Source organism: Squalius cephalus, assembly GCF_949319135.1.
Source record: "Squalius cephalus genome assembly, chromosome: 15".
NCBI classification, from domain to species: Eukaryota; Metazoa; Chordata; class Actinopteri; order Cypriniformes; family Leuciscidae; genus Squalius; species Squalius cephalus.
This window is the reverse complement of record NC_137136.1, coordinates 15,718,289-16,006,646: the sequence shown is the minus strand read 5'-3', so window position 1 is coordinate 16,006,646 and position 288,358 is coordinate 15,718,289. Positions and strand designations below refer to the sequence as shown.

General features: G+C 37.6%; 15 protein-coding genes and 1 long non-coding RNA gene across 32 annotated transcripts in view; 8 read left to right on the top strand and 8 right to left on the bottom strand.

The window, feature by feature from the left end:
* Window positions 1-1,224, top strand: part of ptpn3 (protein tyrosine phosphatase non-receptor type 3) — a 22,765-nt gene extending 21,541 nt beyond the window's left edge. Inside the window, exon 26 of the mRNA XM_079894285.1 lies at window positions 866-1,224. Coding sequence (XP_079750411.1) covers window positions 866-946 — 81 coding nt within the window. The 3' untranslated portion in view covers window positions 947-1,224. The remainder of the gene's footprint in view (window positions 1-865) is intronic.
* A 204-nt stretch (window positions 1,225-1,428) lies between these two features.
* epb41l4b (erythrocyte membrane protein band 4.1 like 4B) lies at window positions 1,429-26,008 on the top strand. Of its 3 annotated transcripts, none has more exons than XM_079894294.1 (23): window positions 1,429-2,724; window positions 7,214-7,318; window positions 7,582-7,624; window positions 8,274-8,352; window positions 9,698-9,742; window positions 10,232-10,284; window positions 10,401-10,521; window positions 11,383-11,470; window positions 12,830-12,918; window positions 13,013-13,082; window positions 13,499-13,668; window positions 14,268-14,383; window positions 14,555-14,585; window positions 14,732-14,765; window positions 15,650-15,765; window positions 17,220-17,359; window positions 18,304-18,410; window positions 18,498-18,581; window positions 21,091-21,155; window positions 21,268-21,363; window positions 21,439-21,562; window positions 24,264-24,358; window positions 24,577-26,008. In XM_079894294.1, the coding sequence occupies exons 1-23, from the start codon at window positions 2,476-2,478 to the stop codon at window positions 24,638-24,640; spliced, it is 2,184 nt and encodes a 727-aa protein (XP_079750420.1). In that variant the 5' UTR covers window positions 1,429-2,475; the 3' UTR covers window positions 24,641-26,008. The 3 variants fall into 3 exon arrangements, with proteins under 3 accessions (XP_079750420.1, XP_079750421.1, XP_079750419.1); XM_079894295.1 differs by having other exon boundaries at window positions 18,301-18,410; window positions 24,267-24,358; XM_079894293.1 differs by having other exon boundaries at window positions 18,301-18,410.
* On the bottom strand, window positions 16,013-17,518 carry LOC307172183. Its single transcript, XR_013823675.1, has 2 exons — window positions 17,441-17,518; window positions 16,013-16,157 (listed from the first exon to the last, which is right to left on the bottom strand). It is a non-coding gene; the product is annotated as an uncharacterized lncRNA (long non-coding RNA).
* Window positions 26,009-26,518: 510 nt separating the features above from the next.
* esrp1 (epithelial splicing regulatory protein 1) lies at window positions 26,519-43,371 on the bottom strand. Of its 2 annotated transcripts, none has more exons than XM_079894296.1 (15): window positions 42,974-43,371; window positions 42,378-42,506; window positions 41,944-42,057; window positions 41,736-41,850; window positions 41,096-41,194; window positions 40,946-41,000; window positions 40,192-40,302; window positions 39,961-40,093; window positions 39,760-39,802; window positions 38,787-39,088; window positions 36,735-36,968; window positions 32,831-33,029; window positions 30,170-30,377; window positions 28,334-28,505; window positions 26,519-27,329 (listed from the first exon to the last, which is right to left on the bottom strand). In XM_079894296.1, the coding sequence occupies exons 1-15, from the start codon at window positions 43,103-43,105 to the stop codon at window positions 27,219-27,221; spliced, it is 2,157 nt and encodes a 718-aa protein (XP_079750422.1). In that variant the 5' UTR covers window positions 43,106-43,371; the 3' UTR covers window positions 26,519-27,218. The 2 variants fall into 2 exon arrangements, with proteins under 2 accessions (XP_079750422.1, XP_079750423.1); XM_079894297.1 differs by having other exon boundaries at window positions 32,843-33,029; window positions 42,974-43,342.
* A 2,817-nt stretch (window positions 43,372-46,188) lies between these two features.
* On the top strand, window positions 46,189-61,719 carry virma (vir like m6A methyltransferase associated). Of its 3 annotated transcripts, none has more exons than XM_079893772.1 (23): window positions 46,189-46,290; window positions 48,692-48,804; window positions 49,884-49,970; window positions 50,102-50,150; window positions 50,466-50,628; window positions 50,715-50,840; window positions 51,206-51,430; window positions 51,614-52,808; window positions 54,599-55,123; window positions 55,381-55,535; window positions 55,700-55,782; window positions 55,959-56,052; window positions 56,414-56,958; window positions 57,191-57,426; window positions 57,551-58,030; window positions 58,487-58,619; window positions 58,704-58,820; window positions 58,942-59,102; window positions 59,451-59,547; window positions 59,755-59,921; window positions 60,007-60,353; window positions 60,453-60,596; window positions 61,217-61,719. In XM_079893772.1, the coding sequence occupies exons 1-23, from the start codon at window positions 46,228-46,230 to the stop codon at window positions 61,399-61,401; spliced, it is 5,490 nt and encodes a 1,829-aa protein (XP_079749898.1). In that variant the 5' UTR covers window positions 46,189-46,227; the 3' UTR covers window positions 61,402-61,719. The 3 variants fall into 3 exon arrangements, with proteins under 3 accessions (XP_079749898.1, XP_079749899.1, XP_079749897.1); XM_079893773.1 differs by having other exon boundaries at window positions 50,712-50,840; window positions 58,945-59,102; XM_079893771.1 differs by having other exon boundaries at window positions 50,712-50,840.
* On the bottom strand, window positions 61,610-67,837 carry rnf41l (ring finger protein 41, like). 4 transcript variants are annotated; one of them, XM_079893779.1, is made up of 8 exons: window positions 67,700-67,837; window positions 66,328-66,446; window positions 66,041-66,149; window positions 65,329-65,535; window positions 65,059-65,198; window positions 62,440-62,602; window positions 62,236-62,356; window positions 61,610-62,166 (listed from the first exon to the last, which is right to left on the bottom strand). In XM_079893779.1, the coding sequence occupies exons 4-8, from the start codon at window positions 65,532-65,534 to the stop codon at window positions 61,915-61,917; spliced, it is 882 nt and encodes a 293-aa protein (XP_079749905.1). In that variant the 5' UTR covers window position 65,535; window positions 66,041-66,149; window positions 66,328-66,446; window positions 67,700-67,837; the 3' UTR covers window positions 61,610-61,914. The 4 variants fall into 4 exon arrangements, with proteins under 4 accessions (XP_079749905.1, XP_079749906.1, XP_079749907.1 ...); XM_079893780.1 differs by having other exon boundaries at window positions 66,368-66,446; XM_079893781.1 differs by lacking the exon at window positions 66,328-66,446.
* An 88-nt stretch (window positions 67,838-67,925) lies between these two features.
* Window positions 67,926-85,768, top strand: rad54b (RAD54 homolog B; the record flags this gene model as incomplete). Of its 2 annotated transcripts, none has more annotated exons than XM_079893774.1 (15): window positions 67,926-68,019; window positions 70,120-70,294; window positions 70,594-70,810; window positions 74,692-74,823; window positions 75,160-75,447; window positions 75,954-76,116; window positions 76,192-76,417; window positions 76,493-76,700; window positions 76,793-76,932; window positions 79,024-79,326; window positions 79,414-79,562; window positions 80,256-80,517; window positions 81,873-81,939; window positions 82,168-82,368; window positions 84,869-85,768. In XM_079893774.1, 14 exons carry the CDS (start codon window positions 70,121-70,123, stop codon window positions 85,093-85,095), a joined length of 2,757 nt encoding a protein of 918 aa, XP_079749900.1. In that variant the 3' UTR covers window positions 85,096-85,768. The 2 variants fall into 2 exon arrangements, with proteins under 2 accessions (XP_079749900.1, XP_079749901.1); XM_079893775.1 differs by lacking the exon at window positions 67,926-68,019 and having other exon boundaries at window positions 70,121-70,294; window positions 82,168-82,199; window positions 82,344-82,368; window positions 84,869-85,179.
* On the top strand, window positions 71,507-74,156 carry LOC307171863 (fibrinogen silencer-binding protein-like). The gene is made up of 2 exons (XM_079893777.1): window positions 71,507-72,515; window positions 73,331-74,156. The coding sequence occupies exons 1-2, from the start codon at window positions 72,118-72,120 to the stop codon at window positions 73,908-73,910; spliced, it is 978 nt and encodes a 325-aa protein (XP_079749903.1). The 5' UTR covers window positions 71,507-72,117; the 3' UTR covers window positions 73,911-74,156.
* A 4,125-nt stretch (window positions 85,769-89,893) lies between the features above and the next one.
* gem (GTP binding protein overexpressed in skeletal muscle) lies at window positions 89,894-92,748 on the top strand. The gene is made up of 4 exons (XM_079895284.1): window positions 89,894-90,457; window positions 91,356-91,432; window positions 91,530-91,734; window positions 91,878-92,748. Exons 1-4 carry the CDS (start codon window positions 90,025-90,027, stop codon window positions 92,153-92,155), a joined length of 993 nt encoding a protein of 330 aa, XP_079751410.1. The 5' UTR covers window positions 89,894-90,024; the 3' UTR covers window positions 92,156-92,748.
* Window positions 92,749-94,845: 2,097 nt separating this feature from the next.
* On the top strand, window positions 94,846-106,402 carry cdh17 (cadherin 17, LI cadherin (liver-intestine)). 2 transcript variants are annotated; one of them, XM_079894936.1, is made up of 19 exons: window positions 94,846-94,864; window positions 97,675-97,737; window positions 98,192-98,287; window positions 98,429-98,566; window positions 99,038-99,176; window positions 99,296-99,454; window positions 99,570-99,728; window positions 100,723-100,916; window positions 101,090-101,218; window positions 101,390-101,537; window positions 101,989-102,204; window positions 102,285-102,361; window positions 102,470-102,661; window positions 102,752-102,996; window positions 103,938-104,068; window positions 104,161-104,379; window positions 105,217-105,327; window positions 105,434-105,550; window positions 105,637-106,402. In XM_079894936.1, the coding sequence occupies exons 2-19, from the start codon at window positions 97,693-97,695 to the stop codon at window positions 105,723-105,725; spliced, it is 2,604 nt and encodes an 867-aa protein (XP_079751062.1). In that variant the 5' UTR covers window positions 94,846-94,864; window positions 97,675-97,692; the 3' UTR covers window positions 105,726-106,402. The 2 variants fall into 2 exon arrangements, with proteins under 2 accessions (XP_079751062.1, XP_079751063.1); XM_079894937.1 differs by lacking the exon at window positions 94,846-94,864 and adding an exon at window positions 95,525-95,582.
* Window positions 106,403-111,570: 5,168 nt separating this feature from the next.
* pdp1 (pyruvate dehydrogenase phosphatase catalytic subunit 1) lies at window positions 111,571-117,576 on the bottom strand. Of its 2 annotated transcripts, none has more exons than XM_079895027.1 (2): window positions 117,513-117,576; window positions 111,571-115,017 (listed from the first exon to the last, which is right to left on the bottom strand). In XM_079895027.1, exon 2 carries the CDS (start codon window positions 114,988-114,990, stop codon window positions 113,431-113,433), a length of 1,560 nt encoding a protein of 519 aa, XP_079751153.1. In that variant the 5' UTR covers window positions 114,991-115,017; window positions 117,513-117,576; the 3' UTR covers window positions 111,571-113,430. The 2 variants fall into 2 exon arrangements, with proteins under 2 accessions (XP_079751153.1, XP_079751152.1); XM_079895026.1 differs by lacking the exon at window positions 117,513-117,576 and adding an exon at window positions 117,364-117,496.
* Window positions 117,577-134,555: 16,979 nt separating this feature from the next.
* On the bottom strand, window positions 134,556-135,853 carry ino80c (INO80 complex subunit C). The gene is made up of 5 exons (XM_079895691.1): window positions 135,548-135,853; window positions 135,339-135,437; window positions 135,151-135,262; window positions 134,908-134,975; window positions 134,556-134,796 (listed from the first exon to the last, which is right to left on the bottom strand). Exons 1-5 carry the CDS (start codon window positions 135,761-135,763, stop codon window positions 134,665-134,667), a joined length of 627 nt encoding a protein of 208 aa, XP_079751817.1. The 5' UTR covers window positions 135,764-135,853; the 3' UTR covers window positions 134,556-134,664.
* A 4,088-nt stretch (window positions 135,854-139,941) lies between these two features.
* On the top strand, window positions 139,942-237,971 carry galnt1 (UDP-N-acetyl-alpha-D-galactosamine:polypeptide N-acetylgalactosaminyltransferase 1). Of its 2 annotated transcripts, XM_079894038.1 has the most exons (14): window positions 139,942-140,297; window positions 169,023-169,054; window positions 186,910-187,030; window positions 200,917-201,063; window positions 203,118-203,286; window positions 213,316-213,482; window positions 221,907-222,114; window positions 223,854-224,024; window positions 226,105-226,222; window positions 227,353-227,533; window positions 228,415-228,554; window positions 231,101-231,199; window positions 231,309-231,443; window positions 235,928-237,971. In XM_079894038.1, the coding sequence occupies exons 4-14, from the start codon at window positions 200,925-200,927 to the stop codon at window positions 236,072-236,074; spliced, it is 1,674 nt and encodes a 557-aa protein (XP_079750164.1). In that variant the 5' UTR covers window positions 139,942-140,297; window positions 169,023-169,054; window positions 186,910-187,030; window positions 200,917-200,924; the 3' UTR covers window positions 236,075-237,971. The 2 variants fall into 2 exon arrangements, with proteins under 2 accessions (XP_079750164.1, XP_079750163.1); XM_079894037.1 differs by lacking the exon at window positions 169,023-169,054.
* A 4,422-nt stretch (window positions 237,972-242,393) lies between these two features.
* tmem245 (transmembrane protein 245) lies at window positions 242,394-264,080 on the bottom strand. 3 transcript variants are annotated; one of them, XM_079895022.1, is made up of 18 exons: window positions 261,760-264,080; window positions 260,621-260,738; window positions 259,950-260,045; window positions 259,746-259,868; window positions 258,279-258,458; window positions 258,027-258,196; window positions 253,414-253,437; window positions 250,083-250,187; window positions 249,880-249,962; window positions 249,686-249,776; window positions 248,377-248,475; window positions 248,162-248,293; window positions 247,954-248,076; window positions 247,668-247,813; window positions 246,300-246,400; window positions 245,450-245,624; window positions 245,152-245,346; window positions 242,394-245,067 (listed from the first exon to the last, which is right to left on the bottom strand). In XM_079895022.1, exons 1-18 carry the CDS (start codon window positions 262,369-262,371, stop codon window positions 245,022-245,024), a joined length of 2,619 nt encoding a protein of 872 aa, XP_079751148.1. In that variant the 5' UTR covers window positions 262,372-264,080; the 3' UTR covers window positions 242,394-245,021. The 3 variants fall into 3 exon arrangements, with proteins under 3 accessions (XP_079751148.1, XP_079751149.1, XP_079751150.1); XM_079895023.1 differs by lacking the exon at window positions 253,414-253,437; XM_079895024.1 differs by lacking the exons at window positions 242,394-245,067; window positions 245,152-245,346; window positions 245,450-245,624; window positions 246,300-246,400 and adding an exon at window positions 246,822-246,931.
* A 222-nt stretch (window positions 264,081-264,302) lies between these two features.
* Window positions 264,303-272,337, bottom strand: frrs1l (ferric-chelate reductase 1-like). Its single transcript, XM_079895025.1, has 5 exons — window positions 271,987-272,337; window positions 270,587-270,671; window positions 268,849-268,987; window positions 268,523-268,769; window positions 264,303-265,560 (listed from the first exon to the last, which is right to left on the bottom strand). Exons 1-5 carry the CDS (start codon window positions 272,201-272,203, stop codon window positions 265,388-265,390), a joined length of 861 nt encoding a protein of 286 aa, XP_079751151.1. The 5' UTR covers window positions 272,204-272,337; the 3' UTR covers window positions 264,303-265,387.
* An 11,996-nt stretch (window positions 272,338-284,333) lies between these two features.
* alg2 (ALG2 alpha-1,3/1,6-mannosyltransferase) overlaps window positions 284,334-288,358 on the bottom strand; it is a 68,037-nt gene continuing 64,012 nt past the window's right edge. For all 3 annotated transcript variants that reach the window (XM_079895629.1, XM_079895628.1, XM_079895630.1), the window contains exon 3: window positions 284,334-287,699. In XM_079895629.1, coding sequence (XP_079751755.1) covers window positions 286,800-287,699 — 900 coding nt within the window. In that variant the 3' untranslated portion in view covers window positions 284,334-286,799. The remainder of the gene's footprint in view (window positions 287,700-288,358) is intronic.

The window sequence follows — 288,358 nt, the reverse complement described above, 5'->3', positions numbered from 1 at the left end:
CAGAGTCAACGCAGCCGTCTACCAGGACATTTTTAGAGCACTTCATGCTGACTTCATTTTCCAGCAGGATTTGCACCTGCCCACACTGCCAAAAGAACCAAAACCTGGTTCAATGACCATGGTATCACTGTGTAATTACTGTGTGATTTCATGTAATATTCTAATTTTCTGGGATTTTGATTTCGTGGGTTTTATGAGCTGTAAGCCATAATCATCAAAATTATAACAAATAAAGGCTTGAAATATCTCACTTTGCATGTAATGAGTCTATATATTAGTTTCACCTGTTAAGTTGAATTCTTGAAATAAATCAACTTTTTGATGATATTCTAATTTTATGACCAGCACCTGTATATTATAAATGAATTTATATTGTCAATAATTAAGAATTGCAATGGCTGTATCTGAATATCCATACTTCCCTACCATATGATGATTTTGATCATGATTTTGTGGAGGAAATGTGAAAGGAGATGAGTTGTGCATGCCAGTGAAGCGACACAATTGACGCTCTAAGTCACATGACAATGACAAGATGACAGATGTAGTACGTTTGGATTACTTTCACTCAAAATACGTTCATACTATGTACAACATACTTTAACAGTCGCAAAGTTCTTATTCTTATACTAAGTACCACCTACTTAGAGACTACATGATATTTGGATGCTGCCAATGACATATAAAGAGAAAGGTCACTATGGGAAATAGTGATCACTCATGGTGGTTTAGTGGTAACATCATACCCTGAATGGCTAAAAGGACTTTTGGATCTGTCTACTGGATCAGAAGTTTGAATATCTTAAACTGATTTTATTGGATGTGCTGTCATTACTTATGCTGTGTGTGCATGTTTGTTTTCCAGTGCCAGTTCACCTTTGTGTGTGAGGCCATTCTGAGGGTGTACAGAGAGAGATTCAAACAGAGCTCAACACCTAATAGTTGATGAGAAGAGAGGGACAGTAGAGGAAAACAGAAGTGAAGGATGTCTGTCAATATAGACGGATGAAAACAGGGCAGGGAGTAGAGGGTGTGTCTGGATAAAGATGGATGGACAATCTCTTCTCTTGCTGTGGCTCTCCTGACAGCTGTGCGGATCAAGGAAGAACATAAAGCACTTTGACATGTATAAGCTTATAGGACCCCACAGCGCACATGCTCTCTCTTTCTCTTTCTCTGTCCCACATACACACCAATTGCTCTATTTGGGTGAATCTCATGAAATCTGTCAAGAAATGTTCAGGTCACATTTGACCCCAAACCAGAGGAATTTTTTTGCAGAAATTGCGTAAAATAAATACATCTACTTTAAGAACTCTTTATTTGTAGAGCAATTAAGTAAACCCCAACCCCCCAACCCCTTCTGATTTCTACATTAATTCATCTGATATTGTATTTTTACTAACTAGCACAGTGTTTTTTGCAAGTATTTAATTAAAATCAATCCATTTTAATTAGAGGTTGTACAAAATGATGAATGAATACTTTAAAATGTATATACAATTTTTTTTCCATGTTACAGTAATACGAATGAGACTTTGTATTTTATGAGAAATGGGGGAGCTTAATTGCCCTGAAAATAAGAAATTATGTGTTTACCACAATATGAAAATAATTAAACCTGGAAGGGCCTTTTAATTTGTTTTCCTGTTGATTTTGGTGGTAAAATGTAACCTGGACACTACTTTGTGAGATCGACTAGTACGTTACATCAACAAATCCACTACTAGAATGATTAAATTCGCCTGTGTTAATAAATAAATAAAATGTCTCATTCTTATCACGTTGTGCCTCTTCTCTTATTCATGATGGCTTGTGGGGAGCTCGAATGAGCGTGCGTGAAATGCTGACGATTGGCGCATAATGTTTCCTGATAGCAGAAGGCTGCTTGATTTGTAGTTGCTGGGGAATTCAGTGACGGTGGCTCGCGTGAAGGTAACCTCACCCTGATCACTGGGTTGGCTTACCAGCAGGTAGCGCTGCCTCGCGCACACCGAACCGAAGAGGAAAAAAAGTTTGAGTGTTGCTCTGAGATTTAACGCTTGCGCAGAACAGGTTGCCTGGCCAGTTCCTCTGGTTGACTTACCTGAGAGGTACATCAGTTTCGATCAATAACAGAAAGGAACTAACGCGAAATCGTTCAGCAGAACCTGGACTCCGATGAGGATAAGTTTAATTTAAGCGCAATTACTTTTTATTGAAAGAAAGATCAAACGAACGAAAGGACCGGAGTATCTTCCCGTGGCTTTTGGCAGGTGCGCTCGTGTTTTCTCGCCCGTACGCCACGAGGAACGGAGCTCGTGACAGGTCGCCGTATCCCGACTTGTCCCTTCTGCATTGCACGCCTCAGTCCGGTAGACGCCGCCTTTCTTCGTCGCGGAAAGCCTGTGAAACAGCTGGATGCCTTCCTCTTGAGAAGTCCGGTTTCGGTGCCGTTTTCCCTGGTTGATTAAAGCGCTGTATCGCGGGGGTAAGATGATGGGCTTTCTGCGCAGGACGTTTAGCCGTCGGTCAAAGCGACGCTTTCGGACATCAGACGAGCTGGACGGGACCGGCAGAGGCGGAAACGCAGTGCTGCAGGCTCACCAGCAGCAGGTGATTCACGCGCCGACCGTAGTGACCGGGGGAGCCGTAGTCCACATCCCCGCTGCGGGCAACAGCAAAGACGCCATCACATGCAGAGTCCTGCTGCTGGACGGATCGGATGTCAGTGTGGAGTTACCGGTGAGTGAGTGGAGGACTTCGTTAGCTTTTCGTGAGAGAAAAGTCACCTTGATTGTTTTGAATGTAGTATTTAATGGCAAAGTTCTGTTGTGTGTGTGTGTGGCCGGACGGATTTCCCCGGTGTTGGGTCCTGTCCCGGTAGTTGAAAGGCAAACAGATGGTGCTCGTGATCCCGTCCTCCTGTTTACTTCCCACCTATAGCGACCGCTCAACCTGTCACACACAAACCTGCAGATTCCCTCGAGCACTGGGAGCTTTCACTGAAAATGAAACGAGAGAAAAAAACACACACACGGAATTCCCCAGCTGATTTTCTTTCTCTCCTCCTCTGTCAAAGTGTTTTCCAGAAATTATTTCCCCATTTGTTCACTGAGGTCGACGAACCAGTTAGGCGCTTAACCTTTGGTCCCTCTTTTGCAAGTCGCGCCGTGAAATGGGTCGATTACTGACTGACAGTTGATCTGTTTGTAACTGTGTCTTGTTAATTCACCATTGAATATCTCTTTTTTTAACACTGTAACGTTACCTCCTAATTTGAGTGTAATTTTGTTGTGAATTTGAGTTTGTACTGTAGTTTTTTTTAACGCTCGTTATCAGCACGGTAGTACTACAGTACAGCTCAAAAAACAAGTAATATCCATTAACTTACGTATCTCTGAGAAAGTGTCAGTTTGTTTGTATATTTCTTCTCAGCCAGTGAAAATACTCCAAAAAGAAACCAAAACATTAGGCTTTACCTGCCACCAAGCAATACAGGAAGCAGTGTCGTGAGGATCTCCGTCAAGTTAGGCTAGTTATACAAACGACATCGATTTGTAATATACTTGCTTTCTATATAGTGTATAATGGAATTTTTCACTATTTAACTGTTTATAAACAATAATACAAATATTTATAGAATAATTGAACATTATTAAATCATTCTTTTAAAATATATGGACTTTTAGAACTACATTAAAGATTATGTAGGGTATCTGTATGCTATGCCATTATGTAAGCTAACTAAGCCGGACATTAATGGTAAATGTGTGTTGAATGTAATCAGAACCTACTAACATCCATCATGTTGTCATTGTCATGTGACCATAACACATCTGGTTTAAAGAGAAATATTCCCCATATTCCCCTGGAGATTTATTACCACCAGACTAACACAATAGAGCATGTTACCAGTGCGCTGCAAGTGTACGTCTACTGTCAAAACCCCGTTCTTCAGGCAAAATCCGCTTCCACACCACTCAAATGCTCTAGTCTAGAACACGTGAACAAATGAAAATGATACATAAGTGTGTCATAAAGAATAACAGCACTCTTGGAACATCACGGGGCCAAACAAATTAGAGGACTAGAACTATTATATAATTAGATTTAATTGAAAATATTTCCTTCTTCTCAATACTGAATTCTTCTCAATTCTCAATACTTAAGTTCACAGTTCACATCATATTATCGTTTTATATTTCAATGACAGTGTTGCTGATCGCTGGTTTATAAACATGGCTGTCAAAGTCAGGCAATGTTAAGCCATACAAGTCTGAACATGTCAAAGAATTTATAAAATACCTTTTGTGTGTCAGCTTTAGCTTTAACAAATCATAAATTCCTTTTGATTTGACCATCTGAAGTGTCATCTGAAACCCAAACATCAAACCTGATAATCTGTTTAGTTTCAAAAGTGAATCATTTTAATTTGATGCAGGACTAGTTTGTACTTCTTTGTGTGTATTGAGAACAGAGAACAGCTCTAAAATGCATGTCGATTTATGTATGTTAAGGGTTGTAGGTCAACTTGAACAGCAGCAAGTATCAAAGAGAATAATAGCCACCCCTGCCCCCCTCAGGGTGTGTCCCAAATCCAGCCACTCTCCTCTGACACTTCTAGCTATTTTTGCTCTGGCCTTGGTTTGTGTGCACCTTACATACAGTATGTGTGTGTATTTTCCTCTGTCTTAGATTTTGTCTGTGTGTCTTGTGGAGCTCGTCTAAATATCAAGGTTTCGAGCCTTTATCAAGACTAAATGTTATCACAATAGACCAGCACTTTCAATTGAAAAACAATAATGTCAATGTCTCTAATCCTTCAGGTCATTGTGGTATATTATTCAGTGAGCTTATTCAGCATATCAAGCTTATACAGTGGCTCCAAAACGTATTTGGACACTCAAGTCACACTTTTAGCAATGTCACTGCATTACATAAGAAAATATCAAACTAAAAGAAGCGGTTATGTCACACAGTACAATTTGTCAGATGATCCTTCAAAAAATTGTTCTAATATGCTGATTTGGTGCTCCAGAAATATTAGTGAAAAGAGTTGTGCTGTTGCTCAGTATTTTTATGAAAACCATGATACTTTTTTCAGGATTGTTTGATAAATATAAAGTTCAGAAGAACAGCATTTATTATTGAAAATATAAATCTTCTGTCACATTATACATGTTTCACTGTCACTTTTGATCAATTTAGTGCATCTTTGCAGAACAAGTATTAATTTCTTTAAAAAAATAATCTGACTGACCACAAACATTTAAATGGTAATTGCAAAAATGGCTTAGAAAATTGGGGGCCACATCTTATATTAGCTTCTCTAAAATTTGTCTTTGGCAAAATCCAAACCAATGTTCCATTTCCAAGTAATGTCATTATTGACTAATTTCTTACACCCTGTAGAGATGCTGATTCAGGATTCCAAGATGAGTTCCACTCAGGGAATACTTCTCATTCTCATGATAACAGGAAGCTGCCATTTCCATGACCTATTCTGATCATGTGCTCAATCCTTCGCTTCACAACATCCCCGAACCAACAAAAGAAATCAATCATGCTCCGTTAAATGGAACAAATCAATAGCTAAATTCCAAATTATCTGCATTCGTTGGAAAGTTTTTGATCTCAGTGCATGCTGGCCTTGAAAATAAACGGACCATCATGCGCTATTCTGGAGATAATCTCTTCTTTGTGGAGTTTTCCTTTTCCATTTTTTTTTATCTCTCTTTGGCTTTTCAAAGTGTTTGTCATCATCTGTCAAATTACTTTGTTGTAATAAGACTAGGTTTGGGAGAAAGGTTTGGATTTGGAATATTCACAATGTATTTGCCATGATTTTGCTGGCGATTTAAAATTCTTGTGGTGAACAATTAATCTGTGAAAGTTAATACAGAGAAAAAAAAAAATTCTGTCTTGGTAATCTTAATTGAATCAAAATAGCTCCACGTAATCAAAATCTGAACATTTTCTTCCGCTCTGGAATGGCGTTCTTTCTCCGATGATGTCAGTTTGGTGGCTTTGGTAGAATATCCTTAACCACTCCCCTCCAACCGTCAGTCTGCTATGAGCGAGGGATGGGGAGGAGGTGAGCTGAAGTAAAACCCCGGCCTCTATTCAATATTCAAATTCACTTGGAAATACGTCACAACACTGAAGTAAAGTCGGTTGCAACTTCCAGTTCACTGCGACTTTAAATATGAATATTGCGACAATTCTGATGCACTTTTATTTGGCTAAAAAATATATATTTTTTTTTGTCTTGTGAGTATAAGAGTATTCAGACAGATCTTTTAATAGCATTTTCAATTAAATTCAGCTGGAAAAAAAAATCCTGTTGATAAGTTCAGTTCACGTCTATGAATTTTCAAACTGTCAATTTCATTAATTCAGAGCTTTTGTTCAACGATTTACTTTCCATCATCACTCTGAAATTCTCATGGATGTCCCCGTGTTACATTTGTAATATATTAAAGCGTTTTAGTAAAGATATAGTAAAGACACTTCCATTCAAAAGTGGGGTCGGTAAGATTTTTTATGTTTTTTTTAAAGAAGTCTTATGCTCGCCAATGCTGCATTTATTTGATCAAAAAATGCAGTAAAAACAGTAATATTCTACACATACTGATTTGATGCTTAAGAACAACATTTGATCTTACCATCATCAATGTAGAAAACTGCTGCTTAATATTTCAATATTTTTCAGAATTCTTTAATAAAAAGAAATGGACATTGATGGTTATATTATCAATGTCTTTATGGTCACTTACTGACCCCAAGATTTTGAACAGTTGTGTAGATATCGGTTTTTGTTATAGAAAATTAAAATGAAATTTACTATATATTCGTCTTTGTGTTCATTTAAAATGAAAAATTGAAAATTGAATTTATTTTAACTTTTTATTCTTAACTAGATTTTTATTGTACTTGTTTAATTAAAAACAAAATTGTGGTTCTTTTGACAAAACAAAAATCAAGACTAACATTGAGATGAATGCTAAGATATTTTAAGCAATATCAAGCCGTGATGAGTGCATATGAAAATCAATGCAGCATGTACGTCGCTGTGCCTATTTCAGGGCCATCGAGCCCTGCGGGCGCACTGGAGCAACTTCCTGCCGGCGACATGCTCCACAGGTGTCCCCTTAAACTGTCACAAGATCAGTGTGAAGCCCCAAGCTTTCCGCACTTAGTGATTTATCTGTGTGTTAAATGTGTGTTTCAGAAACATTCCAAGGGACAGGATCTGTTTGATCAGATTATGTATCATTTGGATCTGGTGGAGGCTGATTACTTTGGTCTGCAGTTCATGGACCCAGAGCAGGTTGCGGTGAGTGGCACTCAATAAGCGTTCGCATGCGTGTGTGCGTGTGTGTGGCAGTGACCTGTTTTTCTATAAGCTGCAGCTCTTAGACCAGAAATGAGAAATGGAGTGTGTCAGTGTGAAACAGCTACTCGACATCAATCAGAACAACAGGATTTTCTTTTCCAGAGCACTCAGAGTAATAACAAACTCTTTGTCTTGTTCTCCCTCCCTCCCACTGTCACCCCCAATCCTCCCATGCTGTTTTTCACATTTCCTTATGTTTTCAGCACTGGCTAGATGCAGCCAAACCCATAAAGAAGCAGATTAGATGTGAGTAGTCATAAGACATCTCTCACACACACACACACAATTAGTTCTTGCGGAGTTGTTTAGTTGGCTGGTCGCAGATGGCTGATGACCTTGGGTTCATAATCTACTGTTGCCGTAGTGACTAGTAGTGACAAATGTCTATGAGTGTATACAATGGGCGTGATTAGAGCCAATCCCAGTGTATGCTGTGCAAGACACACCCCACGCAGATCACCAAAGAGAAAGTTGTTGGATGGAGAAAGTGGGAGATGGAAACAGTATCAGTATAATTTGATTTCAACACAGATTTAAAAGCTTTCCGGCCATGCAACCTGTGTGCAATTCAAAAAAGACTATGTTGTCAGTGAAAAGAGGCCATTGATTGAGTCCCTGTAGTGTCTTCTCTTTATTATAGCATAACCGCAATAGTACTACCCTTCAGAATTGTATATGCTTTACAACACTTTTAAAAGCCGTTGAGTCACACTGAATCAACATTAGCTGACTTATGCTTGTCTCTATGACAACAATCTTCCATAACCTTCAGGGAGAGCTTCTTGTCTTTTTTTGTTCCCTTTAAAGTTTATGTACAAATTTTATTGTAATTGACATTGTGTCTGTTTCATTCCAGCGTACACATACTCTTACTAATAAAATCTCTCTGTCGTAGATGGACCTCCATACAGATTGTTTTTCAGGGTTAAATTCTATTCGTCGGAGCCCAATAACCTTCACGAAGAGTTCACCAGGTAAACAGCAGCAGGCATATATGCTTTTACCTTGTGTCTAACTGTCTTCTAAGGCACTATACAAATATAATAAAAAGATCATACAGGGTTAGTGCGCCAGTCTTCTGAAGTGACTTAAAGTTACACACATTTATCAAATAGCTTCAGAAGACTTGAAACACTCTTGAGAGAGAGTACATAACATTTTTGAATTTGGGTGAATTATTTATTTGATATTTTTATGTATTAGTGATGCATACTAAATCAGTTATCAGCTGATATTAGAGATTTTTAAATATATCTGCATCTGTCAATATTAAATTGTGCATGGTAATTTCCTCTTTGTACATTTAATTGCATTTGCTGAAAGTTAATATTTAAAAACACTAATAATTTAACAACATTATAAATGTAATCTTTAGCAAATCTAAAAATAAATATAAATTTTTCACACTGTGCATTTATCATTTTATGCTGCATAATTCACTTGTAGCATTTAAAGGAGAACTCGGCAACTCTAGCGAACTCTAGTCACTTCTTCGCTGATTTTCCCTTTTGTTGTCGCATGTTTTCCCCACGAGCTCCCCCTACAGCTGTGGGTGGGCGTATATTTCACAACACGGTCGTAAAAAACTCACTTGCGGCGGCCTCCTCCCCCTCTCTACCGCTGCTCATGTGCGTTTGTTTTGATCGGAGCAAGCCAACTGTATCGTGTGGAGCTATGTCTACCGAGGTGGGTAATCTGGTAATACATCATACATGCGTTTGTGTTTATGTCGAATTGCCGTAAAGCAATTCGTGTTTCGCGCTCGTTCTCGTTCTCGCTTCTCACGAGACTTCCAATTTCTATCTTGCCGGGACGGTAGTCCCCAAGTTGCAAGGTTGGTTTTCCGCCAGGGAACGCTGGGGGGAGCGGGGAAAGTCACCAATATCACCAGAACAGGTTGTTTAACCATCCAAATGATTTCTAGACAGTTTTATTAAGTTAAAAAAGTTACCAAGTTCTCCTTTAAAATGATTTGGGTATATTTTTTATTTATTTTTTGGTTTTATTTGTAATTTATATTGAAATATTAGCGTAGAATCACTCATTTATTGGATATCGATCATAACATGAAAATAATTGGTAACACTTGACAATAAGTTTCCTTTGTTAACGTGAACTAACAATACAAAATACTTTTTACAGCATTTATTAATCTTAGTTAATGTCAATCTCAACATTTGCTAATACATTATAAAAAAAAATTGTATTTGTAATGTCAGTATTTTAATGTCAGTTCATCCCTAATATGTATGTGCCTAACTATTTAAAAAATATTTGACTTTTTACAGATGTATGACTGTATAACCACTTCTTTTGCAGGTATCTCTTCGTACTGCAGCTTAGACAAGACATACTGTCCGGCAAGTAAGAAATTACGCTTACCTCACAGTGAGATACACACAAACATGCACACGCAGTGGAAAAAGAGAGGGCCTTTCATATTCTCCTTTTTGCCCGCTGTCACGCCTCTGACCCTCCCTCTGTCACACGCGCACATACAGTGAGGCAGGGTTTCTACCGGGGTCCAATAAAAGCTCTTTTTCAGTGTGTATAATCTGGGTCTGGTCTCCTGGGTGCTGCTCTGCTCCTTTTTAATAAAAGAAACTCCAATGAGAACCAACACACGGCTTCTAATTTAAGAGCACAGATACGATCCGACACACTTTCCCACACAGGGTGCACATACTTTCTTACATAAATACTCGTCATCTCACATTTTACGGAAGTGGATTTTGATCAGATCATTGTTTGAAAACTGTCAGTTGCATGTTTTGAAAGCCACTTTTTATATGCTGCAAACACATTTGCAGGCTGTTTTAAGGGTCATTAAGTCTCTCCTTCTTCTGTGAGCAGGTTAAAATGTCCGTATGATGTGTACGTGGAGCTCGGGGCTTATTGCTTACAGAGTGAGTTCTGTGTTTTTAATGGCCAGTTTGGACTTTTTTTTTTTTCATGTATTTGCATATTTACAGCAGATTTTTGCCTTTTCATTTCCATTTCTTTCTATTTTTTGTGTTAATAGGTGAACTTGGGGATTGTGATCCATTAGAACACTCTATTGTGTTGGTATCAGAGTTTCGCTTTTCACCCAAACAGACGGAGATTATGGAAGCAGACATCTACCGCAAATGGGCTGAATGCAGGTAATGAGTATGAATGACTATTTCGTAACCCCACCATACTACAGCTAACACTATGTCCTAACATACAGGTTAAAAGACTGAAAGTGAAATTACTATGTAAGTTGACTAAGCCAATAACCAATTAGAACACATTTGATGTTTAGCAAACAACAAACAGAGGTTACCGGTCTGGTTAACAAATTTATCATTTGACGCTTTGTCACGTCACACCTGGTTAGAACACGGTGTAAGATTGAATTTGTTTTGAATTAAGTCCTTAAAACAGATTGAAGTGTCAGTTATATTTGCTTGTGATAATCACACTTGAAATGTTTACATGCATTTCACACAGACTTCAAAGCAAACACTGTCTCCCTGTGGTTTTAATTAAATCCCCAGCTCTGCATTTGACCCTGTTTTAAGATCAATCATCAGTCAGCGCGTGCTACTGTACAAGTATGTGCTTAACTGCTGATCAGTCCCTAAGGAAGAGTTGTTGCATTTGTTTAAATGTGCCTGGATTGTTTGTTGTTCTTGGAAATTAGATATTTCTAGAGTTTACAGACTTGGGGGTTGAAAATGGCCAGGTGGCCAGAGCGTAAATGTAAGACCGAAACAATGGCTTGAATTGAATTCTTACAGATAATGTCAGCCAGTGTAGAGATTTGAGCAGAGCAGAAGTTTAATGTGAGAGGATTTCTGCAGGTTAAAAACAAGTGCAACCGAACGTTTGGATGTGCTCGATGGGACATATGGCAGATGCTGTCAGGCTGTGCAAGAGGGAGTTGCTGTAGTCTAGCCATAAATTGATGGGGTATTGGACAATGATGAGTTATGGTGTTCATTATGGCTCATGAGTTTGAATGTTACATCTCTCTACAGGGGAACAAGTCCTTCTCAAGCTGAGCTAAATTTCCTGAATAAGTGCAAGTGGCTGGAGATGTATGGAGTGGACATGCACTTTGTGAAGGTGAGATCACTTAAGCCCTATTCGGACAGGATTAGTTTTACATGGAGAGGTAAAGTAATTATTACCAGAGTTTCTCAGTGATTTTAGTCCCGTTCGAATGTGCCATCTCAGTAATCATTACGGACGATGTCAGTAAAGCAGTAAAGTAAAAGGAAAAATGACCTCAGGTAGTGCTAATCCAATCCGAATGCGAATGTCTGCGATTGCTGATGTTGTATTATTCTAACGCTTTTCCTTGTGTGTTTTTTGACCTACCTGAGCTACCGTTTGCACATCAATCTTCAGCATGCTTTCATTTAATTTCAACATGGATAGTATCCGATGAAAAAATAAAATTATTCAATTAAAAAATAGAGCCAAATCGCAAAGAAACTGCAAAGAATACCCATTTTAATATCAGTGTCAGGTAAGAGGTAGATGTTGCTCACTTCTATAAACTCATGAAGTTTACTTAAATAGGTTGAGTGATAAAAAACTAGTCCCGTCCGAATAGGGCTTTACTTTAGTTCATTTACATCCTTTCAGTCCTCGGATTTCAAGTATTACAGTTCTAAGAGCATATTCAAATTCTTGGCTTCATTTTTTGTTATCTTCTCCCTCTTATACTTTCACAACAGCAGCATTATCTATAATAGCTCTATAATAATGATGTATTTTACAAAAACAATCTTCTAACTGAATAATAACTCCATTGCATCTTTCTATATCAGTATTAAAACAAATTAAAAGCTGCATTATACCTTCACAACAGCAATAATATGCCACTACAGTAGAGGAATTAATCTTTATAATAGCAGTTCTAGAAGTACTATCATGCTCCCATTCATCCACACATATGCTCTTAAAATGAACTGATATCAGGACGAAAACTGCAGTTCAAAAGCTTTAAAAAAAAAAAAAAAAAGACTTCTACCCAACAAGGATGCATTAAATTGATTAAAAAAAAGGTGTCAGTAAATATATTAATAATGTTACAAAAGATTTCTATTACAAATAAATGCTGTTCTTTTTTACTCTTTTCATCAAATAGAAATTCATCAGCATATTTGAATGATTTCTGAAGGATCATGGGACATTGAAAACTGGAGTAATGATGCTGAAAACATAGCTTTGCCATCACAAGAATAAATTACATTTTAAAATATATTAAAATAAAAAAGTTATTTTAAATTTTAATAATATATCACAAATATTACTGTATTCACTGTATTCCTGTATTCACTGTCTTGGTGAACATAAGAGGCTTGTTTCAAAAACAATAAAAAAATCTTACTGACCCCAAACTTTTGATCAGTGGTTTGTATAACATACTTTTGAAATTAACACGGTGTAAAAGTGCTGTATACTGACTTTGTGCAGGGACGGGATGGAGGAGAATATGCTCTGGGACTCACACCGACCGGAATCCTTGTTTTCGAGGGATCCAGCAAAATTGGCCTCTTTTTTTGGTGAGATTCACAAATACACTCTCCTGTTGTTCTGACTAGTGGCTGGATCATTACTTTCCATCTCAACATGCTGGTCATAAATGTTTCCAATTAGGCCTAAAATAACCCGTCTTGACTTCAAGAAGAACAGATTGACATTAGTAGTGGTGGAGGATGATGAACAGGTGAGTTTACAAAACTTGCACTCACTTATCTGTGCTCACACTGTAGGATACCAAAATTATACATGTAAAAATTCCTCTATACCTTGGTGGATATGATGTTTATATTTGCCGTTAAAATAATCAGTATTGCTGTGGAATCACATGTTTGTAAACTACATTTTAATTTTGCTTAATATTTTTAATGTTAGAGGACCAATTAAATATTTAGCAGAATTTCAACTTTATTCATGCTAACTTCATAGTTACTTTTCTTTTTTTTCACACATTTTTAAAAAAAATAATTATGATATAATAATAATAAATTAAAATTAAATAAAAAAATATATTTTAAATATAATCTTAAAATATTAAATGATTAATTTATAATAATTATAAAAAACCCTGTTCTATAATGTTATGTGCTTTTGTGTGTGCAGGGCCGAGAGCAGGAGCACACGTTTGTGTTTCAGCTGTCGAGTTCTCACGAGTGTAAGCACTTATGGAAGTGTGCAGTCGAGAGCCACGCCTTCTTCCGGCTCAGACAGCCAACCCACAACACAAGCAACCGCAGTGACTTCACACGCCTCGGCTCACGGTTCAGATTCAGGTACATACACAGACATGTAGGGATGTCTTGAGCCGATCCCTAAGATCTGTATCGGGGCTGATTAAGCATTTTTTTTAACTTGGCTATCCTAAGCACGATCCTTTATTTGACATCAGCTGTCTAATCCAACTATTTTCCTAAAAGGAAAAGAAGCTCAAATGTGCGTGTGTGATAGCGGGTGCTTTCTAACCTTTTTGCAATTATTCTGCTTATTGTGCATATAAAATACAAGAAGTATTCATAATTGTGACCACACAGTCTAGTTTACAATGTCTAACATTGTAACAGATGTTTACATCTACCAATATAATTACAGTACTAATTGCTATATTGAAATTACTCCATGGTGATAGATGCACATTTTTTTTACATTTGAGCTTGGATTGATTTTAATAACTTTAATGTACTTAAAGTGTGGACCAATAACTCGGAAAATACAAGACTCAGTATTGGCAGATACTCAATATTAAATGACTCTGATCGCATCGGGGGCACAAAAAAAAACTTGATCGAGACATCCCTACACACATGCACACCTAATTCTGGCAATATATTTATCATTTTGCCTTTTTTAAGTATGCTGTTGTTTGTGCTTACAGTGGAAGGACCGAATATCAGGCCACACATAGTGGTAAAGTCAGGAGAGCAAGCACTTTTGAGAGAAGACCAAGTAAAAGATACCCATCACGAGCCCAATCTATGCTCAAGGCCAAGGGTAGGTCTGTGTGACATATGCAGTTTCACCCGTCAATAATCAACCTAATGCATTTCTGACATGCTTAATCTCTGTGTCTGCCCTGCATCTGCCCTAAAGCCTGTGAATGGTGCTTTAATGCAAATACCACATCACACGTCATGTATATTTGACTGCTTTTGTCTTCCACAGCCATGACTCCAGCAAAACATCCCCATCTAAGGTAAAGCCACACAAACACAATCATGAGCACTCAGATATAAAAATGCTTTTTAAAAAAAATAAATATTTTGCAGTTGTGTAATAAAAGGTTTTTCTATTTCTACTGGTTGTAATATGTACTGAAAAAATTCTCTCTCTGTTCTGTAGTGCACAGACCAGCCCTGAGCCAAGCTTAAAACCGGTACTCTTTCAATATCCTTCTTACTTTATATGATTATTTTAGGAAGAAATACAAATGGGCATTTATTAGCTACATCAGGGGCTTTTAGACTGATATCCTAAGGAATTTGTTTATTATGTGAATTGTTTTAAGGCTGCCAAATTTAACATTAACTCAACATATTAATTAAATATATTTTTGTAAAATTATATATTTAATGGTTTCATTCTGTTTTTAAAAGAGGCTGGAAATTATGATTGTTTTACTTTATACAGTCCTAGCTTTTGTAACCGTAAGAAAAGTGGGTTGAAAAGCACTATTCTTTGTATTTATTGTGAAAGGTTCAATAATATTATATTTTATGGAAGTTTTTAGGGTCCTTTGCAAAGTGAACATCTTATGTGGAGGTCCTTTGCAAAAAGTTTGAAAGCTACAGAGCCCATACGGGGACATGGTGATGGGGGAAAAAATATGAGATGGGACGAAAATTATATTTCAGCGCTTCAGTATTTCCTTCCCCCGAGAAACTTTGTGTTCGCTCACAAAATCAGTATAGTTTTTCCTCCCACCTCATATTAATTCCATGACACAAATCTAGCAAGCAAATGCAGTTTCTCAGGGGAGTGCAATACTTTAGTAAAAAAACGCAAAAGCATTAAAGTATAATTGTTTGGAAAAAAAGAAATCATGTCCCTTTAAGGATTCTGTAGAAAACCCCTGAGCCTTGTGACTAATTTTAATCTCGAGTATCTAACATATTCAAAAAAATTATTATGAGCAAATAATTCAGCATGATGATATTGGTTTTTACATTGACTGAGATTTAGCAGACTGAGTTTTTAATGCTTAAGTAATTGGCAAGAGACTTCACTCATGTGAATCATAGTTTTTCTGTTTCCCTCCAGTATAAGCACAACATTCCGATTGCACAGGAACCCTGGCAAAGATCACATCCACCTAGTCTGGCCTCTCCACTATACGTACAGCCCATGGATCTGGGATATGCTCCGCCACCACACAGGTATACATTTGATCTACCAAGATAAAAACCTCTGCCAGTTTTTCAGTTTCTGTCACAAAATGTAGGCTGATATCATCTGTGTTTCACCTGCATGTGCATATGTGTCTGATTTAGACCCTCCTATGTGGACAGACCCCCTGCGAGCAGTGGTGGGTTTGGTGAGAGCGGTTTGATTGAGCGCAGTGGCAGGAGTGTGTCTATCGTGCACAGAGACAAAGTTATGACTGCGCTCTGAGCATGTGAAAGGGTGTTTGGATGAGCCGCTCACCTTAGTAAAAGAAACTGTTGAACGCTCGCATCCAACCACAGTCATCCCTCTTCATCATCTCACCTGCAGGAGTCTCATTCATTGCTTGTGATCATCCATCAGGTCTCATCCGATCAAATGCACCCTGAGATGGCAAAAACATATTCAGCGTATGCGGACCTTGACGTCTGACAATCTGCATGTTAATAGCTTTTTAGAGTTTTGCATGATTTACGGTAAAATCTAGAACTAGCAAATTACCTGAAAGACAATGCCAGGATATGAAACTGCTGCTGTTGTGGCTTAATATTCGATAGCAGGGTTGCTCAAAACATCTTTAAAATTACAGAGAGTAATGCAAGAACATTGAGAAGCCAGACTGATTGCCCTTTTTCTAGATTATAGCATATTTTAGCATTTTAACTCATAGATTTGTGCATATTATGTCTGAAAGTTTACTATTAAGTGCAGATCGCTTATATATCATTCCAAGACGAGCACCTACCTGTTTACAAACCCTGATTTACTTAATTTTAAATCACCTCGAAAGTACTTGTGACATCTGTTCTATATGTGCTAATGATCATTACGTATTTGCTGAAGTGTTAAGTTAGAAATCTTTGTGTTTGGCCATCGAAATCCGTTCAATCAGCAAGGGATGGGGGGGCTTTTAATGATTACAGTCTGCTGCAATGAGACCTGCCTTAATAAACGTGTTGTTTACGCTAATCGACTCAATTTTATTGATTATGTAAACCCTTGACATTTGGTTCTCAATTTTGTATTAACATTTGCACTGTTCCATTTTCTGTTTAATAACCCCATTTGCATAAACACGTTGTTGTTGTGTGTCCATCCATTGAAATTACTTTAATAAGCACTCTGTTATTACATTAGAAAGCTGCGTGTGCATGTTTCTGCATGTCATTTTACTGTGGTTCTTCATAACATGTTACTTGAAAATAAATCAATAAGTACCAGTACCAGGTTTGCATTGGTTATAAGCTGGTTGGTTAATTGTGTTGTGAATGTATAGATCAATAAAGATGACATATGCCATTCTGCTGCATGAGTGGGTGGATGTAGATATATATGAATGAACTTGAAGGCCCCTATTGTTCTCTGACTCTCCGTCATACGACCAAAAATAATGTGGAGCTGTCATATACCATTGTACTCTGCGTCATTGTTGTGCGTTGTTTTATAGTTTCCCTTTGAGCACTGCAGACACCCGGAGGTTTAGTGTGGAAGAGAACGAAGCTCCTCATTCTGGAAAGATCCATCGCTACAACCATCGCCATGGATATGAAAAACAGGAAGCGCTGTGCCTCACGACAGCTAAACCAAGTGAGTCCACATCTACTTGAACTTTCTAAGAGTTCTGTTGTTCACAGTTCAATAAACAATAAGCTAAATTGAGTAACTTACATTATAGACATTTCGTTAGATGTTTTTTCTCCCCCAACGCAGAATGGTTGCGCGTGGTCACAACTGATTCGAACTGTGATTCGTTCTTGAATAAATCAGTGTTTGAACGAGTCTGTTAAGTAAATGATTCAGTGACTAATGCCACGCCACCTGTTGCCTAATCGATTTAACCTGCAGACGAGGTCAATGAAAAATACCACTATTGCACAGATTGACACTGACAACAATAACCATACATTTATAATAGGCCTAATTGTCCCAATTTTATAGGAATAGCCAGGTATGTCCACTCCACACCACCCGAATAAAACAGTTCAATTGACAGCCAATCAGAATCCACCCGACCCGACTTTAACGAGTTTGAGCATTTAAAGGGGCAGATTACACGTTTAACAGAATATTTTCGTCCGTTGGTGTGGGTGATAATATAGTAATTAATTGTTATAGTGATCTTTATAGTTGAATACAGAATTTTAAGTGGCTGTGCGAGACAGACTTAAAGTGATAGTTCACCCAATAATGAAAATTCTGTCATCAACTCCCCCTCAAGTTCCAAACCTGTATGAATTTCTTTTTTTCTGCTGAACATAAAAGAAGATATTTTGAAGAACTGTAACCAAACAGTTGATGGGCCCCACTGACTTCCATAGTATTTTTTATTTTATTTTTCCATACTATGGAAGTCAACGGGGTATTCGCAGAAGAAAGAAATTCATACAGGCTTGGAACAACTTGAGGGTGAGTAAATAATGACAGAGTTTTCTTTTTTTGGGTGAACTATCCCTTTAAGGCCCATAAAAAAGAAATAACAAAACCAAAAAAAATCTGAAAATGTATGCTGATGTGATTGTTTACATCAGAAGCTTGGGTTATGTCTCCTGGGCTCTCTGATGAGTTGGATCGAGCTCTGCAGAACCAGCTAGAAACAGAACCTGCAGCATGGCCAGCCCTTCACATCAACATAGACATGGTAAGTTCTGCCTCTTGGAACACAGAAACATTTTTAACGCTGTCTTATGTCATATGAATAAGTATTTCATTCTCTCTGTAACTACAGGCAGAGGAAAAACCACTTTCAGAGAAAAGTCTTCCTTCCTCCCCTGCGGTTTTACAGGAACAGCTAAAGAGCAACATCTCTAAAGTAACTGCTCGTACTGAGAGACAATTGATTTATCTATATATCTTTTTGCAAGGTACCTGTAAAAACAGGTAATTCACGCTAAAGGTGGTCAAGTTTAAAGTTGCAATGAAACGGAAGTTGCAATTATCTTTTCTTCTGTATTGTGACGTATCAGAGCCTAACTGATAATACAACCCCTATTTCCAGAAAATAATGTTACTTTGTAAAATGCAATAAAATCAAGAATCTGTGATTTGTTCAGTCTCTTGAACCTTAATTTAACTGACAAAAGTACAAAGAAAAGATTTCCAATTTTTCCACTGACCAACTTAATTGTATTTTGTAAATATAAACAAAAGCAACAGACTCCAAAAAAGTTTGGAGGCAAAATAAAAGTGGCACAAGAATGAACCTCATTGGTTCTCACACATCAAGTAAACATGAGCTTCCATACATCATAACTGATTTGTGCGTTGCTTCCATATATCATAACTGATTTGTGCGTTGATGAATGCTTATATGCGAATAAAAGCCTAAATCTGTTCAGCATATAAAGCGATCATGTCTCATCAGAAAATTTAGACTAAACCACTCCATTCATATGGATTAGTGTTACGATCTCTTTATGAACTTTTTGAAGCGTCAAATTGGTAGTTGCGTAGCTGTCAGTGAAGGGACTGAAATCGCTCAGATTTTAGTATAAATATTGTCATTTTTGTTTCGAAGATATTTAAAAGTCTTACAGGTTTGGAACAACAATAGGGTGAGTAAATGATGACAGAATTTCCACTTCTGGGTGAACTAACCCTTTATAGTCCAGTCATTTTATGATAAAAGGTTGAACAAATTGCAATACATAACAGTAAAATACTTAATGTTAAGGTCTGATTTCTAAAGTACTTCTTCCTGCCTCTATATATTAATGCTCATGGGTAGCCTAAATGGGTTCTATTCAGACCTTAACATTAAGTATTTTACTGATATGTGTCACCAAGATTCAACAAGACATTTTCACTTGGCTATACCCAATGTTTAGACCTGTTGTGGTATTTATGCAAATTAACACATACGGAAATTAGATTATGCACCGTTTGTCCATGTTAACAAACAATTTCAAAAAACTTGTAATACATTTTTTGTTTGTCTTGATGTAAGTAATCAACTCAGTAATTTTCATGGTGATATCTAAAGGTTCAAATTTTTACCTTATTCACGTAAGAAAAAGAATGACTAGGCGTATGAATGGGCTATATTTGGGTCTTTTTCTAAATTTTCCCCTAATGGGATTCTTCGGGGCTTTTTTTTCCTTACTCAGAACATATTGAGGATACAAAATCAGTTGAGTTTGCTTCTGTTGCAATTTGTTCAAGGTTGACCCCCATTTTGGCTTAAAATGACTGGACTATTAACACAGTCTGCTGCTTCAGCACATTTCAGCGTATTTTGGGGGAAAATGGTCATTGAGTTCTCAGTCCCAAAGATGAAAGGTAATTTCATCTGCGACAAGTGCAAAAGCAAACATCTGTCATGGTATGGGGGTGCATCAGTAAAGCTTGACTTGCATATGTGTGAAGGTACCATTGACGTGGAGGCATATATTGGGATTGTACAAAGAAAATCTTTCTTGGAAATCAAGACAATGCCAGGCCTCTTTCTGCATGTGCTACAACAAAGTGGTTTCATAGACACTCTGCACCATAGAGAAGATGTGCTTGACTGGCTTGCCTGCAGTCCAGATCTGTCTTCTATTGAAAATGTATGGCCCTTCATGAAAAGGAGAATCGAACAAAGACAACCTTGCACTGTTGAGTATCTATCATATCAGGCGAGATTAGGCAAAAATTCCACTTGCAAAACTGCAACAATTAGTATTCTCAATTCCCAAATGATTAAAAAGTATAATTAAAATGAAAGGTGATGTGACGCAGTGGTAAATATGCCTCTGTTCCAACTTTTTTTGGAATGTGCCATCAAACTCAAAATTTGTTTATATTTAGAAAGTACAATTAAGTCGGTCAGTGAAAACACTGGAAATCTTTTGTCAGTTAAATAAAGGTCCAAGAGAATTAACAAATCACAGATTCCTGAATTGACTGCATTTTACATGTCCCAAATTTTCTGGAAATAAGGTTGTAAAAAAAGAAAAATGTAGGGCAGGAACTTGGTTCTGTCCATCGTTTGTTGATTGGATGGAGGCAGATCAGAATGCGAGCTTGTGGACGATTGTAAGAAAGTTAAAGCGAACTAAACTAGTCCATCATACATCACTAAAGTTGTTTCCACATGAAAATCTACTTATGACATTTTTATTAAACATTATGAGTTAAAAAATAAAAATGAAACTCATACTTAAATGAATTAAATGCTGTTTTTAGCTGGATTTTTGATAAATGTCAGTATAGATAACTACAACTATACGCAGGGTGCCTATAACAGTGTATAAAGCACAAATACTGAGGTTACACAATGAGGGCATGTGACAGTAGCAGTGAGATGATGCATAGTCTGTGCTCTACTCTCTCTACTGTAGCGAGCCACCCAAAGTGATAGTGGAACCTCAAAAGGGAACTCCTCAAGTGGAGACCAAACTGACAGGTGAGGTACTCTGGAAGCTGGTTAATGTCACAGATGATTTTCAAACACCAGAAACCATCAAGCGTCTTTGTCTTTATGTGTTATATTCACTGACTTCGGCTTCTGATCTCAGGTATCCCAGCTCCTCACAGGATTCAGGATCAAGCAGTCTGAACATAGAGAAGCCAAGAGTGGACCGGCGCAAACGCCTTGTCAGACAGTTCAGCTTGTGAGTCACTAGGCAATAGAGGCATTTTAGATTTGACAATGAGGACTCTCTTGAAATATTGTATTTGTCCTATAGTAACCATAGTGATGAAGATGACCTCCCTGAGGCACTTGCAGCCATCTCCTCCCAGTGCAGTATGGTAAAATCCTCATCAAACAGCTCCTTGGACAAACAGGTCCAGCCACCCATATACCCACCGGTAAGACTTTTTCTTTCTCCTGATCAGAGTGTTTGTGTGTGAGAGAGAGCTAACTGGGTGAACTGTCCCTTTAAGTTAATGACTGTAGGCCTACTATTCTTAAAAGAAAAATCTAATTTCACACACGATTAGTGTTGTACATGTTTGTATTATAACATGTATTAGGCTATATGTATGTGTTTTTTTAAATTATGGAATATATAGGAAATATGCTGGAAAATGGGAAAACATTGTCACTTCATATTGTCACACATACATCAATGTATGTTCCAGTTCAGTCGACACAATCCGTATATATTTAGCGAGTGAATTCAGCACAAAAAAAAAAACTATTAAAGTCAGTTACCTTAAAGGTGCAATAGGTGATCTGGGAAATGCTAACTTTAGCCTGCTAGCATTGAAAGCATACGATCCCACCCTCCTTGCAAATCACCATCCAAAGCCACGCCTCCACCAAAGCACAGACCAGAAGCAAGATTACCAGAGACAACATTATTGTTACATCATATGTCATTCACCTGTGAGAAAACTTTACAGTACATTGAGTAACAATCTCACTCTGTCTGCACAGCGTAAGTGATCGCGGTGATGACATATGATGTTTGAGTGAACAGGCAGCACAGTGGTATGCAAACATCATTTCATTTGGACCAAATGCAATGATTGAACCAACATTTTATGCTCCTACGCCTTCCACAGATGATATATATTTATAAAAATACATTTAGACCACTTTATTGCTATCAGGATATGAGAAGACTTTCAACCAGCATAACAAAAAATGTTTCTGTAGAGAATCACCTATTGCACATACAGTGGTGGTCAGAATTAATGGCACCCCTGGTAAATATGATCAAAAATGTCTGTAAAAAATAAATCTGCATTGTTTATCCTTTTGAATCTTTCATTAAAAAATCTAACCTTTCATTGAAGTAAAAGAGGGGAGGGGAATCACATTATGAAATAAATGTTTTTTTCCAAAACACGTTGGCCACAATTATTGGCACCCCTAGAATTTTTTACGAGTAAAATATTATCTCTGAAGTATATTCCCATTAATATTTACCTTCTTTTTTTTGCACACCAGGGTGATGAAATTGTCTAGCTATGACTTGTTTCACGGGAGTTTAAATATGAGGAAACACAAAGGCCAAATTCCCTTAATCATTCATCACAATGAGTAAAACCTAAGAATATAGTTCTGATGTGCGTCAAAAGATTGTTGACCATCACAAAATAGAAAGTGGCTGTAAGAAAATAGCTAAAGAATTGAAAATCCCCATTTTGACCATCAGGGCAATAATTAAGAAGTTCCAATCAACTAAAGATGCTACGAATCTGCCAGGAAGAGGACATGTGTCTATATTGTCTTAATGCACAATGAGGAGGTTTGAGTGGTCAAAGACTCTCCAAGGATCACAGATGGAGAATTGCGGAGATTACTTGAGTCTTGGGGGTCAGAAAGCCTTAAGAAATGTATCAAACAACCCCTACATCACCACATGTTGTTCAGGAGGGTTTCAAGAAAAATCCTCCTCGCTCCTCCAAAAATAAACTTCAGCATTGTCAGACATAACTTTAAAAGGGAAGTACCCCATGCCTACGGTTAAATATACTGCTGGATCTTATATGTTGTGGGCATATTTTTTTGCTGGAGGTCCTGGACATCTTGTTCAGATACATGGTATTATGGATTCTAGCAAATACCAGATAAAAAAAATCGAAACCTGATGGCTTCTGCTAGAAATCTTATAATGGGCCGTGGTTGGAATTTCCATCAGGACAACGGTCCAAAACATACATCAAAATCAACACAAAAATGGGAGACTGAGTACAAAATAAAGTTTCTGCCCTGACCATCCCAGTCCTCTAAACTGAACCCTACAGAATATGAGTGTAGTGAACTGAAGAGAAGCACCAACATGAACGTGTGAATCTGAAGGATCTGGAGAGATTCTGTATGGAGGAATGGTCTCTGTTGTTCTCCAAACTCAAAGATTTTTGCGAATTTTTTGAATGAAAGATCAAAAGGATAAACAATGCAGATTTATTTTTTACAGCCATTTTTGATTATATTTACCAGGGGTGCCATTAATTCTGACCACAACTGTATTGCAGTATGCTTCCCTCTTTAGTCAGATGTACCCTGGTTACGATGACGCATATTCGCCCCAAGCCCCAGCACTGTTCAAATGGTTGCATGCTCCTCCTCCTTAGCTAGCCAAGAACAAGAGCAGGCACGGCCATTTTCAACTAAAAGTCACCATGAAATCAAAATGGACAATTATTTTTTAAGTAGTTTTTTGCTGTGCTTATTATAAATGATTGATCTGTGAACATCAATGTATTTTTTTAATTCATGTTCCCTTGTAATCTTTAATAAAATCAACTTACTCAAACTTACTTTAATCAAATTACTCACCTATAGCGGTTAATGAATTGGAAGTCTCGCACATTCACAGGAATAGCTTACTTTGCGTTGAAAAAAAAGATGGATACTGCATGTTTTAGTCACACCATGTGATTTTATGAGTCACAAAATAAAATGCAACCACTGTTTCTGAGTGATATGCAGTAAAAGTTTTGTTTGGTTTCTTAAACGTTTGTGCAAATGAGTTCTATCACAATCTAAATCCCAATTTAACCCCTGGAGATATTGTATTTGACAATACAAAGACATTGGGTTTTTTTCTCTCTATAGCAGAAGGAGACTCCACATTTGGAGTGTGACAACTCCCCACTGTTCTTTCCAAGTCCAGTACCTCACCTGCTACCATACGCGACACATACAGAAAGGTAACATAAACACACAACATTCAGGCTCTTTCCAAAATCTTGAATAATTCCACTAAAATGTATATTTTCCTACTATATATCTGCTGTCTCTCAGTGATTATTCATATCTTTCTCCATTTTTCCTTCCATCTGTTGATGTGGGTATTAATGGGGTTTTTTTTTCACTGATTGTTCCCATCCTTCTTTCTGTTTATCCGTCTGTCTTTGTATGCATGAAGCTCTGAAGATCTGCGGATGGAGAGAGAGAAACTGCTGAGGGCTCTGTTAATGACAGAACTCTGAGACAACACGCACAACACTTCTGCTTACAGACAAGAAATACTACACAGAAAAAGGAGCCCTTAACCCAATGCACTAATTTATTTCACTGTTACACAGTATATGGACCTAAACAAACCTCCATGTTATAAGAGCTATTTTAGCATTTTGCTAATACCACACAGCAGTTTTTCAAACAGTAACAGAAACATTTGTTTGCTTGTTCTGTTCATAGCATGGCACTGGCGCTGTATAAACTGACAACAATGACTGGTTAACTTTTAAAAATTCGTATCACTTGTTTTTCTCAATGTTTTATAATCTGTCAATGGTTTCCTGAAGGGCAGAGTTTATTTAAATGCCGCAGGCTTCGCTTAAAGCTGTGTATAGGCCTACTGTATTTGGCTATGTTCTGAATAGTATACTACTATACTACATATACTATTTCTATAGTATGCAGTATGCATTCTGTGTACAGTATGCAAAATACCTGGATGACCTTGCACTCAGTGTACAGCAGAGCACAGTGCCTGGGTCACTATATCCCACAATTCAATGCATTTAAATGTGACTTGTGAACTTGAATATCAGCTGTAATTTTTAACATCTTTTTTAAATCATTATTTAATTAACCAGCCCAAAATACTTTTTTACACATAATTTTGAATACATTTTACATGAAAAATGTAATAAAAAGAAATTACAATTGGATCAAAATAACTTTTTATTTCCGATATAATTAGAGACACTTAACCTGAAAGCATAATGAGGTCATGCAACTATATTACGGTTTAAAACGTGCCCTTATATATTGTACTGCATCAGATACTATTTTTAGACAGTGTATATAGTTAGTAGGCTATTCTATTCTGAACATGTGCTTTAATGTCATGCAAAGTTAAAGGTTTCTAATTTATATTTTGTGAAAAATTGTACTGCTATCCCTAATATACGTTTCATATGAAACTGCATTTTTATACAATAACCTCCTTTCTCTCTTGTAATATAAAAACAAGGAAGATATTTCCGGAAGTACATTGACGAGAGATCAAGCTTTGATGATCACATTGCCCACTAGAGGGCATTAAATACACATTTCAGGTTTGCCTTTGAGAAGTAGTTTAGGAGCAACAAAATGAAATGTAAACTTTTTATTTTCTTGTATACAACTTGATTCTCATAAGGGAGTGGAGCTCCAGTGTTAATATTTTGATATGACCACACTGTAAAAAAATAAAAATAAAATCTATTTAATGTAGCTCGATCACTTTTTTAGGTGTGGAAATGTAAATACAAACATAATGAGTCAGTCACTCAATCCCTCAGAAATATTGTTAAATTTACTTTATTTTAAGTTATTAAAAAATATCAAAATAAAATAATACTTTCTCCAAACAGCCAAATTCTTGATTTCTCATTTCTAGCTATGTTAAAAATTACAAATATGATGGTAACAGATCGGTAACATGAGTGAGTTGTGCTTCTGCTTAACTACTGCCAGTTGGCATGTGTGGGTACTAGTACAAATAAATCACACTGATTATTTCACTGTCATACGCTTTACTCCTACTGCTCATAAAAGCCTAAACATGCAAATTACTCTTAGTATTTAAAAAAAGCACAGAGTATAATAAATGAGGCACATTGGCATAAACAAACGGGAGGGTACAGATGGGATACAGCTGCAGGTCAAAAATAAACCTGTTCACATTCCAGCAGATGCACACAAACACTCTCCTTAATACACAGACAATGGGTGAAAATACACCAGTGTGCTTTACAGCAGGCCCGAAAACACTCTCTGAGTGCAGTAAATAAACACACATGCATTGACTTTTGGTTATGGTGCATACACCCACCCACACACACACACACACACATTCATCAATTGGGTTACATGTACTACACATACATCAACAAGCACATTTATCTATAGATTTTGTACATTGATTGGTACGGACAATACATATTTTTCTGATGCACGACACAGGTATAAAGCACAAAAAAGTAAGTTGTTCCTGATTCTGAGCTATTTTGGCGAAATTACTTGCAGAACTACATGTTTCAGACATCCACGAACTGCGTTGTGCGTGGTGTAAGGATTTGGCGAATCTTGTAAACATGTTATAACAGCTAGCTCTATTAACTTCATGCTAATTTAAACCTTCAAAGAAAAAAAAAATAGTCTTGAGAAGGTCTCTACACATTCACACATTCTCACGGTAGAGTCACATCAACAGGGAGGCACTAACACACTTTTTTTTCTGGTCCTTTGGCTTAAATTTATGGTTTCAGTGAAAGTCTGCCTTTGATTCGGCATCTATGTTTAGACCCTGGTTTGAGAAGCTATTTCCTGAGTGAACATCACTGCATGTGCATGTACACGAACATACAAACTCACACTCACACGTCTTCAGCAAAAACCTTATGAGCAGAATATTAGCTCTAATGCATAAAAAACAATGTACAATATACATTAATGTCAAAATACATATAACTATTTTAAAAATTCTCATATAAATAGCATAAATGGCATAAACTGCTTTGTTTTGAGGGGTTTGTTGAATCCACCAAAGGGGCGTGGCCTCATCAATAGATTGGCTTAAAGCAACTGCAAGTCAAGATAGGCTCCGCCTCCTACAGACTGGTCTCCAATAGGATGCTTGGCTGACAGCATAGAAGGGAGAGTTACCAAAGCGTCGGTGTTGCCGGGCTGAAGGAGACAGGAAGAAATTACATTTACTCAAGAGACACATGCTTATGCCTTATTATTTGTAATAAGCCCCACCTCAAATGAGTGACAGCCCTCCTACTGACTAACTAGCAAACCGCCTGAGGCGAATGTACAGCCTGCATGGGAAAGACGCACATTGTGGGTGTGCATGGCAGGAGTCACAGCTGTTTTTAGAATGGGTTCATTATCCCATTAGGCAAACTAACAGAAGGATTCACTCCTGTGGTGTCCGCTTCCAGATAAATATTCTGTTTAATTCACAGTACTACTCAGTATATACTATTGCTATATTAAAATAATAATTGCTAAAGATGTCATATGTGTGTGTGTATGTGTATATATATATATATATATATATGTTCATTATTTATTAATTTGGTGCATTGTTTATATATGTTTTCGTTTACCTGATCTCGAATGGCAGAATAATAACACTGGCATCCCAAAGCAATAGAACAGAGAGACAGCAGTCAAGTTGGAGTCAAGATTGAGCAGGCCAATGCACCGCACCTTAACTGTGTGTGTGTGTGTGTGTTTGTGTCTGAGGGAATTTAGACCAGAGGAACCTGTTTAGCTCATTGAGGGGGTGTGACAATGCAACTATGCGATCCTGTTACTCAAACCCACTAAAGCATCTAAATCTTCAATGCTGAGCACTGCAGGGCAAAGGACACACCTTAATGTTCCCTACAATCCAGCCCTGCCCTTCTTATAAACACACACACACAAGTTTCTGATGTGGAACAAACTAGGACTTGTATTTGGATCAGTGGCGCTCATTAAGTGGAAAGCCCATTTGAAGCTGCTTGCTAATACATTTAAATTCTTTAGACGTCATCAGTGAACTGTAAATAATTTAGATTCTTGCTTTTTTGGCAGGAATTTAACTAAAATAATCAGAGAAATGGCATGGAAGAAATTCCTGTCTCTTCCTGAATTCACATTGGTATTATAGTAGAGTTGTGGGAATATTTTAAACTCACCTGATACCCATGTACCATGCTGAGGATCTCTTTAACCCCAGGATTATAAGCATGGGAAGGGGCGTGGCCTTGCATTCGTATCAGTGCTGTGTGCGGGGCCGAGATGACGGAGCCTGCTGATGGGTTGTGGCCAGTAGGGAAGTAGCTGATGTTAGGGGGGGAGCCAGGTGGGCTGTTGAAAACACAAAGATAGCCAAATAAGCAAAAAAAAAAAAAATTATATATATACATATATATATATATATATACATATACATATATATATATATATATATATACATACATACATACATACATACATACATACATACATACATACATACATACATACACACACACACATACACACACACACACACACACACACATATATATATATATATATATATATATATATATGTGTGTGTGTGTGTGTATGTATATATACAATTATATACTATATTAAAATATTATTAAACTTTCATACTAAATATGATTTATATATTTTATTTTTTTAAATTCCCTTCTTCCATTGGTCGATCAAATAGTCCCACCCCAATCACACGTCATTGGTCGAGGCAATGCTGCTGTGTTAGATTGATAGTTAACTCTGTGGATCTCCACTTTACTTTTTTGTAGCCTTCCTCAAGCCAGATAATCATATTTCTTTCCTTAAATCTCACATACACAAACAGTTCCTGAACCAGTTCTTCCACTATGGAGTGAACTAAAATGCACATTATAGCTATGTTAATGGACCTGGGCGTGACACACTCACTTTGTAGCATGTTAGCCTTGTAAACACACCCAGTCCTGCAGTAGCAGTATTAACATTAAGTGACATGGCATCTGACACACAGAAGCCAATGGCACATGTCACTATGCGTATTGGCACATCCGGTGGCACATCCGGTCTTCATTGGCATGTGCCAGTGGATAGTGGCATGTGTCACTGACATTACTGGCATGTGTCACTGACATTATCGCGACACACTGACACTAACATGACACCTAACTGACACAGAGTCGCGGAACACGTCGCCGTATGTTGTGACACCTCCAGTAGTGACTGACAGATTAATCGAGCATCTATACTGATGTAATAAGCCTAATTTTGTGATATTTTAAATATCAATTAAACACATTAAAGTCAGTAATATTTTTTTTTCAAACATGTTATTTGTGTCACGTCTATATTTGATTGGTATGTGCCACTGAATGTTTTGTAATACCAGTGCTACTTTATGTTGTTTACCTCGCAAAGTCACAAACTGCCCATTCTAGGAAAGACACGAAATAAATCTATCATGTCTCTTAATGTTAATACCGCCTCTCCAGTCCTGGTTGTGCACTTCTTAAAGACAAAGTCATCATTATGTCCAGCTGTTAGAGATTCATTTGAGCAGCTCATCAAAAAAAAAGCCCGAGGTACATGCCCAAACACATTACTTTACCCTCAAACACAAACATACACATACACATTCTGACATATGTTGACTGTGTTTAAAAGGTAAGGAAGTCCCGTTTCTGTATGAAGATTCCTCCCAAAAAAAAACTGGTTCAGACAGGTTTCCAAGGCAATCCTAGATATATCTAAGCAAATATTTAAACCTTGGATATATCTATGCATCTATGATGCCTTTCTTCCTCAGTAAAGTACCTAAGTTTTGGATTAATAGGTACACTTTGACTAGTGTATTAGACGCATTCATTAACTTAAAGATAACTGGTATTCAATCCCCCATTAATAAATTTATGTGAATGAAACTGCAGTGAACTATTGCTCGTGCACTGCATATGTATATGTGCATGGCTTATCTTATAATGAAAAACAACACTAACAGATATAACTCTTACCTGGGATAATAGGTGGTGTAGTTCATGTACAGCTGGTTACTGGCAGGGTAGAAGGCCGTTGTTGGTGCCAGTGGCCGGGGACTCAGCAGGAACTGGGACGGGTAGATCGCAGCTTGCTCTACAGGTAGCACTGCTCCTGTAGGAAGAACAGCTCCGGCAGGAAGGACAGCCGTCCCATGAGGAAACGTGTACGATGGAGGAGACAAACCTGAAATGGGGGAGGGTGGGATATTGAGGAATTATTGAGAGAAAAAAACAACCTTGAAGCTTCCAGTTATGGCCATCAGACGGGAGTGTAGTGTGTTAATCTGGTCAACGAAATTGAAGACAAAAAAGTTTTTTGATTGCACCACAGTGATAATTAAACGGTTTTAATAAGATATATGTTTGATGACAATATGACTAGAAAAGGTAACACTGCAAGATATGGAGTGGTGCAGGGATGACGTCAAAACCCGGAAGACTAATCTGCCACTGGTTCCCTTGAGATTTTCCTATGGGGATTTATAATGAGGCCTTTTGTTCTACGGTGTAAATAACACACACACATAATCGAAAATGTACATTTTGTAGCTATTATTTTAATTTTAAAAACAAATGTTTCTAATAAGTAACTAGATAAGAACGTTTAGGTTGTGAGTGTGTGCAGTTTATGCCGTAGAAAACATTCAAGTGTCGTCATGTTATGTTTACCACAGACCTTATTTTACTCATACATGTAAAAAAAAAAAACATTATAAAAGCCAATAGGAAAATCTCGAGGGCACCAGTAGCAAATTAGTCTTCTGGGTTTTGACGTCATCCCTGCATCACTCTGTTAACAATGCGCTTCCAATGATTTTAGAAATAATTGAAATTGAAAATAGTTTAAATAATCCAATTCTTAAAAGTAAGCTGAACACAGATAACCGAACTAATTTGCTTTTGCTCACTCAAACGCAACCTTTATGGCCAGTGGTTTGCCTCAGCAAACCTCCAAGGGGCCCACAGGATGACTTAATTAATAAATTAGTATTAATATATAGAAAATAATCTAACTCTAATCTAAATTTAAAATGCAAAAAAACACAAAAATCTAGGTGTAAACTGAAATCACATTTCTTTTTTTTTTATGAACATACAGATCTTGAAACTTCAGGGATCACAAAATAAATCATGGTTATTTAATTAAATATATTAATACTAACAGTTTTTGTTAATAAAACAGCTTGAAAAATACGGAAATATTTTTTGTCTGTGGATAGGGTTGAAATAAAAATATTTTTTATTTTTATAAGTTTGAAACCCACAGCTTTATGCTATATTAGTGAGAATAAAATGAACTTAAATAATATTATAACTTTGTTATATTATTTCAGTCTTTTTTATTTTTCAGTCAAATGTTGGTAATGTTAAGTATTTTTGTTGGCAAATTTGTATGCCATTTTAGTGAGAATAAAGAGGACTAAAATGAATGAATTTAAATAATTACTAAATAATACTACTAATGAAATATAATATACAATTAAATAATAAAAAATTAAATAATTAAAAGACAATGACTATGACTAAAAAAGCAAACTGCCTAGTGATTATTTAAGGTATTTTTGCCAACCAATTAAAGGGTGTGGTCCTGACTGAACCTAAGCCCCTAAGCCAGTTACAATGAGGGGTTTACACCTTTAAACTCCTTTCCAGTCCTGTTCATTGTTTGTCATCAGAGGTTCATGTAGTAATTTCATCATACGAACAATGAACAATGCAGTGCAAATCAACGGTGTTGCCACCATCAGTAGCCACTTCAAAATCCCACCCTAAATTCAACCTGTTACACTGTGAACCAGCCTCTAAATCCAATCCAATTTAAGCATGTCTCTTAGTTACTGCGGCAGGTACAAATCCCATCTATCATGTGAAGGTTATGTTTCTTGTTTTGTAATATTAAATGTGCCAAAATATTTTGCTCACTGAATCTGAAAAATACCAGTTTAGTGCAAGAAAAGTTTTTCTATTAATTAAAATATCTCACACAAAGCATGCAGCAAACCTTAACCCAAAACTGTCAACATCTGCCATTATTATTCAGCTACAAGTCAGGTATGTTCCCTCCACCCTTCAACACACAGCAGCACACAGCCACAGGCGTTCAGGCACCTTTAACCAGACTCAACCTGTGGCATGCAGAGGATTTTGCTGCTGTTGGTTGTTAGGGTAGGGTTAGGAAAGTTACCGAGCTGAAAATCTATCCAGAACAAGAACCGAAGAAAGAAAGAAATCTAAACTAAATCAAACAGAAAGTGCCTTTCCATGACACACCATGCGTTTGAAAGTGCAATTGGTGGCATTATCATGTGTATTGAAATTCTGTGCACATTTAGATTTAGAAAGATTGCACTTAATCACCCCAAAATCAAAGCCCTCCATTCCCACGCTGTGGAAAAGCATCTGACAAACTCATCAGATTTAAATTGAATAAAACAAAACATTCACCCAACCAGATTCCAACTGCTCCTGATGCCCATTCCTGTCTGGACAGGAAATATGGACAGGACACCCACCAAATGAATGCATGAATAAGTGAATGAATGAATGAGAGAAAGGGGAAAAAACAGGAAGGCGTGAAGCGCCACCTACCCGCACACACAGCTGAGAGAAGCAGACCCAGAGCCCAGCGGCACTTACGTCGTAACTTACATGGTGGCGGCGAGAGGCCGCTCCTGTTGAGCGTCCCCCCCATCAGCACGATGTTCATCTCCTGAGCGGAGCACGCAAACACCTCCACGTAACGCTCCTTCATGCTGCGCTTGTGGCAGCGCTGGGCCGCCAGGAACGCCCGGTCAGCTGAACGCATCTGGATAAAAGCATCACCCGAAGGACGACCCTGACCAAACACACAAACATATGCATAAACTCTATTTTAAAAAGAATGAAACAAGTGCACAATTGTTGGTCATTGTACTAAATATGTCTCACTGCTGTTGTTTTTCAGCATCTTCTGTCAGGAGTGGCTGTTTTTTAAGATGTCATGTCAAGTTAAAAGTAGGGTTGGGAACAGAAAACTGGTTCTTATTCATAATAAGGATCTTATAATTATTCTTATTATAAACTCATTTTGAAAAAATATTCTGAAACACTGTTCTAGAATATTCACTGTACTAGATTCCTGCACTTGTTATTCAAAATGTTACTGAATCTTCAGCACTAAATAGACAGTGTGAACAGTGTAGTTTAAACAGTGTAACAATTAAAGACTCTTTTGAGCCAATTCTTTTTAATGAATTAATTACAAAAAACAGTGTATTTCATCTCCCGAAAACAAATTACTCTAATTGGTTCTTTGATTTGATTTGTCCTACAGTCCAATACACTAATGAATTATGGTTATTTTGATGAACCAACAGAAACATATAAAACTACAGTTAGTGCTGACTGCTGGTTCATATGACAATGTGTAGTTAAACATGTAGTTTTCAGTATTAAAAGAATTAAATATATTACCACATTTTCATTTGTTTATTATTGTTGTTTAATATAAAGTTAATCCAATATAATTGGATAGCATTTTAAAAAGAGACTGTGCATAAAAAACAAACAAAAAAAACAATTGTTTTAAATCATCTTATCATGTGGCAATGAAATATTCCATTCAAAAATATAATTTTTGTTTGTTTGAAATTAATACCTTTATTCAGCAAGGATGCATTAACCCTTGTGCATCCTTGAGGACATTTTTGGCTTTTTCAGTTTTGTTTTTTTGATCACTTTGCCTGTGTTAATGCTAACTGCATAAAATTTGGCACGGGTGTGTATTTTTATTGGAATTTTACTATTTCATCATCATTTTCTTTAAAAAATCAATTTTGCACTAGTTACACAAAATACTTCCTCTCAGGACCTTAAGGACAAAAATGTCCCCATTGAAACCCATTAAAACTGCATTTTTTAATCCCTGTGCCGTTTAACTATAAAATGATGCAATCTTTTTTAATAGGCTTTCATTCTGTTGGCAAGGCTTCAAAATGGACATTTTTACCATTTTTTATCAGATGGTGCCATTTTTTCAGGTTAGGCCTATAAAGCAAATACTCGCTTTATTCCTGTTTTCTGCTTCGGCATATTATAGAGCCAACTGGATAAATTATGCAACGATAATTGTGTGGGTTTGTTGGTATGGATGTCTAAGTGTGGTTGGTATGTGTGTTATAAAAAAAAATGTGTTTGTGTGCATGTGTGTGCTTGTAATATTTGAGAGAGAAAAACTCAACTGCAAATCGAAAATTCAATCACTGTGTTCACCAGTGGAGTTTTGCTGGCATCCAATAGGGAAAGTCTGGTACTGCGCCCAAACAAAATCTTACTGAAAGCTCATTTTTTGAGATATCATCCTCAAATTCGGAACACAACCTGTTTAGATTTATGGCTTTGAATTTATATCAGTTTTAGAGTTCCAAATGTTTCATAAAATATATATTTTATATAAAATATTGATTATAATGTTCATAAATATTTTTCATAAACTTAAACTTCTATAACATTTTTTTGGTTGCACTTTTTTTCAATTTTTTCACTTCAACAACAATCTGCCAAGGGTCTTCTTTAAAATGAGACCAAACTTAAGTATTTGCTCCCAAGCATAACATTTTTATGAAAGTTTTTTGACTTGGACATTTTTGTCCCTTTTGGACCTATGAGTAAGTTTTTTTTTTTTTTTTTATGTTAACTGCATTAATTTTGGCACAGGTGTCTATTTTTATTGTAATTTTACTATTTCACCCCCATTTCATTTGAAAAAAAAAATGTTGCACTAGTTACACAAAATACTTATATATATTTTATATAAAATATTGATTATAATGTTCATAAATATTTTTCATAAACTTAAACTTCTATAAAAAAAAATTTGGTTGCACGTTTTTCACTTTTTTCACTTCAACAACAATCTGCCAAGGGTCTTCTTTAAAATGAGACCAAACTTAAGTATTTGCTCCCAAGCATAACATTTTTATGAGAGTTTTTTGACTTGGACATTTTTGTCCCTTTTGGACCTATGAGTAAGTTTTTGTTTTTTTGTTACTGTTAACTGCATGAATTTTGAGCTATTATAGAGCCAGTTGGATAAATTATGCAATGATAATTGTGTGGGTGTGTTGGTATGGATGTCAGAGTGTGGTTGGTATGTGTGTTATAAAAAAAAAAAAAGTGTTTGTGTGCATGTGTGTGTTTGTAGTATTGAGAGAGAAAAACTCAACTGCAAATAACAAAGCCAATCATTGTGTGACCAGAGGAGTTTTGCTGGGATCCAATGGGGACAGTTTGGTACTGCGCCCAAACAAAATCTTACTGAAAGCTCATTTTTTGAGATATCAACCTCAAATTTGGAACACAACTTATTTAGATTTATGGCTTTGATTTTCTAGCCGTTTTAGAGTTCAACTTGTTTCATAAAATATATATTTTATATAAAATAATATTCATAAATAATTTTCATAAACTTAAACCTATATAACTTTTTTTTGGATTTACTTATAAAAAAAATTTAACTTCAGCAATAATCTGGCAAGGGTATTCTTTAAAATGATACCAAAGTTAAGTCTGTGCTCCCAAGCTTCAACTTTTTATGACCGTTTTTTGACATGGACATTTTTGTCCTCTTTGGACCTATGAGTAACTTTTTTAAATTGATGCACAAGGGTTAAATTGACCAAAAGTTAAGTTGAATATTGTTACATTGTTATAAAAAATTATCAGATAAATGCTGTTCTTTTAAAGAATCCTGAAAAATGTAATCATGGTTTCCACAAAAATATTAAGCAGCTCAACTATTTTCACCATTACTACTACTAATAATAATTAATTATGATTCTTGAGAAGCAAATCAGGATATTTGAATGATTTCAAGGATCATATGATACTCAAGACTGGATTAATGACTGCTGACAATTCAGCTTTGCCATCACAGGAATAAATTACATTTTAAAATCTATTAAAATCTAAAACAGTTATTTTTAAATTGTAATAATATTTCACACGATTGCTGTTTTTACTGTATCTACTGTAAATGCAGCCTTGGTGAGCATAAACATCATCTTTCAAAAACATTTTTTAAAAAAAATCTTACAGACCTTTGGAAGGTACTATAAAAGAATCGTTAATTGAACTGTAGAGGAAATAGAGGAATCGGAATCATTAAAATCTTTGTGGCTAGCTGAAAATATGCAAGCTAGCTTTTTATGTTTCTATCTTTGAAACCTGGTTTGGGTGTAAATATTGAATCTTAAATCCTGTGCTCATGTTTAGTTCTCTTCAGCGTGCTTTAAAATATTGTGTGAACCAAGGCATGACAGCAACACATTACAAAGGAATGAAGAAACGCAAGTCCTGACAGAAGCTTGCTGCACTGATTGATTAACCACCCATTTTTATGGATTGGTTGAGCCAAAGGGAGGAACCTCTCTGACAGAACACATTCTGAACTACATAGGTGTGTTTATTATATTGGGTTATTTCCATATGAATTCAAAGTCAGTAACAATGGTTAGTAGTAGACTACAGTTCATAAGTACATAAATGGGTCTGAGCGCCTTACCTGCTGGTTAAGCACCATATGTACTCCATGTGGTTTGATGTCAGCAGTGTATTCCCCCAGGAAAACCAAAATGTCCTGGATGCTGGCATCGTACGGCAGACCCCTCAATCTCACGCAGTCCCGAACACCTGTCACTGCTGCCGTTTGGGGCACGAATGTGGGCTGTGGCAACACAGACAGGATGGGGGATGGGGCTACCGGAATCAACGGCGCGGATGAGTATCTGTTCAGTACCTGACACACAAATGCTGGAGTTACAGTATATGACTGGTAATGCATATTATCAAGAAGACTTTGCCTGTTTATAGCTCCAGGTGTGGAGATGATGGATGAACTGAGTTTTAACTGGAGGTACTGATACTGTTTGCCATTCTCCTTATATTGTAATAGTATCCTTATCTTGCAATAATAGCATGCACAAGTTGTGATTGTAGCCACATACTAACCACATAACATGCATTACATTACAGCGGTATATGACTGCCATACGGACATATATATACACTCATCTCTGGCTGATAATAGAACTCTTCACAGTTATTTTCTGCAAAGCTGTTATGTGAAAAGCGCTATACAAATAAACTTGAAACCATGCACACACAAGATTGGTGTGTCTATATCCTCAAATGCCATAATATATGAAGACAACTTGACCACCGTATGTTTGGTCAGTTTTACATTTGTTGGACTTTCTGTTTGAGTAACCCAAACCATCACTTTGGTTTCTTAGGCTTCTTTTTTTTACATTGAAACCTTTAATGTTTTACCTGTTCTGCTTTTAATTCAATCCTCTGACCAGTCGAAACCATCTGTACTTTGGTAGATAAACTTATAATCAGTTTAAACCCATATATTTTACCAATATTCAATACTTTTTCAATTTCCATACATTCATTCTTAGATGAAAATCACATGGTACCATGGTAAAGGTTATATAGCCCAAAACAAAGTAGAAAATAAATCTGCAACCATTTTGATAGAAAAACAACTTTAAAATAGGCATAAAAAATAATCTTTATAAAACAAAATATATTTATTATGCATGCTACGCTCATTGCTGTGGTCTAATTATTATGTACTTACTGTGTCAAAAAGTAGCTATCGAATGATTAAAAATATTGGTTTTAGACAAAAACAAAAACAAAATTATTGGTTGTAAAAAAAATATTTTACAGTTGTAGCAGGTACATGAGCAGGACCAGTTTGCGTTTGTTGTGTAACGGATTAGGCACATTTGCTTTTTAAATTTGAATAAGTTTGTCAGTCTTTTGGTATCATTTGGTGATTCAATTGTAAATATGTTGCTTATTAAATAACCTAACAACAGCCCAAGTAGCAGTGCTTCGCCTGTGCATCCCCCTAATATAGTCCTTAATATATAAGTCAATATCTGCCTAGGAAATCGCCTAGTGTTAATCTGCATCGCTATTTGTACTTGTTGTGAATACGCAGGCCACAAGAAGTAATTAGGTGGGTTGTTTTCATTTTTTATATCACTTTTACTCAGGACATGCTAGCTGGCAACAAAGGATTCCATTCATTATGCTAAGCTAAACTAGCGCCGACCCTGTCAAACTAAAACAATGCATGCACTGAGACAAAAATGCATTTACCCACCTATCTAAATGTAGGAAAGAAAGTGAATAAGCCCTATTTCAAAAAACGGTGGAGTGTTCCTTTAAGTTGAGCTAAACCGCCTGCTATTGGTTGAGTAGTCTTGGTTTGATGACGACAGCTAAAAATTAACAAGAAGGAATTCCAAGTAATTCTACAAAATTAGTAACAATGAAATTTTTACATTGAAGAACGGGAGGACTAAGAGAGAGTTTTATGACAGCTTTGAAAAGCTAATCTTTTACAGATTACTGAGCTGAGTGTTTGTTCAGCGAGCAGGGCCGTTCAGATATAGTACAAACTTGTACACACACTCACACACCCAAAGACCTCACGTTTTACTTACCCCTCTGAGTCTGTCCAACAATCCAAACCAACAAAAAAAAAATACTCCACACAACTCATGACTTTAAAATAAACAGGAAGTGCCGCCCTCACCTGTTGCACCTCAGCCGCAGTGCTCTTGAACAGCTCTATGTATCTCTTGCCCAGGATGTCCTTGTGTTTTTTCAGCGCGTTCTGAGCGTGCTCCTCGCAGGAGAACAGGACGAACGCATCCCCAGTGGGCCTGCCATCGGGAAAACGTACAAACAGAATGCCTTCGGTGCCGTCGGTCACGGGACACGCCGGGGAGAAGAACTGCAGCACCTGCTCTGCGGTGGCAGTGAACGGAAGTCCACGCATGCGTATGATAACCTGATTCTCCCTCGACAGAAAATTGACCACTTCATTAGAGGTACCTGTCAATCACACATTCACACATATTCGTCAGCCTCTCAACGTGAAGCTAAAATTACACAAAACAAACTGAAACCAATGCAAATAACGCGGAGAGATCTCAAACTCAGATTAAATCAGATGATATACACAGTTTGATACAACTGCACTCATAGACTAACTAGTAGAACTAGAATGTGCAAGATTTTCCACATAAAGGGATGGGAAAGGAAAGCCAGTTCCTGTTCCAATTCCTGTGAAGTTCCTTAACTTTTTAAGGAATAAATATTTTGGAAAAAGAAATGCAATTTCACTGACAATTGATGAGAAAATAAATCAATAATAAAACACGTAAATCTCTCACCAAAGATATGTTTACACTTTTAATGAGCACTGTATGTTTATGATTCACCTCATTTGTCATTTATCCTGCTGCCATACTACACTGTTTGCACTGTATGTTTTTGATTCACTAAAAAGAACCAACTCGTAGAAGTCATTCGTTTGGGAATCAGACTACACTGGTCACACTGCTCTGTTTTTTCTTTTTTAATGGAACCGGTTCTGAATAAGGATAGATTACTCATGAAATATAATCAATTATGGAACCAGTTCTGAATAAGAATAAGAACTGGTTCTCAGTTCCCAACCCTATCCACAGACAAGCCCAAAAAAAAAAAGAAAGTCTTTTTACCTCCTGCTATCTTTAGAAAGTCTTCACCTGTTGCCTTGTAAACCTGCAATGCAAAATAATGTGATTAGAATTTACAACTACTACAATTAAAAAAAGGTGGATGTAACAGGAATTTTGTTCATCATTGCACTTACTGTAACATTTACAGAAACAGATTTAAAATATATTTTAGTATTAATAGCTTTATGAATGAGTGTGTACCTCGATGTATCTGGTGCCCATGTGATGCTTATGTCTCTGCAGGGCCAAATCCCTGTGCTCCTCACTCTCAAACCGCACTAGTGCTTCTCCATTCCTCCTGCCCTGAGCATTCAGACACAATGCAGCACCTCCTCTACACACACACACAGTCAATCATCAGACAGATTGGTATCGTGCACACACTGAATAATGATAATTGATTAAAGAGTAGCCTGTGGGTTGTTTGCATACTTGGCGATGTTGAGACCCCTGAAGAACCGGGCGATGTCCTGGTCTGAGGACTGCCATGGAAGACCCCGAGCTCTGATCACCGTGTTATCATCCACCCTCTCCATCTTACTGCTATACACAAACATACATACAGTTTAAACAGAAACATTATATACATAATAATAACATCTTTTATAATACTAATGTCCTCTATGAACTATATCAATCACTACTATAAGTGCAGCAGCAGCAATTTTGCTTTAAAATTCCATATAATTTTTTTATCCAAACACACAACATGAATTTCCGATCTCCATTCTATAGTCATTTGATTAATTTGATAGAAATTGCAATCACAAACAGTAATCTTAATATTTTTTAGTTCTAACAAGAAAAATTTATATTCATTATAGAAAATCCCTTTACTGTAATATTTTGTTATTGTTTCGTACAGTACAGTTAAAATATATATTTTATTTTAAATAAGAAACTGTGGTAACACTTTAGTTTAGGGTCCAATTCTCACTATTAACTAGTTGCTTATTAGCATGCATATTACTAGAATATTAGCTGTTTATCAGTACTTATAAAGCACATTTTAATGTCTTATTCTGCATGACCAAATTCTACATCCCTTAATCCTACCCAATACCTAAACTTAACAACTACCCTACTAACTATTAATAAGCAGTAATTAAGAGTTTATTGAGGCAAAAGTCGTAGTTATTAGTGAGAACTGGACCCTAATCTAAAGTGTAAATGAAACGGTTCTTACCAGGTGCCTGTCTCAAACTTGTCATTCACTTTTTCAGGTAAGGAGAATTTGTGGCCTATGAAGAAGAATAAAGCAGGTTCATAACAGAAACACTTACGGATATTAACTCTATGTGTGCAGACAAATAATATGTAAATTGTAAGGACTTACAGACAGAATCCGAGATTAGTGCTAAAACAATATCTGCCATCTGTTGAACTTTGTAAGCAGTGAAAGCATGAAGAGAAGAATCTACAACCACATTCAAGTCTGATGGCAACCGCAGTCAAGGAATACAGCGTCTGTGTTTAGTGTTACACCTTAATTACCAGTTAATGACACAGTAAAGATGCAAGGAACAACTAGAGCAGGGGTTATTGCAAAAGGACTGTTGAAACACTGCAGTCTTCCATAAAGAAACATAGAAGGAGAGAATGACTCTCGATTAACCATAAAATTCTTATGGCAGAAGGCTGTGCATTGTGTTTGACTCTGTTTGTGTGTGTGTGTGTGTGTGCGTGTAGGCATTAATACATTACAGCGTAGGTGTGGCAGGTTAAGCTTGTTGGCTAAACACTCTTGGCTTTCTCTTGCTGGCTCAATTGAACCTACACTATTGTGAGTCTATTTGCATTTCAAAACCTTGGGATCCTGCAGCCAACACCCTGTTGCCTACCTTTCTCTCACATAAACACTCAAATGCAACTTCCTCAACCTAGCTGTCAGAGAATTATGAACTATTGCATTAATCTACTCTCATCCCTTTAAGACTTACATAAAAATATAGAATTGAACATGTTTTTAAGGATACACTCAGCCATGACCTGAAGATCCAAGTCTTTCAGTTCCCCTTCTGATGGGAATTTTTTCTTGAACTCTTTCCGCAGGTCAAAGAACGAAAAGAAACACTCAGGCAACAAAATATTCTGAAAAGCACAAAAAAAAAGCAGTTGAGAAAATTATTAGCTAAACTTTTTATAAATATCACCCACACACTTGCAGTATTTAGAGTTTGATACCTTGCTGGAAGCCTCGGGATGCAGGACTTGACGCACATGCAGTTGTCCATCCGTACAGAGGCAGAAGGAATTCCCTGCACCTGCGTCCACTTCTGCACATAACTTCTGATTTAACTGCACACACAGACACCTTTTAAGTAAACGGCACTTTTGTGTGGCATTTAATACATACCCACGAGGCTGCTTGAGCCAATATCAATCCACAAGCTGTTAAATAATGTGTTTAATAGTGTGTATAGATATGCAATCATTCATTGGAGTTTAAATGGTCTATACGCAGACCCTCCCTCAAGGGGAGTTCGAATAGAAAGTTCAACTGTCCTTTGAAATGATCCACTCTCAAATGTAAACATCCTTATGTATTTGAACAGACCCTTTTAAAGATAAATGGCAACCTGTCAGGACAGATTATATGAGAATGTGAGAATGATCACCTGTTCGATGGCCTCCTCAAGCGAATCAGCAGTTGTCAAGGCATCCTCGGTGAGTCCACTCACCTCCTGACACTCCTCAGAAAGCTCAACGTGATCTGGTTTGACTAGCAGTTCATTTACCTGACCAGTCTAAAAGCAGAAAGGGGAGAAATGCTCACTTGCTTCCAACATATACATTTCCATAGGCAAATAAATAGATGGATGTAAAAAGTAGATAGATAGATAGATAGATAGATAGATAGATAGATAGATAGATAGATAGATAGATAGATAGAATATTTGTCTCCGTAATTTAAATAAATCTGACATATATAAAATAAAATATTTTTTAACTCTCGATCTTTCACCGCCACCACAATTGGGCTAGGCTACTATAAAGGCACATAATACACACGCATATAGACAGACAGATATGGGAAGGGGGAAATAAAAAAATAAATAGGCCTACATTTATTTGGCCTTATATTTCATAATTTATCAAATATGACATATAGGCTAAATGTAAAATATTTATAATTATCTCTCTAACTATTGACGCACGCACGCGCGCGCGCACACGCACACACACCATCACGGGAGATATGAAATTAGCCTACCTTTTTAGTCGCCAAATCCACAACTTGCCAAACCAACTGTACAATTTCCTTCTCATCTGTTCCCAATTGGTCCCCACTTGCGCCAGATGTGGTGGTGAATAAAAGCACCAGATAATCGGGATTAACCGTCATTTTTAAAAAGAAGAAAAAACTATTGTCACCACCCCGATAGCAAAAGCAAAACCCTAGAGATCAACTCCAGGTGACAGAGAAGAGAAGAACCCAGTGACCCCACACCTACGGACAGATCAGTGCCGGGTTCGGACTCGCCTTGATGGCCTTTTAATTACTCGAGAATCGAAGCAAACTAGTCCGAAACCCCTGGCTCTGCTCCGCAATGGCTGCTTGGATCGCGCTGGTTTTGTGTGCGCCCTACCTGGCCACCGCCCACGTGACACAGGTAATAGATACCTGCCCAAGAGAAAGCCCTCCTACTGCTGCTGAGAAACAAGGACGTGGCAGGGCACGCAGAAAAAGCGCTAGTGCTACACGATGTGAGGGAATTCAGGATCTGTTTATAACAGGTTGACTAATAAAATAACCCAGCATTAACACCTGCTCGCCTGCCATCAAACGAGAACAGGACGTAGCCTGTGTGTAAAAATGCAGCAAGGCACAATCAATTTTACAATTGTTCTACTAAATAAATATTTGCCTGACAAAACACATCCATGCTTAAAATAAGTCTGAAAAGGAACACCTCTAATGCTGTGTAGGCTATAGGCCTACATCCTTTATTATGCATTGCAGTCCTTGTAATGACTGAATGAAAGATGGAAACAAAAGCATGCACAAACCCCTCCATGCAACAAAACTTTACCAACACATGGTTTTGCCCTCACTTTATTAAGTGGCCACATTTCTTCAACAGTGAAAGTCATGTTTGTTAGTCATTAAATGCAACAGAAGCAAAACGGTAGGCCTTTAATAATCTTACATTTGCTCACTTGACACGTTGATAGTTTAACAAACCTCAGTGCTTTATGTCATAACAGAGAGTATGTACACAACTCTTGCCCAACCTCTTGCGCCTCCAGCTGTGCTGTGTGTGACAAGTGTTAGGTGTGAAAATCACTGAAGGATTTCAACATTTTTCTTAATTCAAAGTTTGAGTGCTTTTATTAGCATACCCTTTAGCAACGTTTCCTTTGTTAGCGTCCTGTTATCAGACTCTTTTAGGTCCTTAGGAGAATGAAGATGCATTATTTGTAAAGAAGCTTCCTTATGTTATTATGAGATGTAAAAATGGTAACGCAAAAAGATTAGTTAAAGTCTTTGACATAAATTTGTGTGTATGGAAACCCATAATTCTATGTTTTTTCTTCTTCTTTTAATCTTTCCCCTGTTGTAATCTTCTGTAAATGCTATATTGGCTACAGTGAAAGTGAAATGACTCTCTTGTTTAACCTTTTTTTTTATTATTAATATTTATTGAACAATATCAATTTACAAACTCAATTAAGGAACAATAATATGCATATGAAAATATACACTAATGATGTTATCTAATTAAATCTCTAGTCATATAGGCAAATTTGTGTTGGGGTTGCAAAGGGGGAAAAATGAAGCTTGTACAAAATCTTAGATGGAAAGTGACTCATATGACTTTATATAATTCATTTTATAATTCCACTATATTATTATATTATTCCATATTTTTGTTCATATATATGACTTTGCTGAAATGTTTTAGCGCATTCACTAAAATAGTGATAGCAACAACATAACCGACAGTCAGGGATGGGCAGTATTTCAGATACATGTATTTAAAATACGTATTTGAAATACAAAATACTTTTTTTGTATTTTATATTTTAAAGCCTTTGGAAAAAATCAAATATAATTTGTATTTAAATACATTTAAGATGAGTATTTTTGTCTTTTCAAAATACATAAAATACTTTTTGCCAGTCAACCTCTTTATCAGGGTATTGATTTTGTGCATAGTTCAGACATTCACTAGCTCAGCATTGGATCAGCAATTTTTTTTGGAATAAGGTGAGAATGTCATGATCAATTCTACTTGTTGATTAAAGTTAAAATAGTGCATTATTCACTTCAGTTAACATGAAAGAATAAAAGAGCACAGACAAGTGGGAAAATAGCGTAAGCCAATCAGTCTTGACCGGTTGTTGATTTTTTATCAACTAGCTTGCAAATGTGTTCAAAGCATTACTGCATGTTAGGGCTGGGTGATATGGCACTACATATCATAGTGATGATATAAAGTGTGAATTGATGGAACTTTTTCTAAATCGTTTACATAGATGGGCCTATTTGTGGGGTAAGCAAATTTATCCGTGCAGCTTTTAGTGGGCAGGAATTATTGGAACGTTGGAGTGGAAAAACAAACATGAAACATGAATGATACACCACAGAAATCTTCAGCTTTTAGTTTTATTGTACATAAAAAATAATAATAATAAAGGGGTAAATAGTGGCAAATGAATCTAAATTAAGTCTAATTTTAAATTTTAGATACACTTTCTAATTTTAATAAACTTATAGAAACAAATAAACTTTACATAAAATAAACATAAAATTACTTAAAAAGCATTGGACTACCTGCAAAAAAACAAAACAAAAAAAAAACCTCAAAGAGTTTGAAATTCAGTTTATGCTGTGGAATCAAAACTGATATAAACCATGATATTGTTACTGTGAAGTAAAATTGAGATTTTGGTCATATCGCCCATCCATATTCTTTGCTAGATAGCAGAAAAGGTTCCCACAGTTTTACATACAGTATGATTTTTTTAATAGTGTTCACCACAAGTAATAGACTACATTGTAACCAGAAATAAGTATATAAATGGCTGCTATTTTGCATAAGTTCATTTGTAATTGCCAGAAAGAAAGAAAGAAAGAAAGAAAGAAAGAAATAAAGAATGAAAGAATGAATGAATGAATGAATGAATGAATGAATGAATGAATGAATGAATGAATGAATGAATGAATGAATGACAGAGAGGGCAGAGATGAGGTTAGGAATGAAAAGTCAGTAGGCCTAATAGCTTCTTCATTCACCGTGACCTATACCTGCACTGGATGGCCAATTTCACATGTAGGCTATTTTGTGTATTTTCAAAATACAAAATACTGTATTTGTATTTAAATACGTTTTTTCACACAGTATTTTGTATTTGTATTTAAATACATTTCCATGTATTTATGCCCATCTCTGTCGACAGTGATGTATGCCTTCAACTCCGGAAGTATTTTCTTCACCGGAAGTCCTAATGTGACCAAGAAAGATGGCGGGGGATTCTGCAATGGAGCTGCTCTTTCTAGACACGTTTAAGCATCAAAGTGCAGAGGTAAACTTGCGGAGTTTTCCATATTCACCCGTGTCTTTTAACAGCATGTTGCAGAGACTGTAAAGTCTAACAGACATGAATTTCTTTTGCGCGTTCTTAAAGTTTCCATTGTAATAACGCGTTGTGCGCTGTAAACAGTTAGCTTGCTAATTAGCATAGTAATTCATACATATTCAATTCATTCAAGATATAGCTCACATTTTCATAGTAACACATGTTATTCTTGATTTAAAACAATTACGTTATCAGACTATAGATGTATGGCAGAGCAAACCTGATTAGGTGTATTAGGTGTAAGTTGTTCCACGCAGCAAACAAACTTGTTGTTGTTGGCAGCATATGTGTAGTTTCTGTTAACAAGTAGCATACACTGTGATAAATCAACGATTAGATTTATTTGACAATAACATGCTCATATTTTGTTTTAAACGTAGAAGCCGTTGTTTGTGCAGGAAAGCCTCTGGTGCTCACGGACATGTTTATGTGACAGCACCGCATGTGCATGTAAACAAGGAGATTGTCTGTAATGTGTAGAACTTTACTGAGGTAACGTTAGCCGGTGGTGAAAATGTGTGAGGGATTTGGACCCTCTGTATTTAATGTATCATTTAGCTGGAGATTAATATTTCAGTTTTGATTTATTTAGTCCCCGCTTTTTTGTCAAGTCAAGTCACCATGTAATCGAAATGGGTCATTCTTTTTTCTTTTCTTTTTTATGTAACATTGCCGTATTTATTATCAATGATTTATCTTTGCATATTATTATTTTTAATGCATGTGCCCTCATAATCTTTAATCAAAATGACGTCCCCTCCCACTTGCAATGACATCTCTTCTCTGATGACGTGTTTACTGGCATGAGGGCAGGACAACCTGTCACTCACATGACATCACTGCAATAGCGAACCATAACCATCCAATCAATTCCAGATGGACAAAATCAAGTCCTGCCCTAAATCTTTCTTGTTCGAGAAGCCGTTTCACCCGGATATACATCACAATAGGAAAGAAAAGACCTTTCGCAACTTCCGTTTCATGCGACTTTGAGATTTGACCATGGTTGCTTGAATGTTTTGTTCTGTGGATCTTGTGATTCTGTATATATACTGTATATTATGTACTGTTATATAATCCTCTCATAATTTACAAACCCTCATGCTGTCCCTTATGTACATTACTTTCTTCTGTGAAAGAAAGATTTAAAAAAAAAAAAAATCTCTGAGAGTCCATATAATGCAAGTTTACATTGCATTAAATATCAGCACATTGGGAAGCGCAAAAAAGTGATGCGGAAGCACAGAGGATTTCACTTCCCACGCATCATAACATTCTGATGTTTATGTCAAGCTTGAGCTCATATGACAGTTGTCAGGAAGCAATGCTTTATAGTTAAAGTTTTCAATATTAGTATTTATCCTAGACACACCTATCGTTTTGCTTCAGAATGTATTTTCATTAACTGAGGTCCTATGGATTACCATTGAGCTCATTTCGCATGGTTTTCAAAGTGTCAACTTTGGAGGTCCTGTACATTTCCGTTATATTGACCCACAGAGATGGATTATTTTATATGAAGAAAATAAGACGTGCACAAATGGCACAGTTTGAGGTGCAGTATCCCTTTAAGGACTCTCATTCAATGTAGAGTCTTTTCTTAGTAAGTCTGGTGTTTTTCATGATCAATTGCTTCTGTTTTTTCAATCATCATATCCATAAATTTAACCCAAGAGTGAAAACATGACTTGATGTTGACAAAATATGCATTCGTTACATTCACCTCTCTAAAATAATGTCCTCACCTAATGAGAACAGACCTCATATGCTTTCAGCATAATATAATTGGGTAACTATAAACATCAATTATAGTTCTTCTTAACTGATTACATGGCATGGATGGATTTTAATCCTGTATCTTAAGTTTCTTTACATGCTTCTTACATTTCTCCTCGCTCCAGTGTTTAACGTGGTATCCTTTTAGTAAAGGCTGGAAACAGGTCTCTTGTCCTGGAATTTGTTCTTGTTTGGGTGTGTATATGTATGCTTGTGGTTAGTTAGTGCTTTAGTATTGTTGCAGTGATCTGCCGCCCAACCGGTGTATTCCAACAGCTCTTTAGAAACAGGTTGGACAGGCCTGTTGCCCCATGACAGTTTGTCGAGGTTCTGCCATTTTCAAAAAGAACTTGATTTCGGAGAATGCTTTTGCATTTCTGAATACCTTGAACCCTAGGAATCTTAATTCCAAGACTTTAACGGTTGAATAAGCCTGATTGTTTTTCTGCTCGGCTGCTCAGTCTGGGTGTGTTTATGAGAAATCTAGCCTTTGCATCAGTCTATCTGAGATTACATTTATCCTTGTCTTGATAAGCTTCTTAACATTTTTCTGTGTCTGTTCTCTTACAAGTTGACAAATGTGGATGTTGTGCGGTTTCCTTACGGTGTCCTGATCACAGAAGTAAGAGTCATTCCCCCTGGCATCAAAGCACACAGCAACCTGCCTGACAGCAGAGCATTTGGGTGAGAAAACAAAAACTCACACACACTCAAAGAGTGTCTTATCTAAAACGACAGCAAACAATCATGTCTATAAAGAAACAAGCTACTACTATTGAATCTCTCTACATATTCACTGCTTATTTTAATCATATGTGCCATCCACACTGCATGAAAGTGTTCTAACATTAAGGAAGGTTTAGGATGTTTGACTGGTCGTTCAACCACCAACTAGTTGGTTAATAAGGGCAACTTTTTATTTTTAGCTATTCATATTTTCTAAAACAGTATGATGAATTTCAAGAAATAGCATTTTTTTCATGCTGACATTCTAAAAGCTATAAATCTCAGAGAAGTTATGTGATGTCTTATTCACTTTAAACAACCAATGAATGATATCAATAAAATGTAAATATAATTACTAATTTTAAGTCATCTTTTGTATTTTAAATCTTTTGTAACATTATAAATGTTTTTAATGTCAATTGAATGCATCCTTGCTGAAAAAAAAAATCACATTGACAATCCATCGATTAGACAATATTGTAAATATGCCATTTTTAACATCCCTAATTTTCACTACATATTATGACAGTTAACAGTGCTTCTGCCATGTTTACAGTGTGTACAAACTGTCCCAGTGCTTCTGTAGTGCACAATAGGACATGAGTTATACTGTGGTATCCTCACAAGTGGAATGGCTGGAGGACAGTTGAGGAAATTGGAAAAGGTTTCTGTGGTTGCTATTGTTCTTTCTTTAAAAACAAATCCACCACACCCCTTATTCTCCGACCACTCTCAGCTTTTCCCATGATCTCATCCCAGATCTCAACCTGTTAAGAGAACAATGAGAGAAAAGAAAAGTTTGTTTTGATAGGACAAACAAAAAAATATTTCTTATTCTATTCCTTTTAAATGATCATGTTAAATATGTAACAATAAATCTGTACTGAAAAAGAGGGATTTCTAAAATGATTCCTGCTGGCTAACTGATTTACAGGAAGTTTGCAGTTTGATTAGACAGAAGGTGGCTGCTGTTGGCAAATAGGGGTTTCAGGTTTGGTTTTTGACTGTTACAATGCCCCCTTCCTGTGTATTTTCAGGGAAACAGCCCCTCACGCATTCCAGTTGGACCTGTTCTTCAACAATGTGTCCAAACCAAACGCTCCAGTGTTTGACAGGCTGGGCAGGTACTAAATAAACTCACACATACACACCTGTGTAGGACAAGCTCAGCGAGAAATACAGTATTCCATCTCACAAATCTATAGTTGAATAGATGCATGTATTGTCATTGATGTCGGTGTTTGTTTCACACTAGCCTCGAGTATGATGAGAACAAATCAATCATCTTCAGGCCTAATGGAAAGGTAAGAGACCCTCTCATTACAGCCCAGCATCGTATTTCCATGTAAAAACATGCATGGACCAATATGTTTGTGGTTTCTCCAAAACTGCTGACAGCAGCTTTCCTCTGCTCAATAAATACTTCAAAAGCATTTTCCCGAATCCACAATATATTTGCACATGCCTCTGTAATGGCTAAAGCTCTCAGCTCCTGCTCTCACATGGCTTGTATGCAAATCAGCCTTCATTTGTGTTTTAGACTGAGCGAGTCTTTTTGCTCCACCCCTCTAGATTCTCACACCGTGCCAAAATTAAAAAAATTCTTTGTGTTATTAAAGATAAACACAGATGGGTTGGTCCTGCGTGGATGGTACACATGCCTGACGGTGGCAGTGTATGGTACGGCAGAGCGTCCTCACAGCCACGAGCGGGACTCTCCACCACCTCCTCCACCCCCTCCGCCTCAGCAGCAGCTGGGATCCAAGAGGAGCATTAAACTTGGTCAGCACAAACATTTTATACACAAATATGTAATGTCATTGCTTCATGTGAAAAATTAAACGTGAGTGTTTGTGAATTTCTAGCAGAGTGGGAGAATGAAGAGCAGTTTAACGGCAGCCCACCCAGACCACAACCCAGAGGGCCACGGACCCCACCGGGACCACCTCCTCCAGACGACGATGATGAGGAGGCGCTACCTGCACCTGGTCAATGTATGTCCATGTGGAAAAGATGTATATATACAGTGGTAGTCAGAGTGCTTCTGTTTTGAGTTTTCCTAATTTCATACATTTTTGATAATGCATGTCAAATATGTTATTATAGCCATAACAATTTGAGTGAAAACTGGAATTAAAAGTTTTTATTTTTCATATAATCTTATTATTTCTTCATTTTTTATCAATATTTCTTTGCTTAATATTTAAACCTGGTTTAAATGGAAAAACAAATTCAATGTGAACTTACCTATATATTATTTAGCATTTGTTTTATTATTGCATTTTTGTTATATTCTGACCCTTAAACTGAAAAAAAGTAGCGCTGAGCACTGAACTTCGCTGTGTTGTCTGTGCTTTAGGTCCAGTGAAGGTGGAGAACACAGAACAGGGTGATGATTACCTGGAGCCTGTCTCACCTGAGCGAGGTTCTCTTCCTGCTGAGGAGACCTACTCGGACGTAGAGCAGGAGGACGAAGAGGGACCGGCTGATGATGAGGTGGATGATGTGCAGTCTGAGGGAAGCGAGGGGGATGAAGATGAGGAAGATGAAGTGGGTGATGAGGTGACAGATGAAGATGCAGAAGGTGAGTAAACCAGGTGTTCAGGGGAAAAATTACCCAGATATTTCACGTGTGTGGACAAATAATCCTCTCTAATTGAAATTGTTATTTGCTAGATTTGCTCAGCCAGTGACAGTGTAACAGGTTTTCCATTTGTGCTTTGGAAAGGCAACTGGTGTGTGACGTGTTTTGTTTTTTTGTCTACAGGTGATGATGGATATGAGCAGATATCCAGTGATGAGGAGGATTTGGAGAGTGGGGCTTTCAAGCTGCCTGCCTTTGACCTAGACTACACACCTGAGGACCTCGCCTCACTCCCGACTGTTCAGTACGATCCGTACGAGCGTGACCTCCGACCCCTCCAGCACTTCAACCCTCCGCATATCACGCGATATGAGGCGGAGCTAAAACGCCTCAAAACGGTTGATGTCCAGGACTCAAGCTCCTCGTGGGCTGAGTCTGCAGCTAAACTCTCAGAGCTGTTAGAGGCCTGGGGTGAGGGGCAGGGGGCAGAGCGAGGGGCAGGCTGGGTAACTGCATTAGAGGAAATCCCTGCCTTTCTAGTAAAAGGATTGAGCTTCCTTTCTCTAAAGGACCCTACTGTGCTGAGCGAAAAGTTGAAGCGGTTGGTCGGCTGGAGCTGTGAAGCTCTTAATTTGGACTCTGCCCTGGCACAACCTATAGCTCTGAACCTGCGCCAGCTCAAAGCAGGAACCAAACTGGCCTCTGCCCTGGCTGACTGTGGTGCCCTGGTTGTGCAGGATCTGCTGGAGAAAGGGATTGTTGGCAGCCTCCTGGGGTTGCTTTTTGCAGAGCACGTTTCATCCACTCTGAAACTCTACGTGCTGCGCTCTCTCGACAGTATCATCAGTGAGCCAAAGGCCATTGAGGCCCTGCTCAGAGACCACCACCATGACAATGATGGAACAAGTGGGTACCAGCGTCTGCTGGATCTGTTTTTGTTGGACCAGACCGTACGTGTCGCAACAGCAGGTGCAGCTATTTTACATAAGGGACATTTTTATGAGGTTTTGACTGACCTGCAGAGGACAGCCAGCATTTGGGCTGAACGGCATGCCACGGGAGAGGTGGGTGAGCGAGAGGAGAGCGAGAGAGAAGCAGGGGAGAGAGACCGAGCAAGCACTGAGAGGGAAGGAGAGGAGAGAGAGGGGGAAACTCAAGAGGTAGAGCGGGAAAGCCCAATGGACATCGATACCTTGCTGGAATCTGCCTCTTTGTCAGAAGGTGACCTGGAGAGGCTGCAAGGTCTCCTGGAGGAACTGCTCCACCTGCTGGAGACAGCACCGCACTGTATGGTACAGCCTCCTGGGAAAGCTTTTCCCACCAATGCCCGGATTACTGGGCCACCAGAGCGGGATGATCCCTATCCAACACTGTATAGGTCAGTATCATGTGGCTACAAAACTGATACATCTTGTTTTTTTGTGATAATTAATATTAAAGCTACGCTATGTAGTAACTATGTTCAAAATGTATGAACGAGTACATCATGAATCCATCTTCCAAACTGTGTTTTTGTCTTATCCTGAATCACTACGGTATGCCTATAAGTGTTTATATTCTGACTATTTAGATCAGGGGGGACGACAACCACTGCGGAGTAGCCCAGTGCCTAGGGCTGTCTGTCGCAATAATTGCAATATTATAATACCGAGATACTGACAAGCCATCCGCAGAGAAACACAAGAAACATTCACGTTGTTGTTGTTGTTTTTTTTTGTTTTTTTTTCATAAGGCTTTGCCCATGTTTTACATTTTAATCATGTATATTGAATAAGTTAAAGGGATCGTTCACCCAAAAATGAAAATTCAACTTGAGGGTGAGTAAATGATGACAGAATTTTTATTTTTGGGTGAACTATCCCTTTAATGATAAGAGTGAATAATGTAATTTGGTCCCACTTTATTTTAAGTGGCTTTAAGTACTGTGTACTTACATCAAAATATACTTATTGTGTTCATGTTTTATTGTAAAACACTTTTGCTGCTATTGAGGTGTCATACAGGTGTGGTGGTATGGGTAGGTTTAAGGTTGGGTTAAGCTATGAAAGAAGGGTCAACTGTGTGTAATTACAAATGTAATTACATAAATTATTTACAGCTGTAATTACATGCAGGTATTTTTAAAATATAAGTACAATGTAAAAATATGTATGTACACAATAATTCCATTGTATCAAATTATTAATTTCAATGTTAGTACATAGTAGTTAAAGCCACATAATATAAAGTGGGACCGATTAGCACTAAACAAGCCTAAACTGACACTGATATCAGAGAGATATCGACTGAGCATGTTACCTGCGTCTGTCCTTCTTCAGGTCAAGTCAAGTTTGCCATGTTCGAAGAGGAATGCAATATCTTTGTCGTAGCATAATTTCAAAAGACGTCAGCGTTGGTCAATGCATTGAATCAATGCCATTGGTCTCTATGAAGTGAAGCATTAGCTTCAGTGTTACCCCGGCGATACATTGCTGGTCAGTTGAGCCTTGTAAAGTAGCGCTCAAAGTTGAAATAAGTCCAAAACCTTGTTTCATTAATGAATAAATCAATGTTTTTGAAAGTATTTGTTGAATGTACAGTTTAATAACTCACTCAAAGACAGTCCCTTGGCGCCACCTAGTGCCGTAACAACGCAAATGCACTGACTAACAGCCTCTCTATAATGCGCAGAGACAAGTGCTGATACTGATGAAATATCAGTAGTTTTAGAAAGCCTCTGGTCCAGTCAGATTCAAGAATCAGAACTAACTGTTATATATATAACAATAGCCTAACAAGATTATTGTCAGGTTTATGTTCTGTTATGGGGCCCCTTATTTTGACATTCTGTTCTGCTTCCTTTAGTTCCTATTTACCTTCTCTGTTTAGTGTCAGTTTCATTGGTTTGTTTGTCCTCGTTTGTTTTTATAGTTGCGTATTAGTTTCACATATGTCTAGTTTACTTTCCTTTGTTCTACCACTGTTTATAAAGCCGTGTTTTTTGTTCTTGGTCAGATGTCTGTTATGCATTGTGGTTAGCGTTATTCTCCTGCGTGCTCATTCAGAGCATTTGGATTATTAATAAAGCCTGTTTTATTTTTTAATCTCCGCTAGTGCCAAAAGTTACATGGTGTACATTTAAGTTCAAATATATAGCATCTCTTTAATTATGTTTTTGTTTTTTTACAGATATATGCATGCATGTCACCTTCTGGAATCCCTGGCAGTTGTTCTGTCGTATTCGGCTACATGTGCCCACATCGGAGTCCTGCAGGCTGTCAGAGAGCTGATGCGTTTCCTGTCCCAGTCCCAACAGGGTCTCCTGTTCCTCCTTAGCCAGCACGAAACCACCAATTTGCTGCTTCGTCTCCTCACACCCCTTACTCACCTGACCCCACCCTCTCACTTGACTCCGCTAACGCCCCTTTCAGAGGTTGAGGGTGAAGATGCTCCTGCAGGTGGAGAGGGGTCGATTGATGATGGTTTTTGGGTCTGGCTTATGCAAACTCTACATGCATTACAGGGTGTTGCTGAGCTAAACGGGGCAGAGCTTGAAGATGGCGATAATCCAGATGTTTTGGCAACACTTCACAGCCTGTATCTCATTGGCTTTAGCAGCACAGGCCGAAACGCTGTTGCACACGCTTTTAGCTTGGATAATAACCTCAGCTGTCTGGTCAACTTGGTAGAGTTCCATGCAAAAGAGGGCCAAGGGTGAGAATATATGACAATGGTTGAAATAATGTCTGATTTATCAAGCATATATTTTGGCAATCTATATTTTGACAAATAAGAATGTGAAATGTTTTTTGACACCATATACAGAGGTTAACACTCAAATGGGCCATATACAGAGCCCTGAGGCACTCCATAGTCATTTTTATTTAAAATTAATATTTCTTCCTAATTAATATTCCTTCTTTCTAACGTCTTGTTCTCTCTAACCTGCTGGCTGTCTCTCACTCTCTCAGGGAAGGTAAAGCAAGGAAGTCTGTAACATATAACTATGCCTGTATGCTTGTACTCCTGGTGATTCAGACGTCAAGTGATCTCCGTATGATGGAGCAGTATGCGGCTCCACTTCTTAATGTTTGCAAAGCTGATGAAAACAATGCCAAGCTTCAAGGTTAGCCTGTTTCTCTTTTGCAGCCTACCAAACACTTCAATGTCAGCCAAACCACCAGTCCCAAGCTTTATTAAGAAGATTGTTTTTTTTTCAAGGCCTTTTTATAAATTTAGCAAATGTAAGTGCTTTCACATCTGACCTCTATGATTAAATATGTTTTTCAGAGCTGTCTAAGTGGTTGGAGCCACTTGAAAAATTACATTTTGATATCAGCGGCATCCCTACACTTATTGAGTACATAAAGCAGGTGAGCTTATCAACCACATAAAAACTTTTATGACATTTTAGGGGTTTTAAGATGATAGAGAATGAGGTAGAGTATGTATACCCATCTTATGTTAGGCATCTTATCAAGGCATTATAAAACACTGTAACTCCTTTACTCATATACACAAATGCTAGTTTTGCTGTTTCCGTTTCCAGAATCTGGAGAACTTGATGACAGCAGATGGAGTGGGTCTTGTAAGTGCTCTCAGAGTGTTGTGCCATATTGCTTGCCCTCCAGCTACTGTGCCAGGTACTGTATGCCTTAATCTTAACTTTGCTTGTCTTAGTTAGATACTAAACAGAGGAGACATGACATAAACAAATTAAATATGTAAAAAACATCAGATTTGTGCGTTAGGCTTTGCAGTATAAATGCACATAACATTGCTTACAAGTGCACTATAAAAGCACTGAATAGACCTTCCACTTTACATTTTAAGGGATGTATTTAATGGCATACTTGTTTTGCTGCATTATCTAAATTGTTATAGAGAATTGTTTAGATGGTACTGGTATTGATTGACTACTGAAATGATATTGTGACAACACTAGTAAATACCAATAAAAATATTAACTTATGTGTCCTGACATGACTCATTGTGTGTGTGCAGGTCAGCAAAAAGACTTGAAGTGGAACCAGGCAATCATAGCCCTCTTCAGTGCAGAGGGCATGGACACTTTTATTAAAGTCCTCCAGAAGCTTACATCACTGCTGCTGCTGCCATGGCGACTACATGGGCCAATGGGTCCAATAGCACAGCGACTCATGATGCTGTCAGTGGCCTCCTGCTCGCTGAGACTCATCCGAGCCATGCTGACAGAGCTGCTCTGCGGGGGAACCTGTGAGTTCCGTGACGTGCGTGTGCCCTCCGTCTGTGTCGCCCTTCACAAGATCCTTTGCTCCACCCCGACAACAGGTCGCCTAGATGCGGAGGAGCTGTGTATCCAGGGAGACGTGACAGAGATAATGTTAACTTTCACACATGCGGTTAGTGAACAGGAGACGGGTTCAGAGGAGACCGTGGCTGGAAACAGCTGGTCTCTGATGTTGAAGGAAGTGTTGAACTCTATACTGGCTGCTCCAGAGAACATCTACAGCAGCCTCAGTCTGCTGTCAGAACTGCTTCCTCTGCCTCTGCCCATGCAGACCACACAGGTACTGAATACAAATATACGGCTTCAAACACCTGTCACTGCTTGCTGCTGATTGTCCCACTTACAGGAGCACTGTTCCAAACCCTAGTTAGCTGCCTAGTGTTTTAAAAAAGAAAGGAAAAAAAAAAGCAGGAAATGTATGCTTCTGTAACTATTTTGTTTATTAATTAAAGTATCTATAGAAAATTGTTTAATTATTTTCATCTCTTGCCATCTCCCTCTTCCTCTCTCAGGCACTGTCAGTGCAAGACATTGGGGTGGCAATGAACACACGAAAGCTGTGGAGTGTGCATTTACACGCCCAGGCTCGAGTATTACAGGAAGTACTGAGGTGCGTTTGTGTCAGCAGCTGTCCGCCTCTCCTCTCCTTGCTCCGCCGTGTTTGTGTACAACTCTGCGATCTTGCTGCACCCACTGCAACTTTGGTGATGAGGACATTGTTGGAGCAACTGCAGGAGGAAATGCAGCAGTAAGATCACATTCATCACATTAAGGAGTTTGTTCATAGTCTGAGGATTTGTCTGAATAAGATCGGTTGTGGATGGATTAGTGTGTGTGTATATACTCAAATGGATTGTGTGTTGTGTGTTTAGGGAGGCAGCTGGCTCACGCTTGTTAAGGTTACTAGCCCTCCTCGACTCGCTGGCATCTCAGCGGGCTTGCAAGACGGCCATGTTGGCTCTCCTGAGTGGGTCTGCACGCATTGAGGTGCGGAGTGATGGGAAAGTGGAGGACAAACTATCAGAGCTTCTTCCCTCCCTGCTGGCCATGCTTGTCCTACCTGCAGATGCCGGCCTGCCAGCACAGCAGAACGCTGAATTGACAGCTTCCATTTTTCAGTCACTCTGTGACCAGGACGTGTCACTGGTTGTGAGTGGCTCGGGTGAAGCGTCAGTGTCCGAGGCTGAGCAGCTGGCCAACTCGCTGCCGACCAGAGACATGATGACATGCATATGTGACGGGATGTTGGAAGTGTTGGGAAATTCACACAGCAGCTACGCGCTCCAGCTCACATGTCTGCGAACCATGATGTTTCTCACAGAGCACGACTACGGTCTCTATCACCTCAAAAGGTGTCACAGTGCATTTGATGTCTATTTCTTTTTTATCTATCACTTAATATTATAGTTTTTTTTTCAATGGTAAATATTGGATATTTAATTGTGCATGGTCATTTTCCTCTACTTTTACTTTTAAAATAGAATTTTTATACATAGTTAGATGTAATCTTTAGCAATTCTTACAATGAATATCCATTTTTCATACTGTACATTGTAATGTTGGGATGCCTACATTTTTTATTAGAATAATAACATTTTTATATTAGAATTTAATTTTAAATTATTTTTTTCATTTATTTATTTAGACAAAATAATATAGGATTTTAATATTGTCTGTTTATCGGTTATCAGACATAACATTAAAGTAATTAGCATAGCATCCCTAGACTTCTTTGCAGTAATATGAAAATTACAAATGTTTTTGTGTGTGATATATTTGTGGTTAATTATTTTGTGTTTGTGTTGCAGCTCTCTGAAGAAACACAGCTTGGCCGTTTCCTCTCTGATCCGCAGGGAAACCACGTCCTTTAATAAAGAGTTATCTGAGCTTCTTTCAGCCCTGTTCGACTTTTTGAGACAGATTCTGAACAGTGAAGCTATGGTAGGCAGACAACAGAATCAGTTCGCATTTATTTGTGTGTATGCATCTATGTATATGCTTTTACATATTCTTTTTGCTCTATAGGATGAAGACATAGACAGTCGATCTTTGGCGCTTAGTGTGAGCGACATGAAGCAGATTCTTCAGTGGAAGGAGGACTCAGGAGAGCATCCATTATCAGAACTGGAGAAACATATCATGGTACATGTGGCAGCTTAGGTTATACATAATAATTAAGCTGTGACCTATAGACTGCATGAAAGGAGATGCTCATATTAATCTTCTCCCACTCCGTTCTCCTACTATTTCCCCATGTGTGCAGAAGCTCTGTAAGGAGGATGAGTCTTTGGAAACTCTGCTGGAGAATGTGGCCGGACTGCGACAGATTATAGAAAGTTCTGGAGATGCCCCAACTAATATAGAGCCTGAAACTGAGCCCACTTTACCTGCACCCGAGCCCCTTCAGACGCAGTTCAATCACAGGTAATATGGACAGAGAGAGTAATTGTTACATAAAATAAAATATTACAAATATTAAAATATTTTTATTACAGCTAGTTTCCAAGACAGTATTTCTAATTTTAATATAGACACTATATATAGACATACAAAAACAAATAACAAAAACACAACAAAATTAGTAAAACTTGAATGAAAATTTAAATGAAAACAGGAACCCACCAATTGTTGATTTTGTTCATTTGTAACTTACACATTCCTTGTACTTAATGCAAAATACTGTAAAAAATCTGTATCATTGCATCCTGAAAATGTGTCTCTAATGTTACATTCTCTTTTTTTCACCGTCACTCACTTGTTCTCTACCTTCAGGACAGTTTATGTTCTCTCAGATGTCCTGGATGAGCAGTTGAAGGCCCTGTGGTTCTCTCCATTCCAGTCAGATGAGATGGAGACAGAAGTAGATATGGTGAGGAACATGTGTTTGATGGAACAAAAATATATATTTATGTTTTTAAAATAGAGCTGCATAAACAGATGCTAGCAGGTTTTAAGGTAAAACAAATGAGGAAGTTTTAGAATCAAGATTATTTTAGTCAACTTTTGTGAATCTGAATCTTAAATTACTCTTCATTTTTATTGGTTCATGTGATCATTGTAAATGTATGTGCCGCAGGTGAAAGTAGACCTAGTTGCTCTGGCCCAGCAGTGTTGTCCAGACTTAGACCTGAAGGCAGAGTTAGAACGATCGTTCCTCAGTGAACCCACTTCCCCAGGACACAGCAAACCAACCAAAGGCTTCAGACTGGGCAAGCACAAACATGAGACCTTCATCACATCCAGGTACACACCATTCTAGTCTGAGATTACTCTTTTACCTTGAATGTATGAACTCTATAAAGCTACAAATAATTTTCTTTGTTTGCAGTGGGAAGTCAGATTATGTGGAGCCTGCAAAACGAGCTCATATCATGGCAGCCCCTCGGGGTCGGGGTCGTGGTGCATTTGGCCAGCTCTGTCGACCACATGATATTTTCCGCCAGCGCAAGCAGAACACCAGTCGGCCTCCTTCCATGCATGTAGATGATTTCCTTGCCGCAGAGTTCAAGGATGTTGGTCCGCCCACTGGCCTGTCCCTGCCCAAACGACCACCAAAGGGAGGAGGAGCCAAGCCACCGACTAGAGGCTTGTTCACTGGAGGAACCAGAGGGAGAGGCTTCCAGAGTCACACCCGCTTCTTCACTCCACCAGCTCCAAAGAGTGTTCTGCTTGCTGGTACACGCATATGTTTAATTCAGCACATATATATACTCTGTACTCTTTGGCTGATTAAACCCGTGAAACATCATTTAAAATCATTTGTTTGTGTTTTAGGAAACTATCAACGCCGCGAAGGTGGTCGCGGCTCCACTTGGAACACTCCGGTGACAGCTGTCACTCACAGAGGGACTTACAGTGAACCACGTGGAGGACAAAGCAACTTCACCCGACCGTTGCCCTCCAGACAGCCACCTACAGGTAGGCCTTCATCCTTTTTAAAAAATAATGTAGAAACAATATAAAATAGCCATTTAATAACCATCAAACATCACTTCTAAAATCTACCGACAGGCCTTGCGTAGATAATGAATAGATAACACACATTTTCTGTTTTGAAATATTTTTACTTCATCATAATTTATAATTACATTTAATTATTATTTATTTAATAAAGTACAAATTAATAATTAACAATATAAAAGTTATAAATGTATATCTAATATGTGTGTATATATAAATATGTATATTAATAATTATATATATTATATATTTTAAGCCACTGGCTATTAAAAAAAATTGGTTAAACCCTATTTTAAACTTAAGTGATACATTATAAAAATGAATACAATATTAAGTGTAAGTTTAAGTTTTTGAAACTTTAATTATAACTTTAGAAAACACATTTGGACGTACAATGATATTTTTTAAAAATTAAATTATGTTTTTCCCTAGTCTAAAATGAACTCACAATGGAGCCTTGACAGCATGTGACCTAATGTGCTAATGTCTCCATTTCCTTGTCGTCAAAAATGTCAAGCATGTTGCACATTTATTGGCTGAAGGGGATGTCATGATAATACTCTCTCCTAACTCTTCAGGTGCTTACCGATTGGCTCCTCGGGACAGAGCCAACAGAGGGAGAGGGGCAGGCCTGTCCTGGTTGAGTGGTGGAGTTGGTGTGGGAGGAGGTGGAGTTAGTGGCGGTGGACGTGGTCAAGGGAAGTTCAGCAGTGGAGGGAGCGGAGGCGGACGGGGCCGACATGTCCGCTCATTCACTCGTTAAACTCTGCCTTGAGCAAAGCAGACTCAGCCGTCAGGCTCTAAAGGACCAATCAGGATATGTGGATCTGCTGTATCTGTTGCAACCACCGACTGATATTGTGTATATCATTGTCATGTTTTGTGTTTCTCTCATTTTTAAAACTGTTAAATATGATTAAATTCTTGTGAGGATATGTTTGAGTGTATTTTTATATAAAAATCCACAGTGTAATTTGTCAAAACTGTTTTAATATCAACAAATGTAGCAGAATTTGTTGCATCTCAGTTGTTCTTGTAAATGGGAAAACAAACCTCAAATTCTAAAAACATACAAAATTGTAAAAAAAAAAAAAAAAAATTTACTACACAATTTGGTTTAATCTTAGCACCTAGCTCATCACATAGCACTCATTCAGTTTACCCAGAAGAGATCCAATAGTGGGGCTTTGTTAAGAAGATGAGTTCCAGGAAGTGGTTTTCTATTAGCATCATATGTTCCTCCTTCTTTACTGTTCTATTGTAAAAATCAGCCGCCTCAGATAACTGTCACCTCTCTATTCTTCCTTTTGATGCAGTCCAAAGCTAGAGTTCGTGGGCTTGGCTTTCTCGGCACCTCAGCAGGGGGTGGAGCTACAGCTTCAGAGGGTGTGGCTGGTCTGAGCCCCTCCCTTTTTAAAAGTTCAAGAAGCTCCGCCTTCTCAAGCTCTGCCCTCTCTAGCTCTTGTCTGCGAGCTCTCTCTGCACCCAGTAAAATGCGGACATCTGACATGACGCGGGACAGCTGGCCCTTTGCACAAACACACCTGTCAGTGACTTACTGCACACAAAAAGTCTGTTAACGTGAAAAGTATCGTACCTTAAGTTCGTCCACTTCACTCCTCAGCAAACTCTCCTTCTGCACCATGTGTCGTCTTTGGGAATCCAAGCGAGACTCCATTTCATGCCTCACCTCTTCGACTTTGCAGTCTAATTCTGCCCTATAGTAAAAACACACACATTTTTCTAACCTTACAGCATTTACATGGTCACAATTTTTATGACTTCAGCAGAATGTTTCTACCTGAGCATGTCCAGCTCAGCTCGTAGCTCTGATACACAGTTGTGTTGGGCCTCCTCGTTGTTTAGGATTGTGTATCCACAGCCGCTTGCGCAAACTCTACTGCTGTATTCACACACACACAGATGAGCTTCCAGAGAGCGCCGCGACACCTGGACTGGGCAGCCTGAACGATTGCAGAGAAACATTAAACAACAAAGAAAGAAGAAAATCTGGCACAAGGCAAATGTTCATGCACAGAGAAAAATTGTTGAAAAAGCATCTAACCAGCAGATCAATAAGGATGGCCCTAGTTCAAATGATCTAGCTGGATGACAAATGAGGATTTGTCAAAATTGCAAAAATGATTTGATAGTATTGCTAGCATCAGTAAGAATGGGTTGAAAACTACAAAACAATAATGTTTTCCCATGCATGCCAACATTTTCCAGCAAAAGTGTTTGAATTTATGACTGCCTTTGTGTGTTTTGTTCAATTATACTGTATGTCCAGCTGTTACTGCCAATTGTCTTTGTGAAGGAAACGTAACATTTGATAAAAATGAAATGTATAGTAATATTTTTTTAAATATTAAATCAATTTAAAAACTACATTTAAAATGATAAATCTAAATATTATTTTATCTAAATGATAAATTCATAATTTTAAATATACACTACTGGTCAAAAGTTGGGGGTCTTTAAGATTTTTTGAATGTTTTTGAAAGAAGTCTCTTAAGCTCACCAAAGCTGCATTTATTTAATCAAAAATACAGCACAAACAGTAATATTGTGAAACGTTATATAATGGTTTCCTTTTTAATATATTTAAAAATGTATTCCTGTTATGACACCAATGCGATCTTACTAATATGCTGATTTGGTTCTCAAGAAACATTTTATATTATTATCAATGTTGAAAACAGCTATGCTGTTTAATATTAATGTAGAAACATTTATTTATTTTTTTTCAGGATTCTTTGATGAAAAGCATTTCTCTGAAATTTAAATCCTTTTCAACATTACACATGCTTTAACTTTTAGTCAATTTTATGCATCTTTGATGAATAAAAAATCCAACCCGACATCACAGTTTTTTTTTGTTGTTTAATTTTACTATCCTCAAACTTTTGAATGGTAATATATGCTCAAAGTTTCCAGCAAGTGTTTATGAATTCATGTCTGTCTTTTGAGTTTGTTGTATAATAAATAATTACTGTATAATGTCCAGCTATTATTACCAATTTCCTTTCTGAAGTTAAAGGGTTAGTTCACCCAAAAATGAAAATTCTGTCAGTAATTACTCACCCTCATGTTGTTCCAACCCCGTAAGACATTCGTTCATCTTCGGAACACAAATTAAGATATTTTTTATTAAATCTGAGAGTTGTCTCACTCCTCCATAGGCTTCTAAGGGACTGAAACTTGCTGGCCCAGAAAATGTATTAAAGACATCGTTAATATAGTCCAAGTGACTCCAGTGGCTCAATCTTAAGTGTATAAAGCGACGAGAATACTTTTTGTGCGCAAAAACAAACAAAAATAACGACTTTATTCCACTTTTCATTTCCTTCTCTCTGGGCCTCGGGTCTTTTCAAGTAGTGTTTAAGCGTAGCGCGTCTGTGTTGCACGTCACCACGTAGGCTCACTATTGGCTGACGTTTGTCATGTGTGATACGTGGTGACGTGCAACACAGACGCGCTACGCTTAAACACTACTTGAAAAGACCCGAGGCCCAGAGAGAAGGAAATGAAAAGTGGAATAAAGTCGTTATTTTTGTTTGTTTTTGCGCACAAAAAGTATTCTCGTCGCTTTATAAACTTAAGATTGAGTCACTGGAGTCACTTGGACTATATTAACGATGTCTTTAATACATTTTCTGGGCCAGCAAGTTTCAGTCCCTTAGAAGCCTATGGAGGAGTTAGACAACTCTCAGATTTAATCAAAAATATCTTAATTTGTGTTCCGAAGATGAACGAATGTCTTACGGGGTTGGAACAACATGAGGGTGAGTAATTACTGACAGAATTTTCATTTTTGGGTGAACTATCCTTTTAAAATATGAAATAATAAAATTATTTGTTTCAAATTATAAATCTGAATACAACATTATAAATTAATACAATTTTGAAATGTATAAAGTGGAAAAAACCTTGTTAAGGAAAAAGACACACAGAGTACACACATAAAACACAGAACACCTACCACAACGGTAACACAAGTACTCGTCACCTGCATATTTAAATACATACATACACACAAACAAATATTTCCAAGATTAGAGAATGCTGCACTAGGTTTACTGAAACTAATACATATCTATTATGTGCAAGAATCTGACATTGTTAGCTCATTAACTGAACAGCTCAATTGTATTAACCCTGAGATAAACGTTTCACCTCATTGGCTGCCAGAGGGGGTCCCTCATTAATAATTAAAAACGTGATTACTCAGCAGTAGGCGCTCTATCTTGAGGGTACAACATTCATTCATCTGCTGTTACAACTGCGTTTTGTATTGTATGTCTGAATGAGGCAGTAGCCACCTGCCCCCTGCCAAAAAAGTGTGGGTACGAGTACTAAGATATAGTTATATATTAATATATATATATATATATATATATATATGCTTTTTTATGTGTACCTGCATTACTGCAGTTCAGCAAAGCGTAATCACACTGTTGCTCATGCCGATGAATAGACTCCAGAGGACATATGACCTCACAACCTTGTGGCCGGAACACACACCTCAACTGCAGCCTTGCTAAGTCATTCCTCATGTATCTGTAACACACAATACGCATGTATGTCATTTGAATAGGTAAGAGGCATGATTGAATAAAATGAATGCCATTTACATTAGTTATCTGAAGTGATTTTGTGCAAATACAGGTGCTTAATACATCTGTGGTACCTGAATAGTGGGCGTAGATGTGTGATGTCTAAAGGCAAGCGGTCCTCGGGACAGCTGTTATGGTGGATGAGCCATCCATGAATGCAGGAGCTGCAGAAGGCATGTTCACACGGAGCCTGCAGAGGATCTTCTAACACATCCCGACATACACAGCACAGCAGACCCTCGTTTACATAGCCTACAAAGCGTTCCAGATCGTAGCCCATCCTAGAGGACACACACACACACACACACACACAGTAAAATACTTATAATAACTAAAAAGATGCCTCATGGTTAAGACGTTACATTGATATAATGGGAAAAATGCCTAATTTAATTTAATTTTAAAATCTAACAAAACACTCGCGACCCTACAGAGGATAAGCAGTTTGGAGAATGGACCGATGGATGGATGGATCCAACAATTAAATACAGAAAATACAAAGATTACCTATTTTGCACATTTATAATTTTAAAATAAATGTCATAAATATTAAAAAACAGACATTTAGCAAATTAAAAAAGGACTTTACAGCGAAATAAATTGAAAGATTTTAATTTTTAAAGGCAAAACATACAGACTATTAATGCATGCTTAACACCACAACAAATGAACATCTTGTAATATATATATATATATATATATATATATATATATATATATATATATATATATATATATATATATATATATATATATATATATACATATATACATATACGACATTACCTGTCAGAGTCTGTGGTATCTTCTGTTCCCCTCTCTCCTTCTCTCAGGTGTGGTTGTTGAAGGTGGTCTGGTCAGTTGTCGTAGAAACAGCCAGGTGGCAGCTGTTGGACTGAAACATGAGTGGGTGGGGTTACGAGTGCAGAAATTCACTAGGGATCTGAGGTCAGTGTGACATCTTCATTTGTGCTAAATACTAGGAAATACACCTTTAATGCGCATATTTAATGCACATATTATAAATTGTGTGGAATGCAATTTATGAGGCACCTTTGCTAAGCAACTCTCACCTGTACAGATCATCTAATGTGCAAGAACACAACAACACACCTTTCCAGATCCTGAGGGGAAACCCTCTGGGAAACTCTTGTTCATGCTGTGATCAAATGAGACTGAAGCACCTGGCAACCTTCACACACAAATACACAGAGAGCACACCGGGACCACATAAAACATTTTTTTTTTTTTAAAAACCATATTTGATTACACAAATATCCTACACATCCAATGGGAAATTTCTGATGTTTCTAATAATACACTTAAAAAAATCTGTACACATTCCTCAAAAACAACAGCTTAAAACTAACAGGTGACCTGTGCAAGTGCTCCTGCACCTGTCTGGCCACGTGAGGGGAAACACAACTGACCACATCCAGGGTGTCAGCTTGTGGCTCGAGCATTTAACGCTAAATGATTGCTTTTGTAAAATGTGGAGCTCCATTTAAATTAATAATCCATTACAGATTCACAGTTGAGGTAATACTGTATAATCATGAATTGTTTTATGAAGAAGAGGATGTTTGTCTGTGCTGCTGTGTTTATGTCTAGGCATCCTCACTCTGTTCTTCATGGCTGTGGGATTACACCGGATTACGCTTTCCCACACTCTGATTGGATTATTTTCTACATGGCTACATTGTAGCCTCACTTTCAGACATGCAGCAGTATATAAAACATTGGCACAACACAAGCAGATGTGCATCTGTGCACATGCATCAGTTAAAACAGTTGAAATAAAAAATTAAATAAAACTACAGTCACCATATATAAAAAATTACTAAAGTCAATATTCCTTCACATTTTGACCAATGAATTGGCATAACTTTTCCATGATTTCTCCATTCATTTATAACTTCAAATGTTTTTATTTTAATACTTTATATCAATTGTACTCGCAAAGAACAACTAACATTACTAAATATTCTAGAGCTGAGCATAACAATAAAATAAAATATAATATAATAATTATAATTATATATATATAAACTATATATATATATATTGACTATAGACAGACTACTATATCCTTGACTTTTTTTATTTATTATTTTATTCCATATCATTTTCAGGACTGGAAATAATAATAGCCTGACATATCCTCGCCTGTGGAAACCCCTGTGAAGTACTTCTTGCAAGTAGAATATGTTCGTCAATAACCCATCTCTACAGTTAATATGAATCTAAAGCATGAATGACAACAAATTAATGTAAGACAGTAAGGATCTGATTTAGGAAATTTGGACTGAATAAAAGACAAAACAGTAAATAAATGTCAGAGATACAACTGTGTACAAAAGCTGCATGGTCAAGCTAGTATAATTCACAGGAATTTAAATAAAATAAGTAAGGGTAAATATAGTGTAGGTTGCACTTAGTACTTGCCTGGTTGGTAAGTGATGCTTGACAGGGATAAAAAAAGTCAGACGTCTCCTTAATTTGCCTCATTTACCTCTGCTGGATTAGATCAATTTTTTGCAGGCAATATTTACTGTCAGGTTTCTTTGACACTCTCTCTTTACTGTTGATTTTTGCTCCTCATAAGCTCCTGCACTCCACCCTCTTTATGTGACGTTACGTTTCGACCAATCACGGTAAAGATACGTCACTTCCGCGGAAGAATCGTCTCGAGCTTGATGGTTTTTGAGGGAATTTTTGAAAATAAGAAAAGTGGTTGACAGTTGACAGACGAGGAAGAAACAAAGGTAAGCGTCGACTGTACTAACTGTCTACTATTAGTATACTAAACCGAAGTACATATGACAAGTTATTGGAGGTTTGAGGCACACAACGCTGTTTAGTGTTTACTTGGTTTCGCTAACGACAGCAACAGACGCTCGCTACATATCCTGAGGGGTAGTTCACCAAATTATTTCATTCATTCAATTTTGTCATTGTTTATTACATTCCTGTCATCACAAACCTCAATGACCTTCTTTCTTTTATAAAACTGTTCATTTTAGATTATACAGCCCGACCAGCGTAGTCCGATTCTTGAACGAATGACTCTAATGACCAGGTGTTGTGCATAAAACTGTTTCCAGGGGTCGCTGTTCAGCAAATGTTCGTGAAAATTGTCATTTTGACCCTCCTCTACAAAATACTAGTGGATTACTTAGTCAATATACATCCGTGACATTTTATATTTTGTCTTTCTTCTTCATTTATGTATTTTTTTTAATCAAAATCAAAATGTGTAGCTGGAGACCTCTGGTTGAGTTGATATGGAATGACATCACTAAGAATTTTAAAGTTAAAAGGTTAAACTTAAATGCATGTTGGGCAAAGGAACTCCTTCTCAATCCTAACACAGTCCTGTGTTAAAATATGTCAGTACCATTGTTTTGTCTCAAGATGCACACTAGGAATGTTTTTTTTCTAGGGCATGTTTATTTAACACATAGTAAAATGCCCTAATTCAATTGAACTAAGGCCTAATCTTAGTTTAATCTAAGCCCTGTCTTTGAAACCGGGCCCGTATGTTTTAATTTCAGTTCTGCTTTTACTTTTGATGCCACAAAGCACCTTCACTGATTACCTAGTATCCCTAATTTTATATTTTTTTATGAAGTGCAGATTCTGATATGAATAACAAAAAGCTTATATAACATTTTTTTTTTAGTTCTTATAGCTTTTTGAAAATAACTAAGCCAATTAATGGTAGGTACATGTCAGACAACGTTTGTGTAAAAGAGAAAAATAGAAAGAAAAGGAGCTGACACATCACATGAGTCACTTTATTAAACATTATAGTCAGTTATTATGAAATAAAGAGGGGTAGCCTAACATATTTCGATAGCTATGAATTTTGATTTGTCAGATTCAGTGACCCTATAGCCTATCATATCTCAGAGTAAAATACATTTGTAAGGAACAAACTATAAGATCTGCAACATTATTTACAGTAAAAAGAAATAAGAATAAAGATAAGCCTTACCTCAGAATAGGTTATACAAAACAACAAGCACAACTGTAAAACATCTACTCATAACGAAACCCCGCATAGTAGTAACATATTAGCAGACAATTGTCATGACAATATCTAGCTTGTCTAATGTACGTGTTTCTCTAAGACATAAACATTTTTTACAGCACTGCATGGCTCTGATGTTAATCATCCCTAATGCACCAATGTAATGTCTGCTGAACAATTGCTGAACAGCGCCCCCTGGACACAGTTTTCGCTAGTTCACCGATTTCAGCACAACACCTGTTATTTTTAGTGAATCAAAAACGCTGAACTGCGATTTATTTACTTTCCTCACGTCGGACTGTATGAATGAACTAAACCGTTACTGTATGTTATATTTAAGGTTCGCAAGACTTAAATAGTGTAGACACTGTCTGGTTGTTTATGACAACAAAGAGTAGATAAAGATACACATTATCAGATTAGTTGCAATCAGTGGTGTTTATAAAAATGAAAGGATGAAATATTAACACTTTTTTGTTTTTGTATTATTTAATCTATAGCTAGTTATTGAATTGCATTTATGCCACCCCGAAAATGTCTGTGTGAACGCACAATGAAGAAATGAATTTAAATCATTTTTGGTGTTATCTCTGCTCTGTTTAAATCTGAAATGATCTAATAATCAATGAGAACAAACTGCTGGGGTAGTGCATGCAGTATAAACTGCATTTCTTTTTTTCCCCAAAATATTTCTTCCTCAAAAGTACTTAAAGAATTATGATTAAATTACAGAAGAAAGTAAACTATCCTTTTAATCTGACCTTTGAGGTTTCATGGTTTTATTACTGCGTGGTGCTTTAGCTAAAGTGGGTATGCATGTCTTCATTGATAGAATGCGTAGATCTGGAGCTCCGAGTCAGATCAGTGGCAATGCTGCTAAGAAACCCAAGTTTATGGCACCGGGGCCAGCGAGGAATGATGGACCGCCTTTATCGGGTCCCCAACCAGAACCATCACTACCGTCACCACCACCCACACCTGCTTTGGGAAATTTGCTGCTCAATAAGGTTGAATGAATAAGTCAAAACAAGAGAATGATTCAAAAATGGTCATGGTGACTATATTTAATGCAATGATTCTGATTATTTACATCATTTATATGTGACTGATAATGTGCTGCTATTCATATTGTCAATTCAGGTTAGCTGTGTATGTTATTACAACAAGTTTTTTCATCTGTATCATGACGATAATGCAGTTATGTATAACATTGTGATTGAAAAGGTGCAGTGTGTGCATTTTGCGTCATCATTGTTAGGGTTTGTTTTCCTTTGCAGTGTGTTTTAAAAGTTATTTCTCCCTGCAGATCCAGAGGTGTTTGAGTAGTAAAGATTCTCCAGCTGTGTCTAATGCTCCATTGGGCAGTAAGGCTTTGGCCAGAGTCCTGAGTGCTGTTCCTCAGGGGGAATGTAAGGAAAACAGCCTCGGGTCTTCACCTGAGTGTCTTGAACTTAAACAATCAGCAGCAGATAAAGACAGCTGCTCAATACAGCCAAACACTCCTGCAAACTCCACAACTGCTGGTAAGATACAGTACTGTCACATTCATATATATATTGTGTGTGTGTGTGTGTGTGTGTGTGTGTGTGTGTGTGAGAGAGAGAGAGAGAGAGAGAGAGAGAGAGAGAGAGAGAGAGAGAGAGAGAGAGAGAGAGAGAGAGAGAGAGAGAGAGAGAGAGAGAGAGAGAGAGAGAGAGAGAGAGAGAGGATTGAATATCTATCATGAATAAATATCTATTGTTCAATAAATGTCAAACTTGTCAAAATAATGTGTCAAAATGTCAAAATAAATTTTTCAAACAAAACTCTTTTTTTAAATAGATTAAATAGACAAAAAATATTTTGATGAGCGGTCTTAAATACAGCGTTGCATGGGCGATTGTAATGATAGCAAATACTTTATATGCGTCTGTTTCGTGTGATCTTGCGAACCTTTATCACGCTGATATTTTAGAATATCGCACAATTTGCTTGAATCACAGTAGTCGAACACTATAAAACTCCGATTCAGAAAGAGGAAATGCACTTGGTCACTTTTTAAAGCTTAAACCAAAACTAGTACAGCACAGCTTCTCTATTCCCCTCCTTTAACTTAGGCTTTGAGTGAAACTAACCAATCCGTGCACACGATCCGCTTGATTGACAGGCGTGTGCGTGCGTGTGATAGTAATCTTGCCGCGCACAGATTAAAGGCAAAGCTTTCCTGCACTCTGTAAGCTGTGGTACATTTGTGTGTCAGCTTGGGAAATATAGCAACTGGTGTCTTAAAAGCAGTTCTCTCTCACACAAACAGTCTGCACATAATGCGCGAGTTGTGGCGCGAGCTCATTAGACGGCAGTTTAATGTTTCTCTTTGCCGTTTCAACAGTCGCGCGGACTGGCTCTTCTCTCAAAACACGGACTTGACGCGGTTAAAATATAATAACACGCTCTAAAACCCGCCTTCAGTTGTTTCCCTCTAATAATGAAACACATGTCGCTGTTTTCTGCGGCATAAGAGAGCCCCGCTGTGTTTCTAGTCTAATGTAGTCGGGTGTGTTATGTAGGTCAGGCCAGGCTTAAGCAGCTTTACTGAACCTGCGTCAGCTTAAGCTAAAAGGAATTCCAGCAAAGCCCTCCCCGGGTAGGCGTGGGCCTAATCGAGGCTGGCCTAGTTAAGCCTGATTCTTTTTCTTACGAGCCAGTTTGTGCATGTGTGTGTTGTTTAACTGAGACAAGCAGTACAGCAGCCTGCTCACACAAGTGAGTAGAGAAAGACAGACACACACTGCACAGGGAAAAGAGGAGAAGGAGATCAAACCTAAAACATTGAGACCAGCCTAAAAGCAGGATGTCTACCTTATTCATGACAAACAGCATGGTCGGCAAAGCCCGCTCCTCCAACTTCACCCTATCTGAGAAACTGGATCTTCTGCGACTGGTTCAGCCTCACATACGCATTCTGGAGGAGCACACCAACAAGCATGCCGTGATTGTGGATAAAAACCGATGCTGGGACAGCATAGCAGAACGCTATAATAGTTTAGGTGGCGAGAGACCCCCCAGAACGGCACAGGGTCTTCGGACCCTCTATAAGCGTCTTAAAGAAAGTGCCAAGCAGGAAGTTCTGCATCGAAGCCACGCCCAGCCTGAGTACCGGGGCCGCATCTCGGAGCCAACCAAGCGCATCATGGAAATGATACCACAGCTGTTTCACGTGGGGGACAAAGAGCCGAGCGCACTCCACAGGTAAGATTGAGCATACAGATACGCACATGCACACACAAAAATGGAACTCGCATATTATCAGGTGCATCTAGATTTCAAAACATAATTATCACCCAATGGAAAATTTAAACCAATTACAATTTTGTGCATGTAAATGCATAAAAGCATACTCTTAAGATAGCCTACCTATAGGATTCTAATTGGCTTCTCTGAGAAGATGAAATTGGCTATTAAATGTTGATTACAGCTTCTTTGGAAATCTTCACATACATTTTCCCCAGGTTTTTACTTTGGCTGCTGTTAATCGTCACACTCAGCCAATTAGAGTTTAGCAATATTGTTAGACTCATTTTGAGACATGTAAACATCTTTGTTTTATTTTGTCTTAACGGATCAAAGCACACATTGCAGTCACACACTCGCTGTCCTTTCACTCTGTCCTGTGCCAGAGGTAAGCTGCAGTACTGAGGGGATTTGGATGTCATTAACCGTATTTCCGATGCTGCGTTAATGCCAGGTTTGCCACAGTGCAGAGGAGTTACTTTGCACTGGCATCTCTATGTCTCCTCTATCTTAGGCTTTCTGTTGTGTTGACAAAACAACAGGTCTTTCTTTCTTTTGAGACCACAAGTCCAATCCAGCTGAGAGCTGTGGTTGAACATGATCTGATTCTTTTAAATCCGCTAGCTGAATCAGATGATTGATATGCAATTGGTTTAAAACTGAGAATTTTTCCCGAAATTCATCAAAGCTCTTGTCAGCACATTTTTATGAATCATGATCAAAATTCTAATTTATGATTTTTTTTATGAATCATTTGTATGTGTCTGTGCTAGGCTTCAGTTCAAGAGGAATTCTCCAGTAGAGCAGCCGGGCAGCAGCCTGTCCCTCCCAGCGTTGTCGGACTATCCGCATGTTTCAGTTGTAAGGGTGGAGACGGAGGATGTGAAACCGCCTCCTGATATCCACTTGATTACATCCCACGGTTCACCTGTCACCATCGCCACCCCGAGCAGTCAGGCCCACCACGGACAGAACGAGAGGGACAGTGAAGTAGTGGAAGAGGAGGAAGACGAGGAGGAATTAGCCTCCCACGTGTACGCGGCCTCTCTCTCTCCGTGCCCCTCCTCCGTACACCTGCCTCCCTCACCGTCAGCCCTCGGCACCAGGAGGAGCGCGTATCTTAGGGGGAGGGCGGTGTTCAAAAATCCCATTTTTGAGGCAGAAGCTTTGCAAATGATGAGAGAGGAGCATGAGCTGCTACTGGCTAATCACAGAAAGCTTGGACTATATCTAGAGGAGAAGAGGGAGGGGCTTAAGAGAAAGCAACAGCTGGAGGAGGAGCTTCTCCGGTCAAGGGTCAAAGTGGAGAAATTGAGGGCGGCCAGACTACGCCAAGGATTGCCATTGGTGTGACACGTACAGTGTCGGATCGAAAAATGTATCACAAAGGGAACTTGTTAATATGAAGTCGAAATGAGCAGACTTGATTGTGTAGTTATTTCTTGTTTGTACAGTTTTTGTATTCAATCGACATTTGTACAAGGATTGTTTCTGATATTTGTTGTAGGAATTAAAGTTTTTAATGTGTGAATGCCCAGATTGAAGAAGAAAATACGTTTTTATTTTGTATGTATTCACTAATAAATTAATAATTGGTTTAATCTCTGTTTAAGCCTGTCCTTTTATCTTTCCTTTGTCACACAGGAAGTGTTACATAGCAACAGCTATGAATGAGAATCTTCTCAGTCAAGGTGTTTGTGTGGACTTCATTTGGGTGTTTATTTACAGTATAATGCAATTATACTAAAGTCAGTGTGAAATGGAAAGATGCACACATCATCAGAGAAAAGATGTCATTGTGAGGGGTAGAGAAAGTTAATGTTTTTGTAGATAATGAGGACACATGAATTTTAAGGAAAAGATGTGCACAGAGATATCATGTATAATAAACCTGTTATATTACATACAAAAATGAGAATAGTCAATTTTGATTTCATGCTGACTTTAAGCTGATGTGAAATTCTTGCAAATGAACATGTAAATTATTTTTATGCCACTGTTTGTCACCTGACCTGCTGTATAAAAGCACATTTCTTATTTATTGAGTCTTTGTAATCAGTAGAACATTGTCTATGATGTTGGCTATTTCTATGTTGTGGTTTTATTACTGATCCTTTATTTGTTTATTTTAAAGCACGCTACTATAGTGTAATGTGGTGCAAGGCGTCATCAAGGAAGCATAAGCGCTGGGAAGGCGATGCTGTGCTAGTTGCCAGAGGGAGGACTGTTGTCCTCAAAGACATGGAGGGGCGGGACATTGGACGAGGTTAGCCTATCACAGCACATTCTAGCAATACTTTTGGATTTGATTTTTTACAAAAGCTCATTTCCCCTCTTCTTTTTTGTCATCTAATGCTTTTAAGTTTTTTTTTTTAAATACTAATTTAATAACACTCTTAAATGTAATGTTTTAGCAAATCTCTTAATATCCATTTGTCTCATTGTGCATTATAATTTTGTGATACCCAAATTCATTTTATTCATTTTATTGTAAATAAAAAAATATATATACTATTGGCCATTTATTAGATATTGGTCATATCATCATAATGATTATTTAGCCTGTGCAGATGTGTGTTTTGAATCAGTGTTTTTCTGTTAGGTTCAGGCTACAAGGCGTCAGAGCTGGAGAGCTTGTGTGAAGGTCAGACTCTTATGGTGGGAGGGAAACAAATCGAGGTCATGGGGGTCATATCCAATGAGGACTACGCCAAAGGCCGTTGTTTCCAAGATACTGTTGTTGAGACTTCTACAGAAACGGTCTTGAAGGCTCCTGTATATCACCCAGTGTCCAAATCATTTACCAAACCAGCGCTCAAGGGAGGTGCACTTACAGATTCTGAACCTGACAAACCGATCTGTAAACCCAGACATAACCCTAACGCACCAGGTACAGCACATGCTCAACTAATACAGCATTTGTCTGTTTTACAATTATTCATGTCAATTATTCTTTTATGTCCTATGTCCTAATATTTAAAAAAATGATTCTGTCACACTGCAAGTCCATTTAAAATCAAATAAATTAATGAAGACAAAAATGTGATTAAAAATGTTTAAAACTTCCAGTTACATATACATTTGCCCTTGAAGATTATGGCCTGGTTTCATAGACAGGGCTTAGATTAAGCCAGGATTAGGCCTTAGTTCAATAAGGACATTTAAGTAGCTTTTATAAACATGCCTTAGAAAAAAATATTACTGATGTGCATCTTGAGACAAAACAATGGCTCTGACATATTTTAAGATTTCAGTTAAAACAGCTCAAATATGCATTTTAGTCTGGGACTAGGTTTAAGCGTTGTCTGCATATTCATTTCTACTATTACGTTTTAATCTAAAGTCTTGGTGGTCTTTTAAAAAAATATCTATATTTGTCCTGCTTTGTCCCTATAGGCGCCCTGGTGATGCCACGACCGACAACTGATCACCAGTGGCTGTATAATAAATCTGGTTCTCCACTGGTGGATGTGGTCATCGACCCCCACTTGACCAATCATCTTCGGCCACATCAGAGAGAGGGCGTGGTCTTCCTTTATGAATGCTTAATGGGAATGAGGTAAATAAGAGTTTATCTATAGTTGCAGTGTTCTTATTATGCTCTTTTTTGCATATGTATGTTTGTGTGTTGCAGACTTGCTGGTCGCTGTGGGGCTATTCTGGCAGATGAGATGGGACTGGGGAAAACACTGCAGTGTATTTGTGTTCTGTGGACACTACTGAGACAAGGCCCCTACGGTGGGCGGCCTGTACTGAAGAGGGCACTTGTGGTTTGTCCAGGAAGTTTGGTCAAGAACTGGGCTGCTGAGTTCAATAAGTGGCTGGGCAGGGAGAGGATTAGTGTTTACACTGTGGACCAGGTGTGTATGTGTGGCTGTTTGTGTCATTTAGACGGATGACTATAAGAGGATTAACAGTGTATGTTGTCTCTGTAGGATCACCGCGTGGAGGACTTTACCTCTTCTCCTCTTTGCTCCGTCATGGTGATCAGTTATGAGATGTTGCTGCGCTCTGTGGACCGATTGAAAGAGCTGGATTTTGGAGTGCTCATCTGTGACGAGGGTCATCGCCTTAAAAACAGCAACATCAAAACGGCCAGCGCACTCACAGCACTCTCATGCGACCGCCGTCTAATCTTAACAGGTTTTCTATTTAAAACAAACAAACTTTTATTAGTGTAGTAGTATAAAATTATTTAATTGTTCAAAGAACAACTGTAATTATTTATTTAACAGGAACTCCAGTGCAGAATGACCTGCAGGAGTTTTATTGCATCGTAGAGTTTGTAAATCCAGGAATTCTGGGAACATCTGCGGCCTACAGGAAGATTTATGAAGAGCCCATTCTCAGATCTCGCCAGCCCACCTGCACCGAGGTTAAAAGAGACATTTTTTCATGTTATGTATGATATATATATATATATATATATATATATATATCATCAAAGAATCCTGAAAAAAGTATCACAATTTCCACATAAATATAATGCAGCACAACTGTTTTCAACATTGATACCTGAGCTCCAAATCATTAGAATTAGATCCTTAAGAAATTATATTAGAATTACTTCTTAAGGATCATGTGACACTGAAGACTGGAGTAATGATGCTGAAAATTCATGTTTTCATCAGAGGAATACATTTATTAAAACAAAAAATAATTATTTTAAATTGTAATAATATTTCACAATACTACTGTTTTTACTGTATTTTTTGCCTTGATGAGCATAAAAATACATAAAACATAAAAATGTTTTAATGTTTGCAAACTTTTGACAGGTACTATTAGGGATGCAAACCGAAAAACTCTGGATGCACTTGCCCAAAAACCGAAAACGAAAATGACTTTTTTATTAATTTCTTATTTTAAATGATTTGTTAAAGTATGATTGTATTCATATTAAACTTTTTAATTAAATTCAGTAATTTAATTTAATTGAATCTGAATTTAAAAAATAGAAGCCAATAAAATTAAATAACCACACTTTTATTTTAAGTAACACCAAAATAGCCAAATAATGCATAGTCCTACAAAACTCTTATCATCAGAGCATGTGCAGGATGTTCGCTTGGGCCGTGAGCGACTGAACAGAGAGCGCACTCACGGAGTGGACCATTAGCCACTTTTCCACTGTAGAGCCAGTGCGAGCCAGGGCTTTAAATGGGCCGTGCTGGGTTAATAGCCTCGGACCTGTAGCACTGAGCCCAAAACCATGCTGCATTTCCACCATTAGGCCAGAAGCTCCGCAGCACACTGCTAAAACCTGCCTAAAACACGCCTGTCTGGAACAGCGTCACACAAAACCCATAATGTAGCGAAACTAGCGATATCCAGTGACAGTCCCAATACACTTATATATTTAGTCAGAGGAACAGAAGAAGCTCCCGAAAAACGGAGCTGCTTTATTTTATAACAACCTAAATATAAATATCAGACAGACCGGTATAAAGAGACTGACAGATAAAAATAAATACACGATTGTGATGATTGTACCTGTATGAATTGTCTAATTTCTTTAAGCGGTCATATTTACCATGTTTACTATGGTAATGGTCAGTGTGCATAATCTTTTGCATCGCATATAAATATTTCAGCCTTATATGGTGATCAGAATCCACATTGGATCACAAACAAGTTATTGCAAACATTCATTGCTGTCTGAAAGTTAGTTTTGAGCTAAAATGATTTTAAAAGTCTGTAATGCTGATGTTATCATCTACAATAATCCGCCTTTGTTCGTAACCTCTCAAGTGCGAGCTGGCCCTATTTGGACCAAGGTATTATGGAAACAGTGGAAAATTGACAGTGGAAACGCAGCTATTGAGCGGAGCACACTGAGTGCTGGTGTTGTGCCGAATTCTGACCCCTGCCAAATTATTACCCCCCTAGTATTGATAGGTTTATGATTAGTTGTGGGGGAGGGGTTAGGATTAGAGGTATTAGGTATCAGTTAGCAACTTCAACAAGGGGGGTAATAAATTGGTAGGCAGTCAAAATTCGGCACAACACCTGAATATGAAGGGGCGGGGCAGCATATATTTTCGGCCTTTTTTTCTCTTTCGGCCAAAAACTGAAAATGCTATTTTTGGCCAATAACTTTCGGCTGATGAATTTTCAGTAATTAAAAAAAAAAAAAAAAAGATTTGGAATTTAGGCATCACAACATTATAATATACAGTATGAAAATTGATATTCGTTTGGAAAATTTGCTAAATATTACATTTAACGATGTTATTAAATGATTAGTATTTTTAAAGATTTACTTTAACGTGTTACAAGGTGATAATGTTAACGTAAAAATAAAGAAAATTAGCATTTACAATTAAATATCCAATACTGACTGTCTGTTACTAATAGATCAAAAAAGACTCTTCAACATTAAGCAAATCTCCTTAAAATGTACCCCCAACTGTGTGTCTGTATTCATCAGCTGGTGTGGTATGTTGTGCATTGAACTGTATTTTAGGAAGAGCGATGTATTGGAGAGGAACGTGCCGCTGAGCTCTTTCGTCTAACAGGTGTGTTTACGTTACGGCGCACTCAGGAGATCATTAATCAGTATTTATCCGAACGGATTGAGTGGACCGTATTCTGCAAACCCACTGAGCTCCAGCTGCGTCTGTATGGAGTCCTTCTGGCCACACGGCCCATCAGAGCCTGTCTCTCTGGTGCCAGCACACACACTTACACACACAGCCCACACCTCGCATGCATCAACGCCCTCAAGAAACTCTGCAACCACCCCGGGCTGCTCTACAACACTCTACAGGTACAATAGGTGCTGGTGTTTTTCTCTGTCATGTTCTTTATCTAAATATTGCTGCTTTTTAATTATGTTTTGTGGTATTTGCTTCAGGCAAAATCAGATGATATGAATGAGGATGGAATTATGGAACTCTTTCCTGAGGGATATTCCACTGGTGCCTTCAGCACTGCAGACTCTGGGAAACTTCTAGTGTTAACAGACCTACTGTCAGCGATACAGAATGTCAATCGAACAGACAGGTACCACATAGAGTTCTTCATTAGACATCATTTCATTTTAAATGTTTACTCCTAGGTTTTCATATCAAGAAATGACTAAAACAACAAATCTGATGTTTATGTTTAAATGATGTACACTCAACATAAACACTTCTTATCAGTCATATCAGTGGCTTTGTAAGAATTATATTTTGGCACCACCAATTTCAGGTTACATTAACAAAAGTGACTTGCAATTCAATCAGGTTACAAAGTTTACTTTATTTAATGGTTTTGAAGATAAGCAAATACTTTTTAATCTTTCCATGTCACAGTAGCAATATACACTCAAGAACATACAATATAGTCAGAAAAAAACGTGTGGAAAAGATAGAATTGAATACGATAACCATGAAATATAGTATAATGTATTTTGAGTGCTCAAGCACTTTACAAATTAAAAAACATAAAAGTACATCTAAACAAATATATTATATTATAGTTTTGAGCGCTTAAGCACTTTATAAAAAACATAAAAGGAAATCAAAACAATGATTATTTACAAATATTATATTATAATTTATTATTTTATAATATATTATGTAAGAAAACCCAGTTTGACCACCAAAACGTGCGATCTTTATTGTGACTGAGTCCAAAAAAAGTACCCATTATATTGATGTGTGTAGTGTGAGGCTCATGTGCGTTTTTGTCTCGCTGTCTTTCTCTACTTAGGGCTGTTTTGGTGTCCAACTACACACAGACTCTTGACTTGCTGCAGGATGTCTGTGATCAAATAGGCTATAAATGGTGTCGGCTCGATGGACAGACACCTGTTGCCCAGAGACAACGAATTGTTGATTCCTTCAACAGCCCGCACTCCCCCAACTTCCTGATGCTACTCAGCTCCAAGGCTGGAGGAGTGGGGCTAAATCTCATTGGTGCCTCTCATCTTGTTTTATATGATATGGACTGGAACCCTGCCAATGATATACAGGTCAGTGGAGTTCCACATTACACTTAGCCATTTGGGTGGTCCTTATTTTTAAAGTCTCCAATTGTCATGCTCTTAACCCTTCAAATTGTTTCTTTATATAAGAAAATACAGCATGCCAATTTTTATGGCAGTAACATAATAATTACTGGTAGCTCAATTTTGATGATTTTCGTAAAACAGATCATTTGATTTGGTATTGTACCTGGCTAGTAAAATTCCAAAAAAATCTCCATAAAAGCATCTAATGCACCATATATTCCTAAATATGTATTTTAGATGCATATCTCAGTTTACTTATTGTAGAAACTAAATCCAAATTAATCCATCCATGACCCGGTTTAGCAGATTTACCTTTCCTGGTGGAATCAATACATATTTCTATTGATGATCACCTTGGTTATTGTTTGGGTTTAGAGCACATTTTTTGGTTTAAAAAATTACATTACGTTCCTTGAAATTGACCCGAACTTTGGCCAAATCAAGCAGATTATCAGGAGGCACAGGCAACCATGCAATGAAAGTAGTCAATGATCACGCCGAGAGAGGAGTGGCTCTGATTCAAGAATACAATGGCTATCTCACACACTCTGAAGAACAATTGCAGTTTCTCCTTCATGTGGTGGAAGATCACCGACGGATCTATCCAGACTGCAAAAAGTCAACACTGGCTGCTGAGCATCATAAATGAGGGATTGTTGAAAACTTTGTGCATTTTTTGAGATTGTTGTCATTGTTGTTACATCAGTGTTGCTCTGATTTCAATAAAATGTAGTTCATTTGCAGCAACTTTTAATATTATTTGCATATCACAATACCGCCGCACAGCTTAACATAGGCAATCTTCCACATGATTGAGCTACCTCTAAATATAATTTTTTTGTCAACATTTTTGCATATTTCTAATTTTGAAGTTAAAAGGAACCGTTTAAGAGGTTAAGACACTAACATTTTGCAAAAAAAAAAAAATGGACTTGATAAGGACCACCCTATTAGCCATGCAACACTGCAAAGCAACAGTGAATCACTATATATAATACAGTATTACACAAAAGCAGATATAATGTAATTCATTGTTTTGAAAGTAGTTAGAAACTTTTGTTGTAAATCCACATGCTTGTCTTAGTTACACCTTTAATAAAGACCACAAGGTGGCAGTGAATACAACAAAAATCCTTTCAGCCTATTTTGTAAATCATCGCATTCTCTCTCAAGTGTTTATGTGTAAATGCATGTCACGATTATTTTGTTTTACTGCCATGACGAATGCTTTCTGTGAGCTTTGAGTGATAACTCTTGTTTTATCTCTTTTAACTCTTGACTCAATCATCTAATTATTATTGATATTCATCTGCCAGGCCATGGCACGTGTGTGGCGTGATGGACAGAAGAAAACAGTTCACATCTACAGATTTCTAACAACAGGTAACCAAAACATTTGTAAATTACCCAGAAAATGAGTATCATCTCAGTATCGAGTCTGTTGAGCGATAAATTAAGCTGTTTGTTATGACTGTGCAATATCAAGAAGTACTTGACCTGAAACATCTCACAGGCTTTCATCAATCATAACGCACACAAAAAAAAAATTGTATTTGTTTATGGGTTTGCACATGATTTTGGCCTGCAGTAATGTGCATGTGTCTCTTGTAGGCTCCATAGAAGAGAAGATCTATCAGAGGCAGGTGAGTAAACAGGGGCTTTCTGGGACAGTGGTGGACCTGACCAAAAAAGCGGATCATATTAGCTTTTCTTCTGAGGAGCTACGAGACCTTTTCAGTTTTGACCCTAATACAAACTGCCTCACACATGACCTTCTGGACTGCCAGTGCTCTGGAGATGGAAATACAGCAGGTAAATGAATGCAAACAAATCAATTAAATTAAACAGAATTAAATAAAGTAGGAACTAGATGATTCTCTGTTAGGGCTGTCAATCAATTAATAATGTTATCATTTATTCTGATATACTAATTAATGTGCAATCAGTCACATATATCAGAATTAAATAAAGTAGGAACTAGATGATTCTCTGTTAGGGCTGTCAATCAATTAATAATGTTACCATTAATTCTGATATACTAATTAATGTGCAATCAGTCAATGTGCATCATATCAATATTTTCTGAAAAAGCCCCCAAAATAGATAGTTCAAAGGCTTTACATTATAAGGCTTTACATATACATACACAATACCATTCAAAAGTTTGGGGTCATTTTGTTGTTTTGAGCATTTTGCTCAAAAGTGACAGTAAAGACATTTATAATGTTACTTTTTTTTTTTCTTATAACTTTCTATTTATCAATGTATCCTGAAAAAAAAGGTATAACAGTTACCACAATTTGTTTTATTTCTGCTGAAATTCAGTTTTGAATGTATGTATATACATTGTGCCATTCATTTACATTCACAGGCCACTTTATTAGGTACACCTTGCTAGTACCAGTTTGGACCCCCTTTTGCCCTCAGAACTGCCTTAATTCTTCGTGGCAGAGATTGAACAATGTGCTGGAAACATTCATCAGAGATTTTGGCCCTTATTGACTAGGGCTGGGTATTGACACAAATTTCACAATTCGATTCGATTTCGATTCACAAGCTTACGATTCGATTCAATATTGATTATTTTGGATATCAGGTACAATACATGGCAAATTTCAAATCTCTTAACTAATGCTGTAAACATGGGAGTCAGTTGTAGCCTACTAGGCTTCATTAGCCTACTATAATGTTGAAGGTAAAAATTAACTGATTTGTATACAGACTTAAATTACACTTTTATTTATTTTATAATAATAAAGTTATATGAAATGTAAACATTTAAATGTGACTGTCATAAAACTTGCTAGATTTATTCAAATATGCATTAAATATTGAAGAACATTAAAAATTATAAATGAATATGTAATATGGTGCATATATTTAGCAAAATGCTCTTCTCTAGAGTTAATTTTTCTAGCTGACTAACGAGTTTATGGTCACTGGATATGGTTTTTCTGAGGTAAATTCATATCAATAGTAACAAAGCACAAAGATTATTGCGATTTATTGGATGGGATGCGCGCTACAATGTTCCATTCATTCATCAACTGAAAACAGGATGACTAATCGATTCTTGTGATTTAAGAATCGATATCGGTTCGTAAAAATGAGAATCGATTAAAATCGAGAAATCGATATTTTTTTACCCAGCCCTATTATTGACGTGATAGCATCACGCAGTTGCTGCATATTTGTCGGCTGCACATCCACGATGTGAATCTCCTGTTCCACCCATAGACTGGGTTCCACCACATCCCAAAGGTGCTCTATAGATTAGTGCAGGTATGACATCAGAGCCCGGAAGAATAATTTGCTGCTGGTTCCTTCAAGATTTTCCAATGGCGTTTCATAATGGTAATTTTTTGATTTATGTGTAAAATAAAGCCTGTGTTTCATTTTTGAAAACGTACGTTTTTAATAAGTTAATAGATAAGACAGCTTGGGGTGTGAGTGTGTGCAGTGTACATTGTAGAACAAAACAACAAAGTTGCATCAAGTTATGTTTACCACAGGCTTTATTTTGCTCATAAATGGAAAAAAAAACAGGAAAATCTCAAAGAAACCAGCGGCGAATTAGACTTCCGGGTTCTGACGTCATACCTGCACCACTATTGGATTGATGTCTGGTGACTGAAGGCCATTTGAGTAAAGCAAACTCATTTTCATGTTTAAAAAAACAGTTTAAGATGATTTGAGCATTGTGACATGGCACGTTATCCTGCTGGAAGTAGCCATCAGAATATGGGTATATTTATACATTTTCCAACCTTCCAATCCTCTATTGTCCAATTTTGGTGTGCCTGTGTGAATAGCCTCAGCTACCTGTTCTTAGCTGACAGTGGCACTGGTGTGTCTTCTGTTTCTGTAGCCCATCTGCTTCAAGGCTCGATGTGTTGTGCGTTCAGAGATGCTCTTCTGCAGACCTCGGTTGTAATGCGTAGTTATTTGAGTTTCTGTTGCCTTTCTATCAGCTCGAACCAGCCTGCCCATCCTCAGACTTCAGGCATCAACAAAGCATTTTTGCACACAGAACTGCCGCTCAATGGATATTTTCACTCACTCTTTTTCAGACCTTTCTCGGTAAACCCTAGAGATGGTTGTGTGTGAAAATCCCAGTAGATCAGCAGTTTCAGAAATACTCAGGCACCAACAACCATGCCATGTTCAAAGTCACTTAAATCACTTTTCTTCCCCATTCTGATGCTCAGTTTGAACTTCAGCAGATTGTCTTGACCTAAATGTTGTGTGTGTGTATTATATATATATTTATTTATATATATTTATTTAATTCATTTGCATATATTTGTGCCAGGTTTTGTGAAGGAGATAAACAAGGAGACTGGAAGGGCATGTCAGCTGGGTCGCCATGCCGACAGCACAGTGTCATTACCGCAACGAGTCAGCATGTCCGAGCTCATGCAATGGAGGCATTTTTCTGGAGCTGTTCAATCATATAATGATGTTTACCTAAATCATGCCCGTAACCACATCACATATGCCTTTCAAAGCACCACTTCTAAATCCCAAACAACAGTCTAAACTCTTCCTCTTCCCAAAGACAATTATATACAAACCCACTGCCCTCACGATGTGTAAATACTCCTGTATGTTTGAACAATACATTTTTTTCCTTTTAATAAATCTTTTTACATTGTTCTTATTTTTCGGTTGTCTGCACAAGCAAGTGTGTTTGTGTCCATTTAGGGAACCTGCTTATAGATTAATAACATAAACAGAAATGGCACCAGGGCATCTGTCAGACAAATATATTGTCACATTAGGTTCTGGTTTCACAGACAGGGCTTAGATTAAGCCAGGATTAGGCCTTAGTTTAATAATAAGGACATTTAAGTAGCTTTTATAAACATGCCTTAGAAAAAACATTACTGGTGTGCATCTTGAGACAAAACAATGGCACTGACATTTTAAGATGTGATTAACTGCTTTTCAGATAAAACATCTTAAACATGCATTTTAGTCTGGGACTAGGTTTAAACCTTGTCCGTAAAACTGGGGCTAGGTTTTTTTTTTTAAACTTCACAAGTCCTGTGTCCAGTATAACCCTGATTGAGAAAATCCAGTTTTCACAATTTATCCTAAATGTAATAATTTGTATTGGTTTTTAATCATTTGTTTTATTTGTTCTTTGGTGTTTATGGATACAGATGCTACATTGATAATGAACCCATTGATTAAATAGGTGGTGACCTATATCCTCTTGTTTATTACATTATTTCCCCCCTTTATCACCATAGTTTTTATAATGTGGATGGTTTATATGAAATGTTTCCAAAACAAGGTTTGTTCCTTCTCAATAGGAGAACCTTTGAACATGATGCTGTGCTGGATTACATTGGTTGCACAGATGGTTCATTTAATGCAGCTTCTAGCTAAATCTGTCCATTGTCACTATTAGTAACAAGAAACACTGACTACTGAAATCAGAAATGACAGAGCAATCACGAAAGCAGTGAGGCACAACAGTCACCAGCAGGAGATGAGCTAGTCTCCGTGACTCATTAACCAAACTAACCTGGGTGCACGTTTGCTGGAGTTGTTTATTGACAATGTTTCAGGGTTTAAATGGGGCTGTGATAAATCATTCTGCTGTGGTATAACGCGCGAGTCAGATGTAGTCTTTCCGTGTGCGTCTATATCTTTGGTGGAGAGTATGAGTGTTGAAGATGGCGTGTGTTAGTCAGACTCTTGTGTATAAGCAGCCTCTTGAGATCCTGACACTGTCCAGACTGTGATGATGAAATCCCAGCAACTGTTACCAGAGTAACAATACAATGTTAATTGTGTCTGTAGGGACGTGTGTACAGTGTATGTTCCTCAGCCAAGCCTTTACTGTAAGTACTGTCAGTTGTGCAGATCGTTCCTGCACTGTCGTCCCACAGGGAAGGACTCGGCCGTCACAGGACAAAGTAAAGACGTGTGCTCATATCAGTTAGGTTGATGAGGATGTAATGGTGCATTTCCAGTCCATACTGTACGTAGCAAAGCTTTTTACTTATGCTAGGAAAAAGGCTTCTGCAATTCATATTAATGCAATAGCGTAAATGTAATTATGAATGACAAAAAACTACAAACTGAACTTAAAGGTATGGTAGGCAATTTTTGGAGAGGCTAGCAATAGCAGAGCTAGCTTTGAAAGCATGAGATCCCACCTTCCCTTCTGTTGAATTCATGTTTATAAAAAGATGCAGCTGTGAATCTAGTGTGACCACGGCTTAGCATGAAGCGCTCTGATGACGTGTGATGTCTGTGTGAGCAGGGTGCGCAGAGGTATGAAAATACATAGGTTGACAGGCAGGTAGGACATTGTACCGGACCGAATGCAATGATAGGACGAACATTTTTTTTGTCCTATACGACTTCCACAGATGATATATATACATATAAATACATTTAGACCACTTAGCTTACCTTAGTGATTGCTATCAGGATGTAAAGAGACTTTCAAACAGCATAACAAAAATGTTTCTGGAACAAATCGCCTTCCCTGCCTTCAGAACAAGAAACATTAAAATGAGTCCCTTGTTTGTCCTGAGTAGTTAAACCGAGCACTTCAGAAAAATCCTCCGCAGGTTCCTCACATTCTTTGGGTTTCTAGCATCTTCTGCATATTTAAACCCTTTTCAACAGTGACTTTGATTTTGAGATCCATCTTCTCACATTGAGGGACTCATTCACAACTATAAGGTGAAGCTGAAAATATTCACTTGATGCTCAAGATGCAAATTTAAAGTTGTACATTTTCTTAATTTGTTTAAAGATGCCCTTTAGAAGCTATGAGATATTTACGTTTCCCCGAAGACAAAATAAGTGCAATTTACCCCGGTCATCCAATTCAAAAGCTTTATTATTATTTCCTTTATTTTAACCAGGAGAATCACATTAAGATATTACTATCTCTTCTTCCAGAGAGACCTGGTCAAGACGGCAGCACATAAAGTTTCTCACAAGAGAATCACAAAATGACAATATCACAATTTACACATTCAAAAACTAAATGTATAGTAGCAAATCAAGAAAAACAATTACAAGTGTCCTTTAAGACATTGTGCAAGAGACGTTTAAAAGTGCTCAGGGTTGGAAGTGCATTTTGCAATTCATTCCAACCCCAAGGAGCATAAAAGGAAAAAGCACCTTTACCAGATTCTGACAATATCCTTGGGACTTTTAGCCGAAATGAGAACCAGACCTAGTGCGATATCTATTTGTGTAATAAATTAAAAGATTTGATAAGAGAGTAATTTACCTAAAAGAGCTTTTGCATTAAATAAGTACAAATGTAGCGTTCTCCTTTGATGTAAAGATAACCAAGCTAAAGAATCATATAAAATGCAATGATGCTTCCATGACTCTGCACCAGAAACAAAGCGTAAAGCTGCGTGATACACAGGATCTAATTTTCTAAGTAGAGATGTAGCTGCATGATTATTACATATTTAGAATATTATTACAAATATTTTCTATTTTAATATATTTAAAATTTTATATATTTTACATTTTCAGAAGCCATTACTCCAGTCTTCAGTTCCACATGATCCTTTGAAAATATTGGTAAACTTAAAACTTTTTTTATATATAGAATTATGCAAAAGGGTCAAAGTTGATCATCCAGGTGAACATCTCAACTTGGATGCTTTAAGGTAGTTGACATTTGACACCCTGTCTAATCTGTTTCTTTGTGGTGTTTGCTCTCCAAGACTAAATTAACTCATCCCTTTCCATCCCTTCTTTCATGACGCATGGCCCAGTTACTGCAATTATTGCACTGGAATCAACAGTCAGCTCAGGTCTCAGTCTTCATTGACATGACCATAGCAGCCCTTAACACACACAAGTTGCAAAAAAACCATTTACATCCCTTTATGCTTACGTTGTTCCAGACTGATAAGCTCACAGTTATCACACCAGAAAGCACCATGGCCATCTCTGATCTCTAATGACCTATTTCTGATCTGCTCTTAGAGAAGTGAATGAATGAAGGAAATAATCCAGCACTCTACTGCGATTTCTCTTATCCATCCAATCCCTTTTGTCTATATCAATCCTGAATATAGAAACAGTCCTCATAATCCAGCAATTACATTAATAACTCATTATAATCTGTCATTTGTGGCTCTTTGAGCATGCAGAGTGAATGTATTCTGCATCTCGGTACATGTGCACGTTTGTGCATACATGAAATAGAGAGCATGAGCATTGTTTTGTTTGCATGCCAAATAATATTGAAAATAATGATGGAAACTGTTGGTCTTGGTTTGGTTCAGTACTGGTCTCTTGTTGATTGGTGTTTGCATGGAAGTCGGGACAGAAATAAAATGACCACGAGATATGATTTATTACAGTTCAGATTGTGATTTGCATTCTGCAATTCAGTACAAATCCATCAGATCTTTATATAAATTATGTAGTATATTTAGAATATGCGGTACCATAGATTTGACAACTATACTGACTGAGAATGTCTTTTATTATGTTTGTCTGTGTCTGTACTCAATACGATTAATCGCCCTTATAGGATCTACTGCTCTGATAGGTGTCCTGCTTTAACCTGGCCTTAACTGTGCTAACCAACATACAAATCAAGGTTGCATAATGTCACTGACTTTGGCAATGCCAGACGCAGTCAGTTTTGTTTAGTAGCTTTTTGTATGCAGCACTTCAGACATGCAAGTACATAATCTATTATAGATCTACTGCATGTGCATGAGCTGTAAATTACACCCTGAAAACACTTGAGAAACCCTTCCCAGAAAGAATTATTACTTTAAAAAAAAAATATAGAGGATAACGAACAGTTTTCAAACTTTTGATGTCAAGTAACCCCAATCATGATCATCCTCTTTCATCCCTTCCTGAAATTGTTAACTATTAATTAGGCCTATGTATTTTCATATATGACTGTGTGAGAATGTATTAAGGCTAATGTTATAATAATGGAAAGTGGAAATTAATAATGTATTAAAGATAGGACATAAAACACTTAAAATCTGTTTTTATTTATTTTAAAACCATGGCTGTTAATAGAATAGAATGATTGCGATTAGAATCTCAGAATATCGCAAAATAACTTAATTGGTAAATCAAATTATGTAAATGTAGTTAATATCTTAAGTGTACACTTTGGACAAAACACACAAATTTCCCTAAATTTCCCACGTTTCGAAGCTAGACATGATTCTAGAGATGAAACTGCATTTTACACCCATCGGGCGGTATAAGGAAAGACCCGCTGAAGCTCACTGGGAGGGAGAAGTGACGTCAAGGAAATCCTCACTGCTTCTGAGACCTTAATATAACCATGAACTGCACTGAGAGCTCAAAGCACATTACTGCGCAAAATATAGACGGACAGGATTACCAGGGCAAAAAACACCAATCCTCATTCAGGTGCGCTTAATTGAAGACAACGAAGCCAAGAGCAATTAGATCTTCAGAGCAGGTTTCTGCTGGATGGGACTGAATCTATTATTGGAGCACAATTTGCACCGTCCGATTTACTCCGTTAATTCTTTGCTTCAGTCACACTCGAAGAGACAACCGTCGTTTAACCAACCGAGTGTTTATCGCCGAATTGCACACATGACCCTGCTGGCGAATATGCGGCGCCACAGCCTTCGCCTGCACCGGTGGAGCATCTGCGGGACGGACGGTGGGCAGCTGCTGAGTGATGCTTTCACGCACCCCGACATCGGTATGTCCCGGTCCAGTTTCTGCTCGTCCGCCTCTTCAGACTCCGCTCTCTCGAACGAGTCTGTGACTCCAGTTTCGGTTGGACCCTTCACTGTTGTCCTGCTTGGAGACAACGGTGTCGGCAAGTCCGCGCTCGCCAGTATATTCGCTGGGGCGTCAGACAGCATGGGCAGCGAATGCGAGTTGTATGGAGGTATGTTGACAATTAACTTGACTTTTCTTTTATACTCCAACTGCTCACAGTGGAATGAACTAGTCAATCGCAAAAAATCACAAAGTGGCACTGATACAATACAATACAATGTTTATTTATAAAGCAACCGAAGTTGACCAAAGTAGCCTACCGTAGAAGTAGCCTACAAAAGAAAACCAATAGTAAAAAACTGAAAACAAGATTTACAAACAATAAAAGACAAGCTGTAAAAAAGGTGGAACGCATGAAAGTAAAATCATAAAACAACAAGTCAAGAGAGGCTATATTAAACGCCAAAGAAAATAAATGAGTCTTAAGAGTAGACTTAAAAATAGATAAAGTTGGGGCAGTTCTGATATGAACCGGGAGACTATTCCATAGTTTATACCTTTCCACTACTGAATGTCAGTAACCAAACAGTTGATGGGCCACATTGACTTCCAAATGGAGAAAAAAAAATGGAAGTTAATGGGGCCCATAAACTTTCTTCAAAATATCTTAATTTGTGTTCAGCAAAAGAAAGAAATTCATACAGGTTTTGGAACTTTAGGATGAGTAAATGATGACAAGAGTTTTCATTTTTGGGTGAACTATCTTTTTAAGCCTATTGCGGTTATATTTATAAAGTTCGGATATTCCGTACATAATTGTACAATTAAACATTTAAGAAACATTAAAGGGTCATATTTTCAGATGTAAGAGTCTGAGGGATAATTAATTACAAAGTCACAACAAGACAAACCTTAGATTGCACTGACAACGTCAAATAAAGATGTGTTTATTGTCAATATAAGCTATAATTCATACTTAAAGTAGGTCAGATTATAATTCTCTACATTTTTGCCATGGCCAGTATTCATAAGCTTGTTTCAACTCGTTGTCCTTTTAATGTTGTTAGGTGAAGTATTTGAGCAGACAATTACAGTAGACGGGGAGAGGGCCACCGTTACCCTACTCGACATGTGGGATTCACAGGTAACACTTTTAGCTTGTCAGCAATTTATATTAATATAGGCTACTTTATTATAAGTGATGAGAGGTTCTGAGACATTCTACTTTTTGTGTCCGTCAGGATGAGGGCAGCTGGACGCAGGAGCAATGTTTGCAGACAGGAGATGCTTTCATTATAGTTTATGCCATAACAGATCGTTCAAGCTTCCTTCACGCATCAGAACTTCGTATTCAGCTCCGGCGGGAACGTGAGGCTGACCGCACTCCGATCATCCTGGTCGGAAATAAATGTGACCTGGTCCGCTGCCGAGAAGTGTCCATTAGTGGTAAGTATATAGTAAAACTCTTAAATGTGGCTCTACTCCTCAGTAGCATTAAAACCAGCTTATTTAATCTTCTTAATCTGAATCCCCTCATTTGTTTTAGCTTACATCACTGAGAATTTTCATTTTCTACTCTTATTTTTCAGAGGGTCGTGCGTCTGCTGCTGTCTTTGACTGTAAGTTCATTGAGACGTCAGCAGCAATGCAACACAACGTCTGGCCGCTGTTTGAGGGCATCATCCGCCAGCTCCGTCTACGAAGAGACAGCTTGGAGACCCTCACCAAGCGCTGTTCTCTTCAAAAGCGTCGGGAGAGTCTCCCAAAGAAAGCAAAGCGTTTCATTAACAGATTGGTTGCTAAGAAGAACAAGCAAGCAGCCTTCAAACTCAAGTCTAAATCATGTCATGACCTGATGAGTCTGTAGTGTGTGACTTCGAATAGCTCTGAATGTTTTAATTGTATTGTATGAAGTTTGGGTGCTTGTTTTACTGTAAGTTATTTTAAGAAAGCCATGTATGTCTATATTAGACTGTACTAGAAGAGCAATGATTACAGGCTTCTCGCTCCCTCTGTGAAGGACAGAATGCTCTAGTGTTACCCGTCATTCTTTTCAAAATCCATGAAGTACACACATGTTTTTGTGGGAACCCCAACTAGTCAAAACCAATCCTTTTCTTTTTTAAATGATCTTCTTGATCCTGATGTTTGCTTTTGAATTGTAAGAATTCTTTGTCGTACCTTGTGTGTGTGTGTGTGTGTGTGTGAAAACAATTCTTTTCCAACTTTTGCTCAGTTTGAGCGTTGGCATCCAAAAGAAATAAAATATTTTGTTTTTTTATGATAAATCGGAAATACTTTAGTCTTTTTGAAAGTGCACACATCCAGAAAAGCTGAAAATGCAGTAACCTTGATGAAAACATAAACCAGCTGTTACTGTGGTGTGGTATTACTATGATACAGATGCTGTAATTGGCTAAGAGGCTGTTTACACAACATGGTTTTTAACTAAAAACTGAGAAACAATTATGTGGTTTGGCCGTTCATTTACACGACACCGGCTTTTCGGGGGCCTGAAAATGCAAACTTTTGAAAACGGCTTTCAAAGTGCAAGTTTTTGAAAACGATACTGTTTTCATGTAAACTTTAAAAAAGAAAATGCAAATTTGTGAAAAGGGTGACGTCATGCATATAATGTGTTCAGTCCAGGCTCGTATAGTGACATAAAAGTGACATCACCGACTACTGGCCTGAAATGCATAATACAGCGTATTTAGACATTTTCGTGGATCCTTGTGAATGGGGATCGTTTTGACAACATTGCCATCTGTTTGTGAAAAATGCACAAAAAACTTTTAAGTTTATAGGTCATCATTGTCATGTAAATGTGCCCTAATCGATCATTTTAAAGTGTCAATTAAGTGTGTTTTCAACCAACATACAATTAAAAATACAGTGGGGTCTAAAGTTTAAATATATATTGAAAGTCTGGGATTTAATATCTAATTTAATGCTGGAAATATATTTTAAATATATATATATATAAGGATTTTGACAAATTTAACTCATAGATACTATTACTAGGTCACCAATCAAGTAAGAACAATTGTGACAATAGGTATTGTTAACATTTGATAACTACATGAACTAACAATGAAAAATACTTCTAAAGCATTTATTAATCTTAGTTAATGCAAGTGACTTGTAAAGTAAGATATAAAGATAATTCTCTCTATATAACGATAATTCACAGATTATGTGTACAGCAGTCTTTTTATTACAGCTTCAGCCCTATTGAATATATGTGTGTATTACAGGAACACATTTGTTCAGAAACACTCCTCCTACTTCCCTTTCAAAGGTGAGAAGGGCAAATTAATGACACATTAAATGTGTGATCACTGCTGTGTGAACAATATTGAATAATTATGAATGCAGTGTATGTGTCAAAACTGTAAGACTGAAGCTAGTAAGGCAGCTGTGTTGCCTTTTTATTTATGTGTACTTGCTGTACACACATCGAGTGAGGCAGGCTAGCAGATTGTCAGGTATTGCTCATGTTGAGGCCATTTCCTGTCAGCAAACTTTAAAAACACCAACAGTGTTACAATGTTATTGGAAAATGTGGTCAACCAGTTGTAATAGTTCACATCATCAGCAACAGGCTTCTCTGTTTTAGTACCGATGCCTGGAGTGAATAGGCCTATCTTCATCCCTAACCTTAATCTTTGCCCTCGTCCTTCTCTCCATTTTGCTGATACGGCTGCATAATAATTAGTCAATGGAAAAGCATGGGAACTTCTTGAGTAACTGCCACTCAAGGTGCCTTTAGCCATAGACATTTACATGTAAAGAATCACTTTTTACAGGAAGTCATTACAGTAGTTTTCCTAGAAGTGAATGTCTTACAGTATTATTTTGCTTTCATTTATATTATATAAGTGTTGCTGAGAAAAAGTGAGCTGTCACTTTTACCATAATTAATCATATTGTTTCAAATCATTGGGTGGGCCATTTATATGGATACACCGTAATAACATGGGAATGGTTGGTGATATTAAAGTCCTGTTTGTGGCACATTAGTATATGTGAGGGGGCAAACCCATCTTGAGGAGTTTGCCCCCTCACTTATACTAATGTGCCACAAACAGGACTTTAATATCACCAACCATTCCCATGTTATTACGGTGTATCCATATAAATGGCCCACCCTGTATAAATCATCCAAAAGTTTTTTCTTTCTTTCTGTGGAACACAAAATATATTTTATAGAATGTTTCAACTGTTTTTGTCAATATAATGAAAATTAATGGGGTACAATACAACAAAGGACTTTCGTGGTAATATAAAGAAAACACTGAGGCTTTTTAAAAATATCTTCTTTTGTGTGAAAGCAAGCCATAGGTTTGGAACGACATGGGGGTGAGTAAAGGAAGTTTTATTTTTAGGTGAACTATCCCTTTAAGTGTCATTGATGAATACTAATAAAAGTTCTTGCAAATGTTTTCATTTTCAGTATCAGAAGAAATGAGACTCAAACATGGAGAACAACCAAGCCAGAGTCCGTCAAAAGATAAAGGACCAAAGATCGCAGCCCTGTATTACTCAAGATTGTGAACATACAGCTGTGAAGAAGGTGACCTTTACGCTGTCTGTAAATGTACAGTGATTTTCAGCTGTCACAGCCTGATCTCAGAGATGTTTGCTCTTTTTGTTCAAGATTGATCTCAGAATTTTGCTTTGTCCCCTGTGTTCTAATCATCTTGCATAGAAAATATTAAACTACAGAGGAAGTCACATGGACGAGATTGCGGATGAGTGTTTGTTGTGTGTCCTTTTAAGTCGGCATGAAGTTGGATAGTCATTTCTTTTCTATTGTGACGTATATCCAAGTGAAACGGCTTCTTGAAAAAGATAAAATGTTGGACGGGACTTGATTGGGTGCTATTGCTGTGATCTCATATGAGTGACAGGATGTCCCGCCCTCGCACCAGTAAACGCATCATGAGAGGAGAGATGTCACTGCAAGTGGGAGGGGACGTCATTTGAAGGCACATGGGTTAAAATAAAAGTGAATGGATAAGTAATTTATAATAAATACTGCAATATTCCATAAAAATATGGCGACTTTAATTAAATACTTGATGTTTACACATTAACATATCCACCGAGCCAGTATACTATACCCCTTCATGGTGCCATAAAATATATTACATTTACAGTCCACTCCCCTTCATGGTGAATCAGTAGATAATCATTAGCCTCAATAAAGTAGAGTTAAACTTTGACTTGAGCAGGAAACTCTGCAAGACTGAAACCTCAGTCTTTTGAGAAGAGAGGAGCTCTGCTGACAGGTCTGTGCGTCTTATCCTTTCTTTTATTTCTTCTTAGTTGTTGTCTTTTTAGTTTAGGCTGATTATAAAAGTATACATTTTTAGTTACCAATATGTCATTTGCCTTGTGACGATGCTTCCGCTGCCTACGACCGGCAGTGATCTTTGACTTTGCTCAGTGCTTTCAGAAGGGTGTAGACCAGCTTATGTGGAAGGGCATTTAAAGATTATCGCAACTTGCTGTAGCATTGTAGAATTGCATTCTGGGCCAGAACGTATTTATGAGCATATTTTCTATCTAGAGGAACAAGTGGGCCTTTGATATTTTTTGATCTCATATACTGTTAGAATGTCATCAGAGGTCACAAGCTTTGGCTGGAAGGCAAGGCCTCTTGTTCTCATACCTTGATACTAAAAACTTTACTGTTGTTTATATCTATCTAACCTCACGGTAATGGATAAATAAATGTTTATATGTTGTTTGAATTGCCTGGTTTCGGTTTAAAACAATGTTCCCCTTTGCTTTACTCTCATTCTTACAGCTGTCTAACAACATAGAGCATTAGTATTGATTTCAGCTTTGCATCAGAATGTCCTGATTCCTTATGTAGACATAAGATATAAGGAAACAATCACGTATCTGTATAGTATTGATTGAGGTTTATGCAAAAGTAGCTTATCAGAGGTCACATTAACTTCAATGTCACCTTGTGTCACATCTGTCTCAAGGCGTGTCTGTCTTTCACAATAGATCCGACAGATACAAGTGAAATAAAAATCCAGTATCAGTAAAGCACTAAACCTTACAGCTTATTTCAATACAATATTTCAGTACAGAACAGCCGACACAGCTTAATCTACTCTTGGATGGACTCAAACTGCAACTAAAACAATCAGATTTATCTAGAGATGTTTTTCTGTTCACACACATTGTGTGTGATCAGATAAACATTTCTAGATAATTCTGTTTACTGTTTATCTAGATAAACACGCCTGTTCACAACTTCCTGTATTAATGTGTGGTCTGCAACTTACTTTCATGTTTGTCTAATAATCGTTAATATTGTTCTCTCTCTTTCATTCTATTTCATTCTATTAACTAAAATTTTTCAAAGTTTCAGTGAACTCAACATTTTAAGGCAACCTGGTTACTTTCAACACATTTTTTTTTTTTTCACTGATATGTTAAATTGAGAAAGCAATTTTTTTTTGCTTTTACTAAGCAACATCTTCATAAAGTTATCATGTAATTTGAGAATCAACTGACAATCTATTGTTTCTTTGAAACTGAGAAATTAACCTGAAAATGCACTGTTGTTTCATCATGTATTGCAATTGGTAGGAAATCAGACAAAGAAAGAAACAAAGAAAAAAGTTCGGCTCGTTCCTATTCTCAGATGTGTGGATCCACATGTACATAACTATTTAATGGTTAATTTGTTTAAAAGGCTTTGTAATATGACTGTCAGCACAGACATTGTTAAATGTAATAAACTGTGATGCAGCAGTGACACACACTCTTAGTCAGTGCTGTCTGGCACAGGACACCACCCACACTAGAATGCCAAGTGCCCTTTAAATAACCTTTTTATGGGCTGCGATTCATGAAAACACACACACACTGCACTACAGGACAACAGCCATGATGTCACCATCAAATTCACTATTTGTATGTATATGAGACCCACTGACAAAATATACACAAATTAGTTTCATAATAGAGGGAAATAAATATAAAACAGGAAATTCCAGGATACACACCTATAAAGGCCATCTTTTAATACGCTGTAATAATCGTGACGTTTTAAAATATTACTCAGGACTTCTGGTTGAATAGTACTTTCGCTGATAATCATTGACTGAAGTTTATCATTAAAGAAGCAGATGGTTCTATTTCCTGACTGAGCAAATGGTAATTACCATTTTTGACACCTTGTGTTTCCAAAGTATTCTTTAATATTGCTCAGTTTGCACAGCATGAGCCATCATGTCAGGGAATGGCCATCTGATAGTTATTTGACAAACAAATGTCACTGCTATACATCATAATTTCTTTTGTATTAACTAAAGGTGTTTTCAATTAAAGGCAATGTTTTCATATCTTTTCCATCAGGTTTTGTTGCTCGGGACGATGAGAGGTGCACGTTTGCTACACTTGACCCTTCTCGTCAGCATTGTAAGTGTGTGTGCGAGTAGGATTTTAACTTGGTGACCTTGTAGTCTCCTTACAATCTTTTATTCTGTCCATAAATGAGTAACTGTGCTGAAGTCCATTTTTCCCATGCACACTCCATTAATCAAAGACTTAACACACAGGCATAATCGGATTCATTCAGCCAGTGGAAAATGATTTGTTCTACATCAATAATAATCAACAAAAATAAATATTCAGCGACCTTCACATCACAGATAATTTTAGTGGATTATTTACTGCATAGGTTGCAGTAAGACAATACAGTAATTAAACAGCTTTATTCAGTTATTTATTAAGAAGTGTGGTCAGGTAGGGTGTTTGCAAGGAAATCCCCCACTGTCTAGATTGATAACTGATCAAATATGGTGTGGTTGACAAATTCTCACATGGCTTCATAATTCTCACATAATTCTTCAGACCTTTTTTCCTCTCTCAGGCTCATGGGATAGGTCTGGAGGACAAAACGGGGCTATTAGATAATATAGTTTTAGATGTGCCAGAGGATACACCTGTGCCTTATCCCATTTACCAGGTACTGTAGGCTCAGTTCTTGTGTTTGAATGGTTAGTTGCCTCTACAAGACATTTTTATTAGAACCTGTATGGTTTCTATCGTCAGTAATATGTTTGAATGTTTTCATTGAAAATATTCTAGAAATCTGTTCTTTGTTCAGTTTACATCTGCATCGGAAGGTGTCTCTTCATATCACGTAAGTGGAGAGACTGAAGGAAAGATCAGTATCTCTTCAGACGGCTGGCTATACCTGGAGGATCCTCTGGAATGGAGCCCTGAGAAAAACCACCATCTAGATGTAATATTACACATAACATGCAAGCACCTGGATTTTTAAAAAGACACAAAATACCAACGTTGTTTGTTTCTAGTATGCACATAACACATTGTTGATGTATAACACATCCATGGATTATTTTTAGCAACAGGGTTTTGGGTTCAAATATATGTATAAGGAAATTCTATACTTTAGGTCCTTAAACTGGTCACCATTTATTTTTCACATTTTTAATCCAAGCATGACCTTGACTAGTTTTTAAAAGTAGAGTATATTCCTTTGTAGTCTTTCAGTTAATATGGGGTCATAAAACCACATAATAATGATATCAAATTATTTTATTTATTATATAAATAAGTAATAATTATAAAAAATGATATATGTATATATAAAAAATTGTAAAGTTTTAAATTGTGTAGCACGTCACACCATGTATGACCTGTAATATTAATTCCAATACAAACAATTCTAAATATGTGTGTTTCTCTTCAGATTGAAGCACGTTCAGCAGAGGGTGAAACTGTTGATGGGCCTTACGCTGTTGTTTTGCAAGTTGTGGATGTCAACAACAATGTCCCTGTCTTTAGTGAGAGTCAGTACAGTGGCAGGGTTAAAGAGCATTCACCTGCAGGTGAGAAACACACACATTATCATTGGATGCTGAAACTTGCTGATTCTCTAAACTGTTACAATTGAATCACTTTCTATGAACCTACTTTTCATTGTACTTTTAATCTTGTGTGCGTGCAGGATTTGCGTTCATGCAGGTGTTTGCATCAGATGCAGATGATCCCAACACAGTAAACGCTCAACTGAAATTCAGCATTGCGAACCAAATCCCCAATCCCGAAAACATGTTTTACTTTGGGATAAACCCAGACAGTGGAGAGATCTTTATAACAGACCAAGGTACATCAACACATCTGGAACAAAAATACATGAAAAACATGTGCATGTTTTTTGTATTGAGTGGCTTTTCGTTGAATGCCAAACTGTTATTTCATATATTGCTGTTGGATTGCAGGAGCAGCGTCTCTGAAGGCCAGGCCCGCCGTAACATACAGCCGCGGGGAGGTCCATGGCAGTCCTGATGTCCTGAGGAAAAAGTTTGAGGACTACTGCACTCCAAAGAACAACATACCACTAGAGAACAACCCCTTTTACACATGCGTCGAGCGTGTTGGTGAGATGATGATCACAGCATTATTTGAAGTTGTGTCTATAATCATGCCAGACTCAGAGACTCATTTACTAGCATTTCACTATGAATAACACAGAACTTTCAATAAGAAATGTAGAAATGGTTTGGAGAGAACCCTTGATAGCACACGTACGTCACAGAGACGTCTATTTGATGTCTGCATTTACATCTGCAATACGTCTCTAAAACGTTTCCTATCAGATGTTAAAGACATTTAGAAAATGTCTTTAAGATGTTTATTATTTAGAATGTATGTAAAACCGCTTTTTCTAAGATGCTTATCAGATGTTTGTACACAACAGATGTTTTCCAGATTAAGCGCTCTTTAGCAGACATCGTACCTGCTATCTGGGACACGTCATTCAGAATGAGGTTGAAATGAACGGAGCTGATTACAGCACTCTCACATACACACTCAGATTAAACTGGTGTGTTAATGTCAGTGGATGACCACTTCTGTGATTACATTCGCTCTGGTGTGTGGAACGTGCCACGTGCTGTAAAGAAGAACGCAGTCATTAATTGAGCTCAAGTTCAGCCCCTCATCAGTGCAGATTACAACAGTCTTAGAAATGAGGCAGGATTTGTCCCAGATTACTTCACCATTCAAGATACACATTACCAACTCAAACCAATCAACATCATGCTACTAACATAACTTAAAGTCCTTTGTAGCTACTCTGGGAACGTTTATCTTTCTATATTATTTGATCATCCTTCATGGTGCGCTCGCTCTAATGTTTACCTACAATATCATGCTGTTGCAAACTCTTGCATCTCCAAGGTAACATACATTCTAATCTTAATTTAGCAACACCACAGTGTAAAAAGAACAGCAAAATGGTAGAAAAGAGGCTTAAACAGTTGCTGCTGCACTAAATACCCCCCCCCCTTTTAGAATACCACTCAGCCAATCAAATTCAGTGTAAGTTGAATAATCAATAATAATTAATGAGTGTTTATTTTGCATGAGCAGAAAGAAGACAAGTGAATCTTCTGATGGATCCAGACTATGTACTGATTGTTCGTGTAGAAGATTTGGGAGATCCAAAAGCTTTGAGCAGCACGACACGAGTCAACATAGCTATCATTCAAAACCTCTGGGTCAGCCCTGTACCAATTGCCATTCAAGAAAATTTGGAAGAGGGATACCCTATGTATCTTGCCACAGTAAGTCTGGATCTAAAAACAATGTTATGTTATGGTAGGCAGTGCCTATACTTAAAACTTTTATTCATATAATTAAAAAAAAATATATATATAATTTTATTTTATTGAAGTGAATACAAATCTTACATTGAAATGAGTAAGCATATGTGTGTGTGTATGTGTGTGTTTTATAGGTGCGCAGCAATGATCCCACCGCACTCTACAGGCTGGTACAGAAAGAAAGACTTTCCTTCCCCTTCACCATCAATCGAGATGGAGAGATCTATGCTACAGGTCCTCTGGACAGAGAGGAGAAAGATATGGTAAATAGAAATGCAAGAGAAATTGAACCGAAATAGAGAAATAGTAAATACCAGTTTGTAGACTACATCAGGGGTCTACAACCTATTTCACTCCCTGTTCATTTTTGTATAAAACTGAGTGTTGCATTTTAAGCCTGACCTTGAATAACAGTTATGTGTGTGTGTGTTTAGTACATATTGGTGGCCATGGCAGAAGATGAACATGGCATTGAGCTGGAAAAGCCCTTGGAGATTATTGTGCGGGTGGAGGATGTGAATGATAACCCTCCTGTGTGTGATGAGGGTGCAGTGTTTGAAGTGCAGGAGAATGAGCCCATAGGTAATAAAGTGAGAGTGTTTATACACACATTGCATCAATTCAAATCAGGCGAATGTGCCATCAGAAACTGACCAAATGCATTCAGAGGTGTCCAAAAGCCTGGGACTAATAGTGAAAAGGCTTCTATTTATTTATATGAAATAGTAATAAAAAAAATTATAATTTATATAATCAAAATAAAACATTTTGGGGGAAAATTCTAAATTCTTAACTTAGTATTTGTTTTGTCCTCATTTTCAAAATTCAAATGTCTAGAAAGAGTACAGAATCTCAAACATTTATTCATTTTACATCATAATGTTTGTTTAAAATGTTTTAAAACTATTTACAGGTTTTAATTAGGTTTTGAATCCCAGATTTTCAATGTGGTCTCAGACTGGATGATAATTCTTTAATGATTAACTTTGCCATTTTTCTTCAATGACATTTTTAATGATATCCATGTCTTTAGGTAATACGATTGGTGTTCTGCCTGCTCATGATAGTGATGAAGAGAACACACTGAACTCACTCCTAACCTACACACTCCTTAACCAGACACCTACCTATCCGTCTGAGAAAATGTTCACCATCGACCAAGTCAGTGGTGAAATCAAAGTAGCCAATCAAAACTTTCAAAGGAATAAGGTGTCTCAGTATGAGCTCACCTTTAGAGTGACTGATCAAGGTAAGTGCAAACTCAAATAAACTGAAAGTTACCATTTATGAAAAAGAATGTGCATCCTAACTTTTGCACTTATTTTGTAGTTTACAGCACGGAATGTAAAGTTATCATCAAGGTCATCGACATCAATAATGAAATCCCTGTCTTTGAGAAAAAAGATGTATATATACATTTTGTTTTACTATTAAAATACTTCAATTATATTCTCTCTTCCTATGGATTATTGACTAATAAATCTCTGCTGTAATTTACGTTTCCCCTGTTGCAGTATGGGACCTACAGTGTTCCTGAACTGGCTGAAGTGGGCACCACTTTGCTCATTATCAAAGCCACAGATGCAGATGACCCAGGAACAGGAAGCTCTAGGGTGGAGTATCATATCTCCGCTGGAGACCCACATAACCTCTTGGCCATTGAGACTGATGAAGCCACAGGAGCGGGCAGAGTCTACATTGCTCGGGTAACAAGATTACTCGTATTACAAAAACTTTGTACATTTCTGCTTTTTGTCCCCTTTATATTTCTTCGTTTTCATATTCTTTATTTTCAGTCACTGGATTACGAGCTCCAGAGCGTCTACAACCTTCAGATTGATGCCCGTAATCCCGAGCCCCTGATCGAAGGACTGGAATATAATGAAAATGCCAGCGCTGTTGTTGTCATTCAGCTAGTAGACGTGGACGAGCCTCCAGTATTTGAAGTGGACACTATTAATGTCAATGTCCCAGAAAACATCACGGTTGGAACCGTAATAATGAAAGCTGAAGCCAAGGATCCAGAGGGAAAGACTATCAAGTAATGCTTTGTATTGTGTCTCCTACATAATCAGATCATATATGAGATGAGATTGTTTGTTCGCAGTGCTTCTCAACATTATCGAAGAGAGAGTTATGTTCCAGCAGTTATGTGTTATTTATAAACTATTTTATAAACTATTAAAATATTTGCAAACTTATAAAAGCAAGAGAACTGAACAACACATATAATCCCAAGCCTAGTGGTGGACCAATAATATCTGAAAAGAAAAAAGATTAATAATTATGTCTATGCTGGTAAAAGCGTACCTTGGTTACTTAGAACTGGATATAGAATAGAACATTACTTTTGAATTTAAAGGATTTTCCTTAAGGAATACTCTGATCTTTTGCTCTAGATAAAAAAAAAAATCTAGAACCAGAATTTAAAGCTAGATTTGTTTGTGCTAAAGAAGGGAATTTTATGATAATATTTGTCAGGTTATTGGTAGTTTGACATACAATGGAGATACAAATGTCACAGAGCACATTTAATTGGAGAATTATATTTTGCATTTTTTTCATTTAATAAAAAATAAATAAAAAAATCCAAATTATTAGCATGAATTTTACAAGTTTGTGTAGAACTTGGTGATCATGTTCTCCAGCATGATTTGAGATAATCCTAAAAAGCATCTTGTGTTTCAATGGAAGATAATCTGACATTTTGTTCACATGACCAATGTCACAACTTTGCATATTTAATTAGTGGCCTAGAAATAGTGCATAATCTTAAATGTTTTTTCTTCTTTTTGCATCGATATATATATATATATATATATATAAAAAAAAAAAATAGTTTGTTTATTTAGTGGTCTGAGATTTTCCACCTCCACTATGTTATTTAAAACATCTCTCTTGTATGATACCTCCTGTTAGTAATAATTAGCATTTTTTAAATGCTTTTATGTAATTCCTGCTTTTGAATGTTCTGTTTGTCAGGTTAAAGATGGAAGGAGATGAATTTAATTGGTTGGAGCTGGACGCTGACTCTGGTGAGCTGAAGACTAAAGCTGCTCTGGACAGAGAGACGGTGGAGCAGATCACTCTCACAGTCATCGCTTATGAGACAGGTGAGAACACACCAGAGAGAGCACCGATGCATCATGTCTCTCCAGGCCAGTGACATTTGGTAAATATTACAATCTATTTCGGTTCCTTTCAGAGGGAGACAAGCAGGAGGGTGAGATGAAGGTGAATATTCATCTTCTGGACGTGAACGACAACTACCCCAAACTTCAGTGGAAACAGAACTTCATCTGCATGCAGGACATGACCCCCTTGACACTCACTGCTGTAGATAAGGATAGCGACCCCTATGGAGAGCCTTTCACTTTCTCAATTAACCGCAAGTCACCAAACTTTGAGATCAAACCTGTGGATGGTGAGCAGACTTTTAGTTTAACCCTAACCCTAAAACAACAGGCTAATGCACTTTTCACACTGTGGTTATCATCGTTCTAAACCCTGCTTTTAACCCTGGGTTAAGGGACGTTTCACAATTTTAAATTAGAAGCAGGTTTAGCACCCAGAGTTTTAAAACCCTGGTCCAGATTCCGGAGAAGGGTTAGCACCCCTTTTGTGGTGTTAACCCCGCACTGTGGTACCAAATGTGTACAGTGAGAAACAAAGCTGTGTTAGAATGTTACGGCTAGATGCTTAGCAACCAACAGCCAACGCATGCTTCATATTCGCCTGCTTTGGACAGGCAACCAAAGTTTAAACAGCAGACTATTTTTCAGCGTTTGAGTGGAAAAATGTCAAATGGTCACAGAAAACATGGCGACTAAAGAAGAGACCGTTTCATTCTTACATTTATAGTTTGAAAAGTCCATTCAGTATGAACTTCAGAGTTCAGTCAGCAATATATAATATGAGGATGCGCAATGCAAGAGCCTTTATGTAAACTGGTCGCGTACTGCATTCATCCAATCAATAAAACTGACACTGCAAATATGTGAACAAGGATGTTAACCCAAGGTTTAGGATTGTACAGTGTGAAACATTAGCTTATGAATTCCCAGGATTAATTGTTAACCCCCATTAATTGTTAAACTAGTAGCAAGGTGAAACGTGAAACAAGATAACCAAGGATTCTGTTTACCCAGGGATTAGAATGACCCAGCGTTCACTATTTTAAGTGTGAAAAGCCCTTCTATATGACTCCTGCATTTAATTGATTTACTGCTGTAACTGTGTAAACATGTTCGGGTGCCTGCAGGAACCTCAGCGAAGCTGATTCTGAAGAAGAAGCCCTCAAGTGATCAGAACGTCAGCGTTCCCATCAACATCAAAGACAATGCTGGGATGGGTATCACTCAAAAGTTTGATGGTAAACTTATTTTTCTCTCTCTGTATTTCATATATAACATTCAACTCACTCATAGGCTCGCACTTTAGCATGGTATGACATCTAAGCTGAGATTTCTTTCTCTTAGTGCGTATATGTAACTGCACTAAATTGGGCTACTGTTACATGGAGCCAGAAGCTCACAGCTGGAAGCTGAGCATGGGCAGCACCATCGGCATACTGGCAGGAATATTCGGCTTTATCGGTAAGACAGATATGTTGGAACTAATTTTGCATTGTTAATATTTAAACATAAAAAGAAGCTAATTGAGTTTGAATTTTTTTTTCCAGTTCTGTCTATGGTCATTGTTATGTACCGAATCAAGAAGAAGGATCAGACGAGAGCAGCAGAAGGTGGAGAGACTAAAGCAATGCTCTAGAGTCGAGACGACACGCCAACTACAAACATTATTCAGTACACAACCCAAGCCAACTGACATCCATGACCCTCAACACACACACACCTTTATTTTGAATGATAAGTGGTTTATTATCATTAAATATCCATGTTCAAGATTTGCATCATCTGACAGTTTTAACAGTAACTTATTTGCCATGTGGCCTGGCAGTTTTATTAATTATTTTATATTTAAAAGCTCTAAATATTTGACCTAAACTTAGATATTTCATTTTTTTCCCCCTTTATATAGTAGATATATATTTTCCCCTAGTGTTTAAAGGGAACACAAAACCAGGTGTATTCTGGGAATTTGTGGTATATTTTTGGTACAGTAGAGTACTTTGAGACATGAGTATATGTTGTCATATTTCATATGGATTAAACCTATAAAAAACCTAATTCTTATATTTATTCCCCATTATCCAAGAATCAGCTAAAATGTGTTCAAATCTTTCCATGTGATAGAATTTTTTGTTTTTGACTTTTGTTCTAAAGCATGTTTGTGTGCAGGTCAAAGGTCAGGTTCTGCAGTGTAATTCCATTATTGAAGAAGGTACAAAAATCACAGAATGGCAACATTTTTGCTTGTTTGCATATTTGACTGAAAAACCGAAATTGTTCATTCTGTAAATAAAGTAATACTTTGATCTTATAGTAAAATGTTTTTATTTTTATAAATCCACAATTGTCCTACATTTAAACGTTAACATGTACTGTAGATTATATTAAAGCAATAGTAATATAAAACCAAAAATTGACAAGATAATGCAAGATATAGCTTTTAAGCATAAAGGTTATTTTTATTCTTCAAGAGTAAATAATTGTAAAGTCTAGTGTCTAAGATCAAATCTTATGTAATTGTATGTCCTGTGTTTCTATAAGGTTTTATCATACATCGCAGGTCTTGAAAGAGACAGATGTTACTGTCAAAAAGATATTGTAACATACCAGAGACAAATCAAACAAACCAGAGATGCCTAAAACTCACTCTCGTAAATTCTCTGTCTGTATTACTAGTCTGTATCTCTTCATGCTGATCTATAACTTTCATATGTGTCCATCTCTTAGCAATGTTCCATAACAAACACAAAAACAAAAGAAAATGAACTCACTGAGATAGTTTGAGTTTGGACTCAGAGGAGTGTGTCACGCAGTAGCCTAATAGTAAAAAACATGATTATACCTTATGTTTGATATTAGCCAGAGCTCATCCGGTGGGGGTTCTGTGTCCATTTTTGGACTCAGACACACGCAGAGCTACTCGTCTTCCTGCACTCTAGTGTCATGGGTGACAACTAGTGAAGAGAGGGGAGAGTTGTGTGTTTACATTATCAACTTGGGGAATTGAGAAAACACAGCATGATTAAAATATAATTTAAACAATTTTTCTAAGCTTTAGGACTCAATACAAAGAATGTTAAAAGTGCAGTTAACCTGCACTTCAATCACCAACAATCTGAAGTAAAAAACCTGTATTTTTAATCCTCAGCAAGCCAAAATAAGTTTTAATTTTAGAGCTTTATTTATACGTGTCCGGATACTATGAAAAACAGACGTTAATGGGTTTTGTTGCCTGAATGGACATTTTAAACAGGCTCAGTTTAAAGGGCCTTAGGGCTCTTTGCAATACGTGATTTTGATTGGTCACTCGCTGCATTATTCAGCAGTATTCGGCGTCGACCGTGGCAGCATTAGCCTGAAGCATTTACTTTCCTCGTGTCTCTTATATCACACAAAGAGCTCAGCTGACTCGCACTTTATCGTTTCCTTCAAACGTAATAACTGGCGCCTTCTTAGTTGTCGACTGTAGTGAAAATCACCCTCAGAGGAAGTTGTTTTGGTACTCACTTTGTTGCAAGGCTATACATTCCGCTAAGAGAACCTTTAAGATAATATACAGGCAAAATAAAGTCATTTCAATATTTAATGACCACTTATTTATTTATTTGTGGAGTAGCCCTGTAATGAGATAATGTAGGGGAGAGCAAGGCACAACCACGAGAGTGATAAAGAATTTTTTTTTCCAAAATGTAAAAATCTTTGGAAGATATCACTTAACATCAAATAACAAGTGAATTTATATTTTTTAATTTAAAATGAAACAAATCTGCTATTATTTTAATCTCCAATCTAGTAGGCAGTGTGAATAGTTATTAATTCGTAGCTAACTAGCAGAAGAGACTAGACTAATAGGTTTAAATTACAATGCGTGACATCGTGTGTGTGTGTGTGTGGGGGGGGGGGGGGTTGTGTTCAGCTCTGAATGTGTTTCTTCATTTACATGTTGCCCTATGGGGCATGTTGTCACATTTCACTACTGTTCTTTCAGGGTAAATAAAGAGAAAAGTATACATTGTATTAATGCAACAAGACCACATATTTGTACCAGACATGTGATGTAAAATTAAACTTGAGAGAATTGTTTTTTTTTCTGAACCCCAAGTGGATTTACACAAAAAGATGGCCAAAAAGTGTTAGGTTGTGCCCTGCACTCCCCTACAGTCAGCCGGTCCTTATCACAAAACATACTTAACTGTTAACGGTTAGTCTACTGACACTAAAATTCAATTCAAGTTCAATTTAGGACATAGCAATTTACATTAATCTCTCTCTCTCATGTGTTTCACAACACCGTTCAGTTTGGTTGTTGTCAATCTAGACTAGACTCAGATCTCCACTCGTTCACTGGCTTTGCCACTAGCTTACACAGCCAAGGATGATCAGATGGATTGACAGATGAGCAGCACTTCTCTCTTGACCTTGCCTGCGGCTGAAAAATAGATGGACGGATGGATGAATGATTCAGTGGTAGATAGATGTCTACCTCGTTCCTATGATCTTTTTTGCCTAGCCATCTGATTATAATCTCAACGTCTGACTCTGTCCCTCCCACATAACACGTGTTGTCATCATCCAACATCATAGAAACAATAAAATAGGAGCTGATTCCTGTTCTTACAACACGTGCATCTTTTAGGCAGTTTGGATGGTCCTCTGCCAAAGAGTGAACAAAACAACTGTTATGAGAAGCAGAGCCAAATTGAGAATACATTAAAATCATAACAGTGTCAACTGACCCTCCCATCTGTAGCTCAGCACTAACTCACCAGTAATACAGACCACCCCATCTGCACACATTCATTCACAGGCTTACCGAGCACTCAACGTGCAGCAAGAGCACATGCACACGCTTCCCACTTCAGCTGCTCAGTGCAACACAACCATCTATGAGCACTGTGCAATTAAGCAAGGTATAAAATTCATTATATTATCAGGGGAGTATGAATAGACTGGTAAGTCCTGTATGACCGAAACTAATAAAAGCACGTGCGCTTTTTTCAATAAGGCAACAAATCTCTATGAATGACAGTAGCCCTGTCAAATGGAATTGTTTTCTAACAGTTAGAAAGATAACATTCATAATAAATATCCAAGTATTTTCAGTATTCATTAAATAGATATCAACACGCTAACAGCTCTATCAATTTAACCACACATCTTTAATGTTAAATTAATAAGGCCATAGAGAATTTTGGAAGGTTATAAAGGACAAACACAGGATTATGATCATCATTTGAAAGTTTAGTCTAAAAATAATGACATTTCTGTAATGCTGAAGCACCTTTGACCTTAAAACTATTAAAAGGAAATTATAAAAGACTAGAGTATGCATTTATAGGCTATTTTACCACCATTAATGAGCTAAAATTGCATACATTCAATATATACTTTCTGACTCAACTGTCCTCTACACTTTAATTGACATGCAATTGGTGGAGGTTTGGTCTTTTTCTCAACTCATAGCCAAGATTTTTATGTTTATCTTTCAACATAGTCTGGTCCAGCTAACAACAGGAATAACTATTTATACCATGTGTAATTACATAATTAAACTGGGTTAAACAAATCTACATTTATTTCTGAATGTTATGCTTAGTTGTCTGGTGTTTGTTCATACACTTCAAATGGATTAAGCAAAAATGTGAAGTGAGGCTGTGTGTGTCTGTGTTTTATTACTGTTGGAATGTAGAAATCTCATATTTAAATCTTAGGCCTGGTTTCACAGAGAGGGCTAGTTGCTTTCAGTTCAAGCAGTTCTAACATGGATTTTAGTCTGGGACTAGGCTTAAGCCTTGTCTGTGAAACAGGGTAAGTGTAAAAATAAATGTCCAATCCTAACCAGTTTCTGATTGAGAGAATGAGTCAGAGGAACAGACGAGTTTCTCTGGAATGGATGTTAAGTGAGGATGATATCTGGCGTGAGAATGAATCATCATGCAGCAGCTAGCAGGCCTATCTCTCTCCAGACAATCTGGGCCCTCTGTCGAAAAAAAAAAACATGAATACATTAATATTAAACCTGCTTCTACAACACTACTTATCAAAAAACAACACAATTGAACAATTTAAACAACACCCATACAAATCTATCTATCCGCTGTTTGAATTTTACCACCGACCTTAACATTTTCCAGACTCGTATAGGCCTACCAGTCGTCCACACACACGTACCCAATGGTCAAACTTTCACAACATATGAGTTTGCTCAAAGTTATTTATACAGTCTCTCGTTTGCTTTGCTGCAGTCAGATAAGAAGAACCGTTTTAAACGAGTAAAATAAGCAACACATATCTGCGTCAACATAATTATTTAACTTCAGTCGGTCAATTGTACACGTACAAGCAGATCAGCAGCCATTTGTCAATCATCATTTCAATCTCCACACGATATATACAAGTAATGAACGCACACATTAGATAGTATAAAAACAAAAACCATACAACACGAGCATTATATTACAGATAGAAACTATAATGTAGAATATTTCACGTCGCCGGTTTTGATAGCCTACTTCATTGGCGCACCAGGCATTATTATGCAATTGTTGGCCATTGGCGCCCCCAGGTGGAGAAATTGACAATATGCAAATACCACGATTAAAACCAAAACCTCGTTTCTTTATTTCCATCATTTTTTTATACAGAATTAATTCCCTCGATTTCTTCTGCTGGAATCAAGATTGTGTCTGCAAACTTTTTGGATATCTTTATTGAGTTTTGCAAATGCAAAGACTCCTCTTCCCGACTCAAATAATGTCAGAATGAAAGTAAGATTGTTTACTGTTTTTTTCTTGGGTCACTGACCCCTTTGTGGATAAAGATATGGAGCAGGGATCCCCTGTAACATTTTATAACTAAGTCTTGCCCAGAATAATGTGTATAATAGGCCTACCATATTCATAAATCACTGTTCAAAAGTTTGGGGTCAGTAAGCTTTTTTTTCTCCCCAGACAGTTCTTTAATGAAATATTAAGCAGCATAATGTTTTTTAAAGCACCAAATCCGCATATCTGAATTATTTCTGAAGGATCATGTGACACTGAAGACTTGAGTAATGGCTGCTGAAAATTCAGAAGGCTTGGTAGGTATTTGGGTTAGGCCCATTAAATACTATGTAGACATGCATGTCCTAGATCCCACTAAACTCTTGACATTTAAAGTTTCAGAATTGCCATGTCATGACAGAGCCTTATGATAGACTGACCTACTTAAAGTTTGCCTAACTAGAAACTGTGATCTGACACCATGATGACTTGACCAGTGTCCCTGAACCAACTGCTCTGTTTGGACAGCTTTCCAAAAAGACACACAAAGTTCAATCATTCATACTAAATAAATGTACATTCCTAGAATGAAATGCAACTTCTGGCAACAAAAGTCACCTTGATCTGTTAGGATTTCTTTGCCTGGACTGTTCAGCTTAGAAACCGAAACCTTTACACTACATGCACTAATTTCAACAAAATACTAAAATTTGACAATAATAGGTTATAGCATTTTTATTAAAACATTTTAAATACAAAAAGCAGGAGTACTCGCACAAGCCATGCCTATGCACCAGCACAGAGTAATATAATATTGTTAAATTGTGACATGCTGCAAAATATTGTTAAATATACTGAACATTTCAAACTTAAGCCGCAGCATACATTTACTTCAAGTATTAAGTAATTCCAATATAAAGCAGTCTCTATTTACACTTTAGCAAGCCTATACTTTTGTAACGGTATTACTTAACACTGATTGACTATCATTCAAAACATTTCATGTGGTTATCAGCTGTGTTCTTGTGCAAGAGATGAGAACATACAGGCAAGAAAGTACAATCACACAGAGTTATGGTTTTAACCTTGTTCAATAACCCTCGGACCAAAAATATAACATTGAACTCAAGTTCTAATCTCTACACAGGGGCCAGTAATCACTTGAAAAAATGTTGTGACACCTGGAGAAAAACGCATATCAACTCAATTACTTGGAAACACAATCCATAAAGCAAATTGTTCAGGTTCAGATTTCCCCACAGCAGTGTAAGCATTCAGGTGTGTTTATGCATCTTACAAGAAGGGTTTGTTGTGTCATTAACCTGTTTCTTTAAATACCTGTCCCTCGCCTTTCAGAGAACCCTCCACACCTCAGTAAACAGAATTTCAGCAATGGCCAGCAGCATTATAAATAAAGACTCACGGTCAGAGGGAACTGAAAGTATGTGAAAGTAACAAAGAGAATCTTTATGTTATTAGCAGTGACAGGTATGTCTCTTATTACGATACACATGTATGAACTTTTGCCTTACTGTACAAACCATCAAATGGCCAACTTCTGATTCCATTTAAAGGTAAAAAAAATATTAAGCAGACCTCTTTATCAGGATTTTTACAGTAATGGGAATATAATTTGGTTGAACTTAAAGATGTACTTAATTAAAAACTGCATCTATTAAAAGGCATGCTGTTAAGTCAAATAAAGACTGCAAATGGTACTAACATAAAGCACTTAGAAAATGAAAGAATCTGAAAAACATTCATCACTGCATTAGCAACTGAAATAAAACGTCAACATTTACTCACCCTCATGTCGTTTCAAACCTGTATGACTTCATTTTCCATCTGCACAGCGCACAAAAAAAAATCATTTTGTAAGTCAATGTGTCCAAATTAACACCGACTGTCACTGGAGCATTTTTTAAATATCTCGTTTTTGTCATACAGGTTTGGAATGACATGACGGTGAGTAACTAATGACAATTACATTTTTTGGGTGAACCATCTTCTCATTATTCAACATATCTCAGTTACAGAGCATTCTAATTTAAAAGTTCTTATATGGACCTATTTGGTTTGATATTCTCTTTCTTTCAAACTCATTTTTAAATGACATTTGTTTTACTTTCCTTTTTCATTCATTCAAAAGTTAAAAGCATTTAACATAAAAGCTCATTTTGGCACACTACACTCATTCTCACTATTTAAAGTCTCTCCTCAGTGCAAAATCTGCTAAACCTACATTAGTAAATTTCACTAGATATGAGATTTCCAGTCTTAATTTATGGTTTTGTTTTGCATTTTGACTGTTTAATCATGATAGCGGGTCTGTGGTGGAATCAGCATAACTTTTTCTGTTTGGCTTCATTCCACATGTAACATTGGGAATCAACACCCCTCACCTGATTCCCCTTTAAGGCAGCTGCCATGTATATGTGAAAATAAAAATGAACATTAAATATGTAATACATTCCATTGGTATAGGTAACATTTTGCTGTGCTGATATTACTGATAATACAACGATAAGATTGTGCACAAGATATGTAACAAAGCGTGTGGACGAAAGAGTCGGTCCGCTTTTACTGTCCGCCTATGACGTGTGGGTTAAACTGCACTATAATAATAGTGATATCATCCCTGTACATGCGAGCTAATTCCTCTGGCAAGCTTAAAGTCTTTGACAACCTCTCATGGTCCACCAATCCAAACTCATTACTCCCCACCGCGTGCCGAATCAGGTGTGTAGCTGCATTCTGGTCCTCGAAGGTGGAAGAGATGCGAGCCTTCCTTTCCTGCAGCAATCCCTGCATCTGACCCAGGGTCACCTTAAAGCCACCAACACTGACTGGCTGCTGCTGGTGCACTCCAGTGAGATGTTCACCCACAATCCTCACCACCTCCTGCCTGTGTAGCGTTTCCCACAGCCCGTCCGAGCCCAGCACCAGGAAACGATCCTGTGGACGAAGGCGGTGTCGTGTCACCTCCGGTGCCGCCGTAAGGTAGGGCGGCGTGTGGTAGTTGGGTGGGATGAACTTGGCATGCTCATTCTCATGGAGCTGGTCCGGTCCGGACTCAAGAACACGGCGCTGCAGCTCGATGCTCCACTTGAATTTAACATCTCCGAAGGCGCGGAACGGCATGAGTAACCCCAAGAGACGATCCTGCTTCACCACAGTCTTGGCCTCGGAAAGCGGGTGCTCGGACCGCACGCGCTGGACCTCGGATTCGTTCTGCGCGTTGTGGTCATTGGAGAGCGTCAAGGCAGAAAAAGAGCCATCGGGTTCTTGCACGCCCAGGACTGCACGGCCATCTCCAGTGTTGGCAATATGCATCTCATTACCATCGATGTGTGCAACGCATGCGGTAGCACCTGAAAATGCCACACGAAGCATCCAGTAGTGCAAGAACGCATTTGGGTCACCAACCTGTGCTTCGAGGGACATGTCATTGTCCAACCTTTTAAAGGCACTCACAAGAGCTTCGGCAACATCAGGTTGCTCCCCAGGAACGCTCAGGTCCAGAAGCTCCTGCCAGTACGTGCGCAAACTGGAAAAGTAGAGCCGTGAGGCTTCCTTGCTGAAGTAGTCGTTGGGATGCTTGTGCCACTGCAGAATTGGGTGAACAGGTCGTCCGTTCTCCACCGCGTTCTCCAGCTCTGTCAACGTCTCATGCGGCAGCAACGAAACAGCAATGTAGTAAAAGAGCCGCTCGCTGAGCGCCTGAGCACAAGCGCAGCCTGCGTGGCCATCGAATACTCCGTAAAGCATGCCGCGCGTCTGCAAGCACGTCGCCGCACTTCTCCGATCCTCAATGGGTGCGTTTGCCGGTAGCTGGTTGCTGTCAAAGCCCATGACTGAACTAAGGTTCTTGCCATCAAACTCAGGAACTTTGAAGTTGTACTCATTTGCCTTTAGGATGCTGTTAACCTGAGGTGGGGTCAGGTAGTAGGTGTGCCTTGCAGGTGAGGTCCTGTATCCCCGTGACTGGTGCCGCCATCTTGGAACAAAACTATGTGGCTGAGTTGCATTGGTGCGGGAATGAGACGACAGACAGCAGTTTTGGCATTTTATAGCTGGCACCAGGATTTGACCAAATCTCCTGCCATGGATGACCCTGAACACCTGGGAGGTAGCAGCCATGATGATTTGACCTTACCCTCAAAGAACCTGCAGGAAAACCACAGCACAATTACAAAAATTAAACAAAACTCAGATTTTACACTTGCCTGGATTTCAAGTCTCGATAGTCAGGATGCCATGATCATTAAGTTCTTTAGTCTTGATGTAAAAACAATTAAAATTACTGTAGTCGTCAGAAGATTATTCTCATTGACTAAGTCAAGGCTAAGGTCAAGGCATGGAAAATCCATTCCGTTCAGGATGGGAGAGTGACCCAAGGCTATTTAAAGTCCCATGCTACATTCTTGGCATTGGACACATTGACTGTCCCACTGGCCTATTACTGTCCCCTGTAACATTTAGCCATTACATAAAGAGATAAGTGTTGCAAGAGATGTGAACAGATATGTACAGGCTGCACATCACTGAAAACACTAAAAGCACAAATAATGACTGTAACAATATTTAATAGACGAAACGCCGTGATGAGTTTAACAACACGGATCATAGATCATTTACGGACTGGAGAAAGCATGTTTCAAGTTTTTTTGGACATATTTTATATACTCTAGCAGTGCTCTAAACATGAACCAGCACAGTGTATGCACACATATTTAATGACTACTTCTTCATTTGAAATAGACTATTATGTGCAAATAAGAATACTGATACAGCAGTACGTCTGATCATGAACATGATGGCATGATGAATTCTGATACACAGATGTAGACCGAATATTCAAAGAACAATAGACAAAAAAGTAACTAGGCCTATGCCTTTTTTCTTTCTGTGTTAAAATGACGTGTGTCGTTTGTTCAGAGACTGTAGTGCTTGTAAATGTAATGAAAATATTATTTAACCTTTTAAATGTTCTTCCGCGTTTCTCCCTCGTTCTTGTGAGTTTGTTGTCATATAGGATTATATTTTTAAAATGCATCAAGGTGCCCTCAACTCATATTTTAATATTCACATGTCTGTATAATTAGTCAAATCAAGTCACCTTCATTTATATAGAGCTTTTTACAGTACAGATTGTTTCAAAGCAGCTTTACAGTGATAATAGGAAATTAATGACGATTGTCTGTAACAACGATTGTTTTGGCTTTACAGCAGCTCTAAAATAAAGTCATTGTCTAGCTTAAGTACGTTTTTAATTGATTCATTTCCATTGTAAAAATCATTAGTCATCTTAGGGGCCACTTACACAAAACCGTTTTCAACTGAAAACAGAAAACTTTTAAATGCGCTCTGGCAGTTAATTTACACAACAATGGTGTTTTGGTGGCCTGAGAATGCAAACTTTGAAGTAGGTTTCAAAGTGCACTTTTTTAAATGGGTTTTGAAAGCGATAGCGTTATTATCTCTGTGTAAACTTCAAAAACGTGAATCTGTGAAAACGGTGAAGACATGCACATACGTATTACGTGTTTGGTCTAAAGACATGCACATTTGAATGCATGGGTGCATAGTCTTTCTTTACAAAGTGACATTGCCAATTACTTGGCTGACATGCAGCGTTTATAGTTGTTTCTGCGGATACATGTGAACACTGAACAGGAATAATTTTGATCTCCTTTCATCTGTACAGTGGAAAAACTTTTGTTGTTTCGATGAGGCCTTCAGGGGATATAGTCTAGTTGACACTTCAGGGCTGCGTTGTGGTCGTGTCTAGGCGCAGGTCCATTATCTGATCTGGATATGGCACAGATCCGGCTGAGTACGGTAAACCTTAATGTGTTGCAGGTCTGTGTTTTATTGGTTGTTTTCTCCCTCTCAAAATATGGCACACCCTTTTGCAAGCACAGTACACATACAGTGCACATAAGTTATCAGCAAAATGGACACAGAAGGTTAAAATAAAAGTTCCATAACCTACTCTAAAAACAGCACATGCGCTCTATGGTTTCAACTTACATGCATAACGAGCTAATACTACGAGGCAACTTACATGCACCATACCATATCTAATCAATATATCCAACGTTACAACGATTTTAATTTACAATCTCCAGATAAATCGACAGTTGAAAAAAGAAAAAGAAAAGGAAAAAGCTCAGTTGAGTAGGCTGCTTCGCCCCGTCCACATTACCCAACAGAGGCTACTCGCTACTAAGTTGCCATGTTTACATTTGAGCATGCGAACATAATTAAATAGAAATAATCCCAGAGAAGATTAATCTGATAAAATGTCCATGTATTTAAAGTGAAACATTTTCAGATAGCACAAGGTTTGTATTGTACTGCAAACCCCATATTTTACTGCGTGACTGTATCGTGAACAGATATCAAACGCTAATGCGTCTGAAATACGCTGTTTGGAAATCATAGCATACTATCATCGTACGACCTGCATGCGCAACTCATTACCACAAAACAAAAGATGAGTGTTCTTACCTGAGGATATTAGTGGGTGACTGAGTTTGTGGTCTATGCTAGATTAGGCTACATTTGTTCATAATATGCACTGTTCACCCCGCCCGCATCCTGCGGGTCTAGTTCGCCTCCAGCCCACACCGCCCGGACAAGATGATTGGTTCACTTACGTAGATGATTCGTCATCAGAGGTGTAGCTAGCTGCGCTTAACCAAACCTTCCCTTTCCGGTAGATATTATAATTAAGACAAAAATAGGCTCTAACAAGATTTTTTTTTTTTCTAAATCTCACCTGCACCCAATTCTGGAGAAAATATCACTTGAGACCGAAGGTAGAGGACTAGAGGCCTTTCAGTGCACGCAATGTCTAGGTTATTTGATTTTCAATCAGTCTTTGTTTGAAAGGAACAAATGGGAAAAGTGTTTGTTTATTCTAAAAAATTGTTGTGTTCAGGCATATCTTCTAAATAGAAAGTATAATGACTTTTATACTTGCAAAACCTGATTATTAACCCACACCAAACAAGTAAATGCTGGCGATTTGCCAATACATTATGTTGCCTAGACCTGTAATCACAAGGGTATTTTCTCAAAGTGGTCAAAATGGGGCAAATTAAGCCACTTTTGGGTGACCACTTTTTTAAAAAAAGTGATATTTGTATTGCCCTGTTATAGAAGCATTCTTATAATTTTAGTTGTCAGGAGACCCAATGAAGCAAAGGCTGCATCTGAAATCGCATACTTCCCATATAGTAGGCAAAACTTTTGAAGAACTTCTGAATGTTGAAGAAGATATTTTGAAGAATGTTTGTAACCAAACAGTTGACTTTCATAGTATTTTGTTCCTACTATGGAAGTCAATGGGTGCTGTCAAATGTTTGATTATTTGCATTCCTCAAAATCTTCTTTTGTATTCAGCAGAAGAAAGAATCTTATACAGGTTTGGAACATGAGGGTGAGAAAATTGTAACAACATTTTAATTTTTGGGTGCACTATGCGTTTAATGAAGAGTTTTCTAAACTCCTAACAAAAAGGAAACAAAACACCAATGCAATATACTATTTACACAAAAGCATCAATAAAAACAAAATCTACATAAAAATTATTTTGTGTAATAAATTAGAATTTATGTGAAGTGAATCAAGGGGGGGAATTAATTTATTTACAGAGAATACACTTGTCTTACAATCCCTGAATTATAGTATTTTATGTAAATATGCTTAATAATGCTAAAATGCTTCTTTATCGGTGTGTGATATTGGATTGGAACACTAGATTCTGCTCTCCTCTCAGGAGATGATTATTAGATGCACAAATACAAATGAGTGTTTGTTAGAGTCTAATGACAGGTAAACCCAATCTGGGTATTCAGAAACTCCAGGAAGTAACAGAAAAAAAACAGAAAAGCTGTTGGTGGGGAACTGAAGACAACATTTCAAAAAAAGGTTAAAAAAGGAATTCGGATAATTTCAAATATTAGAAAATTGATAATGGATTCTGTGAAAACAGTATCCGTGAAAGATCTTACGTGTGCTGTGAAATATTCAGTTTTCCTGTTATTCTGTAATAGTCAGTGTCTGTAAAGAATGTTTTCAGCAGTTCTAGAAAACCAAGAAAGTCCGGCAGTGTCCCGTCTGCAGGAATAGATCCTTGTAATCTGGTGTTGAAGAACTTATGTGTCCTTCACTGCAGAAAGTGCCTCAGGGTCTAAGTGATCTGCAGATCTGAGAATCTCAAATTCTGCTTGGAAGATGAACAGCCTGCATGTGTGTATTGTGTGCACAGATATTAAAAAAAACATGCCAATCACAGATTCTGCTTCATTAATAAAGCTGTTTCTTACAAGGAAAGAAACAATTATTTTAATTTTTAGTTCCCCTTCATTCTTAATTAAAAAGTGTGCTTGTGCTATCTTTTTAAAAAATAAATGTAAATTATTTTGATATTGAGTAAATGCAAATGCATTTATAACATTTTTATTTGTGGCTCAGTGCTTGAAGTACATACCTACACCTCTTCATGTTTAAAGGTCAAAACAACATTTTAAACCATCTAGGAGGAACTCAATACTGCACTGAAGTTCTTGCAAGAGAAACTTTAACACACTAAAGAAAAAAAAAAGAGTGCTAAAACATCTCAGGACATCAAGGTGAGCATTTTCAACATGGACAGAAATGTGTAAATGCAGAGGTGATTTAGTTTAATTTTATTAATAGTTTTGTTTGTTTTTATATTCAGACTCAGTCTGAGCTCTCAGAGCGGCAGATTAAAGAGGAGTTTAAGAAGCTTCATCAGTTTCTGTGAGATGAAGAATATAGGCTACAATCACTGTACCGATGAAGGACTCTTCAAACTCTCGCCCTATATTAAGAATCTCCTTTAACACAATCAATTTATGCAAATATAATTTATTTGAGGAGAGAATACATTTAGCATATTTAATGCCATCGTGGAACTTTAATGCCACAATGGCAAGGTAAGCGAGACATCATGTCACTTTTGTGTTTTTGATTGTTAACTCAAACTCACTGCAGTTCTTTATCCTCTACAGTAAAATACCTGGGTGTTATACTCGACTGTAACCTAACTTTTGAAAATCATATTTCATATGTTACAAAAACAGCCTTTTTCCACCTTAGAAACATTGCTAAGCTACGTAATATCCTATCAGTTTCTGATGCAGAAAAGTTAGTTCATGCATTCATGACCTCCTCAATAAACAAGCTACAGTTAGTCCAAAATGCAGCCGCTAGAGTTCTTACTAGATCAAGAAAATATGATCATATAACACCGATTTTATCATCACTGCATTGGTTACCTATAAAGTTTCGTATTATTTACAAGGTATTGCTACTGACTTATAAAGCCCTAAACGGCTTAGCTCCAGTCTATTTAACCGATCTTCTATCGCCCTATAATCCATCGCGCTCTTTAAGATCAATAAATTCGAGGCTTTTGGTCATACCTAGGATATCCAGATCAACCAAAGGAGGGAGATCATTTTCACATTTAGCTCCAAAACTCTGGAATAGCCTTCCTGATACTGTTCGTTGCTCAGACTCACTCTCCCAGTTTAAGACTAGATTAAAGACGCATCTTTTCGGAAAGGCATTCATATAATATTTTTAATCTTACAGTTCAAACTACAATTCGGCCTCTAGTTCATAAATGCCAGAGGAGAACTGGCCCCCGACTGAGCCTGGGTTCTTCCAAGGTTGTTTTTTTTTTCTCCATTAGGTCACCTGATGGAGTTTTAGGACACCATTAGGTCACTTGATGGAGTTTTTCGGTTCCTTGCCACTGTTGCCTTTGGCTTGCTCAGTTGGGGATATTTTGGGGATATTTAATTTTATTTTATCAATCAATAAATTCCACTAGAAACAAACCTTGTTGTATTATTTTAATTTAATACTGTGAAGCTGCTTTGATACAATCTGTATTGTGAAAAGCGCTATACAAATATACTTGACTTGACTTGACTATTGAATGTTATTCCAGAGCCCAGAGTTTACAGCATGATCCACAGATGCTTTCTAGAGCTTTGATTAATGTGGCAGATCAGACAGGGACAGCAAAACCAACAACTCACAACCACAAGAGAAACACAAGGGCAATATATACACAGGCTGACAAGGTGGCATGGATAAATTGTCATGGGAACACAGGAGGGTAACCAAGGGAACTAGCAAGACACACCTGGGGAGACTAATCAACATGAAAAACTACAAACTACAAAACATGGCACAAGACAGGAAACTACAAAAGTAGTTTGTCCACAAACACACAGGGAATACATGACACATGCCATAGAAGAACCATTTTGGATTCCCGAAAGACCTTTTGACTAAACACTTCTTAAAATAAACATTTTTACATAATCTAAAGAACGTTTTTCCAACTAAAGAACATTTTGTGCAATGGAAAGGTTCTTCAGGTTCAACAACTGATGTCACTGAAGCATCTTTATTTTTAAGAGTGTATTACAAAAGTCAATTACATATAGTGAATACAAAGTGACTACATAGACAGGGTCATCACTAAAACGCACGAGTGGGCCCCCTTCTCCCCAGGCCCAATGAGTAGTACTATAGAGACCATTAGTAACAATGTTGTTTGTATATGTCATCAGTTCCTGTGACTCTGGACTGCAAACACACACCTGATTCTCTGATGATCTGACCAGTCTGAGACACAGCAAGATGCAGCAGCTGGCTCCTAATAATCCAGAGATATTTTACCCATATGCCTGTGTCCTGGCTCCAGAGGCCTTTGACTCAGGAACACATTTGTTGGATACTATTCATATTGGTTTAGTAACCATAGAATCAAACCAAAGGAAGGAACACAGCGTTCTTTTACACCAATTTTACACCAATGTCTGGTGTGTGTGGTATGAAGATGGTAAATATTTCTTACAATCTCCAGAGAAACTGGTTGCTGCAATCAATCCCAGTGTGTTTGTGTCTGATCTTGAGTCTTGAACTCATGAGTGAACTTATCTGCAGGCAAATGAATCGGATTCTTCTGCACTCTGAAGTCTTTCATTCTGACTGTATATTATTAGTGACATAGAACCAGAACGTCTTGCTCTTGTCAAGTGTCTTTACATATAATGTATTTATACAGGTGATTCCTTTTTTAGAACGGTTTCTTTCAAACAAATTGAGTCAGTTGGGCTACAAGAAAGTGTCTGTTGTTTGGAGTGAGTTTAGTTTGATCATGTCAGACCAACAGTTTCAACAGTGTCATTTGATATTCATGCTTTCTTACATGTAAGAATATGCATAAATGTGCAGTAAATTCTGTGTTATGACAATTAAAAAGTCACACAAACGCCTGGAACCACTTTACCAAGAGTTTCACACATTGAACTTTGACTTCTTCTCAAAGCACTGAAGCATCTGTTAAGATATCTTAGGCTGCCTGCCAGTTCCTTGAGGTGTGTCTTTGTCATGCTAACTCAAAGCACAAACACTCTCGTGATTGACAGGAATCTCGTGAGGCTCCATAGCTCAGTGGTTAGAGCACTGGTCTTGTAAACCAGGGGTCGCGAGTTCGATTCTCGCTGGGGCCTGCTGGGAAAAATTTTCCAATGTGACCTGTTCTTAAAATTACCCTGAATTGATGTACTAAGAAGTGTATCCAGACTAGTAATGTCTTGTATACACCACTCATTTATGGAAGTATCCACAAGTACTCCTGACCGTTTAGATTAAATTCCACCAGTCCGGATACTTCCGTAATCATACCAATTCCGACGTATGTTGCTAAGGCATTCTACCATGCTACAGACATTTGTTGCCATGGCAAGTAATCCCCTCAAGGATTTTGTCAGGGGACATTTTCACACCTAAACCAGACAGCTATTGGGCCACAGACTTTCCTCAAAAGTAATTTAATTGGTCAACTTGAAATATATCCCACCCAAAACCCTTACAGCAGTGATCTCAAACTCAATTCCTGGAGGGCCACAGCTCTGCACAGTTTTGCTCCAACCCTAATCAAACACACCTGATCCAGCTAATCAAGGTCTTCAGGATTACTAGAAACTTCCTTGCAGGTGTGAGTTGGAGCTGGTTGGAGCTAAACTGTGCAGAGCTGTGGCCCTCCAGGAATTGAGTTTGAGACCACTGCCTTACAGCAAAGTGACATCATTGGTTACATGTAAAATAAACCCCTCCCAAAATCCTTAAACTTAATGATTTGGTTGGTTTTCTTTCAAATATATCCCTCCCAAAACCCTTGCAGGTGAGTGATTTGATTGGTTGCAGGCCAGGTGGGCAGACAGAAAAAATATAGTTTAACCAATAATTGTTTGTTTGTCTTCATTAGGGAAAATAGTAAATAGTATCTAAAACACAAAAACAGTCAGAAAACAACAATTTCAACAGAAAACAAAAACTTTGAATGAAAGATTTCAAAGGCAATAAATAACACATGATATGATGTGTCCCAGCAGACTCCAGTCAGCTCCTGCATGAATCCACAACATCTTCCTCATCTTACATAGAGCTCCACCATTTCCGTCCTCCACAATGCTCTTTCTGTATTTGTCTTTGTTGATTTCATCTCCAGCAACTGCAAAATAACAGTAATGTAATCACTGACAATACTCACTACAGCCTATTTAAAAATAGTTACATCATATCAATTTCTAAACTTACTGTTGTCTCTCTTTGGCTTTTTGCCACAACCTTGATTGAGTGTTTCAGCCGGGCCTTTCCGAAATAAAACTATGAATACTTCTTCATAGCCTCATCATAAATCTTGTAGGATACCTTAAAGGCATAAAATATGTTTAGTAACATAAAATATTTAATTGAATAGGTAAAACAATACAAAAATGGACATTAAAAGATTGCAACAAGCTTCTGAACTTCTGTTACATAATCTCAGAAGATGAGTTGACCCAGTCTTGTGTGTAGGATACTGTGGACAAGAGGAAACATTTGAGAAAAAATACAGTATAAATATAGTTCAGTTGACATTAAATATATAATTTTTTACACAATTTAGATAATCATTCTTACCTGGTTTGTGCATGACACTGTGCAGGCTTACAGTGTTTCAGTCTGTAGCTGTTGGTGTGTTTGAAACGTCTCAAGAAGTGTGACCAATAACCGGAGATCAGTAAAAACACAAAGGTCTTTGCAACGGGGTGGGGTGTGTGTATGAGTGTTTATTTATTATGTATATATGAATACTCTTTATAGTTTTGACTAAACATTGACCAGTTCCACTATTGCCCAGGAAAAGATACACATGTCATATCACACATTGACTTTTGGGGGGCATTAATGACTATTTGTAGAGAGACTGCCAGAGAAATCACTTCACTCCTAAAGCAGTGGTTCTCAAACTGGGGGGGGGGGTCGCGGAATGATTTCAAGGGGTCACGAGTTGATTTGAAAAAATGTATAATTTGTAATTTGCAAGGTTAAAAATGTTGAGGAAATTGTGGACAGTCTGCCTGAATCGCCTGAACCGTGTACCTCTACTAAACACAAGAGCAAGACCCCTTCTGACCAATGTAGGAAACGTCGGAAACATATATTCTGCTGCTCCCTCATCCCTGTTTACTGCTGCCTCATATATATATATATATATATATATATATATATATATTTTTTTTTTTTTTTTTTTTATTCATATTGTTAATAATAATTCCTTTTGTCATATTGCATACGGATATATTAAAATACAATCAGACATTAGAAATGAAACTCAGAAAAAGTACAACTTGAATAAAATGCTTTTTATTTATTTATTATTTTCTCACCTATGCAAAAACATAACATTGAAACGACGCTCTGGTGACCGACAACACAGTGTAATAGTTTTGAGCTTCTGATGCTGTTTTCCACGCCGTGATTGTTTTAGTTGAGTGTTTTATAATTTCAGTTTTTCAGTACATTTTATTTTTATGTTAGTTTTAGTAAGGCTTTGTTTGTGTAAAATGTTAATAAAACATTGTTACATATTCTGTGTTCTTTCATTAAGTGCATTTTGATGGGAAAATAATTAAATATAAAATCAGATTTCAGCACTTTTTCAAAAATATGTGATTGTTTGTGATTAAGTATTCAATGATAAAACGTTAGTTTGTGATTCAGTATATGACTGATAGCACTAGTTTTTATGTTTAACATGCATTTATGTTTTGATTATTTATAATAATCAGTTAATAATTACGTAACAAAGTACAGTCTGCTTTGTTAAGCTCTGGTTTAAGAAATTTAGATTACTGCTTTACCTGTTATACAGCAAATAGTAATTGTTGTATTTACATCATTTTCAATGCTCCAATCAATTACGTCATCATATCCCTAAATTTAGAAACAATTTCAGAAGTGATTGATTAACGTTTACCATACGCATAGAAGCATTTAAAAAGCAATAAGATAAAATATTCTTACCAGCCCTCAATATTTGATTGGCTGGACGCTGTGACAAGAGTGCTGAAGAAGGAATGCAACCTTTTCGTACACCTTTACCAATATCAAACCATTCTGTGTTTCCTCATTCTGTTGGAACAGTTGCTTCCGTCGATCCATCGATAGCTACCACATATGTAATCAGTTTAAAGTTTCTTCCATACAGGTAATTCTGGTGTTGTTGCCGTTGTCACAAGACTGTGATCTTCTGCCAAGAACATCAGGCCAATCCTCTCCTGTCCAGAAGGTGGTTTGTCTCCGTCTGGCACCTCAGCTGAGACCTGTCCACTATGGGTAACCCTACCAGTAGTTGTGAAGTAGTGGTGTAGCTCTCAGCATCACTGATGCACACAAGCCCTCACAGCACATCAAGCTGCAAACCGTGTGAGGGACCCTAACCTACCCTAACCTAACAAGTTAAAGGCCCACCGCAGATCAACCAATCACTCAAAACATCCTATCAACCACGTATCAGTGCATGAGAAAAAACACTCCGAAAGTCCAGCAAATGCACAGCAATAAGCTAACAAGCTCTCAGAAAACCTTGCCAAACACGTCAACACCACCCCAAACATTGTGACAACCATGTTGTTGCAATTCAATAAAAACCACATAAAAACCAGAAGCAAAGCTTCTTCTGCTGGCTGTGGAGAAGCTCTCGGTGGTCAGGACACGTCCGTCAGGCTGCTCCATCTCCACCAGTGAAGGGCAGTTGAGGGTTTCCCTCAGCTGCTGCTTGATCTTGCTGTTCCATGCTGATTCCCAAAATTAGACAAATTGAAGAAACTTAGTAAGAGTTGTAAAGAGCGTGTAGCACCTATAATCAGACTTCAAGGCTGCAAGGACAGTTGTGTTGATTTCAAATGTCAACTACTGACTTTTTAGACTTTTGAGGCTCATTTAAATGTAAACAACATTTGATATTAGCAGTAAGTCAATTAGGACTAGGTTTAGGACTAGCTTACTTTCTGTGAAATAATATAGAAAGCAGAATGAAGTTGGGCAGAGAGGATGCCTTCCAATTAAAAATCATATGTTCTCTAATGGCTCTGTAAACAATTATAAAGCTAGCTATATTAGAGTTCAGTAGTGTTGAGACACTATTTTGAGGTTGTTTTGTAAAAACGTCCCTGGCTCACCCCCCTCACTCCATCTGAGAACACAGATAACTGCCGGTTAACATAAATGTCTTCACACCTAACAGCCATCAGTGTTTCAGCTGTGAATGTCTATGAAATTTCACTGATTCCTGTATATTTCTGTGTACGCCAAGTATCTGTATTTCTGGATATTTCCTGTTCTGTGTAACTTAGCTCAGTTTTTTTTTCCACATACATCCGGCAAACCTGAAATTACATGGAAGTTTACCATGGCCAGATGTTACCAGCTTCTACCCTTTTCATGCAGTGTTGGATGGACATGGACCTTCACAGAGGGAGGAATACCGCCTCAGGTCGTGAGACCAGGTCCTGGTCTTCAATACAGGATCTTTTTGGCATGAAAAAAAGTTATACCTATAGGCCAAATACCAGGCAGGCCAAGATCAATACTATAATAAAATCTGAAACTTTATTTATCTGCAATGTTGTGAGCTTTTCCAATGAGGGGTTTCAAGAGAAATAAATTATTAATTAACTGATCAATCAAATAAATAATTTCCTTTCTATAGAGGGTATAAAATCTTTTTCTGCTTCTCAGATCATCTAATTTGCATTAGACACTGTTTAATACATATAATGTGATACATACACACACTGTGCAACTGGTTATTGTTCACACCCAGGGACGGACTGGGGCTAAAAAACAGCCCTGGACTTTCTCCCAAATAGGCCCATCATCCGGCCATTCGCCTAGCCGTGTACGACAGACACTAGCCAGGATGTCCTGATACTATATGCCACAATACTGTAGCATCAGACAAGGTATTCACAGCAAGTAACATCTCAAAACCAATGATGATTATTGGGGTTGTGTTTATTAATGAAGCCTCAGCCTTCAAATAAAAACAAAAAATGTACAATGCCATAAAATACAAAAGATGAAATGTCACTGGCTACAGAAACCCCAAATTACACAAACTTGTAATTATAAAACATATAGTTACTATACCAGGGTCCAACCTTTTTGTGTGCGAGGGCTACCTCAAGGGATAAAATAATCTAGAAGGAATTTTTATTTGTTATACTCCAATATTTATTATACATAACATGGTGGTGCTTTTTTACTTTTCACCATCATATGGGAAATAATTAAATATCTTGATATTCTGGTTCAGACTTACAAGCGTTTAAAAAAAAAAAATTCCTGAAAAATTATGAAAATATTTATTGATTTTTTTTGTTGATTTTCTATAAACCTATTGTATGTGTTATCAAAAACAGTAGCCCAAACATTTAGTATAAATATAAATGAAAAAATAAACTGCCATAACTTCTAAACAAAACATTACAGCATTAGGCCTACATTTAATACATTTATACATGACTATATTAATATAACAGCATTTTAAATATGAATACAGGCACATTTCTGCCAAAAAAGTTTGTTTTACTAAAGTTAATTCATACGTTTTGGTGTGAAATGTCTTCTAGCTGGTTTGTTCTCGGAACAATGTTTCGCCGGTTTTTTTTTTTTTTTTGGTTTTTTTTTGCGTCAATATGTTGAGAATATCAGCGCTGTTTCATCTGGCTTTTTACAAGCTTAAATCACAGAGTCATTTGTGGGTTTATAATAGAGATAGAGAATTCTGCGCTGAATTTAAATGCTTCTCAGTGGATCGCGCAGCTCTGTGTAATAGCCTAATGTTCAGTGATCGAGATCAGCCCGCACAGCTGCTTTGTCCGCGATCGCTGTTTTTTGGGCCGAGCTGATGATGCGCTGCTCAAGTTTTGTTCCGCTTTTTGAGCGTTTGCCATTTGATGTTTCTCATACGCAACGCAAATGACAGCGTATAATCAAAGAGAGTTGGGTAATTTTGTAGAGGCAAAAGTTCAAATTGAAACGTTTAGTTGAAAAGGTCGCAAAATTATACCATTTATTCGAAGTCTGGAACCCCGACGGCAAGTTGGGGCCTATTTATAGAATGTGTTTAGCGGGCAACTCACAGGCACCACGTTGGAGACCACTGCTATTCAAATATAATGTAAGCAAAAAAAGTGCAGCCTTATAAAACTAACTTTCTGTCAGTGGCTATAGGCCGACTCTTCTTCCTCAGTTGTTGTTTTTTACACGTAGCATATAAGTGATCATATTAGTGCCCCTGCTGTTGGCTGTTCATATTGCTTTATAAGCAGGGGCGGAGTGGCAATCGGGAGAGTCGGGACTTTTCCCGGTGGGCCGGTAGTGTTTTGAGGCCGCGAGGGCCGGTCTGATAATAGTTATACATTGCGAGTTATTTTAGCAACACCGTCTGGCGGCCTGATGTGTGGCCGCTTCTCGCTGGTCAAACTGTGCAGCCTCTCTGCTCAACACAGTATATAAAAGTGCTCAAACCGTTCGGCAGGTCCAACCATGTCTATAGGATTTTCAAAAACATAGGGGGATCAGTGAGCGGCCCCTCCCAAAATCGGGTCGGCCTTTGATGTAAAAAGCCGCCGAACACCTCTTTTTCCTCGTCACGTCTTGGAAGTCTAACGTCCGTGAGAGTGAGTTAAATGATGGAAAGGCAAAAAAGAAAACTGAAAGGTGGAGCTGAGCATGGGCGGGAGGGTGGGGCTAGCAGGTGCTTCAGCACCCCCAAGAAAGACCAAAGCACCCCCAAAAATAATTTCTGGAAGCAATTATATTCAGGCTGTAGGCTCTATGGAAGCCCTGAACCGCATTTTGAAGCAAAAAGAAAAGAAAACTTATCTTGTTATTTCGAGATATTAAGACGTTATTTCAACATAATATCTCGTTATTTCGACAATAAGTCGTTATTTCGACATAATAAGGGGGCATTCTAATCTGCATTAAGCTTTCTTATAGGCCTAATGGTTTTCTATGGGAGGAAACGTGTAATTAAACGTTGCGTTCATATTCTGGGCTCATCTGATTTTTAGTACATAGCATTTTTATGATTTTAGTATCATAATGATTAATAAATGCACGCACAATTATCCGTGAACTTGATTTGAACAAACGCCTTTCAACTTGTGCAAAATTCAGAATTAAATGAATGTGCAGCAATTTGCACAAATAGAGAGTCTGTAGGCCTACTGTTGTAGCCATTAAATAAGCGCGTTTGGTTTCATATTTGTTAAAATATTATAATGGCATTTATTTTCCATTTATGTTTATTTATGAAAAGTGAACAGCACAAGTAAGATATGATGATGTAAAAAAAAATGTAGGAATAAATGATGCGCTATATCGAGAGACTTGGAGTGGGTGGGTCAGACAGACATGATTTTGACCATTTCATTAAGTTTTGTTTTGTAGAAAACCTTTCATTAAAGTGAATTTCGTTTTGTATAAATTGTATCTTAATTTTAATCATTTTTTTATCAACCAATTTCCTGGATTTAATAATAAGCAAATATAACAAACAGACAATATAGCCTAATCATTGAGGCGCCCGCGCGGTCAATTGCATTGCACGTTAACTGAGCGCATCTCATCCGAACTAAATTAACGAAACTCAGTGAATGCCTCACACAGACATGAGAAACACATCAAATACACAAAGCTTGAAATATATTTAAACGAAATAATTCAAAACGAAAAGAAAAAGGCTACTCTCTGATTACGTAATCATGCATTTCTCTCTATAGGCGCGTTCACTACGAATATGGCAATCGTCAACTTCATCTTTGCAGCCGACACCCGACACTGTCAGAAAACACTAATTTATTACTAAAAATCAATGCACGCGTTACCGGATTTACAAATGCACATCTTGCTTGTTGCACGCACATAAATGTCGAAATAACGAAATATTATGTTGAAATAACCTTATTAGTAGGCTAATAATAGCCTACATCTTTTAGAATATTTGATTGAATGCTGAATGTTGCGCTTGTTCAACGAGCAAGGTGTCGTGTCACCGTGAAAATGCCATGGACCCTTTTCAACAGGGTGATGATGACACGTTTTAACGGTCATCATCCGCATAAATCCTGGAAAGTTTTTTAATATTTGCAAAAAAAAAAAAAAAAAAAAAAGTATTTACATTTATAACACTATTTTATATTATATTACATTTAATAAAATTACAAAAAACGAGTTAATGCTGCTGTGAGGGTTTCTAATGCTGCGTCTGTGGGAGTGATGACAAATTGACATATATTTCTCTCTTCTGAGTTCTTCTGACTGCCGTTATCCATCTCTCGCAATTTTTTTACTCTTTTAGAAAGTTGTGAAAAAACTATAGAGGAACAAAAAAAATCTATTTAATATTCTCTCATTCAACACTATATTTTTTAGCAAACGTTGTGTTCTTTTTTTTTTTTTTGTTGTTGTTTTTTACCACCGAGGGCCGGCGGTCTACGAAATTTCCCGGTAGATTTTTTGGTCCCACTCCGCCCCTGTTTATAAGACTCACTTTTTTTTCTTTTTGTGCCGACGGCCCTCGGTTGGACGGCCGTTCTGGACTTTTCCAGAACGCACAGATTGTCAGTCCGTCCCTGTTCACACCAGTATTTGGATCAGTTTAAGATCTACACTTATAACTAAAAGTGCTGTCTTCATGTTTTTTTTTTTTATGTCAAATTATGCCAAAAAGGCCATAATGAGAAATGTCTTAAATCACTGCATAATACTTTCATGTTTAACAGGTTATTTAGGTTAAAAGTATGTTTACAAGCTGTTTAATTCAAAGCATTTAATTAAAATTAAAAAGTAAACTATAAATCCATAAAATTATTCTATGATGGAAACCCCTTTAAGGTTCTATGTAGAACCTTTTCTTCTAGGAGTGTCTTTTTAAAAGTTGAGGAGGATCTCTTATTTAAAAGATGAATTTCCAGGTTTGTTGGTTTATTTTCCTCAGTGTGTCTCATTGTAATACCTCATGATACTGGTAGATGGCAGCAAAATAAAATGTATCCAGGCATCAGGACTTGCTTGTATGCATTGCATTTGCATTATTTCATTTTTGGTTCACAAACAATTACAAATATAGGTGATGATACGTAACATATATACATTCACAATAAAGTTAACCATCAACATCCACAAGAATTAGGATTTAATCTGATTAATTATACATATAGGCCTTTTAAAAATATATTTTTTTATTTATGTACGTGAAAATTATTTATTTTTACTTTACATTCTTTGGATGTTTTTAATGTATCACTTGTTCTCCCAGAAACTGCACTCTCACAGATTTACACTTATACACAAAACAGCACTGAAGCCCTTACAGGAGAAGCTTATACACATACAAAAATGAAAGGACATTGTGATAAAACAGTCTAGCATATCAAATACTCAACAATTTCAACAGAGAACTGACAAAAAGTATATTTAATATATTATGTGGAGATGCAGCTGTGGATTTTTACTCAGTCTGAGCTCACAGAGCAGCAGATTAAAGAGGAGTTTAAGAAGTTTCATCAGATTCTTCAAGATGAAAAAGAAGCTACACTGAGGAAGGAGGAAGAACAGAAGAGTCAGATGATGAAGGAGAATCTTGAGGAGATGAACAGACAGATCTCAGCTCTATCCGACAATAAAAGACACTGAGGAAAAGACAAACGGACAAAAGTTTTTTTTTTTGTTTTTTTTGCAAACTGACAAAAAACAAGGACAAGACAAATAAGGAATCATGGTTCTAAATCTGCCCAGCAGGCACAGGATATAGACTACAACGTCGGTCAGACGTTGGATTTTGGTTGAAAACGAAAGTCAGGTTGACGTCTAAATCCAATGTTTGTTTGACGTCAAGCTCCAACCTTGAATTTTGGTTAGAATAAACCAAACAAAAATGCATGGCCGTACACTTATGCTTCACTTAAAAATAACCAGATTTACCAGCTAACCACCATTATGGTGACTTTAAAATACAACTATTGATTTCATTAAAACGGAAATTAAATAAAGTAAATCTGGTTAGTAATAAGTGAAACTGATAATGCTGTTTGTGGAGTTGTTTAATCCTCCTCTGCTGAGATCTTCACAGATTTAATGTGCTGCCATGCATGTCACATTTTTTTGCGGTGCTTAATCCAACCAAAATTCAACATCTGTCTGACGTTGGAGCTTGACGCCAAACAAACATTGGGTTTAGACGTCAACCTGACTTTCATTTTCAACCAAAATATGACGTCTGACTGACGTTGGATTAGTTGGAGTCCAACGTCTTCCTGATGTCACATTGTGCCTACTGGGTGCCTTGATATGATTCTTCTGCACTTTGAAGTCTTTGATTCTGACTGTATTACTGTGTGATTCAGTTTAATGGTATCTCTATAGAACCAGAAAGTCTTGATTTGGTCATGTGTCTTCACATACACCTCCACAGCTGATTCCCTTTCAGAACAGTCTCTGTGCAAATAAAGACTTCTTTCAAACAAAGTATATACATTAGTTGGGCTACAAGAATGTGACCAGTCTGTTGTTTGGACTGAGTTAAGTTTGATCATGTCTTTTCTCTGAAGCATCTGTTAAGATATCTTAGGCTGCCTGCCAGTTCCTTGAGGTGTGTCTTTGTCATGCTAACTCAAAGAACAAACACTCTTGTGATTGACAGGCATCTTGTGAGGCTCCATAGCTCAGTGGTTAGAGCACTGGTCTTGTAAACCAGGGGTCGCGAGTTCGATCCTCGCTGGGGCCTGCTGGGAAAAATTTTCCATTGTTACCTGTTCTTAAAATTACCCTGAATTGACGTACTGCAGTGATTTGGATGGACATGGAAAACTGGGACTCTCAGGTTGTGAGACTAGGTCCTGATCTTCAATACATGTTGTTCAGTACAATGTTGTTGAATCTACCTTGATATGAAAGATCTGAAGTAAAGATCTTCCTTTTTCTCTATTAAAATGAAATAATTTTACAGCAGCTTTTTTTACTCTATACAGTAGAGTTGTGACATCAGAAAGACATCGTCATATACATCATAGTACAGAAAGATGTACATTTTATTCTTCATTAAGGATTCACTTATGAACAAACAAAATCATTCGTTGTCACGTACATGAATTAATTCATTAGATGAGGTTCAGTAGCTCAGCGGTAACAATAATGGTTTGTAAAACAGTGGTCATGAGTTTGGGATGCAAGATCTGCTTTTCATCATTCACCCCATCAAGGTCAGTAAGAAATCTTGGGAGTAATATTTGATGACCATCTGACCTTCAAAGACCACATTGCAAAGACAGCTCGATCATGCCGGTTTGCACTGCACAACACCAGGAAGATCAGGCCTTTCTTAACAAGCATGCAACACAACGTCTCTTCCAGGCCCTGGTCATTTCTAGGCTTGATTACTGCAATGGTCTTCTGGCTGGACTTCCATCATGTGCAATTAAACCTCTACAAAAGATCCAGAATGCTGCAGCTCATCTTGTCTTCAACGAGCCCAAAATGGCCCACGTCACACCTCTGTTCATCTCTCTGCACTGGCCACCACTCAATGCTCACATCAAGTTCAAGGCATTGACGCTTGCTTACAGATCGACCACAGGCTCAGCTCCCTCCTACGAGCCTACATCCCTACCAGAAGCCTACGATAAGCAAATGAGCGACGGCTCGTGGTACTCTCACAGAGAGCCACAAAATCTCTCCAAAATCTCTTCATTCACGGTTCCATGCTGGTGGAATGATCTCCCCGACCTCACCCTGACAACATTCAAAAGACAGCTGAAAACTCATCTCTTCCAAGAGCACTTGACCTCGGCTCATAAAAAAAAGAATTCTTTCCTTTTCCTTGAATCCCTCCCTAGTCTGGTTTATGCTACTCTGACAACGCAAGAAGTGCTCAAAATAGAAAGTTTTTGACATTGCTTAGTCACTTACTCATTTGTAAGTCTCTTTGGATAAAGGCGTTTTCTAAATGACTAAATGTAATTTATGAAAGCCAGAGGCCATACAGCATCTTTTGATATGGAAAAAACAGCTTTAGGAGTCCAATTACCAGGCAAAACAATATCAATATGAGTATTAAATTAAATACTTTATTCATTGACCACATTGTGAACTGTTCTAATAAGGGGTTTCATGAGGTTGACAACAGAAATAGTTCCTTTTCTAGAGAGCTGTCTCTATTTATAATCTAATTCACACTGGGTTACTGGTTATAGTTCACACCAGTATTTGGATCCATTTAAGATCTTAAGATTAAGGAGTTACAATGAGCATTTGCATTCTTTCATATTTGGTTCACAATACAGGAGTCCATTCTAAATAATCCAATGAAAGTCTATGCCTGGAAAAGAGAGTCAACCCTCTTTATTTTGGGGTTCTCTCTCATGGAACAATGCAGGTGGCTTTACGGAGAGTCAGGTATCCGGTCACCACGTCTGTGGGCAACTGACGGATGTAGGAAAACTCCTCCGTTGATGCGAAGCGCAGTTTAGTCTGAGGATCAGTGTAGTTTGCCTGGGACACAGAGATGTAAAAATCATTAGGTGAGGTTAGAGGGTACATCCAGGCAATTACATTAGCAATGTTTCTACATTATTAACCAACATCATTTTACAACAGACTCACCAGTAGACCTGAGATGTCCGAGTACTTTTTAGCAGGTTTCATAGAAGGAGGTGCATCTATGCTGCAGTCTAAGAGAAAAACAAATAAAGATTTAAATATTGTCCAAGTAAATCAACACATTCACTGAGACTCTGACCTGAGATGTAAACACTCAATCTGGCAATTATTATTCTGATCAGATGTTTAAACTCTTATTTTGACAAAATTAATCAGAGTTTGATTACTTTTGTAAGTCATACTCACAGTTAGGATCAGATATTTTCCAGGGCAGCGCTTTCTCCGCTGCTAAAATCTGCTTCAGATTTTTCCAAGTCCTGTTCTTCTTCCCTGCTGCTGCTCCACCAATCCCTGAGTGCTAGTGGAGGAAAGACTTATGAATGTATTGAAATGTATCTAAGAACATCTGGGACTTTTTGTGAGAAGACTCTTACCACAAAGTTAGGGTTTTTAAAAGGCAGACACTTTGTAGCAGTCTCTATATCAACAGCTGCTGCTGGTTTTCCTTCAGAAGTCCCCTCCACTGGAGCAACCTGAGACAAATGCAACACCACCAACGAGAAACGTTTCATTGTTAGATTAAACATGACGTGTAAACAGCAACGTTAGTCCGAACGTCGAAGTCTAGTGTTTTTTTCTTTACCTGAGTTTGAGTAGTTGACGATGGAGGTTGTGTTTTTTTCTTTTTGCTGATGTTATTATTTGGCTGCGGTATTGTGTGGATCGCGGGACTGACGGCTCGCTTCTTGCTCCGGGCTTGAGCAACTAACGCCGCCGCTGTCTGTGCTTTACTCGTCGAGAGCGTCGCTGGATTCAAATCCCTTGCTTTTGCTATTCCCGGTTCAGAAGACGCAGACATTTGTAGTTTTAAGCAACGAACATAACCTGGAATTTTGGTAAAAACACGTTAGCCTACAGCTATATCACAACATCCTATTCACCCGGAAAAGATGATGAGACCGTGACAGCGTGCGTTTGTATTCCGTTGCTACAATCGATTGCGTCCTATGGTTCCGCTTGTGTTAAGGGTTGCAATATAATATTTTTGTAGAACAAATATAAAACATTATTGATTATTATATTAATATTTCAGCTCGTTTTTTATTTATTATTATTATTATTATTATTATATATTTTTTTCACAGCAGAATTCTAGAGTGACTGAGCCAAACATCTCTGTAAAATATTTGTAACATGTGACCCTGGATCATAAAACCAGTCACAAGTCGTACGGGTATGTTTGTGGCAAAAGCAAACAATAAATTGTATGGGTCAAAATGATCGATTTTTCTTTTATGCCAAAAATCATTAGGATATTAAGTAAAGATCATGTTCCATGAAGATATTTTGTAAATGTCCTACCATAAATATATAAAACATTTTTATATGTGTTTTTATATATATATGTGGCTATTTTCTCAATGTTTTGATTTATTTATTTATTTATTTTGCACCCTCAGATTCCAGATTTTCAAATAGTTGTATCTCGACCAAATATTATTTGATATATATATATTGTTTCATATAATTTGAAATAGGGCCAACAAATTGCCTTTTCCCATTCCCAGCAGTTAGAGCTGAAGTTAAGTTTGATTTATGCTTCATGACACTGACTAACTAACATGACAGTTTTATGCTTCATCACACTGACTCGTTATAGAATAAAAGAGAATAATGGCATTTATATTTCAATCACACGTGTTGCTGGGGGAAATAAATGACTAATTAACTTTGTTAAAAACAGATGTCAGGTAATTATTTCTCCCCTCTCTATAGATTTTGATTCAACACCCACCACAGTGGCACTGTCCTTAATGTCTCCCTTCTCTCCTTTCTTTGAGTGACAGAGAAATGTAATGAAAATGTACAAAAATAGATATTCCAATTTTAACCATTATCACAGAGTAGTGGTAAATTCGGGATTTTGACTGATGTACAAACTATAAGTCTTAAATATCTATATTTCTTCTCAATAAGGATGTCTATTTTGATTTTATTTTTACAGCAGTCATTGTTGCATTGAATGAATTATTGTTGTTTGCCAGTGTAGTTCATGGCCATATAATACTGAAAAGCACTTGAATTTGTTGGAAAAGCTGCATAGTTGTATAATAATATAAATATTAGGATACTTCTTTCATATTATGTCTATTTTACATTATGCCCACAGAAAGGAGACTTCAAAAGAGGTGAGTGTTTCCTTTCTTCATTTCATTCTCTGTTCTTGTCCTTTCTATGAATGCCACTACTTGTCATTTCACCTTTTCTGCCATCTTAAATGTCAACTTCAGAGTTCACTTTGTTCTCTTTCATATGGACCCCTCTGCATATTTTGAAATAAAATATTGTTGGAGACATAAAGAGAAAAATATGATGGAGAAATCACCTCATACAGATTGACACGCTCAGTAGAACATTATGTTGTCCTTGAGTTTATTCACAACACACACACACTCTCTCTCCTCTTCCTTGAAGAAAACAACTGAGATGTTGCAGGTTGCCGCTGATAAGAAGGGACAGAGCTCCTCTTTCCTGCTATAGTGTTGTGTCTACATCCTCTTTTGGCATTTGACCTGAATACAGCTGTTTGGTTCACCCCAGTTTAGTCCTGCTGTAGTGTTTTGGCTTTACTATGGATGAGTTACCGTTTTTATAAAAGGTTGAGAGAGGACTGGGGCAAAGAACATACTGAACACACTTGACGTCTCATTTATATTTCATCAAGACGAAGCTGCTACAAGTGGCTGGTGCATGCAATGCATAAATAAACTGGCTGGAAATTCTGTATTGAGGTTCAATTGCAAACAACCATGAATATTTTATGAATGCAACTTAACTGCAATAAATGAAAGATTGGGCTTTTTACCGGGCCATTGTTTAGAATGTGTGTGTGTGTGTGTGTGTGTGTGTGTGTGTGTGTGTGTGCGTGTGTTGTTAGTTTATGGAACAAATTAGAGTATTTCAGAAGATAAAACGTGACTAAACATGCAGTGTCGGTATTCCTAAATTGACATGGAATAATAGTGCCAGATATGACCCTATTTTCCAAATGAATACTATTGCACTCCTAAAACATAAGCAAAGTCATGAAAGTACACTTAGACACAAAAGGAATATATTCATTTTCATTTATTAGGTTTCTGCATATTAATATTGCTTTATTATTTTTACTAAAGCTGCTCTGAAGCAACTTCAAATGAACAGAATAGAGAGAATAAACTGAATTTTATCCTAGAAAAACATCAACACTGAAAATTATGACAAAGCAATTAATTTTCTGGAAGATTTTTACAGCTGCCAAGCACACAGGGCAAGGGTCATTGTTGTTGTTGCCATTTTGTATTTTCTCAAACCAGGACATGAGTTTTTTCTTTCTTTCAAAGTTCAAAAATAATCCCACTACAGGATGTCAACATTATAGAGCAGTTGAGCAGTTTATTTCAAAGGGGGAAAATGGTGGTAGGGGTAGGATGATGGCTGACAATATGTAAAATTATATAAGCAATGAAATTAAGTAAATATCACTTTGTAAAGTGTAAACATACTGTATTGACCAAAGTGCTATTATTTAAAAAAAAATCTAACACTGGACCCACCATTATTCTTTGACCCGAAAATGTCCTCAACTGTTTTACATACCACTGGCTTCAATTGGTGTGTTAGTGCAACACAACTAGGCAATAACAATGCTAAATTCAAATTATAACGGCACTTGTCATATAAACATAGAGTACTGTGCAAATGTTTTAGGCACATTAGTATTTTCACCCCAATAAAATTATTTTAAGCCAGTTATTTATATATTTTGTTGTAGTGTGACCGTAGGAAATATTAGTTTACATTTCCAAACATTCCTTTTTCCATTAATTGTAATAATCCAGTGAGATTTTTGTATGCACAAGGAGTCTGACAACAGCCGGTCTGCTCCACACAGAGATCCGATCTCACCATCATCGAGTCTGTCTGTGATTACATGACTAAATCCAGAAGAACTGTGGACATCAACGTCTCCAAGATGCTTGAAGAAACCTACCTGCAAAGCTACAGTACTGTGAAAAGTTTTAGGCACTTGTGTAAAAATGCTGTAAAGTGAGGATGCTTTCAAAAAATAGATAAATAAATTCATAAATAGATTGTATTGATCAATTATCTTCTACCAAAATCTCACTGGATTATTTCAATTAATGGCAAAAGCAATGTTTGGAAATGTAAACCATTTCCTACTGACACACTACAGCAAAAGATAAAAGAAACTGGCTTAAAAACTTTTTTGTGTGTGAAAATACTAACGTGCCTAAGACTTTTGCACAGTACTGTACATAAATAAATATAGTTTTTTAAAATGCCTTTGTTGTTGACATCGAAGGCTGTGCATCCAATCAAACTCTACAGTATTTTGACCTGTCACTTGATAATATACGTAACGCTACAATATTTGGCCCAGTGTTTTATTGATTACAAATTTTATCACACGTCTGCTGTTGCTCATGCAAAACGTCATACAACATCGTGAACATTATGCAATACAAAAGTGTTAATGTTCCTGGTCAGCCAAGGTCATATTAGTCATTTTGCATTTTGTTGTCCCAGTGCAATTCATGGATCATACATTTCAACACCTTTTTAAAAGTTTCATTTTAAAGCCATGATTATTTAATGTTGAGAACCATATGAACCAAAACCAACAATAACAAATTGCAAAACAATCTGGGTGATATTTTATGAGCAGTTAAGATTTCTTGGTTGGATACAACAAAACCCACATCCTTGTAAAACCAGAACCCAAGAGGGGTGGTTCCATGAGTTAGCAAAGGAATAAAAATACACAACTCTCCCATTCTAACACAAGAATGTTTTTCTTTACAAGGACGTTTATAAATGATTTAGCCAGAGGTTAGAAGGTTGTTAATAATATTTCCACTGTCCACCCATGGCTCTCATTCTTGAGTGCAACTGATGTCATTAATGCCATTTCATTGACAGTTCTCTTCCGGGTTGACAGAGTGGGCGGGTCTCTTCAGCTGCTCCGTCTCCGTTAGACCGAATAGCGGCGCTCACTCAGTGCTTTCAGCCGGAGCGCAACGCTCATCCAGCGGACGGAGTGTCCTCGATCCTCGGCCAATTTACACCATAATTACCAGCGAACAGGCCGCCCTGCGCGCACTAAACTAACGGGTTACCATCCCCCTCGGAACGAGACGGCGGATTTTGAGAAAAGCGCTGTATTTCGGGCCAGATCTCCGCTCGACCATGTTTGGGATTAATTTTTGAGGTACTACCATCTGAATATAACATTTTTTTCCAGCGCGTGGAGCCTCAGATCCGCACTGGGACGAAGCGAAAGGTCTCAACGGTCTCTGTTATCGTCTCGTGCGCTGTCGAAACGAGATAAGGTAAATCTTTTAATTTGTATGTCTATAATTTAACCCGCATAATTGTCGGCTCCCGAGTCGTTTTCTCGGGCTGTTCTGTTGCCGACTGTTTTTCTGGTCTCTTCATGTGTCAGTGTTAAGCAGAGACAGGAGGACTGTACAAGAGCAGCGATGTTTCAATACAGGAATGCGACTTTTCTAGCGTCTATAAAATGTATTGAAAGAAATCGCACCCGGACAGTGAAGACAAGTATGGCAAGCCGTTTTAACAAATTTTCCCCATTAAAACTTACCAGTAGCTTATGTGTATACTGGTAGTATTTTTTGGGGAATTTAATAAGTATTCTAATATAGTATATTTTGGAAACACTTTACTTGAATGTCCTAGTAGGCTAGTTATCCATGAGCAATACATTTCTTTGAATATTTATTAATCTTTGTTAACGCAAGTAACATTAATCTTTGTTAACGTAAGATACAACCCTTGTATTAATGTGTTAGCAAATGTTGAATTTAAAAGTTTTCAATGTTAGTTCATTAACTTATTGTGAATTGGTAACCTATACAATTCATGCATGAATGAGACACGTCTAGTATCAGTTGTTAGTAACATTCCTTATGTCACTGTTTGTAATTGTTTTTTTGCTGTGTGAATGTAATTATTAATCAAAATGGCTTCTTCATATACATTAACATTTGACCACTAGTTAAAACGTGACAGCAATTGGAATACATCTTAATGTCTAATAAATAGGTACTAATATCTATTCAATTGTTATTAGGGAATTGGAATAGATAATAATTACTATTAAAATAGTCACTAATAATGAAGAAATCAGTACTGAACATGGTGCTGTGCTTTCAACATTTGGAATACAGAATAGACAGAAATAAATGGCTTCCCGTAGAATTCAGTGGCAATGTTTTGTTTCAGTTTTGTTTTGTTCCGGAAACATTGGAGTAGTTACTTGACATTTTGGGATAGTGACTAGTAGCAAAGGAATAAGTACTGATAGGCCCTAATGATTTATTCAAAGGGTACTTGTCACCATCCTACCACTAGGTAGTAGGATCTATGTAACGAATAGCTAAAAAAGTTAGGCCTATTAAAAATGAAAAAGGCTACCAGTCTCTATTGGATTACTTGAAAGGGCTTGCCATAACTTTGCTGTTCAGATTGACTTGGCATGCAGCAGACATTTGCTCTTTTGAGGGCTGCCTTAGTTGAAAAGTCAAAAGTAGGCTGACTTTAAAAAGTGATCATTGAGCTGATCCTCAGTGAGTTGCTCCTATTCTACTTCTGTCGTATTTAGTGGTGGGAAACATTGACCTCCAGATGCCTTGTTTGTCTGTTCTGAATTATATAATTCTGCAGTGCTTATTATTGAATAGCACTCTCCTGTTAAAAGAGCTGTTTTATTGCTCAGTGACTCTCAGAAGTCCATTGATGACATGACAGACGAAATTGAGCATGCTTTTGACGAACACCCCAAGTTGTCATCATCACGTATTGTGTTGCTTGCTGCTAAAGCACTATAAATAAGTTGTCAGTCATGCTTACAGCCAACGACGCCCCTCAAACTGCTGGCAGATCGGGCAGCGTCCACTCTTTTAAATTTAATTACATTTGGGGAGCTCTGTGGTGGGGCCGTCTTTATAGATCCAGCGGATGATTGATCATCAAGACAGACGGTGCACTTATGTCTCAGTAATCACTGGTAGGACCATTAGAAGATGAGAGCGTGGAGACGGCGGACGGCGGGCCCCTGGAGTCAGAAATGAAGCTTTACAAGCAGAGGGTGCAGGAACTGATCTGTCATGTTTTTTCACAGAGGAGATAGAAGGAGCTATCCATTATTTATCTGCTACTTTCACTGGTCTTCTCGCCTCTAAACAGTGCACCGGCTATGTGGATTTCGGACAGACCCTGGCTACATGCGTGTTTTTAGTTGGGAGAAATTGATAGTCCCAGTGTGTGAGGTGGTAAAGTGTTGCCTGAGGGCATCAAATGGTTGCTGTGCTTGTAGAATACGTTAAACCTAAAAGGATAGGTGCAAAGCGTCGGTAATGCATCTAGTCTATGCAGGATTGTTTTAATTCAATAAAACTTTTTTTATTTTATTTCCTCAACTTTAACCTCAACTTACAATAACATTACAAAAATACTATGGTATTGCACAAAAATAGTAAAAAAGAAAAGGAACATGAGATGTAAATTTCAAATGGTTATAATAATAACCCTGGCATTCTAAGAATTAATTTGATAGAGATCATCTTAATGGAAAAATATCAATTATTATAATAATGGTGGCCTTTTTTAATAGGAAGTGGAAAATTCATTCTGTAGCAAAATCTATAAACAGACATCATATTTTGCTAAATTGCAAATAGGTTTTGATGCAGAAGTTTTTTCCTTTGTAAAATGAGTAGATTAGTACAATGATTAATTAATCATTAATTAATTATAGATCTTATTATGAACGATTCATCCATGTATTTTTATTTTATATAGTTTTTTGATGTTGTAATGTTTAATTAAAATGTCATATCTCAATCTTTCAGTGAAAATGACTCTCTGGTGATGTATACCGGACTTCTCCAATCATTTAGTCTGCTTAAACCCCGCCCCTCCACAATCGCCCAAAACAGCCACATCTTAAAATCCAATCAACAACCTTGAATAGAAGTTCCCAACCTACATTTTTTTTTCTGTTTGGATAATCCACCATACTCAGATTTAGACTATATCACAATATGGATGAAAAGATATGTTGCTACTTCCGTTTCATCGTGGCTTCGAATTGAAAATCCAAAAAGTCATTAAAAATATAATGTTCTTGGCAATAAGGTCAGGCAGATTTGAAAGTAGCTCAGTGCTGAGTTGTCTTGGAGAGGAGAGGCTGTCGGGTCCTACATTTATAGGAAATGAATCATATTCCATGGGACTGGGCTGTGCAGCGCAGCATGCTGTTTTCCCCCTCAGCAAGACTTCAGCTGAACTGCAGATGCGTGTGAGGCGCATGTTGTTGGGCTGACAGTGGCAGCGGCTCTGCGTCCGACACTCTACTGTGCGTTTGTCTTTAGCTTCATTCCTGATGTGCGTGTTTATGCTGATGTGTGTTTATGCTGATGTGTGTTTGTCGACGTTTGTGTTGGGGAAGTGTGTGTATGTGTGTGTGTGTGTGTGTGTGTGTGTGTGTGTGTGTGTGTGGGGGGGGGGGTGGTATTTAGTGTGTTCCTCCAAGAGGCTTTGGAACAATAGTCCCATTTTGTGACTCTCCCTAGCTGCTGCCCGGGCCTGGCCGAGCGCTTGCCAGAACAGACGGACAGATGGAAGGGATCGTGTTCCTGCCGGCACCTGGCATCACAGAGCACAGGAATGCCATTGTTTCTCGGTAACCCAGCAGCCGACTCGCTTTCCTGGACATGCTATGTCGAAGAGAGGGTGGAACTGAATTATAAGTCGTATGACGCACTGAATAACAGTTAAGAGTGCTGTTGACCATCATTGGGGCAACGTCTGACATGAGAGCTTGGGAGAGTGAAAACTTCTGAGGGAAAATCTAGGACTGTTGTCCAGGGTCATCGGTAATGGATTAGATTAAGACCCTCCGTTAGCACTTGTGAAGCACTCTGATATTGACATTTGGGTTAATGGGGATCTCCAGAGGGCCTGTAGACGAGGCGGGACCTTTAAGGCCATATTTTAATACATTCATCTCAAATAGAAACGAGTGCAAACAAATAATGTTTTGTAACCTTTCCAGCTCATCTCATGTCTAACCTTAAGCTGTTTGTTGAGTTTATAGATTGCTCTTCAAGATTACAGGTCTAAAGCCACGGTCACACTTGACTTTGAGCATGCAAACTTTCTTCGGATACTGCAGCGGTCATGATATGACGTCATGCTCTGAAGGAGTATAGTGTATATATAGTGTGACCACCCCTTAAGTTATTAGAAATAGTACAATTTACTGGTCTAGATAGTTTAAATTTGGTTTGCTGATTATGATCATTCTAGTACGCAGACACCTGTAATTAGGGCTGCACGATTAATCGCAATTTACACAAAATCGCACTGATTTGGCTTACCGCGATTATGAAATCGCGAAGGCTGCGATTATTTTGAATGTGCAGCTTGTCATCGATGTACGGCTCTGTAAACGCTGCTCCATCTGAAAGCGCTGTGAGTCTGAGTCACTTATAATGTGCATTTGAAAAAGCAACACACCTTTCCAAACATGAGAAGCATTTATGAACCTCTTGTCCAACAAAAGACAACATTTAATAACATGCTTTTACTCCAAACTCACTTCATAACGACAGTTGAGCATCATACTGTGAGATGATGTGGCTTCTTACACAGAATAAGGCATGTTTAATCAATCAAAGCGTTTCAATCCTCTGTTTATTCAACTACAGCGATAATATGATGCCCATAGTAGGGATTTCCTGGAATGATGTGGTGTTTGTACTTCCGCGGGGCATATTTGGTGTGTCTGCATGAGAGCGCCCTCTGGTGTTCAGATGGAGCAGCGTTTACTACCGATCAGCCACACCGCACTGACAAGCTGCGGAGAAAATAATCGCAGCCTTTGCCAAATCGCGTGTGGTTTCATTGCGATTAATTGTGCAGCCCTACCTGTAATCCATACATTGACATCCCTGAATGCATAGCGGAAGCTCACTCAGCTCAAGTAAAATTTTTGTGCCGCTATACAGAATTGCATTGCTTTCATTGTTTTCTGAACACTTCCTCCATGTGCATTTGGGTGGGCAAACATATGTGCTTTTAAAGTGTATCTTAAGTACTATTATAAAGAGAATGTTGTTGTTTATGTGTATATATATGGTAAGAGTTATTATTGGCATAGTTTGTGATTTCTGTCTTCTATTTTTGTTGAATGTGACCTAAAACAAAAACCTCCCCCTGTTAAGCTATCTGGAACTGGCTGATGTGCCAGTGTAATTTTAGTATCATTAAGTCAAGTCAAGTCAAGTTTATTTATATAGCGCTTTTCACAATACAGATTGTATCAAAGCTGCTTCAAAGTATTAAATTAAAATAATACATCAATAATTACTATTATAGTTTTAATATTTTGAATTTGTTTTTATTTTATATTTTTCCATTTTCATCTTAATTTATAACATTTTTTAGTCATTTTGTTCTGTTTTGTCATTTTTATTACTTTTTTTTATTTTTATTTTTTTTAGATAGCCTATGTCTATAAGTTTAGGTTTTTATATCAGTTTTAGTTATTTTAGTACATCAATCTAAAGTTACGAAAATGAGAAATGTTGGCAACTAGCTGAAATAAAATCTTTTTATTAGGGCTGTCAAACGATTAATCGCGATTAATCGCATCCAAAATAAAAGTTTGTGTTTACATAATATATGTGTGTGTATGGAGTATAATTATTTTCTATATATAAATACACACACATGCATATATATTTAAGAAAAATGTGTTATTTATATATAAAATATTTATATATAATATAAATTATATATAATATAAATATATATACACAGTATATACATGCAAATATTTCTTAAATATATACATGCATGTGTGTGTATTTATATATAGAAAATAATTATACACCATACACACACATATATTATGTAAAAACAAACTTTTATTTTGGATGTGATTAATCGTTTGACAGCCCTACTTTTTATATTTTATTTCAGTCATATTTTTTGGTTTAGTTTTAGTTAGCCTAACTGTAATAACCCTGGATGTGCACATTTAGTAACTGGAACGGTTTCACTTGAGTTTCAGGTGAGGAACTGAAACATCAGGGAATATAGCCAGACAGAAAGGGGAACTGTCCTGTGTGCGGCGGTGGAGCAGTAGACAGATGAGATCAGCATAATATACTTTTGAAAAAGTAAAGCAAAAGAGCTTATATGTGGAAATGGCACCAAAATAGGCACGTTTTGAATAGTATTAGTAAGTAGGATGTTCTGTGTCTAATATAAAACAGAAAAAAATTATGTATTTTCTTTGATGTTCTGGTGAAAAAAGTCATACAGGTTTGGCACAAAATGAGGGCGAGTAAAGAATGTCAGAATTTATATTTTTGGGTGAACTAACGTTGGAAGTTCCAACCATGTGTTTGTCTAACAGAGGCAGCTGGGCTGTAATTACATTTGCTCCAGAGTCTTTTTGCTGTGGTGGAGATGCAGATCTCCAGCTCATGGTCCACCGGCTAGCAAATTCACCACAATTATGTTCTCTGTGATTTCTCATTCAATTGGGGGTAATATCTGTAGGAGATGTTGACAGACTATTGAGCCTGTGTTCCACGCTGATCTGAAATGAAATTAAAGCCCATTACGGCCATTTGATCTGTGGCCCATCGGTCGACGTCGCATGTTCTTTATCGTTAGGCCGTCTATCAGATAGCGTGACATCATCTTTATGCTGCCATCTTGAAATCCCACATCTTAAAACTGCATTTGGAGCGTATATTCGGCTTTGTTGACATTAACAAGATTATTTCTCCTCATACTGGGCTGGAGGATGATTAATCACAGGAGATCCCCTTCTCCACGCATTGGGATTCTACTTTGATTTCCTTTCATCTTTGCTCTTCACAACTCCCTTGCTATCATTCTCTCCCTCTCTTTCCCTCCTCCTGTTTTTTTCTGTCTATCTTTTTCTTTCTCTTCGCCTGTCATATTTAGCAATGAATCATTTTGCCTTCAAGCGCAAGGACCTAAATGCAATATCACAATTTTCTGATCTGTGCCAGTTGAGAGACGATGATCTAAATTGATGTTTTGTGATGGCCGGAGTTTTATAGGCAAGTATTGTGGTAGTAAAACTTGTTTTATATTGAAAAACATGCAGAATGTGGAAATGGTTCAATAGAGCAGCCGGCAGAACTTCGGAATTAGGCTGGAGTAATGAGTTAGTTGTCCACTTGCTTCCGTCCCTTAATGAAGTCAGAGACATTAAACTATATTAAGTGGCGGATGGTATAATGGCCCAGGATGTAAAGTGACTGGCTTTAGATCGGATAACAGGGGCACAAAGGAAACAGGCAGATTACATCGTGATAAAGAGACGTGCGCTGAACAGAACTATAGAAACTGGGATGTTGGTCGAGTTACAGACGCGTGTGCTGAAGAGAACCGAAACTGGAATGGAGGTTTGGTTACACAGTTGAAGAGAGAGCTGTGTTGTGTGAATGTGAGTGGAGGTAAAGAGGGGATGTAACATTGAGACGGGGGTGATTCTTGGATTTCACTCTTTTAGGGGCTCAGCTTCTCGCCGTGCTGATGTGAAAAAGTGTGAAAGGATGTGGGTTTGAATCTTTCTTGACTTGACATTGAGCACAATGTATTGATACCATATGTTGCTTTTTAGTAGATATTATTAATGTATTGCTATCACACTATATTGAATATACACTGTTCAAAAGTTTGGGGTCGGAATAATTTTTTCTTTTAAGAAGTCTCTTGTTCTCACCGAGGCTGCATTTAAACACAGTGAAAAAACAGTAATAAATAGTTATTCTGTGAAATATTATTCCCATTTAATAGAACTGTTTTCTGTTTTAATATTTTTTAATAGTGAAATCATTCAAATGAAAGTTTCAGAAAACAACTTTCTGACCTTCTCCAAACTTTTTGTCTGTAGATGTATATTATTTAACAGTTTGTGGCAGTTTCTGAACTAGTGGTCGACCGATATATCGCCGAGGCCGATATATCGGCCGATATTTGGAATTTTTTAGATATCGGCATCGGCCGATAAATCTTTCCGTTTGGCTGATATATTTCAAAACAGTTTGTGACTGTGCATTAGCGCTTTTTTCCACTGACGCGAACAGAGCGAGCGTGAATGAACTGAATACACTCGCTCTGCTCCGCCCAGCACCGTAAAACAAGCCACTCAGAAGTGAAACAGACATCTGACAGACACAGTAAATGACCATTGGCATTCGCTTTCTAACCTGACGCTACATTGTGTTACACACAAAAACACTCCGGCGTGCAGCAGAGTCTATTCAAACAGTATCGTGATATGTCAGATCCGCAGCCCAGCGGTAGCTCCAGTGGGGGTCACAGATGTGATATAAACAAATTCAAACAAAACTGAAAACATTTTACCTCACAAACAGTCAAAAATCCTGTAACTGGCTGTCCCTCAGATACGCGCGTTGTTCTCGGGTTACATTTAAACTAGACGCTGTTTTCCAACGGACTCGCGTGCACGGAAAAGCTGGGTCGCGTGCATTACAGATCAGTTGGTCGCGTGAGGTGGATGAGAGGAGAACACTATGTAATAATATTACGTTTGAAAATAAATCCTTGAAAATGTTATTCACTATATACTGTATTTATCCATGATTGGCGTAATATCGTGTGTAGTATACATTTTCATATGTTCATGTATGTCATGCAAATACATGTGACGGCTTGCAACGTTCTAAAGAAACAAACAAGCAAAACTAAACGCATAAATCATTATTATTTAAATATACTTGAAGTAAAACAACCTTAAAAAAAGGTTGAACTATTTAAACTATTTTAAAGTAAATAGTGTAAATAAACTATGTGAGATTTATATTTAACTATGTTGTACATAAAATGTATGTAATCTCACATACTATTTTGTCATTAATTTATGAATATTGTTTAGATTGGTTCATTAATGGTAAATGTTATTTGTAACCTGCAGTAAGCAGCAGTAATTATTTATGTGACTGAAAAAATGACTGTAAATATTAAAGCAGACAAGAAGTTGCACTAAAACTTTATTTATTGAAGTGTTACCTTACCTTTTTGTTTACATTTTAATTTCTTAGTAAATATTTTTTATTGCAAAAAGAATTTTGCATAAATAGTATGTACAATAAATGTTCATTTAGTTTCACCAATATTCTTTATGTCTCTCATTTACTGTATTCACATGTATTGTATCGGCCTCATATCGGCCAATCGGCCAGATTGCTTTCTCAATATCGGCATCGGCATCGGCCATTAAAAATCCCATATCGGTCGACCACTATTCTGAACACAGAACACTTATATCACTGTATTTGGCCCATAACCCGTACGCCACATATACCATAAGGAAGGATAATTTATAATTATAACTTTAAAGTTTCACAGATTTTTGGGGGGCTAAAGGCCCCCTAAACAGTTGGCTAAGCTTTGAGACGAAGATGAAATTGAGCACATGTTGCAGTAGTGAAAGGTTAGTGAGATGATGACTGGTGACCTCATTCTGTGCTTTATGACTCTGAAATGTCTTCTGATGTGCGTATTGGAGGAAAAACCTGGCGTGCGTGTGCTGGATGCCCTGCTGTTAGCGTGTACATTTGACAGTGCTTCTGGCCTTCTCTGAGTACAGATAGTGTTTTATGGAAATGGGTCATCCTTAGCCAAAAGGTATCAGAGCCAGACTTGTCTAAAGGAACAGCACTGAGTTGGGCCTGCTAATGCAGTCCGTGCAAAACAATTCCACTATAGCGGACAGGCCAGTTCCAGTAATATGTTACATCTGCAGTATTTGACTAATTGAATCTTTTCCTATCAGTGTTACAGAATTTCTGTCACGATTAGCCGTAGCCTTCATTGTAGCAAACTTTTTTGCAATGGGACTCATAAGGCCACAACAGAGTACAGTTATTATAGTTATAAAACTAAAACCATAAAAAACTGCTTGCTCAATTTCACCTCTTTGCTTTTTGTTAATCTTTAACTTGATGCTTGACAGCATGAAAGGCATCTTATCTAAATCAGCAAGTGGCCAGTGTTAATCGCTAAGCTAACAGGCTAATCACAACATGATTCAGCAACAAGCAATGTTTTTTTTGCTTTCTCATTTTTATTTTATTTTATTTTATTTTAATCGTAAACAATTCTAAATAATATTCATTATTATTACATTTTTTTTAGGATATGGCAAATATTTTTATATTCCCATTCGCCAACTCTGTTTACTTGCAAACTGTCACCGTAGTCAGATTATCTGATAAATTATGTTTAGGTTTGCTTTAGGGGATAGAACAGCTTGCTTGCTCAGGCTCAGCTATTGCTGTCCTAAACGTCTCCACAGACCTCATTCTGCAATGCTAAGTCCTCATTTGCGGCATGTTGAGCTTGTATCGCTTCTCAGTCGATGGGAAACCAACCCTAATGGTGTTCATGTTTATGTAGCTGGTCTCCAGAGTTTAAGAACCAGGCATTTTGCAACTAATTTACAACTACATAGCATGATGCTTAACAACAATGCTGTGACTTGGAAAGAAGGGTGTAGGTATCCGATGTGAAGACCACTGAAGACTTAAATAATTATACATGATACCATATAATGATGCAATATGAGGATTTTGTTGTGTGATTGCTGCTTTGCTACACAATTAATTTTAAAAGTGAACTAATTCCGACGTGACGATTACAGCATTCTGTTTAAATCTACTGCCATTATGACAAAGGGAATTTTTTAATCCATTTATTCATTTTTGTAGCACAATTAAAAACAACTCATACTGGCCAAAGTGAACAATAAATCGTTACCATATCAGTTTTCAGCAAATATTTTGGATATTGAATATTTAATTGTAGGCTACATTTAATTTAGATTACCTTTGACATAATGCTCACTTAAAGTTAATCTTCAAAAACACAAACAATTTAATAACACTGTTAAATGTGATCTTTAGCAGATTTCAAAATTAAAATCCATTTCTCATACTGTACATTATAATGTTGTGATGCCTAAATTCACTTGTAGCATTTAAAGTCATTGGTTTTAGTTATTATCTTGATTAATTTAGACAAAATACTATCTGCAATTCTGCATATTATCAGTAATCTTTCATAACCAATAATGTTATTATCATGTGCATGAACGCATTAACTAATCAGAGGTGTTTTGATTGTCTTATTGAGTGAGATGGAAGTAGTCTGGTCTACATGTTAGTGATTCATGCTTCTATTTGCGGTGACACTTGAAAATGAAAGCTGAAGAAACATCCCTTGACACTTAAAAAGAAGCTTTAGTACCAAAGTGAAAAGCCTAGTTGGTTATTTTCAATTTTGATATGTTGCCCTCCTTGCTTATGCAGAGAGTGTGACCGTATTCACTTGGGTTATAAACAACTCAATGTGTAAATAAGAGAGTCATTCTGTACAGAGTCCAGAACCCTGTGTGTGGACAGTCGATGAGCTCATGCTGAACTGCAGGGTCTCTTATGAAAAAATGTGAACTTACAATGAAGCCTTCATTCATTATAACAGGATGAGTGTTCTAGTGTTGTTGTGTTGCTCGCTTCCCATGTATAATTTGTAAAAAAAATAATAATAACAGTTTGTGTCAAGAGAAATAATCTACAATTGTCAGTAATTGGAGCCCTAGTACTGCAATTAGGGCATTATGACAAAAATCATAATTGTTGATTATTCCCTTGAAATTGTAATTGCGATTATTAATTACGACTATCACAATTTACTTTGAATGATGTTTTGAAAACACTCTTCCTGAAAAACTTGTATTGCTTTTTTCTAGCATTAAGCCTCAAATGTCAAATATAAAAAAAAGTAAAAATATGCATGGTATTATAATGTTATACTAAAACTACAATTAAAACAATGGGGGGAGAAAAACCTTAAGATAAGCTGTAGAGAAATAAAACACACATCTTAAGCACACAGAATAATGTAAGTGCACTGTTTTTTTTTTCTTCTAATTGTGCCTATGAACGATTACATAATTGTGGAATCCGTAACTGTAATCGCGATTACAAATTTGAGTAATCGTGCAGCCCTAACGGCAATGTCTCGAGAATTTACGCACACTGTCTCTCTCGCTGTTTTCGCTTTGAGCAGGAGTGACGACAGCTTGCGTCCTTTCTCGAGAGGAGATGCATTCTCTCGTTTCACAACCCATTTCATTGCGTGTGTGTGTCTAGCTGGTTTGGGGGGGTTGGCAGACGTGACTTGTCCATAGCGCTTGCATCTGTGGCTGTGCCTCCCTGAAGTGTTTACTCACACTGCGCTCTTGATTGATTTTCTCTCCCATGCAGTCGCCCTCTGTCTCAAAAGGAGAGAGAAAGGCTGTGCAGTGATATCATCAGGGTTTTGCGGGGTGCTCTCTACAAATGGCTTTAAATAAATCGTTTTTATGTTCTCTCATTTTTCCGCAGCCAAGCTTTGTCTAACGACGACACTGCAATGTAGTTCAGTTCAATCAAGTACATTAAAACTCTCGCAGACATTAAACTGTTATCATTGCTTTGTGTCTTCTGTTACATTAGTGCACTAGTCTGTTTGAGCAAACAAAGTAGTGGGGAGTGGGGTAAGATGGGTCACTTCCTTAATCTATCAAACCAAACTGTATTTCATTTTTAGACACATGGCCATAAAATCATATACTGCTAGAATTATTATTTATTTATTTTGTATTGCAAAATCAGTTTCCTAGAATGGCAGGTAATCATAAATTTTATGTTCAAAGCAAAATGTAAAAATAGACTTTACATGATGGTAAAAATTGTTGATTTGTTATAATTACAAATGTAAATTATTTGGCTAAAAAATAAGCCATGAATTATTAAATGTTGCATTTTGCCCAAAATGTTAGCTGTGGGGTAAAATGTATTACTGCAATTTCAAAATGTTGAAAATTGTTGCATTACATTAAAATATTTTGATTATTAAAACATTTCCTGGCTGGTTTATGGAAATGTCAGATTATGCTAGGGCTGTCAAAAGATTAATCGTGATTAATCGCATCCAAAATAAAAGTTTGTGTTTACATAATATATGTGTGTGTACTGTGTACAGAGGCGGACAGAGTACACAGCTACATTACTTGAGTAAAAGTACAGATACCCCTTGCTAAATTTTACTCAAGTACAAGTAAAAGTACGACAGTCAGATGTCTACTTAAGTAAAAGTACTAAAGTACTTGTTTTTAAAAGTACTTGAGTATCAAGAGTACAAGAGTACATTTTTTAAAATATTGCATTACTACTGCCACAGTGCTTACACTGGTAAACACAGCAAACACAGCAAAGCGAAAACTATCATTAACTTGTTCAGAAAATTGAAATAGTCTGGCGAGGTGGGGCCACGGGTTGGCACATTCCCGGGATGCAATATTTTTTTTTCCCAGGATGGTAGGGGAAGACTCATGAATATTCATTAGGGAAGTCATCCCTGATTGGTCTGATGACCTACCCCTAACCCCACCCCTAAACCTACCCATCACTGGGGGTCTTATGACCTCCCTAACCCAGCCCCTAAACCTACCCGTCACTGGGGTTAAGACCAATCAGGGATGACTTCCCTAATGAATATTCATGAGTCTTCCCCTACCATCCTGGGAAAAAAAATATCGCTCCCGGGATGGGCTTCATCCATTGTTTCGTCCATGGTTTCGTCTCTTATCTAAATCTGACCATGGAGTTGACTTTGGCGGAAAGCTGAAGGTGATTGCTGATAGGCTGTCCCAATCAGTGGTGCCTGCACAATCCAATCACATTTGAGAGGGTTTCCGAGATGTTTCTTTTTTCCTTTTTTAAAAATTTTTTTTAGAAGATGTAACGGGTACTCACAGTTATGGATAGAAATGTAGTGGAGTAAAGAGTACAATATTTGCCTCTCAAATGCACTTGAGTAAAGTCATGAGTACTCCCCAAAAATGATACTCGAGTAAAGTACAGATCCCTCAAAATTGTACTTAAGTACTGTACTCAAGTAAATGTACTCAGTTACTGTCCGGCTCTGACTGTGTATAATTATTTTGTATATATAAATACACACACATGCATGTATATATTTAAGAAATATTTGCATACATATACTGTTTATATATTTATATAGTTTATATTATATATAAATAGAATTTTTTTTATATATATAAATAACACATTTTTCTTAAATATATACATGCATGTGTGTGTATTTATATATATATATATATATATACAAATTTTATTATACACAGTACACACACATATATTATTAAAAACAAACTTTTATTTTGGATGCGATTAATCGCGATTAATCTTTTGACAGCCCTAGATTATGCATTGGTTAATTGTTTTTTTTCCCCTTCTCTCATTTGGATTAATGTTTTATTTGCAATGTAAATCATTCAAATATTCCCCAAAGATTAATTTGCTGACACTTTATTCTAATTTCAGTTGAAATATATTTAGGCATATTAGTTTTAGTATTAGATCTAATTTCTTCATGCCTAAAGGACAACCTTTAAAGAAGTGGCACAGCTTACCCACTCTCCCCTGCTCAGTCTATGCTCAGTCTATTAGCACAGCTTCTCCTGTCCTGCAGGTTTCTGAGTTATCATCATGTTTCAGACTGTGCTGCATGTTTGCACTATGCTTTCAGTAAACTTCGCCTGCAGACCACAGTCTGCCACAGAGGAAGAGCTCTCCACAGACCTGTGATAAGGAGACAGGCCTCAGCGGAGCAGAGCTGTGTGGGTGTGCTTCTGTCTGTGTATTTCTCACTTCAGCTTTTTGTGGCTGCAAAGGACCAGGTTCACATAAAATTACGAGAATTCAAACGGACAAATCCAAGAGCTGGACATGAGCAGTGAATTGAATGAACACTGAAAAAAAAAAAAACTTAATCAGTCTTAATACAGTTTTTTAAAAATATTTTATTACTAGCCTAACTCGTATAAATGTAATATAAATAAAGACAGTAAGTAAAAAAAAGAAAAAAAAAAAGAACAAATAATCCAATTACAAGCAATAGCAGAAATAAGCACATAACAGAAAAAACATATACAAATGAAATAAACAGTTATTTTCAGGTTTTTCATGTAGGTCTAAACTAGATTTTCAGGTACAGAGATGGTAATCAAATATAAAATATAACTGCATAGTTTCACTGTATAAATATAGATTAACCCGTATTACAGTTCTTTAGTCAAGAGCAGTTTTTTCCTGTTTCTTGTTTGATTAACATATAAAAACAAACAGCTGCAGAAATATTAGGCTGCTGTCACTTTACGAGCTGCACAGATCTAATATACTGTTACAAATGCATTTTATCTCTCACAGGTTCACTTGAGACATAACTGACTATGTTTACGATGATACTCGACAAGACGGGCATATTGACAATTTTGTGTGAATATGTCCGTTCAAGCTCAGGAAGACGTGAAAGAATATTCGTGCACTGTGAGACGCGGTGTTGGGTGCGCGCTTTGGATGTGTGTTGCTGCGCACACAAAACTTATCACCAGAGATGTATAAAGTACTAGAGACCCAGACTTGAGTAAAAGTACAAGTGCTCTATCAAAAAAGTGACTTGAGTAGAAGTTGAAGTGCTCTTTAAGCAGAATACTTAAGTAGAAGTACTAAAGTATTCAACATTTTTTGTACTTAAGTATTGCAAGTAGTTTATTTTAAAATGTACTACTCAAGTACTGAAAGTAAAAGTACAAGTATTGTGTTATAAAGTTATTAAAGAAAACAGTCAAAAGTTTGAACATCATATTGTTTATATTATTTCAAATGTTTAGGACACTCACAATTAATTTGGCAAAGACAGGAATGTAAAAGAGCACCTTAAAACAGATCAAATATGTCCCTTCCCCTTTTAAAGCATCCCTGTCTTCTCTTCCCTGCTTGTGCCTTTTTTCTCCACAGCTTATTGGGTATTTATCAGCATGTAACTGATCTCTGGAAGCTTTGTTTATGTCAGGGAGTTCCTGGAATGGCTCTTCTTCATGTGTTCCTTATATGGACTAAATGTGCATAGGGCGCCCTCAGGCTGCCAGTATTGAAAACACAGTACATCAGAGTATCCAGCGCTCATAATGATTACATCTGCCCATTTTGGTTATAATTTAAATAAATATTATTCCTCTCTATAGAAATCTGACTTAAAGGCCATGTTGCAGGTTAACAACCACTGTCGATTAATGGGTACATAAATCACTCAAGATATGTATATCATTTTTAAAATGTCCCAAAAATGGCCTTAAAGACCAGTTTTTTACGTTTTTGGTATTAACGGTTTTTTTACGCAACTCGGTGATGACGTCACGTTGGGGAGAAGTGGAGGAAAGGTAGCCTCAGCCTAGTATTATGGTGCGTTCAAGCCATCTCGTATAGATCGTATTTACGAGTTGAACGCAATTAAACGCCACCACAATGTCGTAAATACTTAATAATTAAATGCATGGTCCGAGGAGAATGAGTGGAGAGTTGGTGAAGTGTTCTGGTGAGTTGCTATCATTTAACAACGCAGCAATGAGCACTGGAGCTAGTCTACGAGCAGCAGTGCACAATAACCACACTTTTTTTTTCTTTTCATCTAGAAATAGAAGGCATCATGCTAGCTATATGGGTGTTTCTAAGCGTTTATCTCTTCCTCCGGTGAAAATGTTGTTGCAAACGTAGCCGCCGCGTGTCTGTCGCTGTGTTTGGCAGGTGCTTGTGTGGGCGCCAGCGGCGGTGCCGTCCCATGGAAACTGCGTTGGAAAGCTTGTTGTGCTGTAGGGAAGTGAGTGTGTTTTGGTCGCTGGTCGAGCTCACCCCGCGACCAGATGTGACGTGCCTCACTCAGCATCCAGAGTTTTTACACCCAGCACAAACAGTAGTTCACCATTGTCAATCTACCTAACGTTATATATTTCTATATATTTATCTATTTAGCTGCTAGCTATCTATGCTATTGCTAACGTTATGCTATCTGGCTGTCTGCCTATCTCTCTATACTAGCCTATCTATCTATCTATTTATCTGTCTGTCTATCTATATCTATTTATTTATCTATAATCTGCGCTAACGTTATCTGAATACTCTCGTCTGCTACTCGTCTCTCTAGTCACTCTCAATGCGGGCCGCGGGCTTTGGTAAATTCTCTCCCCAACGTGACGTAATGGCATTGTGGGGGAAAGGAGAGTCGTTGCAAACCGCTCTACTTTTTCGTATTATATTCCGCTTTGTGATACTCAACGACATAAAATACAATGGATAACAGTTTAAATGTTTATTACCAACAAGTAAATAGCACAAATTCGATGAAAAAAAAAACCTGCAACACGGCCTTTAAACCTATTAAATCTATCAATATTTGTCAAAATCTGCACAATTTTGAGCTAAAAGCCCTGAGGGACGTTGTTTGGTCAAGCGCTTTCATGACGACAGCACAGGAGTTTTTTTCTGAATGGGAGCGGCTGACGCTCATAATTCATATTATAGGTATCGACTATTTTTTCCTGATATATAACTTCTGACACAAATTAAGACGTAACTGTCCCTATAAGTTTCTCAGAATAAAATAGTGCTCAAATACTGAAACTTGAGTCTTATATAATTTTAATGATGTATAGTTTGTCAAGGTAATAACATTACATCTAATAGTAACTTTAAACTTTTTAAACAAAGAACGAATGATTCAGTGCGTCGGCGTCCTCATGAAGGCTAACAGTTACGCACTTCAATCTATATGAATTGTCTTTCACTCCGACAAATGAAAACATGGACTCTAAGTAGGGCCAGGGGTGGTCTCCTTCCTCACCCTCACTTTCACGATCACTCGAAGATGAAGGTGGTGTTTCTGGTTCTTCCATCTCGAAACAAATGAACAAATCTCAAGTGTTCTCATCAATGGAGGCAGGCAGTAGAGCGAAAGGCAGAACGGGAGCACACGCGGTCTTCATCGTTTGATTCGCTGGGCCAGCTTCATCAAACCTGGTGACAGAGCCATCTACCGCTCTGGCAGTGATAATGTGGGTTTGGAATGATTCGTAACATTTTTATAATTGTAACGAGTAACGATGCAGCACATAAAAAATGTATCGGAGTAAAAGTATTAAACTCATCGAAAATATGTACTGAAGTAAAAGTGGTAGTAGTACTTAAGTACAGTAGTGATGTAGTTCTACTTCGTTACTATACATCTCTGCTTATCACACACCACGCGAGTACCAAACTGAGAGACGCAAGTGCTTTCGTGCCTATTTGCTTTGAATATTTAAGTTGGAAAGGTTTAAAAACACGCACAAATGTTCAACTTCCGTGAAGATGCAGCACATGTTTAATGACAGCAAAGCCTTTTTCTTGTTAAATTTCCTGTTTTAGTCAGAAATGTCACATTATGGAAGTAAATTGGGCTGGGAATGTTATTTCATGTTGACTTAACATAAACCTCACTAAATGTAATGTTTTATTTTCATATTTTTAAACAGACATGTTTTTGCAATAGCAACATGATTGTACAGTATCGCTATTTACTCAGGGAATTAGCGGCCCACGTCAGTCTCTTTGCAGCGACTAGAGCAGGTATAAAGTCATAATGCCGGAGGGCTGATAGAGAAAGTCTTTGAGCAGACATTGCTGTTGCTGTTTGTTCCTTTGACTCATCCCAATGATGAATGCTCAAATCCCGAGCCCACTTCTGTGACATTGAGTCACATGGTGTCAGGGTATAGCGAAACACTTTGAAGTGCATGCTAGAGTAGAGTCAGGGATAGAGCTGACCTTTGGATCTGTGCAGAGGTAATTTCCCTCCTACTTTGTCTCCATAGCAACTCACCTCCTGATGTGGTCGTATCATGCCCTTATGCACATGCTCGTTCATGTCTCTCCCCTGAGTCTCATCTTACAGTGAGTTGGGAGAATTATTCCAAATGTCAGGCGATATTTGTTTTGGAGTGCTTGGTTTCTTGTTAACATTTTGTGCATGTCTCAGTGCAGGAACACAAACTGCACAGACAGTGGGTCAGCCTATCCTCCAAGTACACTCATCTAATTTTGGGAGTTGTCTGACTTCTTGGTGATATGCCTGTGGTTAGTCAATGATTTGAAGCACCCAACTTTTAGTCTCAACTTCGAAACACTCTTCAGAGAGTCTTTTTTTTTAGATTCCCCATTAAAGAAAAATCTACTTATCATTGGCGACAGATGGAAAAACTGCTCATCCGAATGTGGTTTTGTCATGTATCATCTTGATAGGATGCGCACCAGTGTTTCCTTCATGCAACAACGAACACCATGTGAGTCATGATGTCTGATTTGTGAAATAGTGACTTTTATGAACTGGATCTTTTTAATGATTCAGTCAAAAGATTCACAAAACAGCCTCATACTAACTTGAGCCTTGAATCAGACCGAAATTGCATACTTCCCTACTATATATTAGATGAAAAACAATATGTGAGCCAAGTAATATGTCCAAATTCACAGTATTTATAAAACATTTGGCAAATAGTATCTGGATGATGAACTACACCTAGTGAGTAGCGTGCAGAAGTGCACATCTAAAACTTTGCTTTCCAATGAGGCCACAGGATAGGATTTGTGTATGGCAGTGAAGCAATGCAGCTGATTCTGGTATAGGTCACATGACAATAACAACATGACAGATGTTGTACATATGGATTATATTCATACTTCACACATTCATACTATGGGGCAGATTTAGTAAACAGGGCAAATTGGCTTGTCAGAGCGCAATTCAGAAACCTCGCCGATGGGAGTGGAAAGTTCTGGAAAGATCTACTTACGACGCGCAAATAAAAAAAAACACAGATGTAGCCAGATCATTTCCATAATGACCAACGCGATCTACAAGGTAGTGTCAGTTTTAAGATGTGCTTTTTTTTTTTTGTGGTAAATAATGGCGCAAATACCAGTATATTGACGAGCGCAAACCTTAGTAAATCACCTTGTGTGATTTATTTCAATACTCTCCTCCCATAAATTTTGCTCCTAAAAGGGATAATCCCCAAAAATCATATGCAATATAAGGTCAGCCGCAAAAATAACTGTCCGCACCTTTTCAGTGCTAAATTTTCACTGCGTGCCTGTAGTAAATCCTGGCAGTAGTCTTTTAACGCCAAAAGAGGGTTTGCCTTATATAGAAAACTGTCGCAAAGTAATTACTTATGCAAAAATAGTACCTACTTAGAGAGTGTGAGTGTAGGGTTTTGGATGCAGCCACTCAGTTAGATAGTGAATTGTTCAGAGTCATCACTCTCAATCAAACTTCATTGGTTCTTGCACGGCAAACACGCGTTTGATCTTCTGTTTACCATACTTGATGAGCTCTATGTATGTGCGTGCCGTTGATCAATGTTTATATGTGAATAAAAGTGTTAAAGGAGAACTCCGGTCAATTTTAACATTGAGCTCATTTTTTTGTACATTTGGAGTGCTGTCAATACAGAGAACAACGACAAAAATCGGTGTTGCCTACACCATGTTATCCTCTTTTTAAAATTTGCACCCTGTTGACTTCAATGGGGCAAGTTTTAAACCTGCTTTTAGCCTCTTAACATCCTTGATGTGTCATTACAAGTGCACAGGTCATGTGAATGATTCCTTCAGAGTGAACACGGGTGAGTCTGACTGCAGTAGATGTGAAAGATATGGATAAAAGTGATGTTATTTCAGCCAGCGCACATACCTGTATTTACATCCTGTTTTTCGGTCAAAGTCCATAGTAATCGATTGTCGAGTTCATGCGCATTGGTTTAGTACCTATGATCATGCGCGTGAACTCGACAATCGATTACTATGGACTTTGACCGAAAACAGGATGTAAATACAGGTATGAGCGCTTGCTAAATAAATATCATTTTTATTCATATCTTTCACATCTACTGCAGTCAGATTGACCCGCGTTCATTCCGAAGGAATCACTCACATGACCTGTGCACTTGTAATGACACATCAAGGATGTTAAGAGGCTAAAAGCAGGTTTAAAACTTGCCCCATTGAAGTCAACAGGGTGCAAATTTTAAAAAGAGGATAACTCGGTGTAGGCAACACCGATTTTTGTCGTTGTTCTCTGTATTGACAACACTCCAAATGTACAAAAAAATGAGCTCAATGTTAAAATTGACCGGAGTTCTCCTTTAATGTGTTAAGACGATCATGCCTCTTTAGAAAACTTGGACTAAACCGCTTGATTATATTTGTCTTTTTGAAGCATCATAGTTTTGGTGGAATGGACTTTCAGTGGACAGACTGTGTTTCGAAGATGAACGGAAATCTTATAGGTTTGGAATGACATGAGGGAAAGGAAAAAGGCATTTGAACTATTCCTTTAAAAGCTGAAGCTAGAAGCTGCGAACGTAGGAGCTCAATGAACTGAAGCACTTCTGAACAACCATATTGAGTGATTTAAAGTAATTTAACTTCAAAATGTTTCATTGTAAGAGTCAAAACCGCTCCCTAGTAATTTTCTTTTTGTCTGGAGCCCTGGCATGAGGTTTTTATTCACAAAAAGTAATTATGTTTGCTAATAATAAACAAGTCTCAGCGAGCATTAATTATAAAAACTCTGCAGCATGCTTTGAAAATGAATTGTATTCTGCGGGAAACTTCTGGTCTGAAGAGAAATGAACATGCCTGCTGCTAAGAAGGAATTTGTAATAAGCCTGGTTCATGTAATAGAGCAAATCCGAAATTAATTTCTGTATGGACATACATGACCCACACGCACACGTGTGCACACATTCTTCGTGAGATCACGAAGTTTGAGGGGCCTCTTATCCCAGTATCAGATGAACTTGCAGCAATGTAAAGCTCTAAGAGGATTAGTAAAAGACACAAACACCTAAAGGACAGAAATTGTAAGCGTATGTGAGTGATGCGCTCGCTTGACCGATTGGTGGCTTGATTGGTCACAGCCAGGTCACAAAAGCCACAGGAGATCCAGCAAGGATTTACGAGAGTCCAGCGGATCAACCCGGAACATCTCTGAACAATTCCCTCTCTCATCCCTCGCTCATCTCTCCATCTCTCTCTTCATCCTCCCTCCATCGGCCCGTTCATCCTGTGCACAGCTCAGAGGATTAGGCTGGATTTAAGAACACACTGTATGAGGAGATGACTCCAAAACTCGACTGTCCCGGAGTGCTGCAGCTGGCGAGAGATTGCCACATCTCGTCTCTGTGGGCGCTGCTCGGTTCAGTTCTGTTCTTTCGTAGTGGTTCTGCTGGCTTGCACCCATTAGTTGTACTGTTTAAGCTCTAAAGCTAATGGTATTAGCGTGAATCTGCCCGGCAGTCAGTTAGTCATTCATTTATCACCCTAGCTGGCATAGTTTGTCTCCTACAGACTGATTTCTGAATTTTCATCAAATCATTATTAAATTAAAGCTGGTTTGAGATTTTTTTTAAATTGTGAGTAGCGTAGTAGTGTATAGCTTAAATGTAAAATATTTAGGGATGCACAATATACAAGTACTATATCTGTTATCAGCTGATTTTGTAAAAAATTATTATTTAATTTTTTTTTTTTTTTTTTACATTTAAAAAAAAAAATGTTATTAGTAGTATTGGCTAAAATTGTACATTTAATTGTTCATACGGATTAACTTTGTCCATCATCTAACACTCACTTACACATATACTTTAATAACAGCTAAATTTAGTACAATTTTAAATGTATATACATTTTTTTTCCACACCGTACATTATGATTTTTTAATGCCTACATTTTCTGGACGATTAATTTTATTTCTTACTTTTTTATTTTTTATTTAGACATTTTTATTTTCCGTCCTTCCATCCATTTCTGGTAATTGAGGTAATTTATTAATAATATAATATACTGTATTAATAAAAATATTTGTTTTTTTTTGGTTCACTTTAATGAGGAATGTATTCATTTAATGCTGTCTAACTTTCACATTCACAAGGTGAATGTTAATAGTTGTCAATGTGATTAAGTAGCCATTTAAAAAATCTCATCTTGCTCACTGTGGCGAGCAGGACGAGGCCGACGGCCGTGGGAGAACGGCGCGAGGCCGGTGGCGTGATTGATAATGAGCGACATCTGCGCAACGCACCGGTCTCATATCTCTCACGGAGGAGCGGAAGCATAAAAGGAGGAGCGACATGGGTTTATGTTGTGTTTTGTTGCATGTGACCGCAGTCGTCCGTGAGGGGCTGCTGTCTTTACTTTCATTTTGTATTTGTTTATTTCATTATTAAAGTCTTTAAATGTTCGCCGGTTCCCGCCTCCTCCTTCCCATAACATCTAACCTTGCTACACTCACTCACTTCAAAGGTCAGAAAAATGCTGGAGGAAGACACCAGACAGTTGTTTACGAGTGGTCATGATGACATCACATCCTGTGCACCAGCTGTGTTTCCTGTCAGGCAGATAGCAGTAGTATCCATCTGTCGAGAGTTAGGAAGACACATAAGGAGTTAAACGCGTCCGTTTTGTGCTTGTGAATAATGCCATTTGGCGAGTTAAAGAAGATGGGGAAAAAAGTGTTAAATGTCATTTTCTACAGTCACATTTCATCATTTTGTTAATAACTCATGGGTTTTTGGAATGGAGAATGTTTTTGTGTGTACATGGGTGACAATAGACCAAATGGGGATTTCCATATCAGACAGGAAGCACTGGGACAGTAAGGAAGCTCTCCAAAAAAGCTCTTCAAATGCGCAGTTGGGGGATCTCACCTCAGCAGTCAGCAGACTCAATCACAGCTTACTGAGATAACTGCAGTGTCAGAAATGTGTGTGTGTGTGCGTGAAATCCTGTCTTTTCTCCCGATGACTTTATCTTCAAGCTCTTGATAGCATGTATCAGCTCCTAGCAGCTGTATACACACTGCGTACAGCGTTACCATTGTGTTTGAGAGAGACATTGAGCATAAGAATGCTCTTGTTTCAGTGTGTCTGTGCTCAAATTAGTTTAACCATATGAAGCATCTCTCATTCATCTCAAAGCGTGCCACTGTATAAACCTATTTTATTTTAGCGGTCATGCATGCATTAGGGAGACTGGAAATATTTACATGTATTTGCGTGCATGCATGCGCCTGTGCGAAAGTTGAGCTGGTTATAATCGCTCTCTGCCTCGGTTTGAATGGCCTGAGCTCGGCTGCACAGAGACTCCACAGACTTAATCTGCCAGAAGCAGAGAACTAGGCCAGCTGCCGGACACTGTGCGCACGTCAATTACCGCACAATAAATAGAATATTGATGAAGCTCTAAATCATAATTGAGAGGCCTTTATAACGAGTGAGCTGGAATGATTGCTAACCGGCTGATTCAATCTGAAGCCAATAGCTTAATTAGTTTAATTCATACGGCCTGACTGTTCCACTTTCCCGATTAAGGTCATCTGATTTGTGCGGCTCAACTTGGAGAACGCGTAGAGCTGCTGGGTTTTAGCACGTTTTAGTGAATCAGAGATATTAAAAGAAATAATTCACCAGTAATTATCCTACCCTCATGTTTTTTGAAACTTGGATAATATTTTTTTTCCCTCTTTGGGAACCCAAAGGAGATTTTTTTTTTTTTTTTTTTTTTTTTTTTTTGTGTGTGTGTGCAAAATGTGTTTTCAATACGTATGAGCGTCAATGACATAAGAGTGTTCACAGTGAAAATCTCAATTAAAGCTAATGTACCACATTCTTGTTGGCTTCATATGTAAAAAAACTAAACGTTTATATTATTTTCAAGAAATGATTTAATTTAATCCATCTAAAAATGTCATGTGAAAAGTTATTTATTCTTGAACCAATACACGTGAGGGTACACTTTTTAAATATTATATATTTTTTAAAATATATTAAATATTCTAGAATGTTATATTAAATACTATATAATAGTATATTAAATATAATTATAAATATTATATTAAATATTAAAATATAATATTTAAAACTTGTATAAAATAGATTTTTTTCCGGGTAAAATTGCAAATGTGACATGTCATACATTAAATTATATATATATATATATATATATATATATATATATATATATATATATATATATATATATATATATATATATATATATATATATATATATATATATATATACACATATATAAAAATACATTTCCTTTAAAACAATCTGACATTTTATGATAACAGTGTTTAATTCTAATCTCACTTTTCTCAACTGATGTTGGCATGTAGAGTGAGAGACTGAGACAAAGCAGAGGAATTTGTTCATTCTGATCATTCAGTCTCTCTCTCTGGGCTCTGATTTGCATGATTGGTCGGTCTTCTCGGCTCAGCGGCTTTACTGCATTCCTTAGTCTGACCCCCTGAGAGCTGGTCTGAGGAAAAAGGGGTGGAATTTCTCTGTGGTGTCCCTCTGTTTTGCCTCGCTCTTTGTTTCCTGTTTTCTTTTTAAAATAAATGTAGACATTATGGTAATTTATGAGAAAAAGAAGTAGTTAGCTATGCAGGTGGTCTGAATTCCCATATTATTCTAGTTCTATAATAGTTCTCAAAGTACTGAACCAGTAGGGTTTTTTTTTTTTTTTACATTTTGAATTTGAAGAATTAGGTAATTGAAGCAACTGAGTCCACACATGTCCTTTTTACTTTATAGAGAGAGAGAGAGAGAAATTAAACCAAAAGGGAGACAGAGAAGCTTTTGAGACAACAGTGTGATCAGTAAGCAGCAAAAGTGCATTGTGAGTATTGATCTAAGTGGCTGTTATAAACTTCACAGCCTTTGGCTGACCCCTGATTTTTGACTAACTTTATAATGGGTGTGTACAAGTGATTGGGCAGAATGACTCAGCAGACTGAGAATCTAAAATGAATGTTGTCAATGCTTAAACTCTGTATTTTAAGACACAGGATTGTGCGGTGAAAAGGCAGTGGAACTGAGACATGCCCCTCATTCCTGTAATTCTCATTAAGAGCAGATTGAGGCCAAAAGGAAGTCTGTGTTAAGCGTGTGCTGCTGGGGATGGAGGGGGTCTATTGAAGTGCTACAGGTTGGATGCTAATTATAACTTGATGTGACGTTGATGGCAGTGAGTTGCTATGAATACAGCAGGGTGTGCCTGCCTCCTTATTCCCCACCAAAGGGATTCAGTGTGTTTACTACAGATGGAGAACCTCTTTAGAGGAAATGGGCTGTTTGGATTGTAATTATACAGTGCCAACAAAGGCATGTTAAACTGCATAAAATGACTTTAATGAGCCAGCGTTATTGAGTATGTTTGAATTTAATGAAATTTTAGTTGGACTGGTAATAGATTAAAAAGTTAATGTGACTCTTGCACCACATGACTAGTATGGACCGAGAAATTCACATTTATTTGTTAGAATTTTGACAGCTCCATGGGATCTTTGTGTTCATGCCAAGGACAGTTGGATCAACAGAGGATTATGAACAAAACAGTTATTGTAATAGTAGGTTTATTACTGAAAATTGTATCTTGCTTTGTCTACTCTTTAAACAGCATTATGGTAAAAATGGAACTATATCATGGCAACAGCTTTCTTACCTGTACTCGACAACAGCATTTTGTTTCTTTCAGTTTTTCCCTCTCCAATTGGGCTAAAATGCTGTTCGTAACATCCAGTTTGAAATGTTAACTACAAACAGAGAGGTTTTTCAGATTTTTCATTAGTGTTTTCTCCATATTTATGAATCTGCTGACTGGATCAGTTTACTAAGAAGTATTTCCTTTCATTTGACTGGTAAGCAATAAGCATATCCATAGCAGACTGGTGCTGTGCTGCTACACAATCATTGACTATTCCCTACATTACTCCACTAATATTGTTCAAGTGAGGGAATTCGGACACTGAGTGTGCCGGAAAGGCTGCTGCTTTTGTATAGTTTGTGCTTGCTGTTTAAAAATCATTTGAAACTTGGCAAACTAGCAGCTCCAGTAGTAATGAAAAGATGTTTCTTGAAGGAAACTAGCATGTATAAACCTTAATTAAACAATTTAATAATCAATTAAAAAGGAAATTTTACCTGTGCGATATTATGCTGCAGCCACTTTGGACCAGCTGTTTGGAAAATGGTTGGATGAATGATTCAGCTGTGGGCGGCATCTTCTGGCGAGACGTGGGAATTCATTTGGCGAGTGACTCTTGCAGTGCATTATGGGTATTCTTTTGCCGTTGAGCGTACATCGGTTGTACGCTCATTATTGCGGTGCATTGTGGGATTGAATGAGTGCACTTTTGTTCCACTATTGTTTTGGGCACCACTGCAAATGGCTGTCCCCTCAAATAGTGTCCTATTTAAGGGTATAGGCCGGGGGTGATTTCGTACACCGCCTGGGAGTGGCCTTGGAAGGCCTTGGAAACAGGCCCAGTGCATTATGGGTGTTGAAGTTTTCCTACCTATTTTGCAAAAGAGAAGACAACAACCTCTTCTCAATTTTCTCTAGACAGGTAGCACTGATTTAATTTTTTTTTTTACCTTTCTACTGAATGGCTGTAATGAGCGCACTACGTTGGAGAATAAACAGAAAGTCTTTATTTCACAATCTAATAATGAACAAGCAGGCGAATCACGGAAACGCATATTTAAATTCTTGGGGTGAGTAATCAAGGTAAAACAGAACAGATGTGTAAATTAGCCTAATAAAGCCAATAAAGCCTAATTAAGAACTATGGAAACAAAGAAGCACAGAGAACTCAGGCAAACCAGAACAGGGAAAACAGAACCAAAACACAATGAAACTAAACAGACATAGAACTACATGCTACTGCATGCATAGGCAGACAAGTCTTATTGAAAGTTAATTTTGCCTGCTATTAAGTACCCCTTTAATTCATATGCTGCAACATCAGCATCAAATTAATCGCACATGCATCAATATTTGCTGAGAAGGTTTTAGAATTCAAAGACATATTTTTATGGTTACAAGTAAAAAAAAGAGTGAAAAACAACAACAATTATTCTCTATAGAAGTCAATATATTGTTTGTTTTATCTCCATGCCATTGAACATATCACTTGCCTATAGTCCACATCAGTTTTGCAATCAGTTTTGATTAATTGTTCCAGATTGACCTTGAGGTAGTTCCCACAAGATGTGTTTGTGCATTCCCTCTGCGTTTCTTTAAATTGTCGATCTATGTGTCAAGCTGATGTATTTTGCAGTTACGTTGCCGTGTCGTGTTGTGCAATAACACCATGCCTAGCAGTTCAAATGCATAATGAAACCACTTTGTTCCATGCATTGTTTCATTCTGTCTAGCTGTTTTCGAACACAAGAATGTGTCTCATGCTTAAGCACGATACTTGTAGTTGCTGGGCTGGGCTGACTATCGGCTCACAAAAACATGCTTTTAATTGGTTTTGTTTATGTATGGGTCAGGGAGCATGCTAAATACTTCTTACACTTTATTTTTAATTTTAATTTTAATTAAGTGTTCTAAATTAACATGTTAATTTGACAGTCCTAATCTTTACATGTGGTTTAAATAAATGGTAATGTTTTTTTCAGTTTGGGATTACAAGGCAATGGAGAGTTTTAAAGAAATCTTTTTTTCTTCGTTGCACCAGGGGCTTTTGGAGCACATCGTTTATCAGTGATCTGACTCTGCTGCTGTGCTTTAGAACGTTCTTTTTAGGACTGCTTCAGTCAGAGAAACACTCAAGTGAAAGAGTTTATTTGAGGAAGTGAGTCTCACTCCAATCCCATTCAAATACTGCATTGGCATGACATACATTTATCACATATTTCCAAAGCACTGAAGAGGAAAAATATAAGAATTCATGTAAATGCGAAACAGAAGCATTGTCAGTACTATTTGACCCTACTGTTTATAAACAAAAACTGTATATAATTTAAGATAATTATGCTAATGAAACAGGTGATGTGCTGAATGTGTTCATCGCTTAGTGAGGGAACCACTTCCAACTTTTGTATACCCGTCACATACACAACTGCCACAAAAAAAACAAGAATTTAAATTTGTCTTTTTCGTTGAATGAATGAAAAATCTTTCCCTGCTAAATGCTGAATTCTTTTGGTATTTTCTCATAGAAAAAGTGGTGAGCCGACAATTGGATTCAAAGGTGAGAAATGAATGCTTGATCATCCCTTCTTCCCAATGCTGTGGGCTTTTTAGAGGAACTGACTGTGGCAGCATGTTTGTGTTGTGTTTATGGTGTGAAGTTTAAAATGGAGAAAAACTTTCACAGTGATAAAATTAGACTTAATTATCACTCTCTAATACTTCCTCATTCATCCAGCCCACAGAAGATTCTGTGTGTGCATGTTTACATGGACTTAACACTGCAGGCACTATCTTGCACCCAGCGCAATTGACTTTGTACACCGACGCATGTATCATTCCTATTTTGCACCCGACGCACAGCGGACTTTTCCCTCCACAGACGCATGTTGGTAAATTAGGGAATGAACTTGCGCTCCCGGGGGCGGTTCAGTGAAAAGAGGAGGCGTGTTCCAGCGCAAACCTTCCCTGGTGCTATTTTGCAGTTCCAGAAAACAATTCCGCCACAGACCATGAAAAACCTAGTCTAAAGTCAGTGGCGCATTATTCAGATGCTATTTTAAGGGTGCATGCTTGGCCATAATGTAGCATGTGCACAACGCACATACACTTTGCTTCTCCCATCTACACAGACGCAGCAGTTCCCATTTTTGCAAACCATACATCATTTTTGGGACGGTTTAAAAGTTTCAGATGTCCTGGTCAGGCCATTGGCACATGACGATGGACAGGAGTAATCCTATTTTCAATCTCAATTAAGTCATTCAATTGTGCTCTCAGAGTTAGTTATATTTATAAAGAGTCTTCGAGTCATTGCTCACCACAGGTGTAATCCACGTTTTGAGAATTGGGTCACACTCCCACTCTTTACTGTAGATACTTATAGAGCTTACTATAATGTCACTTTGGCATAGCGATCACTTGAATATTCAGCTACAAGTTATCGCACTAAAAACCTGTCACTCATGAATGATCACGTCTACCTGCTGTTCGCTGTTTGGCTAAAAGTGCATGCTCGTCGAAACAGCTGAACTGACCCTAAACCAGCCCAAACTTTGTCCACCCTCCCAAACCAATTTTTACCCGCACAATCAAATGCACCCATACAATCTGGCAACACTGCAGCCTAGGTAGTTCTTATCAGGCAGACATATGTTCAAGTGTTTGTTTTCCCAATAAGTATGGTTTTAGTTTTTTAATGGTGTAAAAAAAGGGTGTAACATCATGATTGACTGTGGGAGTGTGGGCAGGACCTTGATGCTGGAGCTCCACCTCAGGATCACTGCTGTGCAGACTCTGACTTCTAACAATGTAATCGCAACGACTGTTACCGGGATATTTTGGCTTTATTTTTCTACAGTGGAAGGAAGCGGAGACATGCGGACAAAAAGTTATATTTAGTTACAAACCCGAACCCAACCCAAACCATATTGTTGTCACATGATTGTGATCCATATGTTAAAACATGTATATGTTCTTTTTAATATGGTTGGTTGGTTGTTTTCTTTAAGATGTTTACTTGATTTATGGACCTCTCTCTCTCTCTCTCTCTCTCTCTCTCTCTCTCTCTCTCTCTCTCTCTCTCTCTCTCTCTCTCTCTCTCTCTCTCTCTCTCTCTCTCTCTCTCTCTCTCTCTCTCTCTCTCTCTCTCTCTCTCTCTCTCTCTCTCTCTCTCTCTCTATCTCTCTGTATCTATATATATTTATTAGGGGTGTAATGCTTCTCGGTAATAAACCAAAGTGTAATGCTTCTTGGTAATAAACCAGACCGTACCGTTCTCCACCCACGATTCAGCCCACGTTTTCACCACAGTTAATCTCAAATTAAGACGACGCATCTATAATATGGTTTAGTTGAAAACAAAAACAATGCATGTAGGTGTGTTGCAGTTCAACATGGCAAGTGAAGGAGTCAAGCCGCTGATAGAGCCACTGCCTGCATCATAAAAATCTTCTGTCTGAGAACTGGCTTCCCAATACGTTACAACAGCGATGGTCAAAAAACAGCACACTAGACGTGCCGATATACGGTAATACGATATATCACGTTATACCATGGTCTGGGTGAATACTCGATTCTGATTGGCTGCAGGGTGTCCATTAAAAAGTGATAATGTACACCTAGGAAAGGCGTCCCGTCAATTTGCCTGATGACAGTTCTAAATGATTGCGCTGGCTCAAACTCACTGATCAACTGCTGCGGTCGGGTCGCTGTGGCCACGTTGCTTGGCAACGCCTGTATACGGGAGATATTAAAGGTCCCGTTCTACGTGATCCCATGTTTCAAACTTTAGTTAGTGTGTAATGTTGTTGTTAGAGTATAAATAATATCTGTAAAATTATAAAGCTCAAAGTTCAATGCCAAGCAAGATATTTTATTTAACAGAAGTCGACTACAGTGAACGGCTCGTTTGGACTACATCCCTCTACTTCCTTCTTTAAAGGGTACATAACATGCACAGTTTCACCTAATCTCATGTTAATCTTGAGTACCTATAGAGTAGTAGTGCATCCTTAATATCTCCAAAAAGTGTTTAGTTTTATTATAATTTTAAAAGAAAAAACAGCTTTCCGATTCTCTCCGGAAAAAGCCGAGGTCCTGGAGGCGGAGCTATAGAGTCAAGCGCTGATTTCCAGCAAAAGACAGAAATCCGATCCAGTTGTACTTACATGACTGGGGTCTTTTATCACTGGGACCGCTCCACGTTTTAATAGCAAACGATTTGCAAATCCAGCGTCGAGGCCTTGTTAATAAAACATTCGTCACTCAAATGACCAGAACACACAACCGCACTTCCTACACTCCGTTGCTGCCCCGGAAAAACAAACTGCATCCACTGTTCCTGTAACACTGGGTTCTTTGGAAAGCTGAACACGGTAAGCTTTCCCTCACATCCAAAAACACACTTTTTTGGAGACATTCTTGAACAAATCCTATGCAGCGCTGGCGCCGATGATTTCCTGTTGAAGCGCGTTGATGTGCGCGGTCTCGCTCTCCTCTGGTCGGCGTGCTCGCGGGCGAGCTTTTCCGAGAGAAATGCTCATATAAGGAGTTGCACTCTGATCTACGTCATTAGATCCACGATCTAAAAAAAACCAGCCGAAACTTGTACCAACCCGGAAGTAAGATTTTCGGCACAGAAATTCTCCGTTATTCGTCCAAAATATTTTTTTTAAACTTTGCCCATGTTTAGCATGAGAATCCATCTCTTTAACAGTGTAAACAACTCTGAATACATGAAACACCATTGTACCCCCCCTTTAATGATGTCACTAGAACCGTTCTTTGACTAACCTCCGCCCACAGGAATGCTCCCTCAACTCTACTGGCTACTTGCGCACTTCTAATAACTTACTGTGTTTACTCAGCTCTTACGGTGATTTTCTGAAGTAAAACTGACGCTTCATCTTTTGTGTGATGTACAATAAACTTTATTAAACTCATCAGTATATGTTTGATCATCATTCAGACAGCAGACTTGTAGGCTATTAATAAATAATGGATACATACAAGCAGATGACAAATACGTTATAATAAAAGTAATTAAACTACTAAACTATACCTGTTTCATCTCTATACAGCACTCTGACTCTGTAGGCATTATTGTCCGACTCGAAATGAACACCGTTACTGAGAGTTTCTGATATTATCATCATTCCGTGAGATGAAATTGTCCTGAGAGACTGAGCGCGAGCACATGAAGCTCCGCCCCCTGTGTCGTCCAGCAGCAGCTCATTTGCATTTAAAGGGCACACACTAAAACAGCGCGTTTTTCTGAGCCACAAAATATGACAATTTAAACATGCTGTAAAAAATGATCTGTTGGGTATTTTGAGCTGAAACTTCACATACACACTCTGGGGACATCAGAGACTTATTTTACATCTTGTGAAAAGGGGCATAATACGGGACCTTTAAATAGTGCGCTCGACTTAATAAATAAAAACCCTCACGATTTTTACTCTAAAACACATTAAAGTATTATTAATTGATTCAATATTTATTTCTTTCGTAAGTGACCATGGTATAAGCGGGTTAATGCCCTTCGAGGTGTCCATTGTCAGGTATTAATGGACTTCGGCGGAGGCAACCGTACTCCGCTGCGCGTCGAATGGTTCACGCCTCGCCGTCGTCCATTAATACCTGATAATGGACACCTCGTCGGGCATTAACCCTTACATAATGAACATGCACGGTTTTGTTATCTTGGAAATTTTAAAATACTGTCAATAATTATTTATTACATATTATTCAGGTATTATTCATATTATTCAGGTTTTTCGAATGCATTTTAAGAACACTTTTCCATCAACTAGTTAAAATGCACAACACCTCTGTATGCTGCGTCAAAGAGGCATGCGCACTCTGATGTCAACAAGCCCAACACGCATGAGCAGCGGAACGAATGAAGGAGACGTGCTGAATGAAAATGCACGTTCACTCTCTGAAAGCAGATGGTGCTGATGGAACATTAGAAATGCAGCCATTACATAATAACCCCGTAAACAAAGCAGCTGCGCTTCTTTCTGTTTCTGAACAGTACTTAAATGCTGGTCTGCTCCACACGGAGATCTGATCTCACCATCCGTACATTTAAACGTCTCCAGACATTTAAAGAAACCCACCTGCAAAGCTTCCTGAAAAAAAATGCGCAAATGTTTTGAGTGACATTGTTTGTCTGGAGCTGGTGTGCTGCTGGCGACTAACAATAAACTCTTGCTTGTGTACTGTATGTTAATTTTTTGTTCTTCTGTGTCGTTCAATTGTCATCTTTGCTTTATTTTTTAAATATAGCTATGATAAAGAGATGTCCACTCTTGCATTGCGTGTTTGTGCATTTTGGGGGCGGAGCAATGAAGGGAGAGGTTGATTTGAAATATTAACAGTGTTTCTCAGAAATCACGTACTGTATCTTTTGCTGAATGAAAATATTGATTTATTTAAAAAAAATCGTACTGGCCTCACACTTCTTAAGGAAGTCTTCCAGTGTTTTTAAAATATACTAAATATTAAATAAACGTTTTAATATATAAAAAAGATTAAACTTGATTTAAAAATTTTGTGGATATTTTTTTTCCCTCTTACACATTCTTAAACCACATGCTCTCTCAGAGAACATTCCTGATTGTGTGTATGTCTGGGATTTAAAGAGACAGGCCAATAAAGAAGACAGATTAAATGTAGTTAGAGGTAAAGCAGTCAATCCCTATTATAAACCATAATAACACTCTTCTCTTAATCGTATAGTGTGTTCTTAGCGTAGAAGCTCGTCATTCTGTCCAACTCTCAGGCTGTTGTATTTGCCTGAAGCTCTGTGGCTCTTGTATCAGCTTGTCCGCCCACCCAGGACTCGTCTGGAAGCTCTCTGCGCTGTTTCTTTTTCCTTTTTCCCCTTTAAATTTACGACTTTAGTTGTTTTAAGAGGGAGGAGGGATAGTGAAACTGAAAAAAGTTTAAAGAGAAGGAGCCGTGCATGATGTTACAAAGCTTACAGACAGTCTCTCTTTCACTCTCAACCATTTCCTTCTTTGTAACAGTTTCATTCCGCCAATCTTATGGTGAAATGTTCTACCCAAAAAGAGAAAGAAATTGGGTCAGGGAGTGAGAGAACGAGATTGAAGATGAGAGAGAGAGAGAGTGTATGTGTGTGCATTGGGGGTTTTGTTGGGGTGTTGGCTGTAATATGACTGAGATCACTGTGGGCCGGACTGAAGAGAATCACATTTCACTCACCACAACTAAGCACATGCACGCCTACACTAGAGCAAACGTAAGTGTGCTCTTGATTACATGTGATGGATCAGGACTGGAGACTGTTGAAGACTATATTGCTGTCATGTAGTTAAATGTGTCTTTAAAAAAAGTGCAACAGTTTTTACTGCAAAACATGTTGTTGTTTTTTTTCCAATGTAATTTTAATTAGCTTAATTTGACAGCAATCATTTCCATCCTTTTCTACTTAGTTTTTTTTTCTTCAGTAATTAAATTCAAAGTGGTTGTAAAAGTGCAATGACTATCACAACAGGTTGTAACTTCAAAGCAGCAATTGTTTTATTTTAGGGAACAAAGCCCAAAGTACATCAGCATGTAATTTTTCCTACATAGTCTTGTTTGCTCTAACTTTTCCAGCTCAATGACAAACAAGTAGCCTTGAGAACTCCAGCACATCTTACATCTTTTCTTTGTACTTCACCCTTGTGTGTAGCAGTCATACAATCTGTACTTCACCCTTGTGTGTAGCAGTCATACAATCTGTACTTCACCCTTGTGTGGTGACATGTTGTTCTCTTTCCACATGTACATTTATTTAGCAGGCATTTTTAGAAGCCTTTTATACAATCTATGTAGCAGAACTGGTACAGTGTGATAGAACTAAAACTACTGAAATGTTGTATTTTTTTTCTTGACTGCAAGTCATCAAATAACATTGAATTGGTTCAGTTCAAGGGTAATTCATATGCTGGATGAGTCTGAAAATTAATCTGCCTCCAGATTTTCTGCATGTCAGTCATAATCCCAATCTCAATCCCAATGAATCTCTTTCATGCTTTAATCCTGTTTTCTGTGTGGCTGTTGTTGGACCAGCTCTCAGACTGCATGTGCCAGTGTATGACCAATATCACACGAGTAGCTGTGTGCTATTGCGCTATATCAACACACAGCTGTGATTCGCCCGTATAGAGCCATATTGCACGGCTACGAGTGTGATATTGTGTTTATACAACAGTTTGACGGCACATTTTTGTAAATAAATAAGAAACAACAACAGACTGTCTCTTTAGTGCTGAACCTCTTCCTTCTGCCATGGATTCAAATCTCGAGTTGACAGTTTAACAGCTGAGCGCAAGCCTCCGTTACTAATTCTAAAATGGCACTTTAGAACTAGCAACGAAGGAATTGTGAGTTGCTTCATTGAAGCTTATTATATTATGTAGAGTATTATGAGAGAGAGATCGACTAAGCGAGCACGTTACCTGCAACTAACTGATAATCTTCAGGCCAATCTTATATTCACAATCACAAAATCAGTTTGAATGTGTGCTGAGGAAAGCGATATCTTTGTTTTTGTCCTTTTAACAGTGACATCGCTAATCAATGAATTTGTAATTTGCATCTTATAAGGTGTTGTTTAAAGTAAAAACAACATCTTTGTTTCAGTCCTTCAATACAAGTCCTTCAATACGGTGTATATATATATATATATATATATATATATATATATATATATATATATATATTAGGGGTGTAACGGTACACAAAAATCACGGTTCGGTACGTACCTCGGTTTTAAAGTCACGGTTCGGTTTATTTTCGGTACAGTAAGGGAAAGAAATGCAAACATTAAACTGCAGGTTGTTTATTACTATAAACTTTTTTTTAACAATTTGTTTACACTTTTTTAAACACTTTTTAATAAAATATAATAAAATAGATATAAAATAAAAAAAGAATAAGAAATAAAATACTGCTGCAAAGTTCTCCACTAAATAAAATACTCTGTCTCAAACCAATATCACATAATAAAATATAATGAAAAATATAAATAAATAACTATGATTACAGTGCAGGAACAGAAAATAGCCCTATATTAAAATAATATTAAACAAATATATTAATGTATTATTATTTTTCAATAATCAATCAACATAATAAATTTAAGATTTTTTTTTCCACTTTTTTAATAATTATCAAAATAAAATATAGTCCAAAGCTATAGTATAAAGCTATTATTACCAGAGCATGTGATCAGAGCAGGTCATTTTACCATTGTTGCCAGCATGACTATACCAGCTCAGCAAACAGAAATCTAAGTTACTACTGAGAAATTTCACCTTATTTGAGCGGACTTTGCTTTTCCAGTGCGTGATCGGTACATGATTGGAGTGTTTGGGCCGTTAACGACAGAGCAGAACGCGCAGCGCAAACACGGACTCGAACATTGAGCAGAGAGCGCAGCGGGTCGTCGACACACACACACACACACACACACGCGCGCGCGCGCCACGGAACGGAGAGTGCGGCGGCGCACACGAAGCGGAAAAGCTTTTTTTCGCCATGCAGTCTATTTCATTGTTACAGTGACGACGGGTAAAACACGGGTAAAACCAGAGAATGTCTAATAGGAAAAAACATTAGAATCAGCTGCAGGGCGGGATTTGCGCTGAACGCGGAGACTTCCGCCACTTAATATGTTCGTGTGGAAACACGAAAATGTACCTATGTTCCGCACACAAAATATTGCATTCAGTCATTCGGTACACACGTGCACCGAACCGAAAGCCCTGTACCGAAACGGTTCGGTACGAATACACGTACCGTTACACCCCTAATATATATATATATATATATATATATATATATATATATATATATATATATATATATATATATATATATATATATATATATATATATATATATATATATATATATACTATATATATAATATATATATACTATATATATATATATATATTATATATATATATATATATATATTATATATATATATATATATTATATATATATATATATATTATATATATATATATATATATTATATATATATATATATATATTATATATATATATATATATATATTATATATATATATATATATATATATATATATATATATATATATACTGTATATATATATATATATATATATATATATATATATATATATATATATAATATATGCTTCAATGTCGCAGGAATCTTATAAGATCTGAAAAAATACAAATAGTGTATTTTATATCCTTAACTTTTTAAAATGCCATTGGCCATCGGCAGGTGTAGCAAAAAGTTAATTTTACACCCTGGCTAGACAGTTATTGAGGTGAGTGTAGAGGCTCTTTATCTCATTCAATAATGAAGAGATGATAAAACATGTTTTATCTGTTGCCGTTTTGTGATGCTTCTGAAATTTTGCATATTTCTAGGAGTAAGAAAGAAGTTTGTTGTTGGGTTTATGATGGATTTTGTGTGCAAGATTTATTACATTGGATGAGGTTGTGGCTTGCGTGCTTTGCATTTTAATGAAGAGGAACATTTTGTTGGTTTCTCTGGGTTACACACACACACACACACACACACAGTTTCTCCACCCATGGACACAGATGTTTCGCATGTTTTAACCGTCTGTCTTGAGTTGAGTACCGCATGTCATTCGAGGCTGAGCTCTCTCAGACGTTTCTCATGCTCTCTTAGGCGTGGTGCGGAGCCAGATGGACAGAGTCACTCTTGCTCCCTCGTCGCCTCCAATGACGTACCTAATGTTCCGATGCCGTTATATACACACACACTCTTCATAGTAGTAAAGACCCCGGGGTGTGTGTGGTTTCACATGCTCAACTGCGAAATGGCACACACTATGGTCTCTGACCACTTCTGTATCGTATGTAAGCAAACCATGCAGGCTGCTTTGTATAACAGCTGGCTGAGTGCCAGCGCTTTACTCAGCGCGATATTACACGCCATGTGCGTCCATACGCACCATAAAACCCTCGTAAATTCCTTAGTCTCACTCAGATTAGCAGCTGCACTTATGACATGCCACATTGACATTTGGGCTACGATTTCCTTCAAAATCCTGTCATGTTGCCCTTTCTGATGTGCAGTCAGATGAATGCACTACTCAGAAGATTAAAGGATGTTGCCATCATTTACTCCCCTTTATGCCTTTCCAAACCAGTATGACTTTCTTTTTTCCGTGGAATGGAAGATTTTGCTAGTCGCTCTTTTCAATGTAAGTTACATTGAATGGAGACTGAACATTTCAAGCGTCAAACAAGACACAAAAGCAACATAAAAGCAGTCCATACCACTCCCCTGAAGCCATATGATGGTTTTGTGGGAGAAACGCATTGAAATTTAAGTTATTTGGAAATAATTCAGTTCATAAGAGTAATAGTTATATCTAGTTCATGAATAAATAGTTGAGTTGGATATTTTTTTTCTAGGTTGAACTGGTTCACAAAGATTAAGGCATGCCTACTTTTTTATGGACTTTGATATAATTTTAGGATATTTTGCATAATTTTCTAAGCTTGAAAGCTACATAAGAACTATGTAAAAGAGGGTTTGCGCTGGCGCAAGCTGTTAGCAAATCTGATCCATAGTGTTAATTAAATTTTTTATTAATATTATTATTTCACAAGTCTATATAAATTTGAACGCAAGTCTTTAGAAGTCCACTATACTTGTAGACAATATTTATTCATTTAGATGAATTCTTATTTTAATAATATTTACTCTTTAAAAAATTTTGGATGTAAAAAATTAAGTGTAACATTTTCTAGAAATATCCCACACATGCACAAATCACTGAATGTTTGAGGTTTAATAAATTATTCACCATTGTATTAGCATTCGACCAAGTGACCCCAAGTACACTCCTGTGCTTACAGTGTCTGTGTTTTCTGTAGGAATTTGACTGACTGGTGTCATTGTGAATGAGGCTTGTACTGTCTGATTCTCTGTCTGGTTTCAAAACCTCTTTGAAACTAAAAGCAATGTGACTGCTGATCTCATGAAGAAAGTATCAATCTGAGTGAGAAAGCACATATTTTCTAGTGTGCATGTGAAAGAGAGAGAATTGTTCTCTTTTTGTTCCTGAATAGTTTGTGCTATTTCCTTATGGTATGGGATGATGATTGCACCGATGATCTGATCCATTAGAGGGAAGTCAGTGTCAGGCTGTGGAGTGGAACAGAGACTGTATCCTGTCATGCTGCCCTGATGGCGTCAAACCTGAACATATGACAGTGTGTGTGTGTGTGTGAGAGAGAGAGAGAGAGAGAAGAGAGAGAGAAAGAGAGAAAGAGAGAAAGAGAAGAGAGAGAGAGAGAGAGAGAGAGAGAGAGAGAGAGAGAGAGAGAGAGAGAGAGAGAGAGAGAGAGAGAATGGAAAAGATGTTGGCCAGAAATATTTGTTTTTGTCCATTTTTTTTTTTTTTTCTTTGGCATGCATGAAAGGTGCATTGACAGAGCTGAGTAATTTATGTTCCTTCAAGCAGCAATTAATTTGAAAACATCATGCCTAATAATTTTCAAAGCTATTGAGTAGATTAATCACTGAATGGCTCTATTGACATCAGCTCTAGAAAATAGAGCTCAGTATGAAAATATTATTGCAAACATATTATTCTATTGACACTATAGACCTGAGTTGAAATTCCGGCATCAATTCGCAAACACTTGACACTTGATTACAATGGCACAGGCATCAAAAGCTTTTGCCAATGCTAATAGTATTACTATATAGGCCTATATACTATGAATAATACTATATTCATACATACATACAGTACATGAATGAATTTACATATATAATATACATATATATATATATATATATATATATATATATATATATATATATATATATATATATATATATATATATATATATATATACAGTGTTGGGGGTAACTCATTACAAGTAACTTTGTTGAGTTACGTAATCAGATAAATTTTTCAAGTAACTATAAAGTAACGCATTACTCTTTCAATTTATAACAAAATGTCTAAGTTACTTTTTCAAATAAGTAACGCTAGTTACTTTTTAACATTTATTGACTGACAGCTCTCCTGTCCCCATGTTGAGAGAAATAAAGTGAGGTGTTGTGTGCGCTATGTATACAAGATGGTTATTCATTTCATTTTTGGTGTGAAAGGGCCTTAACATTTGCCAAAAATATAACTTTTTTTATTGTTATTAAAAAACAAACAAGCAAGTCCATCCCAGGTAAGAAAACGTAACGCAAAAGTAATGTGTAACATTTCTTTTATAATTATTTGATTAATAGAAAGTTCAAAAGAACATTTATTTGAAATAAGTGCACATGAGTGCATAACCGCGATAGAGAGGATAGTCCAAATCTCGGACAGATTTTTACCAGTTAAATTGTCTACCGGTATATCGTCCACCCCTAGGCTATATGTGATGTCTTAATTTCTTAAAAAAGTTCTTAAAGACCAGTAGTAAACATATTATAAATATAAATTTACATTTATAATTTTAAAATATGTAGGCCTATTTTTTTTTTCTTCTTGATATGGTATTGGACGGATATACCCAATGTAGTATATTAGATTATTGTATATTTAATTGACTTTACTGTCTAATTTGGAATTATACTGATACAGACATTTACAAATGTGTCACAGCAGGTGTTGCTTTGTGTGTGTGAGATAATGTGTGTTAATAGGGCAGCGAGTCAGCTCACCTGAGGAGTGCAGCTCTCCGAGGGTGATAAAGTGTTAAAGAGTGAAGAGTATTAGAGTAAGTGCTTTTGTGAGCAATGTAGTCCAGGAGCCTTGCTGTTGAAAAGTGAATTGATCTTTATTGAGAAACACAGTGTCACCTTAGTGTTTTATTATGTGTGTGTTTGCTAGAGGGTTCATGTTAGTTCCTTTTTGTGGGTTCTTTTGTGTCCAGTGAAAATAAGGGGCAGACATGCGTGAGAGGGCATGTGTGTGTGCCTGAGAACATTTTATTTGCTGAAATACACAGAATAGTAGCATGTTTCAGCATGTCCATGTGTGGTTTTGTGTCTGGTCATTTGCCCTACACATTTTTATACTGATTACTTTTGTTAGTGGTTCTCTACAAAGAGAGATTTACAAAGCCTTATATGAGGGAGGAAGTGAGGCTGGATAAGGTGAGAAAGAGAGGTGGATTTAGTTAGGAGGAAAGTTAGTAGTCACATTAGCCTTATCATTTATGAACCATTTACATTATTTTGTTTATGAAAATGTATGTTTAAAGGGGAATATCATGGAAAAGTGATTTTCCTTACTCTTTTGAAATACAACAGAGTGATCCATCATGTAGACGTGTTCAAAAAACGAAACTCCACCCGAGTCCTCCATTTTGTGACCGTTTATGGAAATTAAGATGCAAACCGATCATTTAGAACATCATGTCATGGTAATTATCAGCATATTTAAATATGACTGCCAATTCAGTGTTCAGCAGTTGGACTCATTTCACAGGCAGTTGAAGGTCATTTGCAAATAAAAGTCTTAAATGCTTAAATGGTTTGATAAACATACATTTCTGTCCTGTGTTAACGTATTTCACAAGTTAGAAATAGAAATGATAGAAAAGATACACATAAAAGAAAAGAAAAGATAGAAATTATACCAAATATAGTAAGTATACTTTTTGAAATTGAAAAATGTAAAAGTTTGCTTATATCGACCAGTAACAGATATGGTGCTAATATTTTGTGCATCTGTAATCTTTTTAAAAATCTTTTTTAAGACGTGTTTTTTTATAATCTGAAATGTCCTGCAACTTCTATTCCAAAGCATCTTATTAATGCAGTTAGTGTCAAGCACGCAGAACATGCTCAAAACACACACATATTTAATGTGTGCCAAATGAAAGATGCATGTCAGCCCAAGTTTATTTGTATCTATCACATTTCACGTTTCAGTTTCATTTAGCTGTTATAATAAATAAGGCATGTGACGGGTATCTAATTTTCATGTTGCGATAATTGCTGAAGCTTTTATCACGGTATACGATATTATCACATTATTGAAATAAGTTGCACAAAAAAAAAAAAGTGTTGTCGTGCTATGACAGGTTTAATAACTTTTTCTTGTAACTAAAAATACTGAACATATAAATAGAATAAAACAGTACACGAAAATGAAAAGTAAACAAATCTTAAAAGGACAGAATGTTCACGCATACCTGTTTTTTAGCCTCGATGTTACCGTTCGGTACAGGCATCAGAATCGAGTCTCCTCCTTAGCCCAGCAGAGAGTATTGTTTTGGTTTTTCGGTAAGTTCCGTCGCAAAATATACGTCATAAAAGCTGTTTTTTTTGTTTCGTTTTTTGTTGTTGTATTTTTAGGTTCGATGTTAAAAATGACAGTGTGAATGCTAAGAGAATCGTAGAGAACGCTAAGTTGTTTACTTTGTACATCAGGGGCCGTATTCACAAAGCATTTTATCTTACCACTAGGAGTACTCCTAAATCACACTAAAAGATTTTAGCTAGGAGTTTTCTCTTAAAAGTTATTCACCACGCCTTTCAGACCTACTCTTAGTAAAGAAAAATGACAACTCCTAAACTAAGAGTGAGTCTTCGTTGCTATGGATGACGTCATTACTCATGCACGAGCTTGACTGAAGTGACCACCTTGATTGGCTGATGATTGTAACGCGGGAATGATTCCAAACACCTCCCCTACGATGATGAGTGACAGGTGACAGGTCTGAGAATGCGTGCGCTACACAAGTAGTGCGAAGGACGGAAGATGATGAATAACTGAATAAATAGCCTAAATGAATAAAGACTAAGGCAAAACAAATAGCCTAGTAGCCTAATGAAACATATGGATTCATGCAATATCTTTGCAACATTATTGAATTAATCTGTCTCTATATGCCTCTGCCTACGTTTGCAAAGAGAAGAACATTTTAATTTGATTCACAATGAAACGTTACAATTAGTTTACATGCAATGAGTAGCCTAGTTTTGGTTGTTGTTGGTGGCTTTATTGCATCCCTAGTTATGCCTACAATGCAGAATTGTTCCCTCGCGATTGGAAGCTCCTGTAGCCGTCGCATACGCATTTCAAAACATCACAACGTGAAATGCCACCAAAAGCGGTTTGTGAATAGGTCTTAGTGAGTTAGGAGTCCTCTCGACTTCTTTTAAGCTGTCCCAGGCTTGGGTGCTACTTTTAGGGCTAAAATGCTTCGTGAATTACTCTTAGTCAAAAAAATTAGGAGTCCTAAAGTTACGAGTGACACGCCCATTATTTTTAGGAGTTGGTCCTAAATTCGCCAGTTAGGAGCTACTTTTAGCCTTAAAATTCTTTGTGAATACGGCCCCAGGTGCGTTTTATCCGCATCATACTGGTGAAAATGGACAGACTAATGATAAAGTACATTAAATTCTGAGTAATCAATCAATCAATCAAATTTTATTTGTAGAGCGCCTTACAACAGCCAGAAGGTGCACAAGGCGCTTTCCAGTAAAAACATCAATAGACAACAATAGATAAAAACATAAATGTACATAAAAATAGCAGTCGAATCGGAAGCTACGTGTTAAAAGCTTGTCTGAATAGATGTGTTTTCAACTGTGATTTGAAAACACTCAACACGGTGATGCTTCGTAAGTGCGCTTGAAGTGCGTTCCACAGCTTTGGGCCCTGGACGGCAAATGACCGGCCTCCAAACTTTTTATATTTGAACTTGGGAATGACCAATGAGGTGTGTTCAGAGGAGCGCAGAGTTCTGGCTGGTTGGTAGACCGTTACTAATTCAGCGAGGTAGGCCGGGGCCAGACCATTGATGGCCTTGAACACAAACAGCAGGATCTTATACTCCACCCTAAACCGCACCGGGAGCCAGTGGAGCGAGCGGAGGACTGGGGTGATGTGTGAGCGTTTGGAGGTGTTGCAGAGAAGGCGTGCTGCCGCGTTTTGTACCAGTTGAAGCCGATTGAGGAGTGATTGATTAAGTCCAGTGTAGAGTCTATCCTCGAGCTGATGAAAGCATGAATGGCTTTTTCAAGGTCAGCTCTTGACAAGAATGGTTTTACCTTACTGAGGAGCCTTAGCTGGTAAAAGCTCGCCCTCACAACTGCACTAATCTGTTTGTCATACTGCAAACTTTTGTCAAAAATAACACCCAGGTTACGCACTGTGGGTGCAAACTGAGGTGTTAGAGGACCAAAACTGAGAGAACTGTTGGGTGAGTCCGGGCTGAACAGGATGTACTCAGTCTTTCCTTCATTCAGATGAAGGAAATTCTGTGAAAGCCACTGTTTGATGTCCTGAAGGCAGTTATGGAGAGGGTCCTGCGCAGAACGATTGCTCAGAATCACAGGAAGGTAGATCTGGAGGACGTCTGGTCTGCATAGAAATGAAATTGAACGTTGTGATTTGGAGATGAGTTGACCAAGTGGCAGCATATAAAGTGAAAACAGAATAGGACCGAGAATGGGTCCTTGAGGCACACCGGATGACAGGGGTACAGCTGAGGAGGAAAAGTCATTAAGCATTACTGAAAAAGTTCTGTTAGTGAGATATGAAGAGAACCAATTGAGCACCGCGCCCTGCAGACCGATAGCATGTTGAAGACGGGAGATGATGATGGCATGATCCACGGTGTCAAATGCAGCGGTCAGGTCCAGTAACACCAAAACCACAGAGCTTTTACTGTCCAGGGCTCCAAGAATGTCATTATTGACCCTCAGTAACGCTGATTCGGTGCTATGTCTAGACCTTAAACCGGACTGAAATTTATCAGCAATGACGTGCAGTTGGAGGTGAGACTGAAGCTGGGACAAACAAGCTTTTTAATGCTAATAAACAACATGTAATTAATATAGAATTATTTCGAATGACAGCTTGAATTTGTGTAGTTTTTATTATAAAAAAGTCATTTAAAACTACGATCATTACAAGAAACTGACTAACAAGTGAACTAAAATAAAATGCTACAATATGTACGTGTGTGTGTGTCTGAATTTTGTGAAGGATATAAAGGCTGTTTGTTGTCGTAGTGACCTGCCCACAGTAGATGAGAGTCTTTAATTGGGCCTTTGTTCACCTAGCAGCCGTTTCCATGGCTCCTGGGAAAGGCGCTAGCACTAGCAGTGTCACACACCTCAAAAACACATTCAGGTTTTTGGGAAGTTGTCTAACAAACACAGTATCTGGGTTTTGATGTGGTGTGTGTGTTGTGTGTTGGACTCTGGAAAGGCCTGTACAATGTTTGAAGGATTAGAGAAGTGCTTTTGATGAAGCTTAGCGGCTCAGTGTCCACCACCTCGCTCAAGACCTTACTGCCAATGTGTGTGCGAGTGTCACTCTCCGTCTAAAAGAGATGTTGAGCTGCATGCTGATCTTTTATTCATCTTAGCTCAGAATGCAGTATGCCTGAGCCACATATAGAATAACCTGGAACAACAGATTCGGGTGCCATCATCTCTACAAACTCACACACTATGCACTCACACACAAACATCAGTTGATAATCATGAGAAGGAGATATTGAAGGATAGAAAAAGATTACATTAAGTGTGGAAAGACCACTAACTTGGAGGAGAAGAGGCTGTCTGAAATAGCCATGCAGTCTTTTCCGATCATGACTTCCCTCTTTTTTACATTTGATAGATTTACATGCAGAACGCTAAATGCGGCTGCTTCATTTTCATAAAGCGATTTTTGATTTCCCATGAGTCTGGAACTTAATCATTATTTCTCTTGAAACCTTTTTTAAAAGGAAAATGTGCGACATCTGATCATGAGGAATGATCAAAGGAATCATTTTTTAGGTATTTAGAGACAAACACACATAAACAAGGGATTAGTTACTTTTTTGGGGGGAGTAACTCAATATTATAATGCATTACTTTTAAAATGATCTTTCCCCAACACTGTGTGTGTGTATGTGTGTGTGTGTATATATATATATATATATATATATATATATATATATATATATATATATATATATATATATATATACACAGTATATATAATCTTTTATAATTATTTGATTAATAGAAAGTTCAAAAGAACATTTATTTGAAATAAGTGCACATGAGCACATGCACATGCATAACCGCGATAGAGAGGATAGTCCAAATCTCAGACAAATTTTTTACCAGTGGCTCAGACAAACACACATAAACAAGGTATGTGGTGTATGCTTATTTTAATATTTACTCAACTTAAAAATGTGAATTATTCATTGACAGAACTATATAGGTTTATAAATATTCACAAGGATTATTTGCTGAAGTAATAATCTCAAGTTGGTCAAAAATCAGCTTCTATACTGTATAGTGTACTTATCACTAATAAATGTGTGGTTAATGTAGTGTTATTGTTACACAACGTAATTCCCCTAACAGTCGACTTTGTTTGTTACAGGTAGCATGCGTGAGTAACAGGTTTCTGTGGCGGGACCTCAAGCTCCTCCCCTCATCTGGAGCCCCTGCGCTGTAGGATACGAGAGCGCCTTCCTTCACCCACTCTGACCTGAGTTCAACAGGTACGCACTGAATATGCAGCAGACAATTATGCCATTATGTAATTATTCTTTATTATATAAAGTGTGAATTAGTATCAGCTCAGTTTTACTCACAATGCATAGTTAATTTAGTCTGACAAAGAAGCAGTGCACATATAGTGTCTGAAAGGGAAGAACTCTATTGCAATCTTTAAACATGTAATGCAGGCATTTTTTGTGTGTAAATTTACGTAACTAGGTGTTTCTTCAACTTCTGGGCTCTTTTGGCCCTGTGGACTTTAAAAAAAATAAAATATCTTTAAACACTTTAATTTGTCCAACAGTGTATACTCATGTAGTATGCTACAGGAAAATGTGGTCATTGTTTTCTTTTTTTAAAACAATGTGTGTGCATAGCAGTCTAAACTTTAAATAGACAGTAATGCATATTGATCTGGGTTACACCACAAAATGGCTGAATGATTGCAAATTGAAGTATTTAATTGTACTTGTTGTTTCTGCCAGGCTTTGCATTGGTAATCAATTTGTGTTTGTTTTCTGCACTGGGTGCAGTTTTTGCATCACAGCTCCCTCCATCTCCGTCACCGTTTTTTCCGTTCTTTTGTGAGTCTTTGTGTGTGTGTAGCTTGTTAGTTGTGCTGGTTTGAAAGAGCCTGTGCTCGAGGCATGTAATCATCTGTGAGAGGAAGAGGAAGTTGCAAACACATGCTTTGGGGAACCGTATCTCAGTCCGATTTCTACACCAAATCTGACATTTCAGTGTAGATGCTCTATCAACACTATCAGACTTAAAATGGACCTCCCTCAGTTTCTTTGTGAGATCGTGATTATTTCCTCTTACTTTCCTCTTTTTATGATAATTTCTTAAACCCAAAAAGTAGGAAAGCATTTCTTTTTTTAGTTGAGAATAGAAACATGAGGCCTTGAGAGTTTTCTGTTCACTATGTCCTTTCACACACACTCACACACACTCACACTCACACACACACACACACACACACACACACACACACACACACACACACACACACACACACACACACACACACACACACACACACACACACACACACACACCTCACAGGCTCGCACTTTGTCTCAGAGTCCGTGACATCACCCCTTACTACCGGTTTCTGAAATTAGACTGTTACATTGTGCACTATTGTTGCATTCTGGGAAATACTGCAGACCTCTGAAAACAGGGATCCTGTTATAGTTACTTTCTTTATCTGTTTTTGCTCAAGTGCTGACTTTGGATTTTGTAGTATGTTTATTTAAGGACATTAGTTTTTACTATGTCAGAATGGATGGGAAATTTTTCATACTGCATATAGATCATGTTTGGTTATGAGTCTGCACTCTGCACACACACACACACACACACACACAGTGCCCTTCGCACACCAGTGGTTATTGGAGTTGTAAGTCCGAATTAAGTGTCTAAACTAAGGAACTGTGCCACTGAATAATTGCAAGAAAGAACGTCTTTCTATTGAGATGCACGCAAATAAACAAAACTTACATAGCAACCAGTATTACCCAAACAAATGTGGTTATTTTAATGATCATTCAGAAAGTCTCAGTTTGAATCAGTATAATGAATCCTTCATTGAACGAACTCTCTGAATCAGTCAAAGTGGTTACTGAATCATCATGTAATCTCACTTACATAACTGCAAGTTATCTTTACTTTCAGTGATCTCTATCTCAAAATGAAACAAGGTTTGTGTGTGTGTTGTGTATATACAGGATACAACAGGAAAAAGCAACAAATCCCCAATGCTAGGTTTCTTTTCATTTATTATGAACAGAGAGTAGTGCAAATTACAGTTCGTTCCACCTAGCGGCATTTAGTCCCCCTGAGGTACAGTTCAGACTCCTTTAGTCTATTAAGCACTAAGCAGTAAACAGGTTAGGTAATATTTTTTTGTATTGCTGGTAAAAAAAAACAAAAGATTTTTGGTCACAAAATCATCTACAAAACTGAAAAGCATATCTTGTAAAAAATAAATAGAATAATGAAAAACAATACTTGCACATGAGTGTGACAATGGCGGATGCACAGTTGAGTATTAAGCTTTTTTAAGGAAAGATGAGAGAGAAGGGAGAAAACCATCCTACTTCACCTTTCAACGATGAGACAGCGAGTGAAGTGGCACCTGAGGCTTCCCATTTCCAGGACGCACATATTTCATCACTGGACTGTAGTAGTGAGACTTCCACGACACAAATGCCAAATGATTTTGTCTCATAACAGCGGAAACAACCTAAAATACTCAGATAAGAGTATCATTTGAAACTGTAAAGGATGTACTCACAATAAAAACAAAACATTGTGCTTTTGCAAAGTAAAGAAAACAAACATCCCAGTTTCCTTTCCGTGAAGTTAGTGGATAAATGAATCGAAAATCAGCGAATAGGCTACTAGAAAGCTCTTGCGTGCCATCTGAACTCGCCAATGGCGAGATCTCGTTTTGGGTTGGTGCATAGATCGTCTCTTCTTCTTCTGCTCTTTTTCCTGTTGTGGTGGTTAGCAAACAGTGTTGCATTACCGCTCACGTCCCCTTCTGGATTGTAGTGTAGATCTCCTATGACTGACTGTATTTGTATTCTGACTGTATGCACCAAACCGTGACGTCTATAGCCGCTTTCCGACCAAGTAGTTACAGGAACTTAGTTCTAGGAACTGTCCACTTCTAAACAGTTCTAAGAACTACTCTCCCCCAAACTCGGTTTTGCTGTTTGCGTTCGCACTGGCCAAGTGGCCATAGGAACTGGTAGAAGGGGTAAGGGAGTGACGCAAGCACGTTGACTTTTATTTTGACGGCGCGACGTACCTTTATTTTGGCGGCGCTGAGAACGCCAGAGCAAATAATGCTCGCATTCTCTGTGTTTATTAGTTAGCGATCTTTCTAACAGTACTGTTTAATATGTTATAACTGTTATAGAAAGTGTTATATGAAAAAAGGTTATTAGCCTATGCCGTGTGGTTGATGTCCAGTGATGCTAGCTGAGCAGAACTACATAATCATGTTTGGCTTTTGGTCCCCTCAAAGTTGCGTTGGATTTTCTCTTCAGCATAAAGGTTTAGAGACCCATCTATCACTAGCCGCTTTCCGACCAAGTAACTTAGTTCTAGGAACTTAGTTCTAGGAACTGTCCACTTCTAAACAGTTCTAAGAACTACTCTCCCCCAAACTCGGTTTTGCTGTTTGCGTTCGCACTGGCCAAGTGGCCATAGGAACTGGTAGGAGGGGTAAGGGAGTGACGCAAACACGGTGACTTTTATTTTGACGGCGCGACGGACCTTTATTTTGGCGGCGCTGAGACCGCCAGAGCAAACAATGCTCGCATTCTCTGTGTTTATTTGTTAGCGATCTGTTTAACAGTACTGTTTAATATCTTATCAGATAGAACTGTTATAAAAAGTAGACATTATGTGAAAAAAGGTTATTAGCCTATGCCGTGTGGTTGATGTCCAGTGTTGCTAGCTGGGCAGATAAACATAATCATGTTTGGCTTGGTCCCCTCAAAGTTGCGTTGGATTTTCTCTTCAGCATTAAGGTTTAGAGACCCATCTATCACTGTTTTCCATGTTTAAACTTTGTATAGTTAGTTTATGGAGTAAATATATAGGCTATAATCTGTGTGTTTACATTCTAGCTGTTTTAAAAATGGCGGGTGCTGGTGTTCCGCGTGCGTTCGGTCAATCAGCGTACACTAACGTCACGGGTAGTTCCTATAATGCTGGTTTAGACCCTACCCTGAAGTAGGACCTAAATTAGTTCCTACAGATGGAGTTCCTAGAACTAAAATCGTTCCTAGTTCCTGCGGTGCGAACACGCCGACATCCGGGTACTTTAGCTAATAGTTCTAGGAACTGTGAAAAGGTTCCTCCGGTCGGAAAGCGGCTACTGTTTTCCATGTTTGTATAGTTAGTTTATGGAGTAAATATATAGGCTATAATCTGTGTGTTTACATTCTAACTGTTTTAAAAATGGTGGGTGCTGGTGTTCCGCGTGCGTTCGGTCAATCAGCGTACACTAACGTCACGGGTAGTTCCTATAGTGCTGGTTTAGACCCTACCCTGAAGTAGGACCTAAATTAGTTCCTCCAAATGGAGTTCCTAGAACTAAAATAGTTCCTAGTTCCTGCGGTGCGAACACGCCGACATCCGGGCACTTTAGCTAATAGTTCTAGGAACTGTGAAAAGGTTCCTCCGGTCGGAAAGCGGCTTATGCTGTGACCGTTCGGAATGAATACATGTACCTAATATAATAATAGCATATATATACTTAAGTTGGTAACATCACTATGTTTTGCCTTGTTACTCTTTAACACTGTCACATACATTTATGTCTTGTCAAAGTATGTAATATCTGAGCTACAAAAAGCAAATATGAGTAGCAGAAACAGATGTTTCAGACAGAAGTGACTCCCACACTAAACTGATAGCAGAAGTTTTACACAGACTTGAATGTCTCTATAGAGCAGGAGCTGAACGTGCTCTGCAGGAGTCATTAGGAGACTTAAGCTCGCTGTGATAACTGGTCTGGGTCCGTTAAACAGCCGCGATTCTTTTGCTGTCATTCACAGAGAGTTCATTATGCAGGACTGTATCTCGCTTTTGTGTTAATTATGAAACGAAGTCTGGCAGCTCCGTCTTGCTGATTTTTTTTCTTTGATGTTTTATCATTACACACACACAGACACACACACACACATAGTCATGAACCTCCACATCATGAACATTTTTTAACAACTCTCCTGAATATCTGATGAAATATTATTTCAGGAAACTTTTCTCTCTCAGTCTTGGACTCTGTCCAAATCAGTCTTTTTTTGCTCTCACAGTAGGTGGCTTGTGTTTCTACATTATGTGAGGTTTATTTGGTTCTCTATTTAAATGTCTGTTAATCTCTAAAGTAATTTTCCTCTCTCTTTTTTTTAAACAACTCTATATTTGTTTTTTTGTTGTTGATATAAATGAAATACACTGGGGTTAGGTTTTTTTTTGTTTTTTTTGAAAGCAGCCTCTTATGCTCAACAAGACTGCATTTATTTGATTAAAATACAGTAAAAAGTAATTGTAGCAACAATGAGGTGAGGTCACTTAGAGGTGTTGTAGGATTATTTCTGACGCGTGAGATTCAAACAAGACGCTTCCAGTCCAGTACTGCAATTATCCCTTTATTTGTTACAGTTCCGATGCCAAAACACATATTTCATCTCTTCAGCTCTCTGGTCTACCCAGATACCTATTAAAAACCACTCTCCACCCAGTGTCTAACAGTGGAACTACAACATATTATAAATAGAGCATAATGGCTCTTACAGTAATATTGTAAAATTATATTATTTGCAATTTTAAATAACTGGTTTTCATTTTAATATATTTTCAAATGTAATTTATTCCTGTGATGGCAGATCTGAATTTTCAGCATCATTACTCCAGTTTTCAGTGTCACATGATCCTTCAGAAATCATTCTAATATGCTGATTTGATGCTGAGGTAACATTTATTATTTTTTATTAAAGTTGAAAAAAATATTATTTATTAATGCTGAAAAATGTATTTATTTATTTGCAATGTGTTTTTAGAGCTAGAATTTTAACGCTGTCGTATTTCACGGGACACTAATTTGTCACTGAAGCATCGGCCTACTTTGCACATCTATCCCAACAAATCCATTCATCACCATTTATGCAAACGAGTTTTTGAAGTGCTACAGGTGTTTGGGAAAGTGCCGGAGTGGTTTTTGTTGCTATGTTGTGCTTTTGGAGAAACAGTATGTACAGTATGAAGAGGATACGTTTTAGCAAATGTGAAATATTTATGGGACAAAAACTATTATAAAAGCTGAGATGGAAGGCCATAACTGGTCTTTCAAATGTGCATTAGACAACACATGGTTTTTGTTTTGTTTTGTTTTACCATTGTTTTTTTTAAAGAATTTATTAAATAATTTTATTATGTTTGGATGTATATCCTGGACAAAGCCTGGTACCAGTACCAAAAACAATGTGAATTCTATAGAGTATTTGATCAAAGTGTGATTCTGGAGGGACAGTGCCTGAAATTCAGTCCAATTATTCAATGTTATTCCTCATTCCCAGGTTCTGATGGCCCTGACCTTCCTATAACGGAGTCTAACATAGACTACAAAACTGCACTCCTGTTTTATGCACATCTACATTCGACCCTACAAACAATGAAGTGTTAACTGTGTGTTTTAATCCTAAAATAGAAGAATCCCTAAATATGCCAACTATGTGCGAAGTGTGCACTTTGCAGCAGGAAAGTGCCTTTTGAGTAGTAGTGCTAATTGTATTTAGTGTGTTAAATGCCAAGGTATTTAGTACAGGATTGACTTTGAAGGAGTTTCTTGCCAAGGTTGTGTGTTGTTCACCAAAGCACAACACGCTGTAAGCATGCAAAACTCATCTCCGAGAAGTTGCATATATTTTAATCATGATCCTCAGTGTACATAATGCATATTTAACTTGAACTGACAAGCATACAAATTGAAAAAGACTGGAATCACATCACACACGGATCATATGCACACAAAAATAGAGCTGTGTCAGATGACTATTACCCACCCAGAGCGTTTGGACGCTGCATGCACTCTGTTCTTCAATGCAGCGTGGATGTGCGCTCCTGCAGTTACCACGCATGTTAGTTGAGCTGAAATCTGATAAAGCGTAGCCCGTTCGATTTTTATGACCCATTCGTACTGTAATACCATCAACCTTGTAATTGGTTTATCCAGCTGCTGTTTGGGATGGACTAATCTAATATGCATAATTCAATGTCGAACTGAAGTCAAGACCTGCACGAACTGAGTGTGCAAATGGAGTCTTGACTGTACTAAGTGTAGACGCCATATTGAGTTTTTCACGAATTAAAAAAAAAGAAACTCTGAGGCTCTGAGGAACAGACGTGCAATCCAATCTATCTATCTGTCTGTATGTCTGTCCGTCCGTCTAGTTTTTGTCTGTCTGTCATTTTTTCTTATTGTTTTGTTTGTCATTCTGTCTGTGGTTCTGCCTATGGTTCCTATATATTGTTTTGTTTGTTGTTCTGTCTATGGTTCTTTTATATTGTTCTATCTGTGAAAATGGAACTTCATATTGTTCTGTCTGTCTGTCAAGCTATCTTTCATTCTTTATATTTACATTTACATTTCGGCCCTATGGATCGACGGTATGTCTGGAGAAAGAAGAATGAAGTATATGCTGAAAAGAACACTGCCTACAGTTAAGCATTTTGGTGGCTCAGTGATGCTCTGGAGCTGCTTTGCGTCATCTGGCACTGGAAACCTGCAGTGTGTGGAAGACAAGATGGATTCATTGAAGTATCAGGAAATACTAGGAGAAAACATCATGCCGTCAATGAGGAAGCTGAAGCTTGGGCGTCATTGGACCTTCCAACAGGACAATGATCCCAAGCATACTTCAAATTCCACCAAGGCTTGGTTGCAGACGAATTCCTGGAAGATTCTACAGTGGCCATCACAGTCACCTGACTTGAACCTCATTGAAAATCTCTGTTTGGATTTGAAGGTGGCGGTTGCAGCATGCAAATCCAAGAATATTACTGAACTGGAGGCCATTGCTCATGAGGAATGGGCTAAGATTCCTCAGAAACGCTACTAGAAGCTGGTGTCTGGTTATACATCCTGTTTGCAGCTGGTCATAACAGCAAAAGGATGTTCTTCTTAGTACAAAAGATGCAGGCCATGAAGTGGTTAAATAATTTTGAGACTGCAGAAGTCATTAAAAGTTGAATGTTCAGTTGAATTTAGGGAAACCACTTGAAACATTTGTTGTGTTGAGCTATTTCAGTTACTTTTGTTTGATTTGGTTATTGCAAATAGCTGAAAGTCTGCAAATTTTGTCAATAAACCTGATTTGGTTGAATAATTTTGATTACAACTGTGGTGTTCTATCTGTCTGTTTCTTTATGTATATTTGATATAAATAGTGCATGAGGAGATACAGTGGCTTTCGCAGAGACATTATAATCTCAGATGACATTTTCTCTTTTCTCCATTGTGCTAGTGTCTGAAATAGGAGAACTTAACCGAAACATTTCGAAAGGGAGATAACAGAGGTGGAGGCATAGAGAGAAAGATGGAGGGACTGTGAAAAGGAATAAGGAGATGCTGTAGGGGTTTAATTTGCTTTTCTCTAACAGACGGCAACAGTCAAAGAAAGTTAATTACGCTCCCATCTCACATCTCGATGTGTGTGCGTGATGTGACCAGGGGTGCGAGCAAGTGAGCGGGTTTCTGCGCCCATCTGTTTTCCTGCCAGCCAGAGTTGTTAAGAGGCTCTCTGCTTTAGCTTGTGACTGTTTTCTGTCTTTCACTCGTTCTCTTCTTGTATCTCTTTTTTCCCCCCTCATGTCTGTCTGTTACTCTCTAGTCATCTTTTTTATGTACTGGATTTGTTTGTATGATCGAAGGCTAACTCATATTCCTGTTTGTGTGTGGCGTGTTGACCCCCCCCCCCCCCCCCCCCCCATGTGCCACACACAGGTGGTGTGCCTGTCCATATGTCTCAGTATCAGACAGAGCATGAATATTGCATTACGTGAAGACATGTTAAGAAGCCCTTGCAGGAAGTAACACAGGAAGTGAAACTCCAAACCTTAAAAGAACAATCACAGTCCCGCTCTGATATTTGCTAAGGGTGTTGCAGGTGCAGAACTTGCATTGAGAAAGTAATGTTATACTTTGTAGTTCTCTTCGGATGGTGATTGTTTATAAGGGCACTTGATGTCATTTCAGCTTTTGCAGGTGCTAGAAATGTAATTGCTGTCTGAATCAGAAATCTGTTTTTCTGAATTTACCTGCAGTTTTTTTGAAAAACACCAGGTTCATGTGGTTCTTTAATTCACATCCAAGTTGGCCTCTCTGAATTGCACCAAAAGTTCTTTTGAAATACTGATCACTGCTTGTCACAAACTCTTGTGGTTACGTAACTAGATTAAGCACTTAGAAGAAGAGTGATGGCTGTATCTGGCATCAGTGTGTATGTGTTGTTAGCTCTATGAATAAAATTATGTCACAATGTTCTCACATGACCTAATTGCTAGGTCACAGAGTCATGCAAATATTCTTTTACACACATCACCCTGAGAAAAAATTACTGTCCACATCTTATAAGACAATGGTGTTTGTCCAAGGAAGTGTGTTTTGCACATATAGTATGGGTGAATGGAACAAAAGGACTGTGTGTAAGAGAACAGGAGTGTGAAGAGAGAGATTTTATTCAAACTGTTTTGTAAAGAGTTTAGATGGTATTGTATTTTCATTCATTTTTATCCGTAGAATGACATTTTTTTATGTGATAGGCCTATTTAGTTTAGGTTAATGGTGTCACACTTTGCCATTGTGGGCCGGTTGCACTAGGGAGATGTGTGTCTGTTTTCATCTTTCAGGCCTGTGCTCACTCAGGTGTGTGTGTGTGTGTGTTGTCACGGTGATGAATGTCTCGTCCAGCTGGCGTGGGCAGGGGCCTTTGGCGTTGCCACTGTGATGGACGAGGGCCACGAGAACAGTGGCATTACTGCTGTGCCAGTCATAACCTTGAGCTCAACACACACAAACACTTTGAATGCTGGTGAGACCCCCTCAGAGACATTAGATGCCAGAAGATTTTGGCAAGGCTTTGACTACTTTAACATCGTACTGCTCCGTTCTGTCTGACATTCATGTTTATGTCGTTTATCTCTTAATAGTCGCATATACGCATATTAGCGCAATGACACTTAGATAGATGTAATTACTAACCCTGTCCTAGAGTAATATTTATAAACAAAAAATACATAGTTCGAGTTTTGTTTTTAATAAATTAAATCTCGTCATTTATGAGGAAACGCTTCCCTGCCAATGACGAGTTTTTACAGCTTTCTGTGTTATCACTGTTATAAGGTAGGGGCGCTATTATGCATCTCCTGAATGAATACAGTATCTCCAGATCAAAACACAGTGATGACACAGTAGTGATCTCATATGTAAAAATAATGTGATCATCAACAATAAACAGCATATAAATTAAAATGCCAAATTACTGAAAGAAATGTCGAAAGAGGAAGTGCCATAAGACTGTGAAGCTTTGGGGTTGTTGATGGACTCGATCTACTCTTTCTACGTGATTTTCTCAGCTTTATGCTGATTTTTTTTTTTTTTTTTTTTTTTAGAATTAAATTCACCTACATTCAAGTGTTGATTAAAAATAATGCATTTTTTTGGTTTAAAAGCAGAGGGTCTATTATTTATTTTTGATATATTGCATGTTCAGATATTCAAACAACAAAAAATTCTGGGAGCCTTGGCCTTTAAAAAAAAAAAAATATATATATACAATTAGGTTTCTTCTGCTCATCAAGCCTGCATTTATTTGATCAAAAATACAGAAAAAAATGTAATATTGTGATATATTATTACAATTTAAAATAATTGGTTTTCAATTTATTATACTTTAAATTATCATTTATTTCGGTGATGCAAAGCTGAATTTTCAGGATCATTACTCCAGTCTATCAAATGATCCTTTAGAAATCATTCTAATATGATGATTCATTATCAAAGTTGGAAACAGTTCTGCTGCTTAATATTTTTTCATAACCTGTGATACTTTTTTAGGATACTTTGATGAATAAAAAAAAGAAAAAGAAAAAAGAAAAGAAAAAAAAAGAAGCAAATGTTTTCAAGATAGAAATCTTTTATAACAACAATATACACGACTGGTCAGTAATTTGGGGTCAGTAATTTTTTTCTTTATTTTTTTTTAAATAAATCAATCATTTTATTCAGCAAGGATGTGTTAAATTGATAAAAAGTGATAATAAAGAAGATTTATATATAAAAAAATGTTTTATTTTGAATAAATGCAGTTCTTATTAACCTTTTATTCATCAAATATATTAGGCAGCAGAACTGTTTCCAACACTCATAATAAATCAGAACATTAGAATGATTTCTAAAGGATCATGTAATAGACTGGATGTCACATGTGACACTGAAGACTGGAGTAATGATCCTGAAAATTCAGCTTTGCATCACCGAAATAAATGATAATTTAAAGTATAATAAATTGAAAACCAATTATTTTAAATTGTAATAATATATCACAATATTAAATTTTTTTCTGTATTTTTGATCAAATAAATGCAGGCTTGATGAGCAGAAGAAACTTCTTTCAAAAACTGGTGTATATATAAACCTGTACTGTATATATATATATATATATATTAGGGCTGTCAAACGATTAAGCGTGATTAATCGCACGCATCCAAAATAAAAGTTTGTGTTTACATAATATATGTGTGTGTATGGTGTATAATTATTTTCTATATATAAATACACACACATGCATGTATATATTTAAGAAATATTTGCATGTATATACTGTGTATATATATTTATATTATATATAATTTATATTATATATAAATATTTTATATATAAATAACACATTTTTCTTATGCATGTGTGTGTATTTATATATAGAAAATAATTATACTCCATACACACACATATATTATGTAAACACAAACTTTTATTTTGGATGCGATTAATCGCGATTAATCGTTTGACAGCCCTAATATATATATATAATTATATATATGATATATATTTGACATATATAATATATATATATATATATATATGAAATAATTCTTCAGCACCATATATTCATATTAGAATGATTTTTAAAGTATTATGTGACACGATATAAATGGTCATATATGGATAAATAAATAAAACTAATAAAAAGTACATATTAATTATTTTGTCATTCCCTAAACAGAGTAAGATCATGTTACCACATTCATTATCTTGTAAATAAAATTAAAGTAGTAAGTCATGTACACACTTTAAAGAGTGTTTTTGAGGTTCTGTGAATCATAAAAGTGTGCCATTTAACTTTGATGAATGGGTGGACCAGAAAATAATGAAGAGTGACAGGATGGCAGTGGTCAATGTTTCTTTTTGTCTTTTGATGGCTTTCTGTCCCCTTCAAATTGACTGTCTTAAGTTTAAATTGACCCAACACACACACACACACACACACACACACACACACACACACACACACACACACACACACACACACACACACACACACACACACACACACACACACACACACACACACACACACTTCAAACTCTAGAGATACAGTTGGACGGAGACAATGACAGAAGTTGGTCTCTAGAGAGAGAGTCACTGAGGAGAGGCTTTCAGGTTTGTTTTTTGTCAACTGCAGTGTGCTAGACAGCCTCCTACTCAAACATGCAGCACAAGAGAGTCTGTAATGGACTGGAATAAATAAATGTTGTTCCAAACCTGTGACTTTCTTTATTCTTTGTTTTTTTTTTTGTCCATATATGAAGGTCTGTGTGTCCAATGTTGTTTTGAACCACAATGACATTATCCATTTTATGGACAAAAACTGTTGAACCTTCTTCAAAATATCTTGTTTTGTGTTCCACAGAAGAAAGCCATACATGTTTTGAATGACATACATTTTTTGGGTGAACTATCCCTTTGTTTCTTTGAGTGTGGCACTGTCATATATATGACATACTTTTACACACACATTTACTGAATGAAGTATTTGTAGAGTAGGATTATGCTCTACAAATTAGTTTAGAATTTTTAGGACTAGTTTGATTTTGTAGCGATTCACTGGAGCTTCAAGTTCTTAGAGTGTGATTGGTGATGCCATGTAATTACGTTATAATGACCTCTCCTTTATCAAAGCATATCACACACTGCTCACCTCCCATAGGAACATCATCCTTCCTTCCTTTTCATTTCTTCTTCATCTCTCTCCTTTTCTCATTGCATTTCTAGTTGGCTAATAAAAGATTCATTTCCAGTTCATTAATGAAGGCAGATGGCTGGATTAAAGAAACCCTGTTAAAGAACGGAATTTGCACCTACCAATAGGGCAAAGGTCAAATCTGAGATTCTGTTTGAGCAGTTTTTGTGAATAATTACTCTGAATCATCTGCTAATGTGGTAGGCTATTTTGAGTCAATTGTCTTATTAGCATTCTCCGTTCGTTGCTTGAGTTGTTTGCCCTTAACGGAGGTCACAGAAAATAATGGAACAATGGATTTTTCTTACTCTTTTTATATAAAAATGCTTGATTTAATATATGGAGAAATATATAATGTGCACAACGCAGATATTCCCACCCAGTCCTTCAAGACCATTTATTTGAAATTAAGATGTAAAAATAGGTCATTTATGATTATGATGTAGGCTAATGAATACATTAAAATATGTAATGTTTTAGATTACACCCCCACCCCCACCCCCACCCACACATTTACATATCGAAGTCTGTTCAAGTATTCAGTAAATTGGTGGTGGTGGTGTTGTTCCTTCACATGCAAAGAGCTTAGGCAGTTATAACAGGTCATTTACATGTGTCTTAAAGATACGTTAGCAAAACAGACTGTTTCTCAAAGCTGTTCTACAAGATTTATTACAATTTATACAAGAAACCATTACTTTATCCATGGACTTTAGGGAAAAGTATAAAATGTGAGAATATGTCCACTCTATGGTCTCTTTGGAAAACCTCTGCTTTATTTTGGTGTGAAGATGATAAAGTGTCTGTGTTTGTAGCTTTTTCAGGTAGCGGTCTATGGTAAGCTATTACTCAACTTCGAGGCTTGTATAGATGTACTATGTTTGCTGCTTGAGTGTGGTGTTTAAAACAGGCTGGTATACTGTACGCTGTAACAGGTTACAGTATGGTTTAAACCATGGTGTCTGATTGCTGTTTGTAGGTGTGAAATATCACTGGCAACTTTTCAAGTGTTTTCTTGTCACCTGTGTTTGTGTGTAACATACTGTGTGTGTTTGTGTGCGTTTCAGGTGTGAAGATGAGGAAGTTTGCGTACTGTAAGGTGGTGCTGGCCACTTCTCTGGTGTGGGTGATGATAGACATGTTCATCCTTCTCTACTTCAGCGAATGCAACAAATGTGATGAAAAAAAAGAGAGAGGATTGCCGGGGAGAGACAGTAAGTACACACACCACACACACACACACACACACACACACACACACACACACACACACACACACACACACACACACACACACTATCGTAGTTATCACATGGTCTTCTATTTTTCTTTAAATTTTCTGTTGATAATAAATATACTTTAACACTATTTGGCATTATTAAAAATAATTGTTTTCTTAAGCACTGTAATCTGTAATAAATAAATACAGAATATTTTGGAATATTTCTATTATTTTGTGTCATCTCATGTTTAATTATTTGTGGCTACCATGTAATTCTTAATAGTAAATTTTAATATTTGATTTAAGGACATTTTAGATTACTTTTATATAATAAAAATGTAAGTACGGTGATTAGACTTGATATGAATGTAAAAAATGAATCCTGAAGTAAAACCAAATGAGAACTGTTGCCTTCGAGACTATAAAACGAGCAGAAAGAAGATATAGAAGATAAATTCAGAAGGAACAGTTACTGAGAGAAACGTATGAAGTGGATGGGAAAGTTCATCCTCTTTCAAAGATTTAGTTTGTCTGACCCCTGTATCAGGTCACTTTGGTTTGTTCTGTGTGGTCACTCAAGAGCTGCTTTACTTTGGCCATCATCTCATGAAACAATAACCCTAAAATAATCTGCTTACCATATTAATAAAGCACATTTTCTGCTGCTTGTGTGCGTTTCTGTAGCGATGATTATACGATTTCTACCCCCAGAATACCTCACGAAAGCCATTGGATTTTGCTGAGCAGGGAAACAGGACAAAGTTGCCTTGTAATGCGCTCAGTCCGAACAGCTAAATCCTGCCCACTCGACACACATGCGGTTCACCCTTACATACACACACACACACACACACACACACACACACACACACACACATGACACAGGGTTTACAAACAGGCAGTTTGCCTCTTAGAGCAGATGTAATCTCTTACACGGTTGCAAATCTGACCTTAATCTCACCAAAGCATGCTTTTTGAGTTATTAATGATCAAAGCTCAGCGCTTATCTACCCACCCGAAATCTACAAAAACACACACATGGCACAATAAACAATTGTGCACAGACATCGAGGCCACACATTCTTTTCTGTGGGCAAACACTCAAATGTTTATGGGGATTTCTTAAACTTCAGACAATGGTCGAGTTTTATTCAAATTAACATTGAAACGGAATGAAAATTTCATATCATGATTGTAGTGACCAAAATTACGATAATCTGTATTATCACGGTTTTGTTCAAATGAGATGAAAATGTTCAAAAAGAACTGATACACACCATGAAAACATTTCAACATATATATGAGTGTGTGTGTGTGGAAGGCCTAAAACTAACTGAGACAAGAACATTTACCAGCCATAAATGTTTTTTCATATACTCGCCAACACTGATTTTTACTCTTTTTTTAATTTTAGGCCTTATATGTATGTATGCATGCATGTATGCATTTGTTTACTTGTTTTTCAAGGAGACCAGTGTCAGTGAAGAGCATGACTGAGATAAAATATGAATGTGTTTTTATGTAAATGAATGTTAATGTAAATTTGGGAACAGAATATTTTTACTCCGCCATTTCCATTCAAGCTGCAGTTTCAATTCATGCAAAAAGTGTCACAGTCTAATTTGATTGTGTGTATTTAGGTCACATAAAATATGAGATGTGCAAATTAGCCTTAGAAAGACAAAGGAGTCAGGCTTTTTTTTTCTATCCTGAAAATGTTGTTCCTGTTGTTCCAATCACAGAATACATAATTTGAGATGCGGTGGAAATGCAACTGTGGTGCTGTGGTTTTTCATTAAAAAAAGAAAGAAAGAAAATTCTTTAAACAAATCCCAGAATTATTTGGTGATGTGGTATATCCAGTATTGGACAGATTAAATAAACTAGTGAGAGTGAGATGAGTTTATTTTCTAAAAGTCCACAGTATGGTATGTGCGTTTCTCCAACTATGGACACTTGTGCCTACAAGTGTCCATAGTTGGACAAACGCCCATACTTAATCAAAAGCCAAGGGAACAATCTTGAATTTGCATGTTTGTGTTTCAGCTGTGGTTCAGAGGCCTCATGATGGCCCAGGGGAGATGGGAAAGCCAGTGGTCATCGCTAAAGACCAGCAGGAGAAGATGAAGGAAATGTTTAAGATAAATCAGTTTAATCTGATGGCCAGCGAGATGATCGCACTCAACCGATCTTTACCGGATGTCCGGCTCGAGGGGTGAGTGTCTGCTTGTGTGTATTCGCTACCATTAAAGTGAGGTTGTTTTTGTTTATTAGATGAATTTTAAACTTATAACTGGCTTAACTGTTATGTTTTGAGCCGTGAGGGTTGGTGTTTGACTGTTTGACTTTACACAGATTGGCTGACGTATCACAGCGTGTGTGTGAGTGTGCGCACTCTTCGCTGTGTGAAATGTGTGTGGCAGGGAGTGAAATGTAAACATTGATCCGTGAAATGTGTTTATTTTCTGCCCCTCAGATTAATTACCAGAGAGGTATTTTTTTCTCAGCTGTGTTTGAAGCAAACCAATAGAATCAGCATTTTCAATTAAAAGATAAGAGTGTGTCAATTACAGAGTCACAGTCATGACCTAACTTTACACACACACACGCACACACAGCGTCAGACCCACAACTTTCAACTTGACAAGAATGTGATCTAACTCTTATAACTAAGAACATACTACTGTATGTTCCTTGTAACAAACTTATTAGACTTTTTGATCTAAAAGCTTTACATTTGAGAATGTAAACATGAGAATTTCTGTCTGTCCATATGTAATAAGTGCACATATAATTCACAAAGCGAGATATACAGTACCATTCAAAAGTTTGGGGTCATTATGTTTTATTTTTTCTTTAAATAAATTGCTACTTTAATCTAGCTAGGATGCCTTCAATTGATCAAAAGTGACACTAATGCCAGCACAACTTTTTTTAATGTTTATAATAATAATAAATGTTTTTTGAGCATCAAATCAGCATATTAGAATGATTTCTGAAGGATTGTGTGACACTGAAGAAGACTGGAGTAATGATGCTGAAAATTAGGCTTTGCCGTTACAGGAATAAAATACATTTTAAAATATATTAAAATAGAAAAGAGTTATTTTAAATTGGTATCATATTTTACAGTATAACTGATGTTTGTTCAAATAAATGCAGCCTGGGTGAGCATAAGAGACTTCTTTCAAAAGCATTTAAAACCTTTTACCGACCCCAAACTTTGGAACGGTAGTGTACAGTTGGGTAATTAATTATAGTAATGCATGTTACATGTTACATGCAAATAATCTAAACTTATTACTGAACATTTAAGATGTACATAAGATTGAATATTTCATATTGTAGATGCTTTTCCCCTGTATTTTCACCTAAGTTAAGTTGACCTGACTTGACTGTGGACTACGTAGCATGTGGTGAATTGTTTGACGTGTCGCAATCATTCACCCTAAGTGTTATTTAAACGCCTATTAACCTGTGAGAGTTTGCCACATCAAATATTGGCAGTCAGTGTGTGCATTGTAGAGGTCAGATTACTGTGTGTGCATAGTGAGTGAGTGTGTGTCAACTATTTCTTTTAAGCTTTATAGTATTAAGTTCACTGAGGTGAGGCAGAGAAAAGAAAAGACGTGTAGAGAACATGTCAAATTCGTCCTTGAGAAAGCAAAGAAAAGCACATTTGTGTGTGTGTGTGTGTATTTGTGACGCTCCTTTTGTTCTGTGGGATATCACTCCAAACTGTTCTTTCTCCATTCCCACTGCACTAAATAATGTGTAGTTTGTCCTTCTGCAGTGAACACACACACTTTCAAAAGACCTTGCCTTAAATATTTACGATTTTAATAAGTCCCTGGATGTTCTCTCTTTCAAGGCGTGACCATGGAAACTATTCCACCATGACAATAATGTCACCCGGGTCTCTGAGCCAAGTAAAGCAGAAGCACGTCTATGAAGCAGACGTAATATTCACACACTCGCATACAGCTGCACGTCAAGCGTTACGTCAAGTGTGTTTAATGAACTGAATCATTAGCATATGCATCCTGGCAGTGTCTGGCGTGGTGATAAATCACTGGGTCACTGGAGAGATCTGTAGGTCTGATAAAAATGCCAGGATTTTTGCTGTTTAATGAGTTTTGTAATTATGTTGTGCCAAATTTCTCTCTCTCTTTCTTTTGTGTGTAAATGAGTATAAATATACAAGCAGGACATTTTCCTTCAACATTCCTATCAAACACTCATAAGCCAAGCCCAATTCCTGCCTCTAACAAGTGCTTAATTTGTGCCGGATCCTGTTCCGGAAAATGTCAAATTTGTTTGCATCTCAGTATTTGTTTTACAATTAATCTGACAGATCAGATACATTGTCAAACTGTGACGGTGTGTGCAGGTGTGCTTGGAGGTGACAGCCAGTCTTGTCTTTTTCTTTTTTTTTTTACCTGTCAGACAGCATTTAACAATGCTTGTTAGTGCCCTTATTCCAATTATTTGCCCTGAACAGATGTATTTTTGACCAAACTGTTTCCTTAATATTCAGTGTCGCATGATCCTACTGACAAATCTACAGCAACCGCATGATGTGATCATGTCAACATGCACAAGGAAGGTTTCCAGCATCTTGTTAAATCCATGTCACGAAGGATTCGAGCTGTTCTGGGATCCTACTGAGTATTTGAGATGCGTACTTAATAAACTGGCCACTGAGTGTGAATGGAAAATAACATGCACCCAAAAACTTTTTTCTGTTTAATTGTTGTACAACTAGTTTTTTATAATATACATTTTCACACAGCAGACCTATTGGCACCAAAAAGCAACTGCAGAAATATATTTTGTTTCCTAAACACTCCCTTCATTGGTTGGATAAACAGATAGCTCCGCCCCACTCACACCATTGGTTAAGCCAATGTTGCTCTGAACCACGAGTACACTATATATCTAAACCTAAAAAACATCTTTCTTCATTGACGACCATTCTAAATTAGCTTTGTCTTCTGATTAAAAAAAAAAAAATAGCAATTGTTTATTTACTTATTTTCTCTGCATAAGCTGAAGAAGGAAAAATGAAACACTTCAGCTTTAAGGATCCTTTTTTTATCTGGTTTGAGGATTAGATTCTGATTGGACTGATTTGACAGTATCTTAGCAACGCTCTTCAAACATGTAATTATGCTTTACTGTGCATCAGCAGATGAATCTTTTCCCAGTTACCTCACTGTTTTCCCTGACCTTCTGCTCTCTCTCGTCACACACACACACACACACCACCATAAGTGCTGTGTGTGATGCGTACTAAATTACTGTTTTGCTGCTCTGAATGGAGTAAAATGGAATACATTATTCTGTTTCTCTAAATTACATATCAAAGGAGGACAAGCTAGCGCCGGAGAGAGAGAGATGTGATATCAAAGAAGTAAGATATCTCAATCTCTACGGAAGGAAGGAAGTGGAATTACTAGGCAAGAAAAAAGGAAAGTGCAGATGAAAGCAATTGAAAATGCATCTGCCAAAGGGAAAAGTGTGTGTGTGTGAGCAAACATCTTTATGTATTTTTCGCTGGTTGTGGCTGTTTCTTCCCGTACACACCCCTGCATAAACTATCTCAATACTGTGTCGACTAGATAAGTCTCAGTGCCAGACATGATCCTTTTGGGATATTTGCAGTCAACACAGGAAACAGAATTTTGATTGACACAAAAATCTGCCAAAAGAAGAAGAACAGGAAATAAAGAATTTCATATTTGAGTTTTCACATTTTGTCTTTTAAAAAAACTGTATTTGTTACTTGAAATAAAATAAACGTTAACTGAAAAAAATATAGATCAACAATTTTCAAAGAGTTCACCTGTCCTATGCTATTCTTGCAAATATGTCAAGAGTGCATGTGTGTGTTATAATGATGCAGCTGACCATAGAACAGTGTTGTTGTTTGTTGTTGGTCAATTCTTGTATTAAAAAAATAAAGATATAATGGATATAAATCCTCAGATTTACATTTCCAAAAATTTGATGATCCTGAACGTCCATATCTTTTCTCCGTACCAGTGGGCTAATAGTCTGATTAAATAACTGATCTTAGCTTTTAATATTCATAACCAGTTCTATTGCTGTCCACATGGAAACTTTTCCAAAAAAGTATTGTCCAGACCTCCTCTGGGAAGTAAATACAGACACCTCCAGTTGGAACTTTAATTGAACACCCCTGCTCTGGAATCTGGTCCCATTAAAGGGTAACTCTTGCCAAAATGCAACCTAGGGTCTTTTTGTTAATCTACCCGAGGCAAACTTTCGTTTAAAAGCATAATTAGAATGGAAACGCCACTTTTAAGTTTGACCGTATTTTCGTTTTCGGTCAAATTGCCTTTTGAATGGGAGTGCTTGGGGCACTTCTATGATAGCATCAAAAATCACTATTTTTAAAACACTAAGAAGGCTCGACACAACATGAAACTTTGCTCGAAGTATCACCAGGGGCTCTACACATGAACTCGAGCATTGAGAACATTGTTTGTGTACACAGAGTTTACTGAAAAGAAAGATTTTGAACAACTCACTGTAGCTGTGTCCGCCGGCATTTTGACAGTCAAAAATAGTCGATCTCCGAATGCAACGTAATGGAGGAGAGTAAAGATGGAAAGCTCCTAATGCTTAGTTCCACATAAATTCACGGATAATTTGTTGTTTTGTCGTTAGTGAAAATCAATATTGACCTTGTATTTGAAAAAGGATGCTCATATAAGAAGCAATACTAAAATTCAGAGTCAGTTCATTCACATTCGGAGATCGACTATTTTTGACTGTCAAAATGCCGGCGGACACAGCTATAGTGAGTTGTTCAAAATCTTTCTTTTCAGTAAACTCTGTGTACACAAACAATGTTCTCAATGCTCGAGTTCATGTGTAGAGCCCCTGGTGATACTTCGAGCAAAGTTTCATGTTGTGTCGAGCCTTCTTAGTGTTTTAAAAATAGCGATTTTTGATGCTATCATAGAAGTGCCCCAAGCACTCCCATTCAAAAGGCAATTTGACCGAAAACAAAAATACGGTCAAACTTAAAAGTGGCGTTTCCGTTCTAATTATGCTTTTAAATGAAAGTGTGCCTCGGGTAGATTAACAAAAAGACCCTTGGTTGCATTTGGGCGAGAGTTACCCTTTAACATTTTATTGTTGTATTGACCTTCATAACATGATTAGCTGTTCATCAGTGTGCTTGGTTATCTGATTGGCTGTTCTGCATACTATTTAATGATGTGATTAACATAATCACCATGCGATTCGTCAGCTAAATTATGCATTGCTTGGTTCTTAGCTGTGCTCTTTTTATTTTCGTTTTTTTCCCCCCCGTGTGTGACTTTTATTGGTTTTCCTTCCCAATGTGGTAAGCAAAGCATTTTTGGCTTGTATTTCTGTAATTAGCAGGTTATGCAGAACCATTAAAAGCATATGGTCAAGACTGTAAACTCACAGTCAGCATAGATTTACACAACCACGCCAACACACTGTTTTTATAGTTGTGTGTTGCGTAGAGAGAACAGCTCACAGCTGGGAACAATACTGACCTTTTCTCCTTCACCGCATTCCTGCTGTCTGGGAGGGAACTGTGTATGTATGTGTGTGTGTGTGTGTGTTTGATGCTGAAAGTTGTACTGTGGCATGATTACACAATATTTCCTTTACAGTTTTACAGTTTTTCTTTTTATACGTCTCTTTTACTTTCAGATTCAGGTAGCTTTTATTGGTGAGGTAAAAAAAAGTAAGGGTTGAGAGGCAGTGCCTACTAATAACATTGGATGAGAAAATAATTAACAGTACAAAATAAACACTAAAATAAATACAATGAAATATGAGATTGATTTATGCATAAATAATTTTCACTAAAGTACTAGAGTTTTAGGAGTCAAAGATGCAATCTGAAATGCAGACAAAGACATGTGAAATTGGAAAATTATCAATCATATTTTTCAAATGTTCCTAAATGTTATCCTGCTACTTCTGTAGAATAAACACTGATGAATAAAAGATTGTTTACTCTACATTTGTTTTACAGTATCTTTTGCTCAATTCAAAATATTTTTAATATATTTTAAAATGTCATTTATTCCTGTGATGACAAAACTGAATTTTCAGCATCATTACTCCTCCAGTCTTCAGTGTCACATGATCCTTCAGAAATCATTCTAATATTCTGATTTGGTGCTCAAGTAACATTTCTTATAATTAAAATTATTATAATATCAAAGTTTAATAGGGGGAAGTGGCATCACAACCTATTTAAAGATTATTTTAGTCCTATATTGTTGTCCTTCTACAATGATTTTGACATTTATAGTCTGTGTTTTGGATTATGAAGCCAGCCTTGACACCAGCTGGTTGTTTTTCTTTATTCATGTTCTGTTTTGATTTTGTTCTTTGATATGATGAAGGCGCTGGTCAGAGAGATTTGGATTTACATGTAGCCTGTGTGTGTGTGTGTGTGGTTTTGAGATTACGGTGACTTTGAGAACTGATGACTAACCGATCCTGTGTGTCCTCTGGCTGTTATCGCTGCTTTAGAGGGAGAGGAAAAGTAGAAGAGAAAGGCTGCCTCAATTATCCCTCCCAGACACACACACAGCCGAAAATGTGTGTAAAATCACACTGAGCTGCATCATTGCACTCGATCGAGTAGGATGTCCTGTAAATGACTGAATAACTACAGCTCACATTCTTCTTCCTCTGCATCTCTCTTTCTCTCTCTATGTGTGCTAAAGTCGAGCAAAATTTGGCCTGAGGAGGCTGAAAAAAAAAAATAATCCAGTATAATAATGTTCGTGCGTGTGTGATGGAAGAGTTCTACAGACCTACGGCTGTTTTTGTCTCTCTGATTGCACCAAATATATCCAATTATTCCTGGGGCCTGAGAAATGTGATTGTGTGCGTGTCTGGTGTCTCTGAGGGTTTGTGTGAGTGTGTATGTGTGTGTGTTTCATCTTTGATTCCTTACATCTTTTGATCAGTCACTTGTTTCCACGTTGTTGCAGCTATTTTAGCCCGATTTAGCCTTTACACACACACACACACACACACACACACACACACACACACACACACACACACACACACACACACACCATGGCCAGGCATATGCTACCTCACCCACTCAGCTCACTCACACTTTGATGGTGTCTGTGGTGATTGGAGGGAAGGGATGCATGATCTCCCTGCTTTACAAAATAGATTTTTATATAGAGACAGAAAATCTAGGAGAACGGACACCAAGGAATGAGAGAAAAATCTGTGCTTCATTTTAATCAGGCAGGTTGCAGGGTTGACCAATGAGAAGCCTCGGCTGCAAATTAAACCGTTGTCTGGGGTCCTGAGAGTCGACATCAGGTTAATGAATTTAAAAAGAGCAGTCTGTGTGTGTCTGTGTGTTTCCAGATGATGAGTTTAAGAAAGATGGGGCCGGGGGGGCTGTGTTTCTGCAGTGATGGGACATGATGGACTACAACCTCTCACCTTCACTTAATTAATCGTGTGTGTGTGTGTGTGTGTGTGTGTGATGTCGAGTTGTAGGGGTGCAATGGGTCGCAGTTGATCCGTGATCCATACGGACCAGGCCCCACTGTTCGGAACGCATGTGATTAATTGCTAAGTTTAACCATCATAGAGTGAAAGTTTATCATTTGCACATGTTTTCTCTTGACGTTATCTGAGCGTACAGCCACAGGCACCAAAAGTGCACACACACAGGAAGGTGTGTTTCTGATAGCTCACAAACACCGAATTGATTCCTCTTTTGCGTCTCCTTGCGCTTGAACGGACTCATACACATAAGTATTCCCATAAACACAGTCGGTTATGTCTTGAGTGAACGTAAACAGTTGAGAAAGAAATCGGATGTGTATCATTATATTGGATGTGTTCATTAGGTCTTAAAATGACAGCAGTCTATAAATATATGCTGTTGTCTCTGTCATTAATGTTAACCAAACAACAAAACACATATTTAACAAAGATGAATCTATATTCAATTTATACAGTGAACATTAAAGTGTTATTTTACGTTTGATTACATTTCTGTACCTGAATACTGTTAGACCTTTATTTGAAACTTTGTTATATTGTATTTATATGCTTGTATTTATTTTATTTTATTAATGACTGTTCGCTTGTCTTTAATAATGTTTAGTTGTTAAAAGCTAGATTTTTGCTGTGGTATGGAAGTACTTAAAGTGGGCTTTAAGTGATAAATGAAAAGCAAAATTACATTAAGCCCCCCCCCCCCCCTTTTTTTTTTTTGCTGATCCGAAAAATGATCTGATGCATGACTCAAAAACTGTAATAAGATCCGAACCGTGAATTTAGCTATCCGTTGCACCACTAGAAAGTAGGTTGGAAGGTGTTTTTTGCCTCTAATGTTGTTTTGATGTTTCAATGCTATTGTTTTTTTAGAGCGTTGTGGTTATATTTTGTGGTTTTGTGCTTGATGTTTTGTCTTTTTGGGTAATCGCAGGCCAGAATCCCCCAGCTGTGCCAGGGCAAACAGGAAATGAGGCAGGAAGTGGAAGCGTGTGTCCCACTTTAGCTCTCCAGATTCAACAAACACTGGCTTTCCTGTTCCTACCACAGCACAGACTGGCACAGTGACCTGCGCTTACATAATCACCAAACAATCAACACATTCTCTGAACCCACCCACAACCCCTCAAATGGCCAATGAGTGCCCTTTCTCTGGCTGATTGACAGATATATAGACCAATGAGAAAGTAGAGGGATGGAATGCTTATGGGAACATTTATTGGAATAAATGTTGGAAAAACGTTTGGGAGGGATATGGTGATGGGGACAAAATTGAGATGGGAGGAAAAATTATATTTCAGATATGTTGCATTCCTTTGAGAAAGTTTGTGTTCACTCGCAAAACTTTTGAGTTCTTTGCAATTGAATGCAAAGTTTCTCGAGGGAATTCAAAGGATTTGCATGCAAACAAACGTTTTGCCAGGGACCAGAAAGTTTCTTTGGGGAACGCAAAACTTTTGTGAACGAATGCAGACTTTCTTGGGAGAGCGCTATAATTCTCTTGAGTGTGTGAAAGCATTTTATACTTTTATGCTAATATACTATAGGAAATGAAGCAGGGATGCTAATATGCATTTTCTGCTAAATGCAAAAGAGTATTATTCTTTTACCATGTCCCTTTACGGGCTCTGTATTGTTCACTTAAAAAACAACTAAAATTGAAGTCCTAAGTCATTTGCTGAAAATCTTCCCTTCCTCCTTTCTTATAAATGCCCAAATTAAAATTTGGTGTGTTGTGATGGTTTATGAGACTATGAGAACTAACTCTATGAACATGGAAAACAGTGATAGATGGACCTCTCAACCTTTGAGGGGACCAAGCGAAACATGATTATGTATTTCTGCTCAGCTAGCGACATTGTGCATCAACCACACGACAAACGCTAATACTTTTTCATATACTTTCTTTGTATAACAGTTCTATCTTAGAACGTATTAGACAGGACTGTTAAACAGATCGTAAACTAATAAAGATGAAGAATAGGAGCGCTCCGGCTGTGTGGCGTTGTGTGATGCTCTGGCGTTCTCAGCGCAGTCAAAATAAATGGCCGCCTCGACGTCAAAATAAAAGTCACAGCATTAAGTGCGGCTTATGTCACTTCAGAATTCCTACTAGCGGTGCGAATGCAACAAGGGAAATTACCCTAGGGGAACATAAGTTCCTATAACTACCTGGTGCGAAAGGCCCATTGACATTATATGGCCCATTCATTTTCATTGTATGAAAGCGTCAACATTCTGCTAAGCTTCTATTATTGTTTAGACAAATATTTCTGAGAGAACGAGATAAAATGAAGACTAGATAAAAGTGCTACCATCAGTAATAATAAATCTCTCGTCTCCGTTAGTGAATGCTCATTGTTAGCTCATTCACACTGAGGGGTTACACCTTAAGGAAGGTGTGACCATTCATTCAGACTCTGTCATCATTTATTCCAGCGTCAACTGTTTTTAGAGCTCGTTCACAGTCTCTTCAGCAGCTCTCCACTTACCGCTTCTTCATAACCGCCTGTGTGTTTCGGATAAGTGCTAATCTCATCTCAGCTCTCTGCAGCTCTCCAGACCGTGTGTGTCTGTGCTCTGGAGGGGAGAGAATTTCAGAGAATGTAGCCATTTAAAAAATGTTTTATCTTGATTTATCCTTGTTTTGTTCATTCTGATTGGCTCTGTGTGTTTTTTTCAGGTGTAAAACAAAGTTGTATCCGGACGATCTCCCACGCACCAGTGTGGTGATCGTGTTCCATAATGAAGCGTGGACCACACTGCTCCGAACAGTCCACAGCGTCATGGACAGGTCTCCGAGACACCTGCTAGAGGAAATCGTGCTAGTGGATGATGCCAGTGAGAGAGGTGAGTGTGTGTGCAATGTTGCCACAGATATAATAAAACCTGAAATCACCTACATTGATCAGCCAAAGGTCCAAAGTTTAACAGCTTTGTAAACATGCTAAATAATGCCTTAAAGAAAATATAAAAATGCAGAAAGGGGTTTAGGGTTAGGGGATAGAAAATATTTGGGGATGTTATCTCAGTATAAAAACAATAGAGGTCAACGGTTGCACCTAGATTATGAGGACCCAAAGTTGTGGTGTGTATTCGGGTTTCAGGCAACATCATGAAGACACGCCGATGTCCTTGTAATTTAAAATGCTAAATGAACAAATTATTTGTTATTAAAAATGTAAAAATGCAGAAAAAAGTTTTCTGTGATGGGTAGGTTTAGGGTAGGGGCTAGAAAATGTCATAGGTTCGGTATAAAAACCATGTCCTCAATTAGAGGTGTACCAACATGTGGCTGTGTTTGCTGAAACCCTTTAATGTTGTTTTAAGCAATAGTTAAAAAATAGTAAAAATTATGTAATTTTCTCACCCTCGTGTTGTTAAAACCTTGTATGACTTTCTGCTATGGAACATAAAAAGAGTAAAGAATTTTCATACTGCTCTTTTCTATAGAATGAAAGGTTTCAAAGCTACAAAAATAGCATACACTGTTTATGCTATTCCAAGTATTTTTAAGCAATATTATGGCTTTTAAATTTCAGAACCAGAAAGAAATGAAGCCTTTTTTATGAAAAACCTTGAAAATCTTGTTGAAATGCATCAACCATTCCCTTTCTTTGAATGGAAAGGAGAAGCTTAGACATTTTGCTATACATTTCTCCATTCACATTCCACCAAAGGATAGTTAGATGTTGCGTAAGAGTGAGAAAGTAATAGCAGAATTTTCAACTTGGTTTGAACTGTGCCTTTAAAGTTACAATGTAACGGTGACAGTGACGTACATCCTATAGAAATGGATTATTGGAAAAGAAAAAATGTAGGGTGACGAGTGACGACTTCCATCAGTTGTTGAATGGATGGAGGCAGATCTGAATGTGAGCTTGAGGTTGATTGTAAGAAAGAGGCAGGGTTTAAGAGGACTAAATCTTTTGTTTTCCCTGAAGATCGAGGTATGACATTTTGATTATGCCTTTAGAAAATAGTGAATTTCCATTTCATGCTGACAGATGTTTGTGATGCTTACTACTGAGAGGAGAGAATGATAGCACAGATGTCTCTTGCATACACAAATAAATGCTCTCGCACAGATCTCGGAGTTAAGATGAGGACATTGAACTGCAGAGCTCCAGAGATAATGACATGGTTTTGTACTTTCCACTCTTTGAAAATGCCTGTATCATGTCAGCTTTGCTTTCGGTGTGTGTATGTGTGTGTGTTTGTGTGCAGTAAAAGGGAACAGAACACATATTGAGGAAAAAGATGGCCGGTGACCTTGTTGCGTATTAACGTCAAAGATGAAATGTGATTTACGCACTGTAAAACAAGCGTGTTTGTTAAGACAGATTTATACAGAGAGAGAAAGAGAGTTAACTCTGACAAGCTCTATTGTCTGTCTGCTGCTGTGTGTGGGTTTTCAGCTCTAGTCTTTGCCATTATCTGCACTAACCTGTAATTTGGCAAGATTATGGGATTAGTGTATTAGTAGGTGTAATGAATACATACCTGGAATTATATTATCATTAACTTGCACATAGACACACACTCACATATACCTACCTATGCCTAAGCCACTTGTAGGCTTAAATCGATTGATTTTATCGATTAAAATCGATTGATTTTAATTTTAGTGTTTTATTTGTAATATTTTAGACAATTTAAAAAGAAATTTATGGACAAAGCAGAATTAATATCGGCCATTTATCGGTCATAACATGAAAATAATTGGCTTTTTGGTATTGACCAGAATTTTATTACCAGTGCATCCCTATTTTAGAATATGCGAACCATAATGTTAAAGAATTGTGATAACAAAGAAAAAATTCAAAGGCTTTGAGCTTCGTCACATTTCTAGCTCTTTCATAAACTATGCAGTGTGGATATCATTACATTTTATTAAATCCTAAAATTATATATACATTAGTCTATTGAGCCTAACAGCTCACTGTAAAACTCATTAAAATGACTCATGTGTCATTTTAAATGATAAATCAAGTTATCATATGCATACTGCTCTGCAGGGATACGTGGGAAATCTGATTTTGCCGTGTTGTTCTTATTAGTGTAATTATTCAGTCCAGGCTTTGACAGAGCTGCGCTTGATGCTACCTGCATTTTTTCCCATAGCACTGAATCATTTTCTCTGCCACTGCAGTGCCGTCGCTTCTCCCTGCATTGATGTAAACAGAGATCTGCTGAATGTCGAGGCAGTGACACGACCAGACACACAGAACATTTATGAAAGTATAGTAAAACAAAGACAGTGAGTAAAAATTTGGCTGTTGGGCATTTTTTGTCATAATTTGTACAATGGCATGAAGTTCAACTGAATCAGACAACTGAATTAGTTTGTGATGGGTCATGTTGTTTCCTATTGATTGTTAAATTAAAAGATAGCTTAAGAAGATCTAGTCTCCATATTTACCTGGTATAATTTAAGTTATTTACCTGAATTGTTATTTTATTAAGCAAAACACAGGCTTTAAGAATAAAAAACATGAATTAATTATAATACAACAAAATTCAAGTTTGTAAAAAGCCTTAAAGGCAGAGTTCACCCAAAAATGTACATTATACACCCTTATGTTATTCCAGACCTGGATGACTTTCTTCCCTCTGTGGAACACAAAACGTGTTAGATATTTTAAACAATGTTTCAGCTCTTTTTGTCCATACAATAAAAAAGTGGGGACCAAAACGTTGGTTTGTCCCTGTATGGAAAAAGAATTATAATGTCGCCTTTGGTGTACTTGAGAAGAAAAAATTCATACAGGTTTGGAACAACATAAGAGTGAGTAAATGACAGAATTTTCACCTCTTTAAAAGATTAACTTGGTTGAGAAATAAAGTTGCAATATTTACTAAACTAAAATTAGTCCCTTTCACACATTTCATTCTCTTTACTGGTAAATAACCGGTAAAATATCGTTAAGAGAGACCTTTTCAAAATACTAAGTACTAAGTACAAAATACTAAAAATGCTAAGTTGGTCTGGCAATTTACCAGTACAAGAAGCTGTAATATTACCAGTAAATTACCGGAACTGTGTGTGAACAAAGAATGAAGATTACCGGTATGAGGTCCTGACGTAAGAAGTCTTCTTTGGGCCAATCTTAAAGTTATTATGGAGAGGACGCGATTATTCTGCGTGGTCATCCCTTTACGCCTGTCACTCAGAAGTCAAACATTTTTGTTAAAATGAACAGAAACTAAAGCACTTCTACTCATGTGGGCGAATGAAGACAATGCAGCGTTGAAAGATCATTTCCGATGACTGACATTACACATTTTGCTGCTGTGGCCAGTGTTCTGCCTTTGCCTATGTGAACAGCATTTTTGTGTATTTACCGGTAAAGCCATTCTGGTAATTTTACAGTAATTTACTGGGATTGCTGTGTGAAAAGGTTGATATATTTTCATATGTATTAAGTTCATTGTTGTAGGTTGTGTTGGGAGTCCCACTAAGTGTTTTGCACATACAATCCTGGTTTCGCCACTGACTCTGAGTGACCCGAGAGGTCAGGAGCGTTTGGCTGACTGTAGAAATGTGCCTCTTGCTGGCAGTGGTCTCGATGGCAGCTGCTCTGGAGTGCCAATGACTTCTGTATAACTGACCTCTGCGCGACTCTGTTGCCCTTCGGCATCATTGCTGTGGCTGCTGAAAGCCCTGCTCGGGTGCTCCATGTGACCCGGCTTGGGGTGGACAGCTCCGGGGAGAACATTCACTCACAAACACAGACAGCAGCCAACGAGACCGCTGACAGCACTGTGATGTGATGACAAACACACACACACACACACACACACACACACACACACACACACACACAAACTTACATAAACACCCACACCCAGCTCTGTTAGGAAATTAGAAGAGGAACGAAACAGTATAGTTTGGGAATGTTGCGAGCTAGATTCAAACCCACGTTGTCTGTATTAGTACCGCAGCTCAATTTTTTTTTGAGTTCACTGTGTCAGGGTTTCCCAAACTGGGGATTGTGAGGGAATTGCAAAGGTTTTGTGAGTGGATCAAAAAAAGATATTTAAAAATATATAAAAAATCGAAATAAAATACATACTTAAAAAAATAACAAAGATACTTTTTTGTTTACCTGCATGTCATGTGACCATTAAACAACATCAGAGAACCACAAAAATGTAAATGTGTTGTTTAATTATTGAAATATTAACTTAAAATCTCAAAATTTCAAGTAAACATTTAGGGCTAAGGGGGTTGGAACTTGGATGACAAAAATAGTTGGCAGTCTCTGCTCTAGGCTATTACAATTGGAGTAACCTACTGTATTTAACGTTTGGTAGTTTGAGACATAAATCAGTGAATATCTGCTCTCTTCAAACCTTCATTCATTGGAAACGCCGACCTTACAGTTTCAGAAGAGCACTATTTATCTGAAGGACACTACAGAAAACACTATATCCCCTTTTCTCACTCTGTCCTTCATATTTTTTTAAATGTATTGATTCTCTCTTTCTCTCAAGGTTCCTCTTTGTATTTCTTTTGCTCTCTTTTAGTTATCAGATATATGGTTTGTATTAGAAGGTAAATAGTGAATGTAACTGCTAGTGATAAGATCTATCTTTTCCTCATTAGCAGTTTCACAAGTGTGTCTGCCTTGTACTATTTTGAGCATGTAAAATAGCATGGGTTTTGTTTTCACACCAGTGTGGCTAAAGGCTAATGTTAGCAAAAGGCTTTGTTACTGTACTGTATGTATACTGTAATTTTTTTTTTTTTTACTTTCGTCCAACCAAGGGAAGTCAAAATTGTCGTTTCTGGACAGTTTGACCCTATGCAGGGAGTTTGATTGACAGGCGATCTGACCAATCATAATCCGCCATCTGCCGAATCCGCCATTTTTGTTCGACAAAGCAGTCAGAGGGCCCTTTCACACCTACCTTGTTTGGTCCGGATTTTTGGACTTTTCAGTTTGATCAAAATTACAGGTGTGAAACCTCCCCTGGATGAAAAGACGAAAAGAGGTAGTCTCGGTCCGGATCAAACTGAACAAATTCTAGTGTGAAAGCATTTTCTGTACGGTTCGGACTTTCAGACCATTTACAAGAAGTTCCGGTGGTTCTCGCAGGATTTCTTGCAGTCTTCTCCTCCTCTCCTGCTGGCGACGATAAAATGTTCGCACAACGAGTACGTTCATTTGGCGAATTTGAACTAGCCTCGAGTATAGTTGGTGCTGCAGGTAGTAATGCCGTAATAATAACAGTATAGTGGCAACGATATGCGTCTGTTCATTCATTCTTGTCAAAGTTACCCGCCGAATTGACAATACGCTGACGTCAGACACACGTCCGTTTACAAACATCCGTTTATGAGAACATGGTGTGTGGCGTGAGTGCGGCGTGGCTTGTCGGACATAGCAACAGTAACTAAAGGGGGCGGGTCTTTGCGAACGGTCAATTGACTGGACAAAAAAATTCTCCACACAGATTCCGCAATGGGTTCAAATCAAATTCGCAACGTTGACCAACACAAAGTGACTTTTGTGTGAGCTGTTGCTTCATACATCGCTACACTATTGATAATGGACAATGGACACATTGTGTCAGTGAAATTTCACAGAAATTTCTCTGTATTGACACAAATTTTTCGGCATTTTTCTAAATATTTTCTTTTGTTTCACAGAAGAAAGTGATTGAGGTTTGGAACTACATGAGGTTGAATAAATGGTGATGGAATGTTCATTGTGGGGTGAACTAATCTTTTTAGATCAGAGGTAGGGATCGAAAAACATCATTACCTCAGTATAAAAGCTATAAAAGTCAATGGAAAGTGCCCACCATGACAGAAAATGTGCAGCTGGAATAACTGTAATAACATCAGAATTAAGTCTGTGGGTGAGAGACTGCAGAGACATTGACAGAGTGTTCATCCAGGAGTGCTTTGAAGCATCATTGAGGCCCATGGCGTGTACACACACACACACACACACACACACACACACACACACACACACTCCTGTCTAACCACTGCAACATTTTGACAGATGCAAAAAAGACACATCGATGTCTTCTTTTCTCGCTCTGTCACACACACACACACACACACACATGCACTAGTTCATTCGGTAATAGATTGACTGCGCAGGTCACGTCCTGCATAAGAATAGCTGCCAGCCCCCCTCCTCACTCATCTGTGCTAATCTGCCGCTCCTGTGGAGAGATAAAGACCCAAATTCTTCCTCTCATCTTCCTGCCGCTCAATTTTGTCCTCTAATGATGTCCTCTCTTGTTCTCCTCCTCTCTTTCCGCCCACTCTCTCTTCCTCCTCTTTATTTCCACTTAAACGACTAGAGGAATAGATATTGATTTACGTGTGTGCATAGATTTGCTCACGTGTCTGCAGAGAGTGATGAGTGTTCATTTGAGTGGAGCATCTACTGGACTTGTTTTAAACAACATGTAATGGAGTTCGCAATGCCTTCAATTTCCATAATGTGGCATATTTACGCCTTTAAGTGGGAAATAATGTAGGATGGAACTTATATGTTGTCGGGTTGTTTCTGTGGGATGGAGTTAAAAAGAGACACATCACCAGATAATGACATGAAAACAGGAATAAGCGTTTCCTTTGTCTTTCTGTTTCTTGAGTGTTTTTTTTTTTGTTTTTTTTGTTTTTTAGCATTCAGTTCTGTTCCACATATCCCACCTCAAATAAAGCATGAGAGAGCTGATAAACCCTCTGTGAGACTGCATTGCACAGACATGTCCTCCTGTCAGATCTCCTAAAGGCCTATTATTGGATCTGTGGGAGTGTTTGACATATATAGATTTTTTTTGGGACAGATTTGGACCTGTGTACAGATGTTATTTGTTGCTTTCGTTAAAGGAATGTCTCATGAAAATTCTGTCATCTACTCACCCTCATGTTGTTCACAACCAGCATATTTAATTTATTTTTTAAAAGTAGATATTTTTCCTAGGAAAATGTATGTCGTATGTCCTTGCATATGCCCTTTTCCATGAAATGTAGGTTAGTGGGTACTGTGGCCGGTTTTCTTTTCACGTTCATTGGTTGTAAATGAGCATCATGGACATTCTGCTAAATTTTGTGATCCACTGACAAAAATATTAAAATATTTTTGTTGAACTGTCCCTTAAAATAATCAATTACAGTAGTGGTTCTCAACCAGGGGCCCTCAGGAAATTTCCAAGGGGCTGCAGGATGAAATAAAGTATTTCAATTAATAAAATATTGTTAATTTATTCAAATAAGCTATCTTAAATCTAAATTAAAATCAAGATGTGACTGAAATCTCATATAACTCAATTTATCTTGTTTGTTTTAATTGAAGAACATACAATTCTGGAATACAGAACATAACTTCTAGATTCAAAGATGTTTCATGGTTCATTAATTTATTATATTACAATCATTTATGATGTTAATAAATTCAATATATCAACTAAAAAGTAAAAACTTTTTCCTTATTGAGATTTTTCACAATCGAGTCAAAAAGGTTGAGAACCACTAACGTGCAAAACTGTTTCACAGTTTCAGTCTGATCTTTATGTGTCTGAACACATATTAAGCCATTCAGTGGCTTAGATTATTTAATCGAAACGGAAAGCACTGATATCCTCAGCAGTAACAGGAAGATCAGTATTTTAAGATGGCTGCTACAGCTGAGGATGCTGATCCACATGAGCCGAGAGCCGATCCTGCAGATGCTGATGTAGAGCAATACTTCATTAATGATTGAACTGGGGGAAAATTGTTAAAGAAAGGTTTCCTATACATCGCCAAGACCAAGAATATGCCCCCCACACACTTTTTTGGGCAGTAATCATAATATTTCAAGAGCTTTACTTTGTTTATCCGTAGTGTGGAATAAAAGTTGTAGGCAGCCATGGAAAAAGACAAATTTAAGGGCAAAAAAAAGCCTCATTCCACTGGAGGCATTGTCAGTCTTACAAATGATCATGGAGTTGGTTAGAGGTAATCAGCAAATCAGTTACGAATATTGCCTGACCTACTGTATTTAATATTCATGAGATAGATAAGATTGATAATGTGCCTCACCCAACTTTTCAGATTGTGCCTTAGTCCCTGGCTAAAACGTGTATTCAATGTACGTGTTTGCATCTGGAAGATGTCATTTTTAGAGCATTTTCTCTTTGCATCCACTGATGAATATTAGAAGGAAATTATCATGCGAAGTCACATCCTCCCAAAGTTATATGTATAATTCTTGTTCACGGGGAGCCAGTGTGTAATTGTTTGTTTCCTCTGTGTGCATGTAGACTTTCTGAAGCGGCAGTTGGAGCAGTATGTGCGGAAGTTGGAGGTGCCGGTCAGGGTGGTACGGATGGAGCAGCGCTCGGGCCTGATTCGCGCTCGGTTGAAGGGGGCATCCATCTCCACAGGTCAGGTGATTACCTTCCTGGATGCCCACTGTGAGTGCACAACCGGCTGGCTTGAGCCTCTCCTCGCTCGCATCAGACTTGACAAGTAAGCACTACTACTTCTGAGATGCTATACTTTAAGGTATATACTTGCTTGAAAAAATATAGTAAATATATACACACACACTTTTAATTATTTAAAAAAAATATTATTTAAATAAATATTAACAATATACTACATATTATTTCTTTTGGAGTTGGTAAGGTTAGGGTCATGGTGTTTTCTTTTAGGGTAAAGGCTAATTTGTAGTCTGTAGTAATAATTATTAGCTTAATATAAAACATTCAAGTGTAACTTCACGGATTTTCAACCTGCTGTGTATTGTTGCAATGTTGGTAGTATTTGTAAATTAATGCAAATGTTTACTCATTTTCCGTGTTACCTGGACCGAGAAATTCACATTTATTTGTCAGGAAAAGTCCACCGGACTCACTGGCTGACTTTTGACAACCACAGAGCTTTCATGAAAACTTATTAACAAAACAGTTATTCTGTCAGGACCACTATCGTCAAATACAATTGACAGCTAGCATACAGTTTGGATTGGCGGTATGGTTTTGTTCTGGGCAAGAACTCCTTGCACATCCATGCAGCCTAGCATGATTAGAGCAGGGAGATCAGCAATAACCCCTCTTAGGGTTAACAGAACAGAACCAACATTATTTGTATTGCAGATATCATTAATTCAAGATTTGAATGTACAACACAATTTGAGAATTCAGTCTGATTCAAGAGGAATAGTTTGATAGCTGCTGATTATACTGAAGGAGCTTATATATGGATGCTGTGATTGGCGTCTTATTTGCTATAGGTAGACGTGGATCAGCTGGGAGTCAGCTGATGCAAGCTTGACTAACGTGACCTGCCAGAACTAACGCTACACTTGATTTGTAAGAGTTTTATCACTGAAAAAACTATCATTTGTTTACTCTTTATAGGAAAAATGGGCAGAATTGTCAGAACTGCAGTTTTTTCCAGGTTTTTTTTTTTTTTTCCTGATTTTGTTTCAGTGGTTGGGAAATAGCATTCCACTGGTCGATTGATATCTCTCTCATATATGCGGTCACAAGCACAAAAAAGTTACACCCACACGCACATGCCTTTTATTTAATTTCTGCAATTTGTGGTGGAACATAAAAACAAACCAGTCACACTTTCTTTTCCATTTTGGCATGTTGGTTTGCAGAGAGCTGAGCGATCAATAGCTCTTAGAGTTTAGTTTTTTCCCTGTGCTTTATTATTACAGTTTTGTAGTTTGGTTTCACCTCAGGCTGCATTTGTGCTCGAAATGGGGAACTTGTAGGGTATAGAAACATGAACTCACTTTTATCTGAATTTGATTCTTTGAGGATTTATGTGCAGAGAATATCTCCTCTCTTCTAAACATGCGCACATGCCCTCATATACATGCTGATTCTCTGTGTTGTGTTGCCTCGGGCGGCCTGTTGGGGCATCATTAGCTGAAGCTTCAGTCTGCTGAATTTAGGAGAGGAAAGTGTGCCTGCAGTGCGTGTGTGTGTGTTATCCATCCTCATTGCCTGGGTTAGCATCACAGCGGGCTGCTTGGTGCTGATTGATGACACAAGTTTAGCGAGACGTCCCCTCTGATTTGTGTCTGCATCTGTTTGAGTAAAGAGAGGTGTGTCTGTCGTGTGCCAGCTGAATTCAAAATAAAAAGGGCATTCTGTGGCGGACAAAACTCATTTATTCTGGTAGTTGAGGCTGTCTTTGTGAAAGCAGTGAAAGTGCACAGCTAATGTCTCTTTTGTGTTTGTGTTTCATAGGAAAACCGTAGTGTGTCCCATCATTGACGTGATCAGCGATGACACATTTGAGTACATGGCAGGGTCTGATATGACATATGGTGGGTTCAACTGGAAGCTGAACTTCCGCTGGTATCCGGTACCACAGAGAGAGATGGACCGCAGGAAAGGAGACAGAACGCTGCCTGTCAGGTAACACACAAAATGCTTATTATGCAGTCAGATCAAGATTATATAGGATGGTTTATGTCCATGGTAGAATTACCTACCTTACTAGGCTTATAGGGATTGTTGACCTAAAAATGAAAGTTCTGTCATTATTTACTCACTCTGATGTCATTCCAGACCACTGTGCTTTTATTTTCCCCATGAAACGCAATAGGAAAATAAGGACCAACACAGATAAAGCAGCATAAAAGTAGTCTATGCTACTTATTAGGGGTGGGATTCTTTCGGCACTTCACAATCCGATCAATTACAATTCTGGGAGTCACGATCCTCGATTCCAAAACGATTCTTAAATCTACTTTTTTTCCTTATTAATTAATTAATTAGGTTTTTTTTATTAACTTTGTTCATCAAAGAAGGCTAAAAAGAATGTTTCATGGCTTCAACAACATTTTGAACATTGATAACAATAAGAAATGTTACTTGAGCACCAAATCAGCATATTAAAAGGATTTCTGAAGGATCACGTGACACCGAAGACTGGAGTAATTAAAATCATTATAATATTTTCCTCCAGTAAGAGGTTTAGACTGACATGAGATTACCTGACAGAATATTTTATGAGAAACATTTCTATATTCAGTTATATAGTGTTTCCATGGGCAACAGACATTGTGAAAAATGTGACTGCTGAATGCTGTGATTGGCTAATCATGAATCTAGAAGTACTCCAGAGACCTGTATAATAAAATTAATATATGGGAATATTGTGTATGTGTAATATTTTCAGTGTAACAAATTAACAGTAAATTTAATTACTTTTTTTATTATCTCTTTTTTGATTAATTGTTTCACCAGGCACCCAAGAGTAACACACAAAAATGAAACATACAAAGTAAGCTAAGCAGCATCATTTCTGAGAAAATGGGTCTCATTCACTAAGCATGCGTACGCACTAATTTGTGCGTGAAATTTTTTGTGAGAAGTTCTCCCGTGCATACAAATACGAAATAATCCACAATTATTAGTGAATGAGGCCCATTTACCTTTTTTCTAATACGCAGTGTGGCCATGTGACAATGTATTGTACTACTTTTTGTAATTGTTTGTCACAATTGTTTTACACATTAGTATTCCATTTCAAACCGCTTCTTTTCAGAGGCGTAATTTATGATCCTTTTCTCATTTTTTAACGGACAGAAAATAATAAGTGAGAAGTGATATAGATGTCACAAGCCAGAATTGAAATTGCATTGCCTGCAGGAGCACCACGACACAATGAATCAGAGCATTTGTGTTAACCACTAGGCATTGGCTCATATCTGTAAAGGCCTTTTAAATGTAAATTCAACATTTATTTTTTACTTTCCAAAAAGGTATTTTACATGCAACTTAAAGCTACGGAATATAAAAGTGTTTCTCCAGCCCTGCAGCTAAACACTAGAGTTAACACACAGATGAGGGGAGTTTTAATCCACACAAGCACTTTGCCAAGAGGAGAGTGTGTTTACCTGCTCACCGTATAACTATAGGAACAGAGTAGCTGTTAGCTTTCTGCTGCTTGATTTCTTTAGAGATCCTGTGTTTTTCAGAGCTCAACGTTCAGAACGTTCTGACGCCACACTTGTACCCCAACCCCCCCCCCCCCCCCTCCTCCACACACACACACACGACCCCTCGTTTGCTTTATCTTCTTTTACTTCAGTGCTTGGTTTTCTGCACTGCAGTGCAAAGCAGCATGAAAACAACTTGAGAGCAGAACAAAAACAGGTTCTTACTTGAGGAAAACATGACTGTAAATGAGACTTGCTGCAGGGGATGGATGGGAGGAAAACAGGAAAGAACTGCTGAGGGAAATGGACAAACAAGAGTGAAAGATATTTAAAGAAGGATATGCTGTTGCCAAAATAGGCACATGCAAACATGTCATTTCTATTGAAGATCTCGTTCCTCTGAGTGACACGCGACGTGCTTGTTTGTGACGGAGTGAACTGGAGAGGAAGAGCTGCTTTTATAAGATATGATCATTCCCCTGAAGGGCCTGTTTTTGCATCATAGAATTAAACACTTGAGTGTGTGTTTTTTGTTTTGCATCGTCTATCAGGACCCCCACCATGGCAGGTGGTCTCTTCTCCATAGACAGAGATTATTTCCAGGAGATTGGCACATACGATGCAGGGATGGACATCTGGGGAGGAGAGAACCTGGAGATCTCCTTCAGGGTAAGTCTCACCCCCGAGATTAAATCATTCAACCACCACCGCAATCCTACCCATACAGAAAAAAAAAATTATTGAAATATATTTGAAAGTGTCAAAAATATATGTGGCATATATTCCAAATACATTGAAATATATTTGCATTGTTGCTCACTTATATTTATCATTTTGAAATATATTCTGAAATATAACAAAAATATATGATGTAATATATTTACATTTATAACATGTAAAATATATGACAAAATATATGGTCATAAAATGTTTAGCTTGCTAAAGAAGGGTCGAAAATGTATTTTGATCATAGTAATTCCTCTACCTTTTCCCCTATTTCACTACTGTATTATGACACACAGCTATAATAAATACTGCACTTACATTTAAATGACTGCAATGTAAAATGACAGATAGTTGCTTTCCTACGACTATTAGGCCATATTAGGTGGCACGTACCTAACACTAAGTGCAATTATTAGATTTATTGTTGTGTTCTATTGACATCTTTCCTGAAGTCATTTAAATATTGAAAATATGCACAATATTTATGATGCAAGTATAATAGTGACACTCCAACAGTGAAGTACACTTAAACAATAGATAGAACTCAGTGTCTAACACTGCATACACACACTATTAAATAACTGTATTCAATTCTGTAAAAATAATTCAAATAATAGTATTTCATATACAATATATACATTTATTGTACATTTATATACATTATATACACATATACATCCAATACACCATGTTCAAAAAAATATTCTGACAGTTGAAATTGAAAATGTGTTGTTTGTTTATGAAAATGTTAACTTTTTAAATTTCAAAATATATTTCAAATGAATCAATTTGCAAAAGTTAAAACATATATGAACATATATGTTGTTAGTAAATATATTGACATATAAATATATTCACATATTTAACTAAAATATATTTTCAAAAAAATAAAAAATATATTTAACTAAAATATATTTATTGGGCCAATTTCGAATATTTGCATATATTCCAAAAATATATTTCTTTTGTATATGGGTACCCACAATTCCACTTTTGCATATATAGTATGCAGTTCTGGTGTTATTGATGATTCGTTTATGCTCTGAGAACTAATATGTATCTGTGTTTATCAGATTTGGCAGTGCGGGGGGACGCTTGAGATCGTCACATGTTCTCACGTCGGTCACGTGTTCCGTAAGGCGACGCCGTACACGTTCCCTGGTGGAACTGGGCAAATCATCAACAAGAACAACCGACGGTTGGCAGAGGTCTGGATGGATGAGTTCAAGAACTTCTTCTACATCATCTCACCTGGTCAGTCACATTACATGCTACACATCTGCATCCATACACAAGACGCTTCAAAAACAAAGATGTGTATGGTAACTACGGGGCTATGTGAAATATATTTGGCAACTTTCTAGGTTTATTATTTGTCATTTTCCCCCCTGACATCGTCAATAATCGATGTATACGATAATATCGTCATATCGACCAGCCCTAAGTAAGACACAATATTGCAGTTTTTTGAAATTACGTTTCCTTATCTCCTCTCTTAGTCACGTCTCTTTGCCATTCCCTGTCTCGGTCTCTTTCTATGACTGTCTCTCTATCTCTGTGTCTTTCTCTTTAATGTGGTGTGTGTGTATTATCAGCGCTCTCGGGCACTCGAGCCATATTGACTCAGAAGGAGATGTTGGATAATAGATATTAATGTCACTGTCAATAGTGTCCAGTGCAGCTCAGAGCTATCTGTTTGACTGTGTGCGTATTGTGTTATTCTTTCCTTCCTCTATACTAATGCCTCTGTAGACTCTCTCCTGATTATTAGTGCTGCAAGGCAAGTGTTTGAACAAAACCCTAACAATAAGTATCAAAGTTCAGCATGTATCTCGTCCTTTATTGTTTGTGCTACAGGCAGGAGTGATTCCTCAAGTCAGGCCGCTTGTGAAGGAGAGGTGTGCTAAAACATTTTTAAGCGATCAGACTTTTGTCTGGGGAACAATAGAACGGTTTAATTGAAGGAGAGATCTGAACCAAACATCCTGCAAACCACCTTGCGAAGCCGTAGCAATCCAGAGCATTGCATAGCAACATGCTAAAAACCACCTTAGCACCCAAAAACTCGCTAGAATCATGGTGGAAAAAGCTTTATTCACCATTTTACTTATTCTGTGTACGTTTCTTTGTTGCAGGTGTGACTAAAGTGGATTATGGAGATATCTCTGTCAGAACATCCCTGAGACAGAGACTGCAGTGTAAGCCGTTCTCCTGGTACCTTGAAAATGTCTACCCAGACTCCCAGATACCGCGCCACTACTACTCGTTGGGAGAGGTCTGTATTACACACTCACACTCTCTCTCTCTCTCACTCACACACACACACACACACACAGACAAACGTACACATGCTGATAGCAAAAAAGGGAAAGCATTGCAGAGTGTGATAAACACATTTCTCTGTGTGTGTGTGTGTGTTAAAGAAGTGCAGGTGTGAATTAGCGAGGGAACACTCTTTTTCTCGGGTCACAGGAATTGATTGTTGTTGTTTTTTTATTCCAGTCACTGTGTTCAGGAAATGAGAGGCATTTATTCTCTCCTAGTCTGCTCTCCCTCTGTCATCATCTTGTTTCCTTTTCCGTCTCTCACCCTTTCGTTCCATCTGTCCATCGCTGCCTCTCTTTATCAGACACTCTAATGAATAAAACATACATGTCATCTCTGATGTCTGAAACTCGCTGAGAACGGAGTCTGTCTGTTCTCCTGACTGGTTAAGGCTCTATCTTCCTTGTGCTGCCCACGGTTCATTCACTTTTAGCTCATCCTTGTCTCTCCTTGCTGCTGATGGTGACACTGACAGAATAATATATGGAGGATATGACATCATAGCGATGATCCACGTTACTGTTACTGCCCAAACGTACAGCAATACACTGCCGTTCAAAAGTCTGGGGTCATAAAGGTTTTTAATGTTTTTGAAAGAAGTCTCTTATGCTCACCAAGGCTGAATTTTTTTAATCAAAAATACAGTAAATACGGTAATATTGTGAAATATTTTTATTACAATTTAAAATAACTGTTTTCTATTTAAATATATATAAAAAAAAAAAATGTATTCCTGTTATGGCAAAGCTTAATTTTCAGCATCATTACCCAAGTCCTCAGTGTCACATGATCCTTCAGAAATCATTCTGATATGTTGCTCAAGAAACATTTCTTATTATTCATGTTGAAAACAGTTGTGCTGATTAATATTTTTGTTGAAACCCTGATTATACATTATTTTCCAGCAATCTTCAGTGAATAAAAAGATTTTTTGTTTTTTTAAATAGAAATGAGGAAGTGTATTAATTTCTCAATTAAAAAGAATCTTAGTGACTTTTGAACAGCAGTGTGTGAAAATAAGGTTTAGGAGCTGGGACAATAAGATAAAGCAGAAAGCATGAGAGCCTAAGGCTCGGTAAAAATATAGATTTTACGTTAATTTGCAGGTTTCATTTGTACGATCTCAGGATTGATTCTTAAAATCCCAAAATTGATCTTTTACTCTATGCCCAGGGCTGTACATTAACTTTTTTTTGCACATAACACTGGTGGTCAACCTTTCAGAGGTTGAAAGTTTTGTAGCACAGGCCACACAATTGTCGCACAAGTTTAAAATGTCTTGTTTGTTACCGTCTCTGAAAACAACCACAAGTAGTGCAGTCCAGCACTTAAACATGCATGTGACTGACAAAGGACTTTATGTTCTAAACAGGGCGCACAAAATACAAACCTTAACAAGAAATTGGCTTTGTTTGCCAAAAATGGTGAACACCTCTTGCTTAACATTAAGCCAATTTTGTTTATATAATCCAATACTAAACACAATCCAAACATCCACCCGGTTTGGTTGAGCACTTGAGAATACTGCTTCACTTTTCCTATTTTTACCCAAAGTAGGGTTTTGTGAGCAGTACTGAGTACACACATCATTCATACTGATAGCCAGAGGGCGCCTTTGTGCAGAAGTGTTCAAGGGTTCAAGTGAGACTCATAGAAGTCATAAAACTTGTGACGTTCCAGGAAATTCCTTATATGGACATCCAGACATTATGACTGATGAAACATGAAGACAATTAACATGCGATTAAGATAATATATGGTTTATGTGTTCTTCTGACATCTGGGGTATTTTCATTACAATAAAGTATATTTATAATGCTAGTCGACATAGCCTTTATCACTGTATAGAATACTATAAAAAAATCTATTTCTGCCTACATTGTGACATGAAGCCACATCAGATCACAAAAGCAAGTTATTTCAAACACTTGACTCTTGATGTTATGAAGTTTGAAGTAAAAATATGTCATTAAATGTTCTCATTTGTTGTGTAAATGCTTCTCATTACAAGTTTAGAGATGTTTGGCGCGTGTTGCTTTTAAAAAAAAAACCTTGTGATTTCATATTTTCAGGCTGTGCACTTTGTTTTAAAAAAACTATTGGATTTTTTCTTACAGCCAAGTATTAAATCAGTGTTTACATGAAACATTGGCTAAATATAATAGCATGCTGTCAGTGAAGCTGTTAAATAAGTTTGTCATGGTTTAAGCCCCACTGATCTTGACGTTTGTGTAACTCAGTGTTTTGGATGAAAGCAGTGAGCTGTCTTTCCCTTCATCCGCTGTCTTTCATCAAGTACACATTTACGTGCGTGTTTGTGTATTTGATTGGCACGGTTGACTCTGTTCGTCGATACTCCCCCCACCCCCACCTGGTGTGCGATAAGCTTTGGGTAATTAACCATGTTTCACACTCAGACAGAGACGTGACTGTTTATTCATGCAGGAGAGCTGCTTGAGTGTGTCTAATCTATTTGTGTGATCTGTCCAATTGCAGATCCGTAATGTGGAGACTAACCAGTGTCTGGATAACATGGCCAGGAAAGAGAATGAAAAAGTGGGCATTTTCAACTGCCACGGCATGGGCGGCAACCAGGTCAGCTCCTCATCTCTTTCTCACTTTTAAAACACTTATTTAGAGTAATGATGTTGATCTTTACAACAGGTTTGACACTGATGTATTGTGACCTTTTCCACCTGCTCAGGTTTTTTCGTACACAGCCAATAAAGAGATCCGAACTGATGACCTCTGTTTGGATGTGTCCAAACTCAATGGCCCGGTTATGATGCTCAAGTGCCATCACTTGAAAGGCAACCAGCTCTGGGAATATGACCCTTTGGTAAGTGTATCAGGGTCATGAAAAACTTGGAAAAGTCATGAAATTTTAAATAGGAGTTTTCAGGCCTGGAAAAGTTTTGGAAAAATAAATAAACCCAGAAAGTTTTGGAAAAGTCATGGAAATTTGTTTCAAAATATTTATATAATAGAGTATATTTTTAAGTGATAATATTGGTTAAACTACAATATTTAACGTTCATCTTACAGACCCTTTATCATTGGAGCATGTTTTATGAGATTGCGCTGGTTTTAACCTTGTGAGAAACCTTTTTTATTCAGTTAAAGGTGCAGTATGTTATTTCTCAAAGTTGTTGCTGAACAATGTTGATATTTGAAATCAACCCAAACAAACACACCCCTCTCTTCATTGCTCTCTTCACCCTCCAATCATAACCGCCCTGCTCCGAGTCTGTCTCGAACCGCGATCTCTGGCATGCGAGGCGGGTGCACTAACAAGGACGCAAAACAGTAAACACTGCGTTCTCTAGCAGTCATCAGCCTGCACAACTCTCTCTACCTGGCCTCCTTTACACACGCAATGCAAGAGTCTATTTATCGTAGCAGAAGCACAACAAAATAATGCTTCACGAAAAATAAAGCGAAGATGATGAACGAACGACAAGGAAGCACAAAAAAAATGAACATACATACACAAGAGTGAATGCAAACAAGAGTTTGCTGTTATTGCCAACAGCACAGCAGCTCCAGACAAACAATGATTAATTAACGTGGATCTTAAAGCTCTTTCCTGATCATAATCCTTCATTTTCCACTGAGTATTATGAGCTTTTCTCTTTTGTAATGTCTCTCAGCCATCTCTCTTTCTACAGTCTTTCTTCATATCTTCCTCTTGCTCGTTCTCTCCTCCACCGTCATACGGCCCCTAATGCTGACTAGCTAGCCTACACTTTTGTTGTCTTATGACAGCATTTTTCAAATATCGCTTACCCCACCTTTCACTCTTTTGAAGAAGTTTTTAACAAAGTTAACCCAAATATAGTTTATATTTCACGAATATTTGCCTCAAAAGTCATGGAAATGTATTGGTAGAAATGTGTATGAACCCAGGTATTTACAATATGTGCTGCAGATCGCAAAATCACATTTACAGTAAAGCTCTTACTGTTCAATGGGGCATGGCATTATGGGGCATAGCACATAAATCTTAAATTGAACATTTTGAATGTATAGCCACAATACTTAAATATTGTAAGTGTTAACATCATAAGTCTCAACTCTTATCATGTCCATGTAAAGCAGGGGTTGCCAACCCTGCTCCTGGAGGGCTACCTTCCTGCATACTTTACTTCCAACCCTTCTTCAACACACCTGCCTGGTATTTTCAAGTAATTCTGAAGACGTTGATTAGCTGGTTTAGGTGTGTTTGATTAGGATTGGAGCTAAACTCTGCAGGCTCTCCACAAGCAGGATTGGCTACCTCTGATAAAAAGCCCTTTTGCATGATGAGCATAAAGACACCTAAAGGATTGCAAAAAGGGCGGACTTTGACAACTTTACTGTTGAGATACACATTTTTGTATAGATTGTTGAAGAATTAATTTGTTGTAACAAAAAATACAAGCTTCTGCTTTTAACCTGTTCTTGAATGTCCCCCTAGACTTCTACTGCAAGTCAAATACTGTAAATGTTTGATTTTACACACTGACAGGTGAAAAAGCTGTTTGTGGTAATCAACAACATGCCCCAGATGTTGTTGATAGAGCTTAATTTGTTTTGAATCCAGAATACTCCCAGAACGTGCCTATTGTCTGAGTCTGATCCTAAACAACCCCTAATCTAGATGTTCCTAGCAATCCCGAATACCTTGTATAGCTGTACTCTAACTATAATTAGAACAGGCCAGGGTTCAGTCCTACTCATGCAGGGCCAATTTCCTGCAGAGTTTAGCTCCAACACACCTGCCTGGAAGTTTCTAGTGATCCTGAAGGCCTTGACTGTGTCCAAAATCACCCCCTATACCATTTAAAAAGGGCACCATTTGAAGGGACAGCGATGTGGTGTCCGAAACCATAGTGGATGTTATTAAGGCCCCGTTTACACGTACATGGTTATTTTGAAAAAACGGAGACATTTCCCTTCGGTTGTGCCCCTCGTTGACACGCAAACGGAGAATTCGCCTCTGAAAACGATTTTTTCTAAAAACTCCGGCCAGAGTGGAGATTTTGGAAAACTCTGTTTGCACGTTTGCATGTAAACTGAGAAAAACTGAGTTTTAGGCAGTCAACGTCACAGTATGCGACAGAACTTGCACTGCGTCAAAGGTGCGACCTATATTTTCGGGATTCTGATTGGCTAACATGGGCTTGAGCTTCTCGTTACACTGCCACCTACAGGTTTGGCATGCTCTTGGCGGCATATACACGGGTTTGTGTGAACAAACACTTTTCTGAAAACGGAGAGGGTGAAATGTCCGTTTATGAAAATAACCGGCCACGTGTAAACGTAGCCTGAGTTGAGCAAATCCCCTTTTGAAATGAACATGGTGCTTCAAATAACGATTGCATCAATTACACTGTTACCCCACTAGGTGGCGACAAGTGACTGTTAAAAAATGTAGTTGTCATTGAATCATTCATTCAAGAGATTCATTCAAAAAGGCTGATACATCCAGTAATGAAATAAGTGAAGTCTTTGAGCGAGTCATTGAATCATTCATTCAAGCCAATTAAAAAAAAAAAATCATACTTTAATTATATCAGACTACAGACTACTTTAATTATAATTTGTTTATGTCAGAACCTCTAGTAATTTATACGTTATTTTATTTAGGTTGTCTGTTCAGAATCATGATCTCTATTTGAAACAAAAAATCACGATTCTCAATTAATCCAGAAAATGTGCAGCTCTAGCACTCATTCAATCCCATAATGCTCCGCATCAACGAGTGTCCAACTGATGTACACTCAACGGCTAGGGAATACCCATAATGCACTGTGAGGGTCATGCCTAATGAATTCCCTCGTCTCGCCAGAAGATGGCTGGCCCAGTGTGGCAGAGTTAGACACCCCTAAACTCTGCAGGAAGGTGGACCTCAAGAAGATCAGACGTCCAGGGGTATCAGGGTGAAACATTAAAATGACATTTTTCTGAGTAACAGAAAGGCAACCATCAACAATGTTGTCAACCAAAACATTGTGCCAAACCACCATTCTGCTCATACATTGAGATCATTTATGCTTGTTTATGTTCCCTGACAGTTCTTTGATGCATATGCGCTTTTGACTCTTGCTTTTCACCTTTAGGGTGTTGATGGCCTCATATATGTCATATAACATCAAAGACAGTCAGCTAACCCTTTAAAGCTGTCTGTCTGCAGGATGTCCACTCATCCTTCTCTTGTAATGTATGTGCATGAACATCCACCCTGCGGCTTCCCTTATAAACACTGTTGGAGGGATGCTAGTTTAGTTGGATCAAATCACCTCTCAGTCAATCTTAAAAATCCATCGCTCCATTTTGGTATATGACTAAAACGCCACTTCAGGCCTGAGGAAAGTGAATTAGCCGAGGGGAAGAAAGAGGAAGATTGCCTTTTGCATTCCTCTGCTGTCGGTTTAAAAAGATGCCTGTTACTCCAAAGCCTCCTCTTCCTCCTCTTCCTCCCCCTCCTCGCCCCAGATTCAAAGCCCCCACCATGCTGGCCGCGCGCCCGGAGAGACGGAAGGCTGCACAGAATAGAGAACTCGAGCAGAGACTTTCCACTGTCAGATAAAGGTTCTGTTTTTCTTCTGGAGAGTGGAAAGGAAGGGAGATTCAGAGTGAGCGAGATCAGGAAAACGCTTGCCAACAAGAGCACCTCTCCTGCATGCATTAGCATACATTACCATCGCTGGCTCGTCGACGTGTGTGTGCGCCCTCACACCTTACGTCTCATAGGTTCTACCGCTATCCTAATTGTATCTGTGCAGCTTAATGCTTCCCGCTAGACTGAAACTCTAGAGCACTCAGCTCACCCAAGGCCCATTACACACACTCACACACATGCTCCACTGTAAAGCAATCCCTGTGCATCGACAATTTGTCTTTGCCCTGGAGCGCACAGGTTGTCCAGCCTTGCGTGTATAGCGCAGAGTGGCATATTGCTTACTATCACTACTATTATATTACACTATGAATCCTGAGCACAGAAATATCTGGATGACCTACTGCATTTGCCTGAATGTGCAGTATAAACGCATGGGATCCCACAATGCAATGTGCTTAACTTGAACTTTTTTTTGTCTAGTGTGACAAATTAAGCATAATAGTAGACATTTTTCATTTCCTCTTTTCTAATTTGATTGGACCGCCGAACGTTACCAGATAACCAGATTAAATCAGCGGGATTTGCAACAACAATGCAATCACATAAATGGAAAGACGAAGAAACTGTGGATTTATTATTTTAAAATATGTTTATATTTTATGCGTCTGTTTGTGTGTGTATTTTTTTTTTTTCATTTTTGTTTCGTTTCACTCCTGCAGAAGCTGAGTCTGATACACGTGAACAGTAATCAGTGTTTGGATAAGGCGTCTGAAGATGACAGTCAGGTGCCCAGCGTCAAGGACTGCACCGGGGGTCGCTCGCAACAGTGGCTCCTCCGCAACGTCACACTGCCCGAGATATTCTGAGATCGCACACGGATGGACAGATGGACAGACTCTCACAGCGACGCTGATGGAGAGAGAGCGTGAGAGAGAAAGGACTGCTTTCCTCTCAATCCTGGTGGTCTGCCTTCAAAATGATCTAAAAGAACAGAACCGCATATGTATATGAATCTCCCCATCACTCCACCTTGCAGAGGAAAAAAAAAAAACGAATGGGAGAGGAAGACTTGTGGAGAAAGAAACTTGAGTTTGATGCCCTTATCCTCCTCGTCCGAGGAGCGGTGGACATTTTGGTTATGTTTACGAGAACGCCTCCCTTTTAGAGTATCAATGTGTGCGTGTTTATGTGTGTGTGTGTGATTGGAGTGTGTGAGTCACAGTGTTTTCCACAGGAGGTTTTTTTTATTTAAGTATTTTTCAAGCCTTGTAGAAGTGAAGGGTATCTAGCACATGAAGGAGAGGCTGACGTGTGTTTGAGTGCATGTGTGTGCATGTGAGATTTCAAGTGTCACATCAGGATGGACGTTACAGTGGTCTGCCATCCGTTAGAAGCAGGGGCTCCCCCTACTGGCCACTGACACATGCTGAACTGTCTATCAATCTGTCTCAGTCAGTGGACTACCTACAATCAATCACATATAGATCTATAATCAATGAACGTGATGACTGATCATCTAGGATGTGTTTCATATCGTCAGAGTTCATGTAATTTTTTTTTGTTTTTGTTTTTTTTACAGTGGTTGAAACTTTTTTTTGGGTTTCTGCATTTTTGAGTGCCACGTACAAGCACTTTTCACTTGTTTGGTTTTGTTTGTTTTAGAAATTTGTTCGAATTTGTCTATTAAAGGTATGATGGTAATTTGACACGCAGTTTCAGGACTGTCCTGAACTTACCCCAAAATTGTTGCCTTCCTCTGGATTCCAGCCCTTCGGCCGACATGGGTTACCCATAAGCACGTGGGTTGATCGGGAAGAGATGGATCATCTTCTGTCATATCATCCAACAGTAAAAGGGCTTGGTCTCACTGTGTACATGCATGAGAAAGAACTCTGTAGTCTGATATCTTTCTTTGTTTACGTTCACTTTAAATTGTTACTGATTTTTGTGTAGAATTCATCATTCATTCATTTGAAGCTGACTGTGTGAGGCACTGGAAACTGCTCACCACGTTCATCTGATGTCTGATAGCATAAAGAGATTGGCCTGCATTTCAGATTCATGCATTTCATTCTTCTGAATTTAGTTTTAAATGGTCCAACATTTCATTTCAGTCGTGATGTTTGGAAAATGAAAGTGAACCCCTCTGTTTTGAGAGTTGTCATGTGGAATCAGGAATCGGTTGTGATTTTTGTTTTCCCCTAACACTCTCGTCTTGACCCTGTCTAAATACTTCAAATGATCTGTACTCTGTCAACGAGAAAAATTATTCTGAATAAAGATTGTACGTTGTGAGATACTAAATTGTAACATTGTGAATACAGATTCTAGATTCTAAAAAAGGTTCTAAATTTTAAGCTATAAATTCTGATTCTAAATTAAAAATAATAATAATAATAATTATTCTAAACTGTAAGATTGTGGATTCTAAATAAAAATTCTATATTGTGAGATTCTAATTCTAGAATTCTAATTGTATGTTTGTAAATGCAGATTTAAAAAAAAAAAAGATTCTAAATTGTATCATTCATATTCTAAATAAAAGAGTGGTTTCAATTCATAGGTTGGGTGAAGATCTTGCAAGCATTTGGACAGGGCCTCAACATCATCTGTGTGTGAACAAGTGTGTGTGTTTATATTTGTCAAAGGGATGTCTTTTGTTTTTGTCTTCTATGTTTAATTGAGGAGGGTCTGGCCTGCTGATTGGTGGGTTAGAGAGCCCTGTGTTGAGATGATCCACAGAAATAAACCACAGAAAGTTTACAGTCCAACTTCTCCATTAGCATTTATGATCTTTGTTCATGTGCGCGCACACACAGTTTCATGGTTAAAAAAAACTGATCCACAAATCCAAAACCATGCTGCTATATCACTTTATTATTAATAAACAAGTTTATTGAGAAATGCTAAGTTTGATTTAGTTCCATGGCAGTGGTCATTAGGTTGTGACGCAGTGGGGCACCATGCAAGGCATGTCATAGCACTATTGTGCTGGATATTTAAGCTTAAATATGATCAAAATGATAATTCTTCAAAAGTGCAAGATTCAAACTGTTTCATGGTTAGAGTTTTGCCTTGCTTTGGTTTATCTCTTGGTGGTGTTGAAGCATGGGTGCCATAGACCTTTTCAGATAGTCAGGTTAAGGCCATGGTGCTAAGGTAAAAAAAATAAAAATAATAATTCATCTGTCTTTGTTAGGATTTGATTTCATTTTACTCAGATTTTGCTCAACTCTAAGATCTCACACCACTGCACTAAAAAGATTAAAGCACTGACAAGAACACTTACTAACGATTTAATTAGCCAGTGTTTGTTTGCCTTGTGGAAACTGAATTGGATAAACTCATTAAAAGATATTCTAATTCCATATTTCCATCTTTAGTTGAAGATTATTTTTTAAACTAGGATACATTTTCAAGTATATTAATAGTTGTTGAAAATAAAATAGCATCTTTTAGTTTAACGAATTATTCATATTAAATGCAGATTTTAATAAAGTACCAGACAAGATCCTGCTTTTAATATGCAGTATCCCTGTTCCTGAGCCTGAATGTCTGGTTTCCCCAAAATCATTTCCTCTTTTCAAACTGCTGATTCTTCTCATGTACTACGTTTGTGTTATGAGGCAGAATAGAAGACTTGGTTTGCTGAATTAGCTGGAACAGTGACTAGTGAGTAGCGTAAGGTTTGGAATTAACTGGTTCCTCTGGTAATATATGTTGTTTATGTAATAATTGCTGCTCATGACCTTTGAAACAACTTTTATCACTGCAGATAAGTTAGTATTCAAAAAAGCATTAGGCTATTTCAGTTTTAAACAGTCAGTTATTTCATTAAAATATTTTCTTCTTTTGACTTTCTTCTTTTGACAAAAAAAAAAAAAAAAAAAAAGTATGCAAAATGAGATGGTCCTCACTGCAGAGCATAAAATCCGGGGGGAGGAGTCGGATAAAATCCAACTCCTCCCACCTTACATATACCTAAACCAACCCGTCTCCACCCCCTGATCCCTAAACCCACCCCTAAACCTACCCATCTCCACCCCTAAACCTACCAATCTCCACCCCTTATATAAGATCCGACTCCTCCCCCCGGATCTTGTGTACTGCATTGAGGTGCTACTGTGAAAAATGGAACACTGGGCTATTAATCAGAAACCGAAGCCACTCGTCCTGATGTTCATAATGCTCATTTAACAGGTCAGAGATCCACTGCCTTACAGTTAGGGTTGCCAACTTATGGAAAGGAAAATAAGGGACAATCGTGGTTCTTTATAGGAAAATAAGGGACAGAATAAGGGACACCCAAAATATTTGTAGTGTACCACACAGTGCATATCATTTCAGCATCTGCAGTTGAATATGTGTACAAAAGATGTATAAAGGTTCTCAGACAAACACATTTGGGTCATTTCGGAAAAATCAACCAAATTTAAGAAACTTTCCCAGCTCAAATTTTTGATTTTGTTAAAAGAAAATATTCTGAAGAAAGACAAACGTAAATGAAGAAGAAAGCCAAAATATTAGGCTACATCATGGATGTATTTACTGAGTAATTTACAGTTTTGTAAAATGGGTCAAAATGACAATTTTCACCTAAGATTTGGAGTCAGATTACAGGGGGGTTAAAATGACTTTAAAACTGCAGCATTATTTTACTTTTACACAGAGATTGTTATTGTTTGACTTTAACCATCTTTGTTTCATTATAGCTATGCCAACGGTGACATTTTAAAAATGGGAAAAAGCAGTACTTTTGTTTCTTGCCCAAAGTTTGCATGCCTGCAACACATATTAAAAATATCTTAATATCCTTTTAGATTCTAATTCTTAAACTTTTCTTTTGGTTTCTTAATTTTTAAGGCCGAATGTTAATGTGGCTCCATGAGTAAATTAGTTTACATTTTCAATGGTCGCACATTTTCTGAAGAACAAATAATGTTGAAACTAGAAATGTATCTTGGTTTTTTTCTATCAACACAATTGAACATTACTGAGTGCCATAAATAGTATTTTTCCAAAGTATGTGTGCCTGTAACTCTAAAAGTAATAAAGATATCTTAATATCCTTCTATATTCTCATTCTTAATAAACTTTTCTTTTGTAATCTTCATTTTAAAGGCCCAATATTGTTCAGCCCCATAGAAATAATGTGGCTCCATGTTCAAATTGTTGAATTTGACCCATTTTCAGTATAGCTACCAACGAATATTACTGTATCATCAACCTCTATTCAAAACGATAAACATAAAAGTTTTTTTTTTTTTTTTTTGGTCAGGAAGATACATAAATGGCATAAAATTTAAAAGCACAATAATTAAACATCTTTTTTAAAAAAAAATATTTAAACAATGGCACTTAAAATTTTGAGGCCTAAATGTTTTTGCAACCAGAACCAGTATGAATAAATGTGCATACTTTCCAGATAAAGAGAACTTATATGATTAGTATGGGCTGCTTTTGGTGCTTGAGATTTTATTGGTTATTTTGTGTTTCAATAACGAGGTCAAAAGTAGCCTAAGTTACTTTAATGTAAAATGTTTTTCTCTATTTAACATTAACTTAAATGAAAGATTTTTGATAACGTCTTCCCTCAGGTAGACTGCATGTTTTCTTGCGTTGCTGAATGTTGGACTCATGAACAATAATGACGTTGTTTGTAGTCGCCCAAACTGGGGTGCGTTTCCCGAAAGCATCGTTGGCCAACTATGGTCGCAAGTTCCGTCGTTACCAATAGAGTTCAATGGACATTGCGATGAACTTGCGACCATAGTTGGCCAACGATGCTTTCGGGAAACGCACCCCTGATTAGCCGGAATCAAAACGCGGACAGTGAAAGAATGGATTTGCCGTTAGCGCGAGTCCCGATGGCTGTGAAGCGGGAGCGACAGCCGGGAGAGGATTCTGCTGGGTCTTAAAGCCTTCCACGAAAGGCTATGTTTGCAAATCAAACAAAGATTTGTCTCAAAGAAATGGTTAATTCTTAATTTAGATCGTATGCCTGAAAATACGGGACAAACTACGTTCCGTATGGCTTTCATACGGGACACTTCATTGATGCCTTAAATACGGGACGATTCCGTATTATACAGAACGGCTGGCAACCAGTGGTCAGGCGTCTCTCATTCACTCACACTGCACCCGAGAGAGAGATAGTCAATAGCCCAGTTCAGTGTAATTGAGAGAGTGAATGGCAATCAATTTCAATCCCACCTCAATCTATTCTGAGGTGGTGCAATTTATAGCTTTCTGATATGATGGTGTGAGGAATGGCAGGTAACGTCTAAACTCATCAGATGGCATCTGGGGTCAAAGGAAACATTCACTGTGTCCCGATTCAGAGGCTACATCCTTCGAAGGCCGCATTCAAATGATCCTTCAAATGCGGCCTCAATAGGCCTATGCGTCCGTCTCCTCGGCAATGAAGGATACAACAGATGGATGCTTCACCATAGATGTAGATGCCACATTCCACCGCTCCAGGCACGTCGGCGCGCCTGCCATCTTGCAACGGTCAGCGTGTCGTTACTCGCAGTAATGGTAACTTGTTATCATAAATCATCTGCTGAAGTCTATTGCAGATATACTGTAGATATTCATACATGTGTCTGACTACGGTCAAACTTCTCATTCTAGAAGCTTTCCTTCATGGCCTAGCCTATCAGAATCCTTATGACTGATCATGCCCAAACGCGAGTCAGAGACAATTGCGTTCAGTAGATGTTCACAGTCCGTGTTTAAAATCTGCTCCAGTCGTTGGAAAGTCTGTAAGTCTGTAAGTGTGTTCAGTCCAGTCTTAGAATGTTTCACCTAGTCGTCCCCGGCTTAATGATATGCTGAAAAAACACGTTGTAAATAGAAACCTTTGATGCTTTCAAGACAACAGTGCAATCACCAAAATCGGTATCATCAATACGCTGTTATTACGGAGAAAACTGATCCTAGACCAGCAGTTATGTGCATCGAAAAGCAAAGTTACTTATTGACTGAGGCATAAACGCTTTAAACGTCAATAATTTGAACATGACTGTGAATATTCAGAGGTTTAAGATCAACTCAGGAATTGTGTTCTGTAATGCCTAAAAATATATTCAGTGGGTTGCAACATCCAATTTCCTAAATAAGCCTTATAAAATACAAATCAATTTTACACTGAGTTTCTTTATCCAGAATGATACAGATGTACCCAATTGAAAATTCAGATTTATTAAAACAATTTTAGTTCTGCATTTAAACAAAACACTTCTTTTTGTATTTTACATAATAATAAACATAAAACCATGCATATATATATATATATACACACACTCCCCTAAAGGATTATTAGGAACACCATACTAATACTGTGTTTGACCCCCTTTCGCCTTGAGAACTGCCTTAATTCTACATGGTATTGATTCAACAAGGTGCTGAAAGCATTCTTTAGAAATGTTGGCCCATATTGATAGGATAGCATCTTGCAGTTGATGGAGATTTGTGGGATGCACATCCAGGGCACGAAGCTCCCGTTCCACCACATCCCAAAGATGCTCTATTGGGTTGAGATCTGGTGACTGTGGGGGCCATTTTAGTAAAGTGAACTCATTGTCATGTTCAAAAAACAATTTGAAATGATTCGAGCTTTGTGACATGGTGCATTATCCTGCTGGAAGTAGCCATCAGAGGATGGGTACATGGTGGTCATAAAGGGATGGACATGGTCAGAAACAATGCTCAGGTAGGCCGTGGCATTTAAACGATGCCCAATTGCACTAAGGGGCCTAAAGTGTGCCAAGAAAACATTACACCACCACCACCAGCCTGCACAGTGGTAACAAGGCATGATAGATCCATGTTCTCATTCTGTTTACGCCAAATTCTGACTCTACCATCTGAATGTCTCAACAGAAATCGAGACTCATCAGACCAGGCAACATTTTTCCAGTCTTCAACTGTCCAATTTTGGTGAGCTTGTGCAAATTGTAGCCTCTTTTTCCTATTTGTAGTGGAGATGAGTGGTACCCGGTGGGGTCTTCTGCTGTTGTAGCCCATCCGCCTCAAGGTTGTGCGTGTTGTGGATTCACAAATGCTTTGCTGCATACCTCGGTTGTAACGAGTGGTTATTTCAGTCAAAGTTGCTCTTCTATCAGCTTGAATCAGTCGGCCCATTCTCCTCTGACCTCTAGCATCAACAAGGCATTTTTGCCCACAGGACTGCCGCATACTGGATGTTTTTCCCTTTTCACACCATTCTTTGTAAACCCTAGAAATGGTTGTGCGTGAAAATCCCAGTAACTGAGCAGATTGTGAAATACTCAGACCGGCCCGTCTGGCACCAACAGCCATGCCACGCTCAAAATTGCTTAAATCACCTTTCTTTCCCATTCTGACATTCAGTTTGGAGTTCAGGAGATTGTCTTGACCAGGACCACACCCCTAAATACATTGAAGCAACTGCCATGTGATTGGTTGATTAGATAATTGCATTAATGAGAAATTGAACAGGTGTTCCTAATAATCCTTTAGGTGAGTGTATACTCTCTAATTTGGCTTGAACTGAAAAAAAGTGCATCCACTTTCACTCTTGAAACATCTTTAAAAGAACATGTGAACAGGCTTTTTGAATAGCCTGGCCAAAAGAAAAAAAGAAACAATAATATTGGGAAATATTATGCTTTATCTATTCAGTGCAATGCATTCAAACTTGACTTAAAGGCATCTCTCCTCATCTGTACACAAGCAGCCAGCAGCATTCAATCATTCTCTTTGCCTTCAGCTCTACCTACCAGTGTATCTCTGCTAACAGGTTAATAGAGGAATGGCCACATATGAATAAAAAACAGGGATTTTAACATCTTTCCTAAGCAGGAAGTTATGTGTATAGAAATGAAATAAAATCCAACACATAAAGAAATGCATATGAAAGATCAATAGTACATAAATATTACAATGTACTTCACGCATGGCCAACAGAACCAGAGAAAAATTCATTAAGACATTTGAGGTAATATGAACTCAGACTAGTTTGTTGTGTTAAGTTAGTTTCACATTGTTATAGTCAAAGCTACTTTACAGTATATTTGTTCATAAACAAATACTCCACCTTATATAGGATATTTGTATAGGTCAGACTCAGCGCTGTTCAGTCCTACTCCTGGAGATCATCCTGTTGAGATCATTTAAACATCTAATCAAATCATACACAGACTGAAAGTATGGAAACCGAAAGATGTAACACTTTAAACAAATGTTTGAATAGTAAATCTAAGAGTAACATCCTTTCATTCACACACATATATAACCATTTAACAGTGCCAAACACATCCACAATATGGGATAAATTATCAGTACAACCACAAACAAAAACTATCAGTGATCTATAGCCTGAAAACATGGTCCGATGACTGGGACCCTGGTGAGCTGTTACAGTAAAGCATGATGTAAACATGTAGTATTGTTAGTGTGCTAACTGAAGGTAACGTTATAGCACTGGCGTAATTCCCCAGTACAGTGCTGGACAAAGCACAGGCGTGCTAACTAAACTTTGCACTGGAGTGTGCAAGCGGCGTAGCGGGGTTTTTTTTGTGCCCGGATTTTCAGTGCTAAGTGAACTATTAGCACAGAGGGCGACAGAGGGCAGAGGGCCATGATTAGGCTATGTGCTATTAGAGCCACATTTGCAGAGAATGTAGCAATTCTGTTGCCATGTGAACCCTTAGGGGGAAGATACGGAAAGCTTCCGTATCCGCAAGTTTCGTCTTTCATAGTCTTGCAGGGGTAGCCCAGAGCGAGGGCTGCTGTTAACAAGTGTAACAGGCTGGTCAGGTGTCTCTTTTATTCATTGCTTCTCTTCAGCTGCATTGGGGTTTCTGCAAATGACCTGAGAAATGATGAAAAAAAGAGTTCAAATGGTGAATACAATGTAAAAAGTAGTTAACAAAGACACAGCCGAGGTTTATATCACCTGCTATGATGTCCAGGGAAGTGGCTCTGCACTGGAGTTGCCTGGCTGCTGCTAGGGCTCATTAGCATGGCGCTGTAGATGTTGGATGCCACCACCAATATGCACAACAGGATGGGCCCAATGATGGCACCCTCCAAACCCAAATAGTACGCTCCACCTGCTACCGCAAGACCTGTCAAATACGGGTGTCCACCTCTGCATAGAAATATATATGGGTTAGTAAAAAATGGTAAACTGTCAACCAGTTTTGGACACCACAGATTGTACATGTAAAGTAAGTATAAAGAGACAAACACACCCTGATATATCGGAGTATATGGCCGTGTCAACGAAATATGTTGGCAGCAGATGAAAGAAGAGAAGCAGCAGAGCTTTGACTCCCTCCGCCTGGGCCAACCACAGATCCAACACCGCTGGCAGTGCCGCCCAGTACGTCCCCAAAAACGGCACCGCACCTAAGATGGCTGCCATTGCTGCACAGAGCAAAAGATAGAGAGGCAAGACAAATATGAGATGGGGAATAGTATGACATGGACAGATAAATGTACATTACCGTTCAAAAAGTATGTGGTTGCTAAGATTTTTTAAATGTTTTTCAAAGAAGTCTCTAATGCTCAAGAAGGCTGCATTTATTTAATAAAAAATGCAGTAAAAACAGCAATATTGTGAAATATTATTACAATTTAAATGAACTTTTTTCTGTTTGAATACATTTTAAAATGTAATTTATTCCTGTGGTGGCAAAGCTGAATTTTCAGCAGCCATCAGCCACACATGATCCTTCAGAAATCATTTTAATATGCTGATTTGCTGCTAAAGAAACCTTTCTTATAATTATCAATGTTGAAAACAGTTTTGCAGTTTAATTTTTTTGTGGAAACCAAGATTGCGGTTCTTTTGTACATTATTTTATATCACGCATTCATCACGCATTTATTTTAAATAGAAATCTTTTGTAACATTAGAAATGTCTTTACTGTCACTTTTGATCAATCTAATGCATCCTTATTCCTTACTGAATAAAAGTATCAAATTCTTTCAAATAAATCTTATTGATAAAATATAGTATATACAACAAAATGAACAATAAGGACTGTTTCACACCACATGCAAAAAAGTCTTTATGTCTGTGTGTATTTTAGTCTTACCCGAGGGGATGAAGACAATGTTGATGCCAAATATTGTGTGTGTAAGCCAAGTATAAAGGCCATAAAATCCAGCCATCTTCAGAGAGGCATCAAACACACCCCTGCAAAGAAAACATGGTGAGAGAGAGAGTGGAAACACAGAGGGCTTTTCTTTTCTCAGTTAGCTTAACACTGACTGGAGTCAGAGTGAATAAGTCTCTCTGTGATAGCGCTCATAAAAATAGGTCTAATGGAACATCTGTGTGCATTCTGGGTGATGGCAGCATCAGCGCACACACACATACACACATACACACTGAGCTCACATTTTAAGGAAACAGTGAATTCCTCTCCTCATTTCACTTTCACAGCTCATGACATTGTCTATGGAGGGAAAATGATGTTATTCTGCTTTAAAAAAAAAAAACAGATGTTTTTATCTAAGCCAATTACATTATGCTAATTTCCACCGGAGAAGCATCACGCTCAAGGGCACCTCTGCGCTACAGCAAGATTGTGACCCCATTCATTCTCCATTTTCTGGGTCACCCTTACCTGTAGATGAACCCCTTCGAAATTCTTAACCAGCATATTAATAGCAGTCAATTTCACCCCCATTTCAGTTGTTCCGATCATGATCTCTGTTAAATTATCTGTACAAATGGAAAAAATGGCAGAGAAAGCAGAACAGTATTGCCCTCTTGTGGTGATCACAAAGTACAGCGTCTTTAACTGGTGTTAAAGGGATAGTTCACCCAAAAATAAAAATTCTGTATGACCTTCTTTCTTCTGCAGAAAACAAAAGAAGATATTCTAAAAAACTTTGGGGTCCAATCAACACTGAAAATTGACTTTCACTGTATGGACAAAAAAAGGCAACATTTTTCAAAGTATCATCTTTTGTGTTCCACAGAAGAAAAAAAGTAATACAGATTTGGAACAAAATGAGGGTGAGTAAATGATGACAGGATTTCCGTTTTTGAACTATCCCTGTAAGATCTAAATTCTGCTTCCACCTCATACAGACTTGCTACTGTACACACATTTTTGCCTTTAGTTTTCACTTGTTCATCAGTTTGTAAAAGCATTGTTTGTGGAAACTGCAACATGTTTGCATTTAACCTTAAATGTCCCTTCAGGCAGTGGTTCTCAACCAGGGGGCTCAGCAAAAAGTAAATATTAAAATATTAAATAATTAAATATTAAATAAAAAAAATATTTTTATTAGAAAGTTAAAGTACATTAACTAATTAATTTTCCTATATATATATATATATATATATATATATATATATATATATATATATAGTTATGTTAAATCTCTCTATATAGAGAGGGTTGAGAAGCACTGCTTTAAGACAAACCAAAGCTCCACATGGACATGTGTACCTGATGGCCTCCTCCACAGACTGGCCGATAATGTTTGAAGAGGGTCCAGGTTGGGAGAGGGGTGTGAGGCTGATTACCCATTTCACAGGTTTATAATATTCACCACTGGAGCTCAGCAGGTAAAAAAGTGTGGTCAGGAAAATCACCTATACGTTCAGAGAGACAATAAATACTTAAAATCACCACTAAACATCCCATCCCATCAATGCAACTGTGTGTGTGTGTGTGTGTGTGTGTGTGTGTGTGTGTGTGTGTGTGTGTGTGTGTGTGTGTGTGTGTCCATTACCAGAGACAGGACAAAGTTGAGCAGTGCAGTGCCACTGTGGAACAGTACGGTGACCAGCGTGGTTGTTGTGGATATCAGCAAACCAACATTTCGACTCATCACCACCCACAGAGACTCCAAGATCTACCGCAGAAGACAGCATATTCATTAATCTGCCAAATAAAGACACTCCCCATCACATCCACACGCACACACACTGGAGACTAACCGAGAGCAGAGTCTCAATATTCTCCTGCACGAACGAGGCGATGTCCTGCCAGTCCAGTATGTCCCCTAGCCAGCTGTTCTGCCTGTGCAGATGTTGCTTGTTTCCACGGTGCCGTCCAGTATGAGTCACGTTCTACAAAACAAAAACACTGACTGGAATACAACAAAAAATGTAAGTTAGTGATTGTGTGTGACCGAGTAAGGTTTTGTTATTACCTTAACAATCCAGGACTGATAGAGACGGTCCCACAACTCCAGAACTTGTTTCTCGATCACGGCCGTGTTGTTTACTTTATCACCCAGCATCTTATGAAGCTACAATGCACACATACATGCTCATTCAATTTTACACACAGACATAAAGAATAAAATATTAAGGACTTGAACATAAAATCAAATTTGACTCCAAATAATAATACAATTTTGTAATTAAATGTTAAATTGAGTAATCTGTTATTTAACAAAAAGAAATGTTTGTTTTCTAACTTCTCCAGCTCTAAAACATTTTTTTCTGTTGACGTAACCAAGGTTGCTTGAGCATAAAAAATATTGATCAATAATAGCGTACTTTTCATGATTGTATCGATAAAATCAAGTAAAATATTTTTGACCTTAACAAACCGATGATTATTTTTTCTTCTAACCGAACATGTCACATTTGTATATGCACACCCTTGTGCAAAAAAGTGCACTCAAATGTATTGAATGTCCACTTAAGATTTTAAGTACACTACAAAAGCATATTTGGTTACACTTTATTTTAAGGTGTCATTGTTACAGTGTAATTATATATTTAAGTACTGAGGAAGATTAATAAACAACATGTACGTACTATACGTTTAGGGTAGGATTAGTGTTTGGTTGAGGGTTAATTGTATGCAATTATGTATAATGTACAAGTGTTACCACATTTTTTTTAAATCTGTACTTGCAGATAATATAATATAAATGAAATAAAAGGCCACTTAAGCATACTTAAAGTACATTTTAATTCATGTTTTAATGATTATTTGTCATGTTTTAAAGAAGTACATTTATTTTAATGTGTTAACATACTAAAGTGAGTTACTGTTATTGTGTTATTCAATACTACATTTAAGTGGGTCAAAAAAGCACTCTGAAGTTCAGTTAATTGCATTTATTAAAACTTTAAACTATAATACATTTTCATTGAATTGAAATTAACATGCAACTAAGTGTCTATTCTATAAATGTATATTCTTTAAAAGTATGTTATTTCCATAATTAGTACTCTTTTTTAAATAATACTTTTTAATGAGGGCATACTTAAATGACACAAATGACATTTTAAAAGCAGATGAATAACTTCTGGTCTGTTTCTCAAAACTACCATACTTCAGAAGACTTGGAATATAGCCCAAGATTTGTATGGAACACTGTTCTGGTACTTGTAATGGTGCATTTTTTTTGTCATTTTTGTCCTTTCATTTATCCGTCTCATTAATTTTGTTATAAATGTTGTTTCATGTGGTCTTCAAGAGCATTGTAAACTCTTAACTCTGACCTTATGTGTGATCCATTCTCTTCCATGTTGGTAAACATTTGTGGCAGCAGAGTTTAAAGCCTTCTGAACAACCTGGGCCTCTGGGAGCCAGCTACAAAACACACACAACACACACACACACACACACACGGTTATGCATCATTTCGAGAAGATTCCGAACTTCCAGTGTATGTTAATTGTGTGTTTCAACTTACTTGGCCCACTCTGGGTGGTTGGACACAGTCTCGTTGATCAGGTTACTGGTGACCTCTATGATATGAACACTCTCTTGGTGCACCTGTGAACAAAAATACAATCGTTGAGAGATGATGTGCGCGGAGGCTGGGATCAGTCACGGACCGTGTCTTTCACGCAGTGGAATAATCCGCCCAAGGACAGTGGTTTGGAAACACTGTACCATAGCTGTGAGCAGCAAGGCCATGAGCAGTGTGCCAGTTACCAGCAGGAAGATAATGAAAATACTGATCAGCTTATCCAAGGAGCGCTCCAGCCACACGATCATCTGCAAAGAGAGAGAGAGAAAGAGAGATCAGTTTCAACAAAAAGTCTGATCATTCATGCAAGTGTGTGAGAACACAGAAACCTGCTTCCCTCTGCCAAACCTGAGGAGCAATCGTGTTCATTCCTTTGGTTCTGAAAACCTAAAAGTAAAATGCTCTTTCAGTAAAAAAATAAAACAATTAAAGGAACAGTTCACTCAACAATGAAATATATTATCCTTGTTTACTTTTGGTTAACAGGAGAAATAATAATGCAATAAAAATCAAAGCGGGAAGTTATTTATTCTGTTAAGGTAGAAAAAAAAAGTTTTCTAAAGCCCCGCGATTGTTTTGTGTGAGGAACAGACTGTTGTTATTAACAAAAAAAAATTTTTTTTGGGTGAACTGTTCCTTTAAAAACTTAGCAAAGGATTCATGGATGAGTTCCGAGCTTCAGAAAGGCACAGAGAGGTTCATTTTTCCAGCCTTATTTGAGGTTTTTTTTAGGCTGTGAAAATATTAATTCTGTTGAAAATTCACACATGTAACTGGCGTATAAGCCAAAATCATGCTGACTTTTCTTTATTTTACATCCGCTAACCTGGCGGATGACTAAGCAAGACTAACTACAGAGTGAATGAGCTAACAGCAGGCTAACAACAGCTGTCAGGAAACAGGAGGTGGTGGGCATATTTTTGTTTTTGGCAGGTGGACTTGGTTTCTCTGCTCACCCAGCTTCTGTCGGCCCTGTGGGCGGCACTTGCATGTCTAATCCTGTTCCCTGTTCCTGTTAGCACTAAGTGTTAACATCACACACAAAACTGGTCATGTTGATGATGGATTAGTACAAAGCACATCATTAAGAAACTAAAAGAAAGACTAAAGACTAAAAAAGAACAGCAGGCTAAAAGAACCGCATCACTCCCTCTTCAAAACGTTAAGGGCCTGATACACAGTTTCAAAGTAATGCTGGCAAATGCCAAAAGATTCCTGAGGGGAGGGACATACTATCAGACCTGAAAATAACTTCATCACCATCTGCTCCTGTTGAGCCACAGTCAGATTCATCTTAATCGGACAAAACCCAGGAGATGATATATAGAACATTAACAATGACATCAAACAGAAAACAAACAAACTAACAACAGAACTAATAAGAGTATTCTGAAGAATTCTGAAGTCTTTCCAACATCTCTTTCTAAATTTATATTGCTAAATTTTTGCAGGATGGAATATAGATAATTGTTTGGTTTCCCATTGTTTGGTTTCCATTTAAAAAAAAACATCAAAAAGCAAGATTACAAAAAGATAACTTTTTTTTCCTTTGAAACAACACACCTATATTCATGCATAATAAGATGGAATGCGCATTTAAAAGGCTTTGAACACAATGGTGAACAAAATATTCTGTTATTAGTGCTGATATTCTCCAGAAATTCTCTGGAATTAATCTTTGTTAAGTGTTTGTTCCATAAGACATTCTCCACAGAAATGCATTGCAACAAGCAAATATAAAGAAAATGTAAACTTAAGGCCGATAATGCTAGAGAAATGCGTACTACAGTTAAAAAATTGGTTGGTAAGATTTTTTTAATGTTTTTTAAAGATTATCCTCACAAAGGCTGCATTTATTTGATCAAAAATACAGTTAAACAGTAATATTGTTAAATATTGTTACAATTTAAAAGAACTATTTGCTATTCGAATATATTTGAAAATGTCATTTATTCCTGTGATGGCATCATTACTCCAGTCTTTATTGTCACATGATCCTTTAGAAATCATTCTAATATGCTGATTTTGCTGCTCAAGACACATTTATTATTATTATTCATGTTAAAAACGGTTTTGCTGCTTAATGTTTTTGTGGAAATCGTGATAAAAAAAGTTCAAGGTTATTTGATGAATAGAAAGTTCAAACAAACTTAAAAAAAAAAAAAAAGAGAGAGAAATGCTTATAAAATAAAATATAGCATTACTCGTCTTTACTGTCACTTTTGATCAATTTAATGTAGCCTTGCTGAATATTCTTTTCTTTCAAAAAATTAAAGGGTTTAGTGTACATAGATATATTATATTTATATTCTCACATATTATACTTATACTTATTATTACTAAATTTCATTCAACACTGAAAAGCATCAATGTAAATAAGTTATATAATTAAAATGAGATTTTACTCAATATTTGCGTGCTTGTTAGCGCATCAAGCTGTTAGCTTAGCAACATGCTAAAATTAAACCAAAGCCTTTATATACAGAAAGACGGTGCACTCGTATTACTATGAATGGGAGAAAGTTCAACGCGCAATATGGCAGAATAAGATCCACCTTCTAAATAAAAGAGCCAATCGCCAATTGGTAATGTAATCACATCACTGCAGCTGGCGTTAGAAGCTCCGGTTCCAATACAAGCAGTCAGTGTTCAGAGACACGCGCTCAGTCATGATTCAAGCATTTAGAAAAAAAATGTATAAGACAGTTGTTGTCAGATTTCATTGGTGATTTCAAATTTGTAATTTAATGGCAAAGACTTTTGGAGAATTTGTTATTTCCCCATTCAAAGAGATAGGAGCTGCACTTGAATGCCTGAGAGGCGTTTCAAAAATGGCCGCCGAGTGAAATGACTAGTCTTAAAGGGAACAATCTACTGAAATCAAGTGAAGTGGAGTTTCCCATGCAGAGCTCTATTTGTGTGGTGTGCGGCGTTTCCTATGTGGAGTCATTAATGAAGACAATCACTTATACCTAACTAGTGTCTAGTTAGGACCAGACAGAAGAAAACCCCTTTACCAAACCTGCCTGTACCTGAAGTACCCAGAAACACCACTAGCCTTGGTCTCAGCAGACCAGAGCATCCCTTCACCCAACCCTCCATTCTCACTGTCTGTTCTCTCCCTGAATGCATCTCACACACTCTGAAGACAACCAGCCCAGCACACTTCAAGAGCTGTGGAAGAGGCGGTGGGCTCTCTTGGGGTTTTGTTCTGCATTTTTTTCCTGACAGTTAGTGTGTCAGCATCTCAATCACATCCAGAGCGCATGCTCCCTTCCACAGCGCAAAGAGCCACACAGCAGGAGCAGCCAGTGAGCTAAGCAGAAGCTCAAAGATGGAGGGGTGACAGTGGGGAGGGGAACGCATCACTCCAAAGCTTCTAATGAAAGCACACTGTCATTCTTTCTCTTCCCCTTTGTTCTTTCTTTCTTTCTTTCTCTTTCTCTTGTACACCTGCCAGCACAAATGATTTACCTGCTTGTTAAGCCAATGCCAGAGCTTTGAGGAGGGAGACAGAGAGACAAACGGTTATTACAAACAACCAATCAGTATGCAGGAAAGCAGTGTTTTCAACGTGTTTTCAAGGCAAAAACAGAACAAGACTTGGACGGTGAAATTTGAGGAAGATATTCATACTGAACAATTAGAGAAGGTGTGATTTGGTGGGCTTTAAAAGTGGACAAAAGAAAGATCTGCTACGATTATTATTTTTTAAGTGTCTTCATCTTTTTTTTTACCTCCTTTCATTCTTGTGGACAGTCAATGATGGATATGATGGTTATATAAAGCAAATACCAGTCGAATAAAATTTTTTTTTGTTACAGATACAGTTACAAGGTTTAACATTTTGCCACATCTGCTAATGGTGAGTGAATTAAGAAAACTCAGTTGACATAAATATTTAATTTAATACCAGCCACAAAACTATATATATATATTTTTTTTTTTTTTTATCAAAAACTAATAGTTTTCATTCTATTGAGAACACATTTTATTTAGTTTTTTTTTTTTCTGTGCATATTAGTGAAAACTCACAGCAAAACTGTGCATCTTTCACAAAAGCAAAGACAAATGATTTTGTTCCAAATTTATTCGTTCTGGTGATTAATGCACACATTAATGTGTATATGGATTAACTTTCCACATACACAATTTGGTTTGGGATCAAAAAAGTGACAAAAATCTTTTGTAACATTGTAAATGTCTTTACTGTTACTTTCGATCAGTTTACTATTTCAAATAAATGCTGTTCTTTTGAACTTTCTATTCATCAATTAATACTGAAAAAAGTATCATGATTTGAATTGCTTGTGTAACATACATCATTGAAGGTCAGATTATCTTTCCAACAATTCAGTTTAGGTCATGTATTACATTATGTTGTAGATCCTCATAAAGTCACCAGCTACTGGCAAGTAATAATTTTAAGTCTTCAATAAAGCAAATTTTTTACTCATATTAGCTTCTGGGCAAATGTGTTCATTTTGGACCCTAGCATATTTTCAATAGATTTGCTTTTGACAGCATGTGTGACTCAACATTGACTAGTGAAAGAATGAAAGAAGGCAAAACTAAAGTCAGACACTGGGTTACATTACTGGATTACTATGGGTAAGGGCAAACGGTTTCTTAGAGGTGTAGGGTTTCATCTTGACTGCAACTGTGGGTTGTCATTCACTTCAGACAGTGAAAGAGGGAATGAGAAACTGTGGGCACATTTTTGAGAATGTTGAGTTGACTTCCTCACATCATAAACCTCAAACAATAGATGGAAAACAAAAACTACCAACAATAACTATAAATACAACATGACTATGCAAATACTCAGCTAATCAAAAAGACAGGAAGTGCATTTAATTGTGTTCCAACAATTAGGTTAATGACATTTCGTGAGCTTAGAATTATAAGGTTCTATCTCCACTTTTGGTCGAAATTGAGTTTTTGACATAATCTGATCCATTATGTGTTTATTAATGCCTGTGTGGTGTTATTTTTGTAAAAAAAAAAAATTGTTAGTAGTTATTAATAAAATAAAAAGGTTCCATCTCACAAAACATAAACCGAGTTGGGATTATAAGGTTCTATCTCCAGTAGATTCAATATCCAATCAAAACCCTGAATGAACACGGACGGACCAATCAAAACCCACCTCTTAGCTCTGTAGCCTGGACACAGAGCTAAGGGCTGGACATTAGCCTGGACATTTGAAGCCGGCGAAAGATGGCATTTCCATCTTTCTATCTTTTTTTATAACGAATCAATCGTTCTTTCTCTCTCTCTTACTAATCAATCTATCTATCTATCTATCTATCTATCTATCTATCTATCTATCTTCAAACTGTTTCTATCTGTCTTCAAACTTTATCTATCTATATATCTATCCTTAATAACTAATCAATCTTTCTTTCTTTCTTACTAATCTCTTTCTTTCTTTCTTTCTTTCTTTCTTTCTTTTTTTATTTCTTATCTTAATTTCTAGAAGTAACTAATCCATCTTTCTTTCTGTCTTTCTAACTAATCTATTTTTCTTTCTACTAATCTATATTTCTTTCTTTCTTTCTTTCTAACTAATCCTTTCTTTCTAACTAATCTATCTTTCTTTCTAACTAATCCATCTTTCTTTATTTCTTTCTTTCTTTCTTACTAATCCATCTTTCTATCTTTCTAACTAATCCATCTTTCTTTCTTTCTTTCTTTCTAATATATCTTTCTTTCTAACTAATCCATCTTTCTTTCTTTCTTTCTTTCTTTCTTTCTTTCTTTCTTTCTTTCTTTCTTTCTAACTAATCCATCTTTCTTTCTTTCTTTCTTTCTTTCTTTCTTTCTTTCTTTCTTTCTTTCTAACTAATCCATCTTTCTTTCTTTCTAACTAATCCATCTTTCTTTTTCTTTCTTTCTTTCTTTCTTTCTTTCTTTCTTACTAATCCATCTTTCTATCTTTCTAACTAATCTATCTTTCTTTCTTTCTTTCTAATATATCTTTCTTTCTAACTAATCCATCTTTCTTTCTTTCTTTCTTTCTTTCTTTCTCTTTCTTTCTTTCTTTCTTTCTAACTAATCCATCTTTCTTTCTTTCTAATCTTTCTTTCTTTCTAACTAATCCATCTTTCTTTCTTTCTAATCTTTCTTTCTTTCTTTCTTTCTTTCTTTCTTTCTAACTAATCCATCTTTCTTTCTAACTAATCCATCTTTCTTTATTTCTTTCTTACTAATCCATCTTTCTATCTTTCTAACTAATCTATCTTTCTTTCTTTCTTTCTTTCTAATATATCTTTCTTTCTAACTAATCCATCTTTCTTTCTTTCTTTCTTTCTTTCTTTCTAACTAATCCATCTTTCTTTCTTTCTTTCTTTCTAATATATCTTTCTTTCTAACTAATCCATCTTTCTTTATTTCTTTCTTACTAATCCATCTTTCTATCTTTCTAACTAATCTATCTTTCTTTCTTTCTTTCTAATATATCTTTCTTTCTAACTAATCCATCTTTCTTTCTTTCTTTCTTTCTTTCTTTCTTTCTTTCTAACTAATCCATCTTTCTTTCTTTCTTTCTTTCTAATATATCTTTCTTTCTAACTAATCCATCTTTCTTTCTTTCTTTCTTTCTTTCTTTCTTTCTTTCTTTCTTTCTTTCTTTCTAACTAATCCATCTTTCTTTCTTTCTTTCTTTCTTTCTTTCTTTCTCTTTCTTTCTTTCTTTCTAACTAATCCATCTTTCTTTCTTTCTAATCTATCTTTCTTTCTTTCTTTCTTTCTAACTAATCTATCTTTCTTTCTAACTAATCCATCTTTCTTTCTTTCTCTTTCTTACTAATCATCTTTCTATCTTTCTAACTAATCTATCTTTCTTTCTTTCTTTCTAATATATCTTTCTTTCTAACTAATCCATCTTTCTTTCTTTCTTTCTTTCTTTCTAACTTATCCATCTTTCTTTCTTTCTTTCTTTCTTTCTAACTAATCTATCTTTCTTTCTAACTAATCTATCTTTATTTCTAACTAATCCATCTTTCTTTCTTTCTTTCTTTCTAACTAATCCCTCTTTTTATCTTTCTAACTAATCTATCTTTCTTTCTAAATAATCCATCTTTCATTTTTTAAAATGTTTCAGAGCACAGAGGGGGTGGGGTGGAAAGGGATGAAAACATAATTTTCATGATGTTACACAATATTTTGTATGTTTTAATCTACTAAATGAACCGTTTTTAATGTATGTAAGATGCTTCCTAAATGTTTTTACAGTACAGAGGAGTGGGGTGTAGTATGTGAAGAAAACATTTTTTGTTTAGCTGTAATTTTTCCATGTCCATGTTCTTTGAAAATATATATTTTTTTTCTTACAAACTTGCTTGGCTTTGATGTATACTATACTATTATATATTATATTATATACTACAAGCTGTGTGCTTGTATTATAAATATATAAATTGATTAAAATCAATGGTTATATACATTTATTCTTTGAAATGTGGGGTTTTATTTGTAAAAGTGGAGATAGAACCTTATAATTCCAAACAGAATCAGAGCTCTCAGAATTATAAGGTTCTATCTCCATTTGGGCCATCTTAAAAAATCCCATTTCCAAATGTGCCAGGATTTTGATATTCTATCCTCAAAGTACCTGTAGGGTGATGGTCTTGTTGAGCTATAATAGTAGATTATACTACATAACAGTTTTGCCAGCTGGGATGTAAAAACTTTGATGCTCAATATCTCAGAACTACCCTAAACGGAGATAGAACCTTATAATTCTAAGCTCACGATTTTCTTATGGAAAAACACATTCGCATTGAAAATACATATGCTGAAAAATTCATTTTGTCCCACATGCCTCTACAAGTCATGATATAAACAGAACTCCATAGCTTTTATTCAGTCAGTTATGGGTACTTCGTGCCTTAGTTGTGCAAGTAAAAACAAGAATTAGCAAGCCACAACCACATTCAGTTCCTCTTGTAATCACAGATCTCTGTCGCCTCCAAAAATAAATGTGCACATGTGGCGACAACTACCAGCAGGCAAGTGCTGTGAAAGACAGTGGGTCAACAGAGAGGCGAGCACTTTTGTGTGGGTGTATCTACGTGAGGTGTTACCTTAGTGTCCACCCGAAGCAAGAACTGAGCTAAGCCTTTGATCGGTCCAGGCAGCAGAGCATCCTGTCTGTCTTTGACAAACTTCTCAGAAGCCGACCACCATTTCACCAGAGTCCGTCCAGCGAAGTCCTTCATCCCAAAACGCACAAACATCTTCTTCAGGACCCAAACTGGAAAACATAGCACTCATTCGTGAAAATGTGAACACTATCTTCACACTCGTGACCTCAGGACAATGAACACAAAATTTACCAGCAACAGGGATGGGCAGTAACTGTAAGATCCAGAGGTTGAGCCAGACCTGCACCAACACTATAGCCCACGCAAGCAGCACAAAGTAGATATCACTGGTCCTCTCTTTGTGCTGGAGACCCCTGAACTCTAGTCTGCTTCGACTCCGGCTGAAGACCGCCTTCGGAGAGTCCATAAACTCTGTGAAGGGAAGAAGAGGGGAAAATCCACTTTAATAATGATTTAGGTATGCACCAAAATTTACTAATGATTAAGGACGCTCCATTCAATATTACACTTTATGGGCTCCAATATACGCTCCACTCATGTATCGCTCATGCTCATCGGAAAAGCAAAGTCTGCTCAAATAACGTGCCAACATGAAATTTCTATGTAGTATAATACTTGTTTCTGTTTGCAATAGCCCTACTGTAACTGTGGTTTGGTACAGCTGGGCTGGGCAACGCTGGTGAAATGACGCTACTGATCCACTCCCCGATACACTCTGCTCACAATGTCTGAAAATAATAGCTTTGTAGGACTAAACATTATTTGAATAATTGGTCAAAAAAGAAATCCGTTAAATCTGATTCTGTTGCATAGAACTGAATAAAGAAAAACATATTGATATTTAATATTAATATATTTTCTGTCCAATTTGAGTGTGTTACTTTCAATAAATGTGTGGTTATTTTATTTTATTGGCTTGTATTTTTTAAATTCAGTATCATTAAGATTAGTGAATTTCATTAAAAAGTCTAAAATAAAAAAAAGCTAATTTAAAATAAGAAATAAGTCATTTTTAAAAAAGCATTTTCGGTTTCGGTGCATCCAGAATTTTCGGGTTTCAGTTTTGGCCTAGAATTTGTATTTCGGTGCATCTCTACTAATGAAGATAGTAGTGTTCAAGAAGATGCTGGAACTTCTAACTTTCTTTGATACCTTATCTAAATATCAATATTTAAGACAATTTTCGATACCACAGGGAAAAATTGCCACACCATTGAGGGCATAAAATTTGTCCAGCATCTAAGTTTATTTATTTTGACCATAATCAAAGTATTTTTTATCAACTGAAACTGTTGTCTGAGATTCCTCAGGCCCAATATCTCTGAGAGGGATTATATAATAATAATAAGACAGAAATATATTACTATTGTAATATTAGCATATTAATACTGGAATATTTGAAACCGTTTCAATGCTCATACTCCACTGTATTGATACACTGATGCCAGCTGCACTTTCTCTTCTCTCCTGTAATTGTTATCGAAAAATCAATATTTCTGACAACACTTGATGATAGGCTTAAACTACCTCATAATCCACATTAATAACATCCATCATAATCTTATCTGTTTATTAATGGATACAGATGTTTGCTTTTGTGAGCAAGTCATTACCAGACCCACACAGAATCTTGCTGACTTTCCCACAAAATCAGCACTGCAAATAACTTTAAACATTGTTTGCTTTTTTCTGTGCCACCTTTGGATTGTTCTTTGGTGCTTGTATCTTCCTGTATCTTCTCAGCATGGCTGAAGTTACTGCAGGAGATTGCCATGAAGATCGTATTAGCAGCAAAGGAGAGAACCTGACCAGGCAGCTCGCCTATACAGAGAGAGGAGAGGACCGAAGGTCAGAGGACATCAAGAACAGAGCTAAATGGTATGAGAGCCTCTGTTTCTTCACCTTTCCCTGGAACAACAGGCTTCTGCTGAGAGCCCACTATTAGCAGTAACAGCACCACGACAAACACAGGCACCCGCCACGACCCTGTCAGAGAGACTGGAAAAAGAGAGGGAGATTTTTTTTAGCATTCCTTCATTGACAGCACTGTAGGTCAATGCTAAACTTTCAGCTTACAATTAAACAAAGACAGTAAACTAATAAAAATAGAGAATGGGAACCCTTCTAGTAGCAGTTCTATCTAATGAATTATTTGACAGTACTGCTATACAAAGTACACTGTACAGTAGGCCTATATGAAAAAGAACTAAAGAGCTTACCTTTCTATTATTAGTATTATCTGTTTTTACAGATTTACTTCCTATCAAATTATTAAATAAATCATTCATTATCAATTTTGTAAAAAATATGTAAATTAAATATAAATTTCATTGCAGCAATTGTAAATAATACATATTATTTACTGTTTATCTTGTGTAGCTTTAAATTAAAGAGTGTGATATCATATATACAAGCTTTATATTGTCTATTGACCACTCTGCTCTTTAAGATATTGGTATTCTCATTGACCATCAAAACATCGGTGTCGGTCAACCACTACATGATATGCTACATGATATGCCACATTAAACCCAAACAGAATCATTCACTGTTTCATAACAGAAGGGTCTTACCCAGGTAGAAAATAAGAGCTGACCATACAGGCACAGACAGGGAACGCAAGTATCTTTCCATGCCAGGCGTCCACTTAAAGGCCACTGCCAACACATAGCCAACAACTAACGTGCCAACCTGCCAAAGAGAAAGAGAGAGAACATTTGGACATCTCTGGTAACTACTGTGACCCACACCAAACATTTGCCACCGATCTATTTATAATCACAAGAACCCTCAGTATGTTCCCAGCCCTCATAAGCACTGCAAGAGTGTATCAACACACACATTTTCATTAAATGAATAGTTCTACCAAATATGAAAATTCTGTCATTCTTAAATAAAATCCAGCTCCACTGCCAGATGAGCTTTGTGTTTTCTTGTTATAAGCAGATCACAGGGTTCTGTTAAAGGGGGCATTTGTTCCCAATGACAATTTGAACAGTTTTCACATGACCTGTATGAATTAAATTAAGCCCTACAAGAGAGCAAAACATAAATAAATAAATCAGATAGTGAGGTCATTAAATTGAAGGTCTGGGTGAAATTTAGTCCTGTAGAGTTCTAGTAACCTTTAGAAGAACTTAAAATATGCATTATGATTTTGCCTATCATTTGGGCTGTGTAACCTCAAGGCCATATTTTTGCTATCTGGGATGTCATGCTACACAATTCCTACTCAGACATATTAAGCATTGGTTCAAGAAATGTTGATATTTCACATGACTAGATGTGTTTAAACACACTTTTGTATAAAAACATATTTACACTTGGTTAGGTTATCTGAAGCCAGCTGCGACCATACAATGGTTGACAGATTCGCAATGTAAAAATATGGTTATGACGGATGAAAAGAGGCGCAGACAGAACGTCTCTAACAGTGACAAAATTATGTGAAATCTATTAGTGTAAGAAAGTTGTTGATGCATGCAGGCTTCGCTCAATACATATAGCCTACAGCAAACAATGTTACACAATATACATTCAAATTTTTATTACATTTGTATCAAAGTGTCATTATTCTATTTTCATATGTTTACACTATGAAGAAGTAAATTTTTAACAGTCCCTGTTTCACAATCCCGTCCACCTGTGCAAGGTCTGACAGGAGGCGTGTCTCTTTCCCATTCACGTGTCATTATACACAGTACTAACTCACCCACGTATAGCTGAAACAATCCAGGCCGAAACAGATTATGGTACAGACGTGACTAAGGACCACCTGCATGCCAATAACGCTCCAGAACAGATATAAGAAATAAAGCAGGGGTACACCAGCCCCAACTGCCAGCAGTACATTGAGCCGATCTATGACCATTTCACCCAGTGTCTCCACCCCGTAGTTCACACACCACACCGGTACCAGCAGAGTGCCCACTACTATCGGCGTCCCGCTGTCCTGCAGCCTGCTGAGCCAAGAGCGGCCGAGGCGGGCGAGCGAGTACTTGAACGGGTGCAGGAAAGTGCCGCACAGCACTGCCCACAGCAGCGGCCGTAGAAAAGCCTCCAGGATGAAGTAAACCAACACCGATGCTCCGCAACAGATCGCTACGAAGATCATCGCTCCCGTGTTGTAGAAGGCCTGTTTGATGTTTTTGTCGAACTTCAGCGACTGCTGGCTCAGTAGTTGACTAACCATCCCGACTGCTGGCTGAACGGTCTCGCTGAACGAGACGAAGTGTGGCCGGGTTGTGCGCGTGGTGTCCGGGTCAGTAGCCGCGCCTGGACCCGGGTCCTCTGTGTCTGCCGTGTCTGCCATGGTCGCTGGCATCGCTCCGTTTAGTCCGGAGGATCCACTAAGGAACTGCGGGTTGGGCAGTGACGTAAAGTGTAGGAAGTAGTTTGGGGAATGTAGTCAAATTATGTTTTTCAGCCTACTGAAATATTATCTTTATTAGTAAAAGTAATATGATGTTTCGAATGCCGTAAACAAGCGAACATGACTCATCTTACTTGTTTATCAATATAGTGGCGGTTCAAAGGCGTTTTTGAACGAATCTTTAAGGGTCACCCAGCAAATACATTTGCGTTGTGGCAACGTCTGTGGCACGTTGCATTTCTACTATGGTATGGCAACGTCGCTGTCTACGTGCTCGCAACATAACGTAGAAAGGACAGGACTGTAGCAACGTTGTTGCGCGACATTCAGCAACTGAGAGACGACGTTCTGGACATTTTATGCTAGATATAGATATCCCCCATTTAGCATGTTTGTGGTTAATTTTTAATTAGTCATGTGTTAAAAAATTATATACTTTTTAAATATTGTTTATCCCTATTATTATTTATGGGCCTAACAGTAAATTCATTATGATCAACATCTGCACGTGTACACTTTGAAATGACATGGAAGGTTACCTAATTCAACTTTAAACTGCATATGGTAATCAAATTGCACTTCCAAAAGTCATAGCAGCTACATTTGTGAGAAAACAAAACAGGGAGTGGATTAACGTTAACTAGCATGAGCAGACATGAGAAAATTTAGCAAAGAAACGAATGAGATGACAAATGAAAGGAAAAAATAAACAGTTGTGCGAGCAGTTACAAAAAAAATTTTTTTTCTGTGCGTTTTCAAAAAGAAAAAAGAAAAGGAAAAAGCATTAACGTTAATAACCCATCCCTACTCTGGATAATGCCCTGGTTTCACAGACAGGGTTTAGATTAAGCCAGGATTAGGCCTCATTAGAACATTTAAGTAGTTTTTATAAACGTGCCTTAGAAAATTACTGGTGTGATATTATCTTGAGACAAAACAATGGCAGTGGCACTGATATATTTTAAAATATGCTTTGGTTAAAACAGCTTAAACATGCATTCTAGTCTAAGATTAGGTTTAAGCCTTCTGTGAAACCGGGGGAATACGTATGAATTTGAAATGGTATAAGCCTACTATTTCTATTATACTATTAATAAAAGTAATAGCCTACTATTTCTGCAATATAAGAATTTTGTCGTACGATTTGTTGTTTTTAATGAATCGTTTGAGTGAGTGAATGACCCAATGATTCATGACATGCTCGCAGCACTTGTCGCCATCTACTGGCGTAAAGATGTAACCTGCAGAAAAAATCACTGACTGAATTAGTGAATGTATATTAGAGTTGAATTGGATGATTAAAAATCCCCAATACTATTTTTCAAGGTGCCATGTCGCGAGAAGCATGATGAGTTCAGATATTCGGAAAACATTCCCATTTTATCCAGACAAATATAACAAAAGTACACATTTTCAGCTGTCTTAGTTTTATTAAAAAGTGCAGAATGTGTTCAGGAACATCAAACAGGCATCTTTGCTTCCAATTAGGGAGAGAATTCACAGTAAACTTGTCAGAATGTATGTAAGCTGCTAATAATAGCTTGTATGACATGTTTAAAATAATGGCTCACAGTCCTTCACTAAGCACACTCATCATCATTGCATATTCTCTGATATTATCAATGTCAAAATTTCAAAAGTATATTAAAATATAACCCTGGCAACCTTCCAAACATTATTCCTTGACCATTAGCATACAATGTCTCCATTCATGCTACATTAAACGATTATCTCTGGCCTGCACACATCAAAAAGGAATCGTATCTCTCTTCCAAGTAGGTAAATTTCCTGATATATATCCTTCAGGTAAATATAACAATGTATTTAAAACAAAATACTTTTCTAAACGTCTTTACATGGCGCTCTTCAATCTGCTATACAAATGTGTTTTTTTTTACAGGATATTGCCAAAGAATTAGAACTGTATACAACCACACGCTAACTGGTGTGATCCAAATCGTTCTACAGAGGCAGCAATCAATTCTTGGAACATTTGTAAGTTTTGCAATGGCATGAAGTCCTTGGTGTAGATAGTCTTCGATTCATTGGAATAAAAACCACATGATTCTCTCCTGGACTGGTTCTATTCCAGTGAACACTGGTCTAAATGGCTCAGATGAAGCTGGTTTGCTGGCATGCATCATCAAATACTGAGCTGGCAATGCTGGCTAAATGGAAGGCAGTGATGTGTTATGAATACTATGTGTGTGTGTTTGTGCTGGAGGGCCAGTTATGTACTGCTGTAAGTTGCGTAGTCAGTCACAGGCATTAATTTACATCCCTCTAAAATTCACAGCATTAATAAATGTTCATCAGAGCTATAATGTACTGGAAAAATAGTGGAAAGCAGGCAACTACAAACAGCAGAGCATTTCTACTGAGATTTGGCAAAACATTATATTCAATAGGAGACAGTTCACTTCTCTGTAGAGCTCTGTGGTGGGACAAAGTGTGTCATGATATGTGCCACTGTAATGGTTTGGACACTTTTACTGCTGATTGGTGAATTTTCACGGGTGAAATGCAGTCATTTCAATAGGAATCCACACAATCGAGAATTTTCGGCAAAAGATTTTCCAATGGGTTCAAGGTTTTCACGGATTCGCGGCATCACTTTAGGCAATTTCTGCACCCAAAAGTTCACTGTGACCGCATCTTAAGTATACTGAATATTAACATTAATTTGGCTCAGATTGTAGGCTAAACTTACCATGGAGTAACATACCATTCAGGGTTATAATATATAAGTGTATGTTTGACTCTCTCACCTCTGAATGAGAATCATTGCTTGTATATAACTGAATATTAATCCGCAGACCAAATACCATCTTAGTTTATGTAGATTGAGGATATTGTAGAATCACAATGTGTTTGTCATCTTATTTATTGCTGCCTGTTTCTAATACTGTTAAGCTATTCGTATTAGTCATGTCTCCATGGTTAATTGTATTCCTTCTCTTTTGGCTGGTTATGGTGTGCCCATCAGCAGGTAGAAAGTAAGAGCAACGATGAGGAGGAGGCAAAAGGGAGAGGAGAACGTCTGATAGGCTGTGGCAGGCATGAAAATGTCCTCGTATTTATAGATGCTAATCATGCGATCTGACACCGGTGGGGAGTCAATGTCATGCCTTGTGATGGAACCTGAGAAGAAAAACAGAACAAAAGCATTATGACAAAATCATAAACCAGGCTGAATTTGTAGCCTTAAAGGGGACCTTTTTCAAAGTCGTGATTTTGTTTTTGGGGTCTACTAGAATAGGTTTTCATACTTGGATGTTCCAAAAACACATTATTTTTCACATATGTTGCAGCACCTCTCTTCCCAGTCTGTCAGAAACACTCTGGGGTGCGTTTCCCAAAAGCATTGTTAGCCAACTATGGTCGCAAGTTCCATCGTTACCAACATAGTAGAACGATTTGACGTTTCCTGGAACCATAGTACCAGTGAATGTTCGCAAAACGCGTCACAAACTTACATGGTTGGAACTACAGCTCTCGAGCTGTGGTTAGAAGCATAGTTTCTAGATAAAACGGCATGTGGACTTAAATAGATTGTGCTCTTGGGCACAATAAGCAAGCTAACATTCAGTACATTGTATATCTTTCACCCAATTTAAATATATATATATATATATATATATATATATATATATATATATATATATATATATATATATATATATATATATATATATATATATATTATATACACATTTTAATCTATATATTTTAGCATGTCAACATTCAGCCCCGTTTTTACATACGGGAACCTTACAGTTACAGTAGCATGCCAGAAAAATTACTTTACGTGGAGAAACCTGCTGACTGAATGAACCAAATATATAAGGGTAGTGTATGCCAAATAATACAGCATGTTAATGTGATAAAAAAATTAACAGCTCTCTGTTGTCTATGTAAATTAACTATAATAATATTAATAACATTAATTGCGCTCTCGAATCGATTAATTAGCAGAAGTTATTACTCCACCACCTTCAAGTGACAGACCTACAGTGAGGAAAATAAGTATTTGAACACCCTGCTATTTTGCAAGTTCTCCCACTTGGAAATCATGGAGGGGTCTGAAATTGTCATCGTAGGTGCATGTCCACTGTGAGAGACATAATCTAAAAAAAAAAATCCAGAAATCACAATATATGATTTTTTAACTATTTATTTGTATGATACAGCTGCAAATAAGTATTTGAACACCTGTCTATCAGCTAGAATTCTGACCCTCAAAGACCTGTTAGTCTGCCTTTAAAATGTCCACCTCCACTCCATTTATTATCCTAAATTAGATGCACCTGTTTGAGGTCGTTAGCTGCATAAAGACACCTGTCCACCCCATTCAATCAGTAAGAATCCAACTACTAACATGGCCTAGACCAAAGAGCTGTCCAAAGACACTAGAGACAAAATTGTACACCTCCACAAGGCTGGAAAGGGCTATGGGGAAATTGCCAAGCAGCTTGGTGAAAAAAGGTCCACTGTTGGAGCAATCATTAGAAAATGGAAGAAGCTAAACATGACTGTCAATCTCCCTCGGACTGGGGCTCCATGCAAGATCTCACCTCGTGGGGTCTCAATGATCCTAAGAAAGGTGAGAAATCAGCCCAGAACTACACGGGAGGAGCTGGTCAATGACCTGAAAAGAGCTGGGACCACCGTTTCCAAGGTTACTGTTGGTAATACACTAAGACGTCATGGTTTGAAATCATGCATGGCACGGAAGGTTCCCCTGCTTAAACCAGCACATGTCAAGGCCCGTCTTAAGTTTGCCAATGACCATTTGGATGATCCAGAGGAGTCATGGGAGAAAGTCATGTGGTCAGATGAGACCAAAATAGAACTTTTTGGTCATAATTCCACTAAACATGTTTGGAGGAAGAAGAATGATGAGTACCATCCCAAGAACACCATCCCTACTGTGAAGCATGGGGGTGGTAGCATCATGCTTTGGGGGTGTTTTTCTGCACATGGGAAAGGGCGACTGCACTGTATTAAGGAGAGGATGACCGGGGCCATGTATTGCGAGATTTTGGGGAACAACCTCCTTCCCTCAGTTAGAGCATTGAAGATGGGTCGAGGCTGGGTCTTCCAACATGACAATGACCCGAAGCACACAGCCAGGATAACCAAGGAGTGGCTCTGTAAGAAGCATATCAAGGTTCTGGCGTGGCCTAGCCAGTCTCCAGACCTAGTTTCTCAGCGACAGCCCAGAAACCTGACTGATCTAGAGAAGATCTGTGTGGAGGAGTGGGCCAAAATCCCTCCTGCAGTGTGTGCAAACCTGGTGAAAAACTACAGGAAACGTTTGACCTCTGTAATTGCAAACAAAGGCTACTGTACCAAATATTAACATTGATTTTCTCAGGTGTTCAAATACTTATTTGCAGCTGTATCATACAAATAAATAGTTAAAAAATCATACATTGTGATTTCTGGATTTTTTTTTTTAGATTATGTCTCTCACAGTGGACATGCACCTACGATGACAATTTCAGACCCCTCCATGATTTCTAAGTGGGAGAACTTGCAAAATAGCAGGGTGTTCAAATACTTATTTTCCTCACTGTATATTGTACAACCTATGTGCTTGAAACGACAAAAGGTGCAACCGGTTTCGGCAAACAGTCGTGACTAGCTAGTTAAGTTTTGTACAGCGATGCATCGTACCACGGTGGTTAAGCAGTGAGTTACATCACTGTACGGGAAACGCATCCCTGTTTAGTTCCCGTCTCTTTGAAGCCCTGCCTTCTAAAAAGCGCTCTGACTGGTAGGCTGGACCAGTGTTGTGATCGCTACTGATGCAACTCAACCATCCCTCGTCCCTTTTTTTGGGGCTGGGCTGGAATTATTTAAATGAGGAATATTGTGATGTGTGCGTTCCCAGAAGAAACCTCAAGACTACAATCGAGGCATATCAGAGAGTTCAGAAACAGTGCTTACTGATATAGAGAATAACTACCTTTGAAGTGGACTTTGTGCTTTGTAACTTTGCCGACCTTTTTCATGCTCAAACAAACAGCAACATTACACTCTTAACTAAAGCATAAAAAAGCATAATAGGGCTCCTTTAAAATGGGGCTGAATGACTTACCTTGTATGGCAGGTCCCCAAGCAAACAGATAGTACCAGCTTAGGTGCAGGTCCACTAGCGTCTCCTCCCGTGGCACATGAAGAGGCCGTTTGAAGCGGCAGGTGACGCGGTTGTTTTCAAAAATGCCCTCCTCGTCCCGTGCCGGGTTGCGCTTGATTTCTTTGGCCCACTGGCCCACATTATAGAAATGATGGATCCGCACACGTCCATTATCGTCATGAACACAGCCCATTACATCATCACCTCCCTACAACAACAATATTATTGTGTATTTCTTAGCAGGTCTGAAAGCATTCCCACCTTATATTCACTCCCTCCCCTTTTACCATTTTTTTGTCAGAGGAGAAACCAACAGCAACCCATCCGTCAGTGTCTGCACTCATCTCGAATTCTACATCTGTGCCAATGCGTCTGAAACTCAGGAAGTATTCACAGGTCTCTGCGTCACAGCCTGGTTTGCCATATCTACAGCAACAGAAAAATTAAGAGAGAGACAAATAAATTGAGGCACACATTTTATTCATGTACGCACATTCATGTAATTCCAAACATGTTTGACTTTCTTTATTCTGTGGAACACAAAAGATGATATTTTGAAAAATATCTCAGTGTAGCCTGGTTAAAACCAGACCATTCTCAGTAGTAACTGAGTTATGGTCTGGCAAAGGTTCATTAATAACTAATTTCCAAAGGGGCGTCACCAACAGACGTCGCTCAAATGCCTCTGGGCGCAATTGGATAGACCTAAAACCAATCAGAGCGATCGGCATCGTGTAAAGCCATATGCTGCGTCCCAATTCGCCTAAGTTACACTACGCCATAAAAGTATGTACTCTTTTTGTGAAGAAAGGGTATTTACTTTTGAATGTGTATCAAAAAAGTAGGCAAACTTTGGGACATACTACTTCGTCATCTTTATTGGACGGATCTGTCGCGTGCATCCTGTCACTTAAACTGCCCTGTCAATCATCGTGTCACAGTTAAAATCCTCTATTAAATCTAATTTAATTTCCTACCGTTTCAGAGAGAAATGTAGTAGCACGTTCATCTGCCAGTGGGTCTTTCATGGAGACTGTCCTCATGTGTTTGCAATTTGAATATAATAATGCATTTAAAAGTTGGTGGCTTCACCAACGGACATCGCTCAAATGCCTCTGGGCGCAATTGGATAGACCTAAAACCAATCAGAGTGATCGTCATTGTGTAAAGCCCGCCCCAACGTTTCTGATTGGTGCCGCGATTTCGACGGATTAGAAATGGGCTTGAATGAGCTCTTTGCCAGACTACTTGCAGAGCAAATCTAAATTTGCCGGAAGTTGTCTGGGTTTTCCCAGGCTAATCTCAGTGTTTATTTCTCCATAAAATTAAAGCCAGTGGGGTCCTGTGTAGTTTTGAATCTCACTGACTTTGATTATATGGACAAAAACAGTTGATTCCTGTGTTTCACGGACGTCTGAAAGTCACACAGGTTTGGAAAAACATAAGGATGAGTAAATTATGACATTTGATGAATTTTCATTTTTGGGTGAACTATCCCTTTAAGATCTTGACCAAGAGGCAGAGAAAAGGAAGCTTTTGGCTGTGGCTGAGGAGGAATGACAAGAGCTGGGGTGCTAAGAAGCCTCAAAGACAAAAGGACCTGAGATCTAAGTCCAGCGGCAGGGAGACGTCCCTGTCCATTGCCCCACCACCCTGAGATGTTCTGGGACTAAAGGGGCGAAACATCGGTGAAGGGTGGCTCCCTGCTGATGACCCTGCGGCTGGCAATTTGACACCGGCGTAGACGCGTCAGGCAGTAATGGCCTGCAGGTTTTACCATCAACCTGTTTCTAATTATTAGAATAACCATCAACACAGACTTACAAAAATTCTACATGATGTGTATGTACATTTCATGCTGCAGAACATTCCACTGAACAACACAGAGAAGCAGCACCATTGGCTGATTGACACTTATAACTCTTGAGTGTACTGGCAGATTACAGCATGTAATACACTATTTGACACTACTACAGTAATATATTGTCCCTAGACTAATTTTAACCTTTTTTTCCATGCGCTCACCTGATGCATCCTTTGGTTACTCCACAGTCGCTAACTTTGATGCGGGCAAATGGGTCCACAGGGGGTGCAGTTGGGAAGGGGTAACCTATGAGACATCAGACAACCAATACATTAATGAACTGGTTTCAACTAGTCCTACTACTAAAATAAACAACGATGCAATATATCTTTTACATTACATTTTAATTTTACTTAATACATAGTAATGTGGAAGGGCCAATGATTTAGATGAACTTCAGTTTCTTAATTATAGATTTGGGTTTGCATAATGTACTTGCTGTATAACTTTTTTTTGTCAGAATTTTTTTTTTTTAGAGATAAAACATTGAGTAGACCTCTAGAATCCCACCACCGACCCCCTAGAGGCTGTGTATTGTATTGTATTGTACATTATATATGACACTACCACTGAAAAGTATGTGGTCAGGTAAGTTTGTTTTTTTAAAGAAAGAAATTAATATTTTTATTCAGCAAGGACACACTGATTGACCAAAAAATAACAGTTAAGACATTCATAATGTAACAAAAGCTTTATATTAAGCTTTTTTTTTAAAAAATAGGAAATATTTATTGAGCACCAAATCAACATATAAGAATGATCATGTAACACTGAAGATATATTAACATAGAAACATCAAAATTTTACTGATCCCAAATTTTAGAATGGTAGTGTATATCGTATTGTTTTGTACATTACACATAGTGTTTTACATTTACACATTTATACAACAGAACACTGTCCCATTTTGAATTTTCAGAATTCCCTGCTTGAAAAATGACATTTGTTTTGATTTAATTTAAAATCTTATTTTAGTTTTCATTTATATTCAATTCAATTTGATTCACATTCATTTGTATAGCGCTTTTCAAAATACATATCGCTTCAAAGCAGCTTTACAGACTGAACATGTTTTATACTATTGAACATTGTCCCATCATGGATGTTGCATAGCTGTATCTAAGTACAACACTGGCCCAGTCATGTGGTATTAAGAGTTTCTATTCTATTCTATTCTATTCTATTCTATCCCTTTGATGTGTCATGACTTTATGAATCACTGTCTGGGCATCTGCAGACAGTATACTGAATATAAAATAGACGGGCTTAATAGACTTAAATAGACTTGGGAAAGTCTGCTGATAACTGGAAATGAGTTTCACAGGCCTGTGGGCTGCTGACCAAGGTGCTGATTTTATACCATATGAATGGAAAGGATTATATCAGTGAATCAAAAACAATATCTCATAATTAAAAGGCCTGTAGTGAGGGAGGGCATCAAACAGTGTGACATTCACTACATGTATTGCTTCTAAAAAATTGCACTCACATTTACAGAGAAACGACACAAAAACAACATTCATGATTTCAATGTAAGCATTGTCTTTTTATTCCTTCGTACCTTCGTCTGAGAGGTATCTGGACTCGAGGAACTCGGAGGCGAATGTGCTGTACGAGTCCTTATGTGGTTCTTCATGGCCCGGCTCTCCGTGTTCTCCATGGCCGGCCCGCAGTACATTATCATCGGTAGGGCTGGCAGAGACCGCCAGCCACAGTGTCGCATCGAGCAGCACACAGATCTGCAGCAGCGGGTGCAGAAGATACATGACTGATGCCATAATGGTTACTGTACAGGCGAAGAGAATCGGTTCTGATTTACTAGTCGCATTCCAGTACTGATACTTAGACTGATAACAAATAATAAAATGTAGCTAATTAAATCCCTTTCATGATAAAGCGTTTCGTTTGGTCCGAGGGGGAGGGGGTGCTGCTGTGCCGTTAATGAATAGGGCCAAACCAATCCGCTCAAGGTGAGATTTGTAACCAATACTGATGTTGCTTGATAATGAAACGGCGCTCAGTGATAATATTAACTGTATACACTATTTAGAAATATCAATTTGTTATTTATTATCACATCATTGCACACTTCTGAATCTATGGAACCGTTCTGCACTGATTTCACAGATTATTCCTCCCCTCTGTATGTGTGTTTTCTTCGCCTTGCACGTCAATCGATAGAGATCGGCAGTATTTCGTTCCAATAGCATCGCACTGAACTACAGTCGCAGATACACTGTAGGTTATATATGTAACTTTATTAAACAAATATTAGATTTTTAAAGACAAAGACATTGAGGCCTAATACTGTAAAAATAATGTAAAATCGTAAAATGTGGAATGTTAATAACCTTAGGCTATTATTTACAGATGAATATTTAACAAGGAACTATATAGCCTACGATTAAAAAAAAATGTTAAAACGTGTTTTAGAAGACAATTTAGTTTAATCGTCATCGTGTGGCCTTTTATACCACCTAGTAGCCCAAATTTTAGAGTAACAAACTGATTTTAATATAGCCGTCTACAAGTAGGAACTAAAATATACAGCCATCCAATCCTCTGATGTTTGTAACAACAAGTAAAATTCTGGCAACCCATTCCGTAGGCTACTTTTTATTACACATTTAATTGTCATTATTATTAGTTAATCTCTTTCAACTAAACTATATGTGGTTTTCACAATGACAGTAGGGGAGAATGTGAACCTCACACGAATCACTAGATGGCAGTGTTTCATTTCTAAACGGAAAGAGGCTTCATCACGTTGCAATAGCCTATAGCTTAATGTACTGTATAAGCCTAAGCAATATAGGCATACACAATATTGAAAGTATTCACTACTGCTAGTGTACATTTAAACTGTCCTTTTAAATTACATGATATATTATTGTGATATTTTTGTCATTTTATCATTCTTAGATTAAGCTTCAATTTTGGTCATTTTGCTTACAAATATTTCTCTGTATTTTGCACCATTCATTCCTCCATCTGTTTTAACAAGATAAATTAAGAAGCCCACTGTCTTACTTCACCTTTTTTCCAGCCAGTATCTGATTAGTATGTTGGAATGTGATTTAAGACAGCAAAATCAGTAGCAAGTGACCAAGTACAAATGCTGATATGTCTCAGCAGCGCTGATCCTTCACAAACCATCAGTTAAAGGAGAACTCCGGTCAATTTTAACATTGAGCTTATTTTTTTGTAAATTTGGAGTGCTGTCAATACAGAGAACAACGACAAAAATTGGTGTTGCCTACACCGAGTTATCCTCTTTTTAAAATTTGCACCCTGTTGACTTAAATGGGGCTAGTTTTAAACCTGCTTTTAGCCTCTTAACATCCTTGATGTGTCATTACAATGTGCTCATACCTGTATTTATTTCCTGTTTTCGGTCGAAATCCACAGTAGTCGATTGTCGAGTTCTCAACTGTTGCTTAGCTACCTATGATCATGCGCGTGAACTCGACAATCGACTACTATGGACTTCAACCAAAAACAGGAAATAAATACAGGTATGTGCGCTGGCCGAATTAACTTCATTTTTATTCATATCTTTCACATCTACTGCAGTCAGATTCACCCGTGTTCACTCTGAAGGAATAACTCACATGGCTGGGCACTTGTAATGACACATCAAGGATGTTAAGAGGCTAAAAGCAGGTTTAAAACTTGCCCCATTTAAGTCAACAGGGTGCAAATTTTAAAAAGAGGATAACACGGTGTAGGCAACACCGATTTTTGTCGTTGTTCTCTGTACTGACAGCACTCCAAATTTACAAAAAAATGAGCTCAATGTTAAAATTGACCGGAGTTCTCCTTTAATGGAAGGAAAATCTCTAAATTAGACCACATGGAGGGAGATCACAAGGTTGTTACAAAATAGAGTAAAGATCAAAGATAAAGCCATAGATAGTAAAAAACAACAACAGAGTAGCACATTCAAAACTGCACTCTATATAATAAAATCAGGATCAATTTATTAAGAATCACATGGTTAGTATTACAAGGGTATTTATAGTATATTCATCCTTTTTTCTCACTCATATTGTGCAGTTACAAATGCCAAGTGGCACTACATAGCCTGACTTTACAGCTTAAAATTCCATCCTCCAAGGTGTCCATTTAAACCCAGACACCTCTAAATCAATCTCTCCTATTTTCTCCGGATACGGCCAATTACCCGCTGCTTAGCAGGACTATTAAAGTCTACCTAAACCGACATCAGCTTTAATAGTCCTATCCCATCAGCACACATATACACACTGATATAGACGTGCTCTCATACACACACACTGTGTCATATAGTTATAAGATTCCATCCTCCCCCATTGGCAACGCCACCATCCCCCTCCTGCCATCACACAGGCGTGATCACTCTGTGTCTAATAGCCTTACCCAATTACGGCCACAGTGCTAGAGGAGAAAGGATGATGAGATCCCCTAACATGTTAATGAAGAACCTACGGCATACCTGCCTTATCTTAATAACCTAAAACACACACACTCACACACACACAGCAATCCGCCAAATGTCAATTGTGTGTCTCCTGGGTATGTGTGTGAGAGTGTGTGATTGACACAGAGACAATGGCCGCAGGTCCCATTCACAAACGCAGAGGGGAAAAAGAAAGACAACCGGAGAGAGAGAGATGGAGAGGAAGAGAAAGAGGGAGGAAGAGAGAGACCAGTATTCAAATGTTACAATGGAACCTGCTTGACCAGAGCTTTAAAAACAAATCAGTATCTGCAAACCATTATGGTATTTCATTTGAAATTTTCGAGAAAGTCTATTTTTAAGGCATGTTGTGCATTTTAACAACATATACAAACTAATTTTCAGCATGCAGATGCTGATATCAATTAACATAGTAAAAAAAAAAAAAAATAGGTAGGTGTCAATTTTAAGAAGGTATCTGAAACAAATACTATGCAGATTGTTCCCTTCTATTTAATAGCTTCAAATTGTTCTATATTATGTGTACATCAGAAATGTACATTCAAGGAGAGCAAAATGCTTACTGTCTTAATGCTAAAGATCAGGCCCTTCATATCGGAGCATGTTACACAACTCCTTGTCCAGGCTCTTGTTCTATTCAGAATGGATTGTAATGCTCTCTTGGCAGGCCTTCTAGCATGTACTGTCACACCTCTCTTCATCAATTTGCACTGGTTGCCAATTGCCACTCGCATCAAATGATGTTTGCTGAACAACCACTGGCTCTGCATTGTGCACCCTTAACTAAACTCACTACTTCAGACTCATGTGCCCTCCAGAAGCTTTGTGTTCTGCAAGCGAACGGCTCCTTGTGGAGCCATCCCAAAGACGCATAAAATCCCTTTCACAGACGTTTAACAGGACTGTTCCCTGCTGGTGGAATGACCTGCCTAACTCAACCAGAGCTGCTGAGTCTTTCAAGAAACAGATGCATCTTTTTCATCAACACTTTACCAAAAGCGTCTGCTGCTAAACGATTAAATGTAAATGTACTGTCTTAAAGTCGCAATTTAACGGAAATAGCGACAGATCTTTTCTTCGGTTTTGCGACGTACAAAAGTAAGGTGCGGATTTGGTTCAGTCCATCGGTTATTGATTGGATGGAGGCAGATCTCAATGCAAGCTTGCAGACGACTGTGAGGAAGTGGCGGAGTATAAGCAACTAAATGATTGGAGAAGTCTAGCATTCGTCACCAGAGAGAAGTCTGTTTCTCCAGAAGATTGAGTTATGATATTTGAATTTACAAAGAAAAAAGGATCTTTTTTTTATTTAACATATTTATTTAATATATGGACGGGGAAAAAAAAAATACTATGCATTTAAGAAACAGGGTGAATTTTCACATTCAACTATTGACATCATCGTGAAAGAAAAAATAAACTAAAATTGAAATGTTAAGGGATATAAATGTTTGAATAAACCGTAGAAATAAAGGGTAAAACAACTTTACCATAATTATTTATGCTGCAGTGCATGTTGGGAGAGGTTTCTGTGTTCAGTAAAAATGCATTAACAGGTTACTTGCTGTTACTTAAAAAATAATATTAGCATTATACAATTAAAAAGTTGCATTGATCTTTGTGTTCCTAAAAGTTGCAAGTTGCTAGAAGTAAACAAACTAATTGTAATTTTTTTTTAACAAAAGCATTAGAGTCCTTTTTTGCACTGAAATATTGTTTTTAAGGAGCATTTAAGGTTTTTACTTTACAACTACTTAACAATAACCAGATTCACATCACACCACACCACGAAATGGGCCTTGGTTGACTCTGTCAAAAACAGGCCACAGTTTCACCTCCAGGTCTTGCTTTTATTCCTGTATTCCACATATTGTTGGCTAGGCCTACTATATTTTACTATTATTTGAGTGCACGCACGCACACACCCCAAAACACTTTATGGTTATTGACAGAAAGAAAAAGGGCCCTATTATTCCTGAGAGAGCCTGTGTGTGAGGCTTCATCTTAACTTGTCCACAGTCCTTACGTACTGTCAGCAGAGCAAGCACTGGTGACATACCCATCACTCTTTCCCTCGCTTTGAGTCTAGTACACAGAACAGACATGCACACATACAGAAGGATCGATAGACGACTGTTGCCCACTGAAGACGGGACTGTCTGCCGCGGCCTAATCTCCGCGTCCCCGAGAGCACATTATGGGCACGTGCCTGGTGTTAACCCATTAATCTGGCGATGGTCGGATGTGTTATGTTCCCTCTCCCATGAGAGTGTGTTGTGGTGATAGATTGAGCCCTATGTGTGTGCGCGCAACGCGAGGAGTGATCTTCAATTCTTAGTTTGAGCAAATAGAGATCGAGAGCGAGCACTTATGAGCTTTCTGTTTCTCTAGTTGTCTCTTGCGCGCTCATTTGGAGTCCGGTCACAGAAATCTCCGCTTTGTCTGACTGCCGCTTGATTGCTATTTGATCCTGGAGCGATCGCAGCTTTTCTCTCGCTACTAGCCCGTCCCTTCAATGTGTTTGCTTTGCGCTATTTGTTTCCGCGGTTGTACAGGTGTACTCAGCTAATCTGATTGGTTTGACAGAGGCTGTTAGAACACAAACACCCGCGTGTTCCAATCAATAGCGTCATTAAACGTGAATTAGCGCTAACTCAATCAAACTACCCAGTTTAGAACCAATCTTGGTCGTTTACCATGGTAACCCGGGGAGGTCATATCGCTAACTGACGTGCAGGTCTTTGCGGATCACGGCAGGGGCTGTCAATCATTCCGGGCGGCTGTCCTCGGGATGGATGACGCGGGATGATGAGAAGGAAAAATAAGGAGTCTCCATAGTCTTCTCCAACAAATCAGTGAATTTTTGCAGAACACTTCAATGTTTCATGTTTTTAAATCCAGTGTATGTTTGCTGATTGACGCTTTCCAATGTGTTGTTTGATGAAATGCTTTGTCTGGGTGATTAGTCTGTCATGCCTTGTGTCAAGATGCATTACATTACAAACATGAAGAGTACATACCGTCTTAGCTGGTTCCTCTTGGTTCCTTCCTGGTGGTGAATACACAGGCCTCTTTCCAGACCTGTCAAGAGAAGACATTTTTTTTATAAATACCGATAATATACCCTATCTATTGGATTGAGATCTGGTGAGGCCATTTGAGTAGGCTATAGTGAACTCACTGCCATGTTCAAAAATTTGAGCTTTGTGATATGCTGTGTTATCCTGCTGGAAGTAGCCATCAGAAGATGGGTAGGACACGATAAAGGGATGGACATGAAAGCATGAGCTGAATGTCACACCAGAAATCGAGACTCATCAGACCAGGCAACGTTTTCCCCCCAATCCTCTATTGTCCAATTTTGGTGTGCCTGTGTGAATAGCCTCAGCTACCTGTTCTTAGCTGACAGTGGCACTGGTGTGTCTTCTGTTGCTGTAGCCCATCTGCTTCAAGGCTCGATGTGTTGTGCGTTCAGAGATGCTCTTCTGCAGACCTCGGTTGTAATGCGTAGTTATTTGAGTTTCTGTTGCCTTTCTATCAGCTCAAACCAGCCTGGCCATCCTCAGACTTCAGGCATCAACAAAGCATTTTTGCACACAGAACTGCCGCTCAATGGATATTTTCACTCACTCTTTTTCAAACCTTTCTCGGTAAACCCTAGAGATGGTTGTGTGTGAAAATCCCAGTAGATCAGCAGTTTCTGAAATACTCAGGCAGCCCGTCTGGCACCAACAACCATGCCATGTCACTTAAATCACTTTTCTTCCCCATTCTGATGCTCAGTTTGAACTTTGTCTTGACCATGTTTACATGCATTGAGTTGCTGCCATGTGATTGGCTGATTGGATATCTGCGTTAATGAGCAATTGAATAGGCGTACCTAATAAAGTGACCTGTGAGTATATATCTGTGCCTGCACTTCTGCCATAGGCCAGACCCTCAGTCATCTCTCAGATAACACACACTAAAGTTACTTTTTGTAGGACAAAAGAATGTGGTCATTCTGTTCGTGTGTCCACTTTTGGCCATGTTGTGCATCACTTTTTGCTGTATGGATAGTACGCAGCCAGCATGCACTTAAACTGCATTCATGTGTGTGGCTCCATGTGGATTTGATAAATTAGGTTTTAGACACAAGCCCCCCCTGCTCTGCCCTGTGGACAGATTCTCCTAATGAGAGACCAGTGCATTTGTGTACTAACATCATTATTGTAATCACAGACACTGATGAGGTTATCATTATCATGATTTCTGTGGTCACACACACAAACAGTTGCACAAGCTTGCATAAATAATCTCCTGTCAGAGTGTTTGTTAATGTAATTGATGTAGATATGAAAATAACCTGCAGTTCCTGCTGTAATTGGTACATATAAAATGTGATGAATACATAACACACTACATAATAACTCTTAATTAATACATGCACACTGTACAAAGCTCCACTGTGGATACGCATCATGTACAACAAAACATCTCTTTATATAGATTTCTCCATTAGCTCTTTCATTATCTAAGTAAAGAAAAAAAGTCATGGTTGTGAATGACAAATCTGCTCATATGGTCAAAAGTTTGGAAAAAATAAGATTTGTTTTCTATGTTTTTAAAAGAAGTCTCTTATGTGCACCATGCAGGGCAGCATTTATTTGATCAAAATACAATAAAACAGTAATATTACAATTTTAAATAAGTATATTAAAATGATATTACCTGAGTCTTCAATGCCACATGATCCTTCAGAAATCATTCTAATATGCTGATTTCAGTTTGCTGCTCAATTATTAATATGGTTCTTATTATGTTGATTAATGGTTTTGCTACTTAATATTTTGTGGAAACTATGATAAATAGAAAGTTCACTGAACAGCATTTATTTGAAAGATTTTGTAGAATTATAACTTTATTTATGGTCAATTTTAATCAATTTAATGCGTCCTTGCTTATTAAAAGTATTAATTTATTTTCTTTTTTTTAATTTACCCCAAATGTTTCAACGGTAATATATCATGGCTTTCGAAAAATAATATATATATTTTTTACCATCAACACTGATAATAATAAGAAATGCTTCTTGAGCAGCAAATCAGCATATTAGAATGATTTCTGAAGGATCATGTGACACTGAAGATTATAGGAACGGCTACTGAAAATTCAGATAAATGACATTAAAAAAATATTCAAAGAGAAAACACTTAAAATGCAGCCTTGGTGAGCACAAGAGACTTCTTTCAAAAATCTTAATTATACACCCCCCCCCCCCCCCCCCCCCCTTCCCGTCCCCAGACTAACAGATTCAGTATTTAAAACAAGAAAATATGAAAAAAAGTGTGAAGAATGGGATTATGGGAGGAAATGACACATCCGAGTGTCTTTGTCCTGTTAGACCCCTCTCTATTGACCCTCAGTATCTCAGCAGCTCCTCTGTGGATCACGCTACAGATGTTTGCAGTGCCGTGGCGCGCAGTGATTTCCCATGTGTTCTCCCCTTCCTGCACCTTTCCTTTCTCGCCTCTCCTCCGTCTCATATAGATTGCTGGCTGAGGTTCAGTTGCTAATTGAATATGTTATGAGTCTGTTCGAATGACAGGAAATGATGATTAAGAGATGAAATCAATTCAGCTCAACAGCTGCTGTTTGCTGTCAAATTCATTACAGGCATTCAGAAAAAAAAGATTGCGATTACGATTGTTAGCACGTTAACAGTCATCGTCCATACTAAAATACTGCCCTAGCATCTGTTTAGTATCCTGAATGTGAAAGGGATGCCTGAAGAACTGCTGAACTCAAATGTTGAATCTCGCTAGATGGGGCTATACTCTTACCTGACTCCATGCTGCTTAGCGTTTCCACATTCACACACACACTTCTGACAGGCCCCTAAGCTGTGATTATCTGCACAGGCAGCACAGGGATCTCTCATAAGCATCCTAACCCCTGCCTGCCAATAATTAGCCCCAGTTAATTACAGCCCTACTGCAGGTTAAGCTAGTGGAAATCACCCAGGAGATACCCTCACACCTTCAGGTACACACACACACACGCGAGCGCTCACACCTCCCAAGAGGTGAGCTTTATGAGCTCAGTGTCCAGAGCTGAGCCAGATCAGCGTCAATATTGTAACTGACAGCTGACAACATCGGCCCTCAACACTTGCATAGACACAGCAGGCGTGCGGGCAACAGGGGGAGCGAGAAAGGAAAGATTAAGAAATGGCTTCGGGTTCTGATGTGCTGAGGACTGACTCACTCTCGTTTCCTTTGGCTGCTTGCCTTTTTCTACCTCAGATTTCTTCCTATCTTCTTTTTCTCTTTCTTTCCAGTACTCCTTTACTTTAATTCCGACATGTGGTTAGTTGAAAAAAAAAAAAAAAGAACCTGCAGTGAGAAACATGCGGTGAAAGCATTCTCATTTCTCTTAATGGCAGTTGCTAGGCTGGCACAGGACCGCAGAGAGTTGGGACTCAAGGGTCTTCAGTTCTGTAGCTGGTTGTTTCGAGCTGTGACATCAAAGACAGCAGACTTTTTTTTCCACAAAAGTCTGGCAGATGTGGTTGCAGACAGGTTTTTACTGTCACATTTTTACAGTCTTTTACAGTTAAAAATCATTTTTTACAGTGAGCCATTTTATTAGTGTATTTATTAAGATTTTGATTTCATTTTACTTGTCCTTTTAACAATTTTTATTCTTTTTTAAATATATTTTATATACAAATTTTCAATTAACATAAATGATTTTTAATATTTTAAGTTAACAAAAACATTGTTTTAAACTTCTAAAGGGAACATGTTTTTTGGTAAAATCTCTATTGTAATATAATTTTTAAAAATTTATTTCAACAGAATACATGGCTCCTTTTGAATGGCTATCTATAGTGAAAAATGCTTTCATGGCCTAGATGGTGTAGTTATGATCTTCTGCAGAGCAAACCTGATACTAAATAAATAATTTTATCACACAGTCACACTCACAATAGCTGTAAACTCTCTGCTCAGTGAGTCATTAAAATCATATATCCTTCATCACTCTCATGGGAATCTGAGTGATAGCTGGCCATTTGCAACAACACAATTAACCATTAGAGATCAGTAATGAGCCAATTAGCAATTACACACTGTTTAAGAGCCATCAGTGTGTGCTTAATTCACACCTCTGGAACTTGTTAAAGTTGTGTATTTCATTCAGCTATAATTCCTCTTTCCCATTCTCCACTCAGTCACACTGACTTAGCACTCTTTTGGCATTCTTTTGCTTTTAACCATATATTCACACCCCTATCAAATCTCAAATGGTTTAAAATACTGTGAATATTGAGTAATGTGATTTGCGAGATCACTTCATCTCTTAGCCCATATTAATCAAGTGTAATGCCAGTGTGAGTCTTCGCTTCTTGAATAGTCCCCAATGTCCTTATTACCCCGAATGAAGCTTGTGTTCCTATGAAACGCTTCTATGCACGTTCACTAAAAACACTCCATTAATATCATCATCCTGAAAGCTCTGGGGAAGGCCAAGTTGCCCTTTACAAAAAGTTAGAGAAAGAAAATAACAAACATGCACATGGATGACTGCAAATATCTTTTTTAAATAAGATTTCGGTCTTGTTTTCTGCTAAACAATATCATAACGTCTGTAGAAGATTTTTACTTGAGACGCAAAATTTCTTGTTTTCAGTTGCCATTTTGTTCTTAGTTTAAGCATTATAACTTTTTTGGGCTTATATAGTATAACAATATATTGCCAATGCTTTATTGAAAATAATTTCACATTCTTTTAAGTATTGCTTGGGTTGGGGAAAATCAGCTTTCAAAATATAGCCCTGATATGACTTTCAATTTATTTTAAGATTTTTTAAATAGCCTATTTTTACTGAAAACCAAGACAAAATTCCATTCATCCATCATGGGAAACAAAATTCCAGATTTTTTTTTTTTGGCTGTATAAAAGTTGTTATCTCTCTCTGAGTTTCTAAAACAGATGCCTGATTACTAATAAACGTCAGCAGTCCACAATGTCATTATCTCAACAACTGAGTTCCTCTCTCCCAACCCAACAGCTCCACTCACCCCGTTGACTCTTAATTAAATCCTTGGCACGCATATTCCTTTACCTCTTCATTTGCGCACACACGCTCGCACAATGAAGTGTTGTTTTACTCGCTCGCTGATAGCTTTTAAGGGTGGGTGCTTTTATTGAGAGGCCGCGCTGTGGGTTTATCAGAGCGGTCTGTGAATAAATGGCTAACCCTCGTGCCCTCTCTCTTGGCCGTCTCTGTAATTCTTGCGCTTCCATTAGCTGCTGTATTGATAACAGTCATTAGCATATTTATGGTGATGGCGGGAACGTTATTGTTTGTGTTGGTTATTAATCTTCCCTCTGAGCAACTGCTCTGACAGCTCAATCTATTCTGCCATCGCGACACACACCCGCTCACACGCACAGCGCTTTCAAGTTGAACGGTGCTTTTGTTTGAGGGTAAATAGGCGGTGTCGGGGGGCGCGCGGCAAGCGGGACGGGATGGGTGATTGACGCGACCCCTCCTCAGGTGAGCGCTGATCTCCAGCTGGGCAGAGGGCTCGCTGGCATCACTGTCACTCTGCCAACCGCTGCCAGCCTCACGCGATCAGTCCTCCTGATTACAATTAAAATACATTTACTGTAAACACACAACTCAACACTTAGAGTGGAGTCAAGAGTGTGTGTATGTAGGACAAAACCTGGTTTGCTAAGTGTGTGTGTGTAGTTGACTCTGAGGGGAGTTGTTTTTTTGTGCCCAGGGAGGGCGGATGGGGGTAGCTGAGTGTCTAATCGGGGGTCCCAGGTGACTGGTGAATATGCACAGTGTCACTCCCTCTGTTTGAGTGACAGCTCGCTGATTAAGGGCCAACTGAAAGCAGCCAGGATCACTGAGGGCAATGAGCATCTCAACCACACATTCTCTATCTCAAACCACACACACACACACACACACACACACCATCTCCAGAAACACAAGGCACTCCTAGATCAGAGCAAAACACCTGGACAGGGAAGCAAAAATAAAAGGGGTTGGACAAAGGTCTTGTGTTCTTGTCTGGGTCAAGCTACGATGGTACGCAAAGCCACTTTCACCTGAATAAAAATGTTCCCTAATGTATTTGATGTAACAGTTATACACTATAACAAGAGTTATTTAACAGACATAGTCTTTAAATGCATAGAAATCGAGCTTCCTAAGCTTCCTGCACGGGGCCATTGCCTATTGTAAATTTGACACGAAACGTTTCTTTATCTTTGGCGATAAATAACTGGTTTTATTGAGGCTATCATTTTGCTCATAACTTGCCACGGAGAGATGTTATTGATTGCTATTTAAAAAAAACGGAGCAAGATTTTTATTTGTTTTATACCACAAATGTAAATCAAAGCCCACCCCTCACAGTGCACCAATAATCCCCACCAGATATATGCTAATGTGATGGAATATTTTATTGAAGCTGTAAAATTTGAAATCATAATTTGCAAGCGTTTCATATAAGAAAACACTAAAAGACAGGCTATGAATACAAATGGTTGTAAACTAATATGTCATACAAAACAGTTAAGAGATATTCCTGTCTGTGCGTATCCATCAGGGGAAAGATTTTATTCCTATTTCCTTTTTACAATGCGCTCTATGCCTCTTCTTTGGGAACAAATGCTGTTACTATGAGATTTACCACTGATCAGCAAATACTCCACTGGGAATTAGTGTTGTGTGTGTTTTACGCAGATTTCTCTTACTCTAAAAGTAAACATTTATCACAGTTATAAATTAATGAATCTTTTTTGACATCATTGCAAAGCTAGTTTGGAGAAAATGTATTGCTCATACTTTAATTCATGTGCGATTGCAGCAAACAATATGAAGCCCAATGTCTCGCTCATTGTATTCTTGAGTGCAGGCTTGATGAAAACAGTTCATTACAAGTCATGTCCATCACATCCGTACTACAAAAACTGAAACTTTCCTCCATTCTCCTATTCAATGATTCATATCTAAATATCTTTAGCCCTAACACAGACAGTGCTAGCGAGAGGTTTGAAGGTTGTGCGTTCTGACCTTGTTATTGTGCCCGCTTGATTTACATGTTCGCTGGCCCCATAACCCCTCTTTTTATGTATGATTAAAACCCAATCAGTGCAAGGCTAAAAATAAGGTCCTCATCTTTAACGCATTGAGTGTTAATGAGGAAATGCAACAAAAACTGCTCCCAAACTGCCAACAAAACGGATGTGACGCTAGCGAGGCAATATATCTGACCGTCTGCGATACAGAATTAAAGCCTATTTAAAAACACCCCGCCCCCCTCACCCTTTATTAATTTAGCTGGAAGCCCAAGTGCGCTCACCTCTGAGGTTATCGCAGTTATCCAGTGTTTCATATGAGTGGACAGGTCGTTTAAAGCAGTGGTTCTTAACCAGGGGCCAAGGGCCTACTAAAAAGCCTCAGTAAACTTCAAAGGGGGCCTCAAGATGATTTTAAATAAGACAAAACAAGCTTTAAAATAAGTGCAAACAAATAAAATCAAGATATTTCTTATTTTAATTCACCTCCACAACAACTGTATCATTTGAAAAACAGGGTTCCCACAGTCTGGGAAAGCCTGAATATACAAGGTAGTCTAATTTTGAAGAATTTGTGATTTCTAGATTTGGAAAAATGATGGAAATCATTAAAATCATAAAAACACTGTAGGCATTTTAAAAACAAATATGTTTTAACTGAACTATACCATTTTCATAATTATGCCAAGCTCTAAAATATTTTATCGGGAAGAAATTGTGAATAAAATATATTTTTAAAATCCTTATTCTTAATCCATATCCATTAAATCGCAAATAACTTTAAAAGTCATGTAAATACATTGGTTGAAAAGAGTGAGATAGCTGAAGAACTATCATCACCCATTCCTATCAAGACATTCCAAACCTGTATGACTTACTTTCTTCTGTCGAACACAATGGAAAATATTTTTAACACAATTTAAGTCAATGGGGTCCAAAACACGTATTTTATTATATGCACAAAAACAGTTGAAATGTCTTTGTTTAGCAGAAGAAAGTTAGTCATGCAAGTGGAACAACATGAGGGTGATTTTAATAATGAAAGGATTTTCATTTTAGATGAACAATCCCAAAAATGGGGTTTTGGAATTTTTTTAAATAAAATGCTCAAAAGACTAAGTACAAAACGGTTGGTCAAATTAAATAAAAATAGAAATGTTAACACAACAGTGATCTGTTTTAATTTGAAGTAAATAGGCTACTGTTCTGTCTGGTCAGTCTATATCCAATGTATACAAAAAATAAAAGCTTCAAATGACAAAGTCAAACACGACACAGCATCTCATTTAATCTGGGCTTTGGTCTTGTATCAATAGTGAGGAGATACACAATCAGTAACAACCTCAAACCCAATACAGCACATGACCTTCAGTGTCCTAGGAAAACTTTTTTCCCACTCAAACGACCTTATTATGAGCATCTTTAGTTTGAGACTTTAATAACTCTTAACATCCTCCATTGTTATCACTAAGCAAAAGCATAGACACTGGCAAACAGAGCAGGGCACAGAAACTTCTCTATCGATTTCTGCCCGAGAAACTCTCTAATGGTCCTTCGGCATAAAAAAATGCACACACATACGGTTCTCAGGCCTCGCAGTGACCAGCTTGATCAATGTGGCCGGCTCACAATAATTCATTAACCTCTCAGTCGGACGAGTGCTCCACATTCTTCAAGGCTTGTATTGAACTCTTAAGCCATGTTAACTCCTGCTGCTCTTTTCTTTCATTAGTGACGACATACTTGCATTAGTCCCTCCACGGCAACCGGACTGGTAGAATGCATCCGTGTGCTGGTCCGAAGCGGAATGGCCTTTATGATGTCATAATTGGTTATTGGGTAAGGTTGGTGATATGACTGTAGAGCTGCTCAGTGAAGGCCTGCAGCGAAAAGCACTGCTGTACCCGCTCTCTGCCAGCCTGTCCCATACGCTGCTTGAGTTTAGGGTCTGTAACAAACTTCTGCATTGCTTCGGAGAAGCACTCAGGGGTGGGTTCGCAGAGGAAGCCCGTTTCGTCATGGGCCACAGACTCTAAAGGTCCACCCGAGTTAACTGCAATAACGGGGCAACGTGAGTACATGGCTTCAATGGGTACAATGCCAAAGTGTTCATTGCTGGGGGTGTACAGTACACAAGTGCTGCTGTGCAGCAAAGACAGTTTCTGTTTGTCTGAAAAAGAGCGCAGGAATGTGACATGGTCCTCCAGGCCAAGAGAGGCCACTAGTGAGCGCAGCTCTTCGTAGTGCTCTACATTCTCAACCACGCGTTCATCGTAACCCCCGGCCATTACGAGGTGCACACGCTCCCATTCCCCCGTAGACAGACGCTCCTTCAGGGCCGCTAACGCTTGCAGCGCCAACGGCAGGTTCTTCTTGCGTTCGTAGCGGTTGATTGACAGAAAGAGGAAGCTCCGCCCTTCAGGGAGCAGCCCGCTGAGGTCCTCTACTTCATCATTGAAAGCTGCAGAGTTCAGAGAGGGATAGAGGACATCGGTGTGGATCTCAGCTAGTTTGGGGAACGTCTCTTTGAAGACTCCTGCCGTGAACTGGCTGTTGACCAAAATTTGATCGGCCATGCCTGTGGTCAGTTCCTCAAACCAGTCGATTGGGCCGCGATATAGGCGCTTTAGAGCAGAGCGACGCTGAGTCAGTAGTTGGTCAGGGAAATGACAGTAGAATAGGACTTTCTTCCTGTGGCGTGCCAAACGCAAAAAGGGAATACATGCTGAAACCTGGAAATAGGAGATAAAATTAAACCTGGTGGTTTTGATGAGAACCAAAGACTTTAGACTTTAGAGACTAAATACTTTAATATGCACTCATATTACTTATGAATGGGAGAAAGTTTAGCATGCAATATAGCGGAATATGTCCTGCCTTTTAAATAAAAGAACCAATTACCAATTGGTAGTCATCATGTCACTGGTGTTAGAAGCTCCAGTTTCTACAGAAAGTGTTCTGAGACTGGCGCTTAGGACTGCACATGCGCATTGGCTGGTCTAGCTTGTACAATAAGCTTTTTTAAATGCTATTTGAGCATAAGAAACAACATTTATGGCACAGTTCATGTCAGATTTTGTTGTTGATTTGAAATATGTTATTTAAATGCGAGTTCGACAAGCAGTTTTTGAGATTTCTGGCTTCCCCCATTCAAGTAGATAGGGCTTGGTATTGGTTTCACAAAATAGCTTCCCGGAGGCATTGCAAATATGACGGCAGAGTGAACAGACTTTCCTTTGAAAGGGATTTTGATGAGAACGGCTCTCTGGAATACTCAGTTCTGACTGGCCAATCGCAGCACTGAGTGGTCAAATGTTTCTCTATAATGACCACTACATTTTATTTGACCAGTGTCTATGGCACTACTGTGCTAGTTTTTATGTCTCTTCGT

Bases quoted from the DNA above. Each gene is read 5' to 3' on its own strand.
- cdh17 (XM_079894936.1), top strand. From the start codon at position 97,693: ATGAGAGGTGCACGTTTGCTACACTTGACCCTTCTCGTCAGCATT. The intron at 98,288-98,428 runs GTACTGTAGGCT...TTCTTTGTTCAG, and splicing joins TGCCTTATCCCATTTACCAG to TTTACATCTGCATCGGAAGG. The intron at 102,362-102,469 runs GTATATATACAT...CCCCTGTTGCAG, and splicing joins CTGTCTTTGAGAAAAAAGAT to TATGGGACCTACAGTGTTCC.
- pdp1 (XM_079895027.1), bottom strand. From the start codon at position 114,990: ATGGCTGCTACCTCCCAGGTGTTCAGGGTCATCCATGGCAGGAGATTT.
- ino80c (XM_079895691.1), bottom strand. From the start codon at position 135,763: ATGTCTGCGTCTTCTGAACCGGGAATAGCAAAAGCAAGGGATTTGAAT. The intron at 135,438-135,547 runs GTAAAGAAAAAA...CATTTGTCTCAG, and splicing joins CGTCAACTACTCAAACTCAG to GTTGCTCCAGTGGAGGGGAC. The intron at 134,976-135,150 runs GTGAGTATGACT...TTTTTCTCTTAG, and splicing joins GAAAATATCTGATCCTAACT to ACTGCAGCATAGATGCACCT.
- epb41l4b (XM_079894293.1), top strand. From the start codon at position 2,476: ATGATGGGCTTTCTGCGCAGGACGTTTAGCCGTCGGTCAAAGCGACGC. The intron at 7,319-7,581 runs GTGAGTGGCACT...TTATGTTTTCAG, and splicing joins TGGACCCAGAGCAGGTTGCG to CACTGGCTAGATGCAGCCAA. The intron at 9,743-10,231 runs GTAAGAAATTAC...TTCTGTGAGCAG, and splicing joins CAAGACATACTGTCCGGCAA to GTTAAAATGTCCGTATGATG.
- galnt1 (XM_079894037.1), top strand. From the start codon at position 200,925: ATGAGGAAGTTTGCGTACTGTAAGGTGGTGCTGGCCACTTCTCTGGTG. The intron at 201,064-203,117 runs GTAAGTACACAC...TTTGTGTTTCAG, and splicing joins AGGATTGCCGGGGAGAGACA to CTGTGGTTCAGAGGCCTCAT. The intron at 227,534-228,414 runs GTCAGTCACATT...TCTTTGTTGCAG, and splicing joins CTTCTACATCATCTCACCTG to GTGTGACTAAAGTGGATTAT.
- tmem245 (XM_079895022.1), bottom strand. From the start codon at position 262,371: ATGCCAGCGACCATGGCAGACACGGCAGACACAGAGGACCCGGGTCCA. The intron at 246,401-247,667 runs GTACACATGTCC...TTTTCTTTGCAG, and splicing joins TCTGTGGAGGAGGCCATCAG to GGGTGTGTTTGATGCCTCTC. The intron at 245,625-246,299 runs GTAAGACTAAAA...TGCTCTGTGCAG, and splicing joins CATTGTCTTCATCCCCTCGG to CAATGGCAGCCATCTTAGGT.
- gem (XM_079895284.1), top strand. From the start codon at position 90,025: ATGGGACTGAATCTATTATTGGAGCACAATTTGCACCGTCCGATTTAC. The intron at 90,458-91,355 runs GTATGTTGACAA...TAATGTTGTTAG, and splicing joins CGAATGCGAGTTGTATGGAG to GTGAAGTATTTGAGCAGACA. The intron at 91,433-91,529 runs GTAACACTTTTA...TGTGTCCGTCAG, and splicing joins TCGACATGTGGGATTCACAG to GATGAGGGCAGCTGGACGCA.
- virma (XM_079893771.1), top strand. From the start codon at position 46,228: ATGGCGGGGGATTCTGCAATGGAGCTGCTCTTTCTAGACACGTTTAAG. The intron at 59,103-59,450 runs GTAATATGGACA...CTCTACCTTCAG, and splicing joins CAGACGCAGTTCAATCACAG to GACAGTTTATGTTCTCTCAG. The intron at 60,597-61,216 runs GTAGGCCTTCAT...CTAACTCTTCAG, and splicing joins CTCCAGACAGCCACCTACAG to GTGCTTACCGATTGGCTCCT.
- LOC307171863 (XM_079893777.1), top strand. From the start codon at position 72,118: ATGTCTACCTTATTCATGACAAACAGCATGGTCGGCAAAGCCCGCTCC. The intron at 72,516-73,330 runs GTAAGATTGAGC...TGTCTGTGCTAG, and splicing joins GAGCCGAGCGCACTCCACAG to GCTTCAGTTCAAGAGGAATT.
- rnf41l (XM_079893778.1), bottom strand. From the start codon at position 65,534: ATGGGCTACGATCTGGAACGCTTTGTAGGCTATGTAAACGAGGGTCTG. The intron at 64,648-65,058 runs GTACACATAAAA...TTAAATATGCAG, and splicing joins GCTGAACTGCAGTAATGCAG to GTGACGAGTACTTGTGTTAC. The intron at 62,603-64,620 runs GTAGGTGTTCTG...GCAATCGTTCAG, and splicing joins GTACTTGTGTTACCGTTGTG to GCTGCCCAGTCCAGGTGTCG.
- esrp1 (XM_079894296.1), bottom strand. From the start codon at position 43,105: ATGACGGTTAATCCCGATTATCTGGTGCTTTTATTCACCACCACATCT. The intron at 42,058-42,377 runs GTGATCATTCTC...CTGTGTGTGCAG, and splicing joins TTGAGGAGGCCATCGAACAG to TTAAATCAGAAGTTATGTGC. The intron at 27,330-28,333 runs GTGAGTTTAAAA...TGTCTCCTTCAG, and splicing joins GCATGGTACATGGGTATCAG to CCCGGCAACACCGACGCTTT.
- frrs1l (XM_079895025.1), bottom strand. From the start codon at position 272,203: ATGGCATCAGTCATGTATCTTCTGCACCCGCTGCTGCAGATCTGTGTG. The intron at 268,988-270,586 runs GTGAGCGCATGG...CTGTTGCTGTAG, and splicing joins GTAACCAAAGGATGCATCAG to ATATGGCAAACCAGGCTGTG. The intron at 265,561-268,522 runs GTAAGTCATTCA...TTTTCTTCTCAG, and splicing joins TTGGGGACCTGCCATACAAG to GTTCCATCACAAGGCATGAC.